The sequence below is a fragment of the Trachinotus anak genome, unplaced genomic scaffold, assembly GCF_046630095.1.
Source record: "Trachinotus anak isolate AG129_WGS33_773 ecotype Australia unplaced genomic scaffold, CSIRO_AGI_Tana_v1 ptg000032l, whole genome shotgun sequence".
Taxonomy (NCBI): domain Eukaryota; kingdom Metazoa; phylum Chordata; class Actinopteri; order Carangiformes; family Carangidae; genus Trachinotus; species Trachinotus anak.
The window spans coordinates 7,533,836-7,777,628 of NW_027273883.1; the positions used below are offsets into that span (position 1 = coordinate 7,533,836).

At 40.8% G+C, this 243,793-nt stretch overlaps 2 protein-coding genes and 1 long non-coding RNA gene across 10 annotated transcripts; 2 read left to right on the plus strand and 1 right to left on the minus strand.

Annotated features, from left to right (window-relative positions):
• The first annotated feature begins 22,323 nt into the window (after positions 1-22,323).
• slc9a1a (solute carrier family 9 member A1a) lies at positions 22,324-48,909 on the plus strand. Of its 2 annotated transcripts, XM_071469104.1 has the most exons (13): positions 22,324-22,895; positions 32,552-33,024; positions 34,450-34,700; positions 36,399-36,616; positions 37,532-37,734; positions 40,625-40,714; positions 42,917-42,987; positions 43,484-43,660; positions 44,768-44,894; positions 45,390-45,491; positions 46,294-46,375; positions 46,639-46,695; positions 47,248-48,909. In XM_071469104.1, exons 1-13 carry the CDS (start codon positions 22,604-22,606, stop codon positions 47,532-47,534), a joined length of 2,430 nt encoding a protein of 809 aa, XP_071325205.1. In that variant the 5' UTR covers positions 22,324-22,603; the 3' UTR covers positions 47,535-48,909. The 2 variants fall into 2 exon arrangements, with proteins under 2 accessions (XP_071325205.1, XP_071325206.1); XM_071469105.1 differs by lacking the exon at positions 46,639-46,695 and having other exon boundaries at positions 22,329-22,895.
• Positions 48,910-61,188: 12,279 nt separating this feature from the next.
• Positions 61,189-243,510, plus strand: LOC139613564 (mannosyl-oligosaccharide 1,2-alpha-mannosidase IA). Of its 7 annotated transcripts, none has more exons than XM_071470328.1 (14): positions 61,189-61,347; positions 63,381-63,761; positions 130,430-130,474; positions 141,273-141,369; positions 165,831-165,946; positions 182,160-182,240; positions 222,330-222,423; positions 227,406-227,542; positions 227,727-227,820; positions 229,553-229,668; positions 232,875-233,094; positions 237,004-237,176; positions 239,535-239,650; positions 241,981-243,510. In XM_071470328.1, exons 2-14 carry the CDS (start codon positions 63,474-63,476, stop codon positions 242,120-242,122), a joined length of 1,719 nt encoding a protein of 572 aa, XP_071326429.1. In that variant the 5' UTR covers positions 61,189-61,347; positions 63,381-63,473; the 3' UTR covers positions 242,123-243,510. The 7 variants fall into 7 exon arrangements, with proteins under 7 accessions (XP_071326429.1, XP_071326431.1, XP_071326424.1 ...); XM_071470330.1 differs by having other exon boundaries at positions 61,193-61,347; positions 63,385-63,761; XM_071470323.1 differs by lacking the exon at positions 61,189-61,347 and having other exon boundaries at positions 62,073-63,761.
• On the minus strand, positions 238,524-240,373 carry LOC139613565 (uncharacterized). Its single transcript, XR_011686780.1, has 2 exons — positions 240,306-240,373; positions 238,524-238,604 (listed from the first exon to the last, which is right to left on the minus strand). It is a non-coding gene; the product is annotated as an uncharacterized lncRNA (long non-coding RNA).
• Positions 243,511-243,793: the final 283 nt, after the last annotated feature.

Here is a 243,793-nt window from a genome sequence, read left to right on the forward strand (position 1 = left end):
CTAACATCAGCATGCTAACATGCTCACAATGACAATGCTAACATGCTGATGTTTAGCAGGTTTAATGTTTACCATGTTCTGTATTAATGTTTAGCATGCTAACACGTTAAATGCTATGCTAATTAGCGCTGAAGAAAAAGCACAGCTGAGGCTGATGGGAATGTTTTTAGTTTTGAAGGCATCTGCCCTTACCCCGGGGGAACATGAATATCTGGACCAAGATCTGTGACAATCCATTTAGGTATTTCAGGCTGGAGTAAATTGGTGGATTCATCCAGAGAAGGCTAAAAATATAAAATGTGTTGACAGTTACCAGTCTATGAACATTTTGGGTTTGTTTTTTTTTATATCTTTTATATCTTCCTTAACACTTTGCAGATGTGTTTTTCATATTGTTAAAAAATAAAATTTGTTGCATAAGAATGTAATTCTTAGGAGACAAGTATGACTTTCTTGTAGTCATTTCATTAACACTGCTGATTCCTCATTTCCCCAAAAGCTCATAATTTAGGATCCAGCGGACACTGGTTTAAAAAACAAAGTCTAAACCTGCGTCTGCTTCACGTCACAAACAGCGATATCTTCCTGTTCCTCTGATTTCAGCATAAGAGCAGTGACCTCAGGCCTGTACCTGGTGGCTGACCTAAGCATGCTCACACTGGTGGGCCCTCCTCTGTTTATTTTGCCCTCCATGCTGACCTTTACCCCTCTCCCCACCACACCCCTGCCGGTTACGACGCCTTTTGTTTGGAGTTTACATCTGGTGGAGGAACTGCATGCCTCTGCATTGTTTTGTTTCAGTGCTCACAGTATTTCTCAGAGAAGAGGACGGAAAGAGAAACAAAAAAAAAGGGAGAAAGATGGTCACTAAGTCCTGAACATGTCAGAACTGTTGAGCTAGCACCACAGTTGTTTGGATGTACATGAAGCCTTGTTTTGTTTGCAGTCCAATGTGCCACAGGTTTGTTTGATGTCTGGGCTGTAGCCAAATCCCAGCGAGGTGTGAAGCCCTGTGCCCTGCTGACATCTCTACGGACAGCTCACAGTTTTATGTTGTTGTGTGCTGAAAAACACAATCTTTTTATAAAGGGGATCCAAATTGTACGTTGAGAATGACAGGAATGTTATATTTTCTAATATTAAAGATCAATATTTGTCTAAGTGCAGAGAAACACAGCTATCTGGTCTCACAGGGAGACATTCTCTGGGTATTTCCATTTGGCTCAGGGATTCATAGCCTTTGGCTGAAGATCTTTCCTGTGGTGAAACAATACCAGACGTTGAAGGGCCTCACCAGAGAAGGAGCTGGCATTATGAAAAGAAAAGCTGCAGTCAAGACTTAGAGGTCAGTCCGCCAAAAGGTCTCCACATAAACAGCCCAAACCAACACATTCAGGATGGCTATGAAAACAAACACTGGAAAGTAGGGGATTCGTTTTTGTATGTGGGTCAGTGTCTTTCAGCTGGACGACTTAAGAAGTTGTCATGTCTAGATGGCAGCTCTGCCACCTGCAATAATACTCAGCACTGTAAAAGTTGAGCTGTGTGCTGGAGCAAGACTGAAAATGAGGACAGTGAGCTTTTGGTGTTAAGAGTCCTTTCAATACAGACTTAAAGATACTCAAACATAAAACATAATACATAACATAATATAATTTGTGGCTACCATGTTACTATGGATTATGATGGTGACAAGTTAAGTCAATTTTATTTTTATATAACACAAAATCACATAACAAAGGGCAGTACAATACAGAGCATACAACGTCCTCTATCATAAGACTCTTGGTTATTCACAGCAGTAATAAGCATTGAAATGTCCAGAGAGAATCCTCAAGCCTGTCATCTCTTCACTGTCCATTTTTAGGGTTAAGTAATTTTATAGTAACAGTTTTGCCAGAATACGTCTGACTAGACAGGTTTCAGCTGTGATAGTGTGACACAGAAGCAGTATTTTTCTGTATTTTTGTCCTGCTGTGAAAATGTGAAGCTCTGAAAGATGCCAATATCCCTACATAGGATTAATTTGGGATGGACATGGGATGAGAAACAACGATTTTGGGTGTAATGTACCTTTAAATGAAATTCGTTGCAATTAAATTATCATGTCATGTTTTCTCTTGTCTTGATCTCATCATCAATGGGAATTGACAAAGCACGTTTTCACACAATAAGAGTTTATCTTTCAGTTATATCTCACTTTTGTTCAGGATGTACACTTTTGCAAAGAGCCTGAAAAGCATCTGATGGGTGTTTTTCTGTCCTGTTACTTTTGCCAGAAGTTTGAAAACATTCTCAGTGCTGTCATGAAGGATGAATCTGGACAGTCAGCGCTTACTGGAAACAAGACAGACTTCAAAGGTCTTGATCACAGAAGGAAGAGGCTGCCGAGCAGACTTCCCATGCACTCCAAAGGAATCTGTCAAACAGCTGGCACAGACAGATGTGGCTCTAGATCCAAGCAAATCACCTAAGTCTGCGAAAGATACAGCTTCACTCTCAAGACGGAGCAGCTCACATCTATAAACCTGGTGCTATTCTACATGAATTGATCTGTACCACCCATTAGTAGCATTATGGAGTGCTCCACATCCTAAACAGACCCCTTCCGTCTCAACTGTACCCTACAGCAGAGCGACCAGGTGACATCAAAATGGTTTCCACATGTTGCCTGGTGATGTATGGCTCCTGTGTGTGAGGTAATGAGCTACACTGGAGCATTACGGTCATCTAGGGGCGATGGTTCGCAGGCTGAGCCTAAATCCAACAGTTAGCCAACAAGCTAAACAAAGGAGAGAAATGCTCCAACAGCTTTTCCTGTTGTAACTCACCCTCGGAAGAAGTCAATTGAAAGAGGATGTTGTCCATCTCTCTGCAGTCTGGTAGCTCTCTCTGATTTGTCCTTGTCCTCCAGCAGGAAGACAGAAGTCTCATCACCTGTCCTGTTGCAAAAGTGATGAGGAGGGTAAGTGGACCTGTGACAGGAGCTATTGTCCCTTTAGGCGTGGAAGTCTGGCCTTCCTTTGTGTTCGTCGCTCAACAGGAGACACAGCTCTTTTACCATGTTGGGTTTCTAGCCCGTAGGGACACGCATGGGTTCACACTTACCTTATGTGGTGGCCTGGCTTTTTGAAGTGCAAGGTGGTCGGATGTGGTTGTCAACACCTATCTTGTCCCAAAACATGAGACTAAGTGGATGTACCTTGTAGGGACACGGAGCGTGGTGACGTGGCGCAGTTTGCTCATCGCTTGTTTGTTCCTAATTAGGTTCACACGAGGAGATCTTTCATGTAGTTGACTTAAACTGTCACAGATAATTTGGAGCAGAACTCTACTACGCAAATGGTTTTTGGTATTAAAGACACCAAGCAAGCATTATGACATCATTTGAAATGTGTGGTATAGTTAAACATGGTTCAGATTTTAATTAATGGGGGCTTGCAACTGTTTGGATCAGCCATGTGTTCACCAAGCGTTGCTCCAGTTAATGAGGGTTGGAGTGCAGCAGCTTGCTGCCACGCCAAAGGCTTAGCACCCAGGTGCCAAAGTGTCTGTTGCCTTTTTGATGAAGACAATAAAAGGCAAAAAGCATCTGTGCCAAGATGAGTTGCAATTTAACCAGTGTCCAAATAACCATGAAGCCACAAGATATGGATCAAAGCCAAAGGTACAGATATGATTCTTTAATGTCATACTGTTTCATTTACAAGGGCTTCATTTGAATGACAGCCATTTATCAAACACACCATCTGAATTTAGAATTGTTATGACATTGGTTTCATTGAGAAGATGTCTGTTTGCTGCAAATGAGATTGTGGCCCAAGGGAAACAAATTTACAGTCGCTTGAGAGATGTGTCCTCACCAGAACAAATGTTTCATGTTAACTTGTTCAGCTCAAACATGTGGGTACAGTAAAAGGAGCTTTCAAAGTGCATTTGCCAGCACTGTGTGCACCTTTGCAAGAGCTCACCCTGCTCTTTGATTCTTGATTCTGCTCTTTGGCAAATGTCGCCCTGATGTTGGCAGATTGTGAGCTCCCATGTTTCATGGCTGTCAGTCACAGAGGTGGTCTCCATTTTTAACCCTGTGGAGTTTCAAAGAGAATGGATTTTCCTTGTGGCATCAGGCTTAATTGAAATCACATTGTCTACAGTTATTGGCCCATGTTGAAATTTGGAGTCTTATCCTGAATGTAACTTTGATTAGCCTGGGTCTTTGGATTGAGTTGCCCGCCGTCCTCTGCTCTTTGATCTGCTAGAGCTCTTGCAGGAAGTTTTAATACCCCCTAATCAGCAGTTTGTGGACTCGTCCAGGCTTCCCTGAGGGGTGCAGAGTGAAGACTGACCCACAGTGTGAGCTGTAAGGGCTGAGACTGAGTGGGAAAACCAGGGCCAGATTGGTAGACACAGTCTGGCTCCAGCCATGGATAACCTCAGGGTACTCCCATGCCTAATGTCACATGGTCATTAAATCAAGGAGCCTCCATTAAACTGGACACAGCAGCTTTTGACACCAGTGTCTGACACACTGACACCCTTCATGTGACCATTACTGGGGCCATTGCCCAATGCACAGTTGTTGACATAAAGGGGAAGTTTGACAAACCTTGAGGGCAGTGATAAATCCACAAGTCACTCTAATGGCTGAATTGTGTAGATCGTGAAGTTCAGTGAATACAAGTTGGGAATTTTCCCCTGTATTTGTCACGAGGTATGTGGAAAGATTATAGAGCATTTCACCTAGAAAAAAGGCAGCAAACTGTTGTCTCAAACCAAACAAAAAAAGAGATCGAGACTAACTGTTGTATATTATTTTGTGTATTATTATCCAGTTTTATATACTGAATAGGTCCATCAAATTAGGCTCAGTTTAAGATCAATTCAAAAACTGATGGGTTTCAGAGGTAGATCGGACAAAAACGCTGACAACCACTGGTCTGGCGAAATCCAGCAGCAACTCATCAACTATCAAACCTCCTTCACAGGTTCTCAGGGGTGAAACAGTTCAGGTTAGGCCTTGGTTGGAGACCTGGGACCTCTATGCCCTCCAAACATGGCAAATGGAGCTTGACCTCCATCTCTGCCTTTTGGCTCAGACCTCCCACTCTCAGGTTGTTTTCAAAGGTCACAAGTCTGCTTTGTTCAGTGTCTTCTGTCATTTTGTTGTGGAAGCTTTGCACTAATTGAGCCTTGTTGCATTTGGAGTCATAGAGGAGCCTCTTTTTCTTGTTTTGTATATACAACTACTAAAAATACCAACGCAATTGTCCCTCTAGGCATAGAAGTGTGTCTCACAAACAAATAGCACATTTTATTTGATGGCACCATGTTTACTGGTTTTCTGTTGCACCCCATTAATATTTCACTGACTTGCTGTGCTGTCAGGTGAAAAGATATGTAATCAGGAACACTCATCAAAACAGACACACAAGCCTATAACAGCTGCTATTAGACAAGTAGCACCATGTTTACAGATAGCACTACAAGATTACTGTTCTGAAATCACTAGCAAGAGATTAACTGTGGCAAAAAGAACACCACTGCAACTTCAAATCAGTTTGTCCTTTTGTTATTCTTAACCTCTGCTGCTGCTTTTATCAGCTGAAGGTTTCTGTGCTGTCTCCAGGGACAAAGCATTAACAACGAAGACGCTATAAACAGGAAACAGGGACCCTCTCTGGTTTTGTCTCATTGCCCCCAGGAAGAGACAACCCCATTTCACTGAGTGACGCAAACCAGAACACACAGAGTGACACACACACACACACACACACAAACCAAAAGTCCTCAGCATCTATCAAGTATCAGGCTTTATTTACCTACTTGACACCTTAATCCTTAACTTGTCAACACACTGAGTGGAAATTTACCCCCAGTTTTACAGTGACTACGCCGAGAATGTTGATCTTGCCTGAGAAAGTCCAAGAATTCATAATCCTATCTGAAAAAGACAGACATGGAAATGAGAAATTCTTCCTGTAGGCCATGACCTCTTGTTGTAATCAGACTTCTGAGAAGGCACGTGAAAGAGAGGAATATAAGTGGACACCTGGTGATTCATGCATGTTCTATTATTACTTCACTTCCTTCAAGTTTCAAGAGCCATGTTTTTTTTTTTTTGATTCTCTGGAGCTGTTGTTTTGGTATCAGGAATAAACTGAGTCTCAATGCAGTTACAGTACCTATGAATCAGTGGAACAGTTTTGATTATTAAGTTATTTTAAGTCTCCAATATCGGGAAAGCCCATGGAAATAAGCTTCACAGATTCTGATAACACACTTGATAAGAATGAGTTAATTAGGAAAATAAACTTTCAGTTGAATCGTAGCAAATGGCAGATTGGATGCCTTTCACTATCGAGAGGAATTTGTCTCTCTTTCTAGCAAGCCCTATCTCTTCAGCTTCTATCATTTGGATAAACACACACCCACATACAGATGAGGATCATCAGAGTGGGAGTCCAACCTGACTGACTTGCAGCTGTGTCAGCAGGAGCTGGAAAAAAACAGAAAAAGAAAAAACACAAGAGAAAAAAGAAGGGAGAGGGATGAAAGGAGATAAGAAGAGGAGTGGAAAGGAAATGCAAGTGTTTGTGTTGGCCCACCTCTTCCTCCAGGCCCTGGGGTTTTACTTAACATATATGGGTTTGTGCATTGTATGTGTCAAAATGTTAACGTGTGTATATCTGCGTGCCCTGCTCTCTGTACCTGCACTGTGTTCTTTAGTAGTTGGTGTTTGCAGGTCAGTGTTGATGAGACTGATAATGTTAAACGATGAAGTGCCTCTAACGGACAGGACCCTGTGGGCTGATGTGAGCACGACTGTCAGGCATCAGTAAACTGAGGAATGATGACTCATAACTCCCCTGATTGAGTCTGACTGTTTGAAGGGAGAAAGTCCTGTGTTTGCTCTTTCTGTTACTTTCTTTTTCTCAGTCTTTAAGAGAAAGGCCAGCGTGTTCAACATGGCACTCAACCCTTTATACACTGTAGTTTCAGACAGATTCCAGATGTTTTCAAGCTGCTATATGTTGTATTGTCCTCCCTTCAGGTCATGCACCTGTCTGGTTTTAGCTTCATACTGCAGGGGTCAATGTGTGTTTATGGTTGTCTGGAGGCTGCCTCATGTCTGCATGGCCTGCTGCCCTCTAAACATTTGATACAGTTTTGGACAGACTGTATGTTTGTATTAATTTTGTACATTGCTGTTATCTCAAAATAAATTTTATAACTGACCTTTCGCACACACTGGACATACACACACAACTCCTGATCACTGCTCCCTTAAAAACGTTAGAAACAAATTAAATAAATGTTGCGTTGCTTTGTGCAATTCTACTTTAAACAGAAAGCAAACCAAAAATAGAAAACTATGGAACTGCAGATGGCTGAAAGATAAAAATGTCAGTTTTATTTCTGCCACAGCACAGTCTCAGTTGAAGGTACAGCAGTCACATTATGTAAATTACTACTGTAATAATATTAAAAACAAGCTCACTACAATTAACAAAAGGTGGTTTGAGCAGCCATGACATAAATCTGGTATTTCACCAATAACAACCAGGTCATTAATAAATCATTGGATCTAATCTGTATGGTTCTACTGAGTTCTTTTCTTTAGTACTCAGAAAAGTACAAGCTAGAAAAACATATTGAAAGGAAATGTTATTGATTGTGTGTACTCAGGTGTACTTGTATTTGTGCATGTGCAGACAAGTGTGAATGTTTTTCGTGTTGGCAGTTTTAACCATCTTGCTGACCCAGTAATCAAACTTTTTAACAACTTTGTTAAGCATTTGAAAATGACCACAATCCTAATAATTAAAATAATCAAGATGTGTTGCATAAAATGAAGATATATTTTGTATAAACTGAAAGCAAAATTCAAGGTCCACTGTAGTAAACTTTAGAGTAATATCCTACATAGACTCGCCTATTTTCACTCATCAATAATTTTGCATCTGATAGTGGCTGTGATAGACTTTGGCTCTTATTACATTCTGTGTACACAGACTGGAAGGTTCAATGGAAAACTTGGAGGTTATCATTCAGTGCTGCAGGTCAACAGCGTTGATGCTGAGAAGTCACATGGGCCTGGAGCCTGTTCCAAGAAGCAGGTTTACTAAATTATCTGGATTTGTTTGCTGAGTAAATGAGACCATGTTGAAGATTTGAGGGAGTTTCCAGTTTTTACTCAGCAAACCCTCCCTGTGCACCTGCTTTTTCAAACAGGACTGGATCTGTGTTAAAAAAGTAAAACAGATGAAGTTAACTGCTACTTTCATTTACTTTTACTGCAACCTTTTAGATTCCTCTGGTGGGCAATAGAAGCACAAGACAATTTACCTGGTGATTCTAGTTTCTAAACAGTTCTGTAAAACTCTGTAATCTGAGAAGGTTTGTTTCCTCCCACAGGGTCACGTATGTAATATTTCAGTACTGCACATAGCATGTTTTGTTAGTACTTTAATATGCATGCATATGTACTATGCTGCTATGTTAGCCAAAGGGCCTGACCCTACATTAGTCCTTATGAATAAATGATAACTCACAGAGCTTCAGTCTTGACAAAAGACTCCTATGTACAGTATGCATACGCAGTGATCTCAAATTGAAGACTAGTTAAGCCTTGAGTTGTAGGGACAGGAATTACAGACATGCAGACATTTTCTGTCTCTGTCTGTCTCCCCTTACGTAATGCAAACATAGGCCTATTAAAATACTTAATTGCTGCTTTATTTAGTTGTAACTGGGCTCATATTTATGTGTAAATGTGTGCAGACATACAATGAAGTTATCACACACACACCCCACTCCACCCACACAAGAACAGACATAATCACACACACCACATCACACAGTCCTCTTGCTTTCTTTAATATTGGGGACTGCGGTTCAGGTTTTACCCCAGACAAGGACCATGACATGTTTCTTTGTTTCTTCATCCCACCCTCCCCTTTCCTTATGATCGCTGACGTGGAGAAACTCCACAATCGCTCACTTTTCTCGCCTCTTTCAAAAACAGCACAATTGTTATTTGTTTCTGTCATATTTCTTTGTTGTTGTTGTTGCCGTGGGCCAGAGACTGGGGACAATGGCTCATTCAGAGGAGGCCCTGTGAGTGTATCTCCTTGTACCAGACGTAGACGATGTGGTCAACACAAAATACGGGTTCCTGTGTTGCTGCAGTGGAGATTGAACACATCTGGATGAGCCCTCTCAAAAGCTTTTCCTTAACACTTTGGTTTGAAGTAAACTTTTTCTGAGCGCCTGTCTTTTCCCAAAATATTTTCACACACAGTTTGGTGATTAAATACTTAACACAACAGCCCTCTGACTGGAAGTGTTGAGGTAACAATTGTTAATCATCTACTTTCCCCATCTAGACTGAGTCAGCTGGCAGAGCTCCAGTCACCAACCTGTTTCTCCTACTTTCAGGCAAACATTTCCTATATATTGTACCAGAGTACTAAGTTCCTGTCAACATGCTTTTCCACACAGACTTCTGTAGTAGATGACATCTTTATTTGGAATCCATCAGTGGGCAGGGCTGATTACAGAGCAGTGTTTGTCTATTGTATTGTTCCCCTGGTTGCCAACACGTCTGGCTTTCCAAGGCATTGTTAGTGGATGTGACTCAACACTGAACTGAACACTCAACACAATGTTGCTTTAAAAAAGCTTTATCACGTGCAAGTGTAGCACTTTACAATGCCTGTTGTGGTTAATGGTTAAATTTGCTGTAGTTTGGGTTTTGTATTCATGTTCTGTGGCTTTTTTTTTTTTTTTTTGTCTGGTTAGATCATAGATGAGCTGCCAGATGTCCATCTTTCTTTTAGCATATCAGAGGTGATCAGAGTGAACCCTAGAGTCTCTTTTCCTGTGCCTTACTGTAAGAAATATTGGGTTTATATTGGAGGCTACAAAGCATTTTCCATTTTTAATGTTGCATAAGCGAGCTTTGAATCTTTATTTCACTTATTTATGGGTCAGAATATTATTAACTGATGTTGTTTTCCTAACATCTTCCTGATTTTGATATGCAGAGCTTATCCCCACTCTACAATCCTGCAGAGTTCAGCCCATGCCTGTGCTCTCCCACCCTCCTCCGCTCTATATACACTGGGCTTTGTGGTTTTGGGTTTGGTCCAGAATGCAACTCTGTGGTCAGCCACTACTTAGACAGGCTGGATGAAACAGGAGCTCAGTTTCCCTCCTAACCCCTAGTCAGGTTAGATAGCACCTACTGAGCATGTTATCACATTTACAGAGACCGACAGACAGACAGACAGACAGACAGACAGACAGACAGACTTCAGTAAACTGTGGCTCAAACTCAGCCAGGAGCAACTCTTAGTAAAAATACACAGAGGAAGAGTCTGGTCAAACTCTATCAACTCCAGAATGGAGCCATCTTAGGCCGAGGCTCTGTGGTGCCTTCCCCCACTATAAGGGGTTAGGGCTGGGCTAGAGCTCCACAGAGCCTTGGGGGTCCAGGGAGACAGCTCCAGTGCCCTAATGCAATATTCAAATGGAGCCTGTGTGCGATTCTGCAGCATGCCCCGCTGCTGTAAAGCTGTCCTGTCTCATCACTGTCCACGCTGAGTCACACTCCCCACGCAGCCTCCACAGCCTCTTGACATTCTCTGTACCGCTGGAGGGCAGCGGGGGTGAACACACATGCAGGATGGGTAATCACACATGCATGTGCTTTTAGACTGAAATAAGTAAGCAAGCACGCACTTCATGAACCTACACACATACATACACACACATCAGTGCATATGCTTCAAGCTGAATGTTTTCATTATAATTACCTGAATGAGTGTATCCCACTGACCCACTTAGATGTACAATTATGAGTTCGTAAACATGCATGTAGTCAAAATAAGAGTAAACTGACAATGCATAGAGATGCACATTTAAAAATGTAAAGAAAACCTAATTCAATCAATCAGTTCATAATCGCATTGCTCTTAATTAAACCCTGCACAAGATGTTTTTGATGGGAAGTAACTGAGCAGTGCATTAACTCAAATATATTAAAGTGCTTGAGCAGGGAAATGTATTTATTTTTGGCTTTGGGGAAACATACTACTCATATATGTAGTAAATATTCTAAACTAAATAATAATAATGATAATAATAACTTTATTTATATAGCACTTTTCTAAAAACAAAGTTTACAAAGTGCTTCACATACAATTAAAATCCTCATCCCTCAAGATACAGAAATAAAATACAATAGAATAAAATAAAACAAAACAATTCACAAAAGCCTGTTTATAAAAGTGTGTTTTAAGAAGGGATTTGAAGGACTCAATGGATTTTGCTAACCTAATATTCTTGGGCAGGCTGTTCCAGAGCACAGGTTCCCTTACAGCGAATGCACGGTCACCTTCTGTCCTGAGCCTGGACTGTGGCACGACTAAAAGGGCCTTACTTGAGGATCTCAGGCTCCATTCTGGCTCATCGTAGTCTAAAATGTCTGCGATATAGCTCGGGGCTAGACCATTTAGTGCTTTAAACCTCATTAATAACATTTTTAAATCAATTCAAAATCTTCCTGGTAGCCAGTGCAGTTGTGCCAAGATTGGGGTGATGTGGTCTCGATGTTTAGTGCCAGTTAAACATCCCACTGAAAGCTCCCACTTGCGCAGCTATTCCCAGAGCTTTCCACTGCAGCCTTCTTCAGCATATGGAAGGTGTCATCACGTGACCTGACAGACATGATCAGACACAGGAGTTGCGATGTCCCCTCCATGTATACGACCACCTGTTGTCACGTGACCGAGGTCCTGTATTTAGGTCATGTGCTGACACCTGAGCAAGCTGAAGAAGACCGTGAGATGTCAAAAGCTGCAGGAACAGCTGAGTAAATGGATCTTGTGTTAACAATATTTAAGCATATAGGCAAGTAGCTTACTTAAGTATGTTCAGGTAAATGTACTTTACTGTCAGATATATCATTCTGTGTAATGAGTCATCCTACTTTTACTGCTAATGCACTGCTATAACAGCAGTAGTCTTTAAGTCTATGATTAATATTCTATTTTTACTTAATTAAAATGTCTGGATACTTCTTCCTCTTCTGCGTTTTAGTCATCCTTGGGTCTCATTTGTATTTGAGACTATGACTCATATGTCTCCCTTCAGGTTTCCCCTCCCTTTCTTTGCATTAAAACACCAAATTCATCTTTTCCTATGGATGATTTCATTATCAGTGTCTAAGGAGAGCTAAAATGCTTTTGTCTGAAATGGTGAGCAGTGTGTCTGCTCTACCTTTAATGCATTTAATTCTGTAACGTTACATATTGCGTTTCAGAGCCTTTTTTCTTTTCCATCCAGTTTGAGGTAAGTGAACAATGAGAATTAATGCTTGGTGGCTACTTCCACAGAATAACCACTCAGGAAGTATAATTCAGATGTACAGTATGGAGGACAGAGATACAGAGAAAGCCAGGAAGGATGTGGCCTATCCTGGGCTGTGCTGGCTCGCTCTTCCTGCCTCTGTGCATGTACTATATATGTTCACAGGCAGGGTTACACTATTTTGCATTCTCTCTCTCTCATAAAACAAGTCATCACGTTGTAACAGTGAGTCTATAAACCAGTTTTAGGTATGCCCCAATAGGTCCCATAGCTCCCTTTGTATAAACGTGCTGTCTCACAGAAATAGTGCCCTGCATATTTTATGAGGACCTATAGGCCTATTTTTGATGCTCCTGCGCTGAAAACGGGGTGAGGACGGAGCTCTGTGGTTCTTTCTTTGCAGCGGGCTGCTCCTTTTATAGACTCTATGGTCACTGTGCGCCTCTCATGTGGCTTCTCCATGGGGCACAGTGGCAGTGAACTCTGGAATTGACTCGTCACCCTGAGCTGACACAGTGGCAGCGGTTATACGACACAAAACTGAGAAACGTTGGATTGATTAAAGAGGGTAACACAGCATGGTGACATATTTAGCAAAGCAAAAGTAAATGACAGTTTATCTAAGACTGACAGTGTTGATATGGTGACCCAAAACAGTTTGAGTAAAGGAAATACGTACATTCAGTCAGGAAAATTCTCAACACTATGGAAATTACAGCTTCCCTTCTCGGTCAGAAAGCATCTCATGTTGGGAAGGATAAAAATAAAAATGGACTGCCTGAATATACACTAATCCTGAATGTACACTTATCATGATACAAGCGACAAACTTACTTGTGGTCTTTATTTATATCTTATCTTATTTACAATAAACGGCTTAATGATTGGCCTGCAGTCTGCCATATTATTATCATTTGACTGATAACAAGATAATGACCTAATAACCTCTATGGCAGTGTTACTGTAGCCTGCTCTTTTTGTTTTTAAATGAGTTGCAAAGTGATGACTTTATAAATTATTCATGAAGTCAATCTAACATTTGATCTTGTGGTCACTTCTAGTTGAGCAGTGTGTGTGATCTTGCCACAGAAGTATCAGTGGTTACATAAGTCTGCTTTAGACTGTACATAGATTTTATCATAACAGCAAAATCTGTCTATAAATCCAGATAATAATCATCTAAGAGCATCAGGTGCTGAAAATACCAGTTATAGCAACATAAATCAACACACAGTAATCGGATAAAGTAAAATACAGCCAGACAGAATACACCGCTTTGTGTATGTACAGTAAAAGCAAAATTCACTCTACTGTGTTTCTACATTGAGACCTCCTGCATTGTAACATCTGACAATTAGTGTCTTAATCCAGTTTCACTATTCACAAACTCTTCGAACAGTCAGCCCTGTGTGGACATAATTGCACAGTGAAGGGAGTCCAAATGATGGGTTATTCTGTTTAATAATATATGAAAGAGGAATTTCTTGCGGTGGTAAATTATACATGAATGCTGTGGTGGTGAATTACAGAGCCGCCATGTCAAGGTACATGCTGGAACATCTCCTCCTGGCTGGCTGCACCTATCTGAGAGGATGATTTGTGTTCACGCTCAGAGATTGTGTGAGCAAAGGTTGAGTCAGAACGCTAACGCTAACAACTTTCTGAGTGGCGTAATGCGTGTGTTTGTGGGTGGAGTGTGGCTCTGTGTTTGAAGAGGGCAGCAGATTATGAGGATTGATTAGCTTTTTTTTTGTCTTGCATTCCGTGTGTCCATAATTTGTCGTTTCTCAGCTTGTACAGGTGCTGATATACAGCTCATATCACAGCTGGCCTTGGCTGGTGCAGCCTGGGGTAGGCCATTCACTGTCTCCTCATCCTCAGCCTTGTAGATGAAGTCATAACTCTAGCAGATGTTCACTTGAAAACATGACTTTGGGATTAATGGGGCCCTCTACAGGCTAAGTGAAAAAACTCACTCTGACAAGATGTGGAATAAAACAAACATCATGGCTAAAATAATCCATGTCCACCAAGAGTGGATCAGTGTGTATGCTCTAAATTTTCTAAGCCATGAAAACACTCATAGATTGCGACATGTGAGATGCCTTAGCTCTCAAGTGCTCAGTCTACACTGATTGCAATGTCATCTGTATATACAGTGGAATACCTCTGAGTAAATTTTACCGCCTGCTTTGAAGTTTAAAGTAACCCCCCCCAATCCCAATCCCCACCCTAATCGTCTGTTCTGGGTGGTGCCAGATGTGACCTGGGCAGAATCGCTGAGCGAGCGCACCTTTCATGGTAATGAGGTAAGAGTTATGGTCTGCCCCGGAGCCAAAAGGTCTGCCTGGAACACAACGAGAAGAACACCTTGGAAACTTCGACCTGACAGCACAGAGTGAAGCCTGGCTCTGGTGCACTGAGACTTTTATTAAAACAATATGTGTGTGTGTGTGTGTGTGTGTGTGTGTGTGTGTGTGAGAGAGAGAGAGAGTAAAACAACAGGAGATGTGTAATTTTGTTTCAGGCCACATGGCTCCCATTTGAAATTGAATTAAGCTACTCGGATAGTAAGTGCATCTTTGCTCAGGGATTCAAGCTTGTCCTCACTCCAAGTCCTCACTTTTCACCACCATGACAGACGATGGACGCTACCTCTCTGAACCGTGTTCGGAGTTTTGCTTCTGTAATTGCCACTTTCTCTCTGTGGTTTGCGAATTAATTACCAGTTCAAACTTAATTCTTGCACTCTAAATGGTTGTTAGATAACAGTGTGAATATCATGATGACAATTTCTCCCCATTTTTTTTTTTTTTACCTTACTGTCATGTATCAGTTGTGGATGTATGAACAGTTGGACCGACATGCTGTGTCATTTCATATTCCTTGAATGATGGCACCACCCTCAGGCAGAGAGCCCTACTTGCACTTTTCTCACAGTAGCAAACAATGACACCTGGTTGACTTTAGGAGGTGGTGCTGCATCATCTGAAGAGAGTTTGAGAGCGTCAGGTTTTTTTTTTCTTTCTTTTTTTGGTGTTGTGAGTTAAAATGTCTGCTGAGATATATTATGCATCCAGGCAGGAGTCACTGGAAACAGACAGAGGAGAGAAAGGAGAGAAGAAGAAGGAAGAGTGAAGCTTGCTGTCTATTGAATGCATCTCATGCTGCAGTGAGGAGGCGGTGGGTGTTAACCCAGAACAAATTAATCAGAGAAGCTGATGTCAGCCACATTCATGTGGCAATTTTGTAGCTTCCTTATCTGTAAGATTTCCTTATTTCCTACGAAACATTTTCCTAATCTTGCTCTTTCACAATGCATTTCTTCATCTTTAAGGTAGGTCTTACAATTTGAGTTTGAAAGACATGACTGAGAGCAAGACAACTCAGCCCACATGTAGTAGTCATTAAGACTCATATGACACAAATCATTTTTAGCACACAGTTCACTGACAGCTGTTTCCAAAGATGATCATTGTCAAGAAAGCAGTGTACAAACAATACCGACATGGTTTTGAGAAATGAACCAGAATTTGAACCTTGTGTTGTTGACTGTGTTTATCATATTTGTAACATTAAACCCATAAAACCAATGAATATTTCTATGATATCCCTACAGTGGCAGAATCTGTGAAGTCATATTTGAAGGCTGAATATAAAACCAGCTGACTGAATGAGTGTTTTATCTTTCAGTGTATCTTCACTTAAATCTGCCCATTGAACTGCATTGTGCTGCACTACACATGTATCAAGTGAAGAAAAAACCCTGTTGTATGTGGCTCTACATTATGATATTTCCCGGTCATTTAATGATTGGTTACAGCATGCTGTCAGCCACAGTAAGCTTCTGAGAACACTTGGGTTACACTAGTCATGTCGATGCTGAGCCACCACCAAATTACAAAAGAGACATTACAGTATGTGGATCACTGTCTGACCCTCAGAGTTACATGACCGCCACATGGCCATAATTATGAAAATATGCCTTTGCCTTAATGTAAGATGATGGAAATGATACCCTACGGAGACCAGTGCTCTGTTGGAGCCATTGTATACTTATTAAGCATGATGTGATCTGGCAGTAGTTAGAGCAGTGATATTAGAAATGGCTGAAAGGAAATGGGGGTGAAGAGGTTTATAGCAACAAACTCAACCCTGTTTAGAGAGAGAGAGAGAGAGAGAGAGAGACAGGGGGAGAGAAAAAGAGAGAGAGAGAGCTGGACATTATCCAGATGCTTCAGCTCCATGTCAGAGATGACTGTTAGCCCAGAGAATCCTCAAATAACCACTTCTGCCCAACAGGGCTCTTTCAGTGCGATTAAAACCGTGAAAATATTTTGCTTCTGCCCATGCTGACAGACATGCTGTCAGAGCTCGTCATCATTTACAGAGCTTATACAAAGTGGCATCATGTCACCATTTGTTTTTCTAAGTCTCATCCCAGATTCCTGCTGGCTCATCATCGCAAAACCAAGAGGTGACAGCAGTGGAGCTTGCGGCAAGAAAAAAATAAGCCCAGTGATACAGTTCATCCAGGAACCCATCAGCAGAGAAACTGCTCTCTAAATGTGGTGTATGATTTATTGATTTAATCTGACTCTTAGTGTGTGTGACTCAGGATTTAAGGTTCAATTAATCTGTGTTACCTGTTCGTTTTCTGTATATTTGAATAACTATGATCCTGCATACTCTCCATGGTTTTGATATTAGGCACTTTTTCCAAATGAAACAAACATAACGACAAAAAAAGACAGAAAAAAAAATTAAACCACAAAGCCGTCAATTGCCTTGTTTTTAAAAAATACGAAAATTTACAGCCTTTTTTCTTCAAATGCTTCTTGGCAATAACACTTGTTTTGTTCCACATTGTGTGGTTTGTGGGAGAAGACACAGTGACTAACTCCATGTAGATAAACGCAGAAAATAGAAACTTCAAAGCGGGCATAAACTGTTTTGGGGTCAGGGTGAGCTGGAGGAGTTTTATGATCTGAATTTGTGTAATTGCACAGTTTGAAAGGAGAAAAATGGGCTTCTATCTTTGAGACCATACTTTCTTTAGCTTCAGGAATATGAAAGAAAGCCTCCCAAAGGCAAAAGCAAATAAGTTTTGGACTGCAGGCTTGGTCACTAGGGTTCAATAAAATTGTTTTTGCACAATTTTGGATGAACACAAAGCTTTCAACATGCAGCTCTTTTTTCTTCAGCCTGAAGATTTATTTTGGTAGAGTACAATTTATCTTTGATCAAATCTGAATTTCTGGCTTCAGCTGGAGGGCGCAGATTGGCTTTGACTGCAGCACCGGACCCATGGGGCTTTCAGTTCATGTGGCCTTGAACCACACTGTCCATTTGCTATAAGTAGTCTTAGGATAAATCCGATAGCCCGGGCATGTGTTTAGCTCCGTCCTCCTGAGTAATTTCCCTCATATCCACTAACCACAGCACCATGCCTCCTATTATTTTCTCCAAGGGTTTGATGACATTTGGAATCATGTTGTAGAAATCTGAGTTCATGCAGCAAAGCCGTTGGCATCACAGCTGTACCGCAGCAGAGCTGAGGGGGTAGATGTAGGTTGTGGATTTGTGCATTCCAACATGCAGTTGGCTGGATACAGGAGGTTGTACAAGGGTTAACTTACAAATTGTTTCATTGAGTCAATGGTATAGGCTACATGTTCTGCTGCAAAATGTGCCATAGAGATAATCACAATGCTCACACCACTTAGAGAGTAGTAGACCGAAGTTAAAGTGTAAACAGCTCTAAAATAGTTGTTCTGCAGTCACATCGGAGAAGAAGAAAGAGAAAGAAACTTTGAACATTCATTTAAACGAAGCTGTTATCTCAAAAAGAGTAAGAAATACCTGCACAATATGACTCCAAAAACATAATATAGTGGGAAGGTAAGAATGACAGTATCGGTAACACCAGCAGCATGTGTCCTACTTGCAAATGACTGCCTGCACAAACAATAAACCCTCCTCCCAAACAGTGCAGACTGCTGCTGATCCCGCAGGCATAACGGCATTTGTGATTTGTCTCAGATAGAAGAAGCTATTTTTCTTCCTCTTTGGCATCTTTAAGTCACAGTTTGACTGCCTCATGACGAAACATATTGTATCATTTCTATTTTTGTCAGAATATAAAGCAATGGCAAAAAAAAAGTATACTACAAAGATCCCTATGTAGTACACGCTGTATACATCTAGTATATAAAATGAAACTTGTCAATCAGAGAAAAGCTAAAGGCTGTTAACACCCACCACAGGAGTTTGCATTGACCACAGTCTTGGTGTATTGGGTTTTCCCCCTTGTGTGTTTCTCCTCATCACTAAGTTTCTTATTGTGGTGGAAACTCTGAAGCTCAACCGTAACATCGGGCTGTAAAACATAAAACACCTCCCAGTCATAAAGAGTGATAAAGACATAGAGAGGGACAGAAATGACAAAGGGCATAGACACTGTGTCGCCTTAACTCTGACTGTGAACATGATTAAGTGTGTGTGTTGTGCAGCACACTGTTATCAACACTGACCATACCTCAGACTAGACATCATCTAATCCATTTTGGTTTCGCAGTTTTACCTCTGAACAATTCATGTCTCTAGTCTTCTCTCCACTGGTCAATTTCTCATCTAAAAGTCAAGAAAGCAGCTATTTAAGCAAAAAACTATAATCAACCCATGGCTTTTCATTTTTTTGTTGTAGTGGCCTAATTGCTAGGCAGTTTAGAACACATAGGTGAAAACACTTCTCAACGTGTATTACTGTAATTTCATGTTAAAATCAGTGGGGGAAGCAGCTTTGTTCTCTCCAAGCACTTACCTGTGCACCTGCTTACATATGTAATTAGCCAGCCAATCAGCCAATCATGTGGCAGCAGTGCAATGTTCACAGCAAAATCAGAATGAGTTAAAAAAAAAAATATGATCTCAGCGACTTTGACCGTGGCAGGATAGTTGGTGCCTGATGGGCTGGTTTGAGTATTTCTGAAACTGCTGATCTCCTGGGATTTTGACAGACAGCAGTCCCTAGCATTTACCCAGAATGGCATAAAGAACAAAAAACATCTTGTAAGTGGCTGTTGTGCAGACACTGCTGAGAGAGATGACTGAGACGAGATGAGAGAGAGACTATGCCAACAGTCCAGGCTGCAGGTGGTGGTTTTAATGGTATGGGAAATGTTTTCTTGGCACACTATGGGTCCATTAATATCAATCAATCACAGCCTGTTTGAGTGTTGTTGCTTACAATGTGCATCCATTTATGGCCATAGGTTTTCTTCTAATGGCTGCTTGCACCACAATAAGGCCACAAAGAAAAAGTCACGTCAAACTGGTTTCATGAACATGACAATGAGGTCAGTGAACTACAGTGACCTCCCCAGTCACCAGATCTGAATCCAGCAGAACACCTTCGGGATGTGGTAGAACAGGAGATTCACACATGAATGTGCAGCTGACAAATCAAAAATATGACAAAATCTCAAAGGTACGTTTCTAACACCTTGTAGAGCCCATGCCATGAAGAACTGAGGCTGTTTTTAGAGCAAAGGAGGCCCTAGTCAGTATTAGTGTGGCGTTCCTAATCATGTTCATCCTCATTCTCATTCCTCATCCTCATGAATTAGAAGCTGAAATGTGCAAATATTTGGCATTTTTGCTTGAATGAATGATTCATGGATCATAAAAAATGCCAATTAAAAAAATCAAGTGGTCAATTTATCAACTAATTGTTACAGCTCTGCTTTATAGACTCTGATTTGCCCTTTGTGGCTTCAGGGTCAAGCAGAAGCATTACCGGAAAGCAGTATCCAAGGCCACCTTTACAGCTACAGACCAGAAACAAAAACCAAACACCACACAGTACAGTTATTAGTATAATTTCCTTAGCAACATAAGCATCTTGGTTCAATATTGTGTGTGTGTTCTTCATTGAGCCCCTACCTGCTCCAGGGGTTCTGGTTGGAAGCAGATACTGACCCCTGTCAAATGTTAGGTCTTTAAAGGACGTTTAGAGCCAGCTTTCTGTTCCTGCTAAAGTCAGTTTCTGCAAATGTATGCATCCCCACTCCTCAGCCATTGTGAATATCACTGCTCATAATGCTGGGTCACACCATGCTTAGTAAGTATTCAGAGCATGGAGCGAACTGGTGTCCTCAGGCATAATTTGTATCATCTGATATTAAGGCAAAGGCACAGTTCCATGATTATATTTATGTGATCATTGTTGGCTAAGGGGTAGATATTCATATGATGATACTTATGTAACTGGTTGCTTATAGTCAGAAGATAACATCTGTTAAAGTTTTTCAGTGGAGTAGTCACGCAAGCAGTAACAATCTTGATTTAGGTGTAGTTATTTAAAGTAACAAATGTTAAGGCTGACATGACAGCTCAATGACGGCAAGCATCTACAGTATTCTGCTGAAGTGTCCTTGAGGAGAAAAATACTACAAAGTTTTTTGCACCCTTTAAAGTCAGTGCTTAGTAACCTCTGGTTTGCTGGATATCACAGCTTGCAAACACTTTTCATACCCGGCTAAAAGTCTTTCCACTCTTGATTTAGGAAGTTTCCCACTCATGCAGTTGCACATAAGTTCTCTGAGATACTTCCAGGCTGTCTTGCAGGCACAGACCGACTGAAACAGTCCAAATTGTGACTTTCTAAAAGTTTCAGTTTGTGTTTCTTCAACTAGTTCATGGTAGATTTTGAGGTTTGCTTTGGATCACTGTTCTGTTGTAGAAGCCAGTGTCTTTTTATTTTCAGTTTCTTGGCTAGCTGCAGAAAATTTGCATTCAGAATTTTCTCATATTTAGAGCAATCCATTCTTCCCTCTATCCATGCTATGTGTCCTGTGCCAATGGCTGCCACACAACCCCAAAGCAGAATATTTCAACACCCAGGCTTAAAACAGTTTGCAAAGTGGTGGGGGTCACTAAGTACTGAGTTAGTACAGTGCCTTAACATTTGTACATGCCTCTATTACTGTTTATCTATTCTTTTTTTTCTAGTTTTTTTTAGGTTCATGAAATAAAAAGTGACAGTATATTAACATTTAAATAAGATTTAGATATCTGGGTGCTGCCAGGGTTTTTTCATTAAAAAACAAAAACAAACTCTGTATACAACTCTGTGCACTCTGAGCTGTTGACCATAGTTTACCCTGACCTCTGACCTCTGACCTCTCTCTGGCATGCAGCATCCCTGTGAGATCGAAACAGTATCAGACTACTGTCTAACAACACAGACTCAACATATCCCGTTCATGAACTATTTGGAAAATTGATTCAGAAGCGGCAGTTGTGTAGATTTTATCGTAATTCTTCCCAGTGAAGACACCTTGAACCTCCATTCCTATAGGTGTCACTGTAGTCGGCCACCGCCCTCCCCTTCCACTCTACTCCTCCTCCTCCTCCTCCCATCCACCAAACCTCCGCGAAAGGGTGTGCGTTTTGAAGGTTGTATGAAGCTAAACACCGCTGCAGGCAGTGCGGTCGCCACTTGGCTTGACAACTCGGGACAAGCCTCCGGAGCCGGGGACCATCACACCCCGAGTCTTCCTCCGCCCCCTCTCTGAGCCGAGCCCCCGACCAAGGTCCTGTCTTCTCGGGGAGGAAAATGCCGCATACACGGACACTGGTGTCAAAAAGTTGAAATACATAGGGCTACGCGGCAAGATGCGGTGTGGCTGCCGTGTGTCTTCACTTCAAGGTCAGTATCAAAGCAGCGTCGCCTCCTGGAGGAGTTTCTCGGCTTGTCGGAGGGGAAGAAGAGCCGTAGAGGGGATGCCGCGGTGTCCTGCCCGCCTCCAGCATCAACAGTGACATCTTTCACCGACGGCTACATCGGCTGTGATAAAAACCAAAACAGCTCCGACTTTTACAGCGTTGTTATCTGTGCTGTTGTAAAAAAAAAAACAAAACTCTTTACATCTTCTTGGCGTTTCCTGCACTCTTACTACGGCCTGTGTCGGCACGACTGTTTACCTGGCTGCGAGCAACAACGCTGAGGTCGAGCTAGCTAACGTTAACGGGCAGAATGGGTTTTCGGTTCGGTTTAAGCTAGTCGAACCGACCGTTAAAGTCAGTTAGGATGTTCGACGGTTGAAGAGTTTGCTAACGAACAACTCGGCTCTATCCAACTTCTTCAACTTCCTTGGTTTTCAGACGGACTTTTATTCTTTCGTCACCTTTATTTATTTATTTTTTTTAAATTTTTTTTTAAAATAAAATGCCTTCGAGGACAGGTTCGCGCAGCCCCGCTGGCTTGGTGAAGAGTTTACCGGAGCGGGGACTGCTCCTGCTGATGGTTTTGGTGCTTCTGGAGGGCACAGTCCTGACTCTCGGAGCTGCCAGCTCTCCGGATATCAACCACCAGGAAAATTTAGGCAACGATCAAGAGGCGAACAAAGTTACTAACCACACCAAAAAGGCTTTTCCTGTGCTCAGCCTCGACTACCATCACATACAGACGCCCTTCGAGATCTCATTATGGGTGCTTCTTGCTTCTTTAATGAAATTAGGTGAGTATCATGTGGATGTGTGTTGTGTCGGATACGTGGTGCATGGAGCTCATTTCAGGAAAGGAATCAGGAAATGCTAGCGTTGTTAGTTGTCAGCTCTATGGGCAGCTGTAATACAGGTGTAATCATTGCAGATGAATTAGCCCATTTACAGCCTACTGCTCTTCAGATGCACAATTTCTTGCACATCAGAACAAATACAGACAGAGTCTGGTTAAAACACATTGAAGAGAAGACTTGGTTAGACTGTAAACCTAGTGATCAAATAGTGGATTCGGATTACTCCAGCAGAGATAGTGACATGTAAATCTTGAGATTACAGGCCTGTTACAACACCGTAACATATAGGCTGGGCTCACAATAATTGACAGAAAGCTCAATCCTGCCATTTTACAGTCACAAGATAATCCCCGACCACCAGACCACCCTGCAACCTTATATTCTGCACAGCAATAAAGCATGCTGACATTAGTTAGGCCAAAATAGCTCAGTCTGGAAGTGACTTGCAGCGTAAATCTATATTGCTGGTCATGCAGATTACTCATCAGATCTGTCAGCTTCATGTTGAGAGGGTCTTTTGCTGGACCTGTACTTACTCCTTGCTACAGTGATGACTAAGCAGCTTGATGCAGCAGTCTGGATTGGAAAGCGACTACTTGGCAAGTTTTCAACACAGAGGAACCTCCTGCTACACTATTGTGTGCCAAAGCTTTGCAACATTGTCGTGGCGGTTGTCTCAAAAGCAACAGGTTAATTAGAGCTGAGACACTTCATGATTTTGTGTTTGTTCCCAACTCTTGTGGACATTAAATTACTTCTTCCAGCTCTTTACTTGTCTCTGTTGATTCAGTGTCTTCTCTTTCCTCATTCGTTGTTGGTTCTCCCCTCTCCACTCCTTTGAGTTTTTTTCATGTCCTCTTTTCATCTCTTCACTGTCCTGTCGTTCCCTCTATCATCAGTCCCCTCCGCGTGTTGTGCTTTCCACATAACACTGCTTTGTCCCCTGCTATTTTTTTTTTGAGCGCCAGCAGTTTGTCAGTTGCCTGTGACATCAGGGGCCTGACTGAGCACCAGTCTGTAGGCAGAGAAGATACTGCCTCACTGTTTGGGCGAGAAGCCCAGTGTCTCTGGGGACAGGACAGGCAGAGAGGGACCACCTGGCTCGGGTGGATCACTGTAAGGACACAGCTCAAGGACGCAGAGTGAAAATGAAAGATGAGGAAATGGAGAGCAAGTGAGCTGAAGGAATTATGAAGGCAGAAAAGGAATGAGACGGGATGAGCTGACAGCAGCAGTAGACAGTGGTGACCTTAGTGGTCGACTCTGATTAGCTTAGAACTGCTGAAAATGGGATGTGGGTAATTCAACATGACTGGCACACTGTTCAGCCTTGGCCATGTCTCTGATTCATCTTCATGTACCTAATGTACAGACCTAAAAGCTTAATCACAGTCCATTTATCTCTTAAGCAACCCTGCAATGTGCACAGTACCTTTCTCCCCTTATTTTTCACGCAAGCACCTTTCTTGATTTGATTATACCCAGTGCAAAAGCCTATACCCAAGGGATGTAATTTTACTTTGAAAATGCCCGATTACTGTTTAAGTAAGTGGCAAAGTCCTTATATTCATGAGAAATCCTCTATTTTGGTGCCTGTAATTAAGTTGCAGACCAGTATTACACAGAAATAGGTATTCTTTATCAACATATGAGTCAAAGCTATAATTGGCACTGCAAGCCTACCATATGGTCCCCATAGTTGTTTTTTTGTTGTTTTTTGCCTCTGCCTTTTGAAGGTGGTGTTTGAAGGGGCATGTTCAGTTATAATTAGGAAGAATAAATGCTTACAAGCTATTATCTAAATAACCTTGCTCCACATTGATATTATGAACGTAATATGTAACATATAAAATCAAGATATATTCACTTGTAGCTATAAACACTGACGAGTATACTTTGATGGGGTATAATAACTTATATCCTCATCAAACATTCACCAGACACTGGCTTTCAGGTTGAGCTTTTAATGAGGTCACATATGATAATATTCACTAGTTACTGTATATATGTGTGGGCAGTGGGACACACCCTTTGGTAATTACTTTGGTGGCTGTGCTGCAGTTTGTTCCCCTCCTTCCTTGTAACATGTCTGACAAGTCCAGTTAGTCTCACCTTCCATGTATAATTCACAGCTGGTCTAACAATTTGAAGAGAAGGTGTGTGTTACTTCAGTGTGACACTCCATGAAAGCTACACACACCATTACATACAGAGTTGCTGTTAGTGTTTGTATTTGTTGAAGTGGGAGTTTGACTGCAACCTGAACATCAGCAAAATCCTTTTTTTAGTTTGTTAGCTAAATTGTGATGATATGATGTGGACCTGTTCAACAAGACTGCAAAATATAAAACATTTTCCAGTGCTAGTGCTCTACATTATGGAGAGTGTTGTATTTGATAATATTAGACATTCATAAAGCAATACAGTAATAAGATCACAGATGGCATAATTTTATACAGACCGGCTGTTAAGCGAAACATGTCATAAACCACAGAGGTTTCACAGATTGCGCTAGAATTTGCTAATAGAATGAAAATATTTGATATGGCGAGGTCATGCCAAGCTTGCACTCATTGAACAAATACAAATGGCTATGCTTTCAGCAGTGCTGCAGTTTTACGCAGTAAGAGGTAGCACAGTCATAACCCAGAATTTCAACTTCAGCAAACGTAGAGTGATCATCCATTAGTGTTAACATTGCTGTCACCTGGTTATACCAGATACATATTTTAACATTTTGCCCATTTCTTTGGTTCTTTCTGATTCTTATTCCTGTCTAGCTTTCATGGTGTCTGGTTGAATTTGTAATCTGCACAAAGGTTTATTTTTTTTAAGAACCAAAATGTCCTGACTAACATAATTTTAAAAATGCTGCAGTTGTTTGGATCACTGAGTGAATGGTTCCCTAAGAGCCCTGGCCACCTTAAAAGATTGCTTATCTAGAGTAAACAATTGACAGTAACTAAGGTTGGAGACATTATCAATATCACTGGGTTGACCTTTAAATCACCTGTATAATCACTCTTGAAGAGTATGTGTGCCTCCTGGTACCTGCTGCTACAGATACTATATATTGTTTTTAATTCAGTCACTAAATTTTGTGGACGAAATTGAAAATTGAAGCAGTGTGCCAGAATCACCAAAGTACTGGCTCGTCAGGAACTTGCGGTAGAAGGCTCATGTTAATGAATACATTTGTTGTTGTGGAGTCCAAAACAACAGGATATGGCATTTTTGTCCTTATCTGTAATGCCTGTGTGGAAAAGATTCCAGATACATCATTATAAACCACACCTTTTGCAAAGATTTAGTCAATGTGTCACAAGTTAGCACAGCTTATCTTCAAAGTGACATTTAGGTTATGACTTAGCATTCAAACATTCACACCAGCAGCCAATAAAGCAATAATGAATATTCATTGGCTTGGTTTTTCATTCTGTGCCATCACAGGGTCAAAAGCAGTAATCATCATTTTAGGTTTCACAGGCTAAGGACATTATAATGATAGGCCAACTACATTAGCTGCAATTGAGACTGTTCTTCTGTTGGCCTCATGGGTAGATCATGCCTTGGACATCATATAAATTACCGTCTTTTCTAAGATGTTGTTATCTTAAGGAAACTAGGCCATCTCCCATCACTCACAAGACACCCTGAAGGGTGGATCTGCTGGTAGCATCTACAGTGTTCATATTAATGTTGAATTCTCCTTTTGTTTCCTTCTACAGCCAAAATTTCAAATTTTTCTCTCTACTTTCTCTCCATTTAAAACTCCATCCACTCAGGCCACTAGAACGCACATGTACAGTATTACATGAAACAGACATTCGATACTATCACTGAACTGTACCCCACTCACTAGTTACGATACATGTCTTTGTCAGTTATAGTAAGGATTAAACAGAATTGTTGTGGTGTTAACATCTCAGCTGTTGTAGGTTGAAAACACACCTTTGCGAGGAATCACCGGTGTAGGTTAGCGCTGTTTTTTGTGCAGATATGGCATCAGGGATCATCCTGAAATATACCAGCAGCAGGCCATTATTAATAATTTAAATCAACACTGGTGTTACAGAAACAACTTGAAGAGCACAATGGTCTGCATCAAACAATCAAACACTGACTCACAGATGCTTATCGTTTTCACTGCTCTTTTGTCAGGAACAAGGCCTGCATCTCATGACAAATACTTCTCACTATAAACATGTCACTTGACCTTCCCGTAAACATCAAAGAGTTGCAGTGTTGGAAAGCTGACCAGCCAGTTCAACATAATTTCTAAGAAAAAAAATCTAATCAGTTTATTATCAATCACAGGCTTTAACAAAGAGGCTGTTTAAATATTTTCTGTCTCTTGTGCTTGCTCAATCCAGCAGATTTCTTTGTCAGCGGTGTACAATTAGTCACCTGGCAACAGGAAATAGGCTCTGGCTTTGGAAATTCTAATGTGTAGCAAGTGCCAGGCTGTGCTGACACTGGGTACACATGCACACAAGTGAAAGAGCTGTTACCCTTTACTGGTTTTCAATAACCTTGCTGCATAGTGGCTCTCAGGAGAGAGTGGGCCAAGGCCACAGTGCCTGTTGGTATTGACAAGTAGCCAGGATAGGATGAACAACTTAATCTTATAGAATGTGTCAAAAGGAATCCTTATATATTTTACATATTGTCTGGTTTTTCACCAGAGTACACTTCTGACTTATCTCCTTCATACATATGGCTGGACAACACTTAAGATGTGTGCCATGAGTGATTCTTTGAACTTCACTGCCCTCCTTTTCACTATCTTATCTTCTGTGGTATGGCTCTTTACTGCTTGAGCACTGAAGGCCATAATTGGAGTCATGAAGGAGAGATTTAAGAATGTGTTAACTGTCACCACTCAGTTGGGGTTGGGCGCTTCAGGCTTTCTTCACGGAGCCTCTTTGTCCTAAGTTGTAGATGTGTTGAGAGTTTTTACATTTAGAAGGGTCTGTATTGATGCTGATATGGCTTTTTTTCTCCTTCTGGTTGTGCAGCATGCAGTCAACACTTTGTCCCTCCTGGTCACTCATGAATGATAATGGGTCATTAAGAGTGACATTCTTGGATCCAGTATTGAGTGTACCGCTCCTTGAGGCATCGGCAGTAATGCATTTAGTCCATCCAGCCCTGACCTGTTTGGCCTTTCATCCAGAACTGCACTGCCCATCTTTTTAGTCACGCTTTTGTATAAGTGACTTTCATTGTAGAGCTTGGTCATAAGAACTGTTAAGAAATGTTTGCTGAGGCATTTTGTTCTCCTGAGAATTAAGCAACATTTATAAATGGACACACTGATATGCCACGGTGTTCCCTGAAGAATTCAAAAGTACATGATAAAAACGCAAATTTATGTCCTTCCCACTTTTAAGCCAGTGTTTTAGTAGAATCTCATGTTGTGAAAAATCTTTATGATTCAGCTTATCTGCTATTCAAATATGAGAATTATGAAGCAAGTTGCACTATTGATTTATTGCCTAGCCCCAGCTCTGCCATGTAACCCCTGGCAGGAAGACATGACAAAACTTTATCTGGCGTCTTTCTATTCAGATATTTTCTATAAAATAGCCTATCACAGTCTTCATATGCCTACCATTCCTTTATTGCCTGATTGGGGTTTAAGTGCTTGCTCACTGTGGCCTATTTATGGATCATGACGCAGGGAGTGAAAGCTGTGAGCTAGAAGTACCCTGGCTCAGAGTCATTACTTAATGTCGCTCGGAAGAACACTTCAAATGAGGGACAATGGGATTCCTTGTCTTCTAATAGTATCCCCGCTTGGTTTCCCAAGCCACCCTCAGGATTCAGTTATGAATTATTTATTTTTAGTAAAACTTTGAAGTATGGGAAGTTTTAAGATTTTTTTCAAACTATGTGACCTCTGTGAGCAGAAGGTCTCCTCTCAGCCAAACTTCTCTAGAGCCAGTTAAAATCAGTGGGTAAAAGCCGATGAAGTTTGTGTAACTTGGCCACTCCCAGGTGTTAGTGTGTATGGGATTACCAATTTGTGAAACCCTGTCTACCACTAGAAGAACTCCCATGGGGCATTGCTGAAAAAGCAAGTTTCTAGTCAATTTGCCTATTTAAATAAACTTATAAAGAACACTCTGTCCTCTGTAAATTTCCATGCACATGCTGTAGGCTGTTATAACTTGATTATTAAAATAAAATACACCACGGGGCTGTCATTTCTTCGATAATATTGGCAAGTTGCTGTCTTCTTGAACTGCAGTTTCTTTCAGTAGCAGCACTTACAAAGGATGTGTATTTTCCTTGATTATAGCTGTCCATTTATACAGTCTGATATACATATGCAGTACGCTCAGCAACGTAGAGCACAAGTCTCCTCAAGGGCTGACTTGTATAAACAAATACTCTTTGTTACCAGACCTAGCTTCGTTGGATCCCACAGCACCTTGTTCTTTGCACTGCTTTCTGTTGCACCTTTTCATCGTACAACCAGCTTAACAGAATTTTCCATACCCTTTGTTCATATGTAAAGTGTTGATAAATTTGAATTGTTATCAGGGGAATCTTTAAAATATTTGCAGTTCTTTGCCTGCCTTTGTAATAAAGCAGGGAAGTAACAAACTGGTATAAACTCTCAGTTACTGGTGGGATTTTTATGTAAGAAACTACCATGAGAATGATTTTTGAGGACAGCCTGTCACTGTAATCTATTCTTTTCAGCCACTTGTGCAATCTGGTGTCCCCCACACTGAACAGAGATCTCTGTAGTGCTGACGTCTCAAACAGATTTAGACACATGGTTCTTAATTATGTAGCAGTGTCTATAGGGGGGTGAGATGTTGTGAACATTAATGTGCTAATTTGTGGAGCTGATTGAGCTTTAGTTGTGATGCTTTCTTCTGAAGAGACATTGTGCTTTGGAAAGTCTCAGAGCTAGCTGTGGAATTCTGATCCTGCTCCCCACATCGGCCTTTAGGGGGATTTGCATAAGGTTTCTGTTTAGCGTGTTTTTGGCAGTTATCACAGAATATCTTTGTTAAACTACATGGCTACTAAGCCTCTACGGAGATGTGAGTGGTGCTTGTTTTCATTGAAAAGAGAAGAGCACTCAGGCTCTGACAGCTAGCTGTGGGGAAGTTAGGCCTCCTTAGACCATTTAGAATAAAGGCTTCCTCACTATCTTTCCTCTCAGCTCCAGACCTACAGCTGCATGCAGCTGTATAATCCACAGACACGCACTTGTTTAGCGTTTGTGCTGAAATACTATTCGTGTTGTCCTCAAGCTGCCCAAGTATAAACACACCTCCCCCTACCACAGATGTCACGTTTTCTCAAAGGGAATTTCAGTCGTGGTCATATTCATGTACTGTTAATATAAAGCCATGTAATATGGTAATGATAAAATGTAGTATAAATATCATCCTAGCTCATATGTCTTGAATATAAATTATCTGTTTACTTGTAGTTCTTGTTTACTGACAACATGTATGTGTAAAAGCCTGTCCACTAGACAACAAACTGTGTAATGTGCGAATGAGTGAATATTAATTAGCTGCTCCACCATCCTGATTGTACAAATGTAAGCAAACTGGAGCAGGCCTGAGCTGTTTACCTGCCTGCCCCTCCCATCTTTGTTCAGGAGGGAGCACACCCTGTGGCTACTGTGCCAAATGGTGCTGCTGTCACTGCAGCGTCCATTCTTCCATTATTGATAGTTTTAACATATGCTGCTGTGGATGCTTTTGTCCAAGATTGTTACAGCACAGTAACAACATATTTTACATATTTCCATGTAATGGCTGTAGCTTGTGGTGGATGTGGAAAAGCAGTTTGTTGACACGCCTCAATTAAAACGCAATTTTCTTGTTTCTATCTATGATATAAACACACAGAGAGATTACAGACTGTAGATCTCAGAAGAGCATAGAATGCTTTGAGGCATGTAACTCAAAGACGGTGCTATTTCTCACATGCAAGCTTCTGCCAGCTTCTGTTGGGGATTATGTTTGCACAGACTTCTATGAAATTGCAAGAATGTGTCAAAGAGTTATTCATCATTATTTGCAGTGCTCCCAGATTGTATCTCACCATGATGGGATCTATTTACTGATATACAACGTTATATTATCTACCCCTATATGATTGTTTAGCCTGCGTGTGAGCATGTAGCCTTACCTGGTTCATATTTCTCTGTTGTTAATGCACCATGTCATCAGCTGGTACATTGCCAGCTGGAGAATGACATGCCCCTGTGCTGCATTAGTGGACAGTAAATATAGCCGGGCAAAGACTTCTCACTATGGGATGCATGCCGCTGTCTCTTTGAAGTCTTCATCCCTTTTTATTCACTATTCACGCAAAGGCTGCAGTTGTCCCATTACCTGAGTTTGTATGTCACCTTAAAGCTTATGATTTCATGTGAAACTTATAGCAGCACAGGATGATGGTATTTGTGGTCCCATATCAGCTTAGTTGCACTGTGTGCTCTTGTCAGGCAGTAGATTGTATTGTTGGTAAAGACATTAGCGTTAACAGCCTCTTGAGACTCACTGCAGAGCTCCTTGTGCTGTGTGACGTGTCAGCCATGCAGCCTCAAGCAAGAGCAGATAATTGCAAAAGGTTATTTCAATTGTGTGGAAACTAACTTCCAACTATGAGGAAGAAAAAGACAAATGAAAGCTGAAAGATTGATTTACAACATAAGTTTTCTAAGTCTCATCTGCAGAATATGAGCTCATGGCAAATGTAGTGTAGTTGAATAGCAGCCTGGACTTGTTGAATTGTTGTGTGTCAGCTGTATATGATAAGCATATTATTTCCCAAGACCATGGTGTTAACACCAGCAGCTACGCAGCATATGGTATACTTGTCATGTCCCTTCTCCAGCCTACAGTTTCAAGACAAAAGTTGTCACTTTTTTCAATTGTTAAACACATCCAGTATTCTGAAAAATCAGTTCTTCAAAAGCTTTGTGTTACAGGTAGCTGAAATAGGGAAATAAGGTCAGGTAAGCTGTGATATGCCTGCACTACCTACATAAACAATCAGAAGCGTTTCTTTCTTCATTTCCTACAATCATTAACTGTGCAGAACATTTATTTCATGTTGAATTAACATTGATGTGTACAAACTGTATATACAGTAGTTTGTTTTTTTTACCTGTGAAGACCCTGCACCATCAAAGTTGCTGCCAAATCTAAAGCAGAAGTTAGAATTTGTTGACAGGGTGGTGGCAGTTCTTATGAAAGTGTGGCATGTCACAGCTGATTGCTCTTGTTGTGTTAGTGAGCTTCAGACTGTTTTGGACTGTTGCCTTGTATAAAGTAAGAAAACTAATCCAGTTCCATCTTATTTCCAGTTTATCTTACCCTCACTCACTTATCACTCAGGCAGTCTCTCTCACACACACACACACACACACACACACACACACACACACACACACACACACACACACACACACACACACACTCAGATTTAAAAATATCCTTCAGGCCTAAAGCAGAGAATTCTGCAGTGAATATCAGATGAATCACTTGCACATTCTTGTTCTTTCTCCCCTCATGCCACTTTATCTTAACCTTCTGTGCCATCTATTTTCCCAGGGTTCCACCTTATTCCTCGTCTGTCCGGCATTGTGCCAGAAAGCTGCCTGTTGATTGTGGTGGGCCTGCTGGTGGGGGGGCTCATCAAACTAGCCGGAGAGAACGTCCCACCAGTGCTGGACTCCAGGTTGTTCTTCCTCTGCCTGCTGCCCCCCATCATCCTGGATGCTGGCTACTTCCTGCCCATCCGCCCTTTCATGGAGAACCTGGGCACGATCCTGATGTTCGCTGTTGTGGGGACTCTGTGGAATGCCTTCTTCATCGGGGGCCTGCTGTACGCTGTGTGTCAGATCCAGCCCGCCAACCCATCAGACCTCCACACACTGGAGCTCCTGCCTTGCCTGCTGTTTGGCTCCATCATCTCAGCTGTGGATCCTGTCGCTGTGCTTGCCGTGTTTGAGGAGATTCACATCAATGAACTTTTGCACATTCTGGTCTTTGGTGAATCACTGCTCAATGATGCTGTCACTGTGGTGAGTGACAAAAACAAGCAATAGAGCACAGTTTGCTTGGTAATTTACTACTACTTTATTTATTGTTTTATCGGTGCTCCAATAAAAGTAAACTTTGAGACAAGAGACCAGGAGATAAGAGAAGAGGGAAGAGATAATAAGTTCTCTGTCAAGAATACAGATGATGCCACACTATAGAGTGAGCCCTTGGTTGTAGCCCTCAGAAGCTCCTATGTCATCATTGCAGCCATAATTGGGTGCAGCTGATGTCCAGAGAAACAGTATCCTCTTCCTATATCAAGCATCATTAAGTCATTTATGAACCTTCTCATTGAGGCAAATTAAAACGCCTGTGTTTAGCTCAGCAGTCTGTGACAAAGCTAAAACCTCTGTCACTGGATGTTATTGAATTCTGTTAGTTTAACCTTATAGTTAGATTCAAGCTGTTAACACAGCTAGTGATCAACTGACAAGCCTGTCACCTAACAATACTTCTCAGCTCACAGCACACCATCTGTTAGCTGGCCTGTTCTAATACAGCACCATCTATAGTATTAAGTTACCGACAGGGCTTGCATCAGAACTATGCAAGTCATAAACATTAGTTTTTACAGCTAGTGCTTTTCACATCAACAGGTAAAAGCATGTGGAGGCAGTGCCAGATATTTCTATTAGTCTTCCCCAGTATATCCCCCAACTACTCTGCATGCTCATTTCCCAAGGGCCATTGTCTCCAGGTCATATGTTCAGCTACAAGTTTGGCTTCAGTGCACACTTATACAAGCTGGTCAGCACTGTGTCATCATTGGCACAGGCTGTTTTGAGTGAAGGCTCTGGTGAGAGCCAGAGCTCATCAGCTTAGGAGCCATTGGCAGTCGATCTGCATGGTTAGCCTGTCTGGCATTACAGGAGTCAGTATATCCCATAGTGAGATTCTTAACAAATGCTTGGTACAGAACTTTTTATCCATTTGGCACAAGAAAAAATACTGTCTGAACAGGTTTTGAAAACAACCAATCCATTATCTTTTACTACAAAAGTACTACTACATCTTGAAAAATAACGTCCCAGCAACATTGAGCAATACAAAATACAGGCTACAATCTCACATGCCATCTTGAAGATGCAACATGTTTTGAAACCTTTGCTTGTAGATTTGTGGTCAGCTGTGACATTTACCCTGTTTTTTGTACAATGTGCAACCACTCCAGGGGCCAACTTCCATTATGACTTCCATCTTCCTCTTTTGAACACAGTCAGAGAGTCAATGGGACCATATAGTGCATAGTTGTCATTCTACTTTCTCAGCAGACTTTTCTGTCTTTGTGATATATCTTAATCAAACCAATCTAAAAGTGAAATATTAGTCTAATATAATGTAATGTTTTCTCTTTTTCATTATTCACTCTTTTCCTCCTCCCTCTCTCCTATTCCCCCCTCTCCTAGGTGTTATACCACCTTTTTGAGGAGTATGCAGGAGTTGGCACGGTGACGGTGATGGACGGCTTCCTTGGAGTCATCTCCTTCCTGGTGGTTGCGTTAGGTGGCGTTCTAGTTGGAGCCATCTATGGTATCCTGGCTGCCTTCACGTCACGCTTCACCTCCCACACACGTGTCATCGAGCCACTTTTTGTCTTTGTGTACAGCTACATGGCGTACCTGTCGGCTGAGATGTTCCACCTCTCTGGCATCATGGCGTAAGTTTTTGGGGGTGATTAAATATGGATAGGCAGAGAGAGAGAGAGACCCACAGAATAACATATTATTAAATGTTAATTGGGAAATGTTAGCATGTTAACAGGCTAAAGATGTTTTTTTCCTAGTTGAATTCATGAGTTTACTTCCTGTGGTTACATAGATCCTCAAGCTGTTTGGTTGAAAAGTGAGAAACATCAGCATGCAGCAACATTGTCATTTTGAGCATATTAGCATTCTGATGTTAGCGTTTAGCTTAAAGCTAGCTCAAAGCCTCACTGATTTGCTAATGTGGCTGTAGATTTTAGGTTCAATCACATTTCCTCATTTTTAACACTTGAAATAAATGCTCATGAACTTTATATATAAGGCAGTAGTCACGTCATGATAAAGTGCATGGGAGCTTAATTAATTAGTAAACATATCTAATACATAAATAATACGATGTTCAATTTATGTCACTTTAGATCTTTCAGGTTTCCTTTCTTGCAGGTACTTTCTTTTACTTATACAACGTATGCATTCAGTAGATGTCTTTGAAGCATGTCAGAACAATGACACCATGTATTTTTAGCATGGTTAGTCCTAGAATCCAAGGCTGGCGTCCTTGGTACCCTCCTCTACCCCATGAGCTATAGTATGTATATTAAGCATTTACAAATTGAGTATCTAGCGTGTCATGTTTGCTCGCTGGTATCTGTGAAATACTTCAGCTGTTTCAGAGATGTCCCTCTTGAATTGCATGTTTTTAATATATGGATCTTCCCTCAGTGATTGGTTGTCATGGTCTATATAAAACCTTCCCACCGCAGGGAAAATATATTTCAGCTACTCCCCTATGACAGCAAGTCAGCTCTACATCATGGTAGATTACACTCCATATAACCAGTGGTGTAATGAATTTAATGCCACTGATTTAATGCCACCTAAACCAAGCCTGGATTTACTCAACATCCTCAGAGGTGCAATTTCTCATCAGCTCTTCGAGTATGTATCAATCCAGTTTTCTGTTTAAGGTGTTAGGAGTTATTGATGTTGAGACAGGAGTTGGTGATATGCTGAATCTCCCCTTGAGGTCAGGGCCAATGGATTTGTAGTGCTTGTGTAGAAGGACAATCCCCTCCAATGCCTATGGCTGTCATATTGCACATCAAATCAAAAACTAGATTTGTTGAGATGGTTTTTCATATGATGTATTTATAAAGAAGTGAAACAGCTCACCAGTGAGAATTCCCTTTCATTTCTCTAAAGCATTGAAAACTAAACCAATATTGACATAGGGTGAATGTTGAGTAGAAGTTGTGGCTTACATAACTTGGATGCCATTTGTTTTTAATCTCCACATTTTTGACATAGAAACACTGCATGACACAAGAATGGAATAGAGAAGTGGTCACCAGACAGTTGTGGAGACATCATTGTCTGTGTCACATGTTTCCATAGTTGGTGTGGAACTCAGGCTGGATAACTGGAGCACTGCTCTGACATTACTGTTGTCTCCAGTCAAACCACCCCTTCTTTTAAATTAGCTTTTGCCTTTAAAATGCTTTGCTGCATTTTGATCACATGTTCAACAGTTTTTTTATTTTGAATGACAACATCAAATTTGGATGGATCAAGAAATAAAAGCAAAAAAAATATGTTTACAACCACTCATTTCAGTATCTTTCAACTGAGCCAGCATTTGCCTCTTCTTCCAGGTTAATAGCATGTGGAGCGGTGATGCGACCCTATGTGGAGGCCAATATATCCCACAAGTCTCACACCACCATCAAGTACTTCCTGAAAATGTGGAGCAGTGTCAGCGAGACACTGATTTTCATATTTCTGGGCGTGGCCACAGTGGACGGACCTCACTCTTGGAACTGGACCTTCGTCACTGTCACTGTCATTCTGTGTCTGGTGGCTCGAGTCATAGGTCAGCACTACTGCAGTATTTCTCACAGCTAATAAATGTAATGGTTTCATGCTGGGGTGTGAAGTAATACAACTGTATTATGCAACAGAAGAAGTGTTGTAAATTTGCTACATCATGGGTTTTTGAGGTTAATTAATGGGCGATCTGTTTGACAATGTGGCTGCCATTTCATCAGCAAGTGCTTTTTATTTAAGAGATATGTCATTTATAGGGCCTACATGCAAATCAAAAAGCACACAAGTACATTTGCATTAGTATTTATTTTAACGAGATAAATGTTTTATAGTACACTTTGTGATTTACACAACAAGGTTTTTTAAGTGCATAAAAAGGGAGCTGGGAGCACTGACAGGAGTAAATGTTACCATCATGTTTCATCACAGAGCTGTCGGTGTGTTAGAGGAAGTGCCACTGAGGATTTCCATGTTGACCTGAGGCTGTCACAAGTCCTTCTGTTGACGATTTGTCATGTTAGAGTTATTAGTATTGTTGGAGAGAGAGACTGAAAGTGAAAGAATGATCAGTGTGTTCTGTCATGCAATGTTCTGAATTGTCTTTATTTAACATTCTGTGCCTCAGGAACTGGTGAGGGTGTGAGCACATCTGCTGTCTGTGACTGAGTTGTTGCAATCAATAATCATGCGCATTCTACTTCCATCATGTGACAAGATCTTGTGACAAAAAACAGTTTAAATGTTTCTTGTCCTGTCAGTTAAATGGCCATCGCAGGTTTTAGGTTGTTTGCTATAAATTACATATGCTTTGCATTACTACCAACTACTTTCCAAAGCATGCTTTAGTGTTGCACAATGTTTTTGTTTTTTTGTTTTTTTTTTTTTACCTTGACCTAAATCTGTACCATACACACACAATGCAAAACCCAACCTCAGTGTCTCATTACGTTGTTCTTCTCAGGTGTGGTCGGCCTGACTTACATCATCAACAAGTTCCGCATTGTCAAGCTGACCACCAAGGACCAGTTCATTGTGGCCTACGGTGGCCTGCGAGGTGCCATCGCCTTCTCGCTCGGCTTTCTGCTGGACAAAGATCAGTTTCCCATGAGGAAGATGTTCCTCACTGCCATCATCACTGTTATCTTCTTCACAGTCTTTGTTCAGGTACCAGTACCCTACGCAGGTTGTCGCTCTTTGAGAAAGAGTGTCATGCAGCCTTTCAGCCTGCCTTGCCGTGTTGTAGCCTACTTCAAGTCTTTGTTTTGTTATGGGATTTTTATTTGATCACAATCAATGCAAAACTTTAGTCTATTTAAACTATGCAAAGAGATTCCAGCACTTTGACTCTTCACTTGCTAGTGTGGATTTTATTCACGTGTTTTGTAGGTTACCCACTCTTTTGCATCTGTCATCACCAACTATATTGGTTTGCAAAAGATCTCCGTTTTGGTGTGGTATATTTGCCTTGTAAGCCTAGTTTCAATTTTCTCTTAGATCACTGTTTGTGAATTCACACTGACTGGTGCACTAACAAAACCAGTCCAGCTCAGAACAAAGGTTTTGGAACCATTCAGTGAAACATTGTAAATCTTGTTCCCACCGGAAGTGTTGAGGACTGAACATCATAGGAACACTCACTGCTACTTTTTCTAGAAATGGCCCTACTTGATGTCAGTTCCTCAACCTTAAGTGGTCATATTTTCTTGGTCTCATTTGCTGCTGAAGTAAATGTGGCATTTTGAGGAATGCTGACGGGCAGGCAAATGAGAAAAATTCACATGAAAAAAATATGCAGGAGTACAAAATATGTTTTATGTAAAGATGTATTTCTACTGAATTTCCTCCCTTAGTGTACCTCAGGAAAACACATATAAAAACACATAAATGAAAATTCATAAAAGCAAGATAAAGAGGCACAGGCAGTGACTGTCTTTGTCCATTTGAAGCAATATGCACTGCATCTGCTCTGTCCTGTCAGATTAACTAGTCTCCCAGTTAAACTGTAGGAAGATTTTTGTGAACTGGACCCAGAATGGCAGCAGCTAAAATAAAACCCCGAAGACATGTGCCCTCTCCGCAGAGGCTAGATTAGAAACATCATTTATTCATGCTGCTGGATTCAGCACTGGCAGTCTGATGCTGAGACAGATGCAGGAGGAGGAAACTGGAGGCCCTTTTCACCTGCAAAGTGGAGTTAGAAGTAGAACTCTTTGTGAGTGAGTAAGACTGGGATTGAGTGTGTGACATCTGAAGTGAAAATTTTCATGATAAATTGTTTGATTTACTCTAATAGTTATTGTAAGAATGATTATAGAATGGCCAGTAAAGATTCTGGATTTCTAGACTTGTTTGTAGGCTGATTGGCTAGTTGAATCTTCTGAGGTGTCATTAGTTATTGTAATTATGGTTGGTATAAATATATGGAATTGAGACAGTTTATTTTCTTGAAAATTGGCCTATGAGTAAGTAAGAGATTCATACAGTTGGAAATTTGGCTAATTGTCCAGCCCCAGAAGAAAGATGGTGCAATATATTTATATGTATTTGAACCAAACATCATCACGAGCATAGAAAGATTAAAGATTAAATCCATCCAAACTAATCTCTCGCAAAGAAACTGAGTGACAGACGATGGGTGATTCCCTGGTTTGTCACACATCATCTGTCATGGATGAACAGTAGTTGAGATGAGATTTCTGAAATTTCACTGGTTTGCTTCAAATGGAAAGGGAACATTTGGGATAATTGTGATATATTAACTTTCTGTTTGTTTAGGGCAAAAGAATAAATGTAGCCATTTGATATCCTTTTGTCACATTTTGAGTGCTTCATTTGGAATAAGCATGAGGTGATGAAAAGGGCAGGTCCCTTTGCATACATTGCATAAGAGAATCAGGTTTTACGAAAGGGCTGGAAACTTTTGTCATTCACTTGAGCATATTACAGTTTACTAGCCGGTCGGCTTAATCTCTTTAAGCAGCAGAGTGATACGCTGATAAGCCTTTAGGTGTAGATAGGCACAGGTGCACACACACACACACACGCTACTTCAATCCAACAGTAGCCAAACGTTAAACTGAAGTTTGATTTTGAATTGCTGGAGGCGTTCTGTGCATTTTTCTTAATCCTATCGATAACTGTCCAAAAAAAATACACAGGCATGTGATTATCAACATATTTCAAGTGATGCTACACAGTGACACATTTTTAGGTATCTACAACAACAACTGCTTTACAACCATACACACAGGAACAAACACACGGTGTGTACACATTATCAGGATACTTCAAACAGAGTTGTGCACACAAGTTGTGTTTATGATCACGTTCCTCTTAAAATATAATCAGTGATCCACAACAAAAGCCCCATACTAACTATGTTACTGATCTGAAAATAACACTCTACTGTCTCTGAAAATGCATCAGACTGTATAGACTCAACATCAAAGTTTTAGCAATTCAGGATTTCTCTTAAGCTTGTTCCCTTTTTCTATGTATATCCAGGAAACAGCAGCGGGAACGCAACAATATTGTAGATAACTGGATGGATTTCACTGTTTCACCCATAGTTTCACTGGAATTGTAATTTACAGATTTGTTAAAGCTGAAATCTGTCAAAACTATGGTTGCCCCTTTTTAAAGTGGTGAGAAATGTGCAGCAAAGATGTCAGAGTTGTTGTTTAAGGTTGTGTGAAAACATGCCGGTTTTGTTGATAAGCTGTTGCTAAATGTGCCAGCTAGTGACTTGTGGTACTACTAGGCTTACACTTGACTTCAGTGAATGAAAACAAAAGCATGACGGCCTTTTCTGCATTGTTAACCAGGACAAGTGTGACCTGATAAGCTGATCAGGTGATATCAGTGTCATAGTATGGAGAAGTGCTGGTTTATGTTTTACAGATAGAAGTTTTAAAGCTCTTATCCAAATCATTTTGTGATCTTCATCATTTCACTCTTACATGGACTGGACAGACAAGAGCCTGTCTCTGTCTTCAGCTAAGGTCAGGAGGTGTTCATTGCCAATAATGTTTTGTTCCTCTCATCCTTCCTGCAGGGCATGACCATTAAGCCCCTGGTGGAGCTGCTGGCAGTGAAGAAGAAACAGGAAGCCAAGCGCTCCATTAATGAGGAAATCCACACCCAGGTAAAGACTTTCCCCCTCAACCATCCTCAGCTGATGAAGCTGATGATTTCTTGATGGTTTATATGAATGACTCAGAGTGTTTTTGTACACACTCACTAAATTGTCAAATGGTTTCAAATGCTTTAAACTACAGGTTAATGTGATACATGGAGGAAAAACTGATAAATTCAACATCAACTTCCTCTTTTACTGAGCTACCTTTTGTTTATTGCCAATTGCCCATATGCAGACAGTCACTATTTTATATCATTCTGAGACTGAGAAGGGCACAGCAGTTGCACAAATGATAAAATTTTGATATTGATGTCAGTTGTAGTTATGTAAGATGTAACATCCTTGTCTGGTAACAAACTGCTGAGGCCACTTAGTTTAACAAATCTGGATTGCTGCTTCCACCTACTGGCTGTGAGGTGGTACTTCACCTCATATACTTTACAGTGTACTGGTGGAGCATAATAAATGTCAGTCCATAGATTTCCATCATAAAATGATCAATTCTATAATGGCAGCCTTTTGTAACGGCTGGTTAAATATAACTATCTTGAACACACAGAGCTTCTTGTATCCTCAGTATTTGCTAGACAAGCACATTCATGTGACCACCATGGTCCACAATCCCTGTGTGTTTTACACGCACGCATGCACGCACGCACGCACGCACGCACACACACACACACACACACACACAGCCCTTTCTGGGGCTTTGTAGTGAGTCACCAGTGCTTGAGGCTAGAAGAGCAGGCTTTTCTAATGGCTTCTCCTTCACAATAAAACAACAGTGATTAGAGTCAACTGAACTGGCTGAGTACACAGTGCTACTGGGCTGCAATGTGGAGTTGAATCGAAATGGAGTGCTACCCAGTCCTCTGGTATGGAGGCTGTGGATGTATTCATTCATTAATTAATTGAGGCAAGTGGCTAGGTGACATAATGTACCTTTCCCACCTGTTACGAGGTCAGAACTCCAGCAATACTGTTTCAGCTTGTGGCCTTCATCATAATATGGGAGATAAATGCTACATGCAGCACAGTCATGTCGTCCATCACAATATAACAGCAACCAAAAGGGAAAACATAACGGACGATACGGGACGATAAAAAGTGAATCATTCAAAAAGCAGACAGTAATCATTTGTCTTTACTGCATATTGAGCAGCTGTCACTTTGTGCAATTTCATTGATGACTGAGATAAAACAGTGTGACAAACAGTGAAATTGAGTCTGAGCCATTTTTTAGCACTCAGACAGTACCTTTTATACAAATGTCAAACAGACATAAACTGGAGAAAGATGAAGCTAGGTTAAGTTAGGGTGCATCTATAACCAGTACTGAATGTATCTATATACAGTATGTAGATGTATTAATTATAAGTATCGTTTGTTTCACCTTTCACCCACCAGTGCTAACGCTCTAGATAAACTTCATACAGTCGCTGCTTTTTAAAATGAGACTTTTCACCTCCACCCTTGCAGTGTTGGCGAGTCTATAAATCAGTCATTTATGGCAAAGCAGAGGTAAATTCTGTGGCTCTGCCTAATGACTTGTTCCCATAGCAACACTGCCTGCCAGACTGTCATCTGCAGGCTTAGTCAGAACACCAGGGTGACCTATGGGCTGGCTGCAGTCTGAGCAACAAACGCAGCACTACATTTCTCTGGTTCTGTGAGCAGGCGTGCTGCCTCTGCTAATAGATGCTGTGCAATCAATCACGTCTGCTGCTGCCGGTTTTTCACTCATGGATTCAATTTTAATGCTTGTTGCCTGCTGTTGATGATAAGTCTTACCTGGGAGGGTGTTTTAACTGTGAGGAACACTAACAGTGGTGAGGCAAAAGGTACACGATGCAGCTGAGTAACATGTGTGATGCCATAGTCCCTGTTATCAGTGTTAATAACATTGTTAATCATACATACACCCATAGTTTATACACCAAAAAAAAAAAAAATGATTTTACCTCCAGGTGGTTTTTGACCAGTCAGTTTGCTTAGATTGACACTGTACTACAGCAGATGTAACACAGGCTCTCAAGGCTTTCAAGTTAAGATTAGCAAAGTTGTAGCTCTTCCAAAGTTATCAAATAATTGAAATACTAATCAGTAAAGTCTGGGGGCCACTTTCTGAGTCTGATGCAATCTGAAGTGTATTTTCTGTCTGTCCAACAACTTCTAAAGCTGATTTCCTGTTTTCTCATTTATCCCCAGTTCCTCGATCACCTGCTGACTGGAATCGAGGACATCTGTGGACACTATGGTCACCACCACTGGAAGGACAAGTATGGATCTTACACTGAACTGACATTGCAGCTTTTAGTCATCAGAGAACTTGGGCTCCATTATTTTCATTACTGATTTATTTAATTGTTCAGCTGTGAAATGTCAAACACGCTGACAAATGCCCATCATAAAAAACCCAAGCTTAAAGTGATGTCTTTAATTACATCAGGGAAAGGAAGAGAATCTTTGACCATGAAATGTTTGGTATTTTTACTCATTAAGTGGCCCATATCATTAATTAATCGTCAAATTGTCACTGGTTAATTTTCTGCCATAATCAGCTATTTGTTCAAGACCTATAGAGATCACACATTAACTATGTCTATAAATGTGAAATAATTGCTGTCAGTGATTAATTCTGCTATTTAACCTCCTTTTTTCTGTCTAATATGAAAACTGCCCAACCTCTCCCTGCTCCCTGTGCTGTTTTTACCCCATGTGTCTGTTACATCACTGATCTCTGTTTTCATCTGTCACTACTTTCCTCCCTCCCAGACTGAACCGCTTCAACAAGAAGTATGTGAAGAAGTGCCTAATTGCAGGCGAACGCTCCAAGGAGCCACAGCTCATCGCCTTCTATCACAAGATGGAGATGAAACAGGCCATTGAGCTGGTGGAAAGTGGAGGAGGGGTTAAGCTGCCTTCTGCTGTGCCTTCCACGGTGTCCATGCAGTGAGTATGGAGTAGCCACGTGCCTTGTTATCAGAAAGCCAAACTGCGTGTCCACTTTTAAAGCGGCTATAATCACATTTTTCCACCATGCTGTGCAAATTTATATGAATTAACTTTGATGCGGTCTTCCAATTATACAATGGTACTGACATATCCTACATGTTAAGGTCATATGTTGGCCAACAGTAGTTTCTGTCAAGCTGTAAATGGAACAGTAACAGTTAATGTTCAGAGTGAGGACATGACGACGGCTTTAATGACGCCCTGAGTTTGTTTGTTGGTTTTTAGTTAAATATCTCAAAAACTTCTTTTAAGGAGGAATTTTATCCACAGGTGTTTTTTGATGTCTCTTGGGCTTGTGGCACATTGTTTCAGGGGGAGGGCGGTTGGCTGATTGCTGGTTCTTTGACACCAACACTGATGCACCACTGTTTTGTAGCTAGTAACACATAAACAATACTGACATCTTCACCTTTCCTGTCACGCTCCATCCACCAAGTGGTGAGGAGTCTCTGGTTACCATCGCACAGTATGCTTGTATGGTGGAACCTTTAAAAAAGACCTACTGTAAGCACAGACCTCATTACTTTCACATCTGTAGTAACATGTCGTCAGTGATAAATTACTGAATTAAGCCTTGGTCAATCTTCATATCCAGTGCAAGCGCATGAGTCATTCTCTAATAATTGTAAAAGCTGGAGACAGTTGGATACACTATAGGAATATTTTGTGTTCAGATGAAGATCACAGCTGTCAGAGGAATTAATTCAGTCAGAGCAGTATTAATAACATCACGTACAGTTAGCAAACTACTTACTTTGTTGAAGTAGAGTGTCAGTTAAAGAAAGAGCTAATGTTAGCTCTTAACATTTCTAGGTAAATTATTTTTCCTGGTCTCTTTATTTAGTGACAGTCCACACCATAAGAAACGTGCTCCCATGCATCTGATCATTAGATACTCTGAGAAAATGTTATGGAAGCTCCCTGTCAGAGATTTGATCATCACAACACATACTTGTGTGTTTTCAAACACGAGTGAACATGCTGCCATGTTTCCACTGGTCTGCGATAGAAAAACTCAGACAGTTCTCTCGGTATATTTCTCAGGAACATCCAGCCTAAGAAGATTCCTCCTGCCAAGTCTGTAGAGAGAGCTCTGCCACAGCTGCCTAAAGGCAGAGAGGAGGAGATCAGGAAGATCCTCAGGAGTAACCTTCAGAAGACACGACAGAGGGTAACGCTGCTGCTATATGAGTAGTTAAAGATAGATAAGATAAGATAAGATAAAGATTATCACATGGGTTTTCTTGATTCGTACTAGCTAAAGGTATATCATCTTGTTTTACCAGTCATTCTTATTGAAGTACCTCAGCCATATTACATTATAGTGCATTGATTGTTTTGAGTTGGAACTGAATCAGCAGCTCTGCTTGACATTAACTCATACACACATTATGGAATTTCATCTTTAGGGAGGGTGTAAATCAATAAGAAGGGCACTTCTTATTGATTTACAAGTTTTGGATCCCTGAGGTGATCATAACCTGAAATGAACAGTGATGCAACTGTAGTAGTCCAACCTCTTTTCACAGGAAGTTCAACATACTCTTATTCTTCTTCTGCATGCCTTAAAACACAAAAACAGTGACACAATAGTTATTGTCATATACTTTAACTTTTATTTGTTAAACATTGAATTGCTCCTGAAAGTGTGTCTTTTCTTTCTCAGCTGCGCTCCTACAACAGACACACCCTGGTGGTTGATCCATATGAGGATGGACTTGGTGACCTACTTCTTAAGAAGCAAAAGATGATTGAGCTGGAGAAGAAGGTATGATTATCAGCCTCAGTGTCATCATTATTATTACACAATTAATTACATATTGAATTTCCCCCAGGGCATGAATAAAGTCTATCTATCTATCTATCTATCTATCTATCTATCTATCTATCTATCTATCTATCTATCTATCTATCTATCTAACATAGCAGTGTGCCACAGCTGCTGATGCACACAGGTTTTCTTTTTAGCATGATATATGTAGCAGCCACAGCTCGAGTCAAGACCGCTTTCTCATTGGAAAGTGGTCTCAGACTTTTGGACACCCCACTGTATATTGCAGGAAGCAGCCTGTGGGAAATCCTGCGAAGCACAGACTCAACAGATAAAGAGCAGCTCTTCCCATTTCATAACAGGCCACCAGCAGCTAGACGATTCAGCAAAAACTATGATTTGTGTTCTAATTAGAGTCCACTTTCAGTCTCCTAAATTAATTTCCTCGACACAAACGGGGGCTGATTTATTTGCACAGTTGAGTGGCCCTACCACAAACTTCCATTTTGTCAGCCTGTAATTACATAATGAAAATGGACTCTTGTTTGGGTTAGATCGAATGTGCTAGAAGCCACTGCAGACTCAAGAGGATTTCTGCTGAGACCAACAAGGCAACACATCATGGTTGTGAAGTTTCTCTCAGATATTTGTTAATGGGAATTACTGAACTGTTTTAGTTTGGCCGCTGTACTTCCCAAACAAGAGCATGTTTCTTCTGTCATCTCAGTTTTTGTATATTACTGATTTATCTAACTCTTACATTTTGATTCTATAAACAAACGATATCCTGTGTTTTCAGATAAAAGAGATGAGTAACTACCTGACCGTGCCTGCTGCTCCTCCCGACTCCCCAACCATGTGTAGAGCCAGACTGGCCTCAGGTAAACACAAGCCAAATTAAATAACTCAGTGTCTACCACCATTTTAGTGTCAGGTACCACCTGAAACAATGGGATAAATTCACTTTGTCACTGATGCGACTCACAGGGATCAGACATTATATTTCTCACAAAGCAGCATTCACAAAGCAATGAACTCTGTAGAAAGCACTGCTGTTTTTCACAGCAACAGATATTTCCCCTCTGATGGAAATATGTTTGCATGTGCCAGCCGGCATGTAAACCGGTGTTTGGTTTCATTTTAGGCAAAGATACTGATTTCAAACCTGCTCAGCAGCAGAAAGGGAACAAAATCTGTCCAGGTATGTAGTGAGTGTAGAGAAGAGTCATTTTGAGTTGTGATAACCCAGCAGCACTCCTAACATGCATGCTCTAATTATCCTGCTTGTTAACATCCATTAATTATTCATTACTAATGAGGGAATGTCATGACATGATTGACAAGGCTGCATTCAGATGATTAATTATAGCCAAAGATCAAAGCCCTTCTCTTAAATTAGTGAAGATAGATTGTAGGTAAGCATGTATGTTACATGTGAGGAGCTTCAGTTTGTTTTAATTAGAAGTGGAATTATTCCAGCATGTGTTGCATTATAAGTGATTGTGACTTACTTTGCTTTATTTTTGTTGTATTGTGAAATATGTGGAAAGGCATTAAAGGCTGCTGTTGTCTAGTTTGTGCAGTGATGGTACCATGGTAGCTTCATTGACCTTAGTATGTGTTGTTCACGTTCTCTTCTCCTTTCACCCCATCTGTTTTTGCACGCTGATGGAATGACTGAATGATATTAGATCACCTTTTAAAGCCCTGTTAAAGCTAATCCCCTGATACTGTATCCCTGTCCTGACCACAGACCCCCAAGCCTACAGTGTGAAGCCGGCGAATGACAGCGTGCCGACCATCCAGGTAGACCTGGCCTCCCCTCAGTCTCCAGACTCCGTCAACGTAATGGATGAGTTCAGACGGGCCAACCAGGAGGAGGAGGACCAGGGCCTGATGATGAGGCCTCCCCATGGGCAGAGTGGACCTAACAAGTCAGGCGAGGCCGACGGAACCAGAGATCAGCAGAAGCTGATGAGGTGTCTCAGTGACCCCGGTCCCAGTGCAGACGAGGAGGAGGACGAACCCTTCCTGCCTTAGCATGGCAGATCAGATATGGAGGGATCAGGCTGCATGGCCGCCCTCACTGGTTAGAGGAGAGAGGGCTGCTTCACTTCTCTGTTCTAAATAATCTCTTTGGTTCAACCAAACAAGCCAAAACTGCTAATGCTGTACAAACCAGAACCTAAAAGCTAAAGGAGGTTTCCTGAGAAGAAAAAAAAAGAGCCATTAGTTTGTTATCGTCATTGCTCTTTATTTTTTTCAGACAGGATTGGAACAGCAGTTTCTGCTCTCTGGGAGATTGTGGAGTTTATGATCGACAGTCTGAGACATTCAGGAAAGAACTATGCATTACCAAAGGTGTGGACTGTTTTAGTGTCAGACAATGTTGTTTTTACTTTAGTGTCAGACTGTTTTTCTCTCTCCATAGTTAGTCATTTTATTTTTGTTTATGATTTTACAACTTTTTTTTGTTTCACTCAAACTACGTTCTCTGAGACATGCTGGTTGTCTACTCCTAAACATAATCAACAAAGCAGATTTCTTCAGTCACACACAGCACTGGAGTTCTTTCTGTCTGTCACTTGAAATAGCTGGATATCAGTTAGTGTAGCTAGTTGAAAATATTTTTGCCTTATTTCATGTCAAATCTTTTCACTTGGTGCATTTCATCTGTCTTTTCTTTAAAAAAAAGCATTTTAATTTCAGGGGTACTAACATCTGTTTGTAATCAGACTCTGTTTCAGTGTTTGTGGGATGTAAGTTAAAGCTGGATGTATTTAGTCACTGTGCAAACCACTGTGTAAAAGAACCACAGTTCATGCTTACAGACTTGCGGCCTTGTCCTATGGCTATGGAATTAATGTGGACTTGAAAAATTCCTGACTATTATATAAAGTAGTTGACATACAAATGAGGAGCAAAGCTGAGTGTTTGGGGAGCTCATGAGACAGGCATTGATGCAGCACAGATGTGTTGATGTCAGCCATCTTGCTTGAGTCCCCATCTAAGTCTGCTGAAGTTAAATCATATGTTGTCATGTCATGTTTTATGTTTGACATCAGTTTAGAACATTGACTCAATTAAGAGTGGAGTCGGAAGAATAGATTTCACTCTTAATATGGATGTAATGAGCCTATCTAACACTCATCACCTTCACATTCCTATTTTAAGGAGCTGATTTTAGTAAATCAGATCTAAATGCTCATTTCTCACTATCTTCTCACATGTCATTTTACATTATTCAGCTTTTTTTATTGGCCTTTGCAAGAAGCATTTGTGTCCTTCATTACCTTTGAGCATCTTACAGGACATGACAAGTGAAGGTTAGTTTGTACAGGAGACCATCCAGGCTTCCTAACCTTCTTGAAATCTAAGACTGTAGGCGTGTCATGACAAAAAAAAAAAAAAGAAATGTAATTCTATGCAGTATAGATGTGTAAGATATGTAAATTCATTATAGTATCCTATATTTATGAACACCCTTTAAAACTCTTAATCTCGTAAACATGCAAAACACTGAGACAGACCAATGCTAAAGTCAAAGCTAAAATCAATTACGGGCATTAAGACAAAGTCATTAAAAAAAAACAAAAAAACAAAAAAAAAACACTTCACTAGAATTTTTGCACATCTGAGCAAGACTGAAAAGTTCTTTGCAGGCATGAAAACGTAATCTAGTGTAAGTCCTTCTCTACTGTACGTAGGTGTACAGTGTGTATGATAGCCAGTGTAAAATACATCGCATGTCTTTTTTACACAGCTGCTTAGTGAATTATAATATGTCATCAATTTACACTTAAGTTCTTGATTGTGTGAGAAACATGCTCCATTTTGTTTCTTCTGCAGTCAGAACAGCAAAGTGCCACAGCCAATGACAATTAGATTTTAAACCCACAAGTATTTCATGTCTATTATCAGTTAATATTACAAAAAGGATGCAGTTTCTCCATAGAGACCATAGAGGCTTTGACCCATCATCTCACTGATGTAGCTTGAGTGAGTCACTGCTCCACTTTTCTGGCTGTTTTCTAGGTGTTAGTGACCATTGAATCCTTCCTGATCTGCTTACATCCAGATGGCTCACATTACAGCTGAGGGGAGAGAGCAGAAGAACCTGACAGGCTTCTTCATTTTCCTCCACTCTTCTCTTTTTTTAAGCATCTGTAAATGCTCTGCTGTGGTTACCGTAGCGAGGGTAATAGGATATTTTGTCTGTGCAAACACGCACTGATCTACATCTGGGTGTATGTATGTGAAAATCTGAGCCTACCTACACCATAGCTGAGTGTGTTTGGTTCATTTCTTACCCCTAACACTTCTCCCGCTTCCCAGTTTCTAAAACGATAATATCAGCTGAGAGATGGGAGGGTCAAACCTTAAAGCATCTGTCGCAACCAAATTGAATTTCCCTTCGGAAATGTCTGCGTGTGCGACAGAGTGTTGGAGTGGAGTGCTGTGCTGAAAATGTCAACAAGGACAAGGTCAAAGACACAAGGGTTGTTAAAAACCCTGGAATGACTAGGCAAGTGACAGGTGGTACCTTCTCCCCATCCTCAGAGCCTCCTTTTATGGTTGCTTAAAGGACAGTGACATTTATGTGCAGCATTTCATTTATGAGGTTCTAAAGTGGTGGATAAACTGTAGCTGCGGAATCCCTGAGAACTGCTTCCCTCCATCTGTGAATGGACGCTTTACACGATGCTGCTGGGACAACGTCTGTGTCAGTGTCCCACATGCTACATGATTTGGCCTCCATTTAAAGGCAGTTTGTTACCCTCTCAGTGTGCAGAGACTTTTAAGTAGGTGTCAGGAAGGTTACAGTCAGTAATGCGTTTCTTAACATAATCCCACTTGTGAATATGTGCGACTGTGTGAATGCAAAGCAAGGGAGTTCTCCGAGAGAAGGAAGTTTACTCGGCAAGGCCGTTATATTTTTTTATATCGATGGATACATGAGTAACATAACTTGGGGGATGTGATCAAATAGAGGGAAACCAAAAACCTTTAATTTAAATCAAAACAATCCTTTAAATAAGAAATCATATCCCTGATTACTTCATTTTATTCCAAAGACTTTTAGTTTCTCCAAAAGAAAAGAACCACTATTTTCATACTTTTCTTTTCTTGCTTTTTTTTTTTAATACCAAATGCATCTGTCTCGAGCAAACATTGTCACACTTCTTGGAGGGAAATGTTTGGTGCAGAAAACCTTAATCTGAAGCCATACAGCCTATAGAAGAACCTATTTTATTCTATTCATGTATCAAAATGTCACACATCATTTTGCCTTTGTTTTGCTCAGCGCACAGAGCAAACAAAAGTCTTTACATTGAAATGTATTTGTGTGGTCTTCACTTGTTTTTCTGCTCTATATTTAAAAAAAAACAACAACCAAAAAAAAAAAACTGCAGCGGTGAATTGTTTTTAAGTCGTGGCAGTTGTTTTCATTGAATGTGTTGGACTGAACTACTTTGTCAACACTGTTGCCTCACCAGCATTCACTTCAGCTTTGTGATGCTTTGTTCTTTGTGTTTCTCTGTGCTTTAAAATGCTTCATGTGCTTTACTTATTCAACTGCTTTATTGTACAAACACCTTTTTTTTGCCTTTAAAGGGATATGAGTCCCTTTTTATTATAAAGTACTTTATCAGGATTCATGTGCATTACAATACTCCATGTGGATCACACAGGTTTTGAGGCTTCACTGTTTTGTTTTTTTTCCCCATCTCATGTTTACCTGTAACAGCACTCCAGGAGCATTTGTAACGCAAAGTTTATACTGTGGAGAGTCCAGCTTCACATGGGAGAAACAAGCTGAAGTTACAGTTATCAACTATAATCAGTACAGTTCATACTGTACTCAAATCCAGTGCTCCTAAATTTAGATTGTGGGAACAGTAAAGTGAAGGCATCAATTACAATCAGCTGGTAAATAACTCTTTACCTTGAGGACACATTGGTGTTTTTGCACGTGTTTGATTTTTGTTAGTTGTGTTTTTTTTCTGTTTTGCAAAGGCAGCCATTAGTTTCCTTTCATCCCCTGCAGCATAACAGATCTCTATAAAAACTTGCTTCACCATCACCATGAACACCAGCTATTATGTCAGGTACATTTTTGTTGTGTAGTAATAAAAATGCATATTTGTGTACTCAACTTAAACCTGCGGTGCCATGCAACGGTTAAATAAATATATACTAATGGCTGTCTCAAAGGTAGAAAAAAAACAAGATTTTAAACACTACAGTGTGCTTTGATAAAAGGCTTAGCGTTATATTTAGGAACATGATTTGTACTACATGGGCTAAAATATGCAAAAACACTGGTGTGTTCCAACGTACTGTAAGATTGGACCAGCCTGGCGGCTAACAGTTACAGTTAGACAATTATAAAAGACTGTAATCATGGTCTGATGCACATGTACGTCATCAACATAATGACCCTGTGGTGAAATGACTTCTTCACCCAAAGACAGTTTTCCTCCCTTGGTTACCTCATCGTTTTCCAGTTTGCCTGATCCAGCTTCTGCCGAGTCCCATCATTTCTCACCACACCGAGCACTTTAACAAAGCAGTACCTTTATCTCCAAACACTGATGTTAGAGAGAGCAATAAATGGCTTTAATGTAGTGTACACATTGTGCATGGCTATCAGGTGACACATCACAGGGAAAAGGAATGTACTTCATGATGGGCCTTATAAAGGGATGGATTTTGTGTTTTTAGTCGTAAAGCAGAGACGCTGGGATTTGAAATCCTAGTGAAGGCTGTGCTGTGACTCGACAGAGTGGAGTTTCCCTTTTATTCATATTCTGTTTGTTTATCTTTATGTGTTTGTTGAATTTATGTCATTCAGTTACTTGCAGTTTGCAAATTTAAATTTTGCAATAATTAAATTAATTTTTTTTAGTTTTATATACACACGACTGGGAATATATATATATAAATAACAAAAAACATGTATTAGAAATTTATTATAAAGATGTACAAATCAGAATCTGAAAGATAAGTGTGCACTTTCTTGTTGATTAATCTTTAGCTTTTAGCATTCCATTCCTGTAATGACCAGTAAAAACTAACAACCAGAGATGAAACTATGTCAGAAACTATATACCAAATTAAAGTTTTCCTTTATAGCACTGCTGTGTCCATGTATCATGATTTTCAAAAGATTTCTGTTTTGTTTGATCCTTTTGGGTCATCAAACATCAAAATCACTTTCATGTTTGTTCGGTAAATATGAAACTACCACCAGCAGCCTGGAAACGGGGAAACAGCCAGGCAGGGTCTCTGCAAAGGAAAGAAAACGGGACGTACCTGCAGCTCCAAAGATCACCTAAGTGTGATCAGTATGGACATATTTCCCAAATTGTCATAAAAGTAGCAGTAGACTTATTTCATAGTGTTATATTGGATTGTAACAATTGATGAGATAATGTGTGATAGCTGGTTGAGGTGGAGCTAATTCACTGACTTGACATACGTATTTATTTTCTATGTAAAATCTGCTAAGTAGCTATAATGTTGTTGTTGACGTAGGTGGAGGTAAGTAAACCTATTTTATATACTGCTAATTTATATATAATAATACATTTTATGCTATAAACCCATTCAATTTTAAAATCTTAATCTTCAACCAGTAACTGTAAGTCATATAACTAAATGTAGTGGAGTGGAAATATGAATTCACATACACTGAAATTTCTCCTGTGAAATAGTTGATACATGTGATGTGTGGTTACATTTCTGAGTAATTTTGTAAGTAAGGGGGACAACAGAGATCTGCATGGTTGCTTGATCCTGCAGTAACCTTTCCTGGCCAGAGGGGTGAGCAGCTGCACAGTGTCATTAAAATAAAATCAGCCAACATTCAGCCTTCTGAAAATAGACACCACGGGATGAGTGCCAAAACTAAAATGTAGACGGGATGATTTGCATTTGAAAATCTGGACATTTTACAGCTGAACACTTTGTCGAGCCCAGTAAACTCAGGATGAACTGTCTTCTGTGTTCTGGTGTGATAGCATTACTCAGCTTGGCAGGGGTGCAGTTTGCATGGAGGATGTGAGATATCCGGAGAGAAAGCCGTGGCCGCTCTGGCTGCCATAGTTTATTTATTTCGCCTCTATTCCTGTTAAATGGGAAATTGCAACAGCTCATGTGTTCCTTAACCAGCTTGGCCTGACAACCGCATTCACTGTGTAATATTTTTGGAAATGGATATGCTCTATTTATAACATTCACTTATTTTAATTGTTGGCAGTTGATGCTTTCTATCATTTTCTAGCAGAGCCGCTGGGTGGCCAAGTTAATTTTACATCTGAAGAGTCTAATTTGAGACTCCAATTACTAGAATTGTTGTTGGCTGGAATATCCTCTTTGTATTTGCAGACATTTAGCTGATACTCATCCAGAGGAATTAAAAGTAAGTAAACAGTTAAATAAGCTTAAACCCCCAGATCACCAACATTACAAGCAAACAATATCTAAGTTGTGCTTGTTAGAGAAGAGTCTCTCCCATCCATGTTTTTTCTGTCAACCCTGATGTGAAAGAATCTGAATGTTGATGTGTGCTGAACAGACAGCAACCAGAGTATATTAACTGGTGGTGCAAGTTCTCAAACGCCATCACTTTTATTCTTGTATTGCACTTTCAAGCTGCGGATCAGGTGCTAAAACAAACCAATTTCTCCAGTTTCAGGCTCTGAGGTCAAGTTGCAATGTTTCGTAAGGATGGAAAGAAGAGTGTTTGCTTTCTTGCCAAGACTTAGATGAGAAGACCGGTGCCACCCTCTTGTCTGGATAGTAAATATCAAGTTGCTGCCAGAAGCTTCTTAGAGAGAAGAAATCACTGCATCCTGCCAAAAAACAGTCCGTACGTAAACCCGTAACACCTCAAGTTGACGTTTTTTACACCGCTTTTTTTGAATAGATGAAACAAACAAGATTTAACTTAATTACTTTGTGAGCTTTAGGGGTGCTGGCTTTTTGTTTTTCTCTTACCTTTGTATAGTGCTAGACTAACTGTTTCCCCTGTTTCCAGCCTTTATGCTAAGCTAAGCTAACTGGCTGCTGTTCTTATATGGAGAGTGGTATCAATCGTCACCCTCTTGCTCTTGGAAAGAAAGCAAACCATGTCAACTAAGGAGGCATTTCCTGTTTCAGTTTCTCAAAATTGCATGAGAGTAGTCTCAAGATTTGCTTTCTTGCCAAGAGTCAGATAAGAACACCGGTGCCACCCTCTTGTCTGGATAGTAAATATCAAGTTGCTTCCAGAAGCCGCTTAGATTAGCCTCAAGAAATCACCACATCCTGCAAAGAAACAGTCCATATGAAAACCTGCAAGACCTCAAGTTTTTACACCACTTTTTTTTGAATAGATTAAACAAACAAGATTTAACATGTTAATTAGTCAGCTTTAGGGGTGCTGACTTTTTTTTTTTTCTTTCTTTTTTTAACATTCGTATAGTATTAGATTAACTGTTTCCCTTGTTTCCAGTCTTTATGCTAAGCTAGGCTAACTGGCTGCCACTCATATACATGAGAGTGGTATCAATCTTCTCCCTCTAATTCTCAGAAAGAAAGCAAACCATGTCAACTAAGGAGGCATTTCCTGTTTCCGTTTCTCAAAATTGCATGAGAGTAGTCTCGAGATTTTATATGCTTGAGACCACTTTAAAAAAGCCAGTGTCTGCTTGTGACATGCCATCCTCGGTTGCATATGTACCAGTTCTGAGGAGTCCAACCAAAGAGTGATTATGTGTCGCAGAAGCATTTCGTTTTGTTATGACCCGACCCTAAGGTTGGCAACCACTGCTTCTGGGAAAGTGTGTCCAAACTTCTGACTGGTACTGTATATCGAGGTGGATACGACAAAAACAACACCTGCAACAGTGTATTGAAGTGCAAACCAATACAACAGCCCCACAGTAAAGAGTCTCTTAATGAGTCTTCTAAATCTGTTCTCTGAGGAGTGTATCAGAGAAGACTGAAATCGTCTGCATGGTCATTTTTTATTGAGGCTCTAGCTTTTATTTCTGTATTATTGCTATCTTATCTTATTTTGTCATATCTTATATGACTTTCAGATTTTTTGCAGTAAGAAATATTGCACTCTTGTGAATAAATGTGAAGCTGCTGCTAACAGAGTTTAGTCTGACAAATACATACTGCAGGTGACTCTGACTTCCTAGGTCTTTTTTCTTCTTTCCCACTGGTGGAATAAACACGTAGTAAACTCTTGCCAAATATTTAATAGCCTTCCCCGTTGCTGCAAATTTACATGTGGAGTGTGAAATAAGCCTGAAAGCTTTTCAAATGGATCGGTCTGAGTGTTTGTTTCGTTTTATTTTGCTGTAGTTATATCACTGTGTCTCATTCGTCTGTCAACCGGGCTCCCGTCATGGTGGAACTGGTTAAATCTGTTGTGTTTGCATAAGGGTTCTTCTGTTTATTTTCTCCTGATCACTCTTTATTGTCTACAGCAGCTGCTCCTTTTCATATGATGGTGCTGTTTGTTTGGACTAACGGAGCAGTCTGACCCTCACTCACCTCTAAATACATGGAGGAACCGAGGATGTTGTGGTTATTTGCCAGCTTTTGTGATTGACAGTGGGTGGTAGTCTTTTAGTGACGCACAGTGCAAAATAACGGCACAGTCAGTATAACATGTAATCCATTTTAATGATTGGGAGACAGGCTGGAAGGTGAAGGGTATTCTAATTTAGTCAGTGTCATCTCAGGGCTATTCTTGCAATATACAAGTTGACCAGCAGCTGGCACTGTGTTGCCATAAACTCACCCAGCTTCTTAACAAGTGCTGTCAGAACTGACCAAGCTTCTACTTCTTCACTTTTAATTTCACTGTAGGAATAGTTAGTACACTGAAAGCATACTGGCATGTTTAATTGCTGTGTTGGGGAGGGAGTCAGGCTTTCTATGGCCCTGTTCCATCAGCTTAATGGTGTGTTTGCTATTGCGTTCTCTCTCATTTACATGGCCCATATACCGCCTGTAATGTATGGCTAATTGTTGTGTTTAGGTAATAAAAACCCGGAACCGCTGCATCAATGTTCCTCACAAATGAATGTTCTGATTTCCAGCGACGGCTAATATGCTCTGAAAATATTTTGTTACACAACAAGAAATGTTTTGATTATGAATCTGGTGGAGACGGGTCACTTGAGGGCCACACACACACACACACACACACACAGCAGTTTGTCTTGTCTATAAAAGGAACAGACAAATATAACTGCAGCGAGGCAATAATGCTGAGCTTATTGTTCCGCTGGTACTATTTGCACTGATGGCTGATCTGAGCTGTATTCTATTTATGTTGCGGATGGAGACAAGGGATGTTACATGCCACTTTGGATGCAGCTCTCTTCAAAAGAAATACGCAGGTGGTGCACATGCAACAGCGGCAATGTTTGAAGTCAGTGGTGGAAGGACCTGAGTGTGAGTGCATTTGCTTAAGTGCAGAATTTGTGTACAATTTGTGTTTATACTTTATTTGACAATTATTTGCTACTTTATACCTTATACCTCTACTCCTTTACATTTCACAGTAAAGTATTTTTACCCCTCTGTATTTATTTGGCAGCTGCAGTTAGGAGTTACTTTGCTGATTCAGATTTCACATAGAAAACCCATAATCAGCTTATAAATACAGCATATAAAGTAGTTCAAATGACTGGACTTGGTTATTTGTCTAGGAAGACGTTTCACCTCTCATCCAAGAGGCTTCATCAGTTGACTGTTGACGTTCACCTAAACCACATACAATGTTTAAATGCTGGCATATGTTAAGGAATCAACAATAGTAATGATAAAAACTGAAATATTAGCACATTCATACTTGTAATACATTGTGGTAGTACCACTTTTACTTAAGAATCAGCAGGACGTACACAGCTTCAACAAATCACCGATTAAAATGAGGTGAGTCATCAGTGCTCAGGTGCTCTGCCTGTCAAGTGACCCAGAATTCACAGAGGGTTATAGTCGGGTCCCTGTCTACAGTATGCTTTGTCAGGACTTGTATATCTCTAACATCATGCACCAGGGCCAGAACCCCATCCCAAAAGGCTATCCTTGATATTTATGGCTCGACATCAAGCGTCCCGCTGGGCCATGATTCCCAATGTCAGGGAATGCTTTGCGGCGGTGCTTAAAGAAACAAATAGCGGGCATGGTGACATTATTAATCTGGACACACTGGCATGGGCCAATACATCTCTGCCGGCTGTTTGATGTATTGGAATGAGCAGAACACAGAGACGGACTTTTTCATTGGCATCTTGTTTGATGAATAAAACATCAGTGCGGGTTGGGACAGAATTGAATTTTTGAATACAAGAGTAGGAATAGTTATGGATCACAGGACATATTACAATCTGTAAGCCTCTGCAGAAAATGTTTGAAGGAGAGTCCGCTGTTTCAGGCATGTCCCACATACCTTTAGAGAAACTTGACAACTGGTCATTATGTGATTGTCGGACAAATCCTAATTGTCAGTGATTATACTGTAGACTGTAAATAAACTGTCCTTTTCTTCCTGAGCTAAATACTTTCTTACAGTCCATCTCTCCTCTGATCATTATCAATGCCAATTAAGAGCAGAAGAAAGGGCACAAAATCATTGCGTCTGTTCCCTAATGTATTCTGTTTGTGGAACTGCTTCCCAGCTGATAAACTGTGAGTCAGTCTGATAACAAAAGCCCAGCTGAGGGATGCATCTTTATTAACCACATGCAAACAACTTCACATGCAGTGCCAGATTTCCCTCTCCATGCTTATGAATTATGTTTGTACAGGAAGGAACAGAATACCAGTCTGCTCAGGACTGAGCTGATGAGGATGCTGTGAGCGTGTGTGTGTGTGTGTGGGGGGGGGGGGTGTTAGACTACTGCTGCATTATGAAGAGCCAACAGTCTCCACGAATGACATTTCTGCTGTGACATTGTATACTGCATCTGGACAACAGCAGTTAGTTTCAGTGTTGGACAGAGCAAATGCAAATTATACAAGAAATTGCCTTTTGTAGGAGACATTTACTTGTATAAACCATTCATTTCCAGCGAAAAATGATTTCACCCTTGCCCGTCGGTAGTGGTGAGACTGTATTGCCTTACTCATCTATCCCGGTGATAAACTAGGCTGTCACTCGCCAGCGCAGTTGCATGCCAGCTCAACGACTGGACTCATGTATAACTTGGCCTTTTGAGAAACACTGACTTGATGTGTCTATTAAGTTGTTGTAAAAAGGCAGCAGTTGGTATTTTATTTTGTTGGAATCAGCATGAGCATAATGAATAATCCATAAGGTAATATTTATCCAAAACGTCTACATCAATGGTGTTCATGAATTCAGTAGCTGTGCAACATACACACTCAGTGGCCACTTTACTTCGTGCACCTGTACAATCTGATGCAATCCAATGCAAGGTGGTATTGTACTAGACGACAGTACATGGAGAGGTGTTTTCACTTTTTTGTCCTCCCTATTCACAGTCGCTATGGGGGCAGAATACAAGAAACACCAGCAATTACTCTGACATGAGTGTTAAAGCACATCATTTAATTAACACCTCAATAATAGTGTAAAAAAACTCTGAACATTATATGCTTCATAACTTTATGATAGTTGCACTGGACTACATTAGATGGTACATTTGTGCCTTATAAAGTGGCCCTGTATGTGTATCTTGTACTACATAGTGATAAAAAGCACAAGGTTCAAGCTTCATTATACACAGACACTGAGCCCCTCTTTCTGACTACAAACTGTCCTTTTGTCAGTGATAAAGCCCACAAAATGCTTCATAGATTTACCTACTCTCAGAGGAAATGCTCTTGGATCACAAAAAAAAGGCTAATTCAACAGTTCTGTCTTCTTTCCCCCCTCTGTTCTTTAAATTACAGACAACCAGTCTGATACAATTAGGGCTGCAGTGGGAGATGGCTTAGGAGTGAAAATGTGGGGGTCAAATGCAGTACAAATTACCTTACAATTAGCTCATCCTACCATATGCAACTGACAATGATAAAAAAAAAAAAGGGCCCAGGGAGTTTCACATGTCAGATGTTAATAAGCGCTTTTTTCTTGTGCAGGCAGGGATTTTCACAGGAAATGTTAAAATTCCAGTCTAGTTTTTGCCTGGAAGGAAGAAGAGTATCCACTTTTATATTGAAATGATTGCTCCAACAACAGAGTAGGAGACAGAGGGAAGGAAAGAGGAAGATCTGTGCTTCAGGTTCATCACACACACTCATTGCCAGGAAAACCATATCCTGAGGCAACTTACGGACAACAGAGAGACAATCCACCACCTGACCTCCAATGACCAACAGAGGCCTTTTGGTTTGCAATTAAAGGTCTGAAATTGAAACCAATCAGACCCTTGTTTTCTCATTCCTGCTTTCAGCTGCATTAGCTGAATAGTGCTGTGCAGGCTCTTCAGTAATGGCCAACTCATGGGCCCATCTGTCTTATTTAAGCCTGAGAAAACACTGTGTTTACAGTTTGGCTTCTATCTTGCTTATGTAAACATTATGTTTACACACACTTTTCTAAACTCCCTGTTTACCAACAAACCTCAGTGAAAGCATTGATACAATACCTTGATTCAAAGTGTTGAATTTGAGGAAACCTAAACTTGAAATTATGCATAACGGTTCACCCTTGACCTCGGAAATACTAGTCTGACAACAATAGCTTTCAACCATATCACACAGTCTTCATCAGCAGATGGAGTTTGTTCAGTCTTGGAGACAAATCTGAACAGCCACTGAGCTTGCATGTCAGCAGCGCTGTCTCCATGACAACTGAGCAAACACTATCCTCCGATGAAGACAATGTGATGTAGTTGGAAAAAAAGCAGCTAAGTGGACCTTGACTTGTGATTGTTTTGTTGAACATATACTCATAACAAATTACACAGCACCAAAATTGGTATTTTTAATAACTTCTACACAGTATGAATCCATTCTCTGCGTAATGCTGTCATACAAATCTAAGACATTTAATTTTCAGCTTAATTCAATCAGCGTCGCCAGAGGCATTAGCTAAGTGCTGAGAAATTACAATTTTGGTTTACTTTGCCATCATAAGGAAAATGGATGGAGCTTTGGGTGAAGCTGAAACATTATATAATGACAAAGGCCCGCGGACCGTGCAAACCATGGACCCTCTGATGTCCCTTGTGAGCATCTAGCTGGTTTATGGCACTCATAAATCATCATTTTTCATGGTTGAGACTTTGGCATTGAAGGTTAAGTGAAAGTTAACTTTTATCTTTTGGAAAAACCCAAAGAAGTCAAACTTTGAAAAACCCTGTGGGTGTTTTGACAACACTTGCCACTTTTAAGACATTTCCACACTGCTTAGACACTATCTTACCCACATGAAATGGAACATAGCCTCTGCGCTGCACAATAAAAAAGAAATTGAACTCATTTCTGATGAGGTGACTATTTTCTTGATCCAAGCAAAGATGGCGGCCCTCCAGTGAAATAAACAGAAAAATATGAATATTAAAAAAATATGAAACAATGAGAAATTATTCTAGTGAAAAACAGATAATCACAGTTATAATTAATTAGTTATAATAATAATAATAATAATAATAATTAGATATAATCAAGGCTATTTAAGTTTAAATTTTGGTGATGCTAGCTTACAATAAGACGGTTTACGTCACATCCGGCAACTAAATTAGCCTGGCTAATCAACGGTTGCAGTGTGGGAAACTCGTCAAAAATCGTCTTTAATGTACATCCAACTGGATATTTTTTGTTTCAGTTTGATAAAGGGGTCTGTAAGGAATCAAAAGATGTCTCCAACACAGCGGTAAGTGTCCTCAGACGATTTACTGGGCTCCTCAAACTTTTTGGTTTGTGTTTATGCTTGAGGGAACCGAATACTTCGCCAGTTCGTTAAGGTCAATGTCAAACTCCCACATGGAAAAATGCTAATTGTATGAGAGCCACAAACTAAGGATATGAGGGGCTAAAAATATGAGAAACGTCACTGTTTAACTAAAGTTAAGTTAAAATTAAATAAAGAAATTAATAGACTGTGTGAATAAATGTCACTTTTCATCAGGTGGGTTTGTCCCAACTCCTTTCCGCAATGGACAGTGAGGTCGTGAAAAACAAACAAAAAACAAAGGAAGTCTGGTATGGTGGGCTGCCGTCCCCTCCCTAAATGAAAAATAGTGGCTAATAATGAGTGTTTTCTTTATTTATATCTCACTGTATCGCTAATTTAATTCAATGTGTCTGTTAAGGCATCTGTAGCAGATACATCTACCCTCTCGCAAGGGCTTTTCAAGGATTAAACAAACTCCTTCTCCTCGGGGGTGTGGATGGTTTTCTAACGTACAGAGCCACTCAGACCTCTCTCCCTTTGTCCAAACGGCTCAAACGGCTTAACTGTGTTTTGATAAGCCGCTGTGAATATCCATCAAGAAATCCGACCAGCCCACTGGATTGTCGAGCGGTGGACCCCCTCTCCCTGCTCTCCCTCCTCCTCTTTTCTCGCCCTGCCTGCACTATATGTTACATTTCCAGCCCTCTCCTCTCGCCTTTTTACGCAAGCGGACGTCCGCGGCACAGCGACACAAGTGCGCACTACAGGCGAGAGAGACCGAGGCACGGCGGGCAGGCAGGCGGGTACCGGAGCGACGACGCGGCGGTGTGTGTCTCGTTTTTGCTGGAGACCCGGCGGACTGGACGGTGGATTTGTTTATTCCACGGATTTGGATCGGGGGGCTAGGATAACTTCACACGGGACAAAACCCGCCTTCTTCTTTTTTTTTTTTTTTTTTTTTAATTTTTTTTTTTGTCATCCACCGATTTGTTTCGCCCGGCGTGTTGACGCCAGTGGGGGAAAAAGGGGGAAACGGAGGCTGCCGGAGGAGCGCAATTGACAGACAGGCGACATGAATATACACGCGTTTCCGTCCGCCAGCTGTACAGGATAGATGCAAACAAAACGGCTTGTGATTTTTAAACGTGATTTCGGGAGCTTATTATGCAGCAACGTGGGTCGCTGTAAACGGAGACCAGGAAAAGATGCTCTGCTGCACGCCTGAGGTTTTGCACCGTAGGGCAGTGTGTTATTGACGATTTTGCACGGCGCGGAATAATGCATCGAGACACAACTTTGTTCAAATGCCTGACAGACTGCGAGACGTTTGATTAGCTCTTCTAAAAGTGCATTTATCCGTTAGACCGGCGTATGCTCCAGTAATCCTGTTATTCTTGAATATAGCTCAGTGCTTCAGTAAACGCCGGTGCCATTTATCTATCAGCCCCGAAGCCCTGCGCTGTTTTATGATTAACATTTTTAAACCCAGATCCTGCAGTCTATTGATGTCAGTGATTGTGTTATGTAGATAATCCCCCCCCCCCCCCCCCCAAAAAAAAAAAAAAGCTCTGGAGTTTGCGTTTCCAGATGATTGGTAAATTGTAGATGTAGGCAGGCCTAACCTTTGCTTATGCAGATCCAATCGATAGCGAGATAAAGACAGCTCTGGCAGGCTGTTTACGCTCCTGTGCAAGTGTCGCGGGGGTGTGTTTAAAAATCCCGCATCTATCTGGTTTTTACACATGCCTCAAGACAGCAGAGGAGCTGCTCAGTAGAGAGGGGAGACTGTCAAAACACTGTGTAGTCTCGGAGAAATATTGTAAGGCAGCGTCTCAAGAAAAGTTTCAATGGTTTTCCGAAAGTTGCCCGGTGTGTCGGCATCGGGCATGGGTCTGCGCCTGTCCCAGAAATTCGTATTCCTGCTCTTTCTCTCGGGTTTGGTAACACTGTGTTTTGGGGCCCTTTTCTTCTTGCCTGACTCTGTCCGATTAAAACGCATTTTTCTGTCCAAGACAGAGACTCAGCCCGTCACTGTTGGCTCCGGGTCCGAGAACGATGCCCGGGAGCACTTAAAAAGACCCAAGGACCAGGAGCACCTCCGGGGCATGACCTCGGCCAAAGGAGAGACCAGCACCAAGCGGAAAAGTCTGAGCCGCAAACCGTCCGTCTCTCATGAGGCGACAGAGGAGCGGCCGGCCGGGGGCAAAGCGCAGGAGGATTTGACTCTGTCCAGGTCCAAAACGGAGTCCGCGACCTCCTCTGACCAAGGTGCCAACTCGGATACTTTCAGTTTCGTGAAGTTCAAAGGATGTCTGCTCAAACCCCCGCTGGGGAGAGACAGCGGCAAGCCCAGCGACCCCAAGACCAACGAACGCAGGGAGAAAGTCAAAGAGGTAAGGATGTGGTAGTGACCCCGGCGGGGGTTTGATGGCAGTCAAACGTGTCTGCAGGGTGTGGACAGTTGACATGTCGCGGCCTCACCGGTTCTGTAGAAGTAGCCTAAGATGTGGCGTTTTAAGGGAAGTAAAGATTGCTGTAGAAGAGAAAAACAGGAAGTATATTTGGGGGTGAATACAGGACAACTGTTATTTGTGCAAGATGATAAACGTCTAATCTATAACATTAGCCATGTCATCTGGTTAGAGGTATGGCGTCACTCTACTTCCCCCACAAAATAATCTATTAATACTGTTTCCCCTTAAAGTTTCTGTGGCTTTTCAATTCATGAGAAGTACGTTTCAGTTGCACAGGAAAAACACAACAGATAAACAGTTGTCTGTCTTATTCAGATAGTCTACAAAAACAGGCCGACACACAAGACGTTATTATATTTCTGTGGTTGAGTTTGTTCTTGTCTGAGTTGTCAGACAATACAGTCAGTCTCTATAGAAGCGGTGGGACAGTTGTTTGCCAAGCTGCCGTCAAACAGACAAAATACATTTTTATCAGTTCAGTTATATTGGTTGTCTAAATTTACCCACTGCCTTTGCCTTTTCGTAGATGAATTCCAGTTGGGTTTCTGTTAATGAAGATGACGAACAGATGACTGCAATGTTTCTGCTGTCTGTAGCTGAGATTACATTAATACTTAATAAAAAAAGAATATGAGTTAGCACTGCAGATAAAATGCGTAAGCTGCACTTAATAGCGTTCCACTGTGTCACTCTGAATGATAAAAAGTCCTGCATTTAGCGGTTGCACCACTATCTCCCTCACACAATCGCCCGCACATGATGTGACTGTGTGCAGTGACACTTTGGCCAGTAGCTCTTCAAGCTGTCTGCCAGCCTTTGTTGAGCCCTGTGGGTCCAATAAGGGCTCCAGAGTGGGAGCGTCTGTGGATCACACATCTGTACCCACTCGAGGCGAATGAGGCTGGTGAGGAGGAGGAGGAGGAGGAGAAGGAGGGGCGGTGGGAAGGAAAGGGCAGGAAAGGGCGAATGAAGCGGGGAAGTCATTGGCCGGCATGTGCAGATGGGTTTCATCCTTGGCATGTGACATGGATAAGTCCTGTTGTCACTCTCACGTCCAGCCTGCTGTCACCCTCTCACGCTGCTCACATTCACTTTCATACCTAGAGGTGAAGCGCTACATGATAACTGAGGCATCAGAGGACACAGAGGGTTATTTGCCCTCATGCACTGACTCATAGCTTCTCCGTTGATGCTCTTTCAAGTGAATGTCAATGTGACTTTGCCCGCCTGGTCTGTTCAGCTGAGCTCGGCAAAGTTGTTGCCTTGGGGTCATAGTCGTCTGAGGAGAAGTTATTTTCCACCACGCCCTCTTTTGCCTAATTATTCGTGCAGAATAATAATTTTTTCCTTGAGTGAAGGTCTTTATTAAGGCATTGAAGAACAGACAGTTCCTGCTTATATGCCTTGCATGCTGCTGTTTTTGTGTCCATATCCTATTGTGTGTTTTTGTGTGTTTTTGTGCGGTTTGCTACTGTTGTTGCTACAGTTCCTAGTGTCTCAAGCCTGTTGGCAGTGTTCCAGACTGCTTGTCTTTTTTTTTTCTGGAGGCTCGCATCCATGCTGCCAGCACACGCTGACACATAGTGAGCCTGAGCTTTGTCCAGCTTTCTAGATGTAACTGTAAAAGTAAAACTGACAATAATAACATGTTTTGATGTTTAATTCTATGTTGCATGAAACATCACACAGAACTGAATTTTTAATTCAGTTTCTCAGCTTGAGTTGTGGCGTACACACAGAGCAGCTCTGAAAAGTGTTTTTTTTTTTTCACTGTAAGGGAATGCAGAGAGAGGGCGTCCCCTCCCAAAGCCAACAGAAAGGGTCTGGTCCAGCCCACTTAGTGCCTCAATGCCCAACCTCTGAATGGGCATCGTTTTTCTTGACTGCCAGCAACTAGAAAGCAGACTCCCCACCTTCTTCCTCTGTGTGTGCACCCACTGCCAAGAGAGGGTGAAACAAGGGACAATGAGTGCCTGATCACACAAGGCTAATGTTTGAAGGCAGCCCACCACTGGCTAGCTTTCCCAGCATGCCAGCAAATACTGCCAAAGTCGCCAAAGTGCTGTTTACCTGTTCCAGTAGCTCCCTGCTAGTAGATAGTCCATTCTGCTCCAAAAGTCCTCAGCAGGATGAAGACGATCATTTTCAAACAGCCTCCTATTTGTAATTCTGTGATGTCATGGCTGACTGAGTCGCCTGCAATGCTATGTTGCTGCCTCATTGGCTCCAGCATGAGAGGCTGGAGCGGGGAGCAGGGATCACACCACAAAAATGTGCGCCTGGAGCAACAGAGTGTCCTTTTCTGCATGCACATTGTGTTGCTGATGTCCTTTACATGCAGTGAGGTTAGAACTTGGAGTACAGTAATAAAATAAAAGATACAGAGTGCAGAAGTGGCGCATCCCAACAAACACAACTGCAGAGCAGTGAGGACAGTGGAGAGTGGTGGGAGCAATCCCAGGGCTGAGGCTCATTCGCAGACTGAAGCCTCCACATCTCTCTCTGTTGGTCTCTTCAGCATCACATACATCAAATGAGACGTGTGCAATAAAAGGCATGCTGTGTAAAACCTGAGATTTGCTGTCTCTTTCATCTGCTGAATGTTTAACACAGATATGCCGGTGTAGTTAAATGAGGGCCTTTGCTTGAGGATAATTGGAATATACTGTATAATGCAGCCTCTAATGCATTCGCATGGGGAGAAGGTAGCACAGGGGGGGAGATGGAGCTGACAGCTAAGAGTACTGCAGTGAGAGGACAGACACACTGCAGCCTCTCGTGGCAGAGCCTCCTCCAGCGGAGCAATAAAAGTCTTCAGGGCTTCTTTGTCCTGTTTTTGTGTTTGTCTGCGTGTGTGTGCGCGCGCGTGCGCGTGTGTGTGCGCATGTGTGTGCGCACTTGCTGGCTTATCTAGATGATCAAGTGCCTGGGGAGGGATGAATGTGGAGTTTGACAGTTTCAGTTGGAAGTGTTGTCACTGTGTTTATCCATCCATTTCCAAGCCCACCTGCATCACTGTGTAGACAATCAACTGAGGTACATCTGTTCTGTTTCAAACAAAGAAAGTCTATGTATTGGTCAGTTGGATGTGTTTGTGTGTGTGAGTGAGTGTGTGTAATCCAGAATAAAGAGGAGTACTGCTTAGAAATGCTAACGTGTGTTTCCAAACAGAGCACAAAACAGTTTAATCCGTGAAGTCAATAAAACTGTAAGAAACAGTCTATGACACTGATAAGACACAATTCATGAGATAAGTAAACAGCTGGAGGGACATTTAGCCAAACTGTTCTTCATGGTTGGCGGGTTTTTACCGAAAATGTCTTCTTAAAAATCCCTTGGTTCTGTGCAGTTTTCTCAGTTTCAGTTTGGATTTATTTGCCTCCCAAAAACATTCTTGAGTGAATAAACAATGAATTGGGGAAATCAGATTTATTGTGGTATACATTTCTGCCTCATGTAGGCCAATTTATGCAGGTGGTCAGAGGTCAAGTTCACTTCCAAAAAACACAGCAACCACTGAGCCGATGTATCTGAAACACATTTCGGTGACGATGCTCTTGAATTATGAGGATGATATCCCTCCACACTCTACCATAATGTTAGATGTTTAATATACATGCAGTAAAATGTTGAGTTTTAAATGTTATTTTATTTTCTCCTGAGACATACACAGCTAGCAATTTATTAAAAGAGCCACTTGTCTGTTTTAGAGTCAGACTTAAAGGTAGAATGCTGTGTAAACTATTCATTTTACAGAGAAAGGAGTATCACTGTGGAAAATAACAAACACAGACACACAAACCTAACACAAAGCTTCACAAATAGGTGAGCTTGTAGCTGAACCTGAAATCCCCTTATAGCAGTAATGACCGGTGAGCTGGGTGTCTGTGTGAATAAAATGCTGCCGTTAAGCTGGTGCCTCCTGGCCGCCTCTGAGCACCGTGACCTCTCTCCGCCCCTTGTTCCCCCACTGTCTCCCGCCACGAACCAGGTATGCCAGACAACCTCCACTCTGAGCCAGGAAAATGGCCGTCTTGCTGAGCGAGAAGAAAGAAACAGAAGACGAACAAAGTCTTAAGAAAAGGCTTACACCCTCCTAGTGGTCCCACAGAGCTGGAGAGTTTGTGCTTTTCCTTTCCTCTGTGGTCGCTGTGTAAATGTCAGCGGCCGGTGTTTGGAATGTGAGCCCATAGTTGTCTTTGGTCTTGTTTATGCAGGGGGAGTCAGTAGCCAGGCCTACTTGATATTGATGTGTTGTGCAAGACAATGGTATAAGGAAATATTATCAACGTATCAATGCTGTGGGGCAGTGATGCAGGCCTTCTCCTCCACCCAGGAAGCGATTGACCCTTTGATCTAATTTCTGAGATGTTTGTTTGGGCTAATTTTATATGGATGCTGTAGACATGGTAGGTTTTACCTTGGGCTGGTTACAGTAATTACAGTAGTTTCTCAGCTTGTTATTATCATTATAGTCATTATGAGCAGCAATAATAATGTCAAAAATAAGGACTGGAAGGCAGGGATGAGTTTACCACCTGGTTACTGTTTCACCAAGAATACCTTAGCTTACGTACTTGTAAGTTTGTCTTTTCCTACTACTCTCTAACTCACGTTAATCCAGTTGGTTATTCTACTGTTGGGCTTTTTTTGTGCTTCTAACTACAGTAATGCTCTCTATATATAAGAACCTTCATTGCAGTGAAGACATCAATAAAGATTTCTGGTTGCAAGTAAGTGAATCTAAACATATGATGTAATAAAATGAGCTAAAAGTCTTTGCATGTAACAGTGACAGTGCATTTAAAAAGGCAACTTTGAAAAAGTACAGTGTTATAAAATGTACATAATTGAATTTAATGCATTATGGATGGATAGACGTTTAGCTGTAAGCTGTTCTCACACAAACATGATATGCTATATTTATTTTCTGTTAGTTCTCAAAACCACTTAGCAGTTATTAGTTTCCTTCACAGATAAACTGATAACTGCGGCAGCTGATCTCATCGTAGACAGATCCCTTTTGAAACCATGTGAGAAAAACAAGTGTGACATTGGCTTAAGTGAAGCTTCAAATAATAATAATAATAATAATAATAATAATCTCTGCGGCCTGCAGAGCACATGTTTTATACATTGATTATTTTATACATACACAGTGTATGTTAGGTGTTACACCAGGCAAAGCAAACCCACTATGTTATCATGTTGAGAGAGCAAAAGGTCTTTGTCTGTCAGCTCATTACTGACTGTGGTGTTATCAAAACAAAACACTCCAAAATGACAACACACTAAACCTGTACTGTGCTTCTAACTGCAGTAATTGCAAATTTATATAACAGACCTTGACTGATAAAACCCACTCATTCTGTTACAGCACATTTGAACCATTAATGCTGTTTATGGTGAGGAGTTAAAACACTGATTTTAAATGAACGGATGTCTATTGCATGGTGTTAGTAGATAGCACTCCTGAGCATGATTGACACCTCGTTTACCCTCTAGTCTATGTAATTGATCAGTTTTCATTTTTTCTTTCTCTTTTTCGTGGAGGTCTAACAAACGTGTCGAATGCAATCCACCGTCCTTGAGAAGCAGTCTTTGAGCCATTTGAAATCCTGCGTTGTGACTTTCATTTTTACTTCCTGGCACATTGCTGTGTTTCTGTGGATGTTCCTGCCACATGTGGATCAGTGGAATAATGTGAGACCTCTGGTGGGAATGTGCATCACATCGTCCTCGTTCTTGTGCGTTTGCTGGAGAACAAACAAATCGGTGGCTCTCTAATTAAATCACTGCTCACAACCACAGTGCTACTAGTGCTACTTGTGGTCAAAAGTTCCTCAGGGTACCTCCATCTTGAAGTTTACTGTCTGAAGCAGAATACATCAGTTCTACATCTAGACATCCTGCTGCGACACTTGAGAGACACTCTGCTGACGTGGTGTTGACCAATGAAAAGTTTGCTTGCTAGAAACTACAATATTGATTTACTTCTTTATTCTATCTTTCTCTCCCCTTGAGTCAATACACAGCCCCTGGTTTGCATGGACGCAATTACAAACAATGCAGGACGAGGCCCTTACAGATGACCCTAAAGGTCAAAACAGCTGCAGAAGGGAAATCTGTTTTTTCTGCAGAATAATGGCAGGACAGAGAAATGTCAGGTAAAAACATCACAGCCCAGCAAAGAAGCTTCTTCCTCAGTGGCTGATAAAAGCTGATGAAGCTATACCATATCAGGTCTTTTCCCCCAGGCAATCACTGCAGGAAGTAAGTGATCGGGTGAAATGGAGAGAGGAAAAGGAAGGAAGGATGTGAGGTAAAAAGGGGAGATGTTAGCTAACATCCTTTTTGCATTCATGGCAGATTTCTCCCCGCATTCCCTTTGTGGTAGGGCCACTAGCTTCAGGGTAAGTCTCTCTGTTGAGGCAAGCTTTTCAAGAGGTGTGTTACAGTCTGTGAACATACCTCATGTGCAAGTGCGTTCACACACAAGTCTTTGTAGATGGTTTCAAAATGCACTTATGCTGCTTTGTACTAGAATATTTGTTTATTTTGGTTTATACCTTTCTGTGTACTGTGTGTGTGTGTGTGTGTGTGTGTGTGTGTGTGTGTGTGTGTGTGTGTATTGGTGTGGGGCAGGGTCAGAAGTAGAGGATTATATCCCATCTTGAACGAATAAAATGAATTGACTGCCCTACTCTCTTGAGAGGTTAGTGAGGTCGTACTGTTCGCCCCAAATTTAACAACACTAAAGTGTGTGTGTGTGTGTGTGTGTGTGTGTGTGTGTGTGTGTGTGTGTGTGTGTGTGTGTGTAGGGGTGGTGCAGGTGAACATTGTAAATGTTCCTCAGCAGTTTTAAAGTCACACTAAGCTCATAGGTTTTTCTTTTCCTGATGACGTGGCTCCCTCAACAGTTTGCAGATGTTTTCCTTTGTTACACAATAAAAATCCAGTTTTCCCCTGAAACTCCCTCTTGTTTGCTCATGCACTTCCATATTTGCAGAGTCTTTTAAATCAGGCCTCACCAGTCCATTGGTCTGCTGTATTTGTCCCCTGTTTACCGTCGCCTGCAGGCATTGCGTCAGTTGCCAGTAAAAGCAGAGGGTCACGTCCCTGACCACAGTTTGTCCACATTTTTACCTCCTCGTTGAACAGAGGACCGCAAAGAGTGATGTGAGTGGGCAACTCTTTTGGCAGTGGTGGTGTGTTTTTCTTGAACGTAGATTTCCGCTTGTCTAAGATTTCATCACCCAGACCCTCAAAAATCTTTTTCACACTGTCAGTCCCTTTTTTTCCGCCGCTGTGATGTTGCAATAAGTTCCGTGGAAGCCCATTTATCTCGAGTTAACGGCACTGCTGACATAATGAGGTCACTGTGCGTATTCCTCTTAATCCTTGCTTCTGACGGCCTGTGATTACTGGAAAACACACACATTCATTCCTGACTGGATGCTCTCAAGTTTCATGGTGTTCCCTTCCTGGGCAATTACTTCGATAAAGCCAGATTTGCCCAAAATCCCATGTAGGGGCTCTTCCTTTACCATTACTTTCTCTGCTTGTTCCTCTGATGTGGTCATCGCCATCAGGCACAAATAAACCAGGGCTAATAGGCATGCTTCCACCCCATCATCTACACTCTTTCACTGCTCTTGCCAACATTATTAGCTCCATAAAAACAAGAAAGAGAGAGGGATAAGCAGCCAGCTGACTGTTGCTCTGTGAACGTCCGTGGACCTCCAGCATCCTACAGCACTTTGCCCCACAGCACAGATACTGTCAGCCCAGTCAGGTTTTCACAAGCTTCAGCCACTGTATAATTGAGTGTGTGTGCGTGCGTGCTTGTGTGTGTGTGTGTGTGTGTGTGTGTGTGTGTGTGTTTGCTTGCTATTGATGGAGAAGATGAAAGGTCCAGGGATGGTCTTGTTTGCAGCAGGCTCTGCGTGACATCCTTTGCTAGGTGCCAAATGAAATCGTCCCTACCTCTTCTACCCCCCGCCTTCTCTGTTTGGCCTCGCTGCTCGGGCAGATTCAACAAATAGGAAAGAAGTGGAGAGAGTGGCCTAGATGTAACCAGCAGACTATCTGAGCCCCCAGCTGAGTTCCAGCCCCCTGCCTTTATGTCTGCCTAATTGGTCAGAAACAACATGCGTGGCTGTGTTCACAGGGTACTGGCAAGACATTATAGTGGGCCGGGGGACCTGGCTTGTCCCCATATGTTTTCCTTCTCTTCTTACTCCTTAATCCTTGTGATTTTTATTTTTTTTTAATTTTTAGAAAGCACTGTCACGGTCTCTGTTACTCCTTCTTCCAGTCTTTTTTTCTTTCTTTCCCCCTGCTTCTTCGCGATGTGCGGCCTCTGGCGTGTTTATTGCCACCGCTTTGACAATTATTCTCTCCTCTGCATCACCAGAGAGCCAGTGTGAGCTGCCCGGCTGCTGTCATTGCACATTGGCCTGTCTGCATTGTTGATATCATGTTTTGACATGGTTTCAGCCTACTTTCGAGATGGCTGAATAATGCTGTCAAGGCTTTGACCTACAATTTAAGCGGCTCCCCGGAAGAAAACATCATCTTTTATGTAGTGGCCTTTGTTGGCCAGGATCGGGTTTTCCCCGAGAGTGAGAACAATAGCTTCATATGGAAAGCTTACTAGACCGTTTTCATGGTCAGCACAGTGCTGTCTAACTTTCCGTGGGTTGGGAGGAAAATGTGTCTCCCTAGTGATTTCCTCTTTCATCGGCATCAGTGGGCAAATAGCCATTAATTAGAGAAATGCTTACAAAACCATTTTAGTCAGTGCTGGGTGTATTTGTTCATTATTATCACAATTAAGTCCCTAATCAAATGGCAGCAGCGGTGCTCAGTGTTCATTAGGGAGCCATATAGATTTCTCTTTTTCCCGTCAAGGTTGGATGATGGGCTAACTAGATAATTGCAATTTTCATCCATCCACTGTCGGTGGAAAGGCAGAGAAAAAAACAAATAAGCTGATTGGATAGTCTTCTAATGACCGTGTGTGTGAGGACAACCAGTTTGCTGATCATTAATTAGATGAGAAGTGTAGGTGACAGGCTCTCGAGCATTTTTCTTGAGCATGAATATTACACTTGACAGAGCTGGATGTGGGAGAGACGCGTGCTTGTGATGACTTTTTAGAATAAATAAAGCCTTCAAACCCTCTTGCATATTTATCTTGACCAGACAGAGCCAAGGCAGTTTAATATGACCCGTCGGTCCTCTGTGGAACAACACTCAAAATCCCCCTCTTCAGGAAAAGCAGTTGTCATAGTGCGAACATGCAAGAGCTTATTTAAAATGATTTTGACAAGAACCATTTGGTTAAAAAGTACTGTTAAATCTTTAGCATCAAAAAACCTTATTACCATTCAAATGACTATACTTTTTGAAAGAGGTGAAATGTGCTAATTATTTAAACTAACAATGTAGTCATCTAATCTGTTGTCTATTTTACTTTCATGTCAGCGCCAATTTATGAGACATTAGGTTTTTTTTTTTTTTCAACGATGGATATGTTTTTCTTTTTTTTAACTCTGAGAATGAAGGTCTTTGCTTTTCATTTTCTCATTTAGGGAAGAGTTGATAGTGATGCAGTGTGTCTCAGTAACAGGAAATGGGTGGATCTAACTGTCCAGTTTCAGAAGTCACTGTGGTTAAAGTTTTTTGAACAACTCCCAGATATGTTGTTTCAGTTTACCACATGTGGATAAGGGATATCACACTGTACTCATGTGACCCCTGTGAATAATACGACTGATAAATTGATAATTTGGGTGAAAACCAGTTTACAAAGAAATCACACTCCTCCGTTTTCTCAGATCTGTTTTTCACTTTCGGTTTCACTTTGACTAGAACAACAAGTAAACTATAAGTAAATGAAATTCCAGCTAACATTTACTGATGTCATATTGTGCTGGGATGAGACTAAAATAGGGTAGTGGTATCTTAGAGATTGCTCTCTTTCAAGCCTTATGTGAATAAACAAATGTGGTTTCCCTAAACCAGAACTAAAAAAAGAGTTTTTACTGACTCATTCACTCACTGAAAACTGTTTGGTACATTGAGAGAGTAAAAGCTTTTTTCGTTTTTGACCAGTGACCTCAGTCTTATGAGATAAGGGTGCATTATTTTCTGGAAAACCGATACTGCCATTAACCACTATTTGTATTATCTGTTTTAAACTGCCAATCACTTGTCAGAAAATAATTAAAGATAAATGTAAATGGTGAATCTAAAATCTCAAAACTTTAAAAGTTCAGCACTTTTCAGTACAATAGACTGGACATCTCTGTGACGCCTCAACACCCCCAGCTGATCCAAAAATGGTTGGGCGTGTGGAGCAGGGACTTTCAGAATTCTGGTTTGTAGCAACTGTACACCCACCTGTCACTCAACATGCCCTCAATTATGCATAACTTTAAGCCTTACAATTAAAATTTAAAGGGGTGAGTTATATAAAAATTCAACCTCCATACAGTTGTCATGAAGATAGAAATTAGCTATAGAGACTAAAACATTTTTTTGTACTCGGCTGTAAACATGTTTGTTTATACTGTCAAGTTTGGCATTTTAACATGAGAGTCTGGATACTTTTGCAGCCAGCCTCACATGGTCATTTGAGGAACTGCAGTTTTTGGCTTCATTTTTCATCCTATGATGTTACCAGTTGTTCCAAACCTGTGTTACAGTTTGCTGTACAATAAGAAAATAGAAAATAGACGCACACTGTAGGAAAAGAAAAATTGCATTTGATTCAAAAACATTTTTGACTTTGGTGAGAAAAGTTTTACTAACTTTTGCAAAGTATATTCTATATACTCTATTCTATACAATATTCTAGGACATAGCACAGATAATATAGGATATAATAGGGACAATAGTGTCATGAAATCAGTCAGCCAGTCAGCACACAGTTGAGGAATCAGTACCATTTCTGAGACAAGTAATTTTCTACCTTCATCCCCTGTGTTGAAACCGGAGTGCTTCTGGGTCATGCAAATGATCTAATTAGGCTTTTTATGTGCTAACCCTACTGAAAGCATGATCCATCTCTGAGTTAATTTGGCCCACCATTAGAGTGGAAACCTGCTGCTATCTAAACCTCCCCCAGAAGATGTGAGCCTGGTCATTGGTTCTCCCATAATGATGTCCGCTGTGGTCTGCTGGACACCATCAGAGGGATGAAAATGACGATGACATGTCATTTCTAGATGACCCAGGTCAAAGACTGTGGCTTCTACCTACTATGAAAGAATGATTGTGTCACTGACTGAGATCAGGTCACTTTTAATTACCCCAACTGAAAATGCAGATTGAAAATTATACATGATAATGACAAAGAAGCTATTTCCAGTCATATAATCATCGTTTGATATAAAATCGTTAATTATGCCAAAGCACAGATTGTCTGACATGTGATGTTTTAATAAAACTGACACCCTGGACTGATAGAAAATGAAATAAGCCCAACCTGAATTTCTATTCGGTTTACTGTGTCAAAATAGTCTTGTCCCAATTAGTCTGGTCTTCAGCAGTATGCCAGGATTTCAGGCTAAACGCAGACTTGTGGCTTAGCAACAGTCGAGTGTTTTTCTTTTGCTTGGTCACTGCAAATCTGAAAGGCTTTAGCTCTTCAACTGCCAAGTGTAACAGACACCAGTACAAAACAGTGTAATTGGTGTGAGACTGTGTGAGCCTAGAAATCACTCTGATATTTGTGTTCACTGAGCTGACAGTATGCTAACAAACAGAGAGGTATGGAGATGAAAACGTGTGTTTGAGCGTGTATGTGTGAGTAGGGTGACAGTAGAAGCTCCAGAGATCCTGTGTGGACATGAGAAAGTTTTCGTTTTTAGTTTTCGTTTTTCCTTTTTATTAAATTTTATTAAATTATTAAACATTTCAAAATGCTTTGTCATTATGGGCTGTTTTGGGTAGTATTATGGATATTTCAGCACAAAGCTGCAACATAACAAGTGTGAAAAAATTTGAAGGGGTCCAAACACTTTCTGAAATCACTGTAACATTGTATTTTCTGAGTAAAATGAGATGAATGGTGGTAATTAATTCTGCAGTGACCATTAGCTGAAGCGCAGAGCCCAGCAGAGCCCAGCAGAGTCAGGCAGCAGGAGGCTGGAACAGATGAGATCAATGCAGTGTGTATGTGTCTGTGCATGTCTGCGTTAATGCTTGTGTCTGATGTTTTAAAGTTGGCTCAGGGACCCATGAGGACCGCTGAGTCTTTGCAGGAGGCTACTATATGCTGACTACAGTAAATGAATGTTGACAGGTCCATTCAACATCTCTTTTGTGTATTTTAGGTTTCTGCAAGCTTAAATGTATTATTGTAGTTTTTGGACTCATTTGAGACACAAAAGACAGACCTTTGACATCTTATTACTTGGCATTTTTGGAGCAAGAAAATACAGTAATGTGGAGGCAAAGGCAAATAGGCTGTCATCCTTTTAAAGATACAAAAGGTCCTAAGGTCATTTTCCTCTGGAAGACATTTCGACATGAAAATGCATTAAAATACAAAAGTAATCTTGTGTTTCGTCTGATTATGTGGCATCTCTGGCCTTTTTCTCAGCTGGGGTTCTTCAAAATGAGATGGAGAAAAAACAAAAACGTGTCCGGTGTAGCTCTGTCGGCTTCTTCACTGCTGGCGGCGTTGTTAACTTTTCTGTGCGTAACATTACCTCCCTAACCCCCTACCCATACCTCCATAGGACAGTCATTATTCCTGCTCTATACATCTGGCTGAATGGCGCTGTAATGTATGCAGATCTGAAATCACTGATAAGCTGTAATTTTTGCAAATGGTTTCTCTTTGACCCCTCGTGGTAGGGCTGTCTTGCTGTAATTAAATTAGGTTGGGAGGTATTTGCTGTGGGAGCAAAGGACACGGGGGTTACAAATGGATATTCAAGGGATAGCTCAAATGTGTGTTCAAGAGGTGCTACAGACAGAAGAAACTGCAGAGCCTAGAAAAATACAATTTCTATTGTATTTTAAAATTGATTTTAAGGAGATACTACACTGGAAGGGTACACAGCTCTGATTGGCACGAGGGTCCAATTATTTTCTGTTATCTACAGTATAGCTGGACGTCTGTGATGCAAGTGTTTTAATTACTGTAGTAAATTAAAGCTTCCCTATCTGATTTTTAAGCTGCCCTTTATATAGATTGGCAATAGTGCTGATGTAGACGAGAAACTAGTGAGAAGACAGTGGGTTATTAACTAACTGGGAATAGTATTTATTTGTGTTCCAGGTTGGTAGCTGGTTGAATACCTGTGTTCAAATTATTATGCATAACACTGCCACCATGCTGCATACTTTGCCAGAGCTCATCGATTTATGATAATGCATCAACAGCCATAAAGTAAAAAACGGAGGGAATTGCGGATTCTGGTTTGTGGGGTTGTTTTTTTTCAGTCACAGGAAAAGAAAAGTGGAAAAAGAGTACAATAAAATATGTGTTGAAAAATGTAGACTTCAACGTGACAATTTGACCCCAGTGCTCTCATTCAGATGTGTAATGAGTGAGATGAAAAGCACCGAGCTTGAAACCTTACATTCATAAATGATAATGAATTTATACAGGAGCTTTCATTGTGCTGAGTTGACTCATCTGTGTTTTGTATTCCTTCCAGCAGCTGGCCAATATTTGGATGTGTGTTTTTACTCTGCTTGGGTCTGAAGCACCGCCTGTAACAGCAGTGCTATCACACACACAGGGGTCTGTTGGCCGCGGGGAACCAACTTATTTTAGCAGGGAAGTCGACACATGAGTGAACTTACAATGCTAACATAGCTGAAGGAGCTATCAGAGCAGAAAAGCCCAAACCAAAACAAACAAAGGGCTCTTGTTAGGCACAGGCTGCCACAGGCAGACCAAGCTTACAGTGGAGGACTTGGCACTGGGACAAAAAGCACCATTCATTCATATTAATGCAGAAGTGTTTCTTCCAAGGTTTGGCATTATTCACTAGCTCCCTGTGGCATCACATACCAATCTGGCAGCCACATCCCATCAGCCATCTGAAAGGATGGGTGTTGCTTAGAAACCTCCTGGAGATGTTGACTGAAGTTGATATTCAGAAGAAAGTCGAACCTAAACAACTGTTCTGAGGTAGAGGTGTAACTAAAATTGTAACATTGAGGTTATATTATAGCTACAACTAACAATCATTTTCATTATTGATTAATCTGACTGTAGATTATGTTCTTGATTAATTGTTCAGTCAATAAAATGTCAGAAAATAGGAACAAATGGCCATTACAGTTATGTAATAAGTGCAGGGTGACATCTTCAAATTGGGTTTTGGACTGTTGATGGATAAAACAAACAAAATGGATTTAATTACTGTCATGTAAGACGGAAAAGCAGCGTATCATCACAACTGGGAAGAGGGTTTGGCTGAAAAAAAAAGAAAAAAGTGCCCAGACGAAGTCATTGATTTTGATAAACCACGACCTTTGGCTGATATGTTGTGTTTATCAGTGTGTGCCCACTGTCACTTCTGCCCACTTGGGACTAGTCCATTTTTGGAGGTTATCTTAGGGGACTTACACTGGGCGATTCATCTACCCCTCCCTGTGCGCTGAACTCATTTGTTCAGTGCTTGCATTAATAATTTATAGCGAGTGTGAACGAAGAGGAGCCTCAGCTTTCTGGCTGTCGGGCTCGTCTTCAGTCTCCTCCTTCAGCCTTCCAGTTCGGCTGCATCTCTCCTCTCGCACTGTTTTATATGAATTTCACATCACTCTCTCTCCGTCTCTTTCACTTCCTTACTCTCTTTGTCTGCCTTTTTCAATCTCACTCCCCCGCTCGGGCTCCCTCATCTCCTAGCTTGTTGTTTAGACTGTTCTGCTGTATTGGAAATACTGTCCTCCTGTAATACAGTACTTTGCCTGACAAGAGGGAGAGATAATTTTCTTTCATGTCTGCCTGAATCCCATCATCCTGCCCAGTGAAACAGATGGACGCCCTGGTAAACAGTGCTCATGTAAACATATACTATTAGCGTCATAGGTCAGAGGCCATACTGATTCATTCACTGTTCTCTGTGGATGTTGTTGAATCTGTCTTTAATATTGCAGTCAGCAGGGGACTAAAGAGGGCCAGCTGCTGAAGGTCCAACATTCAGTGGCTGTAAATTGTATTGATATTAAACTTGGGAGGATAAACTCTGCCTGGAGACAGCCAAGCAGTGTAAACAGGGTAAATTAAACTGGTCTTTGGGGTAAAGAGAATTTAAAAAATCCTGAGGGTGAATTATCAGTGGGCTGCTGAATTAACTACCTCAATGGACAACATTATTTACAGTCAGAAACAGTCAGGAAGATATTCCACCTATAATATACTGTAAAGAGAAACCAGAGGAAAAATACAACATATACTGAGCTGAAACATTATGTCCACCCCTGCCTAATATGCTGTTGGTCCTTCACATGCCACAGGAGCAGCTCTGACCTGCCGCAGCATGGACTCTATAAGGCCTCTGAAGATGCCCTGTGGTATCTGGCACCAAGACATCAACAGCAGTCATATAAGTTGGAGGTTGAGCTGCTGCAGGTCAGACTTGTTCCTGCCCACCCCCAACATCCTGTGGCCAGTTCATGTTTTTGCCGGTCCTCTGGCCATAATAATTTGGCTCTTGCTAAAGTTGCCCAGGTCTTTGCAGCTGCCCGTTTCTCCCGCATTCAGCATGTTAACTATGAGAACTGACAGTCTACTACATCACTGACCTTGACACACACACCTATATGATTATTATCTGCAAGCGGTCATAATGTGTTGACTCATTTGTGTATTTTCATCTGCACCTTTTTCAGCAGCATTAATCAGTGCCTGGTGCTCTCTGCAGCACTTTTGTGTCACCACTCTCAGCCCAGCAGCAGCAGCAGCAGCGTGAGCAGAGTCCATCTTGTACCAAAACTGCAGTTTCTGTCTGCCAATACCATACGATAACGTCCTCAACCCAAAATTCACAGGTTTAACCTCCATCTGTAATCCCGTGCCAACGAGTAGGAAGCAGCACAGCGGCTCGGAGAGGGTAGCTGGCTGCTGATTAATAAGCACTTCCACTCCCACACCATTGCACGCTGAAATATACAGACTGAACATTACTGGATAAAACTCAGTCTAAACATAGGCCCCCTGAGTCGTTGTTGCCATGGGCTTTGCACGCAGTCTTTATTTTCATAAAAGAAACGGCCATATCTAATTATGTGTTCTGAACACTTAAGCCCAGGCGATATATCACAAGCTATCCTTTCTTAACAGAGTCTCCTTGGATTGTCCTGCTCTTAATCTAGTGTAACATGCCGCCCCCATGTGATTAAAGTGATGCGAAAAGGTCAAGTGTGCCTGCAGCATTGCCATAGCCTTCAGGGGTTACACGGAGATTTAAGACGTATTAACAGTTGTCAAGATCATGACCGTGCTGGAAGTAGAAAAGCAACTGTCTTGATTTATTTTTACTTATTTATTCATTGGTTTATTTAACAGAGACAGTTGACAGTAATAAATATCACTGTATATGTTCAAGCTTCCTTGGTCCCTGGGCAGACATAGAAATACACACAAGGAAAGGGAAAACATTTAAAAAATTTTAAAATGGAAATTTGAAACTCTTCCCTCTGTAGTTGGAGTTACTTCTAGTTAAAATAGATTGTTGGGATGTGATGGTAAGTGGTAAGAGGCAATGTTTTTAAAATGCATAAATTACACCACAAAGCTGGGACAAAAACGGTGTATTCTTTGAGTAGCTGGAGAGGCTTAACCAAAAAACTAGATTCTTCAAAATGCATAAATCCCTTTAGGATATGTCCATTAAAAATACAGTGAGAAACTACTGTAAAACCTGACAAACAAAACTAAAAGTGTAATTAAAATGGTTTAAAATGGGACCAAGTCAGGCAGGCAGGGAGTAGTCTGGAATATGTTGACAGACAGATAGTAATCATAACAGGTACAGGCAGGCACAGCAGAGTTAATGCTGGAATAGTAAAGGCACTGCAGATGATCTGAAGCAGTGTAACTGATAGGTGCCATCTATATATACTATACACTGAATGAGGAGCAGCCAGCTGGGCAGATGACTGGATCAGATGATGTGAGTTGAAATGGGGAATTTTGATAGTCATTGCTGGTGGGCAGGTGTGAATTGGTGAGTCTGGAATGAGAGGTTAGTGTTGTATGCACAACACAGATTAATCAGAGACACTTGAGGTGGAGGAGAGGTGGACAAAGCAGCTGTCACTCTGACAGAAACTTTATTTATTTATTTATTTATTGCTTCAGCCCTGCCTTTATTGTGAGGTAGATGCATTTAGTTGAAATTTCTTTGTCAAATTATCACAACTTCTGAAAACTCCCCTTTCCATGTCTAATTCCTCTCACTTCGACACTGCTCTGTCCTTTCTTTACCTCTTGCCATAGGACCCCCGACCCCCCACCCCCCACCCCCCACTCCCCACCCCCCCAATATTACTGCTGAATCATCCCTTTTTTTTCGTCCACTTAACATTTGAACACGGATGTTAATGTGCCAGCGCTTCAGGGTGCCTGCAGTCTCCTGACATGCATTAGCATAAACAGTGCGGCTTTAAATGCTCTTTATGCCCTGGACAGCCATGTTTTTTTTTTTTGCTGTTTTTAAATCGGTTCATCTTGGATGCAACGTTTTGGTATGCATACTGTAGCACCCAGCTATTCCGAATGAGCTCTACCTCCGCTCAGTCACACACACTCTGACACACACGTGGGCTGATGAAGTTCATTAACAGCCTCCACCCTTTCACTAACACTTAAGTTCATGCTCTTGTGTTTCCCCCTTTTGCTTGGTCTGCATTAATGTACAGTATATATTTCTTTTCCTGCTCTTCATTGGAATATATTACCAAACAGGAAGTTGTATTGTCTTAGTTAACCACCCAACTCACACCCCACCTCCCTGCAGACTTTATATGAATGATTACCAGCCTGTCCTGAGCAGATTTACACCCTGCTGTGTCTAATCTCAGATCTCATCTCGACATGGTATCTCCAATAGGAGTTAGTGACTCATCTCCATCAGCTATAGAGACAGCAGTGAGTCTTGGAGCTCCTCAGTGAAACATCTGAGCAGCTGGAAACAATGCTTTTTTTGCTTTTTTTTGTGTGTTTTTTCCGCAGGCCTGAAGCAGGAAACAGGAAGTTGACTCAGCAGAGATGGTCTTTCCCCTTAGAGATAAACAATATCAGTTTCAGTTGGAGCCTGTCTGCCTTCTCACTGTCAACCTCTGCCCATTCAGACATATAAAGGTCAGAGGTCACTTCACAATCATCCACACCAACAAAACAAGTGTAGGAATCAGGGATAGGAATTTCCTGCAGTCTGTTATTGATGCTTAAAAAAGTCCAGGAGAGGAGCTCTTGGAAAATTCCCTTTCAGCACTTTGTAGTCAGCCGCCCCCAGTCTGCCAGGAGAACTGCCTTATTTTATTGGAAAACACAAGGAAAACAATTGAGATTTATGAGTCATGTGGCTGTTTGCACTAACATTCTGCTTTCCTTGCTAAAGGCAAGCTGTAAGTTAGCGCTCTTTCACTCCTCCCTTCATCATTCACTCTTACCTCATAATCCCTCAGCCCTCTTCCTCGACCCCCTCATGTGCCTCCTCTTCACTTTCTGTCGAGTGTCTGAATTGCGTTGGACGTCTTATGAGTCCCCAGGGGTCAACTATGGCCTGATAACCCCACGAGGCGCCGGGCTTTAATTTAGTTCCTGTCACTCAAAGAATGTGTGTTTTTAAAAAAAAAAAAAAAATCAGTATACTGAATTATTTGTTCCATAACTCTGTTTTTCAAGTATAATTTTTTTCTGACATTGTAAAGACCCCATGAACTCTCTATGAACAAAAAACTCTCAGTTAACATGACAAGGAAGCACTCAGGTTTATTTTCTACCCAATTAGCAAGTATTAGAATTATTATTTCATTCAGACCATGACAATTTGCTCGTAGTAATTGTGTGTGATTTTGTATTTCGGAAAGTCTCTTGGTTCGCTAATTAATATGAGCTCTTTATGTTATAGTATCATCACAGATCTGCAGAGAAGCTGAAGACCTTAGTAAAAAAAAATGCAAAGTTACAGAGCTACAAAACAAAACTGCAAGATAGCGCAGTTTTTTGTTCACAGCTTTTCTGCTGCCATACTTGGACAACCTAGGACAAAAGAGCAAAGTCACATCATATTGGGCCATTAGCTTTGACAAGAGGGTTTCATTTTGTTAAGAAAGATAGCATGAATTAGTTTATTTTTCATACGTAATCCCCTCACTTCAAACCCCGCTATTTTCTGCCAGCTTGTGTTGAAATAGATCCCCTCTCTTCCTAAAACTCTCTTCAGCTCTGTTATCCCAAGCATGTCGATGAGCGCCTTGAGTACGCTGGTGTTAAAAAGGTGTGGAATTGTTCGCTGCTCAACCTTGAAACAGTTAAGAGTTAGGAAAGAGAAATGGAATTTCTGGGGGGGGGGGGCAGCAGCCAGCCTCCACAACTCATTCCTCACTGTGACACTTGTGCTTCATAAACAGGAACTTATGCAGTCTGAATGCAAAGACAAAAGAAAAATAATTCAAATCAGGAACCCAGTTGTGGGAGAGAGCAAAGCAAAGAAACTGAAGCAGGGATTGGTGTTTGTATGTTTGTTATGACACTTTTCCTCTGAGGTGTGCTGAACAGTGCCCTGGGGCTGAATGCTTTAAGAGAGGACTGACGGGCTGTCGTTTTGCCTCTCTGCTTAAGACAGTCTTACCCCAGGGGTCTCCTCTAGATTACAGTTAAATATACAGAATGGAGAGGAAAGAAAGTATACCTCTTCTTTTGTCTTGTATGTGTTTGATTTGAGTAGAGGAATGCATTTCCCAGAGACAGCTCAGTAAGCCATGCGTGCTCTTTCCACATTTTCCCTTCCATGGGAAGTGAATATTCGGCAAAAGCGATTTCCCATGTGCCTCGCCAGAGTCCGAGGAAAGTGACTCAGCATGACCATCTAATCTCCCAATTCCCAATAAACCTTTCCGCCCAAACACAAACACTCACACACACACATACACACCTACAAAAGCTTGTTCCAGTACAGTTCCCCCTACAGTACCTCTGGAAAAACTGCTGCTGTGGGTCCTGGGGAGAAAAGGCCATGCTGGAAAATCGCCGTGGGGATCAATAAGGCAATTTTCTGTTGGGTCAGCGGCTGACACTCAGGTTATTTACTCTGTGGGGGCAGCGGTGAGGATAGGTAGCGGCAGTGTGCGTGTGTTGGTGGACATATTGCCTTGCTTACCTAATCTCTCTCTGAGCACTTTGATCATGCCAAACAGCCTCTGCAATGTCCTAGAACAGTGAGGAGATGCAGCCCATCATGCTTTCACTCAGTGTCCCGTCTGCTTACTTTTATTGGGCTGTCAAGATCAATCTCCATTGCTTGTGTCTCAGTTTTGTATATTTATAGATGAGGGTATCTATTAGGCTTTTGGTGGGTCTCTGAATGTATTGAAGGTTATTTAGTTGCTGAAATGTGTAAGCAGAAATGTCTTGAGCTCATAAAGGGACACTTTTTGGCCAATGGCTGGTCTCACTTTGGTGATCCAGGCTTTGAGAGCAACTCCAGGAAGCTTTTACAACTCCCTTCTGACATTGCATTAGCATTTATAAGAGCTGATACTTCTGGTTCCAGTAGTTTTTCAGTGGCATCAAGAGCCAGATGTGGGTACTTTTACTGGAGCTTGATGCACAGCCTCAGAGCTATGCCTGCCTGAGGGTAGGAAGCAAACGGCATTAACTGATAGCTTTTTGGGACGGGTGAGGCAGATGGCTTCCCGCCCTGAGCCTGGTTCTGCTCAAAGTGTCTGCCTCTTAAAAGGGAATCTTTCCTTGCCTCTGTCACCATGTTCTTGTTCATGGTGGTAAATGTTGACTATGGTCTACATCTGCTCTATATGAAAAGTGCCCTGAGCATAACTTCTGTTGTGGTTTGGTGCTATATGAACAAACTTTGACATGACTTGACCAGAGCTGAAGTAATTAGCCAGTTAATTGATGAGTTGGTCTGATAATTTTTTTTTAAGAAAAAATCCCAAAATTCTTTGGTCCCAGCTTTTCAAATAAGGATATCTGCTGTTCTTTTAGTCTTTTATGATTGTAATTAAATATCTTTGGATTGCAGACTACAGATTGAACATAACAAGTCATTTATGTATGAAAACCTGGGCTCTGGGAAATTGTTTATATCAAATATTGAGGGCTGAATTATATTCAATTCAATTCAATTCAATTTTATTTGTATAGCGCCAAATCATAATATACATTATCTCAAGGCACTTTACAGGGTAAGGTCAAGACCTTACTTTGTTACAGAATAAACCCAACAGTTCCCACAAAGAGCAAGCGCTTGGCGACAGGGGGGAGGAAAAACTCCCTTTTAACAGGAAGAAACCTCCAACAGAACCGGGCTTGGGGTGGGCGGCCGTCTGCCTCGACCGGTTGGGTTTAGGAGAAGATAGAAAGAGGGGGAGGGGGAGGAGAGGGGAGAGAAGAGAGAGAGAGAGAGAGACCAGGAACAGCTGTGTCGGTAATGGTGTTATCAATAATAATGACAGGTAACAGTGGTTAATAGTAAAGAATTATATGCAAATCATAATGCGATTACTTTAGCAGTTATTGATATCAGCTGGAATGGTCAATGTGGCATTTCATTTTCACTGAAATAAATATAAAGATGATGATGATGATGTGATTTTTGACCTCAATGCTTCATTTATTATATGTTGACCCAAATTGCAGCGATTTGGATATTGCACTTGTCCATATTGTGATTTTGATATTTCAACTAATTGTGAACTGAAACTGAAATAATTATTTGCAGATGAAATGACAATGAAACTGAGATGGTAATTCTCATGATGGATTTAAATGGCTGATAATTTTTTCAATTTTGTCTAAAAAAAGTCCAAAAACCAAAGGTGCTCAGTTTAATATGTTGACAAACAGAATTAAAATCCTCACGTTTGAGAGAAGTGGAACCAGCAAATGTTTGGCATTTTTAAAAATAAAATAACTAAAATGATTATTTGATGGTCAAAATAGTTGCCAATGAAATGTCTGTCAATCTTCTGTCAAACCAATTGTTGCACCTCTGATCATCAGATGCAACCCTAATAGTGTCTACACTGTGCAGTTTGAGTCAACTTTAATGCACTTTTAAGTTCCTTTGCTTGTTAAGTGCAGTTGAGTCTGTTTATATCTGAATTTTGCGTTGTATTCTCCATTTATCTTTTATCTGTGTTCGCTTTGATCTTCTTCTTCCAGCAGTTAATCACAAATCAACACGTGTGACAGCCTCAGCTTCACAAAGGCGGTGCTTTTCACTATTTGTTCTCTCCTACATTAATGGAACGAGTACTGTAGGCATGTATAATATACGGTTATAATGCTGTGAGCAGGATGAGACAGCTGGTGAGGGTGGGGGTCGGCGAGGGGAATCTTAACAACACAAACACAATGTGGCTGAAACAGAAAATTCCTCTGTGTGGTGTCTCAAAATCTCCAAGGATTAGCTAAAGAATTCAGGGAACTGAGAGACCCAACTGATCTATGTGGGGGTCTAACATTGCTGAAGCGCCTTCAGCCTCTGTGATGAAAACCATGCCTTTTTCCATTTCCTGGATTTTTCTAATGAGCGAGTGTAGTGTTGTGGATTATGCTTACCCCCCACCCCCCTTGTTGCCTGTGGAATAACAGAAATCCCAGGGGAGATGGGAGTTCAGAAGATTTATGCACAGATCCTATATTTACAGAACCGACGATTGCATTCTTTGAGTCTTAACAGCTGTAAAAAAAAAAACAAAAAACAGCAGGTTATCTCTACCACAGAGGTCTATGGTGAAACATAAAGATCTGAATTTACACAAATAGTTCTGTCATGCAAATGAGACACATTAGTGCCCTTTTTATGCTCTCAGGCTCAAAAGATGATTTATGCTACATTACAGATTGTGATGATGTATTCAAGGGGAAATGGAAACCTGAGATTCTCAGACTGATGAACACAATCATGTCTTACAGATTTTTCCTAATGTGAGGAGGACCAGTGACCATTTATACTTTTCAAATGTGGTCTCATGAAACAATACGTGTATACACACACAGAAAAATGTTTAAGTAACCATTCAGGCATGTAGATGATTATTTATCTGAATAAGATGTGTGTGTGTGTGGTTTGTTACATTGACAGTTTTTTTTCTCCATGCCAAATTCAATTTGAATATACTTTGATTTAATGTCCCATAACGATACCACACCACAGTAATCACAGTAATTGTTCAGCCCGCCAAGTGTCAGGGTCTATTTTCCTCGAGAGCCGATAGCAGGTGACCTGAGAGTGCCTCGCTGAGGGTTCATGTATGTAATCTCACTTCGGGGATGGAGGCAGAGCCAGCGGCACCAGGTGTCAAAAAGGGAGGCTGCAGAATATATATCTCTACCATCTGATTTGAGTGCCATGCCCAGGTGACATGTTCTCACAGCACAGGTCCATCTTCTTTCCAATTACAGCAGCGGTGCTGATGGAGTGGCCTATTTGCTCATCAAGGCGGGCAGGGCATGCTTGGCTAGCTGTGGGTTGCCTGGCGGTGAGGAGGGGGATGAGGAAGGAGGGTTTTACATTGATGCAGACGCTCCGTCGGGTTACAGGGCGAGCACAGTTAAATTCACTGATAAATGCTGTCAGTCTCAGTTCATGCTAGTTAGCGTCACAAAGTTACCAGTCCTTACCGTTGCAGAGTCTGTTGACTGTTACTGAACAGAAGTCTGGCTCACTACGAGTCTAAAAATAGTTGGTGAGCAAGGAAATTTATAAACAGAGGCAGACATACACTGAGTTGTAGGATGCCTTGTTTATATATTTTTTCAGTTTTCAGTTTTGGCTTTGTTTGGATGTACAAGACCAACTGCTTTATATCCCTTGGAGTTTTTTGTCTTTTCATTTGAGGTGTTGGCACTAAAAAGCACAATGAGTAATGTCACATTTCCAAGTGTAATTAGGATGTTTGATGAATAGAGTTTTATTGTTTCATTCTTAATAATGTCATCTGCCTTTTATTTGGTGTATTTTTTACCTCGACCATGTCATGCCCACACAAGAGTAGCTCATCTCTTGGTGGATTTAATTACATGTGTCTGTCAAAAGGATTTGCACAACTTTTTAGTGTTTCCTTTCATGCATGCTTTTGTTTTGTACATGTTTGGCAAAAACACCGTTCAGTGTTATTTACGGGTCCTTGCACGAACCTTACACACAACATCCTAAAATACTATACTTTGAATTCAGACTAAATGATGGAGAAGTATGTTATCAGCCAATCAGACTTTAGCACCTGCTATTGCTCTTATGTCTATGTCCAAGTACTGTTTCCATATTTTACATAAAATATCCATTCAGGCCAATGATTCTCAAACATTTACTTACTGAATAAAAAAACAAAAAAAAACTTGTCTGTCTCTGGCAGTGACAGTGGATTAGAAAACCTTTTGCCTTTTTTCTGTCATCTCTTCTCAACTTATTCATCACGTGATCTTTTCTGATTTTCTTTTATATGCAGTTTTTTCTTGCTATGAAATTAAAGTAAAAGTAAAGTCCAAAATTAATCGTCCTTGGTCATCTATATCAGTGTCATTCTGCACACTCATGCTAATTCACACTTCTGCTACATACAGCACGGCATCTACCCTCAGCATTTGTGGCAATCCACTACTTTATCACTACCAGTGTTTGTTTTCTGCATCAGGTGTTTGTTTAACTCTATAACAGAGTTTTATATTCCCAGCTAAATGTGGAAGCCTCAGTGACAGAGGAAGGCAGAGAGGCCAAATTGCTTTAATACAAGATGTCATCTTTCTGGCAGAGGGAGATAAATGTACAAGTATCGAGAGACGCGGTGATAAAAGGGACTGGAGTGGATAAAACAACATTTGTGAGTCAACACAAGACTTCAGCGGTCATGGGAGGGAAGAACAGGCAGCGATATCCAGCCCGTCTGTGTCTTTCACAAAAGACAGCTATTGCTTTCTTTGTGCCACTCCAGAGACATCTCTAGCTGGCACAGACGTGAATGACAAGAGGCTGCACTTGTTTCTGTCCCAGGGCCGAGACAAAACCTCGCCTCCTCCCGCTCATGCCCCGGCACCCAACCCCCTGTTGATGAAAAGTGGAGAGAGGAACAAAGACAACCATTATTTTACATTCTGGTTTGTGTGTCTGTTTGTGTGTAAGTAAAGGGGGGGTGGCACAAACATGGCATGCACCTCAGAAAACAGAGGGAGATAGGCCTCTGCACAGCCCTGACACCTAATGTGGTGAGTGACAACCCAGTTATTACAGCAAGGAATTTTGGGAGCCTTTGTGGGAAGTGGGGAAGGAGGGCTATTCATAGGCGGACTTGACCAGGGAGCCTCTTAAAATGGGGAACAGTGTCAGTCTTTGTCGCAGCTGAAGTCATAGACGCATTCAGTGCTTCACTTGCCACTGCAACATTGTATTAGGAGGGGAGATGTCGGTGGTGAATGGCTGGAAAAAGGGTAAGAAGGGGTGGGTATGCAGGCTGGTGCAGGGTTGGGGGTGGCACCCCCCACCACGGGGTCCCCCTTGGCCTTGGAGTGACATCACTGCGGCTTTTGTTTCTACCCCTGCTGAGCACCAATTAGCTGGTTGCCGCCTGCTACTGGAGAGCAGGCTTTTGTGCTCCACAGCCAAGCAGCAGCCGCGTTTTGCTCGTTGGCTTGTGGTTCGCTCTGCATGTCACCCAGCCAGGAAACAGGATGCTGTGGTAGCAAGTGATAGCACGCCTAAGCTGTCACATACTATACGCTCAACTGTTCAGTTGGCATTACATCAAGTGACATCTTGCATAGTTGTTTTTAATGCATGTGCACCCGTACTGAGCCCAACCATGTTTATATTACAGCATCTGATTGTGTCTGTTGGTTTTATGAGACAAGTCTACAGATTTAGAGGGAATCAATATCAGATATGATTAGATGCGTTAAGGAGAAATATATGGAATATTATAGTATTGAATAAGGAATGATTGAAGATACACTTTTACATCTTTAAATCTTAATTCTTTAAACATGCAACTGTAAATTAAAGTGACAGGCTTCATTTTTAAGTCTGAAGATTTGGGATTGTACATGTATTCATTTTTACAAGTTTGTGTATTTAGTTTCTGACTTGCAAGCTTAATTTTACAAGCTGCAACATGTGTGCATACACTCACAGACTTGATAGGATTACTCAAGGTGATCTTTACTAGGCTGTACCTTTTAAAGAGAACAAAGTATTTGCAAGAGAGAAGTAGGGACATTAAACTTTTGACTTAGCAGTTTCTTTGCAGCTGCAAGGAGACCGGAGTTAAATAATGGCTTCATGGAAGAGCATATCAACATCTAATGTCTAAACCCTAGAACATGTGGTATTCAAGCAAACAAAGAACTGAATGTACAAATTTACAGAAGTTTACAAAACTAAGATTACATGTAAAATCCTGTATTTCTAAGCATACCTTTTGACTGATGTAATATTCCATAGTCATATGACATTGTGAAGTATATGCAAACCAGAGCATATGTTTGCTCTGGTGAATGAGTAACTTACACAGTCTCATCCTTCATTGTGGTTTCCAGTCACATCGGACTTTGGCTAATCTGGGGATTGACGGCGACTCATTCAAAGGACTCTTACAATGCCAGCTCTTGGCAGGATTATGAAGGATGTGAGAGCACACAGCTGAATAAGGGTCGGCTGGAGACGTTGATCCAGCTCACTTCCTTTAGCCTTTCAACTCCACGATCACTGTCAGTCACGCCGCTTTCAGTACGTGGCATTTGTTTGGTAATACAGGGTGTCCTCTCTGGCCTTTGTTATCGGAGGACCCCGACACTCGTATTCCTTCAGTCACAAGAACAACAGTGTATTTTGCTTCTTTATCTCCTTTCACCTTTGTTCCATTCCCCCAGAATGTGCCTGTTACTGAGGACGAAGAGAAGGCCATTTAGCTGAGTGACTCTCTCATTCCACAGTGTTGTAATTGGCTGCCTTCTCTTACTCTAGCCTTGATAACAGCGCTGAAATTGAAGTTCAGTGGCCTCGTGGTGCTACCACCCTTGGCGACTGTGAATCATTCACAGCGCTTAAAGTTAACCTGTTAACCCTGCTCAGAGTTTGATCGTCAGAGTTGTCATATCATGTCCACCCCGTTGCTGGAATAAAGGTCAAATGGAAGCCGGCCTTGGGGGTTTCCAGTAATTGTCCAGTTATTATCGCTCAAACACTCTGTAACTTTAAAACAACATATGAGATGGGGTGCACTTCAGCAAGAAAACTTCCAGCCCATCCTCTTTTATTTCAGTCAGATAATCTAAAAACAACCCTGCTATCACATGACTGACTGGAAATTCTGCTTGTCTTGTGCTCACGTCCTTGACCTACATGCACAGTCAACTTTTATTCAACACAAGCATTGCTAGCAGTAGCATCAGCAACACTCAGGCTCCCTCTCAGATCTTAGCTCCAGGCTAAACTCCTTTCTTTAGGGTGCTCATGAAATCTTAAAGTAATAGTTGCATGTTTGTTTTATATCTTCCTACGAAAGCTGACATGTTTATTTTTTCCCCCTGAGTGCTTTATCAAGCTGCTTCCCCTTTATACCATTTTCTAGCTGTACTGCATCTGACCATAAAAGACAATAACAGTGCGGGAAAGCCCTTGTGCCATGAATTTTATACCCAAATAAAAAAACAACTATTTTGGAGATAAAAACTGGAACAAAAAAATGCCTTGCTGCTAAGTAAGTAAGTGAGTATAAATAGTAGCATAATCTCCTCTCAATTCCACTTTTTTCCAGTTCCATTCTGCAGTTGTATACAATAGCCTGTTGTATGTAGTGTAATACAGCTATAGGTCACAAGTGTACTGCATAATACAGACTAGTACACTTCGAGCACTGTGTTGTCTATAGGGGAATTTTACACTTGTCTCTGCACCATGTATGTATGACAGTATTGCAGCTGTTGAGAAAACCTTGCAGCTCCAGTTTTTGTGATCTCACTTGAGAGATGACACTGCCATTTGTAGGAGGTTTGCTTTGAGTACAACATCAGTGGTAGTCCCTGTATCCACATTATACTTGCTGATCGTAGCAGTTTGATTTGTTATGCCATTTCACCTGTGCAGTAACACCTCCAGCCTACACCCAGACCATACTTAGACTCTTAATTTTCACTTAGCTCCTCACCTCATGTCACATTTTCTGCAGCAGCATTTAGCTCATGTACCCAAAATGCCATTGTGCTGCTGAGTGACATACTCTGGGGTCTTGGAGACGGTGGTCTACTGGGCAGATGCCGCTTGCTCCCTCGATGAAACAAAGTGGGCTGCTGATTGACATCTTATTATAGGGACCTGCTTCTCTGACAGGCCTATTAGGGAATTGAGAGGGTGATTATGTGATAGAAGTCCCTGTAATGGTCCATGATTGTTTTTTTTTGTTCACAGTGAACATTAGCAATCCATCTGATCCTTTGTCAAAGTGTAAAATGAAAGGGAGAGTTTCATAGAGAGCAGAAATTAGGGCTAAAACCAGAATATGATGTCTGCTGCTTGTATCACCACAGCATTCAAATATTCAACATTAATGCTTCCTAATCAGACATGTCACATAAGATTAAATTGTTGTTCACTTCAAAAGTCTGCTAAGCTAAAATTCACCTTGTGAGGAGACAGGATACTCCCATAGTTGTTAGTCCACTGGTGGTTCTTCCCAGCCATGGGGCTTTTTCTGCAGGATGTGATAACAGTTGTGTTTTCTGGTTTAACTGCCGTCCCCCAGCTATCTCTTTTACAGCTGTGTAATTCAGCTTCTTTTTTACTTTCCCGGCATGTCTCATACACCCCAACTCTAGGCCCTAATTAAGAAGTGGATGTTTTCCTCCAGGGCATGAATGTGTATGTTTGCCTGCGCAAGTGGGTGTGTGAGTGTGTGAGAATGTACGTATTCGTGCTTCCGAGAAAGCAGCAGAGGAGCATGTCAGCCTGCGCTACTGAAACAGAATATGGAAGCTGTCTGAGCAGCACGGGTTTAAATAGGACCTGCCACATGATCTCCAACCCTCAGGTTTCCCTCTGTTCTTTTAGCTCAGTATGAAACATAGTCAAGATGTAACAGTGATGTTACAGCCACTGGAGACGCTGCACATGCAACATGTACTGTGACCATCTTAATGGAAGAAACGCCTTACTCTGGCTGGTTTTCATCTGATTGCCACATGCATGGTAATGTAGTCATTGACGTGCTGAGGGAAACAGGCCACTGCATGTTAAAATTCTTACCACGAACGTACCCGGAGCTCAGTCATCACAGAGTATTTCTCACTGATCATTAACAATCAATCACTTCAGCTACTTTTTTCTCTTGGTCAAGTTTCAATTGTGTTGGTAATTCTTTGTTGTGTCTTCAGCCTTTATTCTTACTAATAGTAACTACGGCTGCAAATAGCGTTTTTTTAATTTTATTTTTTTTAATTATCATTTCATTCCCTATAATTATTTGAATTGTTTTGTCTATAAGATGTAAAAAGTGACATGTTCAAATGTCTTATTTTGTCTGACCAACAGTCCATAACCCAAAGATTAGTTAACTGTCATATATGACAAATAAAAGCATAAAGTCTTCACATGGAAGAAGCTGGAACCAGGTAACATAAATCTTTAAAAAAATGACTTGAACTGTTATTCCATTATGAGAATTGCTTTTCATTCTGTCAATAAACTGTTCAATTAATCAACGATAAATGATAATCAATTAATCCAGAAAATAATTCAATGCTGCCTGAAATAAATACTGAAAATAATGGTCAGTTACAGCCCCAATCAGTTTGTCATTAAGGTTCTTACGCAGAACCTCCTCCAAGAACTAGTATCATGAACTAGGTTTAATTAAATCGAAATGTATCTGTGTCAGTTACAGAGAGGCTAAACAGGCAGCTGTTTTGAGGTCAAGTTTGTGGATTATTACTTCAAGCTACTGTTTACAAGCAATAAAAACCTGTCTTTCCTTGGACCAGGCTAGTACATAGTACTCACTTCCACCCACACACATGCTGGTCATCCTTTATCATTCTATTACCCCAATTAACTGCAGCCTGCAGCTTCAGTGGTATTGTGTCTGTGATGAGACTATCAGTCTTGCCTGGCCACAGCTCCACGCACAAAGCATGACAAATGAGAGAGGCCGCTCGCTCATTACCTGAACTGTAATCACTGTGTTGCCTGATAAGATAAGTGTCACACTGCATGCTCAGCTATTGACAACATTAGCGGTCCCAACTAACTATCTGTAGTATCTGTGCAGGTGTGGTGAAACAGGATAGATGCAGACGCGATTGATCACTGCACTTCTTACCTTTTGGTGAATTTTGATCGACTGTATGGGTTCAGAGGTGGTCTTGGAAAGCCCACAGAAAAAGTGACACAGATGCACATAGAGGTAATGTGCATGCACAAATACACAAATGCTCCATGTTCCCTCTCACTCGGTAGTCATCAACTTTGTACCACAGCAGCTGGAACGCATTGTGTCCAGCATGGTGAAAGTGACATTTCAGTTAATCATGCCAATTTATAGCAAGCAGTCTGTCCTCCCCTCCCGGCCCAAGCATCCCAAGGGGAGCCCCAGGCTATAGTGAGATAAGAGCACCACTGAGGAAGCTGTTCTGGGCTTGGCTCACTTCTGTTGTTGGCTTGTCCCCTGTGCTCCCCCCACAGGCCTGTTTGAGCAGCCTCGGTTGGTCGGCTCAGCAGGATTTGACTAAGAGAGGACCCTGGTTCGGAAGAATAGACTTGGCACCAGTCTGAATCAAGGCAGTTATGAGTCAACTTAGTCATGATACTAAACAACCATTGCCAAATTAATGTTGCTAAGATTTTTCCTTTTGAAGCTCTCTCTCAGGAAGCCTGTTTCAGCAACATCATGAAACATCACACAGCACAAAAATAGATGTTTGGCTTTGAAGCTGACCACTCAAGAAGCTGAGATGAAAGTTCCCTTGATCTTTGTCCTGTTTGTCATGTAATTGCAACTATGTCCTAGGAGGTGATCAGAGGAGAACATGTACTTTTGGGTCTTTGTTTGCTCTCATGCACAGGTATTGAGCTGCGTTTGTTGGAGGCTTGCCCTCTCACAGTGATTAGTCACACAGACAGATGTGGTCTGCAGGCCACATTGCGTAATTTGGCCCAGATGTAGGTGGAGACTTTGCAGCCAAACGCTGAGCTTGAAGCTTTTACTCCCTGATCCCCCACCAATGTTGTCTTTCCTTTGACTTCAGCTCAGGGGTTTCCCTTAAAGAAATGACTTTCAGATGGTTAGCAAGTTGGATGGTTTAAGAAGACCTGTCTAAGCCTTGGAGTCTTGTGGTGAGGTGCTTGGAACAGCCTGCCTACTGTTTGGCCATTTCATTTCCTTGAGGTCGTACCCTGTTCTGTGATTTCCAAAGGGCTGCCTCAGCTTGTTTTGTTATTATCTGGTTTCCTCCATCCCTTTCTCTATGGTGATGATGCATGGTGCTTGTCAAAAAACTGAGCAATACAGAGTTCGGAAGGGGGGCGGGGGGTAGAAAAGATAGCCTAAATGATGACCAGGGCTTCAAACTGTGGCTCAAGATGTGCCGGGATTTTTAAAACAACAGTCCAAGGCTTTGACATTTCAGTTATCTTGCGAGTCTCTTTTTGTCCTGCCTTTCACTGCTTTAAAAACTGCTTTTCCTTGCTTCTCCTCTCCCTCTTGTGAAGCTAAACGTGTATGACGGGAGCAAAAGGCAGGGGAGCGTGAATGTCAACAAGCGATTAAACGCAGTTTGGTTGTGGAGACTGAGTCACCTATTCTATTCATTTGTGTTGTCAGTTCATGTACTTGTGCTTACTGAAATAAAGCATAATCAATTATAATTGCACATTATCTACCACATCTAATTTGTGTCAATACTTAACAAAGGAGTTGATCCAGGTCAGTGTTCATGTCTGAACTCCAACCTTGCTGCAGTCTTTGTCTTCACTCTGAACAAGAATTTGCCCTGCACAGAATTTCTCTTAGTTTATTACTAGAATATCTCACTTTCCTTTGTGAATATTTAATGGAAAAATACTTAGGAAAGGAAGTAGATTTGCATATTTGCATTGATATGTAATTCCCTTGAAACTTTTGCCTTTCATGTGACCTACTTGTGTTACACTGGCAAGGTATGATCCTCTGCTGGTATAACTTGCATACTGTCTGCTCTTTTTTGATAAAGGCTCATAGTAAATTGATTTGTATGCTCTCTACATGACCAGTCAGCAGCAGTTTTAATCTGTCACACAAGTGTTTCCCAATCTCATTGTTACCAGTATGGCCTGTCAGTCCAGCACAGAAATATGAAGCTGGTGTGAGAGATAGATACAGAACAGTAACAGTTAAGAAACGGACAAAGGGAAAAGACAGTGATATGAAGAGCAGAAGAAAGCAAAGGTGCAAACAGGAGCATCATGGATGATAAAGGCCAGTGTAGAAGATTAAGTATCCGCTGACAGCTCTGTAAACAAACTTAAACTGCAGCCACGCTCCAGTGACCACAGCAGCATTGTCTTAATCATGATTTTATATCAGCCGTACGTCTGTATTAACACGTATTAAGTGTTGGCCATCAATTAGTTCTGAATGCAGCTGACGCACATTACCCACCCGCCATCTTCACTTCACATCCCAGTGCCACAAACCTGCATAGACTGACCAGTAATATATGGCTCACTGGTGCATGTGGGAGGTTGCAAAACCTTCCGTTTACTTCAGTGGCACTTCAGTACGGAGCCGGGCCTCTGTGGATGAGAGATGAACAAATGCTAACTCTCATTTGCAGCTGTCTCATTGGAATAAATGGGCTGTGTCCTCCACAAGTTCAAATTACTGCCATCCAGCTATAAATCTGCGTCCTGTGCGAAAATCAGAGGCCACACACAGGAACCTCTCCTGAGGTAATCATTATCATCTCGGCCGGGTGCTTGTTAGGCCAACCCCGTAGCTTGAGCTGTCTGTGTCCTTGAGGCATCCATTGAGTTGCCTGTCACCCTTCAGAGACAGATTATTTAACACTGGCATCAAAGCATCTATTACTGTCACAGCCTAGCTAACCAGTTAGCCTAGGACAAGCATGCTGGTCAAAGGTTATTTCTGGCTAAACACAACTTCTGTCATGATGCTGGATAGAAGGGAAACAGTGGTGGAGATGTTATATTAGATGTTCCTTAAATCTAAAATTTCCCATTACGATTAAAAATACTTAATTGTCCCCATAGGGAAATTTTGTATTGGGCTTCACCTTGCTACTCCCATCATCAACAGTTCACACATACACATCAGCAAAACACATTCAGAACGACAAGGAAAAACAACGAGGGTCTATCTGAAGACACTGTTTTCCAAGCCTTGCAAACAAATCATTAATTTACTAGACAATGTAGGCCCAAAAACATGACCCAGTTCCCTCTCTGCTTTATTCCAGAACCTTGTTTTGACAGGTGTTTGGATCAGTTATTTGAGTGAAAAGATAAGGTCCACAGAGAAGTCTTTAAAGCTTTGGCACACACTTCCAAACAAACCAAAACATTGCCACCATCTTAAAAACACACACACATACACACACACACACATAAACAAACTCCATACTGAGTGCGATTCATTTTTTTTTAAAACAGGTAGCAGACACAATAACACAAGCGTCCATATGATGTGATGTCTTCCAGTACACCAACCTTGCAGTAAATCTCTTACCAAGTGAGAGCCTCTTGTAGCCTGAGGATACCAAACATTCAGACTTTTAACTTTGTTCAATACCAGCAGCAGAGCAACGGGCTGTGTGGAAGAGGAGGTGGAGTGGAGAGGAAAACGCCACGCTGTCAGTGTGGTCAACCCAGAAATGGTTAATCTCCTCCCTGAGGGGACATGAGGTCGACCTCTGACCCACCACCTCTCGACCTCTGTGTCCACACATGATGCATTTAATGATTCAAACAACAACAGACTGGAGGTCTGCGCATGTGTCTTCCTATCAGAGATGTAGAGACATAAAGCGGGTCTGGTTGCCTTGAGGAGAGAGAAGATAATGTGGTTGTGTGTCAGAGTGAGACTAAAGATTTGTATGGATTTGAGTGAGCATGTGTGCATATTTTCCTGCTGCTGCCTGACTCTGCATCAGTATTTCAGTCCATCTGTAGCTCTGTGTGAGTTCTACCCCGTGACGCTCCGTTCCACTTCTCTCCCTCTCCCTTTCCTCTGTTCCCCCGAGGGCGTGTGCGTGCGTGTTTGTGAGGGTGTGTGCCTTCCGCTCTTTGACATACAGAAGAAAGACTTTCTGAGATCATCTTCACAAATAGTGTAATAAAATCAAACCCACCCGTAATATCTTAAAGGACTAGTTTCAAATTCAAGAGCTGATGATAAGATACCACTCATGTCTGTATGATAAATGTGTAGCTATAGCACCCATTTGATTAGTTTAGCTTTACATAATGACTGGAAACAGCTACATTGTCTCTCTCCAGTAATTCAAAAATGTGGCTGCCAGCATCTCTAAAGCTAACCAGTAAACAGTCTGTACAAAAAACGAACAATTTGCCATTTTACTGTAGTCAGATTTAGCTGTCACCGAACAGAGCCAGGCTAAGCTAAGCTAACCAGCTGTAGGCTGCAGCCATACAGAATATTTGACAGATATGAGAGTGGCATTAATCTTCTGATCTTCCCCTCTGCCAGAAAACAAATGCTGCCCAGTATGTTTTCTTTTCTTTGTATTGCTGCAACAGATGCAGTAGTGTCACTGCTAAGAAGCGCTTCATAAAACCATCACATGATCACATCCTCCACAAAGCATTACTCATGGTTGAGAAGTCCAGCAAATGTGAAAAACCTAACTCAAACAGGCTCAAGTATTATCGTAACCTTCTGTCTCCAACAGCAGTTCGACTGGTTGAGAAATGTGAACTGAAAAGCAGTCGGCCAATCAGATTAACAAGGACCTAATGAGAGCCCTTGTGATGTCAGCGAAGGATGAATCGTACCCTTCTGGCAAGCATAAAATGAGACATACAATAATCTGTGTGTGAGTGTGTGTGTGTCCGTGTGTGTCAGGACAGCTAGTCATCTGTTGGCTGTGGTATCTGAGACCAGCATGCTGAGGCTGGTCATATGACTCCCAGCTATGAGTCAGAGATGACAGTGGGAGTCCTGCTGCCTGTCTGAACCTCCTCAGTGCGACCCTGGGGCAGCGCTCTGCCCCGCTGCGCCAAGCCTTTGCTGCTCTCTGTTGCTGTTCACCCATTAGTGCGAGTGGGCCAGCAGACCTCCCTCTCATCCACCAGCATTAATAGCATAATGGAGGTCATGGTTGGGGGTAATTTTGTGTGCGTGGTGGCAGATTGTTTGTGTATGGAGGGAGCATATGTGCTGGATGGGAGCAGTCTTGTTTGTGTGTGCGTGTGCGCAGACATTTTGGGATCATTGCCTAGGATAATTAAACACAAGGTGGTTACACACTGCAGAAATGAGCCTAGTGATTGCTGGACTTATATTTACCATATATATTACTGTTGTCATTAGTGTGATTAGAAGTAGTGGTATTAATCATTTCACAACTGATATTGGACTGTCCAAACTGTTACTCATGTTTAATGGATTAAAGCATCTAATATCTCTTTATATTTACTGACCAAACTATGTAATGGACACATTGTTTCAAAATTACCTCATAATACATATCTTTTGCATTTCTTTAATCCTGTACAGATATACAGTGGGAAAGTGGTCTCAAATGTTTGGACCTCAGTGTATACATCAACAGATATTAGCTGGCCTGACCAGCTTTAGTAGTCAAATCAACTTTATTCCTAGAGCACATTTAAACACAGCTTGGGCTGACCGAGGTGCAGTACAAAGGACATTTAAAATAAATGAAAGTAAGTACGGTAAAACAAGTGGGCTGCAAAATTCATCGAAGTGCAATATCCAAATTGCAGGAGCTGCAGTTTTTTTGATAAAGGCAAAATGTGTCACAACATTGTTGAACATTGTTAGCACCATAAGCATTGTGGTGCTACAGAGATGCCCCGGCCTACAATTCATATTCTGTGGACATAAGGGAACAAGCTTTTTCGGTACAAGACTGAGCAAAAATCACATCATCATCATCATCATCATCATCATCATCATCATATTTAAATATTTAAAATGAAAATGAAATGAAAACAGCCCGATTAAAGATACTGTCTACAGAAACATATAAACATACTAAAAAAAAAAAAAAGAAAACAACAAGAAGTAAATAACAATACTGAACATGACAACAGACTAAAAAATGAGTGAGCTAACAAGGCCAGTTAAGAAAAAGTAGTTGTAATGGAGATGGCAGTAGTAAAGGTACTACTAGTTCTACGTAGTGAGTTTTATATGGTAAGATAGTAACTTTTACTTGCTACTATAGCTGTAGTTCGCTCTTTTGGTGGTAACAAACTATTTAACTTCACTCTTCCACAATTTACGTGTTTAATTAGTTTAATTAGCTGGGTGGAGAGTGTTTCAGCTTTCACTTGTACAACACTGAAGTGCCACACAGGTGGTGATGTGTGTTTTTTTTTTTCTTAAATAATGAACACAGATGAAAAAAACGTTGTTATCATTCTTCATGTGTTTTCAAAAGTGGAAAGGACTGCAGTTGTGAATTCTGACCTTCTGACTGGCATCCTGCCCTTGTTCCAGGTTATCATATAAATCTTTAAAATCATATCTCAATATGTTTCAGCACAGATATTCAAAAACAGATACTAAACAACACAAAGATTTCTAATTGAAGATGGGAAAGATTTCCTGTGCAGGAAATCCACAGTCCGTGCCTGTGTCTGTTCCTGCAACAAGATGTCTTGGAGGTAAAGAGCCAGGTCGATAACAGGAGGAGGGTTGCTGGTACAATTGCTGGCTGTTATTACATCAGTGGTACTTAGAATCCCGGCTGAACTTCCCCTGAGTGAAGTATTGAATCTTAACATGCTCCAAGGGCGTTTCACTGTGGAAGACCTTCTGCTCTTAACTCTAAACTCTAAATCTGTGTGTGTAGTGAGTGGGCCATTAGCACGTCACTTAGTGAGATATGCAATAATAAAGTGTATGAAAATATCTGTAGATCTCAGTCTATTTCTTTCTGTCAATCTAACTGGAAATACTATCATACTTTTGCAACTGTGGGAAGTATCTGCTTTTACAGCATCCTTCTGGCAGAGGATAGATATAGCTTTCCACTCTGCCAGTCACTCTGTCACACCGCTGCCATTTCTTCCTCAGGGTCTCCTCTCTTGAGAGCCGGCCTGTCAGCCGGAGACGATTTGGAGGTGGAGGGTTAGAGGTGTCAGATTTGACTGGGATATAGAGGAAATGGAGGTGGGAGAGAGGGTCACTCTGAGGTTATCAGCTAAAATGAAGATGATTACCCTACTGTGGCACACATGTCTTTTTTTTTTGTTTTTCCTTTTTTTTAAGGATTTACCGGAGGAGTTATTATCTTTGGGCAGCTCTGAATGAACTGTTTTCGTTAATGGAAGTCCGTTGGCCTTTATAGTAAGCTGAGCAGACTATGGAAGTCTACGTATTTAACCTTTGCTAGCTTTGAGCCTAAGTGATGAACCATGAAGTTGTAAGGCCGTACCTCTCCTGAACATTATCGTCATTGCCCTCACACAACGTATTGACTCCCTCTGGGATGGGGACAACACTTTTGCACAACTTGAGTCGTCTTCTGCTCAATCATACAGACCAAACACACACACTTTCACACGCTGTCTCTGCCCTGCCACTATAAACAATCATGACTGTGGCAGTCTATTTAGCTGATGGATATGGTATTGACTTTATGGCCTCTTGCTCCATCTGCAAGGGGCTGACGTAGTTGGTTTCCTGCGTTTGGAGAGAGTTAGCTGAGGTGGATGGATTGACTTGTGTATCAATAACTCTCTCCTCCTGTCTTTGGACGGGTGTTTTATGGCTACACGAGGATTGGATGCTGAGGTTAGAGAGGAGAGGATCTGGCAGGAATATCTGGGCTGTATTGGTTGGAGACGTTCTCTCTCTCTCAGTTGAAGATAATGAACAGACTTCAGGACTCATGGAGTTGGACAATAAATCGGGAACAAATCACTCATCTTGTTGGCTTGTTTTTCACATGTCTTCTCACTTTTCACAGAATCTCTGAATATTCACATGCAGATGAGATTAGACTAAGATGAAACTTTAATGGTGCCTTTAGGCGGTTTTAGTAATACTAACTTATGCATGTATATTTTCAGTCAAAGTCTTGTGTTTTTCTGTCATTACTTGAAAATTGTGCTTTTATGGTAACAGTTTAAAACTTTAATGGCTGAGGATTTGCTTGTTTCTGGGTTTAGCTTGTGTAAGCCTTCCAGACCTACCACACCCTGCTGTCTGTTATGAAATATAATTGGGGGGGAGAAAAAAAAGAAGAAACAGCAGATGACATTATGTTGACAGCATGTCTGTTGGCTTCAGGAGGTTGTGCAAAAGAAAAGCTATTGTTTTTGAACTAATCCCTTTTCAAAAAAAAAGTCCTACTTTTGTACTTTTTGGACTCAACTTTTGGCTGAAAAGCCCAACCATTATTCTCAGTTTTGCTTCTGTTGTTGTTTTCAGCCTGGCTTTGCTGAAAACTTCACTCGTTGTCGCTTTGTGAAAACGATCAGGTGCTGGCTAAGGCCTCTTCTTAATATCGAGCAGTTACCATGCATTTGTCTGAATTCCGTTGTGTCTCCTTAGCGCAGGTTATTGATGAACGCAGGGTAAGTAGCTGCAGTCTGCCAGTGGAATGGCCTTAGCTTTTGTTTTCTCATCTCACACAAACTCTTAATGGCCTTATTGGATCAATTAGAGCCCCTTCTATAAAGGTGCTCGCTAACTCATGATTTAGCCAGCCTTCATTAGCTTATTGGGGTTGTTAATAGGCTTAGTCTGTGAGTGTGTATGCGCTTGTTGGGATTAAGTGTGACATTTCTAATCTTTTCCGCTACTTATCTTATTGACCTTTTGGGTTCCTGCAATCGACTCACACTTAAAGTTGGAACAAGTGGGAAATATTTCCTTCTAAGTACTCTGATGGAAATATGAATATAAATCTGTTTGTTTGTGATTACCACTTCACTGTTTCTCGTGTCAGCACAGAAATAATTGTAACCCATAAAACAGATTTTTGCAGTATTAGCAGTGTGAATCTATTCAGCAGGTAGAGCTACTCTCTGGATGTATTTTTGCCTCAGTTTGGTTGCACTATCTTTCTGAGAAGAGTCACCCACCTACTATGATAACCATCAGGCCTGCTGCTCCGGGGCTCAGCTGTACACAGCACACACATAACTAAACCTTACATGAAAGAAGCTGGGACACACACATGTACAACACACTGCACATGCTCACACACTTGGAAAAGAAACAGAGCGTGAAGCAATCTCCTCTGTGTGCTCACATGCAGAGTGGTTTACTGTTTGGAATCTTTTTCCACACGATGCTCTGCTCCTCGTTTCTTCAGCTCCCTCTGTAGAAAGAAAGGGTTTCAAATGTGTGGATATTCTGAAGGGACAGGATAGGGAAGAATATATTGGACCCGCAAGTGTTGGTAGTTTGCCACTTAAATACAAGAATGTGAATGGGCTCGTTCAACATTTTGGAACATCTTTTGCTTCTTTCGCTTCCTTGCTGGAAGTCAGATGAGGGGATTTATACCACTTCCTCAAGTCCTGTCATCACTGTGAAAATGCCAGGCAACAAGCAGTGACCTGAGGAGGTCAAAGTTCTTGAGAAAGAAATAGTTTGTTTTTAAACATTGGTTGTTATACAGATTGAACAAACAAGATATAACTAGAGCTGCACCTAAAATGTGTAATAACTGTACGGTCAAAGTGAACCGCAGAGGAACAACCACAAAACCATTTAGAACAACAAACTTGTGACACCATCACCCCGCTGAACATGTCCAATTTCAAGAAGCTAGCAAAGGCAAAGTGGCTAAAAACTAGTGGCACGCTGTGTACCTCACCTGTGCAGGACAGCTACCACGCTGAACTGCTGCTGCGGCTCACACACGTGTGTCCACGCCACCAGCGCTGCTGCTGTGCCTTGGATAATGGCCATCAATAATAATAATATTAATAATCATCCATCATTGATGAGCGGTCTGAAAAAAGACCTTAATTTAGTTATTTAATAATTAATAGTCAATACTTTATTATGAACATATAATTGTCCATTAAATAAAAGCTACAAACAGTTTTTGTAGCTGTCAGTTATAGTTCCTAGAAAGACAATTGCAGTTGTGCATCTCTAGATATAACATGTTCATGTGGCAGCTTTAGAGTGGCTGGTGGGTGGAATTTTAATCAGAGCCAGACTAGCTGTGTCCCCTTCCCAGCCTTTATATTAAGCTAAGCTAACTAGCTGTTGTACTGTATTTCCTGTACAGACATGACAGTGGATTCAGTCTTCTCTCTAGGGATGCAATGATTATTTTCATTATTCATTAATCTGCCTATTCTTTTCTCGATTAATTGTTTTGTCTGTAAATGTGAGATACTGTTATCACCCACATGTAAATGAATTTATAATATTTATGTCTGCAGTATCTCAGTTGGCATGTATTTAGTTTTTTTATCTTTCTGTGTAGTCACACCAGACACTTTCTAAGCAACAGTTTGTGTTAACTTGTTCTTGGCTGTTTGCTTTGTTGTCAAGTTTAACAGCCTAATGAAATATGACATACATTAACATAAACACGTTTTCACTTTTCTCCTCTTTGTTTTTTTCCAGCTATTGTTCCAGAAATACCTTTGAGGTTATTGTGTGCATAGCAGCACACAATAGGGAACAAATAATTAATGTCCTGGTAAACAAGTGGTGTATGATAATAGTCCAGGGAACCAAAGACATCCATTTCTTTTCCAGCAACTTAAGACATTACACTGAGAAAATCAAATCTCTGTCTGAAACTCTCATTCAGTGTGTTTCCACTAATTTCCAAAAAATGTACTTTATGTAGCAGCTCACATCATGCTGCTCAGCACTGCTGTGGCACTGGTTTCACTGAAACCCCGCAGCTGCCGGGTGCTTCTGTTGCTTGTGCATCGTTCGATGTGAGTGCACAGTTAGAAATAATGCACAGTGCTCGGTTTGCTTTCTACACAATATGGCGAAACTTCTAACAGGTGTTTTCATGCGTTTTGTTGAAAATTGTTGCAGAATGAAAGACATTGACCAGCGTAGACTCCGTGATCAGGTTTTTGCTTCAGCATCAGTGCAGTACAATACTTCGAAGCAGTAAATGTCACATCTTGGAGCCGTGTTTATCTCATCTCTCTACACCAAAAGAGTTAGCTGGAATTTGCCAGATCTTAGATGACAGGCCTATTATCAGCCTCGAGCCTCCCTGCTCCCGCTGTGGAAAAAAAAACCTAGATATTGTTGGAGGCGTATTTGGACAGCCTTCCTGAGTCTGGTTTATGCATCAGTAAGACACCACAGAAGCTGCCCAGCCCCTTGTGTCAATCACATCTGCACTCGTCCACTGGCTTTCATCTGAATCTTTTATAGTGCAGCCGGCATCAAAGATTCACCAAAATGATAAGTGCTGATGTGGCCGTTACAGTCCATGGGATGATAAAACATTTGTGACAGGCATGAACCTTTCACACAAGACCCTTAACCAGCTTTCATGTGTCCCTTTGTGTCAATACGTGTGCAGTTCAGTCGAGGTAAACCGAGGCTAGAGGACAGAGGCATGAATCAGTGCAACAACAGGAAGTGAGAAGATGCTTGTTTCAGTGAGTCAGGCAAATAATCAGTTGTATGTTCTATAGAGGCTCAGTTTCAGTATCTTTTGAGTTGGGTTTTTTAAAGGCTGGTGTGTTTGTGTGCGTGCTGCATATTAGTGGGGCAAATGAGATTAAGATGATTCAAAAAGAGCTTGTTTTTATTGTGTGTAAACTCCTTCCTACGCCACCCCAGCACCTCGCTTTTCATATCTATTTTGAGGACAAAAAAAGTGGGTTGAGAATTACCACACTTTTTCAGTTATTGCATAAAACACACATTTACTGGGAATTTCCGTTTTGCCTTTTCTTTTAAAGTCGTGTCACTTTTTTTCGTTGGAGGGAGTAATTATCTCTCTGAATGTTTTGCGCAGTGAAAAAACAGAGGTAACATGCAAGCAAACTGCAGCAGGATTAGACAGTGATGTCAAAGCATCTAATTATTTTCTTCATTGTCGGTTATTCCCATTCCTCCATGGTTACTCACATCCCTCCTTCTACCCTTTCTATTACTCTCTAAATGCTGGCAATTCATCCATGGCTGCTTCTTTGAAAAGAAGAACGCTTCAATTCTTCTTTGCCAAATCACTCTCTGATGGAGAGATGGAAAATCATTTTGAGGGAGATGGTCAAAGACAAACAGCTTATTGCCATGTATAGTTTTTTAGTTTGAGGGGACCTTGGCCAAGGCGGGAGCTTTGTGATATAGAAGTGGAAGTCCAACCCTCTGCTCCAGCTTTTAGACCTTTCGACGAACAGCGGAGTAGAAGGGATGAGACCACTCATGCTTGTTCATCTCTCATCATGTCCATTTTCAGACCGTGCAGTCGGGGACAAACAAGCATCCAGCAAGAGACAAAAGGAATGGAATTGATAAGATTTTATTGATAACAGTGCCATTATTGATTCTACTTCTTGGTCCGGCTAGGCTGACGCAGGTTTTCTGCGTCAACACAACTGTTTTCTTATCTGTGAATCTGAACACAGTGTAGACGCAGAGTAGGGGCACGCATGTGACACCGGTGTGCAAAAGCTCCACTGTTGAACCGCTGTTTACTTTGGAGCAGTGAAAGGTTTTTGCTGGCTGGGAGCTGATGTGCGAGTCAAGCTGGCTGTAGCCTGAGGGCTAGCTGTAGCAACAGCCTGTCTGTCATCATCTGAAAAGGATGAAATGAAAGAATGTTTACAGCATTCGTTTTCATTTAGGTTTTCTTAGTCAAAGAAAAACTCTAAGCCTGCCCTGCTTGAATATTTCGCCTTGGAAATGGATGTGCTGCTCGGTTGTGGAGCTGTGCCAATTTCGCGTAGAGTATCAAAGACATGTCATTCATGGAATTCAAGTGAGTGTTGCATAGAAAGATGTTTCAGCATTTTGCTGGTATTTCCACCTCGACTTTAAATGACCATTTTACAGACATTACAACCAGCACTGTCGTCATCTTTCTTCCTCTCTACAATGACTCCTCCTTGTTGTAGCAGCATAGACACATGAGTTTGACGTCATTATTTTGCATTATGCAAGTGTCAGAATCACCTGCCGGCATCAATAAAAGGAACTGACGAGCTTGGAGCCATACGCTGCTGATGGTTCAGACAATTTGCAGTCGGCTCTCAACTGGAACCGATTCTTGATTCCCATCCCTACAAGAGACAGGCCGCAGAGAGGCTGCCAAGCTCAATTTAGTTTCTGTGTTTGTGTTTTGTTTATACACATGCATGCTATGTGTATTTTTGCTTGGAGTCTGTATGCGCACTCATATGCCTGTAATGTCTTTTTCCTTTAAGTTCTGAGGCTGCTTGTATCCGATTACGCCCACTTGCGTTTTTGTATGTACACTGGGGGAATCTATTTGATGTGTTTTTCTGCTGTAAGTCAGCGACACATTCATGTACTGTGTGTGAATCAGTGGAGCCCTGCTTAGAGCAGAGAAACAGAAATGCATTGACATGTATCCTGTTATGGTCCTTTGGTATTTGCTTTTGAGCTGGGGCCTGTGTTGACTTGGCAAACAGCGGGGTCAGCCCATGTATTTATTTGACACTCGACTGGACTGTATATTCCAGCACAAACTACTCTAATATGGGTCAAATGAATGAGTGGTGTAGCTGACAGGGATGGGAAGGCAAAGAAAAAGCAAAAAACAGGGACAGAAAGAAAAAAGTACAGTGAGTGAGTGTCATAGATGTGTGTGGATGTTTTATCCTGTATTGCAGAGCAAAGGAGTGTATAGAGTTATAGCTAATCAAGTGTAGGGTCAATTAATCTTGACCTGCAAGGAAAATATTAATCTCATCTTTACAATAATAAAGACTGGATTTGAGTTGCGAGTAAAACTTCCCTCAAAGCAGTAAAGATGAACAGAAGAAGCCTGTGTTTGTGTGTTTATATTTCATCGACAGGCCTAATCAAGATAGTGCTTCCATATTAATCCATGTCAATATGATTTCACACCACCATAACTCTCCTGGCAGCCAATGACAAAACAAAAGACCTCAAGCTGAATAATCAATAATATGCTAATTAATGCTATATCAACAAATCTGCCGTGCCCCTGTGATGTTTGTAATGCATGCCTGTGTATAAATTAGATCTGTGATATATCTGCTGCTTACTGAAGAATGGCGTTTAGAGCTGTTCAGCAGCACAACAATGCATCTCTGAAGAAATGGAAATGTGCAATTTTGGATTCAAGTGCCACTTGCTTTTAAGTGTGAACAAAAATGCTAACCTGTGGTTTTTTTTTTTCTTCTTCTCTCTTTCTCCATGTTTGCTGTTGTGGTGATTGCTGCCTCTGCGGTGCCTTTTCAACAGGTAATGTGATTTTCTTTTTTTTCTCTTTCTTTCTCTCTATCTATCAGCCTTATCTGTGTTATTCTGCATGGTTCAGGCCTGCAAATAACAGTGTCAAAGACATCAGTAATGGGGATTATTTAATGGCTATGACCTCACTGAGGCTCGGAAAATACATATATTATACCACATAATCTCCGGCTGGAGAGCTGCACTTATATTGTCTCCTGCTTCCTTGGTGCAAGCAGAGAAGAAATGGAAAAAAAAGTGGAAAAAATGCATGTTTCCTTTTTTTTTCTCCTAACAGTGTCTGGTATGGGGTGGAGTTATGACAACAACAAAAATGTGCCTCAGTGACACTCGAGTGGTATAAACTTGGCTGCAGGAATTTACAGAGCATTACCGAAGCATTATATTTTTGGAGTTGCCAGTCTGAAAGCAAAACAAAAAAACAACAACAGCACCAAAGAAAAAAAAAAAACAAAAAAACCCCATCAGACTCAGGATACAGCAGTGGCTTTGAGCTGAAGAGAAGCTCTCGGGTTAGATCTGCCTGGTCTGTGTGGGGCTCAGTGAGGACGAATAACCTCACTTTAATCCCTGGAGGCCCATCTGGTGTGTGTATCTCCACGAGTGTGTGTACGAGGATGCCACACTGCCCTCATTCACAACTGTCCATATTTCAAATCCTCTGGCGGCCCTCCGCGCCAGCTTGCCCTCATTGCCCCACCCCAGTGTTGTTGTTTGATGTTTTCCTCCCTTGCTCTCACCCTCTTTCCTCTGAAATTTTATTATCCGCACATTTCATTGTCTTAAACCAGAGTGCTTGTAAACCCTCCTCCTCCTATTACACTTGTTTCTCTTGACCCTGTTTCCCTTTCTACCATAATTTGCCCTCTCCTCCTCCCTCCTCCTCCCTCCTCCTTTCTTTAGCCTCTCCCTGCTGCTCTTGCCCCACCTCTCCTCCTGACGCTCTGTTTTTCCCATCAGACTCCATTGTGTCATGATAAAAAAATTGAAAAGATTGTCCAGATTTTTTTTTTTTTTTTTTTGGTCTGCCTGTCATGTGGCATTCGAGGGGTGTGGGATATAGCTGTGTTAAAGGCCATGACATGGTTGCACATCACATGTAGGATAGTGGCAGATGATACGCCAAACGGCTGCCTTCCAGCCTGTCCGTCTGTCTGCACTGTGTGTGTATTTGTGTGTCACAAACGCTGTGTGTGTGTGTGTGTGTGTGTGTGTGTGTGTGTTCTTTGGTCTCTGAAATGTGTCAGCTGTGCAGTAACTGACAGTGACTGGTTGTTTAGAGGTTAGAATGTGCATTTTTGTGCACATTTTTGTGTTTCTGTCTCTGTACATGTATCACTGTTTCCCCCAAGTCTGCTCTCACTCATATTTTCTGTCCTGTGCTCATGTTATTGTCGTTCCAGCATCATGAATGCCCTTAGGAGACTGTTAATGCACTCCAAATGTCATAATGCGTCAGACCCTGTTATCCAAAATGACTGTCTAGTGCTAATGTCTAATGCATTATACAGTACATGTGCGCTCTGGGATATTGTGCTTGTGTTTATTTCTGTGTGTCTGCGTTGTCTGAACAAACAGACATCATCTGGATCAGGGTCCCGTCCTTGCACCAAGTGTGACGCTGGTAGCTGGTCTCTGCCTCGACTCAGTGTTTAGATGGAGGGTGGAGATTATGAACTGATTAATTTGCAGGGGAAGATTTCGGGGGGCCAAAGGAGAGGCGATGGCAGTGAGCTAAGCATCTGGGATTATCCAGATTTAATGGAGGGAATAAAGCGGCCTATGGGTGGCAATCCGCTTTCCATCCGCGCAGATTTCCGTCACATTGACGTGTGATGTCGCGCTGGAGAAACCCTGCTGCGGAGAGGGAGGGGCCGGCTCTCCAGGCCACTAGATGGCAATGTCCTCAGTTTTAGCTGCGTGCTTAGAGAATTACTGGAGTTTTTCGTTGGAATTTCTTTAAAATTTAACAGGAGATGTTCCAAATAAAACTTGTTAGATATGACCGGGTGCTGTGAGGTTTAAAAACACCATTGTCCAGCTGTTAAACCTCTCTGGACAGGGCTGGTTTTGTGAGGTAGTAACATTTTATTTTCAGTTGGGAACTGATTAAAGAAATGTTTGAGTTTTTATCGCTACAGGATGATGTTAGGAAGTCCCAGGTAAACATTTCAAATTTCAAACATTTGTTTCAACATGTTCTTTATATTCCACAAGAAAATAGCAGCTGAAAAAGTGTTCGGATTTGAATTTTTAACAGAAATCCAGTTAAACAATGTTTATCTGTGGGACTTGGTAGGAGCATCTGTTAGCGTCCTTTTCATATCCATATCAAAACCAAGTAACTTTCACTTTAACAGAGCTCATCAGGTATTTTTCTTCTTATGTATGTCTATGAGATGTCTTATTTGTTACAGTGATCAGTGTCACCAGAGGCTGTCGCTGCCATCGTCTGATAATCCTAATCATGCAAACAGCCTTACCACAGATCCGATGATATCTGATGATGATACAGGGAAAAAGTGATGTCCACAAAAATAAAACTCGACTGTAAGAGGGAGCGACCAGATTAAACTTCTTCACACCCGTGTGGAGCAGGAGACGGGGTTTGGGTTTCAGCTAAGAAGTTAGTTGCCAAAAGAGAAGTGACTGCTCCCTCATGTCTGCACTTTGGGCCCAGTGTTAAGACACCTTGTTTTATAGGTAGCATAAAGTAAATTAACATTTTTGTGAGACTTGCATTTTAATTTTATGAAACCTTAGACTCAGAATGTAAACTGTTATTCATTCATGTGTCTCTGTTTTGTTTTGTTAGCTATCAAACTTGGGTGTTACTGTAAAAAGTTTAGTTGTGTGTTCATGTGAACACACACACAGCTTATGTGTCTCATTTTAAAGTTACTGATGTTGTTTTTTTCGTGGTGTTTTTGGAGAACGTGAAGCAGTGCGACCATTTTCCAAAGTGACAAGCCTCATGTCATCTGCGCTAAACCGGACTGAACACAGGGTCCATAAATCACTCACTATCATCAGTCAGAGCAGATAGTGGTCGTCCTGTGTGTTGTCTTGACTTTGAGCTCCCGTCTTGAGAGGTTGATTATACAACAAGAAGGCTCCTTGACGAATGGAGACTGGACTGGAGATTGATGAGTGCTAATAAGCCAAAGCAGACTGCTGACCTCATCCTCCGCAGACGTAAAGCTGTCGTAACTAAATGGATGTCTGATGGTTCAGATGGTTTGTGTGTGTCTTGGGTCTAGAAGATATGAACAGGTGATGGGTTGTTTGTGTTAAAATGCTGCTTTTTTTAGATGCCTGTGGGTGGTTTTAATTTATGTCTGTGTGCGCGTGCATGTGTGTGTTTTTTATTTATTTATTTATATATTTATTTATGTTCAGACAGCACAGTACAGTGTGTGTGTCATATGATGTGCAGCTGGCCCATGCACGCACACCCTCGGGCCAAGGAATTCAAAGCAATCCATCGTTTCATGCCAGGAGTCCTTGAAATCCACAGTATATACTGTACGCCCTTGTAGGTCCACCACTGAAAGATTTATGATATTTACACTACTCTATTCCACCTATAGATAGTGATGAATTCCCCGAGGCACAATGAAGCAGGTGGCTATTCACATCCTCACTCGATACAGCAACAAACAAATCATGTCACCTTGAGTGTCTCAGGTGAGGAGCAATCCAGCTGTGTCACCCAATTACTGCATGTCTCCAACACGTTACACCTTTTTGTCACTTATACGGTGGTCCACGCATGTGTTATATACAGGGGTGTGTGTGTGTGTGCATGCGTGTATAAGAGAGAGAGAGTTGAGAAGAAAAAGTGGCTAACAGTCATCGAGCTCAGCATTTTTCCAGGAAGCTGTGGACACCAAACAGCTGGTTAGGGAGGAAGGTGCAGACTAAATTTCCCAGGTGTCTCTGTTTCCACAAAGAGCGACCTGTTCTGTCAGCGAGGAGAAGCGCTACCTTCTCTGCCTTTTGCTGCCCACCTGCAATTATTTTAGTCTATAATTTTCATTGTTTTTACTTTCTCTAAATCGTTTTGCAGTGAGATGCTTTCTTTGCTTTTATGTTTCTGACCTCAGATGCACAAATAGTTTGAAATGATTTGATATAATTTGTGTTTCTGTATTTAATTACTGCACAAGTACACATAGACATCTACTCAGACTAGAACTCAAATCATTTCACTGGTGTTGTACCTGAGCTAACATGATACTTTACTTTCGGCTCTGACTTTATTAGCAGCCATTCTCCAAACGCTCTTTTCCGAAGAACACTTAACCACATGAATAGGTTCTCCCCTAATCCTTTCAATAAGTTCTCTGCTAATCCTTTTAAAAGGTTCCCCTCTTTTAACTGCCCTACACATTCTTCTTCCAGTGTGAGGACTTTCAAAGAATTCCTCCTCCTTAATGAGTCTCAATAATGTTGGCAGGAACAATGGAGGTATTTAGGGGATCATATCCCTCCGCCTTGGCCCTGCCTCCTCATCTCCCTCGTCAATCTGATAACAGTCTTATCTTGACGGCTGCCCTCTCATAAAGAACACTGCAGTCTTTCACTTCATAGCTCTTCTTTGCCTCAGATCAATTTTTCTAAAAAAAAAAAAAAAAAAAAAAAAAAAAGGCAGGAGGGAACTTTGTGCAGTGTGGCTGTCCTTGACTATGGTTGATTAATAGCAGGGAGATTGCATTTCAAATTTAATGAAGTGAAGTGTGTTATGTGTTATCTTAGTGTGTGTGTGTGTGTGTGTGTTGTCTGGGAGATATGGGTCCAATCCCCTGTGGAGTGTTTCTTTGCTGTCTCAGCAGAGGTGTAGATAACTATACCTGAGCACAATCCACACACTATGGTTTGAAATAGTTTCGCTCACACAATACGATGATGTGTTATTTTCGTAACTTGTGTATCAGGTTTATGGCTGAGGTGTTGTATGCATTACATTCTGCTGAAACTGAATATCCCTGCTTGGTTGGCGTTTTCTATCCTACACTAAGTAGTGATTATTTTTGTTATCAATTAATTATTTTCTTGAGTAATTGTTTAGTCTATAAAACGTCAGGAGAAAAAAAAAAAGTAATCATATAGAGGAGAACAGAGAACAGCAACAAATCACATTTTTGAAGCTGGACCCAGAAAACATTTAAGCTTTAGTAGCTGCTGACTAATTTCCTGTAAATCAACTAATCAGTTAATTGACTCAATTCTTGGCATTTCTTTCAGATTTTTCTTGTGTAAGATAAACTTTTAACCTTGACATACTGAACATATTGACATATGGCCTCTCCCATTTAAAAACAACAATAAAAAGTAATTGTTGATTCCCATTACTGATAGTGCACACATGTTGATACAGCACATGTTAAAATGAGCCATAATCATGCTTTGCGCCGGTAATAACCCATTAGATTATTTTCAGTGATCAACCCAAAACAAACAGTCCTTCTAGTGACCGATACTAGATTTTAGGAACGTATGATTTTGACCTGATGATCATCCAGTTAGGAATGACATGTCATCCATTTTGATAAATTTGTGGTTTGGACTCTATATTTGTTACAGAAGGCAAAGATTTGCTGAGACTATTTTTATAAAGTAAAAGATCCTAATTGAACACGTTGATTTACATTATATGATTGGATGTAGCCTCTAACTTTACTGTGCACCTTGTAAACAGTAAAAAGGAGCGAGGAGGTGTTTTCGTGTCTCCGTAATGCAGAGCAGGATTTGAAGCTGTTGTCGTCCTTGGTTTGTGGTCCTGCTGTCGTGTTGCCCTGCATGATGGAGCAGTAAATGATGCTGCGGAGTGAAGTCTACGTCGGGGGTTGCAGGGGTTAAGAACCAATGAGCTCCAGTCGGTAATGGGATTGGCCTGCTGGGTGGGCTGCATGTCGGTGTGTATGTGTGTGTATGTACATGCACTGGTGGACATACAGTATGTCACATATGTCACAAAAGGTGATTGAAAAAACAGAATGATGTGGTCGCGGTGTATGTGTGTGTCATGATGAAAGATGATGGCAGGGGAAGGCCTTGGCGTGCACACTGAGGTTTGCTGTGGCAGAATCAATAGAGTGATTGAATGACTGACTGTCATCTCTCCCTGTCCCTCCTGAGGTGTAATTACTGAGGTGGAATAGCCATGTTCCTACAGGTCATAGATCCCAATCTCCCTGCCCAGTGACAGTGATAGTGACCAAGACCACTGGAGCATATCTGCTGTGGTGGAGCTGCAGCTCAGACCCAACTTTCATGAATTTAAATTAAATCCTGATCTATTCCAGGCTTCTGTTTATGCCTTGTGTTTGGATGATTTAAAGCAGTCTGGATAATTGGTGTAGCTTTATCATGCAGCAATAATAATGGACTCTAGCACATGCAGAGTGTCCTCATTAACTGCGACTTATGTGTCATGTTATCACTTGCTGTTTAGTGCTCCTGTCACATTAGCTATAAGCCACTCTGGATGAAATGGATGAGTCAGCTAAATTGCATACAATGCTGTATAATATGTTTTTATTTCACTTCTGGAGATAGACCCTTATCTGGTCATTCTCAGTTCACACCTTAAGGCTCCAAGGTGTTTAAAAGATTTATTTTGTGATTATATAAAATCCACATTATCATACCACTGTGCAAATAAATGCCACTGCAGCCAAATACAGAATACAGAAGCTTATGCACGTACTGTCAAACGCTATTACACTGTGTGTTCATCCAGAGAAAGTTTGCTAGTGTGCATACTTCGCAGTTGCATTTACATCTTCCATATACACACTTTTCTTTTTTTATTGCTGTTGACCATTAAGCAACCAGCTGACTCTCTGGCTCACTTCAGCAGCTAAGAACAGGGAAGATAACTGTTTATCCCTATCCCTATCCCCTATTCTGACTGCACAGGTTTTCATAGCAGGTCCGAGGCAAACTTTTCCTTCTCACTAGTAGTTTCTTTCTCTGATTCTTTAGGTGCACGGAGCGCCTCTACCCGAGCTGGGCTCTGTGTAGCTGTTTGTTTTGCTTGTTCTTGAAGGAACTACATTTGAGCAGTATCTGCAGCACACAGCCTCCAGAGTCCTGAATAAAGGAGAAACTGTACCTTGCGCTGTCATACATAAAGAATTATGGTAAAAGTCACACAAGCATGAGCCAGCTGGCATGTGGTGAAGTCACAGTTTGGATTTGCATTTGATGCAGCGATTCTTTCGTGACGTTCCGGTGGTGGAGGTGGAATTTTTTTTTTTTTCTTTCTTTTTTTGAGTCAACATGGCTTCATGTTGTTCAATCATCAACAGTGGTATTGTGTTATGAGATCCCTGCTGTTTCCCGCCCTTACTGTTTGTTTTCTATCAGTGTGTAATGCATTTAGATCAGTGCGTGTCTTTGCTCTCCTGTGACCGACTGCATATGTATGAGTGGGGAGCTAAGCAGAGACGATCCCCTTTTTGCATACGGCATCCTGCAGCTCATGCACACTCTCTCCATATCCTGTTTACAGTATGTACTGCTCTCTCTCCCTCCCTCCTCTTGTGTGTGATAAGTATTCAGTCCCTGGAGGAGAAATGTCACAGGTTGAGTCGCCTAGCTTGGTTAAAACGGCGAGTGGCTTATTCCCCCTGACCTAAAAGATGTGTACATTTTGACGCAGTCAGAACCTACCTGCATGTGTAATATACATATAAATACATTTGTGTGTGTGTGTTTACAGACTGTTCTTATTCGTGTCCTGTCATAGCAGTCTGTGTTGTGTGTGTGTGTGTGTGTTTGTGTGTGTTTGAGCATTACCATAACACCCATTCTGTTCTGCCTCTTGTCTTATTTCCTATTGATTCCTCTGCTGGAGTGCAAAAGAAGGCAGCAGGGGACGTCAGTGACCTGCTTCAGCGCTGTGTGGGCAAATTGAGAAATTCACACTGTCAGTCAAAGCTGGTTTACCTCAGTATCACAGTATCGACAAGTAATTACAAGACACATATTGGCTTATATTAAAAAAATCTCAGAGGATAAAGACAGCATCCAGAAAGTCCTTAATTCTTTACATAGTTGAAGGCACCTGTGCACTGAATATTAACTGAATTGGTTTGACTCGGGGTTAGGAGGAGGGATTACAATTTAACATATATGATGTTGCATCATTCGATATGTGGAAAAATGCAGTAAAGTCAGCAAATGTCTTTTTCTTCAAGATACCAGATCTTCTGTGAATCCCAGTCCTTCAACTCTGGAGCAAAACATCCAATCACTAGATAAAGGAGGAGTAAATGTAACAAGACAATATATAGAAAAACCAGAGGACAGACTTTATAAATCACAAAATATGAAGTTCTATTCAAGTTACGAAGAATCCAAAGAAAACAAGATGTGCACAGATTTCTCATCTGTACCAAAGTGGATGAGCAACAACTGCGAAAACAAGATGGATTAAATCATGAACAGATAAATTCAAACCTGTGCCTTAAAACACACACAAACCTGTGTGCACACACAGAATCTAATTTCAGTATGAGGCCACACAAATCCATTCAAAATCCAAACTGAAATGTCACCCTGAAAAGGCAAATCCCTCTTGTTTTGCATTAGCGACACAGCACAACCTTTCGCCTCATCCTCTCGTGATGATTTCACCAGACTCTTTCTTTAAAGGAGTCCGGTCCTTGTCAGGAGAGTGAAACCTTCTTGTTCGTCTTGACTTTGAATTAGGTTACAGTCACTCAGACAATCAGAGGACAATCAGATTGTGTTGCTGGGCTGATACTAAACCTACAGCCATCACATTTACATTTACATTACATTACTGCATATTTATTCATGGAGCAGCGTCACGATGGGGCCTGAGTGGAATGATAGATTGAGCTAATGCGTTTTACTTAGGGATGGCTGGAGGAGCAGGATCAATAGGATCTGCTGGCCTTTCACTTTGGGCAAAGAAAGTATCTGGATGCAAAAATGACAGTGTTAGCAAAGGGATTAAAGTCAAGGAGCCCTTGACTGACTAATTGACAGATATTGTCACATATTGACATGCTTTGACGGTACCTTACATGACTGATCATACTTAATGCATATTTGAAAAGCATCATCCCTGTCAGTCAGAGCCTCCATGTCCTGCTAGATGAGTAAAGGGCAGCAGCAGGCGTGTGCGAACTCATTGCTCACACAGGCGTGATGTTCTCTGATGTTCCCTCCCGTCACTTCGCCAGGCTGGGTCATCGAGCGCTGATGTGGACTGCGCCAAAAGGGATAAGGGGCATGTTTCCTGCAGGGAAAACCACAACTCCTGTAGAATTCATGAGAAGGGGGGAGGGTGGGTTATGGCTCATTTAGACAGAATAGTCCCAGGAATTAAGGAGCTTTCTGATTTCTGTTTCCATTGCATCTGAGGAACAATGAAACTTAAACTAATTAGACCAATAAAGGGATTAAAAACCACCAGCTTTGTTTGAGATCTCTGTTTCCCCACTATGTAGTTGGACTGGATTCTGGGACGGAGATATGCTGATGTGAAGAGGCAGTTTTTTAAGAAGCATTAGAAAAGCTGGTCTTTGCCACCACAGTGGTGATGATCTACTGAGTGTTTGCTGGTTGTTTTTTCTGCTTCATTACATAACGGCACAGGAACAGGATGGTTTCATTTCTCAGTTTGCTCTCTCTCATTAGTCCACCCTTTCTTTATATTGCTCTTGTTTTAGACTCCTCAGTAGATCTGCTTCAAAACTTTGTTTGGTTGTTCAAAAACATTACAGTGATTTTAATTCCCAGGTCTTATATTGATACTAGTGATAACCACTCGCTCCCTCCAGTCTGAATCAGTGCTGTACACCAGTAGAGATCTTTAAACTTGGATTTTACTAATCCATTACTTTACATTTTGCAACTAACCATCCTGTATTTACACAGCATACAATTATATAACATGATGCCTACAAGCAGTGGTTTAATGTATATGTGATGTAGACTCTCAGTGAGCTACTCTCCATCATTCATTTTAACTTTTGCACCTCATGGGGGAATGTTTTTTCCTCCTTTTAAGCCACTCAGGCTTCACTGGTTGCCACTTTATGGCCCCCTCCAGGCCATGTACAGTGGCTTAGGTGCCCCCACTGTGATAGGGGTCCTTTCATGCCTTGAGCATCTGCTCCTCTGCCAGCCATAAAGAGAACGCAAACACTTAGAAATACACATGTGTATGTACATGCTCATCACTCATTGGACTGAAAGTCATAATGGTGTGGGGGCATGTTTGGGTGGACAAGTGTGTGGAGGCCAGAGCTGTGACAGCCTAATGCATTAAAAATGAATTGTGCTGTGGATACAGGTATTTGTTTTGCTGCTTTTATGGCGCTGTAGGGACTGCTGGTCTCTACCTGGAGTGTTTGTTAATCAGCCACAGGGTTAAAGTGGAAGTGTATATGTGTGTATTTGTGTATTTATGGGTCATGAAATGCCATTACCTTACCCATACTACCATCACCACCACCACCACCACCCCTGGCCTCCCTAAGTCCCACAGCGAGTGGCCTGTCCACTATGCTGCTCCTTCTAATACATTTGCTATACAGTGCATATTGAATGAAGTGAATATATGTTGGTTTTTAAGATGCAATCTTCCAATGATAACAAAAAACATAAAAATTATTAGGGTGCCCAGTTCCGTCTTCTCCCATAATATTTTTCCTTGCGGTGCCAAATCTGTGTCCATCCACTGCAGCCTATTAAATATGCCTTCAGTCTATTAAATATGCCTTTCATTGACTTTCTCTACTCTTTAACAAACTGAGGTCCCTGAGGCACAATTTAATCTTGCCTCCCCCACAATTTTCTCTCCTCCCTCCCCTAAATTACCCAGAGTGCCCAGAAAGCGGACAGGTGAGACACCTTCCCTCCCTGTCATTGCAGAGCATCCCCTCTACATACTGTTTAGCTGTATAACTCTTTCCGGCTTCTTTATCGTCCTCCCATTAAATTGCTGCTAAATCAAGTGCTGTCATCTTATTTATCTTCCTGAGAATTTAAAGCACTGGCTTTATCAGTCTATTCAAGCAGTTCATTTTTATATGTGTTTTATTGATTTTTGCACCTGGCACTGTTTACAGGGCATCTTCACCAGTGGTGGTGGTCCTTTTTTTTTTCCTCTGTACATTTTCAACTTCTCTCTCCACCCAGGTGTTTGTAATTCGATTGGATTTGATTTCTGCCACCTTACTCGAGCGCCCGCTCACACATTAGGGAAATTAGCAGTGTAGTCATAAAATGGAAATGGGCACTCATGTGATAGTGTGATCAAGGAAGAGTTTGTGTATGCATGCGTATGTGTGAACAGCTCTACCACTGAGCCTCGCTGCATGCTAATTGAGCTAAAATGATTTTATTTTGAAACAAACGTGTCTCCTCAGCATATTTTCCTCTTCCCATTTCCATACTCTTCACACATTTCTATATCAGCTTTAACCTCGCAGTTTTTCACTTTTTAATCTTGTCGTCTTAAGTCAATGTTTTTTTTCTGTAATAGTACGCTATTTGTACTAGGGTCTGTTGTTCCAGAGACTTCACACAGTCATGCCACTTTTCTGCCCTCTTTTTTCCTTTTAAGAACAACTTACCAGTGCTAGTACCTTTCTGATTTTCTCTGCTTTTAAAGGATTTTTTTCCACCAAGAAAGTAAAAAAAAGGGGCGGATGATGAAGCCAAGTTCATTCTGTTTTCAAGAACCTCCCTGGTGGAGAAAATATTTTTCTCTTTCCTGTATTTGGGGTATTTTTCAGTAGCATCTGTGCAAGGTTCCCAAAGAATCACCCTGTTGCCTTTGCAGTTCTCTCTAATCCTCCTCTAAGTAAAAGTAACATACAAAAGGCTCATAAAAAAACAGCCTGGGTATGCAAAGAAAAAAAAGACAAATAAAAAGCAGACAGAGAAGCTCCAAACTTCCATCCTTTGCTAGCACAGAGTGTTTTAATGCTAGAAGCTAACAGTGATAAACACTCCTCTCAGGCTGAAGTTTGGATTCATAAAGCATTTGTGTTCAAAGCAACTGAGGCCCCAGAGGTTTTCTGTTTCTCTCTCTCTCTCCCCTGCCTCTCTTATTTCCTCTTTTGTCCTCTTTCTGTTACTGTCTGTCCTCTACAGTCTCCTCTGGTTTCTCTTGATATTCATGCTTTCTTTTGAGTTCATCCCCTCCTCTCCATCAGACTATCTCTGTCCTTCTTCTCTCCCTATCTTTTGTTCCAGAGTGGAGGCAATCCCTTTACTTGTGGAAAAAGAAATCTAAGATTAGTTAGGAACTTAAATAATTGTGCTGCTCAGTTTTCCTCCTTGTGGACACATTGGGGAAAAAAAATGCGAGGGACAACTTTGTGCCAGGACAAGGGGACTAGGATGGGCTTGTCTCAGGCCTTTGTCAGTATGTTTTTCACAGAGTGAGATCAATGCTAACGTCATCTGCCCTCTCTGCCAAAGAGAGCCTGATAGGAATCTTGATGCTCCCACTTGAGCAAAGGGAGGGGACGAGAAATGGAGAAGCTGCCGGCAGAGGTTAAAATGGGCCTTCACTTTGCCATAATGAACCAACGTAACTGGCTGGAAATACACAGCTGTGGCCAGGGTGTCCTTGAGCAAGACTATTGCCAATTTGGAGGCTACTGCTAAACTCCTAAACTACCAGGCAACTCTCCTGGGGCTCCAGAGCCTTAGGCCCTTGAAGACACCAGGTTCACTGTGTGGTGGTTTGTTTGTGGTAAATCTGTTTAGTAATATGGACAAACATGTAACATGTAGTATGGTGGTAAGGTAGTATTCCATCTAGTGGTTGGTGAAATGCATAAAAATCTCTATCATGTAATTTTATGAAGGTGGCAGATGCAAATGTAATGAACAAAGAGCGGGGGGGCAGTCGGGACCTGCAGCTAATTTTTGCCCCTGGCCCCCATAGTGTGTTAGTCTGGCCCTGTTGGTTAACTCCAGGTTGCTTTGTGTCTGTACATGTAGCATAGAGGTGGTGCTGACAAAGAGAGAGAGTGGTTTGAGAAGCATCTGGTATGATAAAAAATTTAAAAACAAGAGGTGAGGGGATGAAGGAGGAGATAGAGGTTTAAAGGTTTTCAGCTATATTGAAAAGAACACTTTGAATGTGGTCTCTGGGCTGAAACCACATATTGACCAGGTCTGGGTCAGGCCTGGACTTGTGCCTCTAATCAATGTCTGGTCAGTGAAAACCATCTCTCTGGAACAGTGTGTTTGGCTGGTTTGTATTCAGCCCTGATGGCAATTGATCATCACTGAGCGGGATTGCTGCAGGAAGTGAAGTCACAAGGGAGGGATGTGTGTGAATTCATCTGGGAAATGAAATTGAGTGTGTGTCTGTGTATGTATGTGTGTATGTGAGAGAGAAAGAGACACAGAGAGAGAGAGAAAGTGGGAGAGAGATGGTGTGTTGCTACATCTGCTTATTTGCTTGCGTCATCCTGCTATCATGAGTTTCAAACCCATTTTAGGAACCCACCTTTCAGGCATTTGCGATTGTTCATATCTCCCCCACTGCTGCTGATAGTCAGCAGCTAATGCAGATTGCAGTTTATCATTTCTGTCACATACGGTCACAGCACGAGACCAGGGACATGACAGAGTACATATTTATCAGGCTCATATTTACAATCTCTGATAAACTGTGTTGCTTTAGAGTCAGCTACCTGCAGGTTTCGCTGCCTCGCTCAGCCTGCCGAGTAAATAATGCGAGCAGAGACGCAGACGCCTGCCTCGAACCACCTCTGAGCAGATTAGTAACAAACCCTCCCTCCTTCTCTTCTCCATTTGCTTTAGTGTTTTTTTTCTCACATTTCCAATCAGACTTGTACTTTCTATCCTTCTCTTTGTCTTCTCTCTCCGCCTGCCTCTCTTCAGACACACAAAGGTTCTCCCATACAAACACGCACACGCTATAGTAATAACTAAAAGCCCCAGGGTATGATCACAAAAGCGGGAGAGAGAAAGAGGGGTGTAATATGAGTCTTTCTGGGACTTATCAGCATTTTACAGAGACACAGGAGTGAAAAAGAATTTGAATCCCAGCACAACGGACTGTGCAAATATCACACTCAACAGTATCTGTGGACTAAAGAAGCTAGTCGTAGCTGAAAAGTGTGCCATTAATCCTGCTACACTCTCAATATGTAAACCACTCACATGGTTATATGTCCACAATGAGCTTTTGTCTTCCTAAGTCAGAACCGCTGCCCATCTGTAGTAAGTCATTCATGCAGACAACAGATGGCAAGGTACAGGTCTCTGGTGGACAAATATTAACAATCGAATGAAAATGTATTTTCTATTTTCTGTACAGTGAACCACTTCACCAGCCCATCAGATAAACCAAAATAGAAGCAGGAGAGTGGAGATGAGATGAGATGAGAGGAGAATAAGGGAGGGTGGCACGAAATGGAAGAGGAGATGGAAAAATAGGCATGAAGAAAGAAACAGCAGAGAATAAAAGATAAAAGAGCTAAGCAAAGGTAAATGTGGACGAGGCGAGGGAATAACGAGTAAAAGAGCAGAAAACAATAAAAATAGAAAGGATCACGGGGTGAAACAATAATCTCCCACAAAACAGCCAAGTCGGACCTCTCGGTTCATTTGAGTTTCTCGCTCCGTCTCTGCGGATCTTCTGTAATGGCCATGCTCAGAAAAGCAAGGCATCGCACACACTCTAACTCATTTTCTCCCACTCCCAGGACACATTTTAGGGGGTAAAAAGGATTTAAAGTCGGGCGCAGAAAGCTTTTCTGAGACACAGAACTACTTTAACAACACCATGTTCCTGGTCTGTGGCGGTGGAAGAACTCAGGGGACCAGCAACCTCTGAATGTGGCAGAAACTCTCTCTGCACTAGCTTAACATAAAGATTAGGCTGATTTGAATTGTGATTCTGCTATGGAAATATGTGTAATAATTTAAATCACATTAAGTGTACTAAAGCTATGTCTTTTTATGCAGGAACATTTGCCTTCTTTGACAGGCTTTTAATTCAGGGTGGGTACTCTGCTGTGGCTGCATCCACTTTCTGCCGAGGTTGCTTTAGAGGGAATGGTGCTGCGTCATACACAGACACACTTTTCATATTCAATATTTATGCATCTTTTCTACCACATTATGGCACCATAAGTTATTTACTTGCATCTGGTTCAAATGTTTCTATTTATTAGATGTAGAGTGCCTCTTTGCCATTGAGCTGCATAAACAGTGGTGTCACAGTGAAACAACTCTATGACTGCCACCCCCCTGGGGACTGAGTAGGTGTAAGCAACACAACAAGAGGTTTCCATGCTTATGAATAAGCACATTTTTGATGGCTTTATAAGATTCTGATGGATCAAACCTGAAACCAAATGAAATATTTATTTAAATGAATCTGTTCTCTGAGATTAAACTAAATTATCAAGAGTGCAATTTTATTATGATTAAATTTAAAACCTCACAGTCGAAAAAGGCAGAAAATTCTTACAGATACACTTGATATTAGTATTACTTGTAATAGCCTAGATTGCATAGACAGAAAACAAAAACAATGTTGTGTACAATAAAAGCTCGATCTACATGTTAAATTGGTAGCAAGGGAGTACAGAGATTTAAAATTGTTGTTGCACTTAGAGGCTAAATGTTATTTTTGGATCACTAATTGTAAAATTTTGATTAAGAATTTGCCCTCTTTTCAGTTGATTGTGGAAAGACCTGAAAGAGGAAAGTGAAGTTGCATATGATTGCAGCGTTGTTACCAACGATGTTTCACCATGTCAGAGGACTGAGGAAAAATCATACTGGATCTGCCTCTTTCTCTCTCACAATAAAAATGCCCTTTTCTTTTGTAACAGAGTTAACACATAGCACTTGAGGTCTGAGATTTGTTTTTTTTGGGATGTGTAGACTTTGTGTATGGTTTTGGATGGTTATCTTTATGTTTTTATGTAGTATGTATATTATGTATTTATGTTTTGCTTTGTAATTTTATAGTGCCATGTGCTAAATGAGTTGCTGTCACGTTCACCTGTTGGAGGAAAACAACTCATCCTCTAGGGTCTAGTTTAAGCCTGTCTCATTAGAATGGGAGGTTGCTTATACCTTTTGTGTGTTTGCTGTAAGAGCATTGGGTAATAGAGATCCACCCTGGCATGCTTGTGAGGGAAGTTTAAGCTCTCTGTTTGTGCCATGAATTTTGACTCTGCAGACACACCTTGTGTTGAAATGTCAGTTTTTGCACTCAGATAAGATTTAAAAATAAACCCACATCCAGTTTCCATCTTTGAACCACCCATGGATTGTGATCTCTTTGACAGCATGTCCCTTTAAACTCCCAGAAATCACTGTTCAAACATTTCATGACCGACCTTTATAGATTGTATCTCCATCTTCACTTTGTTCCACTCCTCTGTGTCTGTGTTGAGGTGTGAGCTTTCGCCTGCGTGTGCACACTGTGCCTGTTTACTCAAACAGAACTTATATCACAAGATGACCAGAGCTCGCCACCGCACTCGAGAATCAGGCAGCACTTATTAGAAACTTGTTCCCCATAACCTTTGTCACCCCATCTCTCAGTACCATCCCAGAGTCCTGTGCAACATCTGTGGCTGTGTAATAGGTGTTATCTGAGGGGCCAGGAGGTGATGGGATTGGTGTTTGTGTGGGCGCAGCTTTCACTATAAGGAAGACAGTCTAATCCTGGGGCTGCAAAGCTGCGTTTTGTGATCGCCTACGGGGTCACCTTCAGCTGCTGTCCTCGCTGTTTATATTTCAAAACTGTGATGTAATTGTTCCCCAGCTGAACTGCTTTTTGCCTCTCTGACAAGCTCTCGCCACCTGAGGACACCTGGACACGACATTGTGGAGCATTATTGAACAGCTGGGCTTGGCTCACGTATGATTGCTAATCCATTTGAAGTGGATCGATAGCTCAGCACATAAGTGTTTCTGTCACACCAATAACGTGGCCTTTTGCTTGTGGCATTAAAGTGCCTCAGATAAATGTTTGAAAGAGCTCTTGACCATTTCTGTAGAATGGATCACACTATTTCTCTGATTCAATAATGTCTGATGTTTGGTAAATATCTTCTTTTTTTTTTTTTTTATATTCCCCCCCAGGTTTTTGTTTCAAAAATGATACTACGTGAGTGATCAGTAATCCCCTGTAGACTTTACAAAGAGCTTTAATGCTTTTACATTTACCAATCATACAATTTGTTGTGCTGTGCCAAAAATACATGCAGTGCTGCTCTGGTTCAAAAACAGTCACAGCCGTTTTAGATTGAAATTAAAAAATTAGATTAAACTGAACCAATCAATTATTCATGCAGAAGTTAAAACTTTTCTATAAGCTCAGTGTGATTAGATCGACTCTATTACAAAATGTGGTTTCAGTTTCTCTTCTAGAAAAAATGTAATTATATTTCATCTTCATAAAAGCTTTATTTCCCTCTAAAAGTAATGTTGATGATAGCTGGCTACACCGGCAGTCTGAAGTCTTGACAGTCGTGTATGTTTTGATGTGAGTAATATGTGCTGCTGCAGTTTAGAGGACTGTCATGACTCCAGTTGGCTAGTTTGCTATCTTCTAACAGATCAAGACTTAAGGAAAGACAGACTGAGGAGAGACACTGTGCTCTGACCTGCGCTTGATGTTTCATGACGATATATTATCTGGAGAGATGGGAGAGGACTGATTAGTGTGCAGATTCTTCTTTTGTCAGTCTGTCTCTAGCAGTTGCCAAGTAGCTACCATTAGCTAGTCAGCTGTTCAGTGATATCAGACTTGTGCCTTGTGAAGAAGTTATGGTGTGTTTTTTGTGATGGATGGAAGACATTGTCTGGAGTTAGCTTGACTTTTTTCACCTGTAAAGCATCCTGTTCAGTATGTAGCTCTGTCACAGTTTTTTAACAAAACTAATCTGAGGGATTTGTATCAAAATAGTTTATGTTGTGTCTTTATGGCCCTGTTCAGATCTGGCATTAACATCTGTCTCGGGTGGTCCAATCACAAGTGGTCAGCTCTGAGTACAGGTGTGAACACACCCAAGATGCATTGAGGACACATTTGAGATCTGATCACTCAGACTGCATTTGAAGGTGGTGTGGACCACATGTGGCACCACACTTTTAGCAGTGTGAACGCAAATGCGTTCTGAACTGAACTGACATCCTCCGCCATGGTCTAATTAGTTTCATAATGAACTGAAAATATTTTTCTATGCCAAATGGCTAAAACCTAATTTCATTCAGTGCAATGATTCGCTCAACCTGTCCTTACCCTGCTTTTTCTCTCTCTCTCTATCTCTCTCCTCTCTGTCTCTCTCTCTCACCCACACACACAAACACACAGGCAGCACACAAGCACATTGAAAACTGACCCGTCTGTCAGACTGGCTAAAAACAACAAATGTGTGTTTATTTGCATATAAAGCGCTGAAGAGAGAGCCGATCCCAAGCGGTCCCTTGAGAGGCATGTGGAGAGGCATTTTAAAGCCAGGTGTGAACTGACGTTCTCAGAGCTGTCAACTTGTGATCAGATCACTGAAGACGTATGTTAACAACAGGTCTGACCAGGGCCTGTGTTAAAAAAAAAAAAAAAAACCCCAAAAAACTTAGAATAGGCTGTTCTATCATCTAGCATCGAATTAGCCTACAGTCTTAATGTCACCTACAAAGCTGGAACTGTTTCTTCATTGAGTAGAAATTGTCCTAAATGAGCACAACATCAGCATCATCACCTATTTGCACGTCAAAGGGAAGCTACGTTCTCTCGTGTACATGGCAAGCTCATAAATTATTGTAAGTCCTCCTTCGGTTCAGACCTGTATTAAAGATGCAGTTCACTCTCTCATTCTGACCTTAATCTGTAATAACATATTCACTGAGTGATTATCTGTTTCTATAGCTGGATGTCAGCAAACCATACATCACTGCGAGCTGCTTGAAAATTGAGATCTATTGATGTGTTAATATTGTCATGATCCGCTCAAAAGCTTATGCTCCCATTGTTTTTAATTGAAGATGATGTTTTGGGGATTTACTGGATGTGTGTGGAGGCAGGGCGATGCTTAGTCTGCTGTGTGTGAATGTGGCGGAGGATAAGGAATTGGAAGGTTTATTGTCTGAGTATTGAAATTGGCTCCTTTCTGAGTTGGGATTTCATTAAAGTTAGAGAATAGGGCTGTCAAACAGTTCTGTCAGGGTGACTGATGTCTTCCTACTACCTCAAAGGCAAAGAAAAGGAATGTATAACTTTCCTCAACCTGTGTTCATAGCTCAGCAAAAAGGCATCTTGCATTTTAAATTGCCAGTGTCTGAAAGTGGTAATAAATTAGAGAACTGTTCCCCCAAGAGGTTACTCTGCTTATCTGTACATGCAGCATCTGCAGGCTCAGTTATTAAATTAGAATTTAGGGGGTCTGTTGGTTTCTGTTCCTGTTAATGGAAGGCAGAGCTCGGCTCTTTTATTAAGTGCTTCTTTCATGATTTATGATTTAAATAAGGACAGTAAGGCATTGCTGGTGGTTTGTTGTTTCTTCTCAGAAAACAAGCAGCAGGCATTTTTTGGTTGGAAAATAATGAATTGCAGCAATAAATTATCTCATTTCTCATTAATTGTATCTTATAGGCCTGCATCACACCAATCGAACTGAGCAACAACACAAACGCTTTCAAATTGAGCCTTATCAACAGAAATGTGATAAATATGTTGGTTTCACTGCTGTTTTTCTGTGGAAATGCCATTTTCAGGGGAAAACATGAACAACTAATTCACCAGTGACAGCATTTGGTATCCAGGTAGTTTTTTTTTCAGTTCTGAGAAGTCTCAAATTTAAGATGAAAGCAGCTGCGTGTCCGATATACTCATGACATCCTTGAGTTCAAAGGCTTGCCTCAGTGTTTGAAGAGTCATATGGGAAAAGGAAGGTGTTTCAAAGGTAGCAGACTGTATAGGATTCTGTTAGAATTGCAAACTTGGTCTAAGGCTCTGCCAGTGTGATAAGCCATTAGTCGGTGTGTTTTGTGAACAGTTCTTTCCATTCTTAACAAGGCGCAGAGAGATTTTACACTTGCGACTCATTATTAATGTTTTACTGTAAGAGTTTTACATTGGTGCTGCTCCTCTCCGCCAGTGTGAACTGTTGCAATTAAATTTATATTATTTGCTGCTGAAACTTGACTGTAAAAGTCTGGAGGAAGATTCTGTTTTTACCAGTCTTAGTAAGAAAAATCACTTTGTTTACTGTGAAAAAGTGATTTTAATGTTCAGTTCATTTCATTTTAGAGCTTTATTTGTCCATCAAGAGGAAGTTCTTATTGAAGCAAGGCAACTAATACTACAATGAAACAATAAGACAATAGCAGATATTAAATGTGCAGATACTATGCACAAAATACAGTGAAAAGTCCATCACAAACACATACGAAAAAGAATTAGAGCTGCCACTATAAATTATAGATTAATTATCTATTATAGATTAATCTGCCAATTAGTGTCTTGATTAAGAGTTTAGTCTATGAAATGTCAAAAAATAGTGACAAAAGCTTTTCGCAATTTCCTAAATTGCATCTTTCATGCGCTTGACCAACCAGTCATCCAAAACCCAAAGATTTTCAGTTTACGAACACAAAAGACAAAATTTCAAGAGAGAAAGAAATTTCACTCAAGCGATTAATTGATTATCAAAATAATTGCCAGTTAATTTTCTTTCGGTCAACTCATCGCTATAGCTCTACTGAACAGACAATGGTCTCCATTTACTAAGAAGGTTTTTACTTTCTGTGTGATTTGTTGGCTGCTCATCAACTATTTTATTGATCACTTTGATGTTGTTGCTCAGTTGATTCCTCTTCACACATAAATTCTCATATACCATATTCTTTCTGCAGCAGTGACAGGTAAAGAGTTTTCTCCGACCTAATGTAGCAGTGCTGCAGAATATCATGAAAACGTACAACATACAACCAACACTCTTCACCCGTGCCTATTATTTTGAGTAGATGGTGTGATTTTTTTTTTTTTTTTTTGCTGATGGAAGTAGATTTTACCTCAATCTAACACACTCTCTGCTCCTATCAGAGTAATAGGACAAAACCCGCATTTTTCATTTACAGATAGTGATGGTTGGTTGGTTGGTTTTTTAATCAGAAAATGGCACCCGGCAGGCTGACACCATAAGGAAACAGGTCAGCGGTCTCACTTCATCAGAAACTTCTTTTGTCAAAATGCAGCTCTCCTCATCTTACCTTGATAAATCTATTAATGCTGCTCCCTTTTTCTCTCCCTGGTGCATTAGAGCTAGACCTGATCTACTTGTGTTATCTTCGTCTCAAAATAACTCCTGGTGAAAGTCTTCCCTCAGTTGCTAGCTTGTCAAAAACACCTACAGGGGCATTGTTTGAAGTTTCCTACAGGGGAACCTTGTGGATTCATTTCTAATAAGCGTGCTGGGCTCACCATCATGATCCTCACGAGAGACGGTGTAGTTCCCAGAGAGGAACCTTATTCCCAGGCAGCCTGCTCAAATTGGCAATTTCTTGCAGACAGATTACTTCCCACTCCTCTGTATGTCCTCCTTTTACTACCCTTTCTCTTGTTCCTTTATCTTCTTCCTTACTGTTTCTAATGATACTGTAAAAGCTCCGTAATGGTCTGTATTTACTTTCACCAACCCCTCATTTTCTGCACAATCCCTGCAATTTCATTACTAGCTTGTGTTTTTTTTTAGGAGAGAGTTGCTGTTTGCAAGAAGAGTGAGCAGGGAGCACAGCAGGTTAGGTGTTTTCTGTGCGATTTTGGGGTGTACAATATCTGTTGTGAAAGTTCCTGTCACTCCACTGAGTTTAGAGACCTCTTGTCTGTCCACTCCTTCAGATTCCATCAACTTTTCTGGCAGGGTCTATTGATTGGACCGGCTTGGTGATCTGAGGGATGTGAAAGGATGGAAAACTGTTTGACTGGAGCCTTGAGAGCTTTTGTGCAGAAAAAAAAATGTCACTTTGGAAAGTAACACGCCAAATACTAGAGAGAGCAGCTCGGTTAAAACAAGTGTAAATCCAGTGTTTGAGTCAAGTTGTCAGTCAGTAATTGCTGTTGAGGCTCCGAGTAGCAGATATTTACTTCAGTGTGTGTGTGGCCTTTGTAGCCACAAATTCTAAAATTAATTTGAAGATTCTACATTCTTTATATTTTAATAATTTGAAACAATTGTTCTTACATGTTTTGTTTTGGCTTTCACCTGTTAGTAAACAACCACCACAGCTCTATGCTTAAACCTGCATTGATTGATTAAAAATAGATTGAGAACAAAGTGTCACGTTTACATATCAGCAGACACACAGTAGAATACATTTGAACTGGTGAATCTAGGTCCAATATTCATTCTCCTTTTAGCTCAGTTTTCCTCTCCACCTGGTCCCTCGGGAGGAGGTGGAGCTAATGAGCCACAGTGAGTGAACAAAAACAGTAAAGTTTGTGGCTGTAAAAGCAGAACAATTAGCTGAAAGGTGTTGAGGGGAACTGCAGAGTTGAGGGCTAATTTTCTGTGGCTTCATCACTATATATGACACGTTCTTACATTATAGCATTGTTAATAGAAAAAAAATTATTGGAGCAGTCGTGGAAATTTCTCAAGCTGCATTTGTTTTGTGGTCATTAGCAGCTGCCGCAAAAACAAACACACACAACAAAAAAAGCTTAACTGTGCTTTACAATGCTCGAGACAACTCTCACCTTTCTATACATTTCACAGTCTCTGTACTTAATTTCACTTCACACAAAAAGCTGTTACATTAAAACGGCAATCTCAGCCAGTCATGTGCAGACTGTTTGCTCATCGTACCTCAACCGCTTTGCACCTGTTTTGCCAAATCTGGACTGTGTCCCTGCAGTGACTCCCTAGATGATGGCAGTGGGTAAACTCCAAACACCAGGCCTCAAAACATCCACTCAGAAACATAATTGTTTTAGCTCCAGTCTTTGGACCTAAGCAAAAGATTTCCCAGGAAGTGCTGCATGTTGTCCCTCAGCTGCTCTGTTGATCTCACTGTTGTGCCATCACACCACACTCGCGTCCTTTCCTCTGTTATACCTGTTGTATGTTTTCCAGCTGACTGCCTTTACAACAGCTGCTGGACTTTTGAACATTATGTTGCCTTTGCCCTCATGAGTGTTAAAGCTGACACTGAGGGACAGGAGATCATCCCAGGAGCATGAGCAGTTAACTTGACAGTTACTGCACCTTATATGTGAATATATGGTGTGATCCTGCCATGCTGTCTCAGGCAAAGTTAAACAGGAGTCAGACTTGAGCGTCATTGAGGGTAGTTTTAAAGCCAGAGTTAGGTCTGTTTTCAACTCTCTTGTCACATCTTTTTTTCGTCTCATTGCTCATCATCAGCAGGCTCTGCTGGGGCCATTTAGGCGCGTTAATACTTCAGGTCTACCTCCCCAACAATTCAAGACCAGAGTCCAGACAATTTAATGGGCTCCTTGTGGCGATCTTCTCTCTCTTGGCATGAATCTTTCATGGTGCTTTGGAATTCGCAACCCACCGGTGGGAGACGCTCAGGAGAGGACTTGGCACGGGCGTCATATCTCTCCTAATGATCGGTTTTGGAGAGAGCAGTGAGGACACCTGCCAGAGACAGAGAGGGATACAGGCAAATATATATGTACAAACAACAAGGTGAATTAACAGTGTGAAGACTAGCACTGATTTGGAGTTACTAAAAGTTATATGCAATTGTACAATATTATGTATTTTTTATGAAATCTACACAAATAGCGTTAAAATAATGCTTTATAAAGTCACACTGGAGAAACACCATGGAAGCTAATTCTCTGGGTATTATCGGCAGAAAGAGAAGATCTGGAGCTTACAGCTCAAATCCAGGTTTCTGCATCAGTTGTAACAGTGATTTGCTCAAATTATGTGTCTTGCATGTGGGTGTAAGCATCTTTGAGTGTACCCAGTCTTGCTGCCTCAATTATTCTTAATTACAAGGACTGTGAGGACGTATTCTAATCAGAAATCTGTTGTGGTTCTGGGGTGCAGTTGCTTTACATATTTTGTAGCTTTGTGAATGTTCTTGTAAGACTAAACAGTGACTTTTGGAACAAAGGAGGAGCTTTATTTAAGACTGTAACTCGTATTTTTGCAACACCTTTTCTGCTCTGCTTACAGTATAATTCACTAATTGAAAAGATGTGTGGTAATATGTTGGATCAGCTGATGTTGATCCCAGACCTTCATTAATTCCCCGCATGAATGATCTGCTGCCCAGTGCTGCCTGGCTGTCCAACTTTAGGACTTTGCTTGTAATTGACCACAGTGTTGTGCTGACTCAGGATGAGACCTCACCGGTCTTCAGAGACCTGCAAGGCTGCGTCACCGCGCGCCATAAATGTGGCTTTAATAGGCAGAAAATGGCTGTGCTCCAGAACCGGTTGAATACTGGAAGCAGAAAAAAGTGTGTGCGAGAAGGGGGGGTTGTTAAGGTGGGAAGTTCAGGGGGAAACAGGTGGGGAAAAGCTGATTCTGTGTTTTCTCTGCCAAAGGTCCCCTTGGTTTCAGGTGATGACACAGCACCTTGTTAACGCAGCAGTGTCTTGGGGCCGCCACGGCAGGGTGCAGGGGTGATTTGATTTATTATCCATGGTCCACCCAAAGCCTCCTCAGATTAAAGGGACGCCTCGCTCGTGGAACCAAAAATAACAACTGCATTACAAAACGTGCGCGGTGGGAAAGTTCAAGCACCCTGAGACGTGCTTTATGCATATTTAGAAGATCGTTGTTCATGTGCTTTAAAATGGTTCATGTTACGGGTACTGTAGCCAGCATGGTTGACACTGAGCTCTCAGTGTTTGGAGACGACCAAATTTAGAAACATACAATTAAAAGACAATGAAGAATAGATTCCCATAATTGTTCTTGTGGCTCATTAACAATCAAACACGTGAACATTAGGATCTCTGCTCTTGCTTCACTGCATGTCTCTTTTTTTCTGTAGCTAACTGCATTGTGGGATATATGCTATTTTATTCTACTTTTAGGGTGCATGAGCTTTGTCCCTGTCAAGTTAAAAAAAAAAAAAAAATCTACTCACCCAAGTGTCTCAGTGTGAGAGCAACTAAGAACCCGGTTGACTGCCTGAAAGCCCGATAAAATAAAAAGCTCCCAGTTAGATGGCAGATGCTTTTATTCAACCCTGTCATCAGATGTGATGTGACTGTTTCTAAGTAGCTGCCCTGTTGTAGTTGAGATTGTTTGGATATCAAAAAACCTCAGTATCTCATATTGTGATCCTCTTGTTTCTTTGGTTAGGGTTAGAGTAGACTGATTAATTATTTTTTTACAGTATGGAGAGGGAGGTGCTTCTGGTCTCATACCACATGCTGTTTGATGGATGATGAGCCAGACAGTACCAGTATGTACATGTTCAACATGGACAGTCCCAATGGTAATCAGACTTGTAACTATGGAAGTTTATCACCATGCTGCACAGACACTGAGCTGTCCATTGTCAATTTTGTATTAAGGCTGTAACACACAAGAAACCTGAGGGTAATTTCATTATTTCACTTTAATTTCATATCTCTCTCAACATCTTTCTTTTTCTGCCGCAAAAATCTCCAGTTTTATTGTTCAAGAACTAACTATGTCTCAAGCTATTTCCAAGTGAGACTGTCGGTCTACAATATGTGGATTCCCATTATGCTCGGTTTGGACGCAGCTAAATTAGCAAGCTGCACCACATGTCTTGTCATCATTAGTAAAGGTGTAGGGTTAAATAATATTAAGAATGTGTGATCTCAATGTGTTTTGTCTTATTTTATTGTCAACACATAGAGATGGTCTAATGCTGCCAACTTCTTGACCCTCAGCATTTAATGAGTTTTCCTTATATTTTTTTAATTTGCATTATGTGTAAAAACACACATGATATGCACAGTAAACATATCTGATATGTATCCTTCCTATGTAAAACATTTACTTATATCAGAAATTAACACATTAAAAAGTTACCTAATATTGAAGATTTATGTATTTTAAATTGCATATAAGATTTCCATCCATTTGGATTGCACAGTTTTAACATAGTCAAACCAGTAATGTGTGTGATGCATATTTGTCAAACAGAAATGAAACAAGTGAGAATGAGATGTTTAATAACCCGGTTTATGCAATATAAACCTGATCACTTGTTTCATTTATGTTTGACTGACAAATATGCATAAAATAAAATTTATTGTTAGTTTTTTTCAAAACAGTGTGATCCGAATGGATGGACATCTTATATGCAGTTAAAATACATAAATCTCAGTTTTTATGCTGAATATTTTTTTAGCATGCTACCGTGCTGTGAGTCCTCCAGCAGAGTGCTTTGAAGAAACCCACACAGCTACAGATTGTGGTGATATCAGGGGGGATGAGGGGGACTGTTGCTGTGCCTTAAGCAGAAGATCTGCTCTAATTAGGTGTCCAGAATAAGCTACAAATTGTGCAGCTCACCAGTTAATCTACCTCTCGTGGGCCACGTGGGGGCCACTGAATCCAAACCCAGCTGTCAGTGCAATGTTTACAGTGAGGCAGTGTAGTGATCTTCACTGGTGGAGCTCTCACTTCAGCCCACACTGTTCGCTAATTAGCTATAACCACAGTTAATGTGGATTCTCATGGCACTCTAATGCAGCCACACAACCCAGAAATTCATTAAATTCAGTTATTTCCTGCTTTTCGTCTGTAAAAGATATATTTCTCTTGTATGTAAGTTGTCGTAATTTAAAGTAATCGCCAATTTATGAACAAATTTTGCCAGGTTCATTAAAGCTGCAGCGCTGGTCATCACAGGAAGCCCATCCTTAGCAGTGAGTGGAAGACATGCAGTGGTTATGGTTATGGCAGTAACTTCCTTTTGTTTTCAGTTACTATGGATGGCTGTGGGTCAGATTATTAACACATTAGCACATCCCTACCATTCAGAAGATTTATCACTTCATCTAAACTCCAGATTCAGACCTCTCCCTGCGGCAGCATCTCATTATAGCATCCCTTCCTCTGTAACACAGCCTTTGGTTTAGTTGCTTGTTATCTTTTTTTTTTTTTTCTTTTTATATCTTTGCCTCAGAGAAACTTTAGTTCTTACTGTTTGTGCTGTGTGCCAAATGGTTCTTTACCTCTGCGTCATCCTTTGAAACTGTTAAACATGGATCTTGTTGGATGACTCTTATCTTTGCAGCGAGACCCCCTAAAACGAGACACCCTATTGTCTGTGCAGCCTGTTACTGTATGTCCAAATTTACCATTTAAGCGGTTTGAACGCACCCAACACTTGACCCAACTGGCTTCCACTTTTAGATCCTCAGCCTCTCGCTAACAACCATCCTTTTGAAATCCTTTTTTTTCCCCCACTCAGTCTTTCATGACTTTTCACACTCCCAAATTTACATATCACCCCCCCTTCCAGTCATTTGCAATATGTGATTATGCACCTTTGGAGAGTTTCTGTTTGTGCTAATAGGAGGTAGCAGATGTGCATCCAACAGACTGAGAAACACAAAGAGAGCTTGATTGTGGCCTTGAGTTTTGAAAACACACACATTTATCAAAGAGAAACACTTTGTCCTTAGAGTCTCCAAAAGGCAGATTCACACATTCAGTCAAACAAAACCGATGTTTTCGTTCATGCAAACCCACTGCAGAACCTTGTTGTTATTGTACAGATTATACAGATTATCGACTGAAGCATATTTAGAGATTCTTTTTCCTGGTTTTGTACTTAAATCAAGATTGATTTTTAAGGATTAAATGACTCCCCCATCTTTTGTGTTGACACAGCAGATGATCAAGGTCATGTTTCCTGCTGTTACTTTAAGGTTGCTATTGCTCTGATCAGTGCAGAGGAAACACTTTGGGGTCCATGCTGGCTCGGGTAGAGAAGACTAGCACTGAGATAATTGTACCCTCTTGTGGTGTCATTTCCTCTGGGAGTGTTACGACCTACACAGGAAATCATGGTAGATTTCCAGGCGACCAAAGTATAGCTAAGTAGAAGTCTTAGAGAGTAGACATGGGTACCTTTCATTTCTAGTTCTGTGGGGTTTTACAGAGCTGATGTGCCATTTCAAAACTTCAAAACTCATTTAAGAGGAAAAGGAAAATGAATATTGTTTCAGGCTCTTCCTGAATTTGAGTTGGATATGATGAAAACTGTGATGCCACATCTCTTCCTCTGGGATTTTAATAAAGCTTAAATGCTGCCATGTGTGCAACAGCTTCAGTCACTTTCATGATCTGGTGACCAGCAGTGCATGACTCCTGACCTACGGTCATGGTATTGGCACGCTGTATCTCTGGCCAATCCCCAATTTATTTTAATCACTGGCCCTGTGTTCAGTTATCGATCTCCTCTGCCAAACAACCAGCCAATTAGTTTTACCAAAGAACGATCAGTATCCTGTCAGATCATGTCTGCGTCTGCTTTTTGTGCCCCTGGAAACGAATCATTCATCCGTTCTCTCTCTGGGAGAAGCAGCTTTGGGGGTGGCACGCTTGGCTACGGCTGCAACTATTGATTAGCACTGTGTGTGTGTGTTGTGGTGATGGGTTGTTACACCAGCAATCCTACGGCTGCGTGACCCCCGGTCCTCCCACGCTTTGACCCTCCTCAGTGCACAACAGCAGGGATGTGAAAACACAATGCCAGATATCTGTTTCCCTCCAGTGGAATGAAACATCTTCAGTGTGTCATAGCAGGAAGCTGAGCCAAATGTTCTGGAGCGTGTGTTTGATCCTGTCTGCGTTCTGGCACGAAAACAAAGCTTTTACTTGTAGTAGACTTAGATGTAGACCATGGAAATCGCTTTGTCGTGATATTCAGTTTGCAAACTTGAAATGGAATTAATCAAGCCATTTATGTCATTGATTTATTTAAAAAGTGCTTGTCAAAATTTAGTCAGAGCCCAAGACGATGTCTTCAAGATGCTGTTTTTGTCTGATCAATGTATTAAAACCTAAAGAATTTCAATAAACAATAATATAAAAGAAGATATAAAACTGGATCAAGTGATAAAGGCCACAAATTATTTATTTGATTAGAATTTTTTTTTTGTTTCCCTACCATATTAGCAATATAATTTGTTAAACAGCTGATGTAAACTGAGGTACCAGTTCTCTTGGTTTATTTCCTGTATGCTTAAATGTTTCTGCATTTGTGTTTAGTCAACAGTCAAAACATTGAAAGAAGAAGAACAAAGTTAACCTCTAATTGATTCCTTAAGATAAATGTGAAAAATTCAGCTTTTCAAGGACCACGAGTTACTGTTTAACATCTCTATGCATTTTTGGGTTTAAGTTGAAGACGTCAATTTGGCCTTTTTTTTTCTTTTTTGTCACATTTTATAAATTAACTATCGAAGCATGTTGATTCATTTCTAGTGAAAGTATTCATTAGTTTCAGTGTCACCTCCAATAAGTAAATCTTTTAGCATCTTTTAGCATCAGGTCATAGCTGATTCGTGCTGCCATTTCACATTTTCTGTGCCTACAGTCATGCAGTTTGAGCGTAGCATCTGCCTGTTTTCTATTTTCCCCAACATTTATTTGATGATGGTCATAAAGTTCTGCCTCCCTCGCAGCTTCCATCGTCTCATTTGATCTTTTTTTTTTTTTTCAGAGGTGGTGGCAACATCCCATCTGTAATGTCCTTCAAAAGAAACAGTGAAGGACACAGAGTTCCAACATTTACCAAATACCCCTTTTTTTGTGTGCAAACACTATTTCCTATTACTTTTGTTCTTTTGCTTTTAAAGCCACCAGAAGAACGAGACAGGCTGGCAATAAAAAAGATGGAGTAAGTTTCAAATAAAACTTGAGACGTTTGCTGGTTTTCATTCGGCGAGGCAGAACATTCTGTCGGGACACAGACTGGCAGTGGCTGTTTTTATTCTTTCAACACTTTCTGAAGAAAATGATTACCTTTGTGAACATATTTCCATCAGGAGATTCATCGGCGCGATTCCTTTTAATCATATTTTGTGCTTGTTTTTCACATTCTGTGAGATTACTTCAGCATACGTGGTTAGTATTTGTTTGTGTAAATGGATAAAAGCACTGTTTGAAATGCTGCATTCTCAGGTTTGATGCCAGACTCCAGATAAAGAAAGAAACAACAAAAGAAAACAACAAAGATGACCCTGATGCAGATTGTTTTCTCCTCTGATCTCCAAATGTTTTCCAGTACGCAGCGCTTTAATATGTGGTGCAGCACAAATCACAACTTAAACCGACACAGTAGCTTCAAAATAATTTAATAATTCACCTGTAATCAAATCTCAGCTCCCTGACATGTAGTCGCTGTTTATGAGAACTTGAACATTTATGTAAGCAGAGCGTCATTTATGGAAATGGAAACTGTTGTTTTTGTGTGAGAAAAGGCTGGATCTGTGTATTCTTCGAGGTGTCTGTAATGAGCTGTTTAGGGTGAGAGGATTTTCAGCTGGAGGCCTTGTCAGAGGTAATCGGATTCATGTTGTCTGTTTCTCATGGCTTATCTGAGCCCACCCCTGCAGAGCGAGGAGTCGCTTGTGGTATTGATAATAGAGATGACACTGTGTTACTGAGAAATCCAGAGAGGGGGGAGAAATCAAATTCTGATCTCTGTTCGTCTTATGACAGGTTTCACGGAGGGCACAGACTTTCTTTGTGATGTATTTTGCTGAAGACGATTGAATTCATATCATTGTTAGTGATTCAAGTATACATGTATACTTCAAGCTGGATGCATTGTACATCATGATATCTCTGCTGATATGAAGTTTCTCGTTTCTTTGAAATGAAATCGAGCGGCTTGGCTGCCAGAGTATTGAAAGCTGCTGGGTCGTAAGGAAACACGTCTGATGTGACGACTGTATGTGCTCTATTGTCAAACGTGAGAAATGCAGATGAAAAGGGCAAAGAACCAAGAAGTGCACTGTTTTTATGTCAGCGACTCAGTTCATTCACACAAGGGGTGATGACAATGTCAGTTCATCCACCACTTTGTACAGACTCAAAATATCTAAACAGCTACTGGTAAAATTGCCAAGAAATTCTGCACAGACATTCATGGTCCCCAGAGAGTGAGTCCCACTGAACTTAGTATGAACTTAGTGAGTTTTTCTCTAGTTTTTCTCCTGCTCTAACCATTAAGTTTGGCACAGATATGCAGGTTACTCTCTGGATAAGCTACAATCACTTTGGTGATCCCCGTGGTGTTTAGAGTTAATTAGCAAATGTTAACATATTACCACGCTAAACTTTAAGTGGTGAACATGTTCAGTGTTCCACCTGCGAAACACAACCCATGTTAGCATGCCGACATTGGCATTTTTCTCACAGCTGTGCCTAAAGCAGCCAGTGTCCTTCTTCGGAGGTGCTTCTCAGATGGTTCAGTAGCTTTAGAAACCCCCCCACCTCCTACACCTTTCCAACACTGGATTTGAGGCACTGTGTCCAATCACCTCTAACTCTCCGAAACAAACAATCTGACACCGACACCCACATAACGGCATAATAGGCCAGCTGCGCAGAGATGAAAAATGAAACGCAATTATAGATTTTCTCTCTGCAACACAATGAATGTGTTCCCGGAGACACTGATTTCATTACATGTACAGTATTTTCACAAACTGGCCAAAGAGAGACACATTTCATGACCACTGGGGACAATCATGACGCTTTTACTCACATGATGTCCAGAGGGGAATCTGTGAAGTGTTGTGCGTTTGCTCAACTTGCTTATAGAGATAATGATAATCCATAAACAGCGCAGCACCTCTGTCCACTGAGAGCAGTAGGTGGGGAAGCATCACAGGATAATTATGGTTAATAAAGTTTATATGTAAATTGGCATATTATGTAATTCTAAAGCTGGCTCTTCAAGGCTACAGTGCTGTAGGAAATGTGTATTCTCTAGATGTTGTTTACAATTAACAAAAATGGAAATTCTGCCTAAAACCATTTTTTATCTATTTGGATATTCATGAATTTAGTTGATTAATACAAACCAAGTTCCTCTTACATGTTGCCAAGTAAATTGTAACTATGTCGCTGCAGGCAGAGATGCATCTCTCAACTTTTCTTTATCCTGCACTTTCCTGTCTCACTCTGTTGTGATTCTTTTGTCTGTTTTTTTGTTTTGTTTTTTTTTAACTATGTCAAAGATAGTTTCCTTCTTCTTTGCACATCAAGTCCAGGTCACTTTTTTTCCAGTAGCAGTTGGGGAAAAGTTCAGAGCATCAATTTCAAAAACACTTTCTTCTTTAAGATGTGCTTTTATCTATTAAATTTGCTTTTCATCTACTGAAATCTTTCAATCTTTAATTTAGGAAGAGGAGAAGCTGCAGGGGGAAACGTCAGCCTTATTGTTTATGTCTGATAATTGCATGCTTGTCCTTAATCCTGTCTTAATCAATAAGCTATCAGTCCCTTTGCTTTGAGCTATACCAATTTAATTATGTCTGGGTTTGGAGCTGTGTTGCTGTCCTGTCAGTCCAGTGACCGGTACGTCTGCCCTCTGTTTATGTTGCAGATGATGAAGTTTGCCTGGGACAACTACAAGCGCTACGCCTGGGGCAAGAATGAGCTGCGGCCTTTGACGAGGAACGGGCACATTGGCAACATGTTTGGTGAGTTTCAGCATTTTGCTTAAGGCTCACAACGTCAGGAAGGTCATCCAGCATTTAATGCACAACGTTGCACCAATACGCTAAACTAAAGCAGGAAGATCAGAACAGGCTGCTGATTTCTCTTTCCCATATACTACCAGCCTCAAAACTATACTTTAACTATAAGAATCCTGTATAGAGCAATTTAAGTCCTTTATTAGAAGTAGACATCTCAAGTAAATAGGATCAACGGTTTCTTAGTTTGACAGGAAGAGACTACTGCAGCTTTTTTCAACAAACTCTGACAGGCTCACAAACATCTGCGAGACTGCGAGAAACAAGGACAAAGAAAAACAAAAAATGAAGATGAGCCGCAGCTGCCCAGGAGCAAATTGACATGAAAGAAGCTTCTTCCTTCAAGGTGAATGGAAGGACGTTGTTTCCTTGTTACTTTGGCTGCTGGGAAGAAACTGTATATTTCCTTAATTAGACATTTGAGATGGCTGTGCACGAAGTTGATGTTTCCATCCAGAGAAGAGCAACAGGGAAGCAGTGTGGTGGACAGGAATGTGGTTACATATTATTGTGTCCTACTTGCAGTCAGTATAATTTATATTTTTTCTAAATTATTAATTATCTGTATATTACCCTTTGTGCTGCTTTTTAAATTGGAGCTTGTTTTGCTCCATTTGGCTCTGTTGGCTCACGGCATCAAACCATTTTGATATCAAATAATCGTTTAAACATGTAAATCGTTTAATCATTTAAGAAGCAAAAGTATATAATTGGCTCTACCTTCTCAAATGTCAGCTTTGTATTTTTCTGGCTGAACTGTGTAGCTGCAGTTTTTGGACTGTGGCTCAGGAAAAAAACTAAAGAAAACAAACAAAAAAACATTAGGAGCTGTCACCCCAGGGTCTGGGAAATTGTGATGGGTGTTTTTCTCTATTTTTATTAAGTGATAAATTAATTAATCCAAAAAAACTAAACTGATGGTCAATATAATTGTTAAATGCAGCCATACAGCCCTTTGTTGTAATTGTTTTTCTGGGTAAGTGGGTTTTCTTTTGAGAAACTGGTACTTTCATCACTCAAGCTTGATAATAACTTGAAAGGAAAAATTAGAAGCTGAAACAAACAGTTTTTTTGTCTTTACAACCCTTCTGAAAACAAACCATAATGAAAATACATTTTAAAAAATTGTCTTCCCTTTATGTGCTTTGAACTTGTCATGTGAGAGGTAACAGGTAGCACCTGTCTGCGCCTCAGTGAGCTTTTGTCACCATATCTTTCTTACCTTTCACTCAGCACGTGAAACCTCACAACCTGCCAGAGGTGTCACACTTTCCAACAGCCTCTAATTGGAGCCAGATCCGGAGCGGTCCTCAGGTCCTCTGCAGTGGAGCATATCAGTCACTTCACACTGCAGAGCCAGAGGGAAAACCCACAATAAAGCCCTTCATAAAAGGCGGATCAGCTCTTAATAAGGCTTTGATGGTACTGTCTGACTTGGTACTGTCTTCCATACCTAAGGTTCGTCACATCTGTAGGGATTCAGGATTATTAAGGCGATGATGCAAGCTCTCTTGAAATAGTTTGTGTTCTCTTTGCTGCTGCCATTCTCCCGGGGGTTGCTGAGTTCATAGTTAAGAGGAGTCCTTTTGAAGCACCCTGCTTAAATCATGTGATAGGTGTTATATTTCAAAGCGATCAAGCCAGGATTATTTAGATCTGTTAGTTTTACCTCAGGTAAGATGAGTTGTCAAGTCATTTTCTACTTACACCGCTTGTGATGTAAGGCATCTTGAGGAGGGAATGACAGTCAAGGACACTGGAGGCTAATGGGCTGTGCTGTTGTCAATATTAAACTTGGGGCATGATAGAGATGGTGATAGAGTCAGTTGCAGTGATTTGTTTGTGTTAAAGCTGCATTAAGCATTATCTGTCTGCTGGAGGGCAGAAAGTCGACTCCAAAACAGACTTGTAATGAGCCTTGATATCGACTCATCAAATTGTTATATTATGATATTAGCAAACAATTACTGTATAGTACTTACTGATGCAGCAAAATCGGCTTGTTTTTTCAGCTGTGGTGTGGTCCACTAAGGCTGCATTTATCTAAGACCAAGAGGTTAATGGCTGCTGTGCCCTGCATACCTACAGCAAAGGTTTTGATTTATAGCTCAGTGCCAAATTTCAGCTGTTGATATCACCACCGTGACACCCAACAGATGCATTGTACATGATCAGGCCATGTCACACTTTAATTATGTTCCTCACAGTAATTGTGTTTACATTCTTTCATTAACTTTGCGATGTAGAGTGATGATGGGAAGATTTTCCTCATCTCGTTACTGAGGAGGAGACTGGTGCCGCGCAGAAGGGTCTGAAGTGAGAAATGAGCTCTTCCTCAGCTTGCTTTATGTTGATTCACTTTCAACACAAGTAGCCCAAGCTGACTGGTTACAGTTCACACTTTGCTTTCCTTACCAGCCACTCATTTATCTGGGCTGTCTGCCACTTTAGTCTCTTTGGGTAGAGCATATATGTACTGTGTGAAAATCAATCAACACAAATATTAAAGGTCCCATAATATACACTTTTCTGGTGTTTTATTTTAAGTGTCATTGTCCATAAGAGGATATATTATTGGTTTTAAGTATAAAAAACCGTCTCAGTGTAGTTTTAAATCTCCTCTCTCAGTCTTCTCTCTGGAGCTCTAGCAACAATAGGTCAGGCTCAGAGCCTCTCTTCTGATTGGCTGACTGTTTTCTGAGTGATAAAATAAAAATATAGCAGATTTCAGGTAATCACTCAGAGAAACTAAAGTCTACAAGGCTGGAAGTTGGGGGGCATAACTGAGGGTGGTGACTGCTTTAAGGCCTGACAGCTCGTTTTAAGATACAGTTTTTGTTGATTGCACACTTGTGATACTTTCACAGCATTTATATGTCACCTAGATCCGCTATATATTTATAATCAAAAAGGACATGGGAGTATGGGACCTTAAAAATATTACTTGATGGTGTGCCCAAGCTTTCCAACCCATTATCCCAGGAAAGAGGTTGATTTGGTTTCTGATTTTCTTTATTTCTGCTGCTCAGCCTCAGTGAGAGCTTCTGCAGTAAAGCTATTTTCTTTGTACATACATTTATGTTATGAATCAATTTGTAATAGAATGTGTTGTTTTTTTCCCCACAGCAGATGTCTCACATTGAGGCCACACTTTTCAAATAATTTCTGCTGTCGGGGGCCAAAGGTTTCTCATAATGGATAGTGCAGTCCTTAACTTCTGGCAGTTAATTGCAATCTTTATCTGCATGATGCAGCTCTCCACCGAGCAGTGTACCTTAATGCAGATCTAACCGATATGCAAACAATAAAAGATGGGAAAGAATACGCTATTTGTCTCTGGCTGCTTGGCAGAGAAATAGTTGAGTCTCCCAAGTGTGGGGGAAGGGCAGCGACTTCCTTCAGTTTAATATGGTTAATCCTATAAGCAAATATATATCCATTCGGGCCTCATTTTCCTGCTCTCAGCCGTCCTTGTTTGCTACACAGTGCACTATCTAAAAGTAGTGAAGGGGGGGGGGGGTCAGAGAGAGGAGGGGAGAAAGGGCATCATGCTTGCGAGTAAATGTCACATTGTGAAGAGTGGTGCGGGAAGCCAGGTATGAAATTGGATGCTGTGTTCTTTAATTTAATCCCCAGAGTAAACAGAGATGTGGCAAGATTGGATCTACAGTTAGTGTTGTCGTCAGAAGCTTGTCAATATGCTGAGAGTCACCAGAACATCCCTGCTGCACTACACTTAAAAAAAAAAAAACATAAGCCAAACCACAGAAAGGCAGAGCAAGTCATTTTCCTCCTCACACAGCTTCTCTGGCACACTTTCACTTTACTATAATCTTCCTTTGAGTCGTTCTCTCAACCCCCCATTCCTTTCTATTTTTACTGTAATCCCTCTCCTCTTTCCTTTGTCATGACCCTCCAGGCTGAAAGCAGCTCTCTCTTTACTCTTTCCTCTAAACCATAGTTGGTTCTGATACACTTCCTCCTCATATTTTCCTTTTGTCATTTAAAATACAGTATGTATTTAGAGCTTATTAAAAGTTTCTTTTGCTTGGGGCAATTAGAAAGAGAAAACTGGGCTATTTACGGCTCTCATTGTAAAATTGTGTGGGAGTTCTTACATTAGGAGCAATTCAGGAGAAAGTTCAAATATGGGCATCCGTGTTCTTTTTTCCTAAAGAAAAACAAAACATTTTGATTTGTAAGCATTATATTAGCATATTTATACAATTGTTAAAATATAGTTAAAATAACCCTTAAATATATTCAACAGATAGATCATTGTTGCCGGAAAGGTGAACTGTAACAGAAGCATTTTTCTGTTAGCTTTACCACATTTTCTGTTTCCCTTTGATTTCATTAGATTACTTTATGTCAAATATTAAATCTCCTGGAGCATCATGAAATAAAGCAGAGCAGGGTGATGGGATCAAGGTCAGATTCTACTTCACTGCGACTGATGAAAACATTTGTACCATTTGCTTCATCTCAGTTTAAAAAAGTCCTCAATAATATTAATAGGAAAAAAAAGGAAATATATGAACTCAATGCCACAGAGGAACAGTTGTCACTAGCCACAGCATAAAATGAATTCTCAGTACCTGAGTATAAGCACTGCACTGATGTGAGAGAGGTTGACTGCTGTTGTTTTGGGGAGTGAAACTGTAGCTGTCTTGTGAAGAATATACAAGGATGTGTTGTTTACAGTGTTTGCAGATGAATGCTGATGTAATGATGCATTTGTTAACTTGCTGGGGTCATTCAGGGTTTTGTTTTCATCAACATATTCGTATTAAAGTTTAGAGGTGACATCGACAGTGACCCAGATGGATTTTGTCTCTGCGTCGTTCAGGATTTATTATTTTGTATTCACCTGTGTAAATAACTTTAAGGATTATAGCTTCAATATTCAGTGCTGATGTTATCAGCAGTTTTCACCGTGACTGACATAAATCACTGGGGAAGGTCAATTGGATGATCTGTGGGATGTCTTGTGTGCTGCTACTGACTCTCAGCAATGATAAATCTCTAAGCTTGGGGTGTGTACTGGTATTAAAACTGCAGTGGTTTTGTTGTATCACTGCAAGTTCAGGGGTTTCAATGCAGCTTGAGTTTTCAGATGACAATATCCACTAAGTGTAAGATTTTAAATTACATTTCTTAAAAATTAAATAACATTTTTTTGTTTGTTTTGTTGCCACTGGAGGACAGCAGTTGTGAACACTGATGTGTCATCACCGTCTACCTTAATATACCATTGTAGTTAGCAGACAGTTCCTTATTGACACACCCAGTAGTTACTGAGCAACATCAACTTTCTTTTGATCGTCTGATTATCTTTTAGTTCTGTTTTGGTCTCTACTAACTCCTGAGGGAAATATCTGGCTCTTCAGCAGCTAAATGCTCCACTCTGTTCACCTGCTGGTCTCTAACTGTGTGTGTCTTCTGTCTGGTGCTGTGCGGGGAGTGTACAGTGGGTCTTTAGAACTTTTTTGCTGCCTGCTGTGGCCAAGAGCGACGCTGTGAGTGCAATGAGAGTGAACCAAAACAGTAAGTTTTACCAGCTGGACATTTAAACAATGAGCTGAAAAACACTATAAAACTCCAGTAGCAGCAGATCCAAGTGATAGATCTCTGTAGGTTCCTCACTCCAGGCGACCCCTTTCATCAGATACATTATTATGAAAATATCGATTGTAGCTGCTTAAAGCATGGAAGAAGATGATGGGTCTAAATCTGGAGCATAATGTTTCAGTTTACCCAGTTCAGTAGCTTCACTTCTTACAGAGCCATAGCACTTACTGTACAAGTAACTGCCTTTATAGCACTGCTGTACCTTGGTTTCTTAATGTTTTTGTTTTTCTTTCAACCTGTCATCTCGCTGCTTTGTGAAATTTCTCTTCTCTTTTTTTTTTGCCTCTACTGAGAAATTTTCTGTCGGTAAGATCGAGAGAGGTGGGCTTCTACCATCATGCATCAGTTCATATGGCGACAGATGATGGGCAGGGCGGTGTAACAGGGTAAGAAAAGCCCATCTTTGGAGGTAAAGTCAGATAGCTTTGAGCAAAGGAAGGTGATGATATTAGAAGCTTTTTAAGCCTTGAGCTATTGAAAAAGACTTAACTCCCATATGTATGAACAGATTCATATGAACACATTTAAAAGAGTGTGGGAAAGTGATGCAGAGTCATTTTAGGACACTTGTTAACTGTGTAAGACTTGCACACCAAGGCCCTCAGTGCAGTGAATTATTTTCAATGTTTGGCTCCCAGAGCTCTCGTGACCTACTTTTATGGTGGAGAGCATTAACTAAAAGTGTCAGTTGTGATGGTTCTGTATTTCCCGCTTATCTCAGAGCAGGACCGAACAAAGCCCTCAGCCTTGAATTTAAATGATGTCAAACATAAGCAGGGCATTATAGTGAAGAGGTAATATACGGTGCGTCAAAGTGCTGCACATTCACGATTCGCTAACAGAAGATGTTGATCCTGATCTTAAAACCTCTACTCCAGGCCCCGCAAAGGAATACAAGTGAAGGTAAGCAAAAAATCCACTGGTTTTGGGTGTTTTCATCTCTTGGTTCTGAGTCATTATTACACTTGTGAGATAATGACACAGTTGGCTGAGTTATCCAGCTTTTAATATAATTGAGTACTTATCTTTCCTTTTTTGTTTTTGTGCGTTTGCATTTTTGTGTGTTTGTTCTTCAGTAAATATTACCATTCACCACTGTGTAAGTGGAAGCAAATCAGGCTGGGCAGATTGTTTATATTATTAATCTTTTATCGTCTGAGCCCTATAAGCGAGGCTGTTTTCTCTGATGTGAAAAGAAAGACGATTCAGAAGAACTCTGCTGTGAAGGAGGAGCATCTGGGGCTCTTGGAAAGTCTCTAGGATGCGTAACTCTTCTTGTCCCTTTGTTACCAGTCTGGGAAAAACCTTGTGAATGGGTCCCTCAAGTCAACTCTGTCACCCTATTTCAAGTCCATGAAACCTTAGATGTATTTTCTATTCCCTTTTGGCTACAACAGAGATGTGGAAGGGAGATTAATTGGCCTCCTGTGCTAACCTCCTGTAAAGTAGATGGTTAGGCATGAGGCTTTCAGAATTGAGTGGCACAAAAACCCTCTCAACCCCTCACGAACAGTCACAAAGCCTAAGAACAAATCCCTCATTTGTTATTTCACTGCACCTAAAAAAAATATAAAATAAGGGAAAAAGTTGACCAATCACCATGGCACCACATTGGTTTTATGGTTTTGAAACAAAAATGCCACATCATCAGACAGTAGAAATTTCAGAATTAACAAACAGTGCCAAAATTCATGTTTTCTTTAACCCAAACATGTTTGGTTTACAAATTAAAACATGATAGCTGCTAAATTAAAGAAACATCACTTACTTTGTTTTTGTTACCTTTAAAGGAAAAGTTTGACACTTTGGGAAACGGACGTTACCTTTCTTTCCAAGAGTTACATAAGATTATTGGTAGCATTTCTGAATCTGTATGTTAAATGTGAAGCTACAGCCAGCAGCCACTCATCTTAACTCAGCTTAGCACAAAGACAAAAGACAAAAGCACAAAGCTACTCTACCCCAGACCAAAGGTGACAAAATCTGTCCTCCTGCACCTCTAAAGCTCACTAATTAACATGCTGCGTCTCATCTGTGTCTTCAGAAAGTCACTGAAATAATCCACCACACAAAACCACATTTCATTTTCACAATTCAATTTCTGTGCAAATGAGAAAACAACGTGTTAATTAGTGAGTGTTACAGGTGCTGGTAGGTGGATTTTCTTGCCTTTGGACAGAGCCAGACTAGCCTTTATGCTAAGCTAACAGTCTGCTGCTGGTTGCTTCATATTTAGCATCTCTCTGTAACTCTTGGCAAGATAGGGGAAATTCATGCCAAATCATTTCTTTAACAAGAATACAAAAACTGTTGGTGCCAACTTGTGGTGCAGTTTTCTCATTTCGGCCTGTATTAGTACGAGTGATACTGAGCCAAGTTTACAGCTACAGTTTTGGTCAATCACTTGGTTTGTTGCATTATCATCCTGAGAAAAAGAACTAGAGCCATCTCTACTGTTTCAGATGTAGTAAGAGCTCTCAGGCATCTCACACTCATTATTCTGTTTTCTTCCTTTTTTAGACACAACTATTTCCCCAAATTTCTTCCATAAGCTCTCGTGTGCTATATCACTTTCTCCAGTTGCTGCAGAAGCCAACCAGTCCCAGAGCCTAAATGGAGGATTAAAGAGACATTCATCCCTCTGTGAACGTCATTACTCTCGTGCCTACATATGTGGGTCACTAACTGTAGCACACGGCACATTAAATGTCAAGCCAAAACCATAGTCTAACAGATGCTGGGGACAAGGCTTGTGATTGTAATTAAAAGAGAAAGAGACAGCATTATATCAGGTGTCACAGCCGCCCCTCCCTCACTCCAGAGATTTTTCATCAACAATAAATGTCCAATAGCTGTTAAAGGGATTGGCCACATGCTGCTATTCACAGTTACTGTGCAACTCTCTGCTGCTCTTCAACAAATGAAAGAGTAAAAAACTTTTTACTCGTGGAAAAATAGTTGTCAGTTTTTTTCTGCCCTTATGTTTCTATAAACCGCTTTTTTTTTTTGTTCCATCCCCCCACTTTGCCCTCATCTATTCCTTTTCCCTCCTCATCCCAAGAGGTGCAATTAAAGAGTATAAGGTCAGTGGTTTTTGCTGAGAGTTGTCCTGGAATGCAAAATGAGCTACCTCTAGCAATACAGGCTGAACCCCTCACCTTTTCTCTCATGGCGCGCCCAGGGACCATTTAAAACCAGTGGCGTTTATTAGAAAATCCCAAAAGCTCTTCAGATGCTGTTAAGTGCTGCCAGGTGCTCTTACATGATGGAGAACAGAGGAGGAGGCAGGGGAGGGTTTGAAAACTTGATTTAGCTTGGATCAATGGTCCAGCTGATGAAGCCCTGGGTATTTATTATTTAGTCGTCTCCGGCTGGAGGTGCAGTTGAAAGGCGAAATAAATTTTTTATAGAGCAGTTGGGGGTCCTCAGGGTACTTGGAGCCCCTCAAAGTGTTGAGGGATTTTCATCAGTCATCACTGTTGTCATTATTATTATAATCCTGCACAGTAAACAAAGCAGTGACAGAGCTTCTGAAGATATCTGCCGAGACAGCTCAGACTCAGACATACAGTATATACCTGCATGCATGTACACAAACATGCATGCATATTGCTGTTTGGACTGAGACTCAACCTTGAGCACCTCTCTCATTTGCAAACTCCTCCTCTTTTTGTGTTCTGAAGAACATTTTTATTAAAAACATTCAGCAGGCAACACTTCAACCAAAAATTGCCTGCTCTCTTCTCCACCCACATATTAGGCAGAGCAGAAAGGTTTTTTTCTTCCTTCGCAATTACCTCCCAGCGGGCTTTGTGTCTGGTCTTGAGGGGGGAACTGTGAAGGTTAGAGAGAACAGGGGAGGGAGTGGCAACCTCCCTGATCATTTGGGTTAAACGAAGGGCTACGCAAATGGTGCCTATCAGCCGCTGTCACATCAGAGTCACACGCAGAGTGAGGAGTTGTCGCCATCCACCCACTCTCCATTTCTACCCCATCCATTTCCACATCCCATGGGCTCCATCATGGTACGGTAGAAATCATCTGTCTCCATAGCAACCAGCGGCAGGTGACAAATCAGGATCTGGTCCCTCCCACGTCTGGAGAGCACATCCCAACCCTCCATTCAATAACGCCTATTTGTTGTGGAGCCAATAAGGCCACAGACTGAAACTGCTGTCTGGACATGTCACATATCATCATAACTGTTGGGGGTAAAACGTTTTTATCATCCTGGAAATATACAGCTGCAGTGGGGGATGGGAGATGATTAACACATACTGTGGTGTCATTAAGACGTGAGATTGTGCGTCGTAGAGCTAGACGTACTTCAGAAAAATGATCCTGATAAGAATATATCAAACATTTTTATTTACATAAATATCAACGCATATCTTATGATTAAAACATGTCTGATTAAAGATGCTGTAAAATAAGAAAAAGTGTGTTACTGCAGGTTGCTTTTTACATGTTTACCAACATGCACGTCTGTAACAATATATCTGTGATAACCAGATAACCTACCAGGGTATTAATCAGGCTCTGGTGCGTGTCCTAGTTACTGAGTAGTACAAGTGGAATTTGCTTTCTAAATCTACTGTGGTGTAGAGTCAGATATTGAAGGCATATATTAAGTCTAAACAAGCAAACATGTTGATCCAAAGGCATCTATATATTCATATACAGCATCTTATTTCACTAAATCCCACAGACTATATATATATATATGTATGTATGTATGTATGTATGTGTATGTATGTATATATATATATATATATATATATATATATATATATATATATATATATATATGTGTGTGTGTGTGTGTATGTATGTATAGAAAGTAATACAGCGTCAGTTCTTCAAAACAAAGAAACCTTTTTTGGGTGTGTGTGTTTGTGGGTGATCATCTGGGAGTCAGCGAATCCTATGGAGATGGACAGCTAGCGTTGCTACAAGTAGGAGATACGCTGTCGACGTGCGGGGATTTGCTGCTGACTGCAAAGATAGCTAGCCTGCAAACATCACTGATACAGAATTTTTTGTTAACAAGTCCACATAGTGTTAGTCATCAAGCAATAGTGATTTGAGCTGGTTGTCTCATTTAACATTTGAGAAGACCCCATTACCATGTTAAGTTATTTCACTCACATCTGTGGCGCTTGCAAATGTTAGCGCTGGCTCCCACAAGACATTTCTTTGTGTTCATGTTATTTACACACAGGCTGAGTTATTGGCACTTGCTGCTCACTCACTTCTGTGTTAATCCAGTATTATAGAAAGGAGAGAAACTAACTAGAATTAGTTGTCTTTCTTACCACATGACTGGAATCCAAGATTTCAGTCAAGACACAGAAAAAAGCGTGAAGTTGCTATGCAGAGCGTCACAATGACAGCACCCCCAGCTGGGCAGCTGTGTGGCCATATCATTTGAAAGGACAATATTATTATTAATTATATTATAAATAATGCTTTGGAAGCATATGTTAGGATATACAGGGACTGAGAATAACAACAAAAAGCAGAATGTGATGATCATGCACTTGTCCTGTCATCAACTTTTAGTCAGGATAAGTTGGTTAGGTTAACTCAATGAACTCAGTAAAACTTAGAGATGAGATGAAGGGAGAAATATTTCACCCTAACTGCGTGCTGGGGCATTTAAGGTGCAGATAGGATGAGGAACTTGACAGCGAACCTCTGACAATACACTCTGGGGGCAAACTTGCTGTCAGAGCAGGTTGTGTCCCGCTGCAAGAAATGACGGTCCCGGGTGCACAGCTATGCATCTGCCGGGACTGAAGCAACGACAGCCACCTGGAGATCACAGTTCAGAAATAGCAGGCTGAGTTAGTTGTTGAGATCATGAGGGGGTTTCATAAGGATAAATTGCTACTGTAGCCAGGAGAAATAAAGGGCTCAGAGAAAGACAGAGTTGAGATATGAAGTTAAGGAAGCAGAGTTCATGACATCAACCAGCTCATTATGTTTCACTGTATCTGCTGGGAGGCTTTTCTTTGCTGTATGTGATGTGTAGGAAGTTCTTACATATTGGAGGTTTTCACAAGATTTGCTCCTTCATTCTCGCAATCCAAACCATCATCAGCAAGAAAGTCATTTTACAGTAGGAGACAGGACATCAAAGTGGAGCCATCTTTTGTTATCGCCACCAAATTTCTCCTCTTCCCGTCTCGGATTAGAACAAGTCCCCCTCGGTGGGCATGAGTGCATCATCAAGCCTCTGCGCAGGGATTATAGCCAAGATGATGAAAAACTGGTTGCAAAATGTATGACGAAGCAGGAGGATTATAAGGGATTGTACTCTATTCTACTGTAATGATTCAATCGCAGGCTGATGGATACGAGGGCGAGGGTCAAATTTGCTGCATTTAGATGAGCCTCCAAACCGTCTTTGCATTTGTTACTGTTAGGATCCTTAACACTGTGTGTTTATGTAATCTGTGATCACTGATCAGTCTGCAGTGACGTAGAGCCGGAGTCACTCTGACGATGACGTCTCTCCTGAGACATGCCGCTTGGTGTGCAGTAATCAGTGTTTGGCAGTTTTAATCACAAGCGTCCCCTGCCAAGCTCTTAAGCTCGTGGTGGCATTAGGGAGCAGATTTTGCTTCATTCACTTGTTTTAGGAACTATTAATATACAGTTTTTTTTTTTCCCTCGTTGCAGCCTGTCACCACTCTCAGCCTTAATATTTCACTAAGCTGAAGAGTCTCACAATAACTCCTCCTCAAAGTGCTAACACGTCCGCTCATCTTTCCATTCATCATCTCTAAAACAGTCCACTGTGACTCATCACACTTCCAGTCTTCTCAGTGACAATCCCCCAGTTTAAATTCCCCTCAGCCCCCCGTATGCCAGGAACATTTCGTTTTTGTCTCCGTGCTCATTCATCATTCACTACCAACTCTTCTGATACTGCCTTATGTTTTCCCGCGAAAACACCCAGTTGTGTTTACGTTTCTCCGTCTGCATGTCTCTCTGTTGTCTCGCCCCTTCACCCGCTGGCAACCCACAGAGCAGAGGAATCTTTTCGCTCCTGCAGTGAGCGCCATAGCTTGAACCGTTTGAACTGGCTACAGCAGGGCAGGTTGACCTTTGCAGCCTATAGTGTCTCTCCAGCTCATACACACATGCACTTTCACCCTCACTCCTTTTTTTCCTGCCACCTGCACTTTTATGTGTCTGCAGAAAAAAAGAGGCTTTTCTGCTGTTTCATTGCCATGCATCCAGAACATATCACTGCAAGGTGGTTCGGGTTCTCTGTGGTGACTCTTGTGGTGAGTGGAAGGGATATAGGAAAGTGGGGGCATAATGAATAAGTAAAATTGCATGAAATAAATTCCTCCTGTTGTTGTATCCCGCCGCGAGGGTTGGAGGAACTTTAACACTGAGCCTGTTAGTCTGGGCCACACTTCAGATGTGGCACGGAAGGAGGGGGGGTGAATGGTGCTAACAGCCTCTGGCATCCTGGAAACAGAAGAGGGTGACACTGAAATAAACAGAGGAAAGGGTGACGCAGTGAAATAGAAATTGATATTGAGTAATGTGGACAAGTGTTTGAAGTTGTCCAACTCAAATTCCTTTGGGAAATATTGTTAGAAAGTTTGCATTCCTGCTATAATTGAGTGTGAAATTGCAGGTGGGGAAGCAGCAGTACCTTACATTGTACAGACAAGTGGTGTCTAAGTGGACTTTATACAGATTGATTAAAAAGGTGGAATAGTTCATGTCTATTTCTTAATTAAAATCTTTTTTTTAATAATCCTGCAGTTTCTCATAACCACAAAGCTACAGTTTCTTTGCTGCCGGTTAAAAAATTGATAGAGTTGCACTGTCCTCCAGACGAATCACTAACAAAAGAGCACCTACATATGAACATAAACAGTAGATGTTCACATCACCTCTCTAACTCCAGGTCCTTCCTCCACCTTTAAATGCCTGCAGGGCTGCACAAATGATGCAGAGCGGCTGCTTTTTAATTTCTCCATCTGATGGCTGCTCTTTGTCAACAGGTTATTATAGCTTTCCTAAATTGGTTGGGCTGTACATTTTTCATTGCACAACTAGTGAGCTAGAAAGCTCCATTCAGAGGTCTGGTAGACAGGATGCGAAGCGACGCCTTGTCTTATCTCCAGAGGAAATCGGAGATTAAGCTCGGAAGGTGGATTTCTATCAAGGTTACACGTAAAACCTGAGATGGAAAAATTCTGACATTCTTCATTCTGCTCACTCCTCCCGCAAAAGAAGGTTTTATTGGGGATGTTATAGACTTTTTTTCTGTTTGTTTACTTTGTGGATTTAAGTTGGATGACCTTACGACGGGCTGAATCGCTGCCGTGGTGCCGCGGCTGAGTGTCTTTATCAACTGCCTAATCAGAGCCTCTAGCTTTAGCTGTCATCTCCAATCTGGTTTTGTGGGACGACAGAGCATCAGATGTATGATCCCCCCCCCCCCTCCTACTGTGCTGGCGTGTCTGTTGATCAATGCAAGAGAGAGGCTTTTGGGAGATGGAGGAGGCGAGGGGCTCAATAACACTGTGTGCGGTGTGTAATCTCATCTGAGAGGCTGTCATATCAGACAGGGCTGCTGCACTGACACGCCACGCTCTCCCAGAGTGGCAAATTAGATTGCTGCAATTAGATTGACGTGTGTACCGCTCAAAGTCTGGAGCCTCTCTAATCATGTCTGGACAGTGTGCGTTTTGTGTTTGTCTCTGATTAGATTAATGTGTGTGATGTTGGCGATTGGCTGATTAGTCTTTGACACTTTAGTAGTTTATAGATAATCCTTCTAAACGCCAGTTATCAAATATCAAACCCTGTATCCGTACTGTAAAATTAACAATCATCATGTGTGATGACCTGTCCTTTTAAACTGTCCTTCTTGACTTGCACGTGACACAGTCCAACCGACAGCTCCACAGTCACACACTGTTTCAGCATTGATTTCGTCAAGTCAACTTTATTTCTAGAGCACATTTAAACACAGCTTGAGCTGACAGAGGTGCAGTGCAATGGATATTTAAAATAAATGAAAGTAATGAAAGCAAATGTTTAAAAACAAGGAAAGCAGGTAGATACACTGCATAAGAGACATAAAACATACTAACAAAGACGAGAAAACAAGGAATAAATACACAGTGTTATGACAATGGATTAGAAGGCCAGTGAATAACAAACAAAGAACATGGCAACATCCTGAGTCTAACATGAGTTCAGAGACTGTGCTGATGCCCCATTCCAAACACATTTCCTACATGCTTGTGCAAGTAAAATGTGCCCCACCTTTCTCTTTTACCACAGATGATTATTGTCATGGACAGATCAAAAATTAATTGTGAAAATATTCTTGGCATCTAGCTCAAAAATGTTGCAGTTATCTCCAAGCCACCAATACCAATGGAAAACTGCAGCCTTGCAGAGGAAGAAAATAAAATCAGCTTTCATTAAAGCGTATAAATAAATAAATTATAGTGGCTCAGAAGTCACTGAGAGATTGATGCGGTCTCCCTCTGACAAGTATTCATCAGCTGCCTGGTGACACATGCAGAAACTAAACACTGATATGCTTTAAAATAAAGGATTCCTGCTGCCAGTGATTCCAGCTAAAGCCTCTGGCTCAGTCGCCTCCTCCTCGGCAGACCTCATAATGGAACAAATTTATTTTGACTGTGGCTGTAATGTGCCTTGATCTATCAGTTGTGTGTCCTTTTCTTTGTCTTGCCAAGCAAGTGCTACCACCACTGACAGACATAAAGCGCCATTAGATGTAAGTCCTCTTGCAGGCAGTTCAACTGTGTGATTACCATAATGGTGGAAGTGGAGGGACAGGGGGCTGTGTGGGGTGAGATGGGATGCAATCAGGAGTCATTGCCTCTAATTTTGTCCACGTGGTCCATTATGGGGACCAACCAGTTGTGTATGGAGAGTTTTTTTGTTGTAGTGTATGTGCACACATACTGAGCAGGATATTTATATGCACACTACTGGTAGCCATAGCAGCACTGCAGTCACACATGTGTATCCACAGAGCAAGGGGTGGTTCCACTTTGTTTTTCAGACACACAGTTCTGACTCTAATTGTACAAAATGTTCTTTTTCAAATGACAGTCAGCTGTCAAGTGGCTAATAATCAATGCATTGCTCAACCTGACATTAGGCACTCCAGAAGAATAGAACAGGAAAAAGTAAAGCAGAAAATGGAGGTTTTCAGTTGTATGATCAAATGACAATTGAAAAGGTACTAAATGGACCTCATGGTGAGATATTTTTCTCAACTGCTGTTTCCAAAGTGAAGAATTAACATTAAACCTCAGATTTCAAGGCTATGAAAGAGATTGTTTAAACTAGAACAGAATAGATTATAAATTGCAATGATGGAAGACAGAAAGACAGACAGAAATAATTGGTTTCTTGAATGCTACAAATAACGCTGTAATTATGGATCTGCATCACAGTTGATGGGTGATTTTAATATATTGGAACTTTTATATGTATATGTAATTCGTCAATGACAGTTTGAGTTTATAGCAGGTTACAGATCATTGGTGCAGCAGCTGAGTCGTCCCACCTCCCTTCATCTTCCACTGCTCTTCTCTGAACAGGGGTGCTACATCAATGTCTCACACGCAACACAGCTATGCATATTCCTCGAGGCAGGGTCAGCTTTCCTTCGCCTTATGATTCAAACTATTCGTCTCAGTAAACAGACCTCTCCAAACAGCTCCATCCCTGTGGCTGACACCTGCTCATCCAGGCACTCTTCAAAAAAACGCCTCTTATTCTGGTCTGAAGAAAGGTTTCAGGACCAGGTGAGGAGTGATTTGTAGCAAATCTATCAGAATTCATTGCACTCCTGGTAACTGCGTGCTCGGTTTGCAGTATCACTTGAGACTTCTGAACAGCTGATTGGTGGATGTGAAATGCGTTGCAGGCACAATTTGTCCAGTGTAAAGAGAACAAATGTGCGAAATGTGTCTTGAGTGAAAAGATTCAATTGAACATGTCCAATCATACCTAATGAGCCCCATGTATGTGCCCTTGCACTGTGTAGTAACTGGTAGAGTCTTTACAATGATAATCAGTGGGATTAGTTTCCCTCACTTACATCTTGTAGCAAGGCTCTGGAAGTAAGGATCTTATATTTGCAGCTGCAGAAGAAGGTCTTAGTGCAACTTCTCTCTGATAGTGGCACTGTCAGTTTCTGCCGGCTTATCATTGGACGGCAGCCAAGCTGTTTGTGCCCTGCAGTCTGAAAGACTTTAGGGTTTGTTGGGATGCCTAACACAAGCAGCCGAAACTCTATATAGACAAATTAGGGTGGAAGCTGAAGCACACAAGCCACCATTACTGCAGTGGAATCTCACTTGGAAACCTGCATAGCAGGATTTTATTTTTTTTAACCATGTAGAACATGTTATATTTTGAAATTATAGTTAGTGAAATGCTATGAAGATAAAGCTTGAACTCCTACCACTGTACTGTTACCAGCTTCTCTGACTTTTAACTTTGAACTTTTGAAACCAAAGTCTTTAAACCCTGGTCCATGAAATCATTTTGTATTCTTAGTGGCATGCCAACAACGGACTCACCATTTGAAGTACCACTCTTCTCAAGGTTAGGGGACAGCATGTTTAAGATTATATCCACTTGGTTAGAATTTGGAAACAACTGTGGTCATGGTTACAAGAAACCAACGTTGACTGTCAGTAGAAAAAAAAATGTTGGGGCCCATGGTCTGTTGACCCGACCTCAATTGTGGAGTGACATAACAGCGTGACACAACTTATTCCTTTTCTTCCAACAGACAAGACAAGAGCTGTAAATGTGTTATTAGGGGGCATTTACTGAAATGACTGGTGCTGTGTGATGAGCCCAAACATCTCTTCTTTTGCCATTAGTGAGAATGCGTTCAGTTCAACTTTGTCATTGCAGTAATGGCATCTGTTGCAACCCGGCTCAGTCTTGGGGAAAAGGGAAGCAACATAAATTGAGATGTGATTGGTAATGCAAAGTTATATATTAGTAAAAAAAATAAGTAATACTAGTAGAAACAATGAATGAGGGTAAATAAAAGGGGAAACAGGGCAAACAGGTGCTGCTAAATCAAAGAACCAAATACAACAAAAAGTAGAACATACGTAGAAATAAACAAAACTGTCAAACAGCACCCCTGTTCCTCGTGAAACCAACAAAAGAAATTCCTACATGTGTGTATTTCAGTGTGAGCGTCATCTAAGCCACGCCCAGTCCCCAAATTTATCAACTAGTACCTCACTTCTAACTCTCAACAAAGTTTACCACAATATAACAAAACAGTACATTGGCGAGTTGTGTGTATGTCAGCCGCCCTGAGTGACAGGCTGGCCAGGCTTTTGTAACGCTCAGTCCGAATGACTTCAGCTTGATTGGTGGCTGGAACAGGTGCCGCTCCAATGAGGCTCAGTGGGCGCAGAAGATGGGGAGTACCAGCATCTCTACACAGGGGACAGCAGATCGGCAGGTGGATTTGTCTATGACCTCAAAACCTGGCTAACATCAGCAGTGTGCATTTCTTAATGATATGCATCATTAGTTAGAGAACATCCAGTTGATCCTCCCTCCTCACCCATTATTGATATTTTCTGACTTACCTGCCGTCTGCTCTTTAAGGAGACCTAAGCTTGGTGTTGGTCTACTTTTTCGAAAACTCCATCTTGATTAGTGGACATGACAGTCTCATGTTCAGCTCAGTAACTCTACTTAATCCTACTCCTTCTAAACTCACTTTCTTGTGCCTCACTGTTGCTGCTCTCCATCCTCTCACCTGCCCTTCACTCACCTACAGTGTCACCCCCCCCCCCCCGTGCACTTTATCTGCAGTGCTAACTGTGTGCCCCGAATAGCAAACAGCTAGATATCATTAATGTCACACAGACACACCGGCTCGCTAACCCTGTCTCTCTTGTGCCAGGTAGCATTAGCGCTAACAAGATGCTCATCGCCCTGGCGATTGATAATTGGATACAGGCAACCAATAGTAACAAGGCAGTGTAATTAGTGTGAATCCCGATGTCTGCATCAATTAGCTTCACTTTGATGACGTTAACGGGATGACCTATCGACCACCTCTTTTATATTTTATTCCTTTGTCTGTTTGTACCATGAGACACAAGCTGAAATGAAGGACTCTGATTTAACTCCACTTTTCCCATGGGTGCATTAAAACAGTTCATCTCTGAAATCTGATAACTTTTTGTCTGGTTATCTGTGTAGCACTTTTAGTGTAAGTACTCAATGGAATTTAAAATGAACATCAGACAAATTTTTGGCATATATTTTGCATGCGCATCGTGCGCTGTATGCTGGTTAAATGAAATTAGAGCAGAAATGTTGCCTCTCAAGCATCCCCTGAGGGATTAAGGAATAATTTATGATATAATAATTTGTCCTAATACATATATATCAGGTAGGTGTGTGTGTGTGTGTGTGTACGTTTAGAGAACAAGAGCGGGGGCCAGTGATATCACGATCCACAAACAGGCTGCACTGAGTGATTGATCACATGGACTCTGGCTGTCTAATGTAACCCCCCCGACCGACACTGACTGGCCTGTGACAGCCATGATGAATGAACATCCACTGGCCAATGTCTCACTAATGGCTTTCCGTGTACTTTGCTCGCCTACACACCCACACACACACACCCACAAATACACACACTCACATTCTTGTGCACACTTCCCACTTGCACATATGTACACTTAATTTCTACCTTTTAATAAGGCCACTTAAAGGAGAGGGTGATGTTGATGCACTTTGAGTAGCCAGAGTGTAATTTTATCAAATGACTGTAACAGCTCATGTTTAACAGGGGTTAGGCAATATATTGATCAGTATGTAATCAGTATTAGGTGATTACTGTTTTCTCTTTCTGCCTTTCTCTGAACCTCAGTCTTTATCAATATCTGATTACAGCTCTTTAGTTTATTAGACCAAGTTTATTTTAGTATGAAATGTTCAGTGTAGTGCAAAAAGAATTAGTTGAATGACAAATTAGTTGATCAATAGAAATTAATTAACAACATTAATGATTAATGATTCATCAATTGAGTTATTTGTAAGGAAAAGCTGTCAAATGTGTTGGTTTTTGCTTTTATCTGTTTCATACAGACTTTAAGCTTTAATGTCTTTGGGTTTGAGACTGTTGGTTTAATGAAACAGGCAATGTGAAGATAGCACCTTGGTCTCCGGACATTTGGGATGGTATTTTTGACATATTTAAAATCTTATTGCACTGATGACTTGTTGCAGTCTTAATTTGGGCATTTATATAGTCTGTAGCAGAGGCTATGAATGTTCTCTGTTTTATACCACAGACTTATCGTCTATGGCAAGGCTGTATTAACCTGTTCAGGGACCACATAGGACATTAGTTCATTGATGGGCTTCTACTCGGCAGGTAGTACAGTGCGTGTGTACTCTGTCAGCATGAGAAGAGTTAAGCCCAGAGTAACCAGCACTCCTATACTGGAATGATCCTTAGCCTGTGATATTTTATGGACATTTCATTCAATACAACATTATTATTAATATACACAATGTGAACATAATATGAACTAAAATAATAAGGCCCTTGAAACTAGATACAGCACCCTGTACAGTGTTTAAGCTGATGTTTAACTTTTTATTTACTGTATCTTTCATAGATAGCTATGATAATAATGGTTTATCAAATCCAGCACTTTGATGAATGTGATGCATCATTTTTCAATAAAATGTGGGTCTTCCCAGTCATTCTTATTGGTTAAGTCATTATCTCGTGCATCCTCAGTCTGTAGATGTATCTAGATTTTAAGTGTTTATTTTTGAGCTTTACTTTGCATTAAATATGATGCTAAATGCATTGATGACATTATATGTTGTTATGAATGCAAACTGAGAAAGGTCTGTCAGTGTGTGCATGTTTATCAGTCTTTATAAATACACAGTTGAACACACCTATTGCCCCTGTCCTCAGAGAATCCCCCAAGGCTCCCTCCATTTGTAGCAAGGGGCTAGAGAAATAAATAGGGTCTTAGACCATGGAAGCCGAAGAGTATACCATGATGGATTGATCTGCTCCATCTATCCTCAGAGTCAATCAATCATCTCAGCTTTGGTGCTGTTTTCAATAGGAATTTTCCACACTCGCCTGCCTTGCCTACAGCCACAGAGGGCTACCTCTGGGTTTGGATAACCAGAGGAAATTAGATATCTGATTACACCCCTCCTCTCAGTTGTTGCCATCACTATTCGTCATCGAATGGAGATAAAGCTGCTCAGTAAGCTAACTAAAAAAAAGTCCCTTGCCACATAATGGAGTCAAAGTTTGAGTTACATCAGAAAGCACACTGGATTTCCTTCTGTAATGTAAGTAGAAGCAGGAAGTCTTCCTGACACAATACACCAACATACATCTGACACTGCGTATGTCCTAGAACATGCCTAACAACCTTAGCAGATGGTGCTGTAGAGTTATGTAGACTACATGTGTCTCGCTTCAGGCTATTGCTGCCCTCTCACTGACAGGATGAGGTGAACTGCCAGCAGGCAAAATCCATGGCAGATGAGTTTTCAAAGAGTGGAAATTTAGGTTTTATTTGAGCAGTCACAGCCATGGCACGGCATCTGTAATAAAAGTAATAGTAGTAGAGGAATGTAGCTATATGAGTGTTTTCCGATGCATATAAAGCTTAAAGCCCTGTTTCTCTACCTCTGATGCTATAAATAGTTCTGGATTTATGGCCAAAGCATATGGCACCCATCATTCAGTCAAGCCAAGTCATTGATCCCTGTCACATGTACCCTCTGGCACCCCGAATGACCTCATCAGATAATCCATAATGCCACGGAGATGATATTAAAGGTCAGTGGTGGTGAAAGTTTTGTTCTCAGCACGGCTTGTCGACTAGATACTGATTAAGAATGAAAATCCTTTAGAGGATGAAAAGAGCAGAGTTTGACAAACCTGTTGACAGTGAGGGAGTTTGATGTCCGCTCTAAATCTAAAATGTCACCTCTGAATTGTCCTCTGAGGGATTAAATTAAGGAGTGGTTTATCCTGGTGCACATATATTGAAGCAAAATACCAAACATTTGTTGGTTATAGCTTCTTCAATGTGAGGATTTATCTCATTTTCTTAGTTTTACATTGTTGTAAGTTTAGTCTCTTTGGGATTGGGATGCTCATTTAAGATGTCACATTGGGGTCTTGAACCTGGTTTTGTAATACTTTCATTTGACATTTTATAAACTAAACGATATATTGATTAAACCTGCATTAATTAGTTTTCTTTTGGCCACTTGGGGACATCTGAAAGAAGCTATTAACACAACATTTACATATTATCACCTTAGAAAGGTAATATGATGAACTTGTTAGCAATCACTCGTTCACTTAAGCATCCTGCTGATACAGAGCAACATTTCCATTCATTTGGAGTCGTGTCCCTGGTCACCTGAGGACTGAAAAGTCCAATATTCACTTTCCCTTTTGCTCTTTTTTTCTTTCCACAAACTCTTGAAATATCCAGCTCTGTTGCTGCTAAATGTTCATCAGCTAGTTGTTAACTGTGTCTGGCTTCCATTTGCTGCCGGGTAGGTAGCGTACATTCAGATTTTATAGTTTGTTTTTTTTTTGCTGAATAGCGCTACCTGCTGTGCCTGTAAATGGTGCTGTGAGAGCAGTGAGATTGAAACAATGAAGTTATCAGGCTATAGCTCCAAAAGTCAAAAGATTCTCAAATCCCCTGTGCAGTTTAAGGAAATTGCAGAGTTTGTACTAATTCTCTGGTGACAAAAACACAAACACATCAACAGCATAATAAGGACCACAGAGAGCAGGAACCTGAAAAAAAAAAAAAGCAAAAGAGCCTAGTTTCACTTCCCCATGAGCTTTAACAATAATTCCTGATAAAGAGCAAAGACTTTGATGTGCCACGTTGCAGTGTCGTTGCATCAGATCAATCCAGCCATCTACTGTAGGCTAGGTTCTTCTCAGGGATCAACATAAAGACTTTTCATCCCTTTTCTCATTTAACCAGGTCAGTTTCCACACTATTGCATTTTTTCAAGTAATCTGCAATGCGAGCCCCCGAGCAGTGCGATTCAGCCTATTTAGTCACAGTTGATTGTTATTAAACTTCCAAACAATAATTTGCCATTCAACTCTTTTACAGTAATTCATTATGGATAATGTTTATTTTTCCTTTGTGCCGAGCTGTCTGTGAAATTCAGCTGCATTTGCATAATATTTGGTCATATGAGAATGAAACTAGGCTGTGCAATCTCTCATAAGGCCACCACGATGGAAGAAACACCCCTCAGCATTTCTCATTTAGTTTGTGAAAAGAAATGAATGGCTTCAAATGAGATTCCTGAAGACACACACACACACACACACACACACACACACACACACACACACACACACACACACACACACACACACACACACACACACACACACACACACACACACACACACACACACACACACACACACAGACAGTTAACAATGGGAACACATACAGTGAGTGTAATGCAGGAGCAGCTGCTAAATGTTTGCTACAATCAATGTATCAGTTCTCTTTTTCCTTCTTTTCCCTCCTCTGCTGGTTGATTCCTAAATTACTTGACTTTCATGTTGCAGTGGCTGATGCTTTTTAGCTGATGCTTTTAATCTCAGAGGGAAGATGCCTTTTCATCCTCGCCACACAAAGCTGTTTTAGTGTTATCATTCAACACCACTGCAACAATTACAGAAGCTCAGCATGTGAGGGACTTTTATGTGTTACTTTTTATCACAGACCCTGTCAACTCACTGTTGCTAATCAGAACATTAAAGGTTTGGGGTTAAATCTGAGCAGTTATCTACCTTCCAGGAACTGGATTTATGTAACGGCCTGTTATTCACTGCACACATCCCCTTATTTCCGTTGTTAAGTCAGATCAAAAACTCTTTTTGACATATTTGATGTTAACACAAATTTGGTCTTCGCATTACAAAAATTTGGCATCCGGATGGGTTCCTTAGCCACCTCAGGGATTAATGTTTGAAATACTGCAAAGCATCACTATAATCTACTGTTACAACAAATACAACACAACACAACATGCTGTGTTAACGTTTTATCAGTTTGCAACTTTCACAAAACTGCTTAAAGTCATATTTAGTTGTGAATGACCACAGTAGAAAAAGAAGGTGGTAACACAGATGGATGTCACAGACCGCCTGTCAATCAATGTTTGCCTCTTGTAGTTTGACAGATAATTCTCAGTTTCTTCTCTATGGAAGCTGAGAAAGGCCATACTTGCAAATGTTTTTTTATCCCTTATCTCAAGATTACAAAGCTTGTTATCTCATTATTTCTCATGATAATATTTCGTTATCTCAGGATAACAGGATAAAAAAAATTTAAATTAAAAAAATATTTGAGAGTATGGTCTTTCCTGGCTTCCACTTATTTTAACCTTCGCCAAGTCGTATTTGTAAGCAGTTTATTAAGACTTAATAAATGATTTATAACACAATATAATGTAGTTGTTAGTTCAACAATAACTCTTCACTTGACATGCATCATTATACACTCAACATACACACTTTATTAGATACACCGTTACTAAACAATATCATCATACATGATGACACATGTTATAGTGTTTTTATCAGACATTTACAGAAGCATGGTGAAACATGTCTTTATATTTGCTTACGACTACATTGTAATGTGTTGCAGGTGGCCTGAGAGGAGCATCCATCATTGATTCACTGGACACTCTGTATATAATGGGACTGATGGACGAATATAACGATGCCAAGGAGTGGGTGCAGACCAGCCTGGACCTGAACTCAGTAAGGCTCTCCTGCTTCTCAACTAACTGGACACTTTATTTTGACCATTTACTGTTCAGTCTGTAATTCACTTTAAAGTCTCAATTAACTTGCGTGCAACCACTGGCCCCACCATCAGGCTCAACCACACTCTGACTACATTAACATAATGAAGTTTTCAGCAGTGGCCGTGCATGCTGGATTGATTTTAAGCTGTGCTTTTGTGTTTGAACACCAACATTGTGTCCACCGGGTTTGACAGTTTTCCAAAGCTGAAGACATTCCAGGAGGAATCAAAAGCTTCCTGTGTGGCCACTGGCCACGCCGTGTTACAGACTGATGGGATTCTCTGCCTCTCTGAAAGCTCTCTGTGGGGCAGAAAATGTGATAAATAAAAGAGAGAGAGGAGTGGAGGCATCTAAAGGATGTTTTAGATAGAAAAACTGAGGGAGAGAGGAGGTAAAAAGAGGCCATGGCCCTTTCATTGAGTCTGTAATGACGGGGTCTGGAGCAACGGAGGGTTACCGGTTCTGATATCATGTTGGGATTGAGTGGAGGCTGAAAAGAGACAGGACAGGTCTTTGTGTGAATTGCTGCCAGCAGTCAAGTTTGGGCCAGTTTCTCTGTGGCTTTGTAAGTTCAGTAAATGAGAGGGGTCATTTCTGGGCCACTCTTCAGTCGAGTTTTCCACCATGTGTAATAAAATGTGTTTCACGAAATAGTGTGTAATTACATAAAGTTTACAAGCTCAGATATGTCATTATGACTGTCAGCATCGTACCGTAGATGCTAGGCAATAATTAAACCTCTTCACAGCTTGTTATGACAGGGTGTCAGATGTGTCAACTTTGGGATGTTTTGTTTGCTGACAAAATTTGCCTCAGTTAACATAAAAAACAAGTTGTTTATTTCAAAGCTTCTTGCTAAGAAAACAACTCCTGACTGTATCGGACATGTGTGGCATAGCGCACATGATGCCCCCAGCACATCTGAATGGTGTAGGAATATATCAAGCCAACAGTTGTGCACACACACTTATTCCACTGGGGAGCAGCCCCAGTTTATAGTAAGGACTAAAACACACTAGCAGTGTGTTTATCATTTGTTTTTATCATTTGGAGCTCAGCACCATCTTGATCACTGCCAGTTTCCAGGCCATAAAGAAATGCGCAGTGAGTGTTAATTTCACCCACACATCAAAGAAAACCTTCCGTTTTTATGCCTCTGTGCCGGCGGCAGCAGTGGCAGGAGGCTTTATGTTTTCAGGTTGTCTCCTCCATCTGTCTCATTCTCGTTAACACAATATCTCAGGAACACCTTGAGGGAATTTCTTCAAATTCAAGGATGAACTGATTAGATTCTGGTGGTCACAGGGCAAACACATTTTTGCTCACAATTCAAGAATTCATATGCTAATTATGACACAATTGAACACAAATGTCTAATAGGATGATGTGATGACATTTTTTATACAAACGGTCAAAGGTTAACTTCTCTGTGACATCATAATGGCACACTTCTGGCCATTATTCAACAAAGGGAGAGATTGTGACCAAATTTCCTGCAACTTGACTGGTTGGTGGAGGCATACAACCGTGAGGTGGTAATCCTAGTTAGCTACTAGTGAATGGCAGACATGGAGAGAGGCAAGATTCTCACTCTCTCTCTCACACACACACACACACACACACACTCATGATCTGTCATTGACAAAGTGCATTCCCTAACCCCATACACTAACCTTAACAATCACAATTGAATCTCTAAACCTAACCCTGACCTAAACATGATGGTCCCCACAAGTGTAGTGGGCGCTCGGTTTTTGGACCAAACAAAAAAAGTAAAACAAACTGACACACATTCACACAATCTCAGACTCACGCTCGCACAGAGTTTTTCTGTCTCCCTGCGGCTGGTCTATCATGGTGGATGCAGATGACGATTAACTTTGAGAGGAACCGTAGCTGCTGGCTGTGGCAGCCACCAGAGAACCAGTAATGGCAGCCGCTGACAAATAGCCACACGGTCACCAATCATAAAGACAACAAACACAGATTTACACTTCACACTGCACTTTGTCACGGGTGTGATCTGCCACAATCCATCAGCCTCACTCCGTCATGCCTTCATCAGTGGTTTCTGACTCCATCTCCTCTGAGGCAATTAGACCTGACTTATTAGTGCCAATTTTGATAAGCTCTCCAAATATTTAGATAATGTAAGGGCAAATAATTTACATGTCCCGAGCAAGAGAAGTGATTAGATTCTGTCATCTTCTATGGGGAAAAAAAATATCAGCCAGGTTTTTTGTAATTCATCAGTATTCATCTGTGCACATTTATGGATTTGATGCGACTATTTTACACCTGCATGGTAAATGGAGTCATGATTGAACGTGGAGAAATAGGCAGAGATGGGGAGTGACGTGAGGCTTTGTTAACTCAAAAACACACTTACACCACAAACACACACTGTCACCTGAACATCTACTTTACACAGGAAAGTGATGTTTTATAAATCTCAGATAACTGCGACACCTCAGAGAGCCCAGAATACGCCTGATTTATGTATCACAGAATATCATCATTTTGATAGTGAACTACCTCGTGCACATTTACAAGCCTGCTGCAGAGAAAATAACTGACTGGCTCAATGTACAGATTGTCAGATACACTTGGGAATGGTTCACCAAGCCTGCCAAGGACCTAAGGACATTCTCTGATGATCTAATTTTATCAAAATACCACTTAAGGAAATACATGCAGTGTAAGAGCAACTGCTGAGGAAATTTTCTGTTTCTTGCAGATTTTTTAGTTCTTCTATTTATTCATTTTTTAAAAAAATTAAAATTAAAATACAATGGATGCATTTTTGCCTCTTTGATGTCTTTGGTCTTACTTAATGTACAGAAGAAATTCTGTCTGTGGCAGAGCATTATTGTCAAATCTGGGTCACACAAGGGATACAAGCAACACCTGGTTTAGCTCAAATGCCAAAGGTGATTTTATTTTACATTTATCTTTTGGTTCACTTCATGATTCTGACTTCTGTCCTCTTTAATCATCTCTTCCCCATGCACAGTCCTCCAAAGAGTCAGTAGCAACTAAAAATGTGTTTTTAAATAAGAAAAATAAAAATTGTATGGCCAGAGAAACCTTTGTCGATGTCATGGCAAGCTAGAGAAAAAAATTTGGTTGAGTAAAGCAACAATCTCTAGCTACTTGTGGTAATGTGTTATATATGTTTAATTGTATGCAGAGGTACAGTAGCATATGGAACAAGGAAGGAGCAGAGACACTTGCACACGCAGGGCTTTTCGTACACACATCAATCTTAATTACATCACAGTGTCAGCAGACACAGTCACTCCCACTGCAAAGTAGCTTGTTCGATTCATCTGTTCAGGCCTGTCTGTCATCCAGAGCTCGACATACAGTGACAGCCGGTCTATAACTTGTTAGCAGTGAAACAAAGGCGGACAGACAGGGACAGCATTACAGTATTACAGATGTGACAACATTTGCAGTATGTTTCAGTCTTGTCTCCCCCGCTACCAGGAGGCTCGGACTTCAGCCGCTGCTCATTGCGTTCCGTTTTCACAGAGTTTGTTCTTTGTGTTGGAAGGAAACCAAACCCAGTTGCTGAATTTACCACTTTTAGATTTCAACTAAGGGGTTTTAGCAAAGCAGAGAGGACAGATTTCAAAACTCCATGCCAACTGAACAAATTAAATTCTCTGAAATGCATCTTGACCTTTATGACTTTGAAACAACAACAAGCTCCTGATTCAGATCCTGATGAGCAGCTCAGCAGACAGGCTGGAGCCAATTATCAAGACAAAAGAAACTCCAGAACGTTTCTGCCAATCTTAGCTTTGCTGTATTTTTCCACAAGCTGTTGTCACGTAAAGCTCGAGTAAGTAGTTGGCATTGTCGCTGCCAGTTAGCATTATAGGGGTTCCTGACACTGACAAGGACTTGGCTAAAGTTTTCCTGTGGTATTTCTGTGTATGTATCATAAACTATTATAAACACAGTAGCTTTATTAGGGGGATCTTCAGTTTGGACTGTATGATGTTTAAGCTGTGGTCAGGTAGTTGTCCTTGGGCAGGTCATCACAGCTATTCTCATTTCAAGAGAGTAATGAAGAATGATTAATGAAGACTTTAAGACTGGAACATATTCCCTCATGTCGCCTCCCACATTTTATTACTCCTCCAGACCTCCCTCCCCCTCCTCCTCCTCTACCGTTTCACTCAATGTTATTTTTGCTTTCATCTGCTTTCTGTCATTCTCTTGTAGTTTAGATAAACACATATAGGTTTGGTCAGATCTATTGTCAGGGTGTTAAACCAAAAAGAAGACGAAAGAGAGCTGTGATTGGTTAATTGATTGGATATGAAGTGTCCAGTACATTTTTTTTCACTGGGGTTCAACCTCACTGTTATGATAACTAGACTCATGTTATGGAGGTTGTGTCGGTTATGTCGAGAGGACCTGTGTTCATTCACTCAGCTAGGATGGTTGGTTACTCACAGTTGTTTACAACTGATGATCACTGAATTGTTTGTCATCTTTTAAGAAAAATGTTCTTAAATATGTGGACTGATGGTTGAACAGAACAAGTCATCGGAATATGTCAACTTGTGTATTTTTAAACAGTATTATCACATTTTCATTCAGGGGAAAATCTAATGGGCAGACTTGTCAATGCTGAAAATAATTTTTTGTCACCACCTGTTTAATGTTTATTTACAGGTGTTTATAGGTGAACTTGATGACATTTGGTGAAGTTCAGTAGGCTGCAGTACAGGTGTGCCACAGGACTCAAACTTTGTTCTTGATCCTTTTTAAAAGACAAAAGCTAACTATTTATTTGTTAGTGTTTCATGTGATAAAATAACCCTGCAGGCTGACTTTAGGCTGTGTGTTATGTCAGCAGAGCAATAGGTATCACACCTTATTTATTTTAAAGTCACAAAATCCTGTCACACTGAACAATCTTGCACAGAGGCTGAAGTGTGCTCATTTTTCTCAGTGAAATCTCATCTATTCTGACACTGCAATTGTTGCTGTGAATAGATTAAAGAGTCCCCCTGTGTGTTTGTTGATGATTCCCATGAAGCCTCTTAAGCGTAACTAGCAAAATGCACTGGCAATAACTCTTTATACACCACAGAGAAAATCTCCAGAGCCAAACCAGGACGGCAAAGTGACTGGATAATTAGCACATTCAGGCCTGTAATTCCACATCTCAAATGACACTTAAGTGAGTGTGAAGTCTCGTGGGTGACCGGAGAAAACAAGTGTGTTTTTCCGTCATGGCGCACGCTGCATTTTTCTGCCTTTGAGTAGTTTGAGGGTGCAGATGTTGGCATGTGGAAGCAAAGTGTCACTAAACAGCAGAGTGGGAGTGGATGGACCTCACTGTTGTTTCTGAAGCATAGTGTCAAATGCAGGATGCATAGGAGGTCAGGGAGTTCAAAAGGGTGACAGTGGTATGAAATGTGTGGGATGTGCCATCAGTACTATTGTGTGTGCTGAGGCCAAGACATAACACCATGGAACCAGGTGGAGATATTCAGGCACCAGGTGTGTTGTGTAAGATATTAACCTCTGTTTTAATGTAAGTGCATTAAAAACCTTTGCTCCGGTTAAAAGCTTTTCTAAACAGCTGTAAACAGTTTTTAATCATGCTAAAAGCATGTGCCTACTGACGGCAATGTCAGTGTGTCGGTCCGCGACTCTGGTCAAAACTGAAATATCTCAACAGCTGTTAAATGTATCGCCCAGAAATTTGCTGCAGACATCCAAGGTGGTCAAAAGATGAATCCGGCCGACTTTGATCATCCCAAAACTTTCCATCTAGCACCACCAGCAGGTCAAAGTTTTCACTTATCCAGTAAAATATCTCAACATCTAATAAGTGGGTTTGGCACAAGACATTCATTGTTTGCACGTACTGACTTCACGTCTCCTGTGCTCCTGATTTTTCTTCTAGCACCACTATGAGGTTGACATTTGAAGTTTCTTGAGAAATTATTGTATCTGGTACACACACTCACACTCATGTTCGCCTTAGGATGAATTGTAACAACTTAACTTTAAGTTGAGCGCCATCATCAGGCCAAATCTCCACTTTGCTTAATGTTTTGGTTCACGAACAAATACTTGTAAAAGTAATGGCTGCCCTGTTACCCTCAGCTATATCTTGTATTTAGTGTTCATTAGCAAATGTTAACATGCTAACATTACTAATATGTAATGCTTATATGATCAAGGTTATCCCTGTTTAGCGTCAGCATGTTATCATTGTGTTTGTTGTCATGTTAATGTGTTGGATGTAGTATTTAGTTCAAAACACCACTGTGCCCTAAGTACAGCTTTGCAGAGCTGCTAACCTGGCTGCAGACTCTCAGCCCTATTTGTTTTGGGTTATTGTTTTGCCTGCATTTAGTGTTGTGGTCTGAAATGTGAAGAAAAGCACAGTAGGGGTTGTTTGAAGCAGAATGTATCTTGAAATAGTGGTGGAAGCTGTGCGCTGTGAGAAGCACATACCTCCCTGAAACATCCTGCAACACAAAAAAAAAAAAAAAAAAACAATCTCTCAGATCTCCCTGAAGTTTCCTCTGTCAACTTTAGACGTCTGTATGTCTGCATTAGCTTGAGGTCTCAATTTCATTACATTCAAACCATCTTTACAGCAGCATAAAGCATTTAGATTGAAAATAGCTCAAGTGCATTTATATCAGTGCTGTGATAATCAAGATGTAATTGACTTTTTGGTAGAACGAGCGCAGATACATTGCTTATTGTTGCTGCTGTTAATCTGTTTAATCTTAAAAAGGATACTGGGCCCAGAGGCCGGAAACAGTTTGTGCTGCCAGTTCAGAGACACAATTTGCACACACAAGAGACACACAAGAGAGAAAGTTTGGTGAGGGAGTTGATTTAAGAGAGGAACTTCATCAAATCATGTGAGAGATTGCCGGCAGTGTTTCATCAACTACTGAACAATATTGTGTGTGTGTGTGTGTGTGTGTGTGTGTGTGTGTGTGTGTGTGTGTGCTGACATCACGACACACATCTGAGAAATGTATTGGTGTCTTTTTCCAGCTTAATTGCCAACAAAAAAAGTTGTTGACAGAGTTCAACTTTGCATACGCCTCGGGCAAATTTGAAGTGCATGTGTAGGTTGTTCCTAAAATATCTTCAGCAGCCAAACATTCTGAATATATTACTTATTTTGAGAATGGGAATTTTGAAACTTGGATGTTTCATCACATCATTGAGTTCGATTTTTCACTCTTTGTCTGTCCTCATCCAAATGATGTTTTCCATCTTGTAAATAAGCCTGTTTGTAATCAGTTTTTAATGTTTGAGTTTGAAAGTGACAGCAGCTGGTAACGAGGAGACCAGGAGCAAGGTTGTTATTTACCTGTGCAGAGCTGTTTTTTGACCCCTAATGACCTCCTGTCTGCGCTAAACGAGACCCAACTCGCTCCCATTCGGAGGAGAAGCGGTGTCATTTACAGCGCCGGGATGTGCTTCAGTGAGGACACCGCGCCCCAAAGCTGAGGTCGAGCTGAGTTGACATTCTGTCTCAGGATGTGTAGGTCAAAGGACATTTTGTGTGGGTGTTTTCATCATTACAGATATTTATCAGCACGTTTTGTGTCACACGTGTTCTTTGTCCCTGTGGACTCGTTTGGCAGTGGCAAATGCTGACGTGGGACTACAAGGAGGGCAGGTGTGGCTCAGATTCAGAGGCTCTAATTTACCTGCAGTCTTTCAAAAATATCAATGACCTTATATGTTGAATCTGAAAAATGCTGAGAATATTGTTTGTTGACCTTGAAGATAAATTTGTAACAAATGTATATAACTGCTTTTGAGTTATACTGATATATACTTATATACTTGACTTATCATATATACTACCAACACAGCAGCAAACAGACAAAGTTAGCGGCTAGCTGGTGAACATACTGGAACCGTTACAGCAGCTGAAGAGCCAGATGTTTCCCTCAGTGGTTGGTCGAGAGCAAATCAGAGAGTGAACATTAGACTAACAGGTGGCCAGTGGTCCAGTGTTTGCCATATACTCTATAAGGTGATAATGTTGTGTTTACTGCTTCTATCTAATCTTATCTTACCACTTATATTGGCCAAAAAATACAGTTAACACAAGGCAACATATATGACTTCCAATAAACACTAAATGTCTTTATTATACATTAATTCATTATTGATAAATCATTTAGCAGCAAAAAGGACAAATATTTGTAGCTTTCTATGTCATTGTAAAGGGAATATTTGTGAGTTTGCACTGTAAGTGTGGTCCCTAGGAAATGAGTGAGATTTCCACAACCAACTGACATTTTGTGGACTCAATTATTAATTGACTTACTGGGAAAAAAATGTCAGATGAATTCATGATGAAGATAATTGTTAGGTGCATTTCCATGAAACAGTAACTGTAAAACAGGATGTTATGAGAACTCGGCTTCATCACAAGAACCCCTTCTGTTAAGAAAATGATCTGATTAGATTGTGAGCCACCTTCCTGCATAAATCTGCAAATTAATGGGAAAAACTGATTTCCTTGAAGCAACTATAAGTCATTTAGTTTCACTCATATACCACTGAAGACAAGTATATTGAAACAGAAATGTTTATAATTAATGCATTAATTAGCTCAGTTAATGGCCTCATCTGCATAACTGGGTGTTTAATAAATCAACGTGAATATCGTGGAACATTAGGCAGCTCAAGTGCCTCTTCTTTTTTCTTTTTTTTTTCTTTTCTTTTTTTCCTTGTCGGCAGTTTGGGAGCAAGTGAGGCTCCAGTGCCGTTGAGGCAAAGTGAAGGATGTGGCTCAGTCAGCGAGGCCAAATACAGTGGGAGGTATATGATGAGAAACAGAGGCAGACAGCTACACACAGAGACAGGAAGAGGGAAGATGGACTGCAGCGGGGTGAATAATAACGGCAGAGGGAGAGCGTAGCAAAGTCCCACGAGAGCGGAGCATTATCATAGAGGACTCGATGGGGAGCTGCTGCATCCCCCAGGAGAGCGCAGAAACCTGTACAGACAAGGCTGCTCTCCTGATTCTGCATGTGTGTGTGTGTGTGTGTGTGTGTGTGTGTGAATAGATGTAGAGAGAGAGAGAGAGAGAGAGAGCATCAAAAGATGAAGATAAGCTCTGAAAATAGACCAATGCAGATTGACAAATATTTCAGGATGCAGAGGATGTGAGTGAAAAAGATGAAGGGGTGATGGGTTGGGTTGTAATTCAGCGATAATTTATCACCCTGGCAGTGTTTGATTAATAATTCACCAGGCCGTTAATTTACGATTCAGGGGATTTAGAGGAAATGTTTATGATATGGCGTACATTTTCTCTTTTGGGTCTGCGTGTCTGTATGATGACGTTTAGGGAGACGTTACCCGTTGATTAACTACCATATTCTCTAAGCTAAGTGTTATCAAAGAAATAAAATAAATCATACCTGATGAGATTAGAACCATTAGCCAGTAGTTTATCTTAATGTCTCTCTGCTCGGACCATTTAATCAGGGTTTATGGTCTGAGATGGAAAAAGGAAGCTTCTACCCCTAGCTTGTAGTATATGCACCATGGGAATGTAACAAGATTGTAGCAGTAAGTAAAAAAAAAAAAAAAAGAAAAAGAAGTTTATGAATCGTGACTGATAACCATTACCATCTGATGTCAGTTAAAGTGTTGTTTGAAAAATCAGAAACAGTGGTTTTAAATTTCAGTGCAGCACAATCAATAACGGCTTCAGAAAGAGTCTCGACTCCCTGACGTTTTGACTTTTGCTGCAAAATTAGAAGGTGCTTCTCATTCAAGCCAACATAAGCTCTTTTTGATTAGGTTGTTTTAATTAGTTGTATTATTTATTGTACCATTAGGTTGGGTTCAAAGAACAACGCTACACTGAGTAATAAAATGAGATGGGAACGTCAGTCTTTTGGAACATGCTAATATAGTGTAATGATAGATGTCTGTTGGGGAAAAAAAAAAAACTTCACTAACACCATTAGACAAGCCTCTTTTAACAGCAGTTGTGGTCGTTTTAAAGCAATTTTGAAAATGCAAATATCCATAAACAAAATTATCTAATGCGTCATCACACTGTAGTCTATTTAAACTCTGATCAAACAATTTAAAACTGTACACTCATCACTCACTCTTTACAACAAGGTTAATGTTACCCACCTAAATATTAAGCTGTGTGGGCTCATCATTTTTTTCCGTCAGAGAAGGCATCTTTGCATGCTCCAGAGGTTAGCAATCATTAACGCTAATGTCGCAGACTGTTCTCACAGCTTGGACGCTGATCAAGACCATAATTACTGAACAATAAGAAAAAAGCAGCCACGGCTTTCTGTCCTGAAAGTGACCGGGTGGAGACGAGCAGCCTTGAGAAACTCCTTTTAGCGGAGGCCGCAGCTTTGAGTGTTGCAGCATGCAAGACTGACAGAGATTAGAGTAGCAGGATCTAATTGGTCTTTCATGATTTCTCCATGTTAATTAGTGATGTTAAGTTGAATCGCAGCCACTAAGTGTGACTCACCAGCTCTGGTAGGAGAGGCAATCATCTGCTTAATTTTTAGCCCTGGCTCATTGGGTAATTTTTTTCTGTCAAATCAGTCTAATTTGGCTTTGAAATGTGGGAGCTAGCTGAAACCTGGATCACGGCGATGCTGAGAGTCATCTGCCCAGTGACAATGATGCCTCTTTATTAGCAGTAAATCATTACATTAACATCTGAGCAGGACACACCACTGGGCAAGAGTCTTGTCAGCTCCCTGGCACACAGCAGCACAGCGGCCATGCCAATCAGGCTCACGTCCCAGGCAAATCTGGGCTGAATTTGATGACAATCTTTTCCATGGCTGTTGAATGCTCATCAACAGAGAAGCCAGCATCAGACACCGTCAGCAACATTGCATGGTGCTGGTGAAGCAGAAAACCTACAAGCTACGGCAGCATTGTATCCAATGAGTAATTGCACTCATTAATTCATTTTCCTTTCTGTCGTCGTTCCTCCTGCACAACCATCATTTATTATACAATTATACATTATGTAGAACAATTACAATGCTAATTTTTCTTCTAGTATCACGCATATTTTAGATATTTGAAGCATTATGAAACACAGTATCCAGTTGCCTATTTTCGTTCAAAATGATGAAAATGATAAGGAGCACTTTAACACCTGGAGTAGGGGAAAAAAAGATGTGTCCTTGGCTGGCTTATGTGGCAAATGTTAGCCACAGGTATACCTACACCTAGTCACCGGAGTTGGAGGGTGTGTAACCATGCTTCATGGCATCAGTGTGTCACTCACTTTTGACCTGATCAGGGAAAATCTTTATGCTAACATGCTAACAAACATCAGTGTTACCATCGTTGCCCAATGATTTACATAAATATAAATGCAGCCTGTAAACAGTAGGTGAATTTATTAGTAGTTTCGTTATTAAACAATCCTGTAATTGGTCTCTTTGCTTTCTCACCACAATGGAACTGCACCAGAATCTCCTTGGAAGCAGACTGAGATCCACCTCTCTAGGTGATCTTGGTCTGGTCACACCTGCTTTACACCACTTGAACTAACCCGGCAAACACTCCAGGGTTAACTGAATCTAACCAAACATGTTAGGTGTGAAGGCACCTTTAAGCTATACAAGGCAGAGATATTCAGTCAAAGCCTTTACTTGAGTATTTATAAGAGATTTCAACTGTTTGCACAAGTGAGAGGTTGTTTTGGTTTTAAAGCTGCAACACTGCAATGCAGATTTGTTATTGCTGTTCAGTGATGATGCGGCGGGCTGAGGAATGAAGGTAGACAGAGAATCTGGAGGCAGAGTTTCATCTGGGTGGCAGTGGTGGTGGGAGCTCCTGTGTTTACTGTGTTGTCTCCTTATAAGGTCCTCAGCATGAGCACTATGAGGAGAGGCAAAAGTGAAAACAGGTGTTATTAACTTTACCTGACTTCCTTGTCATGCTTGCAGGAGAGCAGTTATGCTTGCTGCACCGTGCATAAACGTGCCTCAAGGAGCTGCAGCACAGTTAAATTGAACTCGTTTTTATGTCTTAGTGTGTGTGGTCTACTTTTACAATTGCTTTTTTGGGGGGATAAATGTGGTTTTAGAATCCCTCATGATTTTCTTATGATTGACATATTATCTATTTGCAAGAAAATTAAACATAAAACATATAAAAAGAGCCTAAAACTAAATACAATTATGTTAAACTGTGATGACACGGTTCACATTCAGACTGTTACACCTTGGATGAAACTAAATGAGTTATGATGACATTTCCCATAATTGTCTTTGATCTGTTCTACATTGATTTTTTTTTCTCCATCATGAAAAGTAAATTTTGAGGAACTTAATTAATCTTTGAAACTGAAATCATTAATTTTATTTTCCCTCTTTTTGTCATAACTTTATTAGAATTGTGGAAAGAAAAGGGGGTATTATGATATTTCATTTATCCACATCAGCCAGACATGTTTGTCCAATGAACAGCTCAAGTGCACAGCCCTGATAGCTTTGCAGTGTTATTATTCTGTATTTTAATCAGAAACAAAACTTGGATAATGAATGAATGAATAAACACAGCAATTTGCTGGTGATTTGGACAAATTAAAATGTAAAGCTGGAAAAAGCCATTAAGATCTAGCCAGTTCTACAGTGAGCCATAGAGACAAATCCAGTCTGCTGTGCTGTTATTCACCTTCTGCACAGTTCAAATAAACACAGAATTTGTATTTGTTCATATCAGAACAGGCTCTCTTAATCTTTCTTGACATCTTGATTATGATGTGATGATTTAATAGATCTGTGTGAGTTGTACCGTTTACTGTGCATTTTTCAGAGCTTCAGAGTTTTATTTATTTATTTATTTATTTTAGGAGATTTAATGGAGATGCAAATCTGAACGGTTGCCCCATTTGCACTGAAACGATGTGTTAGTTGATACAAAAATCAACAAAACCCTTTTTATCAGAAACAGTGCCTGCAGGCTTGTTCTTTATCTAAGCGCAGTTTGTTGGGTCTTTGAATCAGTATGAGCGGAAGTTTTATACAAAGTCTGGTGAGTGATTTATTGGGCTTGTGCTTGGAAGTAAAAGTCTGATTAGCTAAACCTTTGTCAGCATTACTTGTCCTCTCTCACTGCACTTTCTGCCTGTCTCCCTCAGTGCCATGATCACTGGTGATAAATAGACACTCCATTCCTAATCACTGCCATCGTAGTACCATTACTGAATGGACCACTCATTTCAGGGTTGGCAAGACTGCTCAGCTCGGCCACCCTGCCAGAGGCGTCAGTGCTTTGTCTCATGAAATGTCACCAGTGTGCTGACTTCAGGAATGGAGCCAGCACCTTGGTTACACAACACCCCAGCTCTGCTCTTATTACCTGATTCATAGAGTTACATAACAAATGACAAGGACTCTGTATGTTAAAGGAAATTCTCATGTCTGTGTGGTAAATATGAAGCTGAAGCCAGCAGTTGGTTAGCTTAGATAACAAAATCTGCCTTCAAGCACCTCTGCAGGTGACTAATTAAGACATTTCAATCTGTGTGTTTAATACTGAAGTGTAAAAACAATTTCCCAAAATGTAAAACTGCTCCTTTAAAGAACACCATTTGTCAAAAAATGTGTGTGTTACTAAGAAATTTTCATAGTAGCATTTTGTTGGCTGCATCTAAGATATAGATTGAGAGACAAACACATTTAACGATTATTGATGCCAATTATTGATTTACATTAAATGTAATAATGCAAAATGGGATTAAGTGTATAAATATTTTAAAGCTAAGATATATATGGAGATAAATGATGCCATTGAACAGATGCCAGTGACTTCTCATCTCTACGCTGTTCCTCAGAGTGGAGCTAATTGCTCTCTCTGCCACCCAATTACAGTTTCCTTATCATACACACTTGAGATAGCAATTTCCTTCTCAATGGGTCTCCAAGTCAATGAGTACCAGTCTGCTTCAACCTTCAGCTAGCATAAGAGGCAATAATTATGGTGACACATTGAGACACATGCAGTGTTACCTCTTATTTCATATTTCATTTAGTAAAAGAAGTAGACCAAATACTTGGCAATGTTGGCAAACAAAAACAGCAACTTAGCAAAATCTCTCTCCTCTTGAGGTTTCATGGTTGCAGCATGAGAATATTATATATATATATATATATATATATATATATATATATCAGGTATACAGGTGTCTGTGCTTATTTTTGCGCTAAGCCTGGATATTTGTGCTTCTGCAGCAAAGAGCTTAGACAATTTCTATTGAAAATGCCTGCACTTAAAATATATAAAAACATAGAGCAACAGATGTTTTAAGATCTTATTTTTCCAAAAAGCATTAGGATAATTTCTGGGCAGGTTGTTATTAACAGCTGTGTAAAAATCACAGAGGAGTTGCCATTACTAGTAGCTCACACAGAAAAGTGCATAATCTACATTTCCACAGCAATAATTCCATCAGTACAACTCCAAAGTCATGTCAAGTCAAATTTCAGTGCAAATTTAGTGCAAATTTTAACTGAATTTCTAGAAAATTGGCAAAAGAAACTGTGAATGAATGCACGTTTCCATCCATAATTAGACTTAGATAAACAGTTGGTGGTACTAATTCTCTATTTGCGTGCCATTGTGTAATTTTCTTTTTCTTTTTATCACTCTTAAGCTACTGTTTACCGTTTAATTTACAGTATTACTGCAATCATTCAAGAAAAGAATCTTGGACATATCTGATACAGAACAGGATCCAGTCTAAAACTATTAACAGCTGACATTTCATAGCATACAGCAGAGGGGGATGAATAAAATTCAACTTGAGTCAGTAAACTTACTCTCTGTTAATCGATATTGCTTCGCAGCTGTAAGAGACTCTCAGACAAAAGAGGAAACAAAACACTGGGGAACATGATTACATGGCTTTAACTTTCTGGCCTGACTTTTAGAGGCTGGCCTGGTTCTTGTTGTTGATTTCTTTGGAGAGGGAATCTCCATCTCAACGGGCCTACAGAGAGAGGAGGGGGAGCACTGGAGCCTGGTTGTTAGAGAGAGCGCCTCATAAGCAGAAATTCACCAGTCTTATTCCCACAGTGGTGAATGTGTCCATCAACTGACAACCTGTTCCTGAAGAAAGACACTGAACTCAGCTAATATAAAACACAAGCAAAGTGTAAAATGACAACAATAATGAGTAAGGACTTACTTTAATTGTAAGAATTTATATTTCTAACCATCCCTCTTAACTATGTTGCATTTTGGGGTGGTGATCTGGCAGTGGGGATGGTGCTAACACACTGATACTGACGTTGGTATGTTGATGTTGGTAATTGCTGCTGATTTAAACTTGAACTACTTTACTGGCTTTATATCATCCTTGTGTTATACTGTCAGACTTATGAATACATCACAGTTTCCTGAAGAGGGATAATGAGTTTAATCAATCAGTAGAAGTAGAAGTAGAAGTTTTGTAGTTCTGTCACATCATCTGATAGCAACTGCATTTGCTGTTGTCATGGGGATTCACTGGGAAACGGCCGTTGTGTACCAGTACATGGCAAAGACTGTAGAATATGATATGCCTGAGAGAGTTTGTAATTGTAGTCGTTCTTAGAGACAAATTTTGGCTGCTGTAACTCTGATAAAACAATCTTGTGCAATTCTATATTTTTCTTATTGTCAATAAATCCCATGAAAAGACCAAAACCAACCATGAATTGATCCCACTAATAAGTGTTGTCTGAGTAGCATATTCACAGCTTATTCCTCTATGCCATTGACCCCCTTTAAAACTAAATACTGGACTGGTAAAGAATTAGAACTTCAGCCTTAAAGCAGTCTACATCAGCATGGCGTCTGAATATGTTTTGTGAGCCTACGTCCATGAAACAAACATTCACTGCAAATCGTCAGACCTGGATGTGATCAGTTTTGTTCGCACACCCTTGGTTTTCAAAGACTTCACAGCTTGACATGAAACATTTATCTACATCTGGGCAGCAGTATACCCAAGAGCTTTCAAAGGACAATTAATCTACCAGCTATCCCGGGTGTTACATAATTTCCACTCAAAAAACCATGGCTGATGTCAGAAAAACCTCTGCTGAATTTGACATTTGACAATTTGATCTCTCTCCCTCTTGGTTCAACAGAACGGCGAGGCATCGCTCTTTGAGGTGAACATCCGTTACGTCGGCGGGTTGCTGTCGGCGTACTACCTGACAGGAGAGGAGGTAAGATTAATAGATGTCTGTTATCCCCCCTTCTCTGGTGAGATCTGCTGCTTCCTTTATCCCCGACCAGCCCTGCAGTTTGAATGACGCAGAGGCTGCCTCTGAGTGTGACTGCATTTGTGTACATCTGTGTGTGTGTGTGTGTGTGTGTGTGTGTGTGTGTGTGTGTGTGTGTGTGTGTGTGTGTGTGTTGTGTCACGTCACGTCACCACAGTCATTTTTAAACTTTTTTGTTTGTTTGACCAAAACAATATTGGCTGTCTACACAGTCTATAAAAACCATTGTTTTTTATATGTATTTTTATTTATTTTTTGCTGATTTTGATTTGAAAACGTTGGATTTTCAGGTTGGTTCAAACTTGTTTTATGTCCACATACATCCAGAAGTTGTTGTGTTCACTCTACCAACCAAATTAGCTTTCCTATAAATAGTAAAAACACAGACTGCGGAATTACTGAGTTTTCACACTCCACTACTTTTGACAATTTGCTGGCTGACTTGTTCACTGTCTTACTGGGAGTTTAATTCTGGGTCAAATTCGGCTCAGGCGCTCTGCATTCAGTTGACAGACCGGTCCCGGATGTGTTAGCTTGTTGTTACAGAGGCTGGAGGTGTGGGGAGGCGGTTACCCACAGAGGTGAAATTCACCTCCTGGTAACTGCAAGGATGTCTTATTAACATGCTGTGTGTTTTCTCAGCTAGCTTGCTGACAGTCACTGTCAGAAATGACCTGGTTTAGTTCACAGTTGGACCTGGTGTGTGCACCCTTCAGCTTCATATTGTGGATGGGACCTTTTTAGACATTTTGGTAGTCTGTGCAGTCACAGGAGCCAATGGTAAGCTAGCTGTTGATGGTCAGTAAAAAATTAAAGTACTTCAAATTATCTCTAACTTTATACTACTCGTGTTCCATTTTTGTTACAGTATTTCAGTGTTGCTTAAGAGGTTAGAGAAGCAAGCTGACAGCAGAAAATTAAATGGTTAAATTTGGGAGGCAATGAATGAGAATTATTTTTGCTCTGTTCGAAGAACTACCACAGCTGTGTCCTTGAAGAAGCCACAGTCCACAGTGTAAGAGGCTGCGGTTACGATGGACAGCATCCAGGTGTGAAGCTGTGAAACTTTATGAGTGTGAAGCACGGCCTTGCCAGAAGTATAGAGGCTCTGTAAACCTTGGCTGGATAAATAAAGGTTTAAAAAGTGCCTGTGACAACCACACAGCACAAATGGTTCAGTTCATTATCACTGTATTGTGAAGTCGCTGGAGGTCAGCATGTCACCGTAATGAGCATCTGCCTGTAGCAGCCTCCTGGAGCATGCACACAACATACTCAGTAGTTGTCCTGTTTTGAAAAGTCTCCCGGTGGAGGAAGCTGAAGTCTGTGCAGGAGCAGAATTAATGGATAGTATCCAGTGACATATGAACACTCAAGTTGGTTTAATGGACATTGATTTGCAGGCCAAGCGAGTTGAAGGGAGAGCAGCATAAAAATTGTCCACCATTGCTGGATGAGTGAAATATGAATACATAGCTGGAGCACAGTACATAGTTGAATCCATTATTCCACATTTGCGTGCCAATAATGCGATGCAGAAAATGTTCTTCTATTTTATTCACTGGTCCATGGAAATTTCTATATATGGCTTTGATAATGACATTATCTAATATGAGTGTGTGGATGGGAGCGCACAGAGAATGAATACAGTGTATTATCCATGCTTTCAACTTCCTATGCCACACGAAGACATTAGTACCAACTAGTCTGGGTGAAGAAAATCTGAAAAAGGAGAAACCTTTATGCTACATTTGACGTCTTTTACTTTTACTCTTTTTGACCTCAGTCTGTGTTATTAGTGTCGACATCCATCAGTGTTGCTCTCTAAGTTTTGTTGAGACAACTGCAGCTCCTTTCCTCACTCTGTTTTCCTTGCATTTGGACTTTGTCACCATTCACAGTACACCATCATTCTCCTAAGATGGAGCACGCCATCCGAGTTTCCTGATGGACGTATCAATACCCTTTACACTGGTGCACTTATCCATCACATGGCTGACTCATGTGCTTTCTGTGAAGGGTCCCTGAGAGCGAGATTTATAGCTACCTGATCCCCCTCCCCTCGATTCCCCCATTAGGGTGTGTTGCTGTAAGTCTGCTGTTGATGAAACCGACAGTTTGAAGGTCACCAAGGATACACTGTGAGTGACTATTATGAGATTGTGGATCCAGTTTGACCAGAGGACATTGGGCAGCTGGTGCCGCTGTAAATGATTGCTGGGGAGCGGATGATGATTATGGCTCCTTGTGGGATGCAGTTTGAAGGAGAAGTGCTTGGAGCAGAACTGGAACAACACCTGACCATTAATAATCTCCTGTTGTTTTGATCGTATGTGTGCTGTTTATATGTGTGTTTTCTTTGAGGCCCCAGAAGGATAATGGCTTGTCTTTATGGAAGCAGTCCCCAGGTTAAATGTCTTGTTCATAAGGGTCTGGTCGTTGCCACCCCTGCTTCTTTTGCTGCTCTCTCATCATTCACCATCACACATGCCTAGCCAGGCCAAATTGCTCTGACACAAGTGGATATTACTGTAGACATTAGATGTCTGTGTTTCGCTGTGGTGTGTACCTGTTTAGCTATTTGTCTATAACTTAAGGCTGCAACAATTGTTGTCATTACAATTTCTCCTTACTTTTGGTTTGATCCTTTGATTAGTGTATAAAAAAGTCGTAAAATATTAAGGTGACTGTTAGCTTCAACAGTTAGCTTCATCTTAACATTCTGTTGCTAGTTGCGATTCATACTGGTAGTTTAACAGTGTTACATCTACCAAAAATGTATGTGCGTTGTTTAACTGCTCCCCAAAATTACCCTTGTAGGGGCATTATTATTATTATCATTAGATCTTTTCATTACTGCTCATTTGGGATTTGTTAATCCCAAATCTAATATATCAATTGAGTGCTAACCAAGGTAGCCATTACATTAGTAGTCTGCAGCTAATATGTTGCTAATACAATATTCTTGGTAGCTATTAATTTACTGTTTGGCCAACCATTATACATTTTGCTCTCTTTACTACTCTTGTGGACTTTGTGTATGTCAAATAGATTGATTACAATGTTGTACTTGCTATGGGGCAGTTATGTTTTTTTGTCACAGTGAAATTCATTCATACATCTTTGGGAAATATGTGGTCCCAGAAACTTGATGAATACTCAAAGCGGGTAGTTGTAAAGCTGGCAGTCTAGCTGCTAACATGCTAGCCAGCCAGCAACAGAGGATGGAACATATTGAGGAAAAGTTGAACGCAACACAAAAATTCACACTCAGAAAGCAGCAGACTATGTTTCAGAAGCTGGCACCTGTACTTCATAAATGGCTTAAATGATTAATTGACTATCAAAACAGTTGTCAATAAATTTTATTGATGACTACAACAACTTTCATCAAATACTTAAATGTTCATATGTATTTTCCTGCAGACACCTCCTCATCTCCATATAAGTTCCTTGGTGTTTATCATGGGAATTTCTCCTCTACATGGATCAATTTGTGATTGTGTGTTTGCCTCAGTACATACATGTGCATGAGCATGTGGGACTTTGCAGGTTTGCTTGTGCATATTCTATGTGCCCCTTTCTTCACCTCCATATAAGAACATGCATGTTAACTCAACCTCAGTTTCTCCACCTGCCTGCCCTATGTGTGCAGTGTGCATTTCATTTGTCAGTGTCCATTTATATGCATATAAACGTGTGTGGTGTTAAGACCTTGTTGTCTCATCCCCTTCCCTTTGCAAGAACAGAGAACAGTGAAGGGAAAAAGAAGGGGGGTGGGGGGAGGATGAATTCAATCAGCCTTGTGTGAAAATTGCCCATGGGCTGAGCCGAAGCAGCAGGGACAAAGGGAGGCAGCAGCCGGCAGAGGAGAAGAAAGACGTGTGTTCATATGCTCATCGGCAAGAGGAAAGAGGAGATGAGAAGAGAGGCAGAACAGGAGAGCTGGGGAAGAGAGAAGAAGTGTTTTCATATGCTTATCAGAAAAGATGACAGTACATGAGAAGGTGATAGAGAGAGGCAATGGAGGTGGGGAGGACAAAAGACAGAGAGAGTATAAAAGCAAGAAATAAAGACGTCATGATCAGTATATTTAGGGGCGGCCAGGGGTTAATTGCCCCTAACCTAATTTATCCTCTTTAATACTGTGGTATATAATACTATGGCATTCACTCATAGTATACTATCTGTAATCAAACCACATTCTCCAGTAGATTTCCATTTTATTTTACCTGTAAAAAAAAGTTTCATGACACTAAATAAAGGTTCATTGGCCTTTGGATGAACAGTAATTTATGTGTTTATAGTTTTCTTCTGGTTAAAGACGAGCAAAAAGTTGGAAGATAACAGTAATGGATTCTGCTGGCTGCCTTTAACAACTTAGCTTCATAATAGTCATGAAGCAGGGAATCCTCCAGAATGAAACATTAGCTGAAACAAGAAGCTTGTTGCCAGTTATTAAGTCAACAACTTCAGGACTGGTGGCTCAGTCCCCAGCTCTGTGGACAATCTGGCCAAGACACTTGAAGCCAAATTGCTCCAGATGTTTAGAACAGTGCCTTGCATGGTAGCTTGCTGCCACTGGTGTGTCATCGTGTGTGTGAATAGACGAATGAGAGGCAAAATGATAACAAGCTTTGTCATAATAAAGTCTATTTAATAAGAGTTGAAGGAAAACTGAAAATATTGGCGAAGAATTGTTAAAATTGTCTGAATTTATAGCAAACTTTGTCAAAAGATGGTGACTAGTCTTTTTTATAGTGACAGCGTTCCCAGGTACAGACTGCTGGGTGCCAGTGACAATCCATCAGCCAGGTACAATTTTGAATATAGTTTTCTCTGCACTTCATGGAGTTTCCAACTGCACTTCTCCTGTTGTTTAGAGAAGCAGATTCCTGCAGCAGACCAGATGATGACAGACAGCTGTCAGTCCCTTTGTTTATGATAGACTGGTGGGTGCATATGCTCATGATTTATTTATGTAGATAAACAGCTTGAGACTGACTCTAACTCAAGAGGTTTACAGAATATGTAGCAAGAGTTGGTCTGTTGCACAGAAAATAAAAATAAACATCATTTCTAAAATGCTGATAGTAAGCATGCATCGTGTTGAATTATTATCCAGGCTAGATAAGTCGTTAATTTTCTAATTTACATTTTTTGTGGTCAAAAGAAAAACGTGACCATAGCAAATTAAGTGGAAATGGAGAAATATATTATTAAAAATTCCTGTTTATCGGGGGGAAGGCCCCCTAAACTCCCCATGTAATTGGTCCTCTCCCATGTGTGAGGGACTATTTCTGGCCATCAAAGATGCAGAGAAGCAGAGAAGAAGAAAGAGAGACTGGTGGGCAGGAGAGTGAAGAGAGTGGAGAGGTAAATAGGCAGAGGGAAAGCAAGCAAGACAAAAGAAAGAGAAGAAAGAGAAATAGAAAGCCAGAGAGGGAGGCTGGGAAAAACGATAGTGACAGGGTGAAAGACAGAATAAAAAGAGAGGAATAAACAGAAAAGAGTCAGAGAGGGAGGGTTCATATTTCTGTGCTTTAGGCAGGTAAGGATTAAGAGTCAGACATTACAATCACTGGTAGCAGCCACATTATGAACCTCATTTTATTCTGCAAAATCCTGTCAAGCCAACAAATAAAGGTCAAAGCTCTCGTTCTAAAAATAAGCTTTCTGCAAGATTGAGCACAGCCACTGATATCAAGGCATATGTTTTCAGAGAACTGCTGCTGTGGTCCTCCTTGGGAGGAAATAAACACTTTTCTTATCTTGTTAGCTGGTTATTTCTATCCTGGGTCAATCACACAAGCCTCTAACCTCGCTGGTGGTCGTCAGTCCACCTCTTTTACATGTCTCTGGGACGACGGATGACCTCTTTGTGAATGTTGGGAGAAAATGAAAGGGCCCTCGACTCTAACCTTTTCTACTCTAGAGCACAACAGCTGAACATTAAGACACTGTGACACGCCAGGCTTTGTTTTGTTCCCCACTAAAGTTCATAAACTTTGATATTTGTTTATGGCCTACAGGTCTTTGTAAAATCTGGTGGCATCATATAAAAACTGTAATTTTAGATGTTTCTTTGGGAGAGAATGTGGTGTTTTAGGGGTATGGTGTTTGCACTAGTCCATGTTGTTTTCCTTCTAATTTGGGTGACCCACTTCTGTCTCCAAATATGGGTTTTTTTGGGTCATAACACAGGAGAGCGCGCACACACACACACACACACACACACACACACGCAGACAATATAAATATCACACACTTCACTTTAGGAAAAATGCTGTAAATTGTAAATTTCTCTCAGAGGTAACTGTTTATTTATTTTTCTCCATTTAGATGTTTTCCTCCCTGTCACGGCATCATTAAGTCGCATCATTAAGTGCCCAGGGAAACTCAGTTGTCACTTTAGATTGCAGTGTGTGCTGCATGTATTAACAGAGGAACAAAGTTTGCTCTTAGAATGAATGATTTGACCTTTAGTCGTCTGCTTCAGAAGATCATGCGGAGCAAATTGGTATTCATAACACAGCTAATGTCGACCAGTATGTCTTAAAACTCAATCACAACCTGATACGCGCGTGGAATATGAAAAGGATCTATCTCTGTACATGTGCAAGCATGTCTTGTCTTTCTTTCTGTCTGCATCTCTCATTCTTGCAGCGCCTCCAGAAAATTGCCAAATCCCCTGACATTCAGTGGTGCAGCTGAATTCAAAATGGGTTATACTGAGATGTTTTTTTATTTTTTATAATTCATATATTTAAATTATGATGAACAAAACATGCTGTAAACATTTCTGAAAATGTTATTAATTGAGGGAGTGAAATTTCAAATTAGTATTCAACCCTTTGGCTGTATTATATATTATAGTGCATGCTGGGGCCTGCTGCATGCTGGTGAAGATGCATTTCTTCTTTGGCACAACCAGATTATTTCTCACCCGTGCCTGTATGAAATTTTTCAACTTGAAAATTGTAAGCTTTACTACACTGAAGTGAAAGGAGTGATGCAGCAGAGATTTCAGTGCTGTAGGATGTCAAAGATAACACAGCAGCACAAGAGTGGAATGAGATTTTGTGTTTGTGCTGCCTGCCTGCTATGGCACAAGCATGTACTATCCTTCCCAGATTAAACAAACAGTGTGTGTGTGTGTGTGTGTGTGTGTGTGTGTGTGTGAGAAAACATGTTATTCAAGAGCTCACAAAAACTGTTTGTTGGGGATATGTTGGCAAACTTGACTTAGATAGAGATGAGTGCCTTGTTATCTGCACATGCTGTGATGTGAATTATAGTCAGCAAACGCAGAACTGCCACCATGTGCAACGGTGTACACGTGATGCTTCCTCTAACCCTATCTCCTAGGAGTCATGTTTATGTACTAATATGCAACAACAAATACATTTTGAATCACATAATCCAGGAAGCAGTTGCATTTCCCATCACAACATGATTGGAAAACAAATAGTTGTTTTTATTTTACAGTGCATCATTTCTGGGAGACCTGCTTCTTGTATGAATGGTAAAGATCGACAGATGGATGCTCTCAAGTCCGATAGAAAAACTGACAACTGGGGGCTTGTTTTTTACATTAAACATGATGGTGATTCTGCACCTCCCACTCATGCACATCAAAGTGCTGCGAGACAAAGAGCCCTGCTTTTAAAGGAACACAGAAACAGGTAATTTGTGTAGTCACGGCTGATGCCGGGCCCTGCCACACCTTCTGGTAATGTTTCCTCCTAATTTGACCTCATTTCCAAACGCGCTGCAGTTTCACTATTCGCCCCTGGTATTACCCAAATGTCAGCTGTCAGGCCAAATGCACCTGCACCACGCAGCACTGACTGTGTGCTTTGAACTTCGTGGCGCTGATTCACAAACATAATGTGATCTGAATTAATTTTTTGCAGAATCACCTGGGTGCAGTTACATCTTTTTTGATGTGTTTCTATTAATTTTGTATATCTGTATTTTGGGAGTTTTTCTAATTGTTTCTTGCAGATTTGCAGCTTGGCCAAGTTGAAAGGCTGCACTTCATGCTTCGTTTGCTGTGAGAGTATCTCACATTATTCATTGCATCGATTTTGTCTCCTATTCCTGCAGCAGGTCTTCCATAGTGTTTCAGTACTGGCGTACTCTGGTATCTCTTGGACTTTTTCTTTAAAACATACTTTGAAATCCTTGAAACAGTGTTTTTTTTTTTTTCTTAGAATCTGTGGCTGAGAAAAGAAGTTCAGCATCCATGCTGCACAGGTCTGATTGTGGAAGCTTTCTATTTGTTTGAGCTCAAGTAGCCAAAGACAGCCCTTTTGTGTTCGTCTGCTACTTCCAATCCCTCCTCTATCACCCACTGCGGCAGCTGGCAAAAGGGAAATTATATCATCCACCCTGCTGTGCATCCTAGTGGAAAGGGTTACACTGTAGTAGAGATAAATTTATGCCAGGTATTTTTTTTTTCTTACAGTACAATCAGTTACTGCATATGGGGAGTCAGTTGAATAAATCTGAGCCCCAGTGGTCCAGGGAGTGGTGATATTCATCAGAGTGTGCATGGATCACTTTTCAGCTGTCCTTTAGGGAGAGACAGGGACACCCCACCCCCCATCACACCGGCTGCCTCTTACATAAGCTGTGCTGAGAGGCGAAGAAAGATGGGGAAATGAAGTCTGGTTGAAATGGGAGCTACTGTATATGGTTAGCCAGTGCAGGTGGGGGAGATTGTAGATGGAGATGATTTATTGTGTAGATTATGCTGAGTGTGTCTGTGGTGGGAGAAGTGATTTGTGATTTAAGAGAATATATGGGATAACTGCGTTCACATAAGTGAAGATATCTGTGATAGTTTGGGCTAGCATGATTTTTAATGTCATGCTGCCATCTGAAAAATAAAACAACATTATGTGGAATAATTTTCAAAAAATAGTGATCGTGATTGTTACCAGTGTGTTTTTAGCCATGCTAGCAGCCTGGCTTTAGGAATGGCAATATCAGTCCATCCATCCATGAACTGTAATGACCTTAGAGATCTCACAACTCCAGCACCGCCATTAGGTGAAAATTTTAATTAGGTCTATACTGCTCAACCAGAGGCATTCCCATCCACCTCAGCTGGACTTTGTGTTTGATGCTAATGAGAAAATGGCAGGATGCGAACACACTAGACTAAGATGGTGAACACAGAAAACATTATACCTGCATATGATCAGCACATTGGCATTGTAACACAAAGGTAAAATATGTGGTTTAAGTGGTGTATTATATGTCGATTAATTATGGTGTCATAACTAGATTTGAATATCAATGTCCTTTGTGCATCTCGGATAGAGATTCAACGAGTAATCATTTAATGGATTAACTGTTCGCCAGAAAGTTAATCAGCAACTTTACTAAATAATTACTTTTTCTTTTTCTTCTACTTCTCTGGTTCCACCTTGTTTGGGTTTTGGACTGGGACAAAAAACACCTGAAGATGTCATTTTAGACTCTTTAGAAATCACCTCACTATTTTCTGGCATTATATGGACTAAATTATTGGCAGTTGTAGTGTAATGTAAATAACTAAAAGTAATTTCAGTTTGTGATGTATCTCAGCACCTTACATTCCTCAGGGACTGGTAGGAATTGGCATTTGGCTGCCTTCTGCAAGTGTTAGCGAATTAAGGAATTCTCTGCTTTGCAAAATGAAAATGGGAATCCATTTACCCAACGCCTAGTAGTTTGTAATTCTGGCATTACAATAGCTTTAACACTGAAGTCGGGTAAGATAAATTAGTACAGTAAGTGTAAATGAGCCTGAACACAAACCTGTGTGCCTGTATATTTTTCATGTATGTGTGTGATCTGCTGCCTGTGTCTGAGCAGCGTACCTGCCTGTGCATTTTATCTGTTTGTCTCCTTTTGCTGAAGAGACGCGGTCTTGGAAGAAATTTCATTTCCTCAGATCAAAGTGAATCATCATAATCGCACAGTAACCTGCCGTGCTCCATAGTCCCTGCCGCAGGCTTAGCCGTGAAAGGAAAGCTCCCTATCCCAAACCTCCATTCTGCTCTGTGTACAAACACCTAATCCCATTTGTGCAGAGTTAAAATAACTGCGCTTCGCTGCACTCTTACATCTTTTAGTTGTATTATAGAATTAAGAGGCACTGGATAAGAACAACATCTCATAACCAGCCGCTCACACATCCTGCATTATAGCTTGTTCAGATGTTAAATGCACCAGAGCGTCCAGCTTATTTAATATTTGTTTGGGTCTTGTACAGTTGGCTAATAATAACTCACTCTCTGAATAAATCTGTCACTCAGCAATAAGCTAGCAGCCAGGACTGCAGCCAAGCCGAGCTTCTCTGTGGCTGCTTGAATTACAACACAATTAAAAACACGAATACTGTTTTTGAGCTACTAGAAAAACACAGGCTCCTTTTCTTTTCTGCATATCATTGTCCTTCATGTGTCCCCACCTTCTGTCAGTCAGCCTATTAGTTTTCTCCTTGTATAAACCCTTCAATTAGTCTTTTTTAGCTGTACATAACATCTTGCTGAAGTAATTGGACTCAGCCTCGGAGAGCTCTGGCACCAGCCCAAATGAGCCCAAACCTCAATAGAAGCCCTGTTGAGAGGACTGATGATTTTTTTTTTCTTTCACAAGTCATTCTAGTCAGAAAGGACGCGACACAGGCCAAACAAATCAAATCCAGGGGATCGTTAGGTTGTTCCTAATGATGTCAGCCTTGTAGCATGCAGGCCTTTTCATTCAGACTTTGCATAGCTCACAGCCCCGAGGGCTTATTTACAGGCTTCAGTGGACTTCTCTGTCCATCAGCAATTAAAGGAGAGAAAAAGAGCCTGTTCCTGCATTTGAGGATGAACTGAAGACATTTAAACAAAATCCAAGTATTCAGAATATATTTTTGATTGTTAGCAGGCAGAAAGAAATGACATGTTTTTAGCTTAAAAAATTAACTTTTTTCCAAGCCAAGACAAGGATTGCTTCTGGATGCAAAGACAAAAGAATCTGATTTAGTAGAAGAGGCAGATTATTGCCTCAGTACACCATACAGCGTTATTTAAAGGGTCAACGAGCTGGCTTTTAACAGTGAAAGTATTGATCCTGGTGGCTTTGGCTCCAATCAATGCCTTCCTGGAAACCGAGTGTCTGTGCATGGTGGGACTGGTGGCTGATTTGTCGCCGGAGACGTTGAAAGACTTATGAACAGAGATGATGTAGATTTGCAGTCACAGTGAAATACGTGAAGAAACTAAAATAAATTCTCGTTAGTAACCAAAGATTACATAAAGAATAGTAGATGCGACGGCTGAGCATCTGAATGTGTTGAACCCTACATTGTTGTTTCCATTGGTTTGGTTTGTGTTTTTCATACTTTTGTGTGTTCAGTGTGAGCTGTGCAGAAGCCAGAAATGATATCGAGTAAAATAGCCACAGCCAAACTGAGAGTGCATTAAGTTTCGCCAGGGGTCTTGTCTATGGTTTTGTTGAAGCTGAAAGGAAACAGAGATGCATGGACATTTGAATTGGTAGCATTTTGTTTTTCAAGCCTAAACAAACACCATCCCTCACACTGCCAGGAAGGTGTTTTTAATTCAAACAGTGTTGGCCGTAACCGCTCCTTATTCAAAACAAGACCCCATGGAATTGGTTTGGGTGGCGGCCTCTCTAAACACGAGCCAGAGAGATAAACACATGTGCAAGTGTGAGTTTGTGCATCTTTGTGTGTCTCTGTGTGCATGTATTGTTTGCGTACAAAACAATAACTCCTCGCCAAATAAGAAATCTGCAGCACAATGAATATGATGTCCCACACTGAGCAACATCAACAGTGTCACAAAGAGGAGCGTGAACAGGGGACAGGATGGTTGCAGCCTCAGAGCAAACAAGCCTGAGCAGAGCAGCAAAGATTGTTGACAGCTAAGCTGATTCAAAGTGGATTTTGGGTCAAGAGGAAAACTTGAGCTGTAATATTACCACAGAGGCAGCATGACAACAATATGAAAAATAGTCCAATTTGGTCGAGAGGACTAAGTCTGTCTTATTGAATTCCATTTTAGCTGATTAATGTCTCTGTTCTGTCCCCAGCACAGCGATACAGAGCAAACTGCCACAGCTTTTCAATTCCAAATGTAATGGAGTGTGTGTTTTTCATGATGCTGCAGTGGCCATTAATTAGGCACATAAAAAGCAGCAAATTAATTGTGGGACAGGTTAGAAAGCCTACTTGCAGTAATCAATTAGATGATAAATAATGAATGAAATCTCCCCATTCGTAGCCCGGGGAAATTCAATTATTTATCATCCTCACGTCTTCCCTGAAGGAAGCTGCACGTCTGTGTAACTGCTCAGGTAAATTATTGGCTTAACATCTTTACCACAGACGACTATGGCTTTGTGTGTGCAAACAGCAAACCTCCAGCCACAATGCACACAATAACACATACGTGCAGACACCCATGCACACACAGGCACTAAATTGCACATTATCTTGATCCCAGGCGGAGGTGGTAATTGATCTGTTTCTTCATATTTAGTCTAACACAATTAGCTAATGGACCAGGCCTCTAAGAAGTCATGCAAGCAGAGATTTGGAAGCACTCTCCTCAGAGCTGATGATTGGGGAGGATGAACGGCCGCCTGGGCCGGGGCTGGCAGTTCCTTGCTCTTCTTCACCAAACAAATGGTCTCCCACCGACTTAAATGTATCATTACGGCTGCAGTGCATGTCCTTTTGCTTGCTGTGTGGGTAATGGAGCTCAGTCTTGCTGGTGCTGCTGAGATGTCCTTCAGCTGTCAATCAAAAGGATGCGTCCAGACAGTGGTCCCTGAGAGATGCAATGATGATATACTGTCTAGTGGAAAAAAAATGATATTGAGTTTGCGCCAAAGTTGCAGTCATGACTTGCAACATTAAGTTAGGCTTTGCTTGAACTGTATTTTCACCTCCTTATTTATTTTCTTTTCTTTTTTTTAATCTTACTTCTGTCCCTTTTCTCTCCTCAGCTATATCCTCTTTATCTTGGTTGTAACATTACTCCATGTCCCTGCCAGCTGACCCCCCCCCCCCCCCCCCCCCCCTCCCCTCCCCTCCCCTCCCCTCCCCTCCTCCCTTTTACTGTATTTTCTAGGAAAGGTGCAACTCACACACAAAGTGAGATTGCTCTGGGATAAAGGAGTCAGCTCACAGACTCCACCCGAGGTAGTTACGCTTCAGTGTGCGTCTGAGGAAAGAGGGGACGTAAACAGAGTGTCCCCCCGGGCCTGTGGGAGAGTCTGTGTTCACAGCACGCCTTCAGCTAGGCAAGTTCATACATCTTAGTGCTTGGGTGACAGAGTTCTTTCTCTCGATCTCTCACTTTTCTTTAGTCTGTGCAGGCAATTCAAGATCACATACAGTACACCAGCATTCAAAATACTATTTCTGATGAACCGAGCAGGACGAATGTGTCTTTTGCTCCTCTCCGGTCTCTACAATGACCATTTTTGTTATATCTCTTGAATCTGAATCTTGAATCTCATGGTCCCTCATGGCTGCTTGATGCGGAACCATTCACACAGAAACTCTCCGGGGCTTTTTCAAAGAAAGCTTCCATCTGTGTACTGACGATAAATTATAATCCTGTTTCCAGTATGAAAATGAAATATTTTTCCTTCTCAACTCTTTTTATCTGCTAATATGAATCTCTTTGTTATTTTTTTTTCCCTTTCATCTCAAGTTATCTGTTGCGGTGCTGCAGTCCATCGGGATGAAGGGATGAGATTAAAGAATAGACTTTTCTTCTGCGATTTCCCATGATTGATTTCTCTCAGGCGCTTGGCAGTTGGAATTATAATTCCAACTGTGAATTCATCCACTTGATTTGATTCTCTGCACGAAATGCTTTTAATACTCACAATCCCATGGAGCAATCTATGCCTTAGTGAGCAGCAAGGCCGAGTATGGCCGTCAGTTGACTGATGTCTCACTGCTACTGCAGTCGACATGCAGCTTGTGCCATACAACTCATGATCAGCCTGTATAACTGTGATCTACAGTCTGTATTATCTCTGTAGGTGGTCCGATTGAAGTCAGACAACACATTTACTAATGGCAAGAACAGATCACACTTTGATGGCAGCAAAAAAGCCCTTTCTTAGAGAAAGAAATGCAAAAAAAAAAGTGTTTTACATCTGTGCCCTGCAACAGTCAGTGGTGGGGTTTTGAAAGACATTCATCTACCAGTCACAACTCAAGGTCTGTCTGCCTAGTCATGCAAGAAAATCAAAGCTGTGCAGCCACGGCGTGCTTTTTAATTCCAGGAAAAGCTTGTAGAGTACAGGACACATGTTCTTTTAAAGCAATTTGCAGCTTCACATTTACAGGCACGCATACTCACATACAGTTGTAAATGAAATAAAACACCCGTTCAGTGTGTTGAAGTCAGTATAAAATCCTTATAAGCCAAATTGTACTGAAATTGCAAAGCTTTTAACGTGAGAGAGGTATTGATTCAACTTTCTGAAGCTGTTGTTTGTGGTGTTATAATATTGTACTGGAGTATACCATATTTGAGGTGGAGCCGATTCAATCGTATAATCAATTAGTTGAAAGATAGAAATTTAATCAGTAGCTATAGATTCATGTTTTAAGTCATTTTTTTCCTGCAAAAATGTCAAAGTTTCTTTGATTTTTAGCTTCTCAAATGTGGGGATGAGCAACTTTTCTTTGGTGGAGAGAATGTCTTTTACACTGTTAGTCAAAGGCAATTTGAAGGCACTGGATTTTAGGAAACTGACAGGTACTTTTCACAGTTCTCATTTATGACCCAGCCTACAGCCTCAGTTAAATCAACACAATCTCAACCAAAATCAAACGCTGCAATTCTTACTGAGATTCTTCGCAGGGCTGTCACAGTGGATTATATGACACTTACAGGTGTCGCTTTTATTGTTTCCATCCATTCATTATTCAAATGTTTTATTTTTAGTTATGCGTTTTATATACTTAAAATACACTTTTCTTAGTTTCTCTGTAACTGCTGCAAACCCCCCTTGATATACCAGTACAGACATTTATCATACTCAGCCCTCAGACATCTACAGTATTTAGCAAGCTCTCATGCATAAATTGCTTGTTTAATGTTTATACAGCCCTCATTTGTCCTTTTCTCATTTTCCATTTTGTCTTTCTCTGTTTGCTTTGTTGCTGTATAATTTCCCCATATGGATCATTAGTTTGATCTTTTACTCACAGTAGCCTCCCAGTTTAACCTGTTTAACACCAACAGCTATGAACCTCATATATGAACATTTAAATAGTAGTTTTTCAGGTAAAAGACAAAATTAGTCACTTACTGTCCCTGCTCAGACTTTTTTAAGCCAGTCTTGGAGGCCTTACTTCTATTAGGAAAAGTGCTGCTGTATGTGCATGACATTCATATCAGGCTACTTTCTGCCTCCTTCTGTCCATGGTAATGTACAGGTGAGGATGAATGCTGACTTTACAAAAAGGATTTGTATTCACACTCTCTGGTGGCTCTGGGTTAGTGAACCCATCACTCTGAGTAGGTTCGAAATAGGATTATTGCGCATTCTGACAGTCGGGGGTGAAAAAGAGTTTGATATATTGGTTAATATGCATGCAGGCTTAAGCCCACAGTTCTGGGCCTGTTCCCTAGTGGAGAGGTGTGTAGATCAGGTATTAACTCTGCAGAGAGCCCAGAACTGGTCCTTTCTGGAAAGTAGGACAGCTGTCATCTTTTAAGGAAGGTCTTTTATCAGCAGGTGACAGTACCCAGGTGGTAGATGTCACATTTAGTGGGTGCAAATGTGGTACAAACGATAAAACCTCAATGTGTGAGGTTTCAGATTTAGGCATGTAGATGCACACTGACATGTCTATATATAAACTTAATACACACTGGCAGAAATACACAAAGCATTAACACACACCCCATAAAACCCCATAAAAAAAGGCCCTACATGTGGGAAGAAAGAAGGAAGTGAAAAATCAATAATTTGTGTCCCATCTGTATTTTCAAGCCCCCCCAGGGCACTGCACATTCATACATTCCCTTTATTTATCTGTCTGCCTAGTTGCTTTCTATCTCTGTCTATTGGGTCAGGTAACAAATGCACCTCCATATTTGTAAAAACTGGGACTTTTTACATGATTTTTACATGATTTTCAGTCCCACTTGCTGTTTTTTAAAGGGGGAAATTTGCTCCTAAAACGCTGTCCTGTACCCTGCTCCTTTTGTTGCTGCATGCGTGTAGTTGTTTACAGTAAGGCAGACCGGAGGTTGTGCTTCAAAGTGTGGCTGAGTTTGATGTTTGCCTACACTGTGATTAAGCACCTGTCATCAGCTCTTTTTCTTTTACCTTTTGTCCCTGCAAAATTTCAACTGATAGTAGACAGAGCTGAACATGTTTGTATCTTTGGATGTTTGACCTATTTCTTCTTCCTAAGGAGTTTACAGCTGTTAATGTTAGTGATTAAGGACACAGGAAGCTATACCTGCTTCACAAACGAAGCCTTAACGTGTAGAACATGAATTTTTACAAGGTGAATGAACAGATGCAAACGGGAAAGGATGCAAATTCATTCAAGGCAACACAAAAATTGGACATTTCTGCTCAAGCTGAAAGTGTTTCACAAGCATACAGAGACAAGAGGAGAAAGGAGAGAGACTGAAGAGAAAATGAACTGGATTTCCTGGTGAGTTGTGTGATGGTTTTGTGACAGACAGCACAAACAGTCCAGCAGTCAAATCTTTATGAACAGCGCAACACAAAAATTGGCTTTGTGTTATTTCAGAACGCAACTAAACAAAGCTTGACTGGTGCAAAGCTTTTAAATGTGAAGCAGCAACATAAAGTGCTTGCATTAACAGAAACTAAACCGCAGAGTTCATTATTGCTCCAAGCAGAGAAGATAAGAGGAAAGCTTGCTTCCTGTTGAATGTCTGGGATTTTGGAAGCTTTAGAATAGTAGAATATCTTTTCATTTATGCAAAAGGAAAATCTGCTGAGAATAATTTTATTTATAAATTATATACTAAGAACTGGGACTAGGTATCCATATCCATATCGATGAGCAATAGTGAAGTTGATAACTGGCTCTTATCTGTTGTTTCCTCTCCTCCCTCTGTGTGAATCCAGGGGACAGATTTGAGTGTGGCTTTGGTTCCGAGCTGGTGTGGGTCTGATTAACACAGGAAAATGGGCTTATGTACCACTCCATTAGCTGCAGACAGAGGGGCCGCTGATAGTGAGCACTCTGCCATTACGTGCCGTCATAAGATACTCCCATTTTCCCCATTTTCAGCATCCCCACCAGCCTCTACTCCAAATTACTTTATTGTGGAGATGCAGCTGGTTAGTCTGGCAGAGGGTCAAGTAGTTTTCAGTCTCTCCTCCCCAAATCACATACATATAATCATGCACATATAGGGCTGTGGCTAATGATTATTTTATTAGTTTGTTATAATTTTTTTTAATAATTAAATTGTTGTTTTATTTTTTAAATTTAGTTATATTAGAGAATAGGGGAAATGGCAAGAATGGTTTCAGTCCAAAAAACCCAAAGGTATTCAGATTAAATGATATACACTAGAAATAAACCTTAAATACTGGAAGAGGTTAACATTGTACATTGTCATTTTATAAATAACCTAAATGACACATTTAAGTTTTATTCTATTTAACCTTTATTTAAGCAGGTAAGTACCTTTTCAAGTTGGTGACCTGCATAAAGATTTGCAGACAAAACAACAGCACAAACAAAATCAGCCAATGGATTAAACAAAAGACAAAAAAAACAAATTCTTTGTCCTAGAATAAATAGTCACTCAGTCAGTACAATTCAATACAAGTGTTTTGATTAACCATTGTCTTAAGGTAATTTCTCTCAAGGAAAAATACAAAAGATTGTGTTGTTCCAGTTTCTCAGTGGTGAGGATTTGCTGTTCTTCTTTGTCTTATGTGATAATGAACATAATATGTTTCGTCACTGAAGTGTTGGTCGAACACAATGATCTGATGCCATCATCTTGGATGTAAAGAAATTGCGATGGGTATTTTTCATAGTTTTCTTCCATTTTGTGATCCAAATGATTCGAATGAAGAGAAGAACCAGCAGATTAACTGATGATTAAAGTAACTGTTCATTGTCCAACAAATAAAAGTAAGTGACAATTAATGAGAGACAATTAACTAATGAGTCATTTACCATTCAAATTTACAATAGTTTCTGCCGATATCAAATCCATCAGTTTAAATTTCTTTTGCAGCAAAAAACAAGAATGTTTTCTTTTCCATCTGTGTCTATATTTTCGGTACAAACTGCACACACAGCTATGTCCTGTGATCTGAGATGATGATCAGCATTGGCAGTGAACTTTCTACGGACTGAGATTAATTGACCTACATACATTCTTAAGTTGTTTGTCCAGACACAAAGTTTGTAGTTCTGGCTTTCACCTTTCCATCACTCATTCTCCTTCTTTCTCAAACACACACACCCATGCACACTCATGGTGCATGCTCCGGTGCTTGCTGACATCAGTCTGCAACTCGAGATGGCAGGTGTCAGTCAAATGTTCCCATTAAGATGGAAATGATGGATTCACTAAGCAGGACAAAGTGTTTGACAGAGCAGAAGCTGGGTCAGACTCGGTCAGTAATCAGCCTGCATCGTTCCACAGCAAACACCCAGTTCATCGTTGAGCATGAGATATGGTGCGGCCCAGTGAGATGAATACATAACATTTATGTTCTCTGTCTGCTTTGGAGCTATAATTGGACAATTTGTTTCTGCAGCTGTATTAAAAATAATTGAGTATAGCCATTGTGACAGTCTGGATTTTCATAATTAGTGCAGTAACAGCAGGATTTCTGCCAACAGTTACCATAACAGTCGCTGCTATTCCCAAAAGTACTTGTCTGAGAAATTTACATTGTCTGATGATAAAAGTGGTGGAAAGCGGAGTGAAAGTGAGTTCACAGTCGAGCTCTTTTGCTCCTCTCCATAGCATATGGTCTCCCTGTATCCATGGAAACCTGAAAGCAGAGCACTATACAAGATGAAGGGAACTGGAAGCCGAGAGACAGGGCATATTTGTTTTGATGTATTCACATTGCATGAAAGAGGATGGCAGCCATTGAATGTGTCTACCCATGATGCCCCAGGACACCTCTCTGCCAGTGGCCACTTCACTTTCCCTTCTCTCTCCTGTATTTTGATGTTTCAAAAGCATCAAAAATCCCAAACATGCATCCACTTCATCTCTGTACCCTCATTCAAGGTCAGATTCTTTAAGCTTTGAAATCATGAATTGTTTTGTTTTGTTTTAATTCCTTGAACTATGAAACATACAGCTTCTTTAACAGAAGATGCGCATGACCAAAGGTCACTGTAGACAGATGTAGTTGGATCCAGTCAGCAGAATCTCAGTGACGTGTACAAAAGTGGTTTAGAACAACTCCTCTGAGGTGTTGCAAAGTTGATGTGGGGAGGAGACTGGAGTGGATCAGATTTTAGCACAGCTGTTCATTTTCCAATTCCAATGTTGTTGTTTTTTTGTTTTTTTGTTTTTTTACAAGCATGGCCATAATCATTCTCTAACTTTAACTCTCTGTTATTGTGACCATGATAGCAAAGCTCCTCTAGTCTTAGATAAGTTGTCATTTCAACCCTAACCATGTTTCACTAAACCTAACAAAGTTGTTATTTTATTTAAGCCTAACCAAACCTTCACCATTGTGCTGTAGACTCCTGTAGATTCTGATAACAATAATCTTAAAAGTTCATCAAGTCAGTCGCTGTATGCATCCCCTTTCAACAAATGAATGTGGAAACAGCCCTTTAGTGTCAACCTTTGCACATATATCATTTTGCACAATGAAGGTTAAACATCCACATGAAGTAACATTGAGCGAAACTCATTTGTGAGTGGAGGGGTACTTTAAAATGATAATCCATTATTTCACACAAAAAAAGCTCTTCAGCCAAAGAATCCTGCTCACTGTCCATGATAAATTCATAGATTTTAACCGATGAAGGCCTAAGGACCAAACATTGTTATTAAAGTGAGTACAAGAGTGTGTGGGATTCTTTGGATCCTTCACAAGTATGACTTTTTTTTACTCTACGCAGCTCTCAATACTTTATGGTGTAAAAAGATTTTTCAGAAGAGAAATGAGAGAAAGGTCAGAAAAAATAAGCTTTTGGGAAACTATTGGTCAAGGAGAGCAGATGTGTAAAGAAAGTACAGTCATAATCGAAATTAAAAGTGAAGTGAATCAGCATCATCTGCAACATTATCATTTTTATTAACCTGTAATAACATCCCAGGAAACATCACCACTGTTGCTCCCGACTCCGCCTGCCTCCTCCACATCATTGCCTCAAAGTGAATCCAGTGCACGTCAATTCTCTGTGGCCAATTCCACCACTGTTTCTGCTCCCCTTGAGCTCATTTGCCACCAATTCCTCTTCCACCATTCAAACTGTTTTTGGAAGCCGAGATTGGGCCAATTCCAGCAAGCACGACATTTCATTACAGCCAAGAATTGGCCAAGAATTGAACACATGGTGACCTCCACTCAGCTCCCCGCTCCCATATCAGGTCACGGCTTCCTTTGTCTTCCTGAGACAAAAAGATTTTTTTTTTTTCTTTTTTTTTTTTTTTTTTACAGCCAACTGTTAAAGAGCTGTGGCTGCACAATCACCGCTCTCATAATGATATCAATCAGAGCCAATCAGAGTGCTCCCCTTTGAAGTGGAACACTAATTTGGGCCTTAATGAACCTCATCTTAGTATGATTTTGTCACCAACTCCGTGATTGCATTGATCGAGTTAACCTGCATAGTAACTCAGCGGGGGTAACGTCTTGATTTTCCTGTCAGACATTCATGTGGAGAAAATGTCCTCACAGCTTCAAAGTGGGGAAGCTGGCTGAAACCAGCAAAGGCTAGCAGTGACTGGGCTGAGATCCAGTGTAGTGGGACAGGAAAGTGCTTTCTTTTTGTGCCAAACTGTGTTTTGGCAACGTCCACATCCTCACATTCTGCTCACGGAGCATGGACATCAAATCTGGCATTCGCTCAAGGTATTGAACCAAGGTGGAAAAAAGCTCTGTTATGTTTCTCCAATTTCCAAACTTTTGACCCCTCCCCTCACTTCTGTTATTTTCTCAGGTGCAGCACGACATGTGGGGAGGTGGCAGCAGTGATGAAAGTTATATTCAGATACTTTACTCAAGTAGAAGCGGCAGTGCCACGGAGACGTGTATTATCACACATATTAATAAACTTAAGTAACAAAACTCAAGGTTATTGTCATCATTGTTATATATTATACTACTGGATTAATATCACATGTGCATCAACAAAGGCATTTAAATGTTCGAGCTAATAAACCATGCTTTGCATTGCAAAAATCTCCATCTTAAGATCAAGCTATTATTACATAATTATGAGTTTTATTCTTTGAATAAAAGATCTGCTGCTACAGTGAAACTATTTCAGACCATGCCCAAAACAAACAGAAACACACTTGTGTGTGAAAGGTAATTCTTTACCTTGAGAGTAGTAGTTTGACCAGCTGGCCTCATCTCAAGGATCACTCACTAGGTTTTTGTTCAGAGCTTTCAACAGCATCTCACGGTCTTCAACAGCAGATAAAGCTCAGTTGTCATGGAATTTGAAATGCAACTGAAAGCTCCATTAAAGTAAGTGAGCCATGAAGATTGATCTACCTGTTTACCCAAATTAATGGAGCACTAAAATATGGGATTATAAAAAAAATTTAAAAAAACTCTCAACACAGTTTGAATTATTGTGGAGACATGTTGAAATAATGTATTTACTGTGCACTGGCAGATTTTTTTACTTGTTTCAGAGAAAAACACTTCAGGCATCAATAATGTGTAGAAAGTCCTTAGTAAGATGTTGAGTTATTGATTGTGTACAATACAGTATTTAAATAGGTTATGTAACTTTAAATGTCATATACCTGTAGAAAAGTAAAAAGCACAATATTTTCCCATGAAATACAGTACAACCAAAATGTATCCTACAGTGGAAATACTATAGTAAAATCCTGATACCGCAAAGCTGTACTTTCACCCCTGGCCTGCAGGTTTAGTTGGCTACATGAGAAACTTACCTGAAACTTTACTGAAACTGGAATAAAAATGCTCAAATGTTAACTAATTCTGCTGTGAGAAATTAAAAATTGAATAGAAGACAAAAAAGGGGGGGTAAAGATGGAAAACTAAGAAAATGAGAAAAGGAGAAAAAGCTTTTTCTATGATTAAGCTGTAATTGTTACGCTGAGCACTCCGGTACAGTTGCTGCCAGACACTCAGGCCACTTTAATTGCTATCCACAGGTGAAAACAACTTCTCGTCTCTACACACTCGAATGAAACCAAATGTCTAATGGCTTCTTCAATGTTTTTATACACTGACTTTTGAAGTTTGAGTGAGCAGTGAAGTTGTTTCCGTGTCTGTCTGCTAATTGGGATGTTCGAGGCGATGGCAAATTGGCAACTCATTGGTCTAAGAAACTGTACTGAGAGGGGAGAAACAAAAGAAGAGGAGGCGAGTGACAAACAGAGCCGTGGTGAGATGGTTCTCAGCTGCCAAGCAGGTAGCTGCCCTCACAATGTGACACATCTGCCACCTCAGACTGGGTGCACACAGGAGCTGCCAGCTACCGCCGCTCCTGCATTTTCTCTCTCACACATGCTCCTGCAAAGACAAGTGAGCTCTTCTCACATGCCACCGCGGTTCGAAATAGGCCGTAGCAGTGCCAGGTGCTGCTGAAAAGAAAGACAAGAAAACAGAAAAAAAGAAATGTTAAGCCTCCTCTGTGGACATTACTGTGGCAGGAATGGCAGCATGCCTTCCCAGGAGACGCTTTGGCTCGGCTATTGTCACCATTGTGGACACAGCAAGTCCCTGCCGGCCTCTGAAATTAATACAAGCTGACCAGCAGCCTGCTCTCTCGGGCTCGATGGGGACAGCAGGCTTATTCAGGGTGACGGAACCTGTGACTTGTCCCAACAAAGCCTGGGTGTCCTGACTGGGTTTGGACATTAACAAACGCCACTCAGCATGAAGCACCCTCTTGGTTTCCGCTGACATTGGCTTAGAAAAGTGTAATATCCACACCAAGGTGACTTTCACAAAACACCGCAAAGTCCAGATAAGTCACTCTGTGTCCCTCCAAAGAATCTAAGCACATCTGTCCTTGAGTGAGCTCTTTATTACCCTGACAGTTTAGAGCGGCCTGCTCCGAGTGCAGCTTCACCAACAAACATTCACTCTCTGTGCAGGATTTGCTCTGTTTTTACAAAATGGCAAATAATTGGTAGGGTACCGCTACGCTAAGCTTATTGTTTTCCACGCATCAATGAATAACGTTTAAACATCTGAGTCACAACCCACGGCCAACCACTGACTCACATAACAACACTGGCACTCAGATGTGACAAATCCCATCGAAGCACACAGATACACACACACACACACACACACACACACACACACACACACACACACACTTACTTATGAGAATAAAGTCAGATCATTTATGCAGCTCAGTTTTGTTCTGCAGGCTCATCGATTGAGGACCTCCTGATGCGATCAGCAGCTGTCTCTCAGTTGAGTGGGGAGCTGATGGCTTCCTGGTGTTGTTCTGCCTCAGTGTCGCCCATCAGGGTCAGGCCCATCACATTCCCTCTGTATGTGCACGTTTCTCCACTGAGCTGACAAACACCAATGTTCCTCACAGATGGTGGGCTGCCTGTGAGTGGTAGCGTGTCCGCGGGTGGTGTTAGCTGGTAGTTTTAGAGTCCATGGCCTCTGTGCCAATCCCAGTGATTTGAGGTCACCAGGTTTGTGGATTTAAACCTGGTATAACTGATTTTAAGTTGAAATTGTGGACTCGTTTTCAAACAGTTGCTTATTTACACATTCAACAGTTATGGAGCAACATTAGCTTTCATTTACAGTCATGTCCAATGCTCTCCCTCCCTCTAGATTTTGGTCTCCACAGAGGTCTCTAGCAAGTCCTCTTTAGCTGCTAAATGCTCCACTATGCAGGTGGCTGCTTACTGTGTCATCTGTTTGGTGCTAGCAAAAGTATACGGGTATATATGGGTAGTATAAAGTGTTTTTTCTTGCTGAAAACATCTGCCTGCTGTGTCTGAAAACGACACTACGAGAGCGGTGAGAGTGAACCAGAACTGTAAATTTATGGACCAGACAGCAGAACAATGAGCTGAAACTCACAATAAAGCTCTGTAAAGCCCAGGTGTCACATCGTTTTCACATTGTCATTTGATGTATTGCTATTGTAAAACACTGGTTATAGCCACGAGTATTTTCTTTTTCCACTGTCCGATCAGCCAGCTCACTGCCAGAAAAAAGGAATAGTTGTATATTTTATCTGAACAGGTTGACAAATATGTTCTGTTCCAAAGAGGATATTGATTTAGTGTATCACACTCAAATGTGGCTTTCTGAACAATTTGGCAGTCTTGCATTTGTCATATCGAGCTACCCATCGCTCTTCTCTCTCTCTGTCCTTTTCTCCATTCATCCTCATCCTGCCAGAGGCGCAAAAACTGAGTCGATTCATGATTAAAACTGTGTACGCAGATTTGCTTGCACGTGCCCGGCCCTCTTTTCCTCTTGTGTATGTGGACACACCCTTAATGAGCTGTGTGTCAACCATTACTTGTTAGATGTGTCAATTAAAAGCAGGAGGAGGTATAATTTTATAGATGGCGTTACATCGGCAAGGAACTCCAACAATATCAGAGCAGCTGTGGTTATGCCCCATTGTGGCTATTTATAGTGCTTGAGTCATTTATTAATCACATGGACCTGAAAACTAACATAAAACTAGCACTGATGGTGATGCCTCAGTCATAATTAAATGAAACGATGATTCCTGTACTACTTCTAAAAAATTGAACACGTTTTTGAAAAAAGTTTTATAAATGTATTTTTGACACTTTTTAAAAGTACTGTATGTGTATGTGTGAGGAGAGCACTTTCTCACTTTACCTTTAGATGTGGGAAATGACATATGCATGGTTTTTATGCTCACCATCATTTATACATCCAGTCCCTTCTCTTTCTGTATCATGCAAACATTTCTCCTTTCTATCTTTTTTTTCCTTTCCCTTCTCATCATTTCCTCACACTCCTTTACCTCCTGCACTTCCTCTTTATCTTGGCACTTGGTGAGCAGTAACATTTAATTACCATCAAAAGCCCATGCACTATCTATGAGCTGTGACATTTGTGGCAAGACAGGGATCCCTCAGATGACCCCGGGGCCCTCACTCATCAAGGGGTCCAGGGAATATCAGACACCATTACTCACCATCTTGTAAGAATATGAGGCCCAGAGATATTCCAGTTCTTGTGACAGGTCAAAACTCCAAGCACTCCTGTTACGAAGAAGAATGTCAGAGTGATTCATGGTTATTTATATTATACTCATGCCTGTGGCTGTTTTTTTTTTGTTTGTTTGTTTGTTTTCAGCTGGTGCTGTGTAATTGCTTTTTCTAGTTAGCGGTCCGACCACTGCATTTTTTCTTCATTTGACCAGAATGTGAATACCCATGCATCACAAGTTACGTTTCAACAAAATCAACAACACACTGAGGAAAACCTGCACTGAACTATACTGGCATGTTCCGGTAGAAATGGCTAGGGGCCAGTGACCACAGTTTTACTGGTACTAATCTCAGGTGGAAAAGCTACGAGCCTGATGCCCTGAAGCATGGCTCCGCTCTGGCATTGCTTCAGTGGGCACACAGTCAGCACAGCACCACTGTTGACAGGACTGCCCATGTTTCCCCTGCTATTTTCAGATATGCTCAAACTTCAGCTATTCAGCCACTACATGTGCAGGCTTCCCAATCTGACAAGTGAGCATAATGAAGAAAGTATGCAGAGATGGAAAAATATTGGAAATTCCCTTGTGGATAAAAGGAGACAGGAATTTGGAATACGCAGCAGCTTAGTTTAATTATGAAATTAAGCTGGTTTAACACTTTGATGATTTGAGTGACCTCCTTTCTCTTTGGGCTCAGACAAGCTTGCCTGTACTTATTTGTTTTCCTTACTCCCAGCCGGAATCCTGCACCTGGGTCTTTTGGCGAGAGTCATGCAAATCTGTTCAGCTTTCCTAACATTATTTGCCTCCAAATTGATGAAGCATGTCCAAACCCAAACAAAAATCCTCTTTACTGTCGAGCTGTGTGTCTGAACTGGAGTCAGGAATTGTGTTGATGTGTGCCAGCGAGGAGACAGACAGAAGAGTGGCAGCAGGATGGATGCCACCCCCCCTGCTGAGAAAATGAGTGGAATCACAGCATTTTCCACCCAGCTGACACCCAAGACAGATGGAGCTAGCGAACACTGCAGCGCAGCCTCAGCCGAGACCATGGCAACAGTGTGTACGCGGCAACAGGAAGCCTGCAAAGCCAATCAGAGAGGAGAAAGCATTGCCATCTAAGTAGGTCCCTGAGGTAAACTCAGAGAGGGTGATAGCCGAACTGATGGAGGTTGGTGCTGAAAAGAATCAAGAAGATCCATCATCCTGCTAGTGGAAGTTTACCACCATATGCTTCGTATCCTAAAGGGATGATTTGCTATCAGCTGCAACAACTACCATTTTAGATCACAGGCAAATGGCATGTCCTCAGCAATGCCTCTGTGGTGCTGTTAAACAGAAGCCGACTAAAGCCTCAAGGCACGTCTATGGTTGATGTGTTTTTAGAGAGTATACACACTCTTTTGTGTGTCACTCTAGAATCAGAATTCACCTCATCTTCCTTTTTTGTTATTGTATTTCTGTACTGTTGCCCACGGGGGAATTTGTCATTTCACTTTGCTCTTCAGAGCAGAAGATCAGCAGCACAACTGCGACCTTACAACAGACAGATTCAGCGTCTCACTCAAGGACACTTGAGTACGCTTGACCCCAGGTCCTGGTGCTGAATGAAAGTCTGACTTCCCCACACTCAGTAAACCACCTTGTTGACCAAGCAGCTTGTTGCTGAAAGATGATTTTACAGTAAAGGATTTTTTTTTTTTTTATAAATGCACTAAAACATTTACACCATCAGAGGATTGATGTACAAAATAGAGAAAATGTACCTGCTAGCAGGCTCATGGTCGGCAGAAATGTTATTTTCTTCGCTGTGGTGGAAACCAAATGCTCTCAGCATTACCACACCGTCTACTTCAGATGGAAAGGCACGTGATGCAATATGGGAGGCCTGGGTAAATGTCATAAAACATGTTCTCATTGCACAGGTAGGGAAAAAGAAAATAAGATCACAGCACAGTCACTTACAGTGGATGGCAAAACTGCTGTCTTTTTTTCAATAGAATTTATGTTTATTGAAAAAGTACCAGTTCTCCTATTAGATTTGAAGTGTAATCGCCTGATATTGAAGTTGAATGTGAACTTCACACGACCCCAATTTTAAATTCTCAGATCAATCATGTCTGCTGCATTTTCTGACACTCCCGCCTTGTCTGTGAGGGCGCAGGCAGTGTTTAATTCATGTGTGCCAGGAAAACACCTCCGAACCATCGTCTCTGCATTTCCAGATGAGCTCTGTAACGCCTTTTGTTTCGACTCCCACTCTCTCAGATTTAGTGGTGCGTGACACAGATAAAACATTAATAAAGGTACAGTATGATTGTATAAATTACCATAGTTTTCACTGAGGTAAGCTCTTCACCGTATCCCCCTTTTTTGTAATCAAGAAGAATCCAGTTTGACCTTTTACACCGCTACTTTTTTTCTTCCTTTTGAAATACATGGCATTACAACTTGCTGATGAAATGTCTATCATTATAAGAAGTGAGGCACTGCCTTTGCTCTTACCCTGTTTGAAGAACTTGTGAAATTGAGTTTCTGGAGAGTCTTACTCGTTTCAATTTTTGAGGAAGCAGTGAAATTTTGTGGGTCTGAGCGGTGGTTATCTCCGCTACACAGCCTGTGTAGTGTGTTAAGCTGAATTGCCTTTTATTTTCAGACTCTATGGAGTCGCAGTGATTATGTAGGCTGTTTTATTTTTTTCTTAGGGGGATAGATAACATTGAGTTTTTGTCACTCAGGGCAGCAACTTCACTCCAAAGACATCACACTTCAGAGGCACAGTGGAGTTAAATGACTACATGTGCTGCTCGGGCTGACATAAGTGACAGCACGTCACTGGCTTCCCAAGTGCACTCTGCTTACACTACTGTACCTCTTCACCACCTTCCTTTTCATTGTCAGCTGCTGACAGCAAAATAACCTCCTGCAGAGGCACTATTGAAGAATTCTTGCTATAAACATCCATCCCTGAAAGCATATCATGGCGTCTTAATTTACAGTAGACACATACACATTAAGGGGACATAAACACATTCTCAGACAAACATCTGTCTCTCTCTGGCTTCCACACACACACACACACACACACACACACACACACACACTTTCGCTCCCCCACATGCATGGCATCACAGTGGCCATATCCCTCGCTGAGTCGAGCCTTTGATGAGGCAGGCAATGCTTTGAAGCGTGGCACCGCCATCAGCAGCTTTTAAAGAAGCCCCACTTCTCTCTCTCTCTCTCACACACACACAAACAACTTGCTCATATCGCCAGCTGAACCACAGTTTCCACACTAGGCCACACAGATAACCCAAATCTGATCTTCTTCATCTTGCCTCGCCTCCTCTCATCCCAGTCAAAGATTTGCACTCAAACCTCCCACATTCTCCCTCTCTCTGTGTCTCTCCCACTGAGGCTGTGCTGCTGCTTTATCTTCTACACTTTATCCTCACCCCCTCATCGTATTGTGTTCCTCCAATCTCATTAACACCCTCATGCAGTCGGCTGCCTCTTTTCACACAGATTATGTTTATCTCTTCCTGAGGAGAAACAACAGGTATTTGCAGTATATTTATTGTCCAGTATTCAGAGACATCTTGGAGGAGGAGATGTTTTTAACACTATAAAACAAGAAATTATTTCCTGTTTTGTACAATTTTTGTTGGCACCACTTTCACTGAAGAATGGCACTGGTTCTTTGTCATCTCTGATTTTTGATCTGCTCCAGTCTCATCCTGAGAATGATTGTGTTGGTTGGTCTGTCTTTGTTCCAGAGTATATTTTACATCTTGGCCATGCTGCTAGCATGGCTCTAGGAATAACAATGTTGGTGTGGTTGGTCCACTACATTGGTTCAAACTGAAATACTATTGGATGGATTCTGATAAAAATTTTGTGCAGACACTCCACTCATGGTCCTCCAGAGGACTGTCCTCCTTATGACTGGTGAGCCACAAGAATTTCTCAGTTATTCAGTGAATTACTTCACCACCTACTTGGTGGATTGGAACTAAACATTTGTGCAGACTTTTATAGTTCATAGAGGATGAAGTGTAATATCTTTGATCTGTGATCATTCACACGTCAACGCCATTGGGTCAAAATTTCAATTTGTCTGATTGATTTATGGCAAAATACCAGCAAAATTAATGACATTCCCATTAGCCTCAGCTGCACGTTTGGACGGTAAACATGTTAAATATCGTGTCTGCTAGCATGGATATAGAATCTTGGTCTTGTTTATTTACTATATAGATTTTTGTTGGTATTTTTGTGTATAGGTTATAGTTTTGAGGCAGATGAGATGAACAAGGAATCAACCTGGTGATGTTGTGGATATGTGGTATGACACTAACCATTGAGCTGCCAGGGAGCCCCTACATCTTAATCTCTCAATGGAATTCCAAGACATCTAAGAGCTGACTTCAAACTTTTTGACATTTTTGACTTTCTGCTCTGTTGCTGATTGCAAGTTGCTGACAGGATATAAAAAAGTGTGTGAAAAGTTTAATCCATCACCCACACAGTCTTGCAATGTCTCAGCCATTTGCATGTAACTGACAGACAGTCTCAGACAGTTTTTATCTCTTAGACTTTAACAAGATTTCTCAGATTTCCTACAGTTTCTTGGGGAGTATTGTCTGGCTGTGCCCACACAGAAAGGGACCTGTTAGCTCTTCTGTCTGGCTGAGTGGGCCAGGAGGCGCCTGTTGTCCTCCTACACCAGGCCTGGGAGACTCTGTCATGGCCCTAATGAGAAGTGGACCTGACATCTTCTCCAACCACTGCTCCTCTCAGCGTCCCACCAGCCCCCACTTCTTCCTGTTCTTCTACCTCAGTAATGATGGCAGAGAGGTTGTGGCACTGGGCAAAATGTAGGTTGAATTATTGATGGCTCACAGGGTCTGTCTGGTCTGTTGCTACAGGGAGGACTGATCATGTATGACATCCATCAGAGCGTAAACAGGTATAAGAGTGTTGCTCTGTGACAGAAGAGCTCTTTTATTTTTCTTGTGTGGAGCGTTGAGTCTGTGGCACCGGGGTAGCTGATGAGGTCCAGTGTGCCAACATTATTCTCTCTCAAGGTGCAAAGACAATTGCTCATAGTTATTTGCTGCGACAGGTAGCTCAGAGATGGCTCCAGAAATATGTTGAGTCTCCAGGTTTTTTTTCTTTTGAACATTATTGGTATTAACTCTTCCTTCTGGATTTGCTTGTCTGTTTCAGGCAATAACATTGCTCGCGACAATCAGCTTGAAATAAAAAAACAGCTCTATCTGATTTCCCATAGAAAAACTGAAGCATACACTGCCACTCGGTGGCTACCAAGTAATATGAAAAGATAATACCGAAACTGAAACATCCCAATAATGAGCAGTCGTGTTTATAACAATCAATCAACCACATCTTCACAAGCATCCTCAATTCTCAGCAACATGAAGTTGTGTTTTTATTTTTTCTGGCTTTCACTAAAGGCAGATATAACAATGTTCTTTCATACTCATGGTAATTAGAGTAACATCAAGAGCTGAGGCACAAGGCAGAACATATATATGTACAATAATTGCATCACTGAATGGAGAGAAATAACAGCAACCGCTGTATTATACAACAGCAGCAGTCAGCAAACTGTGAAATCATTTGTATGAGCCCAGTTTAGTGGGTCAAAGGGAGGGGTAAGAAGGTAGTATGGGAGAGTAGATGGGCGGCTCTTGTACTTGAGAGGAGAACATTTAAGCTGATGAATACTGCTTAACAATATAGCTGTAATGTGGACTAATTTAGAGCTGCTCCTTTCCAGCGGGGGTTTGATTGAGCAGCCGCCACTTGTTTGTTTTCCAATTTGGGCTTTGGTGGGTACTTACATGTTACCGCTGCGTTTGTTCGCTGAGAAGTCCTAATGTCTAATTTATCGGATCTGCTTTTGCATGTTCGCCTACTCACTCTCAGGCAATGCTATGCTGCATAAATTATGCAGAGTGCTTTCTGGGCTGCGTGCTGCTGTGTGCTGCAACTTAGCAGACAGTGTTCAAGACATCCGTGTCACTCTGTCAGCTTTGCCGATTGAGACACTGAAATGTGTCGCAGGCGGAAAATTACAGCCTCGTGGAATAAAATGGAGCAGGAATTCACTATGAAATCACCAGCACAGATGATGATAATAATGATAACATATAGCTTTTAAAAATTTGCACTCATTACACTAACTTTGGTAATGGTTCACAGAGAGCACACAGAACAATAGACACCTCAGGCTTTCTGCCCATTTTAACCTTGAATATTTCATGTGAATTTTTCTCACCACTAATTCAGCTCAATATAGCCTCCATCTCTAGCTGAATATTCAACGCGGGGATAAAACTTGCTCAAAGGCAACAATGTTGATCTGAGATTCAGACTTGTTGAACCATAATCAAGCGATGGAGCTGCGCCCTGTGGGCTCTTCTGCTTCACAGTCAGCTCACACCAGCAGCTTGTGAAATGAAGAACGAAATCAATGTGCAAGAAAAGGTCTCCTCCTGTCAGTCTTGTCAGATGTAGCTGAAAGGGTAGAAATATTAGGGTAGACGATTGAAGCCAAGAGTTGTAATATTCCTTTCAATCATGATGACTGCACCCTCAGATACCAGCGGAGTATCTGTTTCTTTATGAGTATTCCTGTTTCCCCCTGGTCAGGCCCATGAGGAAGCAGAGAAAAGAAAAAGAACCTAATAATGATCAATGCCGCTGGGAGAGAAGCTAAACAAACCAGGTGCAGCCGCTTCATATAAAGAACCAACTTTGTCCCACTCACCTCACATTGAGCCAATGAGTATCTTATGATGGCCTCAGCAGAATGAAACCTTCCAGGCAGCAGCGGTCCTTGAGCCATGTTTTATCATTTGTGTGTGTTTGTGGGTGTTTTTAACTCAAACCATAGAAAATATATTGCACAAAAAATTCTAACACTCTTTCATCCACACACAGCTGACTGCATACACATTTTAAAAGCTTTTCCATATCGATAAAGGAAACTAAAAATGATTTAATCAATTAAGTAGGGTTATAATGCAGACACGGGGTTACATAACATTTCTAGTTTTTGTTTTCTTTACTATCAGTATTGTGGAAAAAACAATAACCAATTTTAGCATAATTTGTTGTTAATTAACTTGTCATTAATTTGTTGCTCAGTTTATGTAAATGTTTTTGTGAACGCTCCAAGTGGATGAATCTTCCACGTTGACAACAAATGCAGACGGCTGTTCAAACAGTATTCTCACTATAAGGCTTGTGAATTAATCATTGTAGCTTCATAGCATGTGATTTGTTTCTGGGGTTTTGGATTTAGGTCTAGAAAAAAGAGCGAAATGAAATGGCACTCACGTTTTAAAAACCTGAAACCGGGTATTTAAGATTTAAGACTTGAATTATAATTAAGTACTTGTTCTCACCTCTAATTGAAACTGATTTATGAATAATTGTAAGCTAGATCCAACTAGTTCCTACATCTACTGTAAGTAGAGCTGTGTCAAAGTCGAGTGAGAGAACATTCATCAGCAGCTCTTTTTATTAATATTTTATTGTTTAGCAATTTAATCGGCAATGAAAACAATTGTTAATTATGCCCTACAATACACTTAAGCGATGTAGCATACAAAGAACTGCAAACATGGCCCTTAGTTTTCCCACATAGTGAAGGCACAAATATCAAAGATGGCAACAAAACCACCTGAGACAACAAGACTTTTTCTCTGGCTCGCCCACAGGTGATCGCTGCCATCACAAGCTTTCTACGGGTCTGTGAATGACATGCCAGTAGAGGCAGTTCAGTTTTAAGCATATGGTTTTATTCTTTCCTTTGTGGACGGAGCTGACAGTCTCTGCTGCCTTTCAGCTGCTTTTTCTATTTGGTTTCAAGAGTAAAAGCTGTTCACAAAGGGAAAAGATGATGAGAAAATTACTGTGGACTTGCTTGTTGGTGGAAGATATTGACAGAGGTAAAAGAGGTTAGTTTGCAGATCCGTGTTCATAAGCTGCCAAAGAGGAATTATTTATCAGTGGTCTAAAGCAAATGATTCTCCAAATGTCACCCACTGAGTTTTTAGATTTGGTAGTTATTTATGGCAGGAAGTTGAAGTGACTTCTACTGAACACTTCTTACAGAGACAACCAGCTGCATGAAAATAACCATGACTGTGCTGGACTTATCAAGACAACATTATGCATGCACTCTGCATGTGCTTTGGTCTCAGGACTAGAGGACAGAATCAAGGGAACCACAAACAGTCCTCTGAAGTAGAGATAAAATGCGCCTTCAAACTGCAGATACGTTTTCCATGACAGTGCTGGTTACTGCCCATTTCTCATCTTCAGCAGATCAGGTTTCCCGCTCCTATGACTGTGATGTGAAGAAAGAGGAGGTGATAGCAGGTGTAAAAGAGACAGGGCTTTGTTCTCACATTAAAAGCCCACACTTTTACTCACTCAGGGACACTGAATCAGTGATTTGTGCAGCCGATGAAACTCCTCACCGGCTGCTCGAACACATCAGCAACTGGTCACACAGTTAGCCATTTTGTTGCCACATTATATTTTCACCATGCCCATCACCAAACTAATTAGACATGAGAATATGTTCCAAATCTGAAGAAAGGAAAAAACAGGTGAGACTGCCTTACTTTGACACAGTGGTGATCCATCTTTAAGGATAAGTCTGGTGATATTCTTTATTTTTGTTATTGTTAGCAAATCCTATGGAAAAGACCAAATCCAACAAGGAATCAATACAACAGAAAAGTATTGTTATGATATATCTTATAGACCATAAACTATTAAAAACACACAACAGAGTCACAACCCTGAGATGTTGGAGTAAAGTGGTTGGTTTCCATACACCTAGCTAAAACAAATGCAGTCTAATAAAACAGTCCTGCAGTAAATTAACCCTTGAGGATATATGGTTCAGATTTTGTTGGAACTGTTTTAGAGAGGTGTTGATTCAAATGTATTCTCATTTTGGAGGCTGCAGTTTGTGGTGCTGTAGAACTGGATTGTTTTATACTGTATAGATTCTCTCTATTATTTTTATCAGTGAGGGTAAACTAAGTAGCAGAAACACTTCTCTCGAATAATAATACGCAATCGAGTGCGTACTGTGGGGAAAACGTGCCGATGGCAACAACACTGACAATTTCTATTACTGTCATTACTGTGACAAACATAAATATTACCAATGCATAAAATGAAGAGACACAGACACTGTGCTGCATTTTAAGTTGAACTCCCATTCAACCGTCCCAAACTTCTAACAAACTAACCTGCTTGTAATTCTGTTGTGTTTTAAGTGAAGTTTTTTCATGTCACTGTACTTTATGAAATCATGATAATATTGTGTACTGCGATTTTTTTTCCTGGCCACAATAATTGTAGCGACAGTTTGTAGTGACAGTGACAGTACAACCCGCAGTGCCTGGCTGATACAGGACATTGTTTAGCCCTTTTTTTTTTTTTTTTAGAAATTGAGATATATATTTTTACTTTTTAAGATTTACATGTTCAGTGGGAAAAGAAATGGACTGGGAGCTGAGAGCCACAGACAGGGTAAGTCAGTCGGTATTGAGAGATTAACTGAAATGTTGGCTTTGGTCTTTTCTAATGGTGTCGCAGGGGACTAGTATTGATGATAACTTGTGATATTTTTTAAAAATGAAATATTGATATCACATTAATAATACACATATGATAATATCGTGATGGCAGATGTTAGGCCTTGTGGTTATAGTTAGAGACTCTCTCCACCTCCTCACACTCGTATTTGAGTCTGATTCAATTGCCAAAAGGAGAAAAAAAACAAAGTTAAAGATTATTTTGACTGATAGAATTATTATTGTTTTTCTCTTTCTATAGATATGTCAATAATGTAATTGCAAATTCCTCTGGCCACGATAATCGAGCCGTAAAAATCTATCGTGACAGCTCTAGTCTTTTCAAAGGATTTGTTGACATTGATAAAAATAAAGAATATCACCAGCCTTAAACTTTAACTCAGCAGTTGTTGCATTCAGTGGTTGTTTTAAGTCTTCTGACAGTCGGACATATGGAGAGCTAAAAATGACACCATTTAACTGGTATGTATCAGTGCAGAGACTCATTTTCTCATGTACGTCGTTCCCCTAGGCGAGGACTGAGAGGTTTTACTGGTAAACAGAAGTGGCAGACCAAGAAAAGTTTCTCTCCGCTGAGCTCTGATGCTGTTTGCTGTGGGAGAGATGACTGCATGTCTGATGCATGTCTTCAATGGTTAAGAGCTGATAGAAAAGCCATTTGTGTCCTATCTGCCGTCCTACCAGGAATTCCAACTGAAAGCGAAGACAACGACCTGTCGGTCGTCGCATTGGATCAATGTTGCTCTTTGCTGAGTTCCACCGAGCTGCGGCTCCTATCAGTCAGGAAGGGAGAGTTAAAAAATTGTGAACATAACCAGTCTTGGAATTTACTGAAAGCTTTGCATTACTGGATGGATGGGTAGGTGGTGCAAACACACAAAGTGTAATTACTGTGGCACTTCAGTAATGAAGCTCACATGCTGGAGGTGGCTCTCAGCGCGGCACTAGAGACCAGCAGCATGTCAGTGAAGACAGATTTATGAACACGGCCCTTAATTTAGCTTGTGTGCTGCGTACAGTAAATCACAGAGCAGATGCCAGCCAAAAGGGTTTCACCATAATTAATCAAGTAATTTATAAACAAGCAAACAAGAATTAATGAGTCCAACATAATCAGCTGCCCTTGCTTAATGCCTGTGTGTTACTTAAAAGTTGTGTACGTAAATTCAGAAAATCTTTATTATTATTGACACTGGTGTCAAGTAAGTGAACTGCACTCAGCAGTGACATGACACACAAGACTGAGCAGGATTGACCAGCATCATGATGATAGATTAGATTATAATAGTTGGACCATAAACTATATTGAAGACTGTAGACTATATTTGACCCTCCAGCACTAGCGCAGTGCTAAAATGTAGTGTGGCAACAGGTGTGGCTATGTAAGACCACATTTTGACTAACGTGAGTCTGTGTTGTGCCGGAACGGTCGTTGTTGACGTTAGCAGACTCCATTTCTAAGCCAGTGGTAGCTAATGTTACACGCTGTTCATGCTGTAGGTGAAGAGAAGAGAGGTACTGAGGCAGTGTACTTGAGCGAGCATCAACGTCACATCCTTCGGAGTTTCCTAAAAAATTTGACAATGATTCAGTTGTTTATTGGGTGTTTTGTTTAAATGTGCATGATTGCACATACAAAAGTACATTTTTGTAGTTAAATTCAAAATGATGCAAGCACAACACTCAAGTGTGTGTGTGTGAGTGTGTGTGTGTACTTGTACTTGCTACATAGTAAGGACGAAAAAAAAGTATTTATACTAACAGAGTGAGGACATTTTGGGAAAGTGAGGACATTTTGGCCGGTCCTCACTTTTTGAGACACCTTCAAATCACATTTTGAGGGTTAAGACTTGGTTTTAGAGTTATGGTTAGAATTAGGTTTAGGTTAAGGTTAGGGTCAGGGTTAGGGTTAGGCACTCAGTTGTGATGGTTTAGGTTAGGGTAAGGGGCTAGGGAATGCATTATGTCAATGAGTGTCCTTACAAAGATAGAAGTACAAGTATGTGTGCGTGTGTGCGTGTGCGTGCCTATGGGCTCCTGGTTTGTTTGAGCAGCAGTGGTGGTAGAGAGGACCGATGAGGAGAGATTAGACCAGTTGGAGGATCATTAGTGCTCTCTTTGATAGAATAGCGAGCCTGAGGACTCAATAGGGAGCGTAACACAAACACACACACCAGAATTAACAAGTGACTGTGTCATGCCACCCTGGTCCCACCCCACTACTTGGACACAGTCGTGTGTAAGCAGATTACTGGGAGCTCCAGATAGACACACATAAAATATCACAGCACCTTTTTCCCTGTTTTATGAAACTAACAAAATAAATTCTGAGATTCTGAGACCAAAACCACAAAATAGTCTCAATATGAAGCAGTATTGCCTAAATAAAATGCAGTCTGCAGTCGGCTGTGTCTAAGGATTATTTTCTTGATTAGTCGTTTGTTCTATAAATATCAGAAAACAGTTAACAATGTCCATGTCAGCATCCTGAGCCAGACGTGAACTCAGTAAATGTCATAAGGTTTTGTCTGAGCAACAGTAAAAACTCAAGAGATTCGGTTTCTTATAATATTAAGAGACGGAAAAGCAGAAGTTTGTCACATTTATCAATCAAATGCCTGGTAACTTGGCTTGGAAAGTGACTGATTAATTGATCATTGATTAATCTATCATAAACTTAGTTGATTCACTTTCTGTAATTGTTGCAGCTATAATCTGTAGTCTGTTAGCAAAGTAATAATTTAAATCAGATGATATTTGATTTATATTTAATCAAAGACCAAGCATTCAGTGCCAGCCTTTGGTACTTAATGGTTTTTGAACTTGGTGCTGGTTTTGATGGTTTTGATACTTTAAGTTCTTCATCAAAAAGAACTGAGGTTCAGTGCCCAGCCCTTTATGTCAACAGTTAGGCTTTAATGAAGGATCATGTCCATCGTGCTACCATGTGTGTGAAGCGCTCTTCATGTACAGTAGCAAACATCCTCTGAATATCTTATTAGCAGCCCTGCATGAAACACAACAAATGGCAGGCTCTTGCCATTTGGAAATTGCAGTTGCAGATTCAGTACTTAGTCTGTTTGTTCATTTATGCAACCACCCATGTATTAATTTATTTAATTTTTTAACCCCCCAACAGTGCGTGGGTCTGTGATACAGTGTTTCTATAAAGCTGCAATGATCCCCTGGGGGTCGTCTTAAGAGCAGTAATATTCATGAGTGTTTCAAGCAAAGGCTCATGCGTAAGATTTAAGAGGACACCAAAGCTATGGGCTGTGAAATTGGCACGTTAAGCACAAGAGTGGGTGTAAAGGACTTGTATATCATGTATGTACCGGTTGTAACATGCATGTACACTTGATGTGAAGTACAAAAGAATGAGAAAAAAACTGTCTTAAAGAAATTATTTCCCCAAAATGCAGGACACATCACTCTGAATGTATTCCAGAGGTTTTCAAACTGTGGGGCAAATATACTGTGTGAGGTGAAAGGGGACAAGTGCATGCAGGTGTTATAAAAACCAACTGGAACTAAATATGGTTATTGTGGTTACAAATACAATCAGTAGTTTGAGGAGCAGCTCTGACATACAACTAATGGAGATTAAGGTACTTTAAAACCTCGAGCGCCAATGTGCACCAAAATTGTCTGAGTCACAACTCAGTCAAACCTGAACACACAAGAAACTAATCACACATTTTTAGATTCAGATGTCTCAATATTTCAGGTGTCCATCTCAAATAAACATCCATAAATCATATTAGAAATCATAGAAAGAAGATGCTCTTCATAACTGCAGAACTTGCCTGAAAATCATCACATTTTTAGGTTTTCTTCAGCACCAGTGTAATCCAGTGATAGTTCTCTGTACATGAATGGATACACTGCAAACAGGATGTGCTAATAGCTAATTCAACACACTTTAAATGGTGCAAATTTGCCAAAAGGTAGAACAACAGCCAACAACATAACTTACTGATTCCATGGCAACATTACATCCTTCAAAGCATTATGGGAGATGTTGTTCCAAAACTTAAAGCATGATTATCTACCCTCTGTTTTAAGACTTTTAAAAAATCTTATGTATTCTAACAGTAACTGAACAGTAATATTTGTTCACTTTGCATAACAAAAAGTCATTATTATTCCTTTATTTTCCAGACTGCTTGTAGCCTGCAGTGATAACATTCATCATAGTGAAGTACAGTGGTTTCAACTCAATTCTTTTTGACCATTTTCTCCTCATCCTCAGTTTTTCTGCTGACTCACTGCTTCACAATGCTGCTACACTCTCAAACCAAACTCCCTCTTTCTGATTGCTCTTTGCCTTTGTCTAGACTGCTTTTCCTCCATATACCATGCCTGTCTCTTCTCGATCACTTTCTGTGCTCTCTCTTAGCTCTAAGGCTTTCTGTCTCTTGTATGAATCTCCCCTTTTCCTCTCACCTCTACTATGCAACCTTGACCCTATTTGTCTCTTCAGACGTCTCATTGGGAGGATTTCAGTATCTTACTTCACTGTCTTTATTTCTTTTCCCCAAGCATTGTTCCCACTGGGTAAAGGAGATATGGTGACTGATAATTTTGCTCATAAGAAGATACGTTAACGTTGCTTTAGCCTCAGCCTCAGAGAGTCTGGTCAGTGGAGATGGGAAGGAAGTGTGGTTTTAAATGGAGTGTTGTAGATTATATCAATGAGATTGCTTTCAATCTTGCTGGAGCTCTGTTGTAGCAAGCCTTACATTTCACATTATTAGCTTTAGGGGGAAAACGGGGGAAATGTGTGCATGGCTTTTGAATCCAATGTTTTTTTCCTAAACTTGGGTGAGATGACAGGCAGTTTTTGCAGTTTTTCTCTTTGTAAAATACATATTTCTAATTATTCATGTATTGCAACCTAGTTGTAAGTGTATAGTTTGTGTGTTTACCAGGTTTTACAAGTTGCACTCTTTTGTGTTTTCTTTCCAGCTGTTCAAGAAAAAAGTGCTGGAGCTGGGAGAGAAGCTGCTGCCTGCCTTCAACACGCCGACAGGAATTCCCCGCGGAGTCATCAACCTGGGGAGGTGAGTCTCAGCACCAGCCTTCACCTCCAACTGCCCTTCTCCATCTTTGATAAAAAGATGATATCAGGTTGGCTGCCATTAATCAGCACACAAAAGTCTTTTCATCTTAGAGGCCAGAGGGAGATTGACTCAAAAAAAAAAACTGTGAGCCAAGTTTGACATGTAAGTTATCAACAAGTAGAGAAATGCTAATATTGTCATGCTCTGTTAAGCTAAGTGCAACAACACTGAATTTGAGCTCTCAGTTGCGCCTTAGGACAGCTCTGCACACAAAAATAAACTTCCACGTATTTTAAAGAAGCCAGAAAGAAGATTCAAGTCACATGAATTTGTAGCAATGACAGTAAACAACAAGAAGTGAATTAAATAAAAAATAAAATCTACACACACAGCCCAGCAACCTCTGTTTATTGACAACAGAGCTGCTGCAGGCCAAGCTTTATAATGGCGATGACATTTGGATAAGAATTAATCTGTGTTCATAAACACTCTAGAAGATCACATGAATAATATTTGTGTGTTTTTAAATGAGTTGTTAATTTTTAATCTGTTCCAAACCATTACCTTTCTAATCTAAAATCTTTATTGACACGATCTTGTTAATGCCACAGTCATGCAACTCAACTGCAAGCTGTTTTCATCCTCAGAGCGATTTGACCGTGAATTTTTCTGTGTTTAGATCTGGTTTTGACCCTTACAGAGCAAGAGTGGGAATAACATATTTGCCTCTTGTTCTTTTGATTTAACAATGTTGCACAGAGACTGAAGTAAGAGTTGAAAATGATTACAGAAAAAATATCTGACAAACTGATGAATGCTGATAACAGCTCTGTGTCTGTGACTTTGACAGACAAATTATTATCACAGGCCTACGTACCCACTTTGTAAGTCTGTTGTGCCTCCTCAGTGCTCAGTACAGTGCATGAATAACAGGATAAAAAATAAGTTTACATTTGGATTGAGTTAAGTATTCTGTGTGACTGGATCTAAAATATTATACTCATACAACCAAGTGTGATTCTTGGAAGTTATTCAGCCAAATTTTACTTGAAACTCCTGATGTCTGTTTTTAAGATTATGGTAAATCCTACAGTAAGCCACCTCTTCCTAATTTTATAAGATGCTTCTTGGCACCTCTGTCATCCACCTGCTACCAATTAACCCAGCGGCCAAACCAGACAGCTGCTGGCAGATTTAATTACCCTATTCTACAGTTAATTCCGGCTACATCACCAACATGGGTCTGTGGTACAGATGGGCAGGAGGAACCATGCTGCCCATAGTGTGGTCACGTGGAGGCTATGGAGTGACACACAAACAAGCCTAACCTAATGATTCGCACACATACAAACACACACACACACACACACACACACACACACACACACACACACACGTGTCACTTTAGAGGAAAACATATGCAATGTGCAACAGAATATAAGCAGTCAGCAAGCACTGTGCACACAGGGGAGTTTAGTTCTGGTGCACAGCCTGTGGCTCTGACAAAGTGTGTGGGAAGTAATTTCTTACAAAGCAAAAGTGACAAACTGTCGTGCATTCCTTGGTGTTATGAGTGTGTATGTTTTACACACAACAACCTGCCGAAGGTCAGCAGATAGTAGTAAACTCCATGATATCTGTTGCATTAAATGACAACATTCAGGTGGAAGTTCACATTTCACTGACTGCACACCAGATCTCTACAAGTTATTCTTTATTTAAGAGCTGAAATGAAGAGTTGATTGTTAATTTTACATTTTCCAGCAGTTAAAACCAAACAGTCTCTAGTTCCTGCCTCTTAAATGTGAAGATTTAGCATTTTTGTCAAAGCAGACTGAATGTAAATCTGTAGATAAGCAATTTGCAGATGTTGCCCTGGACTTTGAGAATAACATTAATGTTTTCATCGCACCCAGTCCTTTACAAACCTGATAACAGAGGGTTTCCTACACCTAAAAAGACTGTGGTCCTTTCAGCACTTAAACCTTAAATGAATTACAGATATACTGTAGGTTTTCTCATCATTCATAGAGGAAATAATTTTTGATTACCAGTACATATACTGAGAGGTCACACGTTTGTAATGAAGTGTGTAGTCCTAGCCAACATCACTGGCTAAAATCATTTTAGCTCCTTATTACAGTGTACAAAATGCCATTTTCCCCCAACACATTATGCATGACATGTGATATTGATTTTAGCTTTTTTCATCATTTTCTACACCTAATTATATTTCTGATAGCTGTGGAAGAGCGTGAGCGGATGTTTGTTAAACAGGGTGAAAAGATTAATGAACGAGTGCCAGTGTTGTTGTTTGCCAGGCAGCAGTGATGTGGATACTGCGTGCCCCACCCGCTCCCTTCTTCCCTTCCCTTTTCCAATCACTCACAAACACACCACCCGCCGCCCTGCACCTCCGCTTTGATACACAGATTGATTCCTCTTAAAGGAGGAATCAGACGTGACTCGAGCCAGAACTACTAATGATGTGGCCCCCAAACTTTTAATGGATGCATTCACCAGAGTGGTAAACTCTTTGATTTCCCTCTGCCCTCACACACCAGCCATCTCCCACACCCCACCCCCACCCCACCTTCTCCTCTTCTTACAATTTCAATTCAATTTATTACCGGATGTTTGATCTCCCCCAGCATCTATTAGAGGATATGTAAAGTCACTCTCATAGAACATTCTGCCTCCACTAATCATGGGTGAACAGTATTGCACCACACATTCACTGTGAATTACATTTGCACAGAGTGATATTATGCACACTAACTTGAGGAAATAAGACTGAAGGGTGCCCTTGATGTTCATAGTTTCTAGGTAAGGCTGTTATTATACCGTGAATGCACATAACTTGGCTGCACTGGTAAGTTTCAAGTTGAGGTTAAAGAAAATTAACACGCACATCAATCACAGCAGGCACCAATGAATTCATGTAGTGGTAGATGATGGCAGAGGTTATTTCATAGACTGATGAGCTTATTTTGAGCAGACAGAAGTCTAATTTGCCAGACATAATGTAATTAAGGTTTTATGCCAAGTTAACTTTACATAGTTTAACTATTCAAATCAAAACATTTGCACAGGTAACTCCATTACAAGTACTCAATTTATTATAGTTGAAAAATAAAAAAGCCAAAACACTAACATCGCTATTTTCTGTATCCAGTATCAGTATCGAGGTAGTGTGTGGTATATAATGAAAACACAAACCTTGCCATTATGTGTTCCTGGTCATTTGTTTTAATGACATCAGCTGATTGTCTTTATTACCATGTTATTATAACCTTGACATCAGTATTGGTGCTGCTTGGTGCATGAATTTGGCTGCAGGCAGTTTAAGCCTTTTCAACTTCATTCAACTCGTGTAGTTGTCAATAGTGCTGCAACTGAAGATTGATTTTATTATCATTTAATCTGTCAATTATTTTCTCAGTTAATTGTTTGAACTGTAACAGGGGTTTTCAATGTGTGACACTGAGGGCCACATTAGCAATATAGCACCATGAAAGTATGAATTAATTAGCTATTAGAAGTTTCTTTTTGCTTTGCACCCATTAATTTACAGATGACTATCACTGGATTACTTTGATACTGAAGAAAACTTGAATATGTGATGATGAGTGTTTCTATGATTTCTTAGCAAATCTATGGATACTTTGACAATGACAATATGTTATCATTGGAAAGTATAAGTCTAAAAATATGTGCATTATGTCTGCATGTTCACATTTGACTGAGTTATGACTCTGGGGTGTATTTTGTTTCATTTTTTATGCAAATTGGGTCAATTGTGCAATCAAGAAGCTTAATTAATGCCATGAGTTTGAAAACCTCTCATCTATAAAATATATGAAAATAGTGGGAAACACCTGCAATTTTCCAACTTGATGCATTCAAATAGCTTGATTTGTCCGATCAATGGTCCAAAACTTTAAAGATAAGACAAAGAAAAGACCCATCTTCACATTTAGAAGGAGGAACCAGTAAATGTTTGGCATTTTTGCTTGATGAACTATTGTTGATAAATTGCTACTTGATTACTGACCAGTCGTTGCAGTGTGTTTGTGTTCAGGGGTGGTTTGTGGTCTGTTTATGCTAAGATTCAGCTGCATGAGGAAATTTAATATGTTCTGCTGACTGAAACCCACAAATGACAATAGCCAAATGTTTATATAGATTAGTATACACAGAATGGGTGTGCTAACTGCAGTGTAGAGACCACTGGAGACAAACCGTAGATTGTTATTGATTTCCATCTGAAAAGGAAATAAAATAAGGCCCAAGTGTGTCTGCCATGATGCATTAAGCAGAGTTTGAGTACAAAAGGGCAAGAGGACCATCAGGGACTGAGTTGGTTACTTTCTCCAACTTTGTTCAGCTGCAGCGTGTTCTGAATGTGATGTGCAGTGTAATAACTGAGGTCACTTCTGAAAGAGACCGTGGAAGAACTGAAACAAGTATGGCAATAGTTGGCTGGACTTTACAAGTAATAATGCTGCAGATATAGCAGGATCATATGAAACTGGAATTGCCTATAAAACTCACAAGAACTTCACATCTAAACAGGATGAAATTCAGAAAATTGTGCTGGACTTGGATGAAGAATTCAGATCTACTGACTGTATTCATATACCACTGATACTTTCTGCTTAACTGGAAATGTCAGATCATTGGGGAAGTTCTCCCTAGCTTGCCAGGCGACCACAGTGCACTGCTACACTGCCTCTCTTGCTGCCTCTGTGGGCATTGTGTATGACGCATCACATAAAACACTTCAACTCAGATGACTGAGGGAGAATTTGTTATTATTTTATTAAAAGTTACATCTGAGAACAATCCCACCCAAGCCCAATACAAGCCCAAACCTGAAGGGTCCCAACAATGGATCCACCTGGATTGCCCAACTCTAGTTTATACCTGTGTATGCCTTTATGTGATATCTGTTGTACTTAGTCTCCCTGTTTTGGATGTTGTCCCTGCTGCAGTGGAACCAGTTGGAGCTGGGGCTGGGCCTCAGCCGGGAGCAGCATCCTGGCTGAGTTCGGGACCCTTCACCTCGAATTCGTCCATCTGAGTGAGCTCTCCAACAATCCCATCTACACAGAGAAGGTTCGGAATATTGGTTGCATTTCCCGTTTTGCTGTACTTTCAGTTTTCTAATATTTTATAAAAACAATTTCCCTGCTAGACGCTTTTCAGCTTTGAGGCAGTATACAGTACAGTAGGTTGAATGTGTGATACATGACAGTCCTTTAGCCTGATAATATTCATTTGTACCGTGGTGTTTCTGCAGGTGATGAACATCAGGAAACTTCTGAACAAGATTGAAAAACCCCACGGCCTGTATCCCAACTTCCTCAGTCCAGTCAGTGGCAACTGGGTCCAACGTAAGTGCTATAACTACTGTACACGGGACACTGGTTCAACAGCTGTCATTGAGTTATGTGTACATTTGAGTTACAGAGAAAGGTTTTGAACGGTTTTATCTGTAATGAAGGACAAGGTCAGGTACCTACATTATTAGAAAACATACATTTTACATCTCAATAATGCCCTGGTGAGGTCATTCATGTTACCTCACTGAATGTCATTTCAGGTTTTTACCTTTCCCCCACTTTTCACACCACTGACAGACCCTTAGTCACCTCACGTGTCAAAGCTCTTTTAGCTGCTCATCAGTGTCATCCATCCACCCACCTGTCTATTTCCTTTCATTTTTAATATCAGGCTCATAGCAATGGCTATATGACTCCCATTCCTCTGGGTTATTAAAATGATAATGAATTCAATTACTTCAGGAAATTGGATCTTTTGGGTTTACCTAACAGGAGGTGAAAAAAATTATCGGGATAAGACGACGCTGGGACTGAAAAGGTGGTAATCTGGATGATTACAGAGGCTAATTGTTGTGGGAAAGCTTGTAGAGGAGCAAAATTGTACATATTTAGTGCCACAAAAGGAAAAGAAGCTTTGGCTTCACAGCTCTCCCTCAGCTGTCTGTGTCAAGGACAAACACAGCAGCACTGTGATAACCTTGCGGGGGAGTCAGCAAAGGTGTGTGCGCACGCAACGAGCATGAGTGGATAGAAGAAGACTCATGCACGCCCCCACTGCAATATCATACTCATCTTTATAAATTTGACTGTGAACTTAGGAGCAAACAGGAAGAAACTCAACAGCCACTTGTTTCAATTTTCACTCACAAGAGTGAAGTATGTTACATAATTTAGGTTTTAACTTTTAAATAAAGTATTTTCTACCACAAGTGAACAGAGAACGTGTGGGTTCAACATTGTGTGAGGGCATGACCATGCCCACCACGAATTAATCACAAAAGCCAAGAGTGATGACAAACAGTCAAAGAGAGCTGCATATTTGAGACGATCTATCAAAAGACACAAACGCTTTTGCAACACTGTGATTCCAGAGAACCAAACAAGAGGTAGTCAGATGTGATGTTCTGTAAGACTTGATTTGTGACTGGATCAACAGGGATTCTGCAGGGTTCACCAAGTTAAATGTAACACTTGTAAGACCTTTTTATGACCACATAGAATACAGTTGAATACCTGTCTCACAATCATACTGGCCAAAGTATGATGCGGATGTAACCTAGAATTGTTTACTGTGCTATCATATTTTTTTTACATGCAGGATATAACAATAATTCCTAATGATATCATTAATTAAACCAATGCAGCCTGGCCCAGATAAGTGGCATTAAGTGGATGGATGGATTAACCAATGAAAAATCATTACTTCATCTAAGTTTTTAGTAAAATCAACTTGTCCATTAAGGGACAATGGACTTCCTAGATACTGTGGCTAGCAGTAGTGACGGAGCTTCCTAATGGTCTGATGGTGCTGCCTGAAACTCCACAAAAGAGGATTGAACAGCGTCATGCAGCACCCAACAACTGCAGTCAGATACTAAAATTATTGCTTATAGAAGGCAAGAGAAAGTATTTCAAAATATGAAGATTTTTCTTTTATAAGGACACAGGGTTCACTGTCTTTATAAGACTTTTCAATACCTGTAGATAGCCTGACTAGGGACCTGTGTGTAACCCTGCTGATTATTTTCATACAACCCTGTTTCTGTCCCATTCCCCCTCGTAGATCATGTTTCCATTGGTGGCCTCGGGGATAGTTTCTATGAGTACCTGATCAAATCCTACCTGATGTCAGACAAGACGGATGACGACGCAAAGAAGATGTACTACAGCGCAATGGAGGTGTGGAAATTTTAAGCTTATGTTGTACACATGGGTTCACTCAAAAGCTCCATTCAATAAACACACCCAAGACAAATAAAAGACAGTTTCACACAAAGAACATCAGGTAGCTTAAATATTTAAGTGAAAGCTGATGGATGGATACAATATTTGAAGTTCTTTTCAGACATGGAACACATGACATTGCTGGCTTTTTTAAATCTTTTTTAAAACTATTGGCTTTTTGTGATTTAGAAATGACAGCACCTTTATGGAAAGAACCATAATGCTTGTGTAATAGAGGGAGCGCTGAATTAATTGGTAATAAAATAAAAGAAGAAGAGAAGAATGTTATCTATCTCTCACAGGCTGAATCACAGATGGATTTCAAAACATATTTTACCACTGAAGACATTCACTGATTGTCTTTTTGTGCATATGTAACCTTGTGCCACCATGGTCTTCACACTACTCAAAGGCATTCAGATCAGACTTGTGTCATTTTGGAAGTTTTACAGAAATGTTAGCAGATCTGGCCTCATAAGATTTCCACCATAACTTGTCAGTTAAAAGTGGCCCAAGGGGTGGTTTGTGTTTGAAAGGGGTTAAACTAAAAAAAAAGAAATAAACTAATGGAGATATACTCCAAAACCAGTATTTGTATGCATAGATGCATTGAAATTCAGTGGAGCTTCAGAATTCAGAATTGCATGTAGAGATCTAATGGATGCTTTTATTCAAAGAACCATGATTATACACAGTAAGAGTATCATTGCGACAGAGATGTTCTCAGTAGTCATAGGTGAAAGTAAGAGAGATAATTTAGAGGAGAAAAGGTTCCTGGTACTGCATAATGTGATTAGACCCCTGATTAGATGGCAACTGACTTGAGTATTCATATACTATAATGTAAAAGTGAGCACTTCCACTATGTGCAGAAAAACGTCTTTGAACATGAACCCACCACTTGGTACACACATGCAGAAAAATACATCAGAAGCTGCCTGTTGTCCTCTTTAATGGAGAAAATGTCAGAGTAAAGCACATTCCCTCTGGCTACAATTACAATATTACAGACAATGACTTAAAATTGCTATTGAGATTTCCTAAGTTCTCATCTGAGGGTCAAGCCAGAGGCAGGACTATTAATTATAGACTCCCCGTCTCCCCTGTGAGTTGGTATTTAAATGGCCACGGACCCCCGCACTATCAGATTAAGTCATATACTGTATGTGTGTGTGTGTATATATAGAGAGAGAGATCTAAGGTGAAGGCGCAGCACAACTCATTATCTTTGGCATTCAAATAAAAGTAGATTACTAATTAAAGAGAACATTTTCCAATTATATAACAGCCAATTAGCAGAAAAATCATCAGTCTCAGCCCACTAGAAAAATGCTTTTTCTGAGAATGTGGTATTTATAAGCTTTCATATTAGTCTTATGTTACTGCAGGATGGATTTTTGTCAACCCATATTTAGCATGAAAGGTTTCTCCTACAGCAGTGGTAGGAGGGAACTATTGTAAAGAGAATTACACGATTACACGTTACAGTACCGGTTTTCAGAGAAAGAGTGCGTTCCTCATTCCACATTTCCTCATTCCTGAAAGAGCTGTTAAAAAAAGAAGAAAATTAATGATTGAACGATAGGACCTGAAATTCAAGAGGGAGTTTACACTTTTAATTATAAGGACTTTGTGGGGTGTTGCTGCAGAATATCACAAACCTGCATTTAAATGTAAAATGAGCAGCAGGCCAGACTGAATGGGTGAGAGGGACACAAGAGAACAGAACAGAATCTGTGAAAGAGAGAAAACGAGGAGTCATTCAGAAATGATCTCATGAGATGTCCTTCTATATTCTGTTTTATAAAGCATAAAGAACTCACAAGATACAGCTACAAAGAGGCAGAAATGTGCGAACTGAAAAACTGAAAGATTTCTCAAAAAAAGAAAGTTGAGATTTTTCTCTTTTGAAAGTCTCCAAGTCGGACTTCATGGTGTTTTTCCTGTTATTCCCACTCTGCCCATAGTGTGAACACAGCTTCAGACACAGGTTGAAAAACAGCATAAGAATTTGTATTGAACCAGTTTCTCACAGGGTATCAGATAGATTTCCATGGAGGTCTGTCTTCCATCTGTGCAGAGCAGAGCATGTGTTATACAGAACATATATAATTTAACATGTACTGTAACTGCAGATGTTTACAGTGCAGCAGTAGTTGGACTCATATCTAATGTGTGTGTCTCTGCTGTGCAAACTGGTTTCATAAATTATCAAAATCAGATCCAAACTAGTTTGAGAAGTTGCACCACTCAGTCTCGATTGTGTGTTAACTGGCTTCACTGAAGCTCTGTTGGGTAGAGGTAGATGGTGGTTTCTGGTTTGTACTGCAGGTGGACTCTAGCTACCACAAATTAAAAGTACTGCAAAACTTACAAAGCATACATATTCAGTTCAGATAAGAATAAATCCCTTATACTGAAACTCCCCATGAGAATAGTTAGAAAAATTAGAATAGTATAGTTATTTACATTTTTTATGCATGACACAAAGAAAGTAATTTCAAACTGTGATTAGCTAATTTTAACCAAAACTTGCGTAGTGTTACTTAACCAAGTGTTGATTATCTGTTTGGATATAGGTGTGGTATGAAATGTTAATACTAACAATATCAATGATACAAAATTACATCAATCATGAGATAGACTCTGAAGGCCTTAATGAAAAGAGACCAAAGGTTGTCATCGTCACACAGCGCCTCAGATGTCCTTTTCATGGAGAATTTTGTGTGAAAACTGCAGAATTTTTTGTACCGCAAAGTGTGATTGCATTTTAGCACAAAGAGAAAGAGGGCATTGAAGCATACCTGATAGTGGAGGCCTTAACAGAGACAATCAATTGTCTTTGAAGGTGTTGGTTATGGACACTTCTCAGGCAGCAATTAACTGGAACACAAGAACAAAAAACAAAAATCTCTTTTATGCTGGGCGCGCAGGTGATTAGATGAAATCTTTTCCCGCTTTTTTCCCTTGTAATATGTTTGTGCACATGAAAGCCTGGGCAGATCAGTAAACATGACTTTGGACTACACAACATTGCTGCTGCAATTTGAACTTTAAGTACAGACACAGTAAAAAAAGCACAAGGTTTGTCATGGTGTCCTTTGACATTTACACCAAGGAGTCAAGTCGATGTGACTATGACTGTGTGTGTGTTGCTGCAGGCAATTGAAGCTAACCTGGTACAGAAGTCACCTGGTGGCCTCACCTACATGGCTGAGTGGAGAGGTGGGATCCTGGATCATAAGATGGGCCATCTGGCCTGCTTCTCTGGGGGAATGATCGGCATTGGGGCTGATGACGGAGCTCCGGAGAAGAGGCAACACTACCTGGACCTGGCTGCCGAGATCACGAACACATGCCACGAGAGCTACACGCGCTCAGGTGAGTGGAAATGTCACGGATGACGAGGAGGGGCAGAGGTCAACAATACTTCAGTTCAGGAGGCTCTCTGTCATGCAGGAGTGGGGCAGTGGGTAAGTGACTGTTCCTGCTGTTTTGGATCTAAATGTACCTTGTCACATCAAAAGACCCACTGCCCGTATCCATATAATCTCTTCTAGACTGGGAGTGGCTCCTTTTACCAAGGGTTTGCTGGGGTGGGCGTTAGGTCAGAGGTATGTTTTTTTGGTAATGGAGACAATCAGGTTGAGTAGAAAATATTTGTCTAATTACACAATGACATTTTACAGTTGATTATTCTTAAAAATGTTATCATCTTCCTCACTATCATCCAACAACACTTCTGTCTGTGATTGTGTTTTGAGCTAAATGCTAATGTCAGAAGAAAAGACTGAGGATCACCAAAGTTAATAGGAGTCACCCTCCAGAAACCAAGAGTGTCTGCACCAGGTTTTATGCCAATCCATCTGGTGGCTGTTGAGATCCTTTAGTCTGGACCAGTTGGTGAACCGACAGCTACAGTGAACCGTGGAGCTAGCATGGTTAAAACTTTATTAATTAATTTATTGTTAAAACATTTATTCTATTTGGTGTATTTCAGTATTTTTTCAATATAGTACATGGCAGTGAAAAGCAATGGTTTATTACCTGGTTTATTAAGAGGGGTTATGGTAGCGTTCAGGGGAAATGAACAGTCTAGGAGAACAGCATATAGTAAATTTAAACAGACTGAAGCATTTTTAATTTTGTCCTGGCTCAACGGGGAGACGACAGGCCTAATAAGGAGCGGTGAAGAATTAAACCTCCCTGTTATTCTCTATCATCTCACAGCTGTAAGCAGCAGATGTGGAGGTGCCTCCAAGTGTGTTGGATACCAATAATCAGTTTGTTGTAGGAGAAAGAATGCAAAGGGGGATTGAGTATGGAAGAACATTTAAGAGTCCATAGGCAAATTTACTGCTGTTCCAACTGAGGGAGAATAGAAAACATGGCTGCACTCACAGACTCACAGAAGTTATACTCGAGAAAAATGCAAGAAAGAGGGCGAAAAAGCAGTTGAATATATGAGCAAGACTAACCACATTTGATCTCTCCTTTTTCCTGGCATCTGTCTTGGCTCTGTCAATAATCTCCTCTGCTAATTTCAAGATTTTAATGTCCCCTCCACCGTTGGATGGGCTGTAGGGATTTTTTTTTTTTGCTTCTTCAACAAGCTAATGTTACTCATCATATAACAGGTTCCATGTTACACTTGAAATACTTTTTATCTGCAAGCCTAAAGGCTTCTCTGGCTTTCTGTTTCATAGTCATCCACCAGGCTTCTCTTCACTCATTAAAGGACCTGGATGGTGCTTAGCAGCTTCTGGATCAGCAGGAGAGAGAGAGAAGTGAGCTTTCCTCTTGCAAAGTGGCTGCTATGTAGCTGTGTCTTTAAATACTGATATCGTAAAGACTCTCCTGCTGTTCCTGGATCTCTGCCATCTTCACAGCAAGACAGATGCAGGCTTGAACCCAGAGTAGGAAACTGGGGATATCATGGGAGGCAGCAGGAAGAGGGGAAGGTTATTGTTTTTAGAAAGATGTGGTGATAGTCTTTTTTACTATTGAGGTGTATGACCTAATGTACAGACTGACTAACATTCAAATGTAGGAAAAACAAACATTTGATCTGTAGTTATTGATGTTCAACAGGGAAATAACAGCAGAATTTTGTCTGGTGATATTTACTCCTGTGCAGCAGTAAAAAAGTGTGGGCAGAGCTATTAGCATAAATTGTGGAAGCATGGTTTGCTAGCAACAGCATTTGATCAAAAACTTTTGAGATACCATAAATTCTGTAGTAGTGGTCAGGGCTTTTATTTACCTCAGTGGCAGAAGGCCACAGGTTATTCCACCTTAATGTTTTTTTTAATACCCAGCCTTTATAAGAGAATTTATGGTGTGCACTCATGAAAAGTTTGTCATTTTCATTTGCACAGGCAGACCTGTTTGAAGCTCACAGAGGTAATTTTGCAGCCAGTTAACCTTTTAAAATAAACCACACCACCTATGGGATGCTATCGCCTTGATAGCACTACTTCAGGTGTCTTTTGGTGTGTACTGGACTCAGTCTTCACACAGCCTTGACAAATTGTTTGAAAGCTGTAAGTCTCCTGATTCTATCTGTGCAAAGCATTTGAAGATCATTGCAAAATCAACAAGGCTGTGTGAAGACTGAGTCCAAAGTGTTTTCTACACAAAAGGTACAACTACATACCTTTTTTTCCCTCTTTATACCAAAAAATATTTTTCAGGCTCAGGAGAGAAATGGGAGTGTAAGGATTTTCAAGGCTTTGTTATCCTTTTTTTAAGACATTATTTCCTCTAATCTTTTAGCTTGATGAGATTGAGACGTTTATAAAATTGTTGTTGTAAAATTGTTAATAAATCCATGTTGGTAAGAAGATACAATTAATTTTGAGGTAAAAGGCCAGTATTCAATTCCCGTAGGTAAAACAAATCCTGAAACTAACTTCTTAATTGTGTTTGATTCAGGAGTGTAATTCGTCTGATGAACTTGTAGAAAAATCAATTGTGTTGTCTGTGCTCTGAGTTACTGATGATTTTCCATTAGTGGCCTTCACATTCCAGTCACAAGATTCAACAGCCTGGCAGCAAACAGGGTGTGGAGTCGAGGTTGAAATAGTGGTTTAAGAATGAAGATATCCCTCGATGTGTTTAATGTGAACTTTTGGGGAAGATATCCTTCAAGAAGATGCCAGAAAAAAAAAGGCGCTTCGTTTGGAACAACTCAGTCATTGTGATGGTTATTTGTTGCGCAGGTGGAGACTAAAGATTAAAATAAGAGGCAATTCAGTAGATGAAATTAAAAGAACAAATGCAGTGAAAGCACAGAATAAAACAAAAAAATTAAACTAAATCCAGAGTTAAGAGGACCCTCTGGTTTTCAGCCACGACCTAGGAACCACTCATAAAGATCTACCAGAGGATATCAGGCATGTATCGTGTTAGCAAGCCAGAATATATGACACAGGAATAATTGGAAAATAATAAAGGTCTATTGTTTGAGACAGTATGAAAGTCTGGTGACAGTATAGTTTCCTCTAAGTTTTCCCCTTGTTAAAGTTTCTCTTCTTTATCCAAAACAAACTTGCAAATGGCTTCAAACTGCTGCCCACCTACAGCGTCTCATCTTTGCTCAATAGCTAATCAACTGATCTTTTCAGCCACTTTAACAGATCCTCTTGTTTTCCCTCATTTACAGTGTATAATGTAGTTTGTGGATTTGTAGGGAACACAAAATCATTTATTGTTTCTATGTCTCTTTGTCTTGCGTGCACATGCTCACTCTCAAACTTACCTCTTATTTGTAACTGGATGCAGCTACTCAGAAACCCTCTCTTACCTCAAAGAACTCGCATCTTCCAACCATGGTTACATTTTCCAAGCAGCCAGCGGTTTGCTAAAATCACAGATGATAAGTCCAAGAAAAAGAAAAGTCTTAGCAAAGTGAGCACGGCAAGCAGAAATAACATTTCAAAGTGATTTTGCACAGCATAATGCAAAACCTCACTCTAACAATGTTTCTGAATTTAAGTTGCTGTGCTGATGCTCCTGTCCTGACCTTGGTAAGAATAGATTTCTCTGTGCTGTATTGTGAATAGGATCTCATTGCCATGCAGTGTTGAATGGTTGTAGAAGTATAATAGCAGTAAGGGGAATAGTAAGGAGAGAGGCACACAGACCATCAGGACAGCGAAAGAACATTCACCGTGTGTGGATTTTAGATTTGGAAATACACTGCAGATCTGCTGAATAAGTGCTCATATCTGTTGGCTGACAAATATTTGTGTTTTTGTTCTCTTGTCTTAAATTTCTGTCTCTTGTCAGCCACCAAACTGGGACCTGAGGCGTTCAGATTCGACAGCGGAGCTGAAGCCACAGCAACCAGACTGAGTGACAGATATTACATCCTACGACCAGAAGTCATCGAGAGCTACATGTACATGTGGAGACTCACCCACGACCCCAAGTACAGAGAGTGGGGCTGGGAGGCTGTTGAGGTATGATACAAAATACACTGTTGTTATTTCCCTTACTGGCCTGAATATCAGAAGATGAGGAGACTTTAAAACAGACTAGTCCTTCTGGGAAAGGTTCCCTCAGACACTACTAGATCAGTTAGTCTTCATTTCTCTCTCATGAAAGTGGAAGTGCACGTTCACATTAAAGGAACAGTTTGACATTTTGGGAAATTGCAGGAGATGAGAAGACTGATATCAGTCTCATATGAAGCATAAACTCTGGGAACAGGGGAAACCGCTAGCCTATCTCCGTCTAAAGGCAGCAGACCACTCTGCCCCCCAGTACCTTTAACACTGTTTGACATGTTATATCTCGTTTGTTTCTGTTCAAAGGGATATATAGTATAAAATGAACAAATAACCATTTCACAGGAGGTTGGAGGTTGTGCTTTAACTATTTCTTGTCAGTTGCATTCATCTTCATAGCTTTTCAATCTGTTCAGCATATAACACCTTCTGTCCTTAGACCCTCAAATTGGATAAGGTAAAGTCCACAAAGAACCCAATTAACAGAAAAACTGGGGGGGTATTATATTTTATTATAATTAGGATAACAAAAATGGACAGATTGTAAAAATATGAAAGCTAGCGGAGAGAGGAAATTACTGGTCCCAGCCAAGAAACAGTCAAGCACAATAAACCCTGGTTAAACAACAAATTTTGAACTGTTACAAAAAGTGATCTATCCTTTAGTGATTAATAAGTGAGCTTTTAGAAGTGTCGGTGGGTTGATTTTTACCTTTCAACAGAGACAGGTACTGTTTCTCCCTTTTTCCGACCAACAGACCATCAGACTCTCAGCAAGAAAGCAAAGCATCCAAAATTTAGCCTAATTCTTAATCCTGTTAGTCACATACTGTCCTGCAGCGAAGATAATCAAGACACGCTTCTGCCTTGTTTTCTTTAATGAGTCATTAGTTTCTTCAGTTACAGGAGCCATCAGAAATGTTAAATTAAGTAACCACAGGTGGAGTAAAAGCACAACATTCTGCCTTGAACAGACTGGGTACAAGGGCCTAATGTAAACAAATTTGAAGAAACTTACTAGTCTGGCAACATTAAGGTTACAAAAAGCCCACAATCATGTAACAGTGACCAACATCTGCTGTTGTGCATATACAAATTGCACATCTTCAAATGTAATATCTTGAAAAAAAATACTATCTTGTATTCAGGCCAACACAGTGGGCGGTACGGTGGTGCAGTGGTTAGCGCTGTTGCCTCATAGCAAGAAGGTTCTGTGTGGAGTTTGCATGTTCTCTCCGTGTCTCCAGCTTCCTCCTACCGTCCAAAGACGTGCATGTTAGGTTAATTGGTGAGGGTTGCGTCAGGAAGGGCATCTGGCGTAAAACTTGTGCCAGACTAGAATTTGCGGCAATCCGCTGTGGCAACCCCTGAGAGGAGCAGCTGAATGACAAAAAAAAATAAAAAATCAGGCCAACACAGTAAAATAATTTTATATTTCAGTGGGAGCTATAGTACAGTATAATTTTGTACCCTATTCTTCTCTCTTAGGAGTGGCTACGACTCTGATTTTATAAATTGTAGTCACCTATTATGTCAAGCCCCTTTAACACCCTTAATTAGCCTCAACCAGCTTTCTTGATATTGTGTGGCACGATACATTAGCTTGTAGATCAAGCAACCCCACTAGCAGGAGGTGAAGGTTGTAAAGGGAGCACCATTATTAATGCAGCAATAGACAGGACATTAGCTGCAGTAAACTGTAGAGGGCTGGCATGATAGATCTAGCATAATTTAGTGCACACAGTAGTGGAGAGATCAGGCTGACGAGTTTGACAGGCCTTTAATTATCGGGCACAAAGGTTGAAAGCAGTGCACAACGCTTCTCTTCATGAACATCGAGCATTAACACGTTGGGGTCTTTGTTAATTAGCACGTATAAGCCAGCCCTTTGTAGCTGGGGTAATAATGTGCTAATCCGCTTGGCTAGCTCAGCCACTCTCCATTAGCCCTTGTCAGATTTGGCTTTGCTCGGGCGTCAATTGTGGAACCACCTGAAGGGCTTGACATGCCTTATCATTTATCGGTTTCTTTGGGTATACATGGACACAAATTATTTTCTCTTTTTGCACCATAATGTATGAGAGGAATGGTGTGTGATTTCGTCTGTGCACGTTGTAAAATATTTGGTTCTGTCATAATGTAGAAGTGAAAAGGCCACTTTCTGATGGCTGACTAACTATACATGAACAAATTAAAGCTTATTCACTCAAATTGTACAGTCAGCTTCGCAACTGCTTTACCTAGTCCACAAATAAAAGTTTTTGAAGATACAGCTGCACATTTAAACCTGTTCTCCCTGTTTCCCATCAGGCCCTCGAGGAGCACTGCAGAGTGGAATCTGGCTTTTCTGGGATCCGAGACGTTTACACCATGACAGTCAGCCATGATAACATGCAGCAGAGCTTCTTTCTCTCAGAGACGCTCAAGTAAGTCTTATTTCCTCTCCACATCTCCCTTGGTAACAGAAAGCGGCAAATAGCATTTTATATTCTGTATTCATAAACCATTATCGATATGGAAAGTAAAATAGAGTCCAATGCTGAAAGCTGAGCATTCATCTTTGCCTATTATCTGTTCTGTCCATGAAGTGTACTCCTGCTGTCAGACAGACACAATCTCTCCCTCAGTGCTCAGGAGTCATCTGAGGTGTTTCCAATCACTCTTGGAATGTGATTTTCTTCTTTCCACTTGTAAAAGAAACGTGGATGGCGAAGAGATGGTGTGCAGTTAAACGTCTCAATTTTGCCTCCCCTCATTCTTGGGTCATTAAGCAGCGGCAACCATTCAGGGTGCTACGACGTGTTGGTTAAAAGACAGTAAAGAGCCTTTTCTGTCCTGAAGATAGGACGACTTTACAGACCAGCCCATGCTGCTGCATGAACCTGTGTAATACTGTTCCTAATGTCCATTCACTTTCAAATTAAAGTGACTAATCATTACCAAAAACAAAACAAAGCATTGCTGCATCACACTTGTGGTGGAGATTTTTTTTAAATGTGGCCACTGCCAAGAAAAAATGTTCTATTGGATTATGTGCAGATACAGAAATGCAGTGGTAATGGAAAAGCAAGATGACCTTACCTTCAGTTTAGTCCTTGAGGAAAATGTGAAATGTATTTGAGGGATGATTTTCTACCAGAAAAATCCTGTTGAAAAGGGAACTGTGTCAGAAACAGTTTTGAGATGGAGCAATATGATCAACTGTTAACATGCACACATAAAACAAGGTTATTCAGAGTAGAGAATAGGTTCTCGATACAGTCTTAAAACAACAGTCAGGTGCCTACATTTATGTTGAAATAGGTTGAAATTATTGTAATCATTCTTTCCTTTCACACGGGTCATTACAAATGCTTTTCTGAATTGATTTCCATGTAAGTGGGGGACAAAATCTACAGTCCTCATTTTGTGCAAACATGTATTTAAAACATTATCTAAAGCCAATGTGAGGCTTCAACTGTCAGAGTTACACAAATCAAATGGGTATTGTTCAAAGTTACAGTCTTTTTCTGACAAAAATCCCTCTTTGTGCCTCCCTGTTACTGTATAGCAATGGTTTCTTTTCATCCCACTGCTTTTCTACCACAGTGATACTCTGTTTGTCTGAAGTCTGTCGTACTCATGCAGATCACAAACCTGGCTATGTGTATATGTGGCAAAGAAATCCTATTTATCTTGGATAAATCTCGGTGCTAACATCTGTTTACTTTTCTACATCAAATTCAAGAAACTGCACTACTGCAGAAAGCTGCAAACTGCAAACCACTCACTGAAAGAGTTAGTTTGGCCTTTTCTCTTTACTGCTGACAATTAGTTAGGAAGATCGATACCACTCTCATGTCCGTGCAACAAATATGAAGCTACGGCCAAGAGGAAAAAAACTAGCCTGGCTCTGTCCAAAGGTAACAGAATCTGTCCATCAGAACCTCTAAAGCTCACTAATTAACACGTCATCTCATTTGTTTAATTTGTACAAAAACCAAAGTGGTAAAAGTGACGGAACTGTGGGTGACAGAACGATTTCTTGGCTGTGCTCAGTGACTTCACGGAGTCCTGTCATCACAGTGTGGAGGAGGTTGCTGCTCCTGGCCAAGAAATTATCCGACACACAACCCCCTATAAAACCACAACCTTTTCACTGATTAAACTGACGAGATATGATGTAGTAGTCAATGAACTTTAGAGGTGCTGGTTGGTGGATTTTGTTTTCTAGTCTTTGTTAAGCTAAAAATTCAATTCAAAGTTTAGAAGTGCAACTGACTGTCTGAAGTAGTTGTCCTTACGGGCCAGCAGAGGGCGCCCCTAAAATTAACTATCAGCTTGACCTGTTGCACGTCCTGTTGACCTATCTGTAAAGTGAGCTAATAAATAAAAATGAAGGACACTAGCAAGCTAAGCATCTGAGAAAGGGCGCTGAAGTTCTGCATCATAGAAGTCAAAACTACCAACCCAGATAAGGCTGTTTGTCGACTCGCAGCAATGTGGCTGCCTTACTCTGCAAAAAGTCTGATTCACCTGCTGGCAGCGGAGGCCCCAGAAATGAGTGGAGCAACATCAGCTATACAGTCTTGTCTGATGGCCGACTCTTCCTGACATTCATCCATAGGACCGTGGCCAGAAGCCTAACCCCGCCCCCCCCCAAAAAAAACCCCATCACGGATACTGTAGTGAGATCTATACGAAGGATGTGAGGCCCACTGGCCTCAATGAGCCTTGATTCTTAAACTAAATGAATGTTTTTTTCATGTTTGTTTAGGTATCTGTACCTGCTCTTCTCTGACGATGACCTTCTCCCACTGGAGGACTGGGTTTTCAATACAGAAGCCCACCCGCTGCCCATCATCCGTAGGAGCTGCCTGCAGGACGAAGCAACACAGGATAAGACAGCCTCTGAATAAGACACCCCAGCAACTGTGGCAGTTACAGACACACCTGCACAGGTCATGTGCACACACAGTCACACAAATAGAAACACCAATTCAATGCAGGTTCAGAGTCTTTTCAGGAGGAGTGTTATGGACTCGCAATTCCTTTCCAGTAAAGGATGTTGTCGTTTTATGCTGTGATTGTATATCCTTTCGCCGGGGTTACTTCCTGCTGGCACTTCTTTTTTGTGGACAATCAAGACAAACATGACTTTCATGAAAAGAGCACCTTTTTCTTTCCTTCTTTCCTCTGTGAGGAAACCGGTATAACTTACAGACCCAAATGTGTGGGAGGAGGGTTGAACTATGGGCCATATTGTTAGAAGAGAGAGAAACGTATAGAAAACCACTTGAGTTTTGCTCTTTGATTTCACTGTTTTGTTAATCTTGAGTGATGAATGATTTCCTCAGATCTTGTCATTGCATTCTTTCCTTTGTGAGTACACTCTTTGACCAAAGGTTTCTTTGCATTTCTATTTCCCTCTTTTCCAGTGATGTGTTTTTTTGGTGAGATTTGACAGAAAGTAAAGTTTACTATAAGGACTGAATTGTAATGAATATTGATTAATGTACAGACAAAAATGAAATGTGATTCTCAAATCCCCCCCTGCAAACTAATGTTGATGTCATGTTTCTCACTGAAACAAGCTTGAATGATTTTTTTAAAGTCAGGAGGTGTCAGGAAAGGTGGCAGTGTCTTATGCATCCAGGGACCATTTAGAGAAAAAAAAATGTTGTTGGGTTGTGTTTCCACTGTATGCTTGGGTTACTTTTTGAACAGGACAATGCTTTCTCAGTCCTCTCAGCCTTTCAAATCAGAGTTACAAATGGAGTTCTGTCAGTTCTGTGACTGTAATACAAGCATAAAGGAAAAAGACGGCATTTGCCAGCTAGCTCCAAATGGGTTTTCCTGTTTCTGTTGTAGTTTTTCTGCTTCACTCTGCCTTTACATGTGAATTCCATACAGCTGCCAATACTGATGTTAAAGGCTGTTAGACTGTGGAGACGTGTCTTCATTTTCATCACTGCTGTCCTGCACAGTTGTAGAGTGAATGTGCTGTACATAACAGATGAAGTGAGTGACCCCTGTATGAGCTTGTCTTGACTTTATTTTGTGATCTTTTTTTCTTTTTTCTAAAATTCAGTGGTTATTTTTCTTCTGGGTTCTCTTTTGATTTGCTTCCCTCAGGTGTTTCAGTAAAAAAGGAAAAAAAAAAAACCTAAAAAGTTCTGATTTTAAGTCTAGTTATTGCTGATATTAATTATTGTTATTACTTATTCTTACTGTTTGATTTAACTTTCATTGTTGAATATTTTCAAATACTGATAAAAACCTGTGCAACTTTGTACATTTAAAACAATCACGGTTGTTGTGTCCTTTTTATTGGCCTTGTTTGTTCACTTATTTACAAAATCTAAAAAGACCAATGTCCTACTTGCTATGGTATTTATTTTTTGACTGTTTGATTGGTACATCGGGGAGCTTCAGTGACCTTTAAAGGAAGCAACTCGCAGTGACTAACAACAAGGAAGGGAGCTGGACTCATTTGCCGCTTACATTTGTTTCGGTATTTGCTTCGAGGAAATTCATTACAGATTTAATTAAAGGGGGACGTCTCAGGGTTGTGGAAAGTTCCAGCAATC

Coding starts and splice junctions, on each gene's coding strand:
- LOC139613564 (XM_071470323.1), top strand. CDS start 63,216: ATGGTTTTCCGAAAGTTGCCCGGTGTGTCGGCATCGGGCATGGGTCTG. Junction 222,424..227,405: donor CGGAGTCATCAACCTGGGGA/GGTGAGTCTCAG, acceptor GTTTTGGATGTT/GTCCCTGCTGCAGTGGAACC. Junction 227,543..227,726: donor ATCCCATCTACACAGAGAAG/GTTCGGAATATT, acceptor GTGTTTCTGCAG/GTGATGAACATCAGGAAACT.
- slc9a1a (XM_071469104.1), top strand. CDS start 22,604: ATGCCTTCGAGGACAGGTTCGCGCAGCCCCGCTGGCTTGGTGAAGAGT. Junction 40,715..42,916: donor ATGAGGAAATCCACACCCAG/GTAAAGACTTTC, acceptor ATTTATCCCCAG/TTCCTCGATCACCTGCTGAC. Junction 43,661..44,767: donor CCTTCCACGGTGTCCATGCA/GTGAGTATGGAG, acceptor TATATTTCTCAG/GAACATCCAGCCTAAGAAGA.